This window comes from Trichosurus vulpecula, chromosome 2 (genome assembly GCF_011100635.1).
Source record: "Trichosurus vulpecula isolate mTriVul1 chromosome 2, mTriVul1.pri, whole genome shotgun sequence".
Taxonomy (NCBI): domain Eukaryota; kingdom Metazoa; phylum Chordata; class Mammalia; order Diprotodontia; family Phalangeridae; genus Trichosurus; species Trichosurus vulpecula.
The window spans coordinates 187,669,632-187,957,989 of NC_050574.1; the positions used below are offsets into that span (position 1 = coordinate 187,669,632).

At 38.8% G+C, this 288,358-nt stretch overlaps 2 protein-coding genes across 2 annotated transcripts; one reads left to right on the forward strand and one right to left on the reverse strand.

Annotated features, from left to right (window-relative positions):
* Nucleotides 1-30,166: 30,166 nt before the first annotated feature.
* On the reverse strand, nucleotides 30,167-134,144 carry LNX2 (ligand of numb-protein X 2). Its single transcript, XM_036745853.1, has 10 exons — nucleotides 133,915-134,144; nucleotides 80,734-81,216; nucleotides 76,511-76,752; nucleotides 74,915-75,114; nucleotides 67,445-67,813; nucleotides 64,357-64,497; nucleotides 48,505-48,682; nucleotides 39,668-39,899; nucleotides 34,631-34,789; nucleotides 30,167-32,499 (listed from the first exon to the last, which is right to left on the reverse strand). Exons 2-10 carry the CDS (start codon nucleotides 81,132-81,134, stop codon nucleotides 32,364-32,366), a joined length of 2,058 nt encoding a protein of 685 aa, XP_036601748.1. The 5' UTR covers nucleotides 81,135-81,216; nucleotides 133,915-134,144; the 3' UTR covers nucleotides 30,167-32,363.
* A 758-nt stretch (nucleotides 134,145-134,902) lies between these two features.
* POLR1D (RNA polymerase I and III subunit D) lies at nucleotides 134,903-186,570 on the forward strand. Its single transcript, XM_036747521.1, has 3 exons — nucleotides 134,903-135,678; nucleotides 176,562-176,636; nucleotides 184,564-186,570. Exons 1-3 carry the CDS (start codon nucleotides 135,653-135,655, stop codon nucleotides 184,829-184,831), a joined length of 369 nt encoding a protein of 122 aa, XP_036603416.1. The 5' UTR covers nucleotides 134,903-135,652; the 3' UTR covers nucleotides 184,832-186,570.
* Nucleotides 186,571-288,358: the final 101,788 nt, after the last annotated feature.

Consider the following 288,358-nt stretch of genomic DNA (forward strand, 5'->3'; position numbering starts at 1 on the left):
AGGCCAGGCCAAGGATCCTAATGACATGGGGTACAGGACAGATTTGAGATCCTACTTCTTGGACTCAGTAGCCTTCACCTTCACTATACTGTGGTTGGCTTTATTGTACATCTTTGTGTTCATTTTAGCTGGACTGAGGAAAGGGTGGCCCAACTCCCAGAGATCTTGACCTATGTCCCTGTAGTATAGCCAATGACCTTGATTCTGGACTCCTGACCCCTCATCCTTAGGAGGAGGTGGAAGTTCCCTAGACCCTGGGATGAAGTGAAAACATGGGGTAGTAGTTGCAATAGCAATCTAACTGGTCTTGGGAGTAGGTTACATTGAAGGGTGGTGGTAGCTTGGAGCCAAGGTCACAGGGCAACAGTGGTTTCAAGGAGGATGGCAGGCCATGATACAGGGACTGAGGACCAGAAGAAAACCAAAAGGCAAAGCATACTCTTATAAGTTTTGGCACCTCAGACCAGAACACCATTCATCCTACCTAGTTATAACTCTGTAGAGAAAAATAGTTAGAGAAAACCAGGGGTTAGAAGTGGGTAGATCAAGTGTTTCCACAATCCGTCTAGCAGCTTCTGTGGAAGTGTAAGATCCACCCAGAGCCAGCACCCAGAAAGCTGCCAACGGCACAGGTTCTTTTGATCTGCTTAACTAAGGAAAGCAAGGTTAAGGGGTTGGCAAGCTTACTTTAATTCAGCACACAAATATCATTCACTTAGTTCAGGGGAAAAAGCCAGAACCCTGAACTTCAGAGCAAATTACAAAGGAAGTACAAACATCAACAGACAGACCCAATACAGATTCATAGTTACCAACATCTAGGTTCAGCCCGGGAGCTCAGAACAAGGACTGGCCCAGAGTCACCCCCGCCACCACTGCTGCGGCAAAGAGCTCCAAAGAACAGACAGCCAACTCCTGGTTTTTATATCTTTTTCAGTGTCAGGGGTGAGTCACACATGCGACTCACCCACGTGACCTAGAATCTCACAAAGAGGCGACTTAAACCCACATGGTCTAAAAGCCTCTGCTCTCCCAGACATGTAAACTAGGCCCTCCCTGGAGTTAGCCCCACCTTGGGCCCCACCTTAGTTGCCAATCCACACCCACATAGGTTTTACACCTAATAGGGGTTTGGGCCTGGGGCTTAGCACCTAGTAAGGCTCAATGAAATACTCAAAGGGAACAAAAGCCAAACTATTCAAGGGCACTTGTTGAACTAAGTGCTAAGGAGCCCATTTTTGCTTACCAACACAGCAAGCATTTATTAAGTCCCTCCTATGTGCCAGGCAATGTGCTAAGCACTTTAAAATTACAATATTATCTCATTTCAACCTTACGACTATCTGGGAGGTTTAAATATCAAAATCCCAGCAGACCGTGGCAATGGTTAAGTTATTCTATTAAATGTGCACTGAGTTTTTATGTTTAGAATTTCTTTTATTGTTGTTGTTGTTACTGTATAGTAATAAATTATCTGTCATATACCTGATTCATATTGTACCATAATTATTTTTTCACTCTTTGATAATCACTAGATGTCAGCCATAATATGGACAAAAAGTAATTTATCATTGGGGCTCTAGGATGGATAGATTCAGTGATTCAAAAAGTGTGAGAATGGGAGTTTATTTCCTCTTTAGAGTCCAGGTTGAACATATACATGTTCAAGCATTGCCCTGTCCCCAATCCATTTTCGCCTCTACTGTAAAAGCTCTTCCTTGCATGCCTCTTTTATGAGATAATTTCCCCCATTCTTTCTCTCCTTTTCCATTTCTTCCAATGCATTCCTCTTACTCCCCCTTTCATTTTTTTTACATCACCCCAATATAATCAACTCACTCCTGCAACCTCTTTCTATGTAAAATCATTCTAGCTCCTAATAACAATAAACTTCTTAAAGATACAAGTATCATCTTCCCATACTGACAAGTACAATTTTATTTCTATGAGTCCCTTTATGATTTATTTTTCATGTTCACTTTTTTATGTTTCTCTTGAGTCTTGTATTTGAAAGTCAAATTTTCTATTCAGCTCTGGTCTTTTCATCAAGAATGTTAGAATTTCCTTTAATTAAATAGCTATTTTTTCCCTTGAAGGGTTATACTCAGCTTTACTGAGTAGGTTATTCTTGGTTGTAATCCCAGCTTTTTTGCCCTCCAGGATATCATATGCTAAGCCCTCTGATCCTTTAACACAGTATCTGCTAAATATTGTGTGATCCTGTTTGTGGATCCACAGTATTTAAATTGTTTCTTTCTGCTGCTGTTGATCTACAATGGTAGAGGGAATTTCTTCTCTAGAAGTTCTTGGCCATAACTCCTAGGGTGTTCTTAAAGTTTGGACACATAGGCAAAAATGCATATTTTCGAGAAATGAGATGAATGAAATTTTCGACAACATTTTATTTAATTGGAATATTACAAATGGCATCTTCAATATGATTTCCATCATTTGTGATGCAAAGGTTGATGCGCTTTGCAAGATTCATGTGAACTCGATGCAATAACTCCACATTGCTGCCAATTTTAACACGTTCACTTTTTTTATGTATTCAATCAAGTGTGTTGCATCTGTGGTTTCCATTGAGTACACCTTCTCCTTTAACATACCCCTGAAAAAGAAGTCAAGGGGGCTAAGGTCTGTTAATATTCCAATTAAATAAAATGTTGTTGAAAATTTCATTCATTTCATTTCTTGAAAATATGTATTTTTTCCCTATGTGTTCACACTTTAGGGACACCCTGTAGAAAATGTAACAGACTGAATCTGGATGGGAGAATCAAGAAAAAGTCACAGTGAGACCTCTGTCCAATCCAAGTCAGCATAGTCTGCTGACCTCTAGGGATTGGGTTGAAGGAGCTTTCCTGTCACTGGACTACCCCCAAACCTACATAGGGACAAAGAGATAGGAACAGGTGCGAACTTGAAGCTTTGTAGCCCACCACCCAGTTCTGAGTCACAGATCCAGAGCAGACTGAAAAGGGAACTTACACCCTCGGTTAGTGTTCTGAATAGGGAGGTCCTGGGCAGTGTGCCCAAAAAGGAGAAGGTTCAGAAACTAGCAGCAGCAGTGGTTTGGCTCAGGCCCAAGGTTCTCAGTCTAATAATGGAGGAGACAACATACAAACATGTACAAACAAGATAGACCCAGGATAAATTGGGGGTAATCTCAGAGACAAGGCACCAAGAATAAGAAGGACTATGGGCAGCTATGAACTCTTGCCACCTCTCATACAAATTTTTGCATTCCATTAGTGCTCTCAAATAGTAACACTTGGTCTCCTTTAGTGAGAGCTCCTGTGAATCCCTTTTAGGAAGAACTTTTGTTTGTATGACCAGAACTTTGTTCTTGAGAGCATCCCCTCTGTCTTGGGCTAACTTCCCCTATAGAACATTATCCCATGGGATCTTACTTTCCTCCTCATTTGAATCCTTTAAAATGTGCTTGCTCTGTACATTCCACCCAACCTGCTTTTTCTTCTTCATCATATACTCTAAAGTGGCGTAGTCTCTTCCTGTTAAGTTTGCCATTGTTTTTATTTTAGCAATAAGTTCTTCCTTATTGGTCAGAATCAGATCCAGAATTTTATTAACACAAATGAAGTGATCAGCTGCTTGGCTTTTGGATAAAGAGAGTTCCTCTAGTGATCACCATGGTGGTGGGAGTACCTCATCAGTTTCATAATATGCCATTGTACTTGGTTTATGTCCTCATCCATTTCTGTTTGGACTGTTACAGAAGCACTCGATACTTCTATAACAACTCCTGTGATCAGCACTAAGGTTGATGGATGTTTTGAACCATACTGCAACATAAAATCTCTAGTAAAAAAAAATTTTCCCCTTGATTTTGGCTATTGTATCATAGACAAGGAAAATAGAAAGATACCTGTAATAAGCATCATGGACGTTATTATTAATGATGGTAATGGTATCTACATATCCATCCCACAATTTTTATTATATAAATTAATTGAAAATAACAAATATTAAGCACCTACAGTATACAGAGTACTTTGCTAAGTACTGGATAATAAACAACAATACTTTGCCTTAATTACCTTTATATCAGAGATTTTCAAGACACAAGGGGCCTAGGTAGAGGTTCTCACTATGAGCCAAAGCTCATAGACCCTACTGAGGCAACCTGGAACAATATATGGTTCTGTTCCCCATAATACACTGAGACCAATGCTCTCTTTAAATGAGGCAATTCACAATATGATAGAAGATTTTGTTAACATAAAGAATAAAACAAAACATATGTCCTTGATTGAGCAGTGATTAGTCCTAAAGATGTGTGAAATTCATTGTCAGTTATAGTCCCTAGTAGAAATTCTCATATTGTGGGCAGCTAGTGGTGTAGTGAATAGAGTGACAGGCTTGGAGTCAGGAAGACTCATCATGAGATATTTAACAGTTGTGTGACCCTGGGCAAGTCACTTAACCCTGTTTGCCTCAGTTTCCCCAGCTATAAAATGAGTCAAAAAAGGAAATGGCAAATCACTCCAGGATCTTGGCCAAGAAAATCCAAAATGGAGTCATAAAGAGTCAGTCACAACTTGAAATGACTCAACAAATGAGTTCTTCTCTGATTGAGTCCCATCCCCTAGACTCTGCTGCTAAAAGCGGGAGAGAAGATGAACATCATTTCCCTTTGGCTGTCACGGGACAGCCACACCTTATGGCTCCCCAGCATAGCTACACCGGTTTCTCAGGGGAGCTGGAGAGAGTCTCAAAAGTCCTCCAATGTGTCAAATGCCATCTCCCTGCAGAACCATAGCTAGGTGACCTCCTTATTTCCAAATCCAGTCTTTTTTTTGGAGCGCTGTTCTCATCCTCCTTGATCTCCATGACATTCCATAGTAAGGGACCGCCCTCTCCCTTCTGATATAACCTCTCCTCCCTTGACTTCAATAACAATGCCCTCTTTATTATTGGTACTTCTACCTCTCTGGCTCCTCCTCTTTCTCTTTTGCTGGCTTGTCATTCTCTTGCCACTTTTTATTATGGGTATTTCCTAAGGCGCTGTCCTGATTTGGGGTTGAATCATTCCAATTGTATATGATAGCTTTTTTTCCCCTGTACTTCTTTCTTCTTATTATTCACTAATTCTGATCTTTGATCTGAGGAGTTCATGACCTGACTATATGTAAACAGCTAACTCAGAAATAACTCTCCCATCGATAACATATCTTTTCTTGTCTGTTAAAGGATAATCTATTTCATTCTTTATAGTGTTATTGATTATTCACATTTCCAGTGCTTACCAATTCCTTTTTTGAGGAAAGCATTTGTGGGTAGCTAGGTGGCACAGGTCTGGAGTCAGGAAGTTGTTGTTTAGCTGTTCTTCAGTTGTATCTCTCTCTTTGTGACCCTTTGGAGTTGTCTTGGCAAAGATACTAGAGTGGTTTACCATTTCCTTCTTCAACTAATTTTACAGATGAGGAAACTGAGGCAAACAGAGTAAAGTGATTTGTCCAGGGTCACATAACTAGTAAGTATCTGAAGCCACATTTGAACTCAGGTCCTCCTGACTTCAGGCCTAGTGCTTTATCCACTGTGCCACCTAGATGCCCCAGAGTCAGGAAGACCTGAGTTCAAATCTAGCCTTAAACACCAGCTGTCTGACCCTGAGCAAGGTATTTAACTTCATTTGCCTCAGTTTCCTCATCTATAAAATGAGCTAGAGAAGGAAATGGCAAACCACTCCAGTATCTTTGCCAAGAAAACCCCACTGGGGTCACAGAAAGTTGGACACAATTAAAGTGACTGAACAACAACCACTCACAGTAAAGAGTTATGATGCTTCTGTACAATCAACATGTCTTAGGCCTCTTGTTCATTCTTCCTCTTGTTCATCCTTCTCTTGTGGATAGAAAGATACCAAAGGCATGGGAAACAAGCAAACAAGCAAACCTCAAACCTTATTGTACTGAAAAATGGTGGCCAAGAGAACATTAACAACTACTGACATATGCCTACTTTCTCATCTATACAAAATCTTTATGAGACTCATCTATACATGAACCAGAGACATCTTTGACAGGGAGCAAGCAGGCTTTCATATGCAATATACAAAAATAGGGCACATCTTTACCATTTCAATACTACCTGAAAAATAGAGGGAATGTAAGATCCCAGTAGGCTCAGGGTTTTGTTAACCATGAAAAAGTATTCAATTCTGTAGAACTAAATGCTACCTTTACAACAAGGTGTCCTTCATTCATACATCAAGATCATTCAAAGTTCATTGGAAGATAAAACGAGAGAAGACGGTGGAGTAAACATAGGGACTCAATTGAGTTCTCCAAGTTCTCCCCCAAATAACATTAAAATAATGCTTCAAAACAAATTTGGAATGGCAGAATCAACAAAAGGACAGGGTAGAAATAAGGCAGGAAAGGTCCGTCTCACTATAAAGTGAGAGTGCAGCAAAGTCCAGCACAGACCATACCCTGGCAAGCCAATAGCAAGCTTTGAGGGTAACTAAATCTGAGGCAGCAACTTCTGGAGCTCTCAGCCCAGGGGATCAAAGGAGATTAAAGGGGACCCTTTGCAAACACTAGGGGCAGGACTGTGTTTCATTGCCCATACATATGGAGTTCCAGGACACAGTCCTAGGGCAAGGAGGAGTATTAAAAAAGTAGAGCATGCAGTTGCTGGGGAGTAGAACTATGGTAACAGGGTAGGAAAGAATGCTTGTGGTCACTTAAAGACCAGAGCACAGGCCAGGAGAACAGTGACCACGCCTTTCCTTAGATCATACCACCTTGGAGAAATTGAAAACTTATAGACCACCCAGAACTAACTCTGAAAACAGCAGCTCAAAAATGCAGAAGCTTGGGACATTGCCCCTTCCACCCTGGGAGCAGAGCCCAAGTTTAATATAAAGTTGAAAGTCAAGAAATAGGCTGGAAAATGAGCAAACAACAGAAAATGAATGTGACTATAGAAAGTTACTATGGTGATAGGGAAGATCAAAACACAAACTCAGAAGACAATATATGCAAACCCTCAAAGAAGAATGTGAATTGATCTCAGACCTGAAAAAGAATTCCTGGAAGAACTCAAGAAGGATTTAAAAAATCAACTAAGGGGGGGCAGAGCCAAGACGGCAGCTGAAAAGCAGGGACTAGCATGAGCTCCCCACTGAGTCCCTCCAAAAACCTATAAAAAATGGCTCTGAACCAATTCTAGAACTGCAGAACCCACAAAAGAGCAGAGGGAAGTAGGGCTCCAGTCCATGACAGCCTGAATGGTCTCTGGGTGAGGTCTAACCTGCACGGAGCTGGGAGCAGAGCAGAGAGGAGCAGAGCCCAGCGTGGGCGTCCCGGACCAACCAGACCAGGAGCTGGGCGCAGCGTGCCCTAGCACCCTGAATCAGTGAGCTGCAGCAGTTACCAGACTTCTTAACCCACAAACACCAAAGACAACAGAGAAGGTTAGTGGGAAAAGCTGCAGGAGTGGAAGGAGTTCCCTGTTCGGCTACCGCCCCTGGAGCAACGGAGGTGGGGCAGCTACAGAAGTACAGCTGCAGTTGCTTCCGGCCCCAGGCCCACCTGGTGGGAGGAATTAAGTGGCAGATCAGAGCAGGAGTGCACAGCCTGCTGAAGATCTAAGTCCAGTCCAGGTTGGGGGTTCTTGGGGAAGGAGGAGTGCTGGTGTGGCAGAGCTAGCACATCCGCCCAAGCTTGGAACATAGAACTTTTGAGTCTACAAGCAGTCATACTCCACTGAAAAACTCAAGGGTCAAGTTAGTTGGTTGGGAATATGGCCAGGCAGCGAAAACACACCCAGATTCAGTCTCAGACTTTGGAATCTTTGGTGACAAAGAAGACCAAAATATACAGCCTAAAGAAGTCAACAAAATCAAAGAGCCTACATCAAAAGCGTCCAAGAAAAACATGAACTAGTCTCAGGCCATGGAAGAGCTCAAAAAGGATTTGGAAAAGCAAGTTAGAGAAGTAGAGGAAAAATTGGGAAGAGAAATGATGCAAGAAAACCATGAAAAACAAGTCAATGACTTGCTAAAGGAGACCCAAAAAAATACTGAAAAATACACTGAAGAAAACAACACCTTAAAAAATAGACTAACTCAAATGGCAAAAGAACTCCAAAAAGCCAACGAAGGGAAGAATGCCTTGAAAGGTAGAATTAGCCAAATGGAAAAGGAGGTCCAAAAGACCACTGAAGAAAATACTACCTTAAAAATTAGACTGGAGCAAGTAGAAGCTAGTGACTTGATGAGAAATCAAGATATTATAAAACAGAACCAAAGGAATGAAAAAATGGAAGACAATGTGAAATATCTCATTGGAAAAACCACTGACCTGGAAAATAGATCCAGGAGAGATAATTTAAAAATTATTAGACTACCTGAAAGCCATGATCAAAAAAAGAGCCTAGATATCATCTTTCAAGAAATTATCAAGGAGAACTGCCCTGATATTCTAGAGCCACAGGCAAAATAGAAATTGAAAGAATCCACCGATCGCCTCCTCAAATAGATCCCAGAAAGAAATCTCCTAGGAATATTGTCCCCAAATTCCAGAGCTCCCAGATCAAAGAGAAAATACTACAAGCAGCCAGAAAGAAACAATTTGAGTATTGTGGAAACACAATCAGAATAATCCCAGATCTAGCAGCTTCTACATTAAGAGGTCGAAGGGCTTGGAATACGATATTCTGGAGGTCAATGGAACTAGGATTAAAACCAAGAATCACCTACCCAGCAAAACTGAGTATCATGCTCCAAGGCAAAATATGGATTTTCAATAAAATAGAGGACTTTCAAGCTTTCTCAGTGAAAAGACCAGAACTGAATAGAAAATTTGACTTTCAAACACAAGAATCAAGAGAAGCATGACAAGGTAATCAAGAAAAAGAACAAGAAAAACAAATCGCAAGGGATTTACTAAAGTTGAACTGTTTTGTTTACATTCCTACATGGAAAGATGATGTCTATGATTCATGAGACCTCAGTATTAGGATAGCTGAAGGGAATATTCATATATGTATATATATGTATATGTGAGTGTGTATGTATGTATATATGTATGTGTATACATATATATATATATATATATAGAGAGAGAGAGAGAGAGAGAGAGAGAGAGCGGGCGCAGGGTGAGTTGAAGATGAAGGGAAGATATCTAAAAGAAATAAAATCAAATTAAGGGATGAGAGAGGAATATATTCAGAGAGGGAGATAGGGAGAGATAGAATGGGGTAAATTATCTCACATAAAAGTGGCAAGAAAAAGCAGTTCTGTAGGAAAGGAAGATAAGTCAGGTGAGGGGGAATGAGTGAATCTTGCTCTTATCATTTGACCTGAGGAGGGAATACCATACATACTCAATTGGGTAACTTACCCCACAGGAAAAAAGGAGGAAGAAGAAGATAAAAAAAAGGGGGATGATAGAAGGGAGGGCAGATGGGGGTGGAGGTAATCAAAAACAAACACTTTTGAAAGGGGACAGGGTCAAGGGAGAAAATTCAATAAAGGGGAATAGGTTAGGAAGGAGCAAAATATAGTGAGTCTTTCACAACATAAGTATTGTGGAAGGGTTATACATAATGATATGCATGTGGCCTATGTTGAATTGCTTGACTTCTTAGGGAGGGTGGGTGGGAAGGGAAGAGGGGAGAGAATTTGGAACTCAAAGTTTTAAAAACAGATGTTCAGAAACAAAAAAAAAGTTTTTGCATGCAACTAGAAAATAAGATACGCAGGCAATGGGGTGTAGAAATTTATCTTGCCCTACAAGAAGGGAAGGGAAAAGGGGATGGGAGGGGAGTGGGGTGACAGAAGGGAGGGCTGACTGGGGAACAGGGCAACCAGAATATATGCCATCTTGGAGTGAGGGGGAGGGTAGAAATGGAGAGAAAATTTGTAATTCAAACTATTGTGAAAATCAATGCTGAAAACTAAATATATTAAATAAAAAATAAATTTAAAAAATCAACTAAGAAAGAACAAATGTTGGAAGGGAAAAATGACAGTGATGCAAGAAAATCATGAAAAAAATAGTCAACAGTTTGGCAAAGGAGGCACAAAAAATACTGAAGAAAATAACACCTTGAAAAATCATAGGCCAAGTCGTAGAAGAGAAGCACGTCCGTACACATGCACGCGTGCATGCACACACACATGCACACACACACACACACACACACACACAAAACTGAAATGAAGAACTTCTTAAAAAGCAGAACTGGTCAAATGGAAAAGGAGGTAAGCTCACCGAAGAAAAGAATTCCTTAAAAATTAAAAATGGGCAAGTGGGAAGCTACTGACCCCAGGAGACATCAAGAAACAATGAAACAAAATCAAAAGAATGAAAAATAGAAAATGTGAAATATCTCATTGGAAAAACAACTGACCTAGAAAATAGATTTAAGAGAGATAATTTAAGAATTATTGGATTATCTGATAGCCACAGTTAAATAAAAAAAGAGCCTAGACATCATCTTTCAATTATCAAAGAAAATTGCTCTGATATTCTAGGACCAGAGGGTAAAATAGAAATTGAAAGAATTCACTGATCATTTCCTGAAAGAGACCCCAAAATGGGCATTCCCAGGAATATTATAACCAAATTCCAGAGCTCCCAGGTCAAGGAGCAAATATTGCAAGCAACTAGAAAAGAAACACTTCAAATGTCATGGAGCCACAGTCAGAATAACACAAGTTTTAGCTGCTTCTATATTAAAGGATTGGAGGGCTTGGAATATGATATTCCAGAAGAATCACCTGCCCAACAAAACTGAGTATAATTCTTCACGGAAAAAATATTGACATTTAATGAAAGAGAAGATTTTCAGGCATTCCCAATGAAAAGACCAGAGCTGAATAGAAATTTTGACTTTCAAATACAAGACTCAAGAGAAGCATAAAAGAATAAACATGAAAGAATTCATAAGAGAATCAATAAGGTTAAAGTATTTACCTTCCTATATGGGAAGATAATATTTGTAACTCCTAAGAACTTTATCATTATTAGGGTAATTATAGGAGTATACATAGACAGAGAGCATAGGTGTGAGTTAACTATGATGGGATGATATCCTCCCCATAAAAAAAATTAAAGAGCAAGAAAGAGGGATGCACTGGAAAAAAGGGGGAGAGGTAGAATGGGATAAATTATCTCACATAAAAGAGATGCAAAAGAGCTTTTTCAGTGCAGGGGAAGATGGCAGGCTAGCAGGCTATGTTTGAACCTTACTCTCATTGGAATTGGCTTAAAGAGAGAATAACATACACACTCAGTTGGGTGTAGAAATCTATCTTACCCTACAGGGAAGTAAGAGAGGAGGGGGATTGGAGGGACTGACAGAAGGGAGAGCAGAAAAGTTTTTGCACAAACAAAACCAGTGCAGCCAAGATTAGAAGGAAAGCAGAAAACTAAGGGGGGGAAATTTACAAGTTCCTCTGAGAAGGGCTTAATTTCTCAAATATATAGAGAACTGAGTCAAATTTATAAGAATATAAATCATTTCCCAATCGAGAAACGGTCAAAGGGTATGAACAAGCAGTTTTCAGATGAAGAAATCAAAGCTACCTATAGTCATATGAAAAATGCTCTAAATAACTATTGATTAGAAAAAAATGAAGATTAAAATAACTCTGAGGTACCACCTCACACCTATCAGATTGGCAAATGTGATAGAAAAGGAAAATGACAGATGTTGGAGGGGATGTGGGAAAATTGGGATACTAATGCACTGTTGGTTGAGTTGTGAACTGATCCAATCATTCTGGCGAGCAATTTGGAACTATGCCCAAAGGGCTGTTAAACTGTGTGTACCCTTTGACCCAGCAATACCACTACTAGGTCTGTATCCCAAAGAGATTTTTTTAAAAAAGGAAAAGGGCCTACACAAATATTTATGGCAGCTCTTTTTGTTGTGGCAAAGAATTAGAAATTGAGGGCATGCCCATTAACAAGTTGTGATATATTATTGTGACGAATACTATTGTGCTATAGGAAATGACAAGCAGGATGCTTTCAGGAAAGCCTGGAAAGATTTATATGAACTGACACAAAGTGAAGTGAGCAGAACCAGGAGAACACTGTACACAGTAACAGCAGTATTATACGATGATCAGCTGTGAATGACTTAGCTATTGTCAGCAATACAATGATCTAAGACAATTATGAAGGATTTATGATAAAAAAAAAATTCTATCTACCTCCAGAGAAAGAACTGATGGAGTCTGAATGCAGGTTAAAGCATACTTTTAAAACTTTCTTTATTTTTCCTGTTTTGTTTTTCTCTGTATTTTCTTTCACACGGTGACTAATATGGAAATTTCTTTTGCATGACTACACATGTATAACCTATATCAAAGTGCTTGCCTTCACATTGAGGGAGGAGGGGATGGAGTGAGAGAGAGGATTTGGAACCTAAATTTTTAAAAAATTAAATGTTAAAATTGTTTTTACATGTAGTTGGAAAAATATAAAGGAGGACAAAGGAAGAGAAATAACTCTTTTTAATGACCCTCTGATAATAAACATTAGGTGATGCATAAATCAGGGAAATCTATGCTCTCCAACGGCATTCAGCACTGTGAGAAGAAATCCAGACCAAGTTGAAGAGGGATTCTCTATAGACAGTCAATTTCTCCAGATACTCCTTTTTGCATTTGCCATTGTGTTCCTTGCATTAAGCCTCAGAACATTTCAGAGCCTTCTAGAAGAGGAAAGGGGAAAAACAAGCATTAGTTAAGCACCTACTATATGCCAGGTACTCTTGCTAAGCACTTTACAAGAGAGCTGGTAAGTGTCCGAGCCTGGATTTGAACTCAGGTCTTCCTGACTCCAGGCCCAGCACTCTATCTATTTTACAACCCAGCTGCCACCTAGGCTAAATATTTTTTTCTGTTAAATTTTGTTTTATTGGTTTGAATCCACAGTTCCAACTTTCCAAGGCAATTTTGAATCTTGATTCTGTCATCAGACTGCTACCCATCCCTGCTGTGTCAGATACAAATGTAATAAGGATATTTTCTTTGTCTTTGACCAAGCAGTGTGTAACCAAAAGCTTTGTAGTCAGCTATACTGAGCATAGTGCCCTAAGACAAAACACTGGAGATTACGGGCTGGCATGAACCAACACTCTGTTTATGGTGGCTCAGTAATGAGATTTTACTTATGGTTATAGCAGGAAGAAACACTCTTGAGTGTTAGCACAACAGCAATGGAACACAGCTGAACTGTATGAATGAGAAGAGAACTGCTGTGGCCATTTTAGAAGAAGAATACACTGTGCTTTGGCATCTCTGTCCAGCTTGGGGCTGGTATTAATGAGCATACTTAAAAGGTGAGCAACAATGGAAATGCTTGCTGGTTTTCCCTCTTAAATAGACCATTGTTCTGGGAATTAAAAAAAAATGAGCTACAAAAAAAGAGAAAAGAGCCAGGTGGGATCTTCATCGGTTACTGTCCCTTCTATGTTCTCCCTGTTTCCTGCTACTTTGGCTTTCATTCCTGGAAGGTACCCAGGAAGGCCCAGCCCATATGTGTTTGCCTAGGAGTATCTCATGTGTCTGCTCTTGTACTGACAAGCTTCTTTGAGGTTTAGGTAGGGCTAACCCCATTAAAGAGTCAGTCTTTGATGATTTCATGCCTCAGGCTTAGGGAAGGCTAGTACCTGATTCCACCTTCTAAGACTCCTTTTTCTGTAGGCTTGTATCTTGCAGCTCTTAGGAATTCTCTCAGATATTATATACACACGTGCATAAATATGAAGACATCTATATTACACGTGCATGCATGCTCATATATGTGATCTCTCTTATTCCTTCTTTCTGACAGTGTAGGTGAGCTGGGTGAATTCCAAGAAGATCTAGGCTCACCCACCCCCACCCCCATAAACCTTATGTGTTTCATTTTTATCAAGCTTCTCAACTGAGAGGAAAATTAATTTTTTTCCTCATCTTTCTAGATTTCTAAATCCCTTTAATTCTTTCTGTTCGTTCCTTTCAGTTTCATACACTTAGCAGTATTGTTGACGCAGTCTAGAGAGGCTAGGAACTCTGGAATGCAAGAGTATAGGGCAAGTCTGCCTTGAAAGAATTTGAGATTCCTAATGAGTCTGCACTTAATGGGAGTGAAAATCATGCGTTTATGTAGAGAAAGGGGAAAAAGGTCGATGAAAAGATCTTGATGGGATTAAGGAGTGGCAAGTAGCCTGGGATGGTCCCAGGATAACTGGCTGGGCTGGGTCAGAGGGCCACAATGAAAGGACAGTTGAAAGGATTATATTGGGATGTGCCAGATGCCTCAGACAAATGCCAGGGACTGGGTTTCCAAAATTTGTGGGAAAGTTCACGGATTGAGGGTCTTTTCTTTTTAGGGATCCAGATCCTGTCAGCACCATCATTGGGAGAGTTGGAGAATTCATGAGAATAGGCCTATGGGGCCATTGCACTTGGAAATTCCAGGGTCTCTAGGGACAAGTGTGATTCAACACAAAGGACTTGCACTCTGAGATCATAAAGGAGTCCCCTTATTGACTTTTGAGCATGAAGAGCCAACAACTTGGTACATCTTTAAAATGGGGCAGGGAGCAGCTAGGTGGCACAGTGGATACAGTGCTGAGTTTGGGGTCAGGAAGACCTAAATTCAAATCTGTCCTCAGGTACTTTCTGGTAGTGTGACCCTGGGCAAGTCACTTAACTTTGTCTCAGTTTCCTCATCTGTAAAAGCTGGAGAAGGAAATAGCAAACCACTCTGGTATCGTTGCCAAGAAAATGGGGTCACAAAGAGTTGGACACAACGGAACAACAATGACAAATTTTTAAATGTAGTGACCCAATTTCAGTAGCTCTTCTTCTGTTCTGATTATGTATTATATTGGGATTATCCTAGTTTCTCCTCTAAGGGGTGGAGGAAAGGATAGCTTCCTTCCTCCCAGCATAGCAGCTACAGGCCACATAACAGTTTCAGCTGGGCATCAGCTGGGTGAACTTGAGCCTGGTCCTCCTCTGCCTGTTATGATTTGTGGTTCTTTGCTTGACTATAGGTGGCAAAACAGTGTTTCTTGGATGGATGTGTCTAGTCTTGGAATCCAAGAAGTTGGGCAATCCTCTGGTTTAGAATGTCCTTTGTGTGTAGGAAATGCTACCTGTCCTAAACCTGCTTTATGTTATAAATTAAATATCGTTTTTAATTTTATTTTTAATTTATGGAATAATACAAACATTTCCAAAACATAATAAAAAATTGTTTGATGTGTACATCATGTACATGATTGTACATGATTGTACATGAAACTGCCTATCTACTATGAACAATTTGCTATTCTTTTAAAATATGCAACAAAATTATCATATAAATTTCTTTTTTTTTCTTCCTTCTCCCCTCTTGCCCTAGAGATGGCTACTATTAGACACAAATATATAAATATATGTATATATAAAAATATATGTATATAACTATTCTATAGATATTTCTATTTATCAGTTCTTTCTCTGGATGCAGATAGCATCTTTCTTCATATGTCCTTTATAGTTAATTTGGGTATTTACAATATTCAAAATAACTTATTTGCTTAAAGTCATTCTTAAAACAATATTGCTGTTACTGTATACAATGTTCTGCCCATTTTTGCTCTTCATTATTTCATGCAATTCTTTCCATGTTTTTCTATAATCACTGAGCACAGTAGGATTCCAGCACCATCATATACCACAAGTTTAGCCATTCTCCAATTGATAGGCATTCCTGCAATTTCCAGTTCTTTGCCACCCAAAGAGAGCTGCTATAAACATTTTAGAGAACATAGGTTCTTATCCTTTTCCCCTACTCATCTTTGGAAATAGACCTAGTGGTGGTATTGCTGACTCAAAAGGAATAGGGAGTTTAATAAATCTTTGAGCATAATTACAGATTGCTTTCCAAAATCTTTGGATCAGATCACAATCCCACCAACAACGAATTAAGGTCCCCATTTTCCCACATCCCCTCCAACATTTGCCACTTTCCCCTACTATCATTTTAGCCAATCTGGTGGATGTAAAATGATATCTCAAGGTTGTTTTAATTTGCATTTCTCCAATCAATAACAATTGAGGCATTTTTTCACATGACTATAAATTGTTTCGATTTCTTCTTCAGAAAGAAGAATATCCTTTGACCATTTATCAACTGGGGAATGACTTATAGATAGACTTATAGATCTTATAGATTTGACAAAGTTCCTTATATATTTTAGATATGAGACCTTTATCTGATAAACTATCTATATATTAAGTATCTTCCTAACCACCCCTTCGCAGAGACACAAATCATGAACTGAAATGTCATTTTTTAAATAAATCTGCCCTGGATTGCTGAGATTAGGGGGCTAAAGAGCCCAAGAATGGGAGAAAATGGAACCTAACTTCTCTCAGTAAAGGCTCAGATTGTTTGGATCTATAGGAGAGGGACCCCATGATAAAGAAGGTACAGTACCTCAATCCCCTTGGACCCAGGAGTGGTTGTAATACTGCATTAGCATCTGAGTATTCTTTCTGGTGGCTGGGTTCCCTTGTCACTACGAAACCCTGGGAAATCAAAGCATTTGAATTTGGTAGTAAAGTGACCCAGAACTGAGTTCCATCAGTCAAAGCTATCCCAAGAGCATATTGACAAATCAAGGCAAGCACCCCAGGTCCTGAGTTTTTGTGAGGACTGGGTGTATAGCCAGAGAAGACCCAGGGAAGAAGCACATAGAAGAAAAAGAGGTTCTGCACCCCCCCGAAAAAAAACGCTGAGCTATTTATGTAAATAGAATCAATCTGCTGTGTCTACTCTCCCTTGTACCCTATGTCCACTAAAGGGTAAAGAAAATACCTTTCTTCTGAAAAGAGGCCTAGTGCCCTCTCCTCCTTGTCTCATAACAACACCTAGTTGTTAGGAGTACTGCAGGTAGCCAATGGCCTATCGGTGCTCACTGCCCACCTTTTCTGCCCAAGAAAAATCTGTACAGACCACCATGTGACTGAAGTCTAGTCAAATCCTTTGTTAAACCCTTAAATTTTCATACCAGGTAATTCTCTTGTTACAGAATGAATATGAGAAAAGGTTTGCATTGTGTGAAATTACTTTCCTATTTAAAACCCCGAATCTCTCTCAAATGGCTTTCAAACCCATATTGTAGTAGAGTATCCTGTTTGTTCCATTAACTACTTGCAGAGTCAACTGGGGGACTGTTATTAATTTCAACAGAAAGCTAAAATGCAGTTCATTTTCTATAATTGCAGGCCTGCTGTCTAAAGAGCCAGCAAAAGCTTTTAATCTGAGGCATTTTCAGAAGAGTATGATCAGAATTACATTTAACATCTTATGAAGTTGCATAATTATGAAAGCCTCAGTAATGTGGACATTCAAAGAGCCCCAGATTGTATGAACTGAACTTCAAGAGTGGGAATACAAGGCTGAGTTCTACAACCTTTAGATTACTTTTTGTGTGTGTGTTGTTTTTCTGGTTTGGGTGGTGGGACCTCTAACGCTCAAGTTATTTGGTATCTGAGTATGGAAAAGAGACCCATAATATAATCCCCAAATGTAAATTTCTATGTTCTGGGTAGAGGTTGTAAAGCTTCTGCCTCCTCCCTGTGTACCTTCCACATCCATTGGCTTTCCTCCCCTTGGATCTGGAGAAACAGAACAATCTTATGGCAAAGGCAGGATGACCGCTCCATCTGACCACAAGAGGGTACTATAACATGACACAAGTTGAGCATGTAATGTTGTTCAGACCAATGTGCTGCTTAAAAGATGGGTAGAGGCCCCAGTAGCTCCTGATTCCAGCTTGTCTCACAGATTTTCAGGTGGAGGGGACCTTGGAAGGAATCTGATCCAAAGTCCTCATGTGTAGATGAGGAACCTGGGGCCTAGAGAGACGAAATGACTTGTTCTAGGTCAGTTAATAAGTATAAGCTGAACTTTTAGTCCAAATTCTCTAACTCCAGATCCACTGGTCTTTTCACTCTCTCACTCTCTAGTGACTCCACTGGCCATCTTGTTCCTAGATGTGCTCCCAACTAGATGTTTCCTCTTCCTCAAATGGTTGCAATCGCTTGAACTCAATTGGGTTTCAATTTCCTCATCTGTAAAATAAGGGGTTTAGATGAGGTGATCTCTAAGGCTCCCTCCATCTAAATCCTGATTCCCGTAAATGGGATTTGATATTTAGACAATAATAATGATGCAAGGAACAAGAGATGGGGCAGAGATCAGTCATGGACTGATTCATGTGGAAAGTTGAAGGGAAGGTACAGAGACTTATTTATTACTATTAATTATTTATTAATGAATAATTAATAGTTATATTAATAATTGATATTTATTAAATATTCATGGTTATATTAATTAATAATGAATGTTTATTTATTATTAATTAATAGGGAGAAAGACAATAATATCACCCATTCAGCATGAGTTCACATAGTAGGAGCCAAAACAACTGTGCAAAGAGTTGGAGAAAATATGAATGCTTTTAAACCCATGTCATATGAATTTATGGTTTTTTTTTTCCAGGGATACGGTTGGGAACATGTCCTCATAGAATGAAACATAAAATATGTAAAAAGTAAATGCAAAGTATTGTAGGGGCACCAGAAAGGGTAGGGATCAGAATAAGCTACCTTAGGACGTGCATTTTAGTGGAACCTTAAAAAGTAGCTAGAGATTCCAAAAAATGGAGGCCAGGAAGTAGAGTGATCCAGGTAGGGGATAGGAATAGGAGACGGCATGTCAGGCAGCAGCAAGTGTTCTAATTTGGCTGGAACAGAATGTTCAAAAGGGATTAATGAGCTTGGAAAGGTAGAGTGGAGTCAAATTGGGAAGAGCATTTTAAAAATTAGATTTATGTTGTTTTTAAAAACTTAACAAGCATTTTTTTTCTCTCCCTTGAGGAAAAAAGAAAAAGGAAAAACAAAACTCTTGTCGCAAATAGGCATAGTCAAGCAAAACAAATTTCTATAATGGCCATGTCCCAAAAAATGCTAGTCTTATTCTCCATATTTAGTCCATCTCTTCTTTTCCAGCATTCTTCATCATTGGTCCTTTGGAATCCTGGTGTTAATCAGAGTTCTTAAGTCTTTCATAGTTGTTTATCTTTACAATATTGTTGTCATTGCATAAATTTTTCTTCTCTTTTTGCTCCCATCACTCTTCATCAACTCTTACAAGTATTTCCAAGTTTCTGAAATCATCTCTTGTGTCATTTTTCATGGCACAATACCACATTACATTCACATACCACAATCCGTTCCGCCATTCATCAATTGATGGGCACCCCTTAATTTCCAGTTCTTTGCCATCACAAAAAATAGCTGATATAAATATTTTTGTACATATAGAACCTTTTTTCTTGCTTGATCTCTTTGGGAGTGTAGGCCTACTAGTGGTATCTCTCAGTCAAGGAGTTGGCACAGTTTAGTAACCTTTGGGCATAGTTTCAAATTGCCTGTCGAAATGGTTAGACCAATGCACATTTCCAATAGTAGATTAATATCCCTGTTTTCCCTGCAGTCCCTCCAACAGTTATCATTTTCCTTAGTGATGTCATTTCCTCTTCAAGAATGAAAGACAACCCCCAATTGAGAAATGGTCAAAGGATATGAACAGGCAGTTTTCAGAGGAAGAAATTAAAGTTATCTATAGGCATATGAAAAAAATGCTCTGGATCACTACTGATTAGAGAAATGCAAATCAAAACAACTCTCAGATACCACATCTCTCCTGTCAGATTGGCTAAAATAACAAAACAGGAGGATGACAAATGCTGGAGAGGATGTGGGAAAATTGGAACATTGTTACATCGCTGGTGGAGTTGTGAGCTGATCCAGCCATTTTGGAGAGCAATATGGAACTATGCCCAAAGGGCTATAAAAATGTTCATACCCTTTGACCCAGCAATACCACTTCTAGGGTTGTATCCCAAAGAAATCACACAAGCGGGAAAAGGACCCATATGTACAAGGATATTTATAGTGGCTCTTTTTGTGGTAGCCAAGAAATGGAAACCAAAGGGATGCCCATCAATTGGGGAATGGCTGAACAAGCTGTGGTATATGAAGGTAATGGAATACTATTGTGCCATAAGAAATGGGGATGATACGGACTTCGTAACAACCTGGAAAAACCTACACGATATAATGCTGAGTGAGCGGAGCAGAGCCAGGAGAACATTGTACACAACCACAGATATATGGATTCTGTGAGGACCAACCCCGACATACTTCGCTCTTCTCAGCAACGTACGGTGCAAGGACAACTCCAGGGGACTCACAATGGAGAATGCTATCTTCATCCAGAGAAAGAACTGTGAAGTTTGAATACAGATTGAGGCGCACTTCATGCTCGCCTTTTTTCTTCTCTTTTGTTTTTGTTTTTGGTTTTCTTTTTTGGTTCTGTCTCTTCTTTCTCATGATTCACTCCATTGGTCATAATTCTTCTCCACAACTTGACTAGTGTATAAATTAATTCAATGCGAAGTTATACATGGTAGTTATATGAGATTCCATGCCGTCTTGGGGAGGGAGGGGGAGGGAGGGGAGAAAATCTGGATCTCAAAATTATGTAGAACCATGTGTTGCAAACTAAAAATAAAAAAAAAAGTAAAAAAGTAAAAAAACAAAACAAAACAAAACAAAACAAAAAACTTTACCAATTTGATGGATGTAAGGTGGAACCTCAGAATTTAATTTAATTATTGATGATCTCAAGTGTTTCTTCACATGGCTGAAGATAGCTCAGATTTTTTCCCCTTTCTATTCATATCCTTTTACTAATTGGTACTTGGGAAATGCAAGAAAGTCTTTAAGTATCAAACAGAGAGGCTTGTATTTTATACTCGAAGCAATAGGGAGCCACTAGAGTTTCTTTGAGCAGGGGACTGAAACACTTTGGAGTATCAGTTTTGGCATCTGTTTGGAAGATGGATTGAAGAGGGAAGAGAATGGAGGCAGGGAAACATTTTTGTTGTTCGGTCATTCTTTCAGTCCTGTCTGACTCTCTGTGACCCCATTTGGGGTTTTCTTGGCAGATCCTGGAGCGGTTTGCCATTTCCTTCTCCAGCTCATTTTACAGATGAGGAAACTGAGACAAACAGAATGAAATGACTTGTCCAGGGTCACACAACTAGGAAGTGTCTGAGGCCAGATTTGAACTCAGGAAGAGGAGTCTCTGACTCCAGGCCCAGCACTCTATGCACTATGGCACTACCTAGCTGCCCTGGGAAATATATTAGGAAGATATAATAATAGGTCCTGTGAGAAGTGATGAGGGCTTGAATTAGGGTGGTGATTGTTAGTGGAGAAAAGGCAAAAATGTAAGAGATGGTGTAAAAGCAGGGCTGTCCAACCTTAGGTTTTTACTGAAACAACAGACAACGTATTTTGATTTGCCATTTTAGTGAGAGCTCTGCGGTAGCTCAGCTTCCTTTACTAAAGCATTTATGTAAATTTCTATGCTCGTAGGCAGGCCGAATTCTGGACAGCCCTGATGTAAAGGAAAACTCAACAGGCCTTGGCAACTGATTGGATATGAGGGAGTTATCAAGAGTCAAGTCTAGGTTATAATCTTATTTGGCTAGAAGAATGTTGTTACCCAATTCTATTCTCACTTCCTTAAGGAAATTACCCAAACATGTGGTCTCATAGAACTGTCTCTTCTACTTTTAAGGCATATTTCTCTATATCCACATCTTGTCTCCCCTTAGTAAATTGTTTGCTCTTACAGGTGTAATGGCAAGCAAAGTGGGACTTTTTGCTGCTTTTTCATTTTGGAGTGCTTCTCAGCACTGAGGCAATCAAGTGCCTCTGATCGAGTCTTGCCTTTGTTTGAATCAAGAGTCTTTGATGACCTGCTTAAGTCACAAGAAAGCCTAAGTCACATGAGTTTAAGTCACATGGTTGTGATGCCCTCTGTGGTCTGACCCTGAAGAAGTGTTTATATACTCTGAGGTTAGTGTTTTGCTTTGGGGCCCACTCATTGGAAGAGTGATTTGGCCAGATGAGACTCTGGGTAGCCGTTAAGGAGGCCCTCCTCCCCTCCCAGCACCCTTTGAAAAACCCCGGATGTTGGTGCTTTTCTCTCTCTCTCTGTCTCTCTCTCTCTCTCTCTCTCTGGTAGCTATGTACGTATTGCTATGGACAGACAGTTAGAAGCCCTGTCTGCTGATTTTTGCTTTTGCTCTGTTTATATAATTTCTGCTTGTAATTTCTGTTTGTGTTTTCTCTGAAGTTCAGAGTGCTGACGTTTCCCCCTGAACTAAGTGAATGGTATATGTATGTTTAATTAAAGTAAGATTAACTCAAGGTTGCTTTCCTTAGAGAAGCAGATCAAAGAACTTGTGCTAGCGGCCCTCCTGTGTGCTGGTGTTATTGGTCTTACAACTCCATGGCAGCTGCAAGCAGCATTGTTGTTATACCTTTCCATCTGATTTTAAGCTGAAGCTTTCCACAAGGGTTGTCTCCCCCGCTAGAACTAATGTGCTTCATGAAAGCAGGTGTCTAACTTACCTATCTGTATCCTCAGTGCTCAGCACATAGTAAACACTTTTTAAAAAATGCTTCATTCATTCATTGGCCCACTCATTCCCTCTTGTCTGATCCTTCATGTGAGCATCCTAACCTATCCCCTTTCTCCTTAGGAAAGGGTCCTAGAAAGCATTGAGAATGCACACTAGAAGGAGGGGGTATGTCAGGAAAAATAGAAACCAAGGCAATCCATAAGAGGAAATAAACATTTCTGAAAGAGATAAAGAAACAGGAAAAGATTGGGAAGAGAGAACCACTCCATACTCTGGGTCAAAGAACGAAACATTTCACTTGGGAAAAGGGATGGAGGTAATGGTGTTTTGGTTCTTCTGACGTTTGGCCCCTGGTGAGGAGAGGGTTTCAGGTGCTACAGCTCTTTGGGAAGTACTTTTTACTAGAGAGCTAAGAGTGTAGAGAAAAAGGCAGGTAAGCATTGATAAGCCATGATCATACCTTTGCCCCAGGGCACTCATATGGAGTGAGGATGGACCACACTTCCTTTCCATAGTTGCACTGTATGGTGTGAAGCCCTTGGCTGCTACCCTCCTCACCATTGCCACAACCCTCAGGCAGAGCCTTCTGACTCACTAGAGTCATACGGGTATAATCATACCAGAACAGAGTGACCAGAATGGACTACCCATAGGAGGGGTGAAATCAGCAGCAGGATTGACAGCAGTGGCCAATGCTGCTGGCCACAGGGTGTCCAGAGGTCTTCATCTCCCATCCCTCCACTACTTACCTGAATTTGCCCCAGATGCTAAAACTCCAGTAAGCTATTTAGGTCTCTAGCCTAAAGAGAAAAAGATTTCTGTATCTTCCAGTCCAGTTCACCAGGATAGGAAAAGGAGACCAGATGCTCTGGCTGTGGAGATTTTGTATTTTGCTGTAACTTCTCTCATGCTTTCTCTCCCGAGGGCCTAAAATATGGGAAGCAAGTTCCTCACTCGCCCCAAACAGCTGTGCAATACCTTTCTTTCATCATGCCAAATTCACAAATGAGAAGACTGAAAAGAGGACAACAAGGAGGGTGGGGGCAGAGAGCCCTAGGAAGTAATTGTCAATGTGGGCACAAAATTACATGCATAAGGTGTGGCAGATTAACTAAAAGAGAAATTGAGAGGGCAAGGTTCATGGATTTTAATAAAGGATAAGCACCTACTATATACAAAGCATGTTACCAGAACCTGGGGGAGAAATAAATAAAAAGAAGATAGTTTCTGCCCTTCGGTGGTGTTAATTTGATTAAAGATCTTCCCCACCCATTAATCCCCTTAATAGGCCTCAGGTGGAGCTAATTAAGGACAGCTTGATTAGGGGAGGCTTGTTTGTGGGAAGACCCACACCTTTTTGCTAATTAGATCACATGAGGTGTGAAATCCTTGAGCCCTAAAAAGCAGTATATATACTCTGAGGGTAGCCATTAAGCTCAGAAGTGAAAGCTCTCAGGACTGCAGGAAGTGAGGAAACAGGCAAGCAGACAACTAGGATTTGTGAGTGTTTACAGGAAGGCACCAGCTGAGGAGAAGGTTGCAGGATGGCTTGGCTCCCTGCTGAGATACTGTGTTTTAATTTCCTTGCTGTTATAATGAAGTGGACTTACTGGTTTTGGGACATAATTGCTGCTATGTTGAATTAGAGTTATTGGTTTTGGGATTTGATCCTCTGGCGTCTGAATAAATGTTTTACTTCTGCCTTCTATATGGAGAGTCTCTTATATTCTGTGATACAGAACTATACAGGCATATTCATGGTTACTATTGATATTATGACACTTGCCTTACAAATACAAAAGGTCTTCTGGTCTGTCAGATAGAGGCAAAGCATATGGGAATGCCTCTTCTTTGATGCCTTTTCCACTGATAACATCCTATCAGTTTCTGCTGCTGAACCAATTGACAATGCCAAGAACTTTGGGGAAAAACACTATTTGCTGGGTCTTAGGGTAGTTGTGGCTGGAGCAACTGCAGAAGCAGTTGCTAGGCTGCATCTACACAGGGGTTGTTTACCAGGATAATGGCTGTGGACACTAGGCTGGAAGTATTGTTATTCTCAAGGCTTTTGGGTTCAAAGTCCTGGACTATCTTTGTTAGGGGAGAAGTAATGGTGGGAGGAGCAGAAAATTATCAGAGCGGTAAAAAGAAACTTCTGGGCTTAAAAAAAATCCAGCCAGTTGGAAAGCTTATACTGGTATTGCCCACATTCATCAATGCTTCTTAACCATCAGCATTCATCAAAAACTTACTGAACACCCTCAGCTGACTAGCTGAGTGATTATATACAAGTCACATCGTATCTTTAAGCCTCAACTTTTTCAGCTGTGAAATGGGAATAGTAGCATTTGTATTGTCTACCTCAAAGGCCTGTGCTTTTTAAACAGTGTTATAAGGTGCACTAGGTGCTATGGGAGATAGAAAGTATAATAGACATGTATTATACTGATAGAAAGTATAACACCTTTCCTTCAAGGATTACTTACAGTGTAGCTGGAGAAAGACAGGACATACATGAAAACACACACAAGACAAAAATTAAGAATAAAGGACGCTCATCCAGAGACGTAATGAATGTGTTCCCTATTAAAGTCTCATGGATATGGGACTTGAGCTAGGCTGTGGAGAACGGATAGGATTTGCACAAAAAGAATGGTTTTGCGGGCTTGGGGGTAAGGGGATAGGGAGGAGGTGGGAAATATGCTAGGGGTGGGTGGGTACAGGGAATAAACCAATCTCTTAAGATAGAGTGAGATAAAGTTGGAACCTATTCCTCCAGTCTCCCTACACATTTGGAGATAGAATGGGGTATCGTCCTGCAGCAAAATGCTTAAAATTCATCCCCATATACCATTTCCCACGAAAACACAGCCAAAATGGAAAAGAGTTGTGAGGGGGAAAAAAAAGAGATTTTATATATATCTCACACACACACACACACACCGCATTTTTAAAAGCTTTGTGGGGGGAAGAAAAGAAGGTAAGAAATAGCAAGGGAGAGAAAAGGAATTAAGCATAGAAGGTGGCAAGTAGGAAGAAGAGGGGAAAAGAGAAATAGAATTAGAGAAGAGAGTCAGAGGAAGAAAAGAACAGGCAGGCAGTGTGACGGAGTGAAGATTTCATTCAGGACCTCTAATTTCCTTTAGACTCTACATACTCAAGGATATGATTTGCTCAGTTGCTACCGTTGACATCATGTTAATGTGGCCTAATGCCTTTGAATCCTATAGAAGAATACAGACCTGTCTCAAGAAGTCAGAGCCATACTGTCATGGGGCTAGTATTACTGGGTTGGGATAAGAGCAGTCTTTGCAGGGATGGAATCAGGATGGACTTCTGGGGGACAGTGGATCGATATTTGGGTAATACACATTATTTGTCAAATGACAGCTGGGGCTTCTCATAGAAATCAGTCAATATTTATTTAGTGTCTACTTTGTGTCAGAACTGTGCCTACTACTAGGGATACCAAAAGAGGCAAAAGATAGCCCCTGCCCTCCAGGAGCTTATAACCTAATAACATGCAAATATACAACATGCAAGAACATGCTATATGCAGGACAAAAAAGAATTAACAGAGGGAAGGCCCTGGAATTAAGAGTGGCTGGGGAAGGCTTCCAGTAAAAGATGGGATTTTAGTTGGGACTTCAAGCTGGAGAGGTCAGTAGTCTTCTGAATAATTACATTTAGTGCTTAGCACAGTACCCGGCACATAGTAGACACTTAATCCATGCTAATTAGCTGAGTTAATTTTTTAAAACCATGAAATACGATATTCTAGTCACCCTCACTGCTAATGAATTAAATTTTGCAGTGCATTAATTCTACCAAAGAGTCTGGGAGAGATATGTTTTCCTTTTGCTAAGGAACAGTTGACTCAGCTGGTAGAATCTGGCCCACTGAGTGGATAATATTTCAATGTATCATGCTGGTAGGTAATATCAATACTAATACAGGTAGGGAAGCAGATATAGGAAGAAGTGGTATGTCCAATAAAGGCTCAGATGGTAAAAGAGGCAAAGAAGGGAGTTAAACAGACTTACAAACATTTATCAAGCACCTACTCTATGTGAGGATACAAAAATGAATGATAGGGTCCGCCCTCAAGAATCTTATAATCTAGTAGGGAAAGTGACATTATATTGGGCTAGGTTTGGAAAGTGATTACATACATTATTATAGGCCATTAGGTGGTGAAGGAAGACCTGAGTTCAAATCTAGCCTCAGTCCCTTACTAGTTGGGTGACCCTGGGCAGGCCACTTTCTAGCTGTGTGACCCTGGGCAAGTCACTTCACCCTGTTTGCTTCACTCTGTTTCCTCATCTGCAAAATGAACTGGAGAAGGAAATGGCAAATCACTCCAGTGTCTTTGTCAAGAAGACCCCAAAGTGGGGTCACGAAGAGTCAGACATGATTGCAACTGAACGACAATTAGCTCTTATTACTACTATAATCTTATTTGAGATATTATTTGAGGTCCTACAGGTATTAAAATCCCCATTTCATGGGTGAGAAAAGCGAGCTTTAGCGAGTCAGTGTGGCGAAGTGCAAAGAGCACTGGATTTGGTGCTAGTGGACCTAGGTTCAAATCCCGGCTCTGCTCTATACTTACCTGCGTGGCTATGGCCAAGTCACTTAACCTCTAGGCCTCTAGTTTCCTCATCTGTAATGAAGACATTGGACTAAAAGACTACCGTCATAGAAGAAACATCCCTCCCCCTCCCCCCACTCCCTTTAAAAGTTAGCGAAAGCATCTTTGAGGCTTCATTATTCCGGAGGACTAAGGTTCAAGCCACTGACTTAGCTTCCCGGTGATCTGGGTGCGAAGGAGTGTCACTGGCCTGACAAAGGCTGCTGAGTAGTACACAGCGATGGCGAATGCAAGAAGCATGGAAGCCACACACATCTGAAATGATGCTCAATATCCTTTTCCTTTTTTTTTTGGCAGATAAGATTTTATTTTCTCTCTCCCACATCCAGCGAAAAACAAGACCCTTGTAATAAATATGCATCATCAAGCAAACAAATTCCCACATGGGCCAGTCTTAAAAATTTGTGTCCCATCCTGCAAATCCATCCCCTGTCAGAAAGCAAGTGGCACGCTCCATGGTTGGTTGTCTGGAATTATGGTGGGTCACTGCATTTGTCCGAGTCTGTCAAAGGTGTTCATTTTCATAATTACGGTATAAATTTTGCTTCTCCATGTTATTAAGTAAACCTTTTGTTCATTGTCAGGAGGTCCATAAGGTCTTAATTCATGCCAATCCTGAACTTCAACCAATGGGCTGGCCTGGGGCACTTAATCAAAAGAAAGGACCAAAGGAAATTTATGATAAAAAAGGAATCAGATCCTAAGGTTAATCCTGTCTGCAATCCTGGCTAAGCCTATCTGTCTCCTGCCTCAGACAGTAGGGCTAGATGTCCTCTAAAATCCTTTCCAACTTGAAAATCCTGGGATTTTATAGATCAGATTTGTACTTACAGTGACAGGCCTTCTGGTCAACTTCACTGACGCTTGTCTACAGGATTCTGTAAAATGAAGGACACGTTCTGATCCAACCCACTCGTCTACTCTGGAAATGTAGCAGACACTCATGAAATTTCTTCAAGCTCCCAGGTAGAAACTTCAATTTTTCAGACTTTTAATAGGGTGCATGGTAACCCTGATCTCACCCTCACATTCCACTTTCTATATGCTTTTTGCGACTCTTGCAACTGCCATGCAATACCACACAGAACTTGTCATGGTGTTTCAGTGTCTTATAGCTCATATCATATTCCCAGGAGGCATGGAACACATCAGGTGAAAAGTGAAACAGCTTTATTTATTATATGGTTTTTTCCAGTGATGTGCCTCCGAGGTTACTTTGTATCAGCTAAAGTAGCAAAGTTGACATGCCAGTCAAAGGTAGATTTACTTGAAGGAAATGCCATCGACACAAAGGAAAAACAAAACAGAAAACTACTGTAAGCTGAACTGATTTTTGCTTCAAAGAAATACAGGAAAGAGGCTGAGATTACATTGTATTAAGAAAGCTCAATAATTTTTAGTACTTAATTTACTCCTTAGGTCAGTTGTACTTGCATCAAACTCAAGGTAAGCATTTGCAATCCACTTTCTCTAATAAAACATTGAATTTTATACATCATGTTAACCGTAGTTCTCGAAAACCCATGATTTCACCCATGTTGGTGTTTCCTTCATTTACAGTTTGTCACTGGGCCCAACACAGACTTTTTGGCTGAAGAAGACCTAGCTGGGGCTGGCTAGCTGCCATAGCCTTTGAAAAGCCATCATCTTCTCCATGCTTTGAACAGCAAACATTAGTAGGGCTTTGGTGAAGGTACAATCCCATTTGCATTTTTGAAAAGTAAAATAAAAACTCAAACAACGAGCAGATCCGGGATCAAAACTGACTGTATTCAAAGGAATTCAATGCTTATGACATTTTTTAGATGAAGTACAATATTTTGGACATTGTTTGAGTCTTTCCTGCTCCGGAACATAGTTTTTCATCTCTAGAAGCATAACTGGGCTACTGTAGCTTCTCTAAAGTCCTTTAAGGTGGCCTCAGGCATGATCAAGCACTAACATGGAGGGTTTGGGTATTTACATCACAGATCCGCCATTCTGTCAATGTGGAGTACTTTCTCCACTGATGCAGATGGCATTACTTCTATGACTGGGTAGTTAAGACCAGAAAGAGTTGCTGTGACCCCAAACCTCGTCCCCCGTACTGATTTGGTAATAAACCTCTGCACTTCATGAGGCCGGTGATGAAGTGTGGGCAATATCATCTAAGAATCAGCCTGTGTTTTCTTTCTGGTACCATGAGCAAGCAGAACCTATGTTCTGAGTTCAGGGTTGATCTTTTATTACAAGACATGAAACAAGTGAATGGATTAAAGATGATGGGTGCTCCTGACCAACAACCTAATATTAGTAGGGAATATACTCAGATCAGAGTTACACATGTGAGGTCGCTGGCCAGGGCATGGGTATAGTGTGTGGCCATGGAACAAAATAGTATCTCACATGGCAATTAACTTTATGACCTTAACCTTACTAACAACACACTCTAAGCAACTGAGCTCATCAGTCACATGTAATTTAACGTTGAGTGAATTTTTACGAGGTCAGTCAAGTCAGTAAACATTAAGTGCCTATGATGTGTTAGGCATTATACTAAGCACTAAGGATACAAACAAGGAAAAGAAACCTTGCTCTCAAGGAGCTCACAATCTAATGATGGAGACAATGCAAAGAACTATGTCCAACAAGTACAAGACTTAAAGGAAGCCAATAGGCAGAGATGAGGAGGGACAGCAACCCCAGGTATGGGAGACATCTGGAGAAAATGCCCTGAGCCAAGAGCTTTTCTACAGCTCTCTCTTCTAGGCTGAGTCATTGTCTGCCAAAGGAGAGTGAATTAAAAGAGGCAGAGGGATGAAATATTCACAAATATGAGTGCATTCAAAAACCAACTATGAAAATATATGAAATAAAATTTGCATTATCCATACCTCCTGTTCCCTTCCACTAATGAGCATAATTAGGAGTTGTTCCTATCTTAAACTAAAGATATGTTTTCCTGAATGTATCTCTTGTTAAAGAAGGGAGACAAATGCCATATTATGAGCAAGATGACTTTTATTTCCATCCTTAATGAAAATCACACCATTATTTAAGAACATTTGAAAAATCTTGAAATAATTTAAACTGAAGGCACAGAAGAACAAACAAAAATATTGAACTATAAGATCTTAAAGGGGAAAAGATATTTTCAATGATGAGAATAAATTATGAACAAGTTTCCACCACCAAACATCATTTGGACCAAAAGCTACAGCCTCTTGCAATACCACCCACTGTACAAGCCAGATTATACTTTTTGTGATAAAAAAAATGCTAAAAAAGATTCTTTTTTTTTTTTTTTAAAAAGGTACTAAAGACTACATCACCTAGTTCACCTGTAGCACTTTACATCTGGTGAAGCTTAAATCAAGATACTGGCTGGTAGCTACTCCCCCAAGAGATGACCTATTTTTATAAAATGTTTAAAAAAATGCAAAGTAGATTACAAAACTCTATTTTGGGGCACAGGAGGAAACTTGTTGCATGTTTAATAGAATATCAAAGTATTTCACTATCAGTTTGCTTCAAAAGCCAATAATCATGCAACAGTAATATACCGTATAGGGGGCCATTCTGCTGTTTTCTGGAAGTCTATTGACCAGGGCCACCATTGGGATGAATGAGATAATGGCAATTATTGCAGTCTTCTTTAATGGCTCCTAACAGATAAAAAAAATTTATTTCAAAAGTAACTAGGATAACCAGTGGCATGCTACAGATAGCTTATACCCCAGTAATGCAATTACTAAACTTGAAAATAAGGTTCATGCTTCACAATGTATTGTAGTAATTTTGAAATACATTCTCTGATAATTAATACCATTCATTACAATACAGAGGTCACTTGTAAATTAGCTCAGGTTCTGAACTAGGTTTCTAATTGAAACTCTTTTTCAAGTAGGTATAATATTAACAACGTACAGGGTTTTTTCCAAGCACACCATTTTATATATTTCTTCAAAGGATAACTATGCTGTATAAATGAAAAAAAAAAGTTAATTGTATTTTTAAAGTAAGTTAAAAAAAAAGGTTAATGAAATAAGACTCTGGTTCAATATTTGAAAGATTTTAACAACAAAAAAGTCATAACAATTCAGGTACAAGGCAGATCTCTCTGGTCCTTTACATTATTTGTCATTTTAAGGGATAAATAATGGGGTAAAAACTCACTCAGGATTCAATTAGATTAAAATGAAATGGTCTCTTTCACTTGACTGAGGCATATGCTTTTAAAATAATGTAGTTTTCTCTTTAAGAAAGTTCAATTGGTTTTAATTACTTAAGTCACAGAAATGTTTCTTCATAAGATTACCGATAACTAATATAAACTCTAGAAATGATTACAGTAAAAATGTTTTCATCAAAATTTTCCTATATAATCATTTTTTGGGGGGAAAGTAACCTATTAAATTTTTTTTTTCTTTCATTTTTTATTTTGCTTAAATGCAATGTCTACTAGCAACTAAATCTACACTTGTTAATTTCTTTTTCACTAGTGAGCATAATATTCCCTAATTATTTTCTACTATTCCAAATATTGCACATTATAAAAAGCTCTTTTGTATTATTAGGCCTGTACCGTCTTCATTCTGAACACCAACAGACTGAAGTAGAAATAAGTGGGACTAGAAATCCACTTAATGAACAAGACAGGTCTTTGAAATGTTGGCACCAATGAAATTAGGAATTGGTGTTGACAAAAATTAAAGTTATGTCCCTTCACAATACTGATTCTGACAAATGATGGAGCATCTCTATACTTTGTTAAGGATGACTGATATGAGTCTTCACCATAAAGAAGGATAAATAGCTTATATTTTACAGTTTAATTTTTAAAATAGCAAAGAGAAACCAAAAATCATATGACTCAACTGGCTCAGTCCAACTCTGGGAAGGTTCATTCACAATTATAGCCACCACCTAACACTTGAGAGTGTGAATTTTTAGAAAATAAACCTAAAGATCAGTGAAACTAGTGTTTTAAAGCTGAATGACAAACATGGGAAGGTGAAGTAAGTCCTTTAAATTAAAATAAAAAATAAATGGAAATCATCCAGATTAGCAGTTCTGGGCCTTGCTTATCACCAGCTGTGTCAGTGACTTAGGGAAAAAACAAATCACAAATACAAAGGAAAGGTTTTCTTTAGAAATTCTGAGAACGGAAGATTCCTGAAGTAGAACTAACATCACAAATCTATACCAGGCTTCCAGGCCAACAAACAACTGTCAGAGTAACCTTGTTCCTTTGCTCCTTCAGCATGGGAACGAGCGCTGAATGGCTCATGCCCAGAGTAGATAGCCCATTCACAGCAATAATCATGTCACCACACCTGGACAGACAAACAAAACACACCCAACATCAGCAACAGGACTTTAACACTGGACGTCGACTACGTAATCATCCAGTCTGTCCTTCTGTAAGGAAAAGCTATAAAGGCACGTCTCAGTGGGACTGTTCGGAAAAATACAATTCATTTGGCAAACATGAAGGACTTGCTTAGTATAGGTAAGGTATTGTGTTATATACTGTGGAAGATATAAAGAGAAATAAGATTATATTTTCTGCTTATTTTAAAATTAATCTCGAGGGATTTTCACAAGGACCTGCCAGTTCTATTGTATTTACTATGGTGTAACAGAATGAGCACTGCATTTAGTCTGAAGACCTGGGTTCAAATGCCAGCTGTGTCATTCAGTGTGTGTCCTTGGGCAAGTCTCAACCTCTCAGAGCTCAGTTTCTCATCAGCAAAATAAGGGAAGGGTTGGACTAGATGACTCCTCAGTTCCCTTCCAGCTCCGAATCTAGAATCCCACAATCTTATTCCAAACAGAATCTAGAGAACCTAACATCTGGTATGCCTAAGGGCTGACTGGTGGCCGTGATGAAGGTGGAGAGGGGCAAGACAGGTGTGTATTGAAGGACTATTAAGGAGAGAATAAAGAAAATCTCAAGTAAGACTGCATGATTTGGCTGCTAGTATTGTTAGCATTCCTACCTGAGATCACTGATTTATTTTTTTTAAAGATAGGCCAGCTGAGCAATTTCACATGGACCTAAAGACTTGGTCCTGAATGAATCAAAATTAGTTTATAAGCAAATACAAATGGTAACCCAGTTTGTATGTGTGTGTGTGTGTGTGTATATATAGATATACACACACACACACACAGATATATGTAGCTATATAGATATATATATATGGCAAAATTTTAGGCCTTGGGCTCTAAAATATTTCTGTGCCACTTCTTCCTACTGCTGACAATTGCATTCCCAAGGAAAGAAGAATAATTTTAATACAACTTAAAATCCAATTAGGGAAGTAAATCTGCTACTTCTAAATTTTCAGAGGAAAAGGTGACTCTTCTTAACAAGAAAAGTCTAATCCCTTTACTTGTGCCCTTGAACTCCTCTCCTTTCTCCAATGGGACTTTGTTCCAATCAATCATCAATCTTTCACATCTTCAATCTTTTCCTTCCCTATTGGATCCTTTCCCTCAGACTACAAATATACTAAGGTCTCCATTATCATAAGAGAGTTTGGTAGCTTGAATGGGGAGGCAACCAAACTCTCCTCTCTAGTTTATTTCTATTAAGCAGTCTATGCTACTACATTCACTTCCTTACCACCTACTTATTTCTTGACCATTACAATTTAGCTTCTGGTCCCAGCAACCTACTGAAATCACTTTCTTTAAGGGGCATCAGTAATGATCCTCATTGCCAAATCCAAGAGACTTTCATTCATTTCAGCCCTCATCTATTCATGAAAACTTTTACTGAGTGCCTATATTCTATGTAAGGTACAGTGTAATCAGAACTAGCAGTTTATGATCATGCTAACTGTGGAAATGCTAGTTTCATTTTCTTCCCTTAAACCTTCACTTATGTCAAAAGAAGACCACAATGTAAATTAACTATGATATTAATCTTGTTTATCATTTCCTAACAATATTTAGCTGTATCATTTTATAAAGAGCATAATCATTTATTATTTTAAAATTTATTTTTAAAAAAGTAGTTGATATCCTGGGCAAGTCACTTAACCCCAACTGTGTTGCAAAAAAAAAAAAAAAAAAAAAAAAAGTAGTTGTTACTACCAAAAATAAGGCTTTAGGAACTAACTTCCATTCATCACTATCTCCTGCATGATAAATAGTGAACTAAAGGACAATTTCCTGCTTCCCCTCAGCTGTTGATTCTGAGAACAATGAGGAAGCTCTTGACAGCTGGGCATGCCCAGACAGTCACAGCCCTCAAATCATCTGTTAGCACTCAGGTACTGTTTCTTTTCTCCAATTTGACTATCCCTAATCCAGTCTTGCTCACTGTACTAGAAAAAAAATGGCCACAAGTAACTGAATCCAGTCCCTTGGATCAATTTAAACATTAATCAAACACATTAATAATATACCCTTTATTATTAGAATATTTAAAGATCTGTAACCAGTTTCTGGACTCACTTTAATCTTCCATCATAGTAAGCTGGGGTTCCAAGGACGATTGTTTTAATGAAAAAAGGTTGATTTGTGTGGTTTTCTTCATACCCGCCAACAATACTAAAGCCCCAACTTCCCAAGTTGCTTCTTCGTAGAACAACATCATGGAAACTATGAAGAACACTGTTAAAGAATAATACAGGGAACAAAAATTAAATTTACAAGGATGTATTTTTCTGTTTTTAACAACTTTTTGATATCTCTTGTTTTTATAACCTACGTTTCCCAATATATCCCTCTCCTTTTCCCTATAAAAAGCCACAATGAAGTTCATTTTTAAATAAGTACATTGCATAATTCTTTTTAAAATATCATCATATACTATACTTGATATTTATGAAAGGAAAAAAGGGAACAGTCACCTTAGCTCATCCAGTAATTATCATCCTGAATGTAACATTATTTTAACAATTTCATTTTTAATATAGATGTAGCTACTGGATTAACAGTAATTCCTCTGCCTATTTTTCCCCTCAAAAAAGAACTTTTTCCTCTCGCTTAAACTGGTGTTCTCAACAAGCCACTTCTAATAATCTTTTATTTTTAGATGATTTAAAAACTACTGTGGAAGAACTCTAGCAGGCCCATCTCTAAATGAGTTACAGTTAAAATGAGATATTTATATTCTGAGAGCTGGTCCCTGTGTAAAAAAAAAAAAAAACAAATGAAGGAAGTATATAACATAGCTTTTAAACTTCAAATATAAAGATGTTGCTGTAGTTTAAAAATCAATTATAAAAAGTCCCACCATAGGGCTCCACTTGAATTTTTCAGCAGTGATTTTTCTACAGAAGTACTTTCAATCAACCTGGTAAAAAGAAACCTCTCAATTGCCCACATTTTTGGAGTGGGGAGAAGAATGAGGGAAAGGGAACTAAGTCCAGAAGGAAGAAATCAATAGAACTTTTTCAGACTTTATATCATTACATGTATGATTTTGGAATCCCATTGTAAATTTTGAATATGCTTAGTCAGGAAAAGGGGAAATACCACTCACTCTTCTATTAATGTATTATTAAAAACAATTATAAAACATTCAGTCTCCATCCTCAAAAAGAAATCTCCACTCTAATAGCCCACAATTGGTCATCCAGCCTTTCCTTGAAGACTTCCAATGAGGGGGAATACAGGCTCTTCCAGGGTAATGCATTCTACTTCTACAGAGCTCTAATTGTTAGAAAGTTTTTCCTGATGTCAATTCTTCATTGCCCTCTTTGCAACTTCCATCCATTGATCTTGGTTCTGTCCTGTTCAGCTACAGAGAACATGTCTACTTCTTCCACACGACAACCTTTCAAATACTTGAGAACAACTGTCCTATATCTTCCTGTCCTCTGAGTATTCTCTTTTCTAGGCTAAAATGACCCTTTCTTTCAACTGCTTCTTATAATGACCCTTTGACATCTTGGATGCTTCTTCGGCTCACTGATGTCTCTCCTAAACTGTGTCCAGAAATGAACATCATACTGTGGACTGACCAAGGCCAAGTCAGAGACACTCACATCTCCTTATTCCTGGGATCTACACCTCTCTTAATGAAACTCAAGTCCCCATTGGCTTTTCTGGCTGTTATCTAGCCACAGAGTGTACTTGTGAAGCTGACTGTATCTTGTTACAGTTAGCTCAGTGCTCTCGACTGTCTAGATCTTGTTGGATCCTGACTGTGTATTCCTCCGGGCCCAGTGTCATCTGCCAATGTGATGAGCAGGTTATCTCTCCCCTTATCAAGGTCCCTGATAAAAATATTAAACAGCACAGATTCCTGAGGCTCTCTGCTGGAAACCTCCAGCCAACCTGACAGAGAATCACTGATGACTGTTCTTTGATGTGGGCCATCCAGTCAATTCTAAATCCATCTAATTACATCATTATCTAATTCACGTCTCCCCATCTTCTCCACAGAATAGTATCAGATACTTTAAAAATAATTTGCTAAAGTTGATATAAACTTTATTTATAGTATGCCCTCAATCGACTAGTTTAGTAACTGTCCAAAAATAAATAATGTAGCCTAACCAGTTCTCAACATTGCTGCTCTGCCTCTTGGTAATTACTGCTTCCTTTTCTAGATGTTCCATAACCATCTCCTGGCCTTTTCCATTTGGTATCAACCCAGCAACACGTCCTATGTGGCAGGTACTGTGCTAGGAGCTAGAGAGGACATAAGAATGAAGCAATCCTACTTGCAAAGAGGGGGAGACACTACAAATATATATTATTATTTATATAGGTATATGTAGGTATGTATACACGCACGTAAAAAACTATGTAGAGATATATATACGTCTATGATTATCTCCTGTTAATAAATACAAATATAAACCAAGCAGTCAAATTCAAGATAGGTTGGGGGCAGGTGAAGCACTAGAATTTAGGAGGCGAATCAGGAAAGATACATTTTCATGCAGAAGATAGTGCCTGATCTGAGGCAGAGGAATGGAGGGAGTACATTCCAAGCAGGGGGGCCTGTCAGAGTAAACCATGACCTTTCAAATGGCCCTGACAGCAGCTCAGAAATCTCATCTAGTTTTTTCAGTTATTCTTTTAGTGCCAGAGAATGAAGCTATCTGAGCTGATCATCTGAATTAATAAAAGGCAACCAAGACTACCTTTGGGTAGCCCTGTGAGCTACGTTTTTTTTCTGTCATTTCCAGGGCAAAGGTAAAAAGAAACAGGAGAAGATGAGATGGGCTCTACTTCCATGTGATTAGTCATTCTCGTCCTGTCCATGCCCAGTTGCAGTCCTGTCTCTTCTTTGATCCTTGCTTCCTCTCAAATAGCTAAAAAACCAAACCAAATCCACCTCCCTTTTGTTATCTTCTGCTTCCCTGGAAAACCTGAGCTCATCAGCATTCTGGGCATCATTTCCCTGGGGCTGTACCCAAAGGGACAGTAAAGTAAGAAAGAGTAGCCAGTTCTGAAGGAAATAGAAACATTTGTTTTAAGATATCTTTAAAAGAAATGAAATTGACTATCATCCTAAGGTCTTTTAAACTTCTGTTTTTAATAATCAAAACCTAACCCTACAAGGAAATGTTTCCTTATGATACCCTCTCCTATGACCTCTAGTCTAACTAATCTCATTCTCTGGCACACAGGACTTTAGAAAGCAGCAGTGAGCTGGGCTAGGGTTTGGGTGAGAATGCCAGATCCTTTTCATTAGTCTGAATCTACTGCTAAAACAAAGGAGGACTCTGACCCCTCATTCACCTGCAGTGGAAGGACTTTCAGGAAGAGCAGAGGTATGTGAAACCTTATGGAGAACACCTGCATTTTCACAAAAAAATCACTTTTTTGACAGATGGTCTTTGACTTCAGGTTTTTTACAGAATGGAAAAATAGTTATGATTTAACACACAAAAAAAGTAGTCTCCCAATGTACATGATTTTCTAGATAGAGATAATATTTGTAAAGTACTTTACAAAACCTGAAGCCCTATATGAATGATAGTTATTCCCATTCTCATTATTATTAATATCTTCTAGATAGGAAAGAAATGCACTGTATAGTGAAGCCAAAAAGCCTTACATGCAAAATGCATGGTCTTGAGGGTATAGTAAGGTGCAAAATTGCTGACCAAATATGTTAGACTGTTAACAGATTAATATTTTACTAAGCATATTAAAGAGGCAGTAGGGGAGACTATGAAGAGCTGTCATGCTTCTGAGAGAATCCCTAGAGGGCATGGAAGGCTCCCATACAATCAGTAAATGGAGTGGAAGAGCACTGCAGAGGTGCACAGAGTTTAGGGAGGAGAAAAGTATCCCTCAACCACAAACCCTGGTTCTGTCAAAGGTGCCACTCTCCTTCCAGTCTCTCAAGGTGTTAATCTCAGCTATTCACCCTTCCTCACCTCACAGATCCAGTGACAGCTGCCTTTTCTATGTTCATATATTTCTCCTGTCTGACCCCTTTTCTCCTCTCACACACAGCTGCTGCCTGCCTCAAGCCCAACACCTCTCTCCCTGCTATTACTGCACCAGCCTCCTCATTGGGATCCCTTTCTCAAATCTCTCAAGCAGAATCAGGGTGATGATGGTTGCTGATCCCCAACATAAGGTTTCCAGCTTTTTCTGGAAAAAGGCACGGAAGGAATCTAGGCCAGGATTTCAGTGGACTCAGAAGTTGGAAGAGGCAGTGAAGCAGCATATAGTGGGGACAGAGATCAAGGTCAATGGCCTAACAGCATCAGAGGGGTGAATGGCCTCTCTACTGGTGAGCTGTAGCCCTAGTCTCTGAGGAGACTACACCTTGAACATGGCGGGGATCTTCATGGAGATCCCTCAGGGAACCCAACCTCAGAGTAGTCTGGAGGGTCAGAAAGGTCTCATATACACTAAACTATTCCTAACTGCCCTTTCTGTGCCAGTGAAGAACTAGAAGCAAAGTGGATGCTTATCAAATGGCTAAAGAAATGGTGGTACGTGAATGTAATGGAATATTACTGCACTGAAAGAAATGATGAGTAAGAAGAATTCAGAAGTGTAAGAAGAGTTATATGACCAGATGCAGATTGAAGTTAGCAGAACCAAGAAGGCAATATAAACAATGATTAAAACAAAAAAATGGAAACAACAACAAAAGAACCTTGAATGCTGTGTAATTATAATGCCAAAGACTAGAAATGAAAACGACTTTGCCAAGGCAGAAGATGATGGGTATGGACCACACCCTGTAATGTCAGATATAGCTGATGTGTAGGGGAGTTTTGCTTTAATATACTATTTATTTTCCTCTCTTTTCTTTTTTGTTATAAGACAAGGCTTGTTGGGTGGGAGCAAAGATATATTTTGAAATAAAGGTGATGTAAAAAAAAGATAATAAACATTTTAAAATAATCTGAACTTTTCAAGTCTAACAGTATTAGGATGAATCATGTTCTAAGTTTTAAATTTCTAATATGCTATTTAAGTACTTTGAAGAAGGGATGAATTATGTCTTTTCAATTAAAGAAAGAATACAAGTAAAATAATGAAACAAGCAAATAAAATGATTGGTACCTTGGAAGTCCAAGCCACATGATCCATGATGGTGACCAACTGGCATCATACTCATTTTCACTGATAGTACTTGGCTGCTCTTCATTAACCTGGGTCTGTTCTTCAACAATCTGGACTTCTAGTGCTTTGAGAGTGACAGCTGGGGAAGCAGCACTGGCTTTCAACACAGCAACTGCCTCGCTATGACTTAGATCAGTCAAGTCAATGCCATTGATGTTCAGCAACACATCACCTATTGAGAAGTACAGGCAAAAACATACTTAGGAAACTCAGCTTGGATTTACAAGGCAATCGGGAGTGACATGAAAATTGACCAGTACAGAAGCAACTTCCCATAATTGATTCTTGATACTTTTAAAGTATTCATGAGTAATTATGTTTATGCAACACTGATGGCAATAATTATCTTTATGCAAGAGAAATTTTACTTTAAGGGTAATGTAAAAGACAACACAGTCCTACCATTCCCAAAACCACTTTTGAAAATATGAATTAATAAGAATAATGAACTACACTAGCATGTTTTAGAACACTGAGAAGAAATAAGCTACAGAAAAGAACACTTAAGAAAAATTGAATCAGTGTAGTAAAGTCTAAAATGGAATAGACTGGGCATCAGAACTGGGTCTATTGATGACAGACTGTGTGAATTTGGACAAGGCCCTTAATTTCTTTAGGACTCATTTTTCTCCTCTGTAGGTTGAATTAATTGCATTGGATGATCTCTAAGATACCTTTCAGCTCTAAAATTCTTTTATTCTACAAAATGGATTTTTACATTTCAAGTTCATATTTTCTATCAACAGAGCCGTACACAGTACATACAGAAGTTGAAACAAGGCACAGACTAACTATCTGAGTATCTTCTCACCTATAAGAAGAGTTTCTTTTGTTTGTGTACTTGATTTGCTCACAAACATAAAAAAGGACAGTGAGGGTTGGATAAAAAAAACTAGGAAGGCAAAGAATCAGTCTCAAGGGAAACACTAATATCTATTTAACTGTTAATAAGCACTTATATTTTACAATAAAAATAGTTTAAGAAAAATTGATAATGTCCCTTTTTATCCCAGTGATATAGAAAATTATTTCAGCAAACTAGCATTCATTTATTTTTCATGATTGGGAATGATATCCTGGTTAAAAGAGTTCTCCATTTCTTTTCTGTTGTAGAATTTAAAGAGTGGTCCTCTCTCCTCGCCAAGGCCCACCCTCTAGACTTGTGCCCCTGATTTCATCCTCTCTTCTCTTCTCTGAGAGCGTGCCATCTTGATCTGTCATTTTCAGTATCTCCATAGCCACTGTCTTTCTCTGCCACCTACAAACATGTGCAGTTTCCTCTATACTTAAAAAGCATTTATTTTATTTCACCATCTTTCAAACTAATTATCTATCTCATGTAGTATAATTCAGTGGACTGAGCAATGAACCTGGAGTCATTCAAAATACCTGGGTTTGAGTCCCAGTTAAACCACTTAGTAGTTAGCAGCTTTGGGAGCTTTCAGCCAAGAGACAGTAAGGGGGTCGTACAATTGGTAAGAAAGAGATTATGGGGGACCCTGAGCCAGACCTAGGTTTGTTTGGTAACTTTATCATCCATATGAAGTTCTGGGTCACAGTTCCAGGGTGGAGAGGAGTGTTTATGAGCAGTCACTGGGGAGCAGGGGAATACTAGTACTTGTGGCTGAAGGAGAACAGGGTCCCTGGGCACAAATCCAAGGCATAGAGAAGCACTAGTGCTTGCAGCTGCAGGGGAGCAGGGGTTCTTCTTGGGTAAGGACCAGAGTACAGACCAGGAAAGCAGTGACCATACTTCTCCCCAGATCACACCACCTTGGAAGTACCAAAAATTTAGACACTCACAACTAGCTCTGCAAACAGTAGAGCAAAAAAGCCTGAAACTTGGGACAATGCCTCCCCATCCCCAAGTGAGCAGAGCTAAACCTTTATACAAAGTTCAAAGTCAAGAAATAGGCTGGAAAAATGAGAAAAGAATCTAACCATTAAAAGCTATTATGATGGCACAAACTCAGAAGACAACAATGTAAAATCAACTACAAGCAAAGCCTCAAAGGAAAAAATGCAAATTGGACACAAGTTCAAAGAGGATGCATGAAAGAGATAAAAAGATAAGAGTGGTAGAGGAAAAACTGGGAAAAGAAATGAGAGTGATGCAAGAAAATTACGAAAACAGAATTAACAGCTTGGTAAAAGATTAGGTACAAAAAAAAGTAGCTAAGAAATGCCTTAAAAAAACAGAATTGGCCAATAAAGAAGCACAAAACTGCACCAAAGAAAAGAACTTAAAATCCGAACTGGGCAAGTGGAAGTTAATGACTCCATGAGATACCAAGAACAAAGTCAAAAGAATAAAAAAACAGAAGAAAACCTCAAATATCTCACTGAAAAAAACAACTGACCTAGAAAAGAGATCAAGGAGAGTTAATTTAAAAATTTACTGCATCACCTGAAAATCATGATTAAAAAAAGATCCTAGACATCTTATTTCTAGAAATGACCAAGGGAAACTGCCTTGGTATCCTAGATCTAAAGGGCAAACTAGAAATTAAAAGAATTTACCATTCACCTCCTGAAGGAAACTCCCAAAAAATGATAACTCCCAAAGATTCTAGTCAAATTACAGAGCTCCCAGGTCAAGGAGAAAATACTGCAAGCAGCCAGAAAGAAATCATTCAAATATCATGGAGACATAGATCAGCCAAGATTTAGTGGGTTTCATGTTAATGGAGCAGAGGGGTTGGAATATGATATGCACGAAGGCAAAGGACCTAGGATTACAACCAAGAATAACTCATCCAGAAAAACTGAGTATAATCCTTAAGGAGAAAAAAATGGATATTTAATGAAAAAGAGGACTTTTAAGCATTCCTGATGAAACTCTGAATAGAAAATCTGACATTCAAACACAAGACTGAAGAGAAGTATGAAAAGGTAAACATAAAAGAGAAATCATAAAGGACTTAATAAGGTTAAACTGTTTACAATCCTATATGAGAAAATAATATATGTAACTCCTAATGACTTTAACATTATTAGGGAAGTTAGAAAGAGTATACATATACAGAGGGCACAAAGTGAGTCAATTATGTTGGGATGATCTTAAAAAAAGATGAAGGAGTGAGAAACAGGGAAGCACTGGGAGAAGAGAGAAGGGAGAGAAAGAATGGGGAAAATTATCTCACATAAAAGAGGCACAAAAAGAAGAGTTTTTACAGTAAAGGGGAAAATGGGGGCTAGGGGTGGGCTAGTGGGCAACACTTGAACCTCACTCTCATTGGAATTTGTTCAAAGAACACACACACACACACTTTCAGTTGGGTATAGAAATCTACTTTGCCAGAATATAAGGGAAAGGGAGGTGGAGTGATAAAAGGGAGGGCAGATTGAGGGAGGCAATGGTCAGAAGCAAAACGATTTTGAATAAAAAGAGAGTAAAAGAGTAAAAAAAATGTTAAAAAAAGAGTAAAAAGAGAGAGAAGGATAAACAGAAGAAAATAGGATGGAGGGAAATACATAGTAGTCATAACTGTGAATGTGAATGGCATGAACTCATCCATAAAAAAGGTAGTGGATAGCACAATGGATTAGAAACCAGAAATCCAACAATATGTTGTTTATAAGAAACTCACTTGAAAGAGAAAGACACACACAAACCTAAAATAAAGGGCTGGTGCAGAGTCTATTATGCTTCAGTTGAGATAAAAAAGACAGGGGTAGCAATCATGATTTCAGACAAAGCAAAAGCAAAAACAGACCTATTTAAAAGAGATAATCAGGGAAACCACATTTGCAAAAAGGTACCATAGACAGTGCAGTAATATCAAAATTTTCTCAAATACATATGAAGCTGAGTCAAAGTGATAAAAATAAGAGCCATTCCCCAATTGATGGTCAAAGGATATAAACAGGCAGTTTTCAGAAAAAAATAAAAGCTAGACTATAATGTCATAAGAAAAAATGCTCTAAATTGCTACTGATTAGAAAAATGAAAATTAAGACAACTTTGAGGTATCACTTCATATCTATCAGAGTGGCTAATATGACAGAAAAAGAAAAATGACAAATGTTGGAGGGGATGTGGAAAAATAGGTACCATACTAATGTACTGTTGGTAGAGCTGTAAATTGGTACAACCATTCAGGCAAACAATTTGGAACAATGTTCAAAGGGCTTTAAAACTGCATACTTTGACTAGCAGTACCACTACTAGGCCTGCATCACAAAGAGATTAAAGAAAAAGGACCTATATATACAGAAATATTCATAACAGCTCTTTTTGTGGTGCCAAAGAATTGTAAATTGAGGGGATGCTCATCAATTGGGGAATGACTAAAAAAAGTTGTGTTATATATGATTGTGATGGAATACTATTGTTCTATAAGAAATGATGAGCAGGATGGTTTCAGACCTGGAAAGACCTATATGAATTGACGCACTGTGAAGTGGGCAGAATCTGGAGAACACAGTAACAGCAATATTGTAATGATGATCAACTATGAAAAACTTGGCTACTCTGATCAAGACAATGATCCAAGAAAATTCCAAAGGATCCACGATGAAAAATATTATCTGCTTCCTGAGAGAGAACTGATCAACTGAGTACAAACTGAAGTATGATTTTTTTCATTTTATTTTTCATGCCTTTTTGTGACATGGATAACGTGGAAATGATTCACATTATTTCACATGTATAAATGATATAATATTGCTTGCCTTCTCAATGGGTGGGTGAGGGGCCATAGGGAGGGAGAGGATATGGAATGCAAAGTTTTAAAAAATAAAGGTCTTAAAGAAAGAAAAAGACTTAGTAGTGGTATGACCTTGAGCAAGTAACTTCTTCCCCACTGTCTTCAGTTACCTTATATGTAAAAACAGGGCAGAGGGGGTGGGAGAGTGGCATGGAACTAGATCTCTAAAGTCTTTCTAGATCAAACTGGAAAATTAATCCAATGACAGATTATCAATATATCTAGTTGGGGGGAGGAAGGATAGATGTGAGGTTTTGGGCCATGCTCAGCTCCCTAAATAGAATTATCCAAAGACTGTGATACTGGCTGATTTTCCAAGAACAATCAATCATTTGGGATCCCACTCGCATACTATTTAATATTATTATGCAGACAACAGTTAACATTTACATAGCACTTTAAGGTTTGTTGTTGTTGTTGAATCGTTTCAGTCATGTCTGCCTCTCTAGGACCCCATTTGGGGTTTTCTTGGCAGAGATATTGGAGTGGTTTGCCACTTCCTTCTCCAGCTCATTTTACAGATGAGGAATAGAGGCAAACACAGCTAATAAGCATCTGGGGCCACATCTGAACTCAAGTCCTCCTGAATCCAGAGCTACCCACTGTTCTACCTAGTTGCCCCTACTATAAGGTTCACAAAATACATTCAATATATTATCTCATTTGATCCTCACAATAATTCTGTAAGGTAGATGCTATTATGATCACCATTTTACAGATGAGGAAACTGAGGCAGACCAACTGCATCTCCAAAGACAACCCATGAGCCATCTTTCCATTTAAGTATACTTCCTTCTTCTGGTTTCATTTATATCAAGAATGTTAAGATTTATATGATTCATTTATTCCATTAGTAGACCTACTTTCTGATCACTGGATTAATAGCTCACATTTAGGATACAAACAGTTTAAATTAATGTTTAATGTTTAAAGAAACTCCACCTTTTATGCCACTGTGTAGCTCTGGAAGGAAAACAGTACTGAGGACCACTTTGTGCTGATTCAGGAAGTGGGATGAGGGGACTGAGGGGAGGGAATAAGCATTTAAACAGCACTTACTACTTGCCAGACACTGTGCTAGATGTTTTTACAAATGTTACTTCATTTGATTCTCAAAACAATCTTGGGAAGTAAATGCTACTATTATCCCCATTTTACAGTTTAGGAAACTGAGGCTGACAGAGGTTAGCTGACTTGCCTAGGGTTACATAGCTAGGAAGCATCTGAAGCCAGATGTGAACTTAGATCTTCCTGACTCCAGGCCCAGCCACAGTCTGAGAAAAAAACACATTGGGAAAACCAGATGACTTAGATGAAGTACATAGACATAAATGAAGTTTGAACTAGATATGACATAATTTTAAGGGCAATGAAGATTTATTCTCAAGATATTTGAAAAAGAGAACAGTATCAAAGATGTGGAAATAATCTTGGAGGAAAAAGGTAAAACTGAACAGAAATGCCTAAATGTGGGTTCAAGAATACACAAGCCAGAAGAAACACGGGTAGACAATAACTATTGTCAAAAAGAGATACAGGTTTTAGAGTAGATTAAGTCCAACATCACAGCCAATATCATGGGCTGATAAAGCTGCCTGCATGAAAAGAAGTCCAGGGTCCAGAACAATGGAGCTAAGAGCTCCACAATATTGTACAGGTTTCAGGCCACACATGGAACACTGTGTTCAGATCCTGGTGCCACATTTTAGGTAGGTCAATGGCAAACTAGAGCAAACAGAAGAGTGTGACCAAAACTGGAAACCAATTCACTCTAGAAAAAGTGAATGCACCCATTATAGATGAACTTTTCAAGGATTTAGCTACAAAAGGCAGGAAGAGATTTAGATAGGAAGGATCAAGTAAGGATTTTTCCATGACGGGAGAAGACATGAGCATGCTTGTAGGCTATACGGAATGTACTAGTAGAAAGACATATAATTCCTTTGTGTGAACTGGCAGGTAAACTCCCAAGTATTTTATACTATCTCTAGTTATCTAAATGGAATATCTTTTTCTATCTCTTCTTACTAGATTTTGTTGGTAACATATAGAGATTGTGGGTTTAATATCCTGCAACTGTGCTAGAGTTAATAGTTTCAATCAGTTTTTTAGTTGACTCTGTTTCTCTAAGTAAACCATCATATCACCTCAAAAACTGACAATTTAGTTTTCCCTTTGCCTATGCTTATTCCCTCAACTTCCTTTTCTGATTAGTTTCTATTTCTTAGCTAATATTTCTAATTCTATATTTAATCCTATATTTAATAATATTACCTTAATAATGTATATCTTTGCTTTACTTCTAATATCATTGGGAAAACCTCTAGCATATCACCATTACAAAAAATTCTGGGTCTTGGTTTTGACAGATAATACTTATCATTTTAAAGAAAGACCCATTTATTCCTATGCTTTCTAATGTTTTATTTAAGTAAGTTTTTATTTTTATTTTCTGGGAGGCAATTGGGGTTAAGTGACTTGCCCCTCCACTTCTTCAAAAGCCATCCAATATGTCAGCATTTTTTCAGAGGAAAAAAAAAGCACAGTTGATCAATACATTGCAAAAGTACAAAAACATATGCAATGTGTAACACCTGTGGACTTCCCACCTCCACAAAGAGGTAAGGTGGAGGTGTTTTCTCGTATCTCTTCATTCAAGTTCCATTTGATCTTTATATTTTTACATTTACTTTTGATTTTTGAGGGGTTTTTTCCATTTACATTGTTACAGTTATTGTGTATATTATTTAGTCCTAAGGACTGACCTGGCTGAATCCCAAAAGTTTTGTATGTTGTCTCATTGCTGTCATTACCTTTAATGAAATTATTTATGGTTTCTATGATTTTTTTCTTTTACCTATCCATTTTTTAGGATTAAGTTATTTGGTCTTCAATTAATTTTTAATCTTTTCTTGAACGATCCTTTGCTAAATATATTTTTATTGCATTATATTCTGCAAAAAATGTATCTAATAGTTCTGACTTTTTGCATTTGTTTATGATATTTTTATGCTCTAATAATATGGTAAATTTTTGTGAAGGCAGTATGCACAACTGAGAATAAGTGTAGTCCCATTTCTATTCAACATCTGCAAAAAGTCCATCAAATCTAAGTTGTAAACTTCTACTGTCTTTAATTTCTTTTTTGTTTAGATTTATCTACCTCTGAGAGGGGGTAAATTGAGCTTCCCTTGCTATTACAGTCTATTTCCCCTCATTTCCCACCAGCTACACATATTATTATCTCTTCATTATGTCTCCTACCCCAGGAAATTCATCACTAGGAAATCTCATTGTCCTGCAAAGTTGAATCTGTCTGGTACTCACATCTCATCAGTAACCTTTGCCCCTCTGACTGGAATCTTTGATCAGAAGGCAGGGCCAGGACCAGGGCCTCTATTTAAGAAAGGAGCTTTGCTTAATCTTCCATTTCCCACTAGCTACACTACTTCTGGAACTCCTTATCATGTCCCTGTGCTAGGCAGCTTCCCTCCATCTTCCTTCACTAAATTGTAAGCTCTTTAAGCACAGGGACTTTTTTGAAACTTGTATTTGTATCCTCAGCACATAGCATGGTGCCTGCATATAGTAGGCACTTAATAAATGTTTACTGATTAACTGACCAATTCTCCCTGCAACTCATTTAACTTTTCATCTAGAATTGAAATGCTATGCCATTTGGTCCATGAATGCTTAGAATTGATAATAGATTGTGTTCCAGCCCATTATTTTAACTTCATGTATTTTTCTGCTTCAAGTGTTTTTTTTTTTTGTAAACAATATATTGTTGGATTCTAGTTTCTAATCCATTCTGCTACCTTCTTAAGTTTTATAGGTGAGTTAATCCCATTCACTTTCACAGTTATGATTTTTAATTGTGCATTTCCCTCCATCCTGATCTTTTATGCTTTTCCTTCTTTGTTTCCTATCACCTATATATGGGTTCTTAAAATATTTTTACTAGCTTAATGAAGAAACATAAGACATTTTTTTTAAAGGAAAAAATCTGTTTCATTAAAACTTTACACACACACACACACACACACACACCCCAAAATCAAATTTTACCTCGCTTAATTCTGCCATCTCTTGCAAGGCAGCCATGAGGTGGTACGCTGGTCACAAAAATCGGCAATTCACCACTCTTACTTCCTCTGCCTCCAGCCACCGTCATTCCAAGGGATTCATGTGGTTCCTTCTTTACAGTAATGTGCTTTTCTTGGCATGTAACACATTGGGAAAGATCCTATAACAAGAAAAAAATCCACTAAATAGTAAAAAATTAAACGTGGGAAAATAGGCTTTTCTTGTATTAAATTGACAAAATATACTTAAATATTAACTTTAGCACAGCATTTACACAGTCACCTCACCTCTTTTTCCTCCCCTTGAGGGACAGAAGGTATTTAAGGACCAAATTTACTTACACAGTGCTTAAAAGATACAAGTTTTGAAAAATTACTTTGAATTCAAATACTAAATGAAATTGGCATTTCAATACAGAAAATAAGGCAGACAATGAGGATGGTATGTGAAAACAAGAACTTATTAGTTTGCTTTTCTTTAACATTATAATAAATTCAGTATGTTATTTTCCAAGCTGTTCTGCTCAAATGTATTTCTTTATGAGCTTCAGTCTGTTCTGTGTATTTAAAAAAAAATGCTGAAAAACCCTCTTTCCTTTTGATCCCTTCTTTTTCTGTTTTATAAGCAGTTAATTTAATATTAGAATTAGTTGGGTTTTTTTGGAAAGTTTTATAAAATTCACTTGTAAAACAACCTGGTCCTGACACTTATTTCTTTAGGAGTTCCTTTATGACTTGTTCAATTTCCTTTTCTAAAATTGGGTTATTTAAATTCTCTATTTCTTTTTCTGTTAATTTTGGGTATTCTGGTAAATATTTGTACATTTCATCTAAGTTATCAATTTTATTAGCAAACACCTGGGCAATATAATTTATAATTACCTTTATTTCGTCCTTTTTTTTTTTTTGGAGGCTGGAAGGAACATCAATTTGGATTGAGTGACTTGCCCAAGGTCATACAAGCTAGTAAGTGTGTCAAGTGTCTGAGGTCAGATTTGAATTCAGGTCCTCCTGGACTCCAGGGCTGGTGCTCTACTCACTGTGCCACCTAACTGCCCCTCATCTATACATCTTTATTTCTTGTAAATCGTTTTCAATGTCAATAATTAACAATGATTTTTCTACTCTAGTAAAAAAGAAATCAAATTAGCTAAACACTTATAAAATTTTATTAGCTTTTTTTTTAAAAATAAAAACATCATTTTTATTAATTCAATAGTTATTATCCTTTCAATTTGGTTATCACTTTTAATTTTCAAAATTTCTGTTTTGGTGTTTAATGTTCAGGGTTTATGGGCTGCTATTTTATTTTTAAAAAGTTACATGTCCAATTTATTGATCCACTCCTTCACCCTTGATTTACTAGTAGTATCTGCTACTTTGATTACAATTACATGACCTGGCATAAATTATCACACTAAGCCTTGGTTGAAATATGAGAGGCTCGGGGGCGGAGCCAAGATGGCAGCTGGTAAGCAGGAACTAGTGTGAGCTCCATACAGAGTCCCTCCAAAAACCTATAAAAAATGTCTCTGAACCAATTCTAGAACGGCAGAACCCACAAAACAGCAGAGGGAAGCAGGGCTCCAGCCCAGGGCAGCCTGGATGGTCTCTGAGGTCTATCCCACACGAAGCTGGGAGCTGGGAACGGAGTGGAGCAGAACCCAGCCTGAACGGCGTGGACCATCCAGACCGGAAGCCGGGCGGAGGGGGCCCTAGTGCCCTGAATCAGTGAGCTGCGGCAGTTACCAGACTCCTTAACCCACAAACACCAAAGACCTAGGAGAAGGTTGGTGGGAAAAGCTGTGAGGGTAGAAGGAGTTCGAGGTCTGGCTTCCAGCCCCGGGGGGCAGCGGAGGTGGGGCAGCTACAGCTGCTGTTACTTCTGGCTCCAGGCCCACCTGGTGGGAGGAATTAAGTGGCGGATCAGAGCAGGAGTGTTCAGCCTGCTGAAGATCTAAGCCCAGTCCGGGTTGGGGGTTGGGGAAGGAGCAGTGCTGGTGTGGCAGAGCTGGCACCTCCCCCCCAAACCTGGAACATAGAACTCTATAGTCTACAAGCAGTCATACCCCACTGAAAAACTCAAAGGTCAAGTTAGTTGGCTGGGAATATGGCCAGACAGCGAAAACACACCGAGATTCAGTCTCAGACTTTGAATTCTTTCTTTGCTGACAAAGAAGACCAAAACATACAGCCTAAAGAAGTCAATAAAGTGCAAGAGCCTACACCAACAGCCTCCAAGAAAAACATGAACTGGTCCCAGGCCATGGAAGAGCTCAAAAAGGATTTGGAAAAGCAAGTTAGAGAAGTAGAGGAAAAATTGGGAAGAGAAATGAGAAGGATGCAAGAAAACCATGAAAAACAAGTCAATGACTTGCTAAAAGAGACCCAAAAAAATGCCGAAAAATACACTGAAAAAAACAACACCTTAAAAAGCAGACTAAATCAAATGGCAAAAGAGCTCCAAAAAGCCAATGAGGAGAAGAATGCCTTGAAAGGCAGAATTACTCAAATGGAAAAGGAGGTCCAAAAGACCACTGAAGAAAATACTACTTTAAAAATTAGATTGGAGCAAGTGGAAGCTAGTGATTTTATGAGAAATCTAGATATTATAAAACAGAACCAAAGGAATGAAAAAATGGAAGATAACGTGAAATATCTCATTGGAAAAACCACTGACTTGGAAAATAGATCCAGGAGAGATAATTTAAAAATTACTGGGCTACCTGAAAGCCATGATCAAAAAAAGAGCCTAGATATCATCTTTCAAGAGATTATCAAGGAGAACTGCCCTGATATTCTAGAGCCACAGGGCAAAATAGAAATTGAAAGAATCCATCGATCGCCTCCTCAAATAGATCCCAAAAAGAAATCTCCCAGGAATATTGTCGCCAAATTCCAGAGCTCCCAGATCAAGGAGAAAATACTGCAAGCAGCCAGAAAGAAACAATTTGAGTATTGTGGAAACCCAATCAGAATAACCCAAGATCTGGCAGCCTCTACATTAAGAGATCGAAGGGCTTGGAATACGATATTCCGGAGGTCAATGGAGCTAGGATTAAAACCTAGAATCACCTACCCAACAAAACTGAGTATCATGCTCCAAGGCAAAATATGGACTTTCAATAAAATAGAGGACTTTCAAGCTTTCTCAGTGAAAAGACCAGAACTGAATAGAAAATTTGACTTTCAAACACAAGAATCAAGAGAAGCATGAAAAGGTAATCAAGAAAAAGAACAAGAAAAAGAAATTGCAAGGGATTTACTAAAGGTGAACTGTTTTGTTGACATTCCTACATGGAAAGATGATGTGTATGATTCATGAGACCTCAGTATTAGGGTAGCTGAAGGGAATATGCATACATATATGTTTATGAATATATATGGGTGAATGTGTATGTATGTATATATCTATGTATGTGTGTGTGTGTGTGTGTGTGTATATGTAGAGAGAGAGAGAGAGAGAGAGAGAGAGAGAGAGAGAGAGAGAGACAGAGGGAGAGAGCAGACACAGGGTGAGTTGAAGATGAAGGGAAGATATCTAAAAGAAATAAAATCAAATTAAGGGATGAGAGAAGAACATACTGAGAGAGGGAGATAAGGAGAGATAGAATGGGATGGATTATCTCCCATAAAGGTGGCAAGAGGAAGCAGTTCTGTGGGAGGAGGGGAGAGGGCGGATGAGGGGGGAATGAGTGAACATTACTCTCATCAGATTTGGCCTAAGGAGGGAATACCATACATACCCAATTGGGAATCTTACCCCACAGGAAAGAAGAGGGAAGAAGATAAAAAAAAATGGGGGGGATGATGGAGGGGAGGGCAGATGGGGGTGGAGGTAGTCAAAAACAAACACTTCCAAAAGGGGACAGGGTCAAGGGAGAAAATTCAATAAAGGGGGATGGGTTGGGAAGGAGCAAAATATAGTTAGTCTTTCACAACATGAGTATTGTCTTATCTGAAAACTGACTCCATAATGGTCAGTTATTGTTTCCATATTCCTTTGTTTGGGGGTAAGTGGGACACCTCTTTTTCTGATTTCAGAGAATTATGTCTGTTTACTCTCCCCCTTCCAAAGTCCCTAATCTTTCCTCCAATTAGAAATCAGATTACCTAATTTTGTACCCTGGTTAATTGTTTTCTTTTAATTAATCGGTCTAATTTGATTAATTATTTTTAATACAGAAAAATCTGTCTCCACTCCGTATTCTGGATCTTTGGACTGACTGGGGAACCCACTGACCTGTTTATTATGCCTGCTTTGCTAGTAAATCTTATAGCTTGGATTGTTTCCTCAGTTATTATCCATTGCACAATATAGACTCCTATTTTAGAGATTTAAAACTGCAAAGTTGACCAGCCATTTGATTGTACTTAGCTCACATTAAAAAACTGTAGTCTCACAGTTATTTTATTAGCCAATTGCTCATTTAAAAAGAAATAACAGGCAAGGATTATTTAAATAGATAAGGGATACCTTTTTATCTTTTCACACAAGAAAGATGTAGCTTTAACTTACTCTGAAACCCCACTGTAAGAGACGACCCTTTGTTTTATACAAATTCTTCTGTTTGGCCTTGAAAGCTCTTTGTGATTTGGAAATATTCCAACCTAACTTCTGAGCTATTTTCACAATACTCTCCCTCATGCACTCATTGTTCCAGGGAAACTGATTTGCTGTTCCCTGTATGGGATGTTCCATCTCCCACCTAACTAACTTTGCACATGCCTCATGCCTTCAATCTGCTTCCTACTCACCTCCCCACTACATCACAGAATTAGAGCCAGAAGTGATCGTGTAGGCCACCTAGAACAAATTCCTCATTTTACAAAAGAGAAACTGAGGCCAAAAAGATTAAACAACTTGCCCATGGTCACACAGGGAGTAAGTGACATGGCCAGGATTTAACCAAAGGACTTTTGCCTTCAAATCCAATGCTCTTCCCTCTGCATCATGTTGTACCTTCCACCTCTAAAAGGTTCTAGCTTCCTCCCAGCTCACTCACTTGCCCTCCTACACTAAACCTTTCCTTAGCCACCAGATAGAAGTGTTCTTACCCTGCCCTTAAAATGTCTATCACAGTTATTTATCCGTTGTATTCCCTTGATAGGATGCAAATCCCTAGATTATAAGGTCTTTTTTTGTCTTTGTATTCCCAATGCCCAATATGGAAATTTGTACCCATGATGGGTACTTAATAAATGATTGTTGAATGAACACCAAAGAAATGCTTCAAACAGCACAGTGTAGTGGACAGAGTGCTGAACATCAGACAGCACTGGACAAAATGAGGAAGCACTGGGCTGGACACCGTGACACCCCAGACACTTACCAGGTGAGTGACACTGGCTAAGTCATTTCAACTTCAGTTTGTTCACATGTAAACCCTCCCCACAAAAAAATAACAATAGCACCTCCCTTACCTGATAGTGGTGAGGATCAAATGAAGCAATACATAAAAGTGAGAGATCATCTAATATCCTTTCTAGCTCTAAATCTACAATCTTCTGACCACCATCAATGTCACCAGTCCCATCTATCATCTGAGAACCAGCCTTGCCGAGTTATGAGAGGCAAGGAAATTGTTTTGCCACGATAACTCTGGAGGATCTCTACTAAAGTGTAAGGAGGTATTGCAGAGGAATGAATTAAAGATCTCTGAAGTATAGGGAAGATTGTGGATGAAAGTGCTGCTTGTAATAACAGTATCTTATCCAAGGCAGTGGGGAGGAGTCCCATGAAGTAATGTCTAAAGCAGACAAAGTCTTTGGCAGAACTTGGGTTCTAGAGAAATCCTAGGCTGTATTAAGTTTGACAGTGGAAGCTGTCTTAAGGAGTCTGCTAAGATGGCTATAAATATTCCAAAGACATTTTAAAAAGAATAGCAAGGAAGATAAGGGGGAAATACACACATTGTTTTTGGTAAATATTCCTTAGTCAAGAGAATGTTCTCTCATATTCACAAGCCTCATAATGACATTGTGGATAGGATAAATATAATTATGATTTTAAAAATACCGACCAAAGCAATGAAATATAATGACTATTTGCTTCTAGACATTAATTACAACATTACCTTTAGTGATATCACAACATGATTTGTATTTAAGAGCACTAATAACACCTTCCTGAACTTAGCACCAGGGCAAGGTGGATCTGCTGCCTTATCTACACAGTCCTTGAGTACTATTTACTTTTCTACTTGAATACTTTTAAGGTGCTAAAAATACTTTTTCATTTATTTTCTCTCTTAAAAAGAATTTTAAAGATGTCTTTTGTTTTCATACCTGTCATTTCTGGGGACTCCCTGAGAATCCTCTCTTGTGGCAAAGAAAAATAAGTAAGCAAAACTATCCCACCCAGTGACTCGTCTAGTCATGTTCTGTCTTGGCAGCCCCCGCTTCTGGGCCATGAGGAAGGAGGCAGGTTTCTTCAGGTTACTTGGAGCCAAACTTTAGTGATCCTGTTATTTGCTTTGCTGTAGTCACTGTGGAATTTTTTTAAAAATCCTGCTTTTTTTTTGCACCAGTTCACACAAATCTTTCTAAGTTTGCCAAATTCTTCACATTCCTAATTTCTTATCATACAACACTATTCTACTACATTCATATACTATGTTTTTTTCAACCATTCTCCAATCTACAGGCATGTATTTTGTTTCCAGCTCTCTTCTACCATGGAGTGTACTGCTACAGGTATATGCTCAGATTAAAACCTTTTCTTGCATAATCCAAACTAATAGCTAGCATAGTAGAACAACTGCAGCTTCATCAATGTATTAATATTTAATATGCTTTCTTGGGGAATGGCTAAACAAACTGTGGTACATGAATGTTACAGAATATTACTGTTTTGTAATAAACAAAGAATTTAGTGAAGATGTACGGACTTAGGTGAAGTGGTGCAAAGTGAAAACAGCAGAGCCAAGAAATCCCTGGAGGTGAAATCCCAGACTATAATGAAAATGGAAACAATAACAATGAAAACTGAATTCTCTGAAATTATAATCACCAAGCTAAGTCTCAAAGAAGGGACATGAGAAAATACCTTCCCTGTTTCTTTGTATATGTGGAGAATCATGAGTGTGAAACATTGCACAGAAAAAAACTTTTTCAATGTAGGTTTAGTGGACTTTAAAATTGCTTTTACAAAACCCTTTATTGTAATAGTTCAACAGCTCTCTAGGGCAGAGTGGAGGGATGGATACAGTGGAATATGTAAGATGAAGTTTAAAAAAAAAGGTATCAAAATTTTATTTAAAAATTAACAATCCCCACCCCTCTCCCCAAGGGACAGTTTGCAAAAGTTCTCTCATTCTCTCAAAATTTATTTTTTTTGACCTTTAACTTGATCTTATATATTTATTTTGAACTATATGTGCTACAAAGTTTGGTCTAAACCTAATTTCGGCTAAATGTCCTTGACTTTTTCAAATAATTCTTGCTGAAAACGAGGGTCTTCCCAAAGTAATTTGCATATTTATCGGACACTAGGTTATTGTTTTTAATTGCTTCTGTTTCTTATCTAGTCTGTTTCATCAGTCTACTTTTCTGGTTTTTTTTTTTTAAAGAAGTACCAAATAGTTTTGATGGCTACCACTTTATAACATAGTTCAAAGCCTGAAAATGCTATGTCTCCATCATTTTTTCTTCCTATTGTTTCCCCTGATATTCTAGAGTTTTTGTTCTTCCGAATGAATTTTGTTGTTTTGACTATATCTATAAATTAAACTAGAATATTAAAAAATTATACTGACATGGCCCAATGATCAGTGAATAGCTGTTCAATTATTTAAATAGGCTTTTAATATTATATAGTATTAAGAATGCTTTTTAGTTGTATTGATATGATATATTATACGCATATTGTTTGGTGCTTCCCAAATATTTTGTTTTCTGTAGTTATTTTGAATGAAATTTCTCTTAATATCATTCCCCCTGGTTTCTGTTAGAACTATAGAGAAATACTGATGATTTTTGCAGTACAGCAATATTGATGATTTTGTATTTTGCTTTTTTACTAACGCTATCAATTACTTCAATTAGTTTCTTTGCTGATTCTTTGAGGTTTTCTAAGTATACCATCATTTCATCTGCAAATAGGGAACTACAAGACTACATTTTAAAGAAGTCACAATGGGTTAATTGAAAAGAAGGGATTTACAGGTTACAAAGAGCCAAAAACACTGAGTCAGGAAGATTCACAAATAAAATCTTTTTGGGAGGTTTTAAAGATCCTCTTGATTGGTTTCTTATTTCAGTAATTCCAAAAGTCTTCCTTTGTATCATTTTGTGAGTCAGGGTTTTTTTGGGGGGGAGGGTGTGTTTTTTTTTTTAAGTCACATGAAGTTAATATTAACAGAAAACAGGTTTCAGTTAACCAAAATGTTCTGGGAGGAATGGCATAATAAAATTGGATAAAAGGAAAATTAAAAATTATCATCACACTACTAATAAGGCAGCTAGGTGGTACAATAGATATTGATTTGGACTCAGGACTACATGAATTCAAATCTGGCCTCAGACATTTACTAGTTATGCAATCCAAGGTAAATCACTTAACCTCAGTTTCTTTATCTGTAAAATGGGGACAATAATAGTACCTACCTCCCAAGGTTGTTGTGAGGAAAAAACATATTTGTAAAGCACTTATACTCTCATTCTTCCCTCTTACCTCTCAAAATCTTTGTCTTTATTCAATTGTCATTTCTGAAATCTTACCTATCTCAACTGCTAGTATAATTTCTTTCTTTAAATTATGTTTACTTACCTGTATGCAAGCTGTATTTTCCTAAGGAAATAGGCAATTATTTTTGGTTTTGTTTTGAGCAGAACAGTGCCTAGCATATAGCAAACATTTAATAAATAAGGGCTAAACTGAATTCAGACAACAAAATGGCTCCTGCAATTCTGCTCTGTGGGACTTTGGTTGTTCAGTCATTTTTCAGTCGTGTCCAACTGTTTGTAACCCCATTTGGGGTTTTCCTGGCAGAGATGCTAGAGTGGTTTGTCATTTCCTTCTCCAGCTCATTTTGCAGATGAGGAAATTGAGGCAAACAGGGTTAAGTGACTTGCCCAGATTTGAACTTAGGTCTTCTTGATTCCAGGCCCAGTGCTCCTAGCTCCCTGTCCACCTAGCTGCCTTTCTGAGGGACTACTTGAGGGCAATATCACAAACAATCAAATAATCCTTACACTCCCATACAAACCAATTCACCAGAGTTTATGTATTACTTAGAAACAGGTGACCCGATTTAACTATTCAATTCAACTAAAAAATATTTATTATTATTATTAATGTCAGTTATGGCACTGGGGATACAAATGTGAAAACATGCCAGTTTCTGCCCTGGAGGAGCTTAGATACTAAGGGCATACAACACCTACTCAGTTAAGTAAATCTAAGGCAATTTGAGAGGAAAAAAGAAGCACTAACAACAGAGGCGATAAGGAAAAAAAAACTTTCCGTTGTAGGAGGTCCCTTAAATGAGCCATGAAGGAGTATAAGAAAACTCTACACTGAACATGTTCATTTATACAGGTTAGTTTTAGATATTCAACAAGAACTGTTCAGTAAGCTATCTGGATATCTCCCTCATACACATTTTTTTCTGAAGTCAAAAGGAAACCTTAAAAGAATATGTGAACAGCTTCAAAGAACTCTTTGGAGGTTCAATTAACACCAACAAATGTTTATTTAAGGTGTCATTTGAATGATTAGTTTATTAAAGTATACCTCAGTTCCAAAGAAGACTGATTAAAGTTTTCCAAATAAGGCTGTTTTTCTCCAAGGGACAGCAGCCTATTATTCTCAACATTCAACAACTGACAAATGAATGTATTGTATTAGTAGTAAATTGCTCAAGTTAGTTACAAAAGCAACTTCAATGTGCTTCTTTGAATGATCAAGCTCTGTGGAATATTTGGAGCCACAGCATATAAGGTATGTTTTTTTGAAATATTTCTAACGAGACCAGTGAGACTGTTAGAGCAAAATCAAGTTTCACTGTGAGATATGGATAATCTTAACATATGCATGATTTGCAATGTGTGGACTGAATAACTGGACTTCTTTTTTTTTTTCGCAAGGGTTAAGTGGGAGAATCAACTGTACAAAGAATATAGAACTGGCAGAATATACCATGATGTGAATGAGGGATTTTTTTGATGTGTTCTGACTTTGTCATAGGGTCAAACATTTTTCCATAGTGTTACAACTTTAGAATTATTGTAAAAATTAAAACAAGAAAAAATGATTGAATATTCTAACTTAATTTCTAATGGTTGGTTGGCTGTTGTCCATTCTCAAAGAGGACCAAAATGACATCACTATGCTAGAGTCAAGTTACTGTGGCTGATCAGATCAATACCAGCTCGGAATACTCTACCACAGGTAGGGCACGAATAGTCCATAGTCCATAGTGAATATTTGGGTGGATTCTCCAAATCTTCACATCTCACATTTCTTTTGAGCTACTTCAATTCTGCTTTGCTCATAGAACACAGCACCTTCCCTACTCCAGTATCTCCCATGTTACACAATCAATTCCAAAGTTGAGAAACCTCGCTTTTCTGACCATTGTGTGAGTGCTTACCTTGTGCAAATTCTCCATAAAACTGTCTGTGTCAAGTGTACATTTGGCATTTGAACTAAGTGGCCACCCCATTGGAGGTGCGCTCTCTGCAGCAGAGCTTGAATGTTTGGTGTCTGGTAGCACATCCTGCCAGGTGATCTACAGAATCTTCCCAAGACAATTCAGATGGAAGCGATTCCGTTTCCTGGCATGGCTCTGGTAGACTGTCCAGGTTTCATAGGCATACAACAATGAGGTCAGCACAAAGACTCTGCAGACCTTCAGTCTGGTAGTCAGCCAATACCTCTTCTCTGTCACACTTTCCTTCAGGGACTCCCAAACACTGTGCTAGCTCTGGCAATGCGTGCATCAACCTCATTATCAATGTGTACATCCCTGGAAAGTATACTACCAAGGTAAGTGAACTTATCCACAGCATTCAAAGCTTCTTGATTTGCTCTAACTGATGGTTCCACACATGGATGGTGCGGTGGTGGCTGATGGAACACCTGTGTTTCCTTGGTATTAATTGTTAGGCTAGAATTAGCACAAGCAGCAGTGAATTGATCCATACTTTGTTGCATCTCAGCTTCAGAGGCTGCGCTGAATGCATAATCATCTGCAAACGGAAAATCATGCACCATCACTCCCTCCACTTTGGTCTTGGCTTGATCAAGTTGAAGAATTTACCATTAGTGCGACAGCTGACCTTAATGCCAAGTTTGTCCTCACTGAAGGCACTTGACAACATGGCTGAAAACACCATGCTAAAAAGCATAGGAGCAAGCACACAGCCTTGTTTCACTCCAGTGGTGAGTGAGAAAGAGCAATAGCATCACCCATTTACCAGAACCCAGGCAAGCATGCCATCATGAAACTGACATACGATACTGATGAACTTCTCCGGGCAACCAAATTTTGACATAATTTTCCATGAGCCCTCATGAGTGACAGCATCAAAGGCCTTGGTCAGATCCACAAAAGTTGTATACAGACCTCTCTTCCACTCCTGGCATTTCTCTTGGAGTTTTCAGGCAGCAAACACCATATCAATCATTCCTTAGCCTTTTATGAAGCCACACTGGCTGTCAGGTAGAAGACCATCTTTCAGGTGAAGGATCAGCCTACTAAGGAGGACTTTGGCAAGAATCTTGACATCAATGCTTCAAGGACTAAGAGAGAGACCCCCCCCCCCCGCCCCCTCCAATTGATTGTCATGGGACAATCTAAAAAAACAACATATAAATAAAAGTTTGGAGGAAATGTTACAAATGACCCAAACCCCATTTTAAATAATTTCTCATTTCATACAACCATGGTTATTAAACTAGAAAAAATTTACAGACTTCCACTGTATAGGTGTCTTTTTTTGTCCAGTTTTGAAATAAGAAGCAGAGAACCTAAGTAGTGGATCAGATGACACAATACAAAGTTAGGTTAGGTTGCACATTAATGCAGAAGAAGGTGTAAAGGCATTGCCTGATAGTAGAAAAGCCAGGTGTTGCTGCTGAGCTAAATTTTTCTGGGGATACCAAGAATACATGCGTGAAACACATACACACAAACTACAACAGCACTTTGGAAGTCAGAGCTTTAAAGCAGACTAATAAATAATTTAAAAAGTAAAGTTTTATTTAAAAGATCCATAAGTGGCTAATATTTTACTTCTATTTTGATATAAGTGAATGAAGAGATCCTTCAATCTGGTAAACTACTTTGATGGTTGACTTGAGATTAAGTTTAATTAAAGAACCATTTGAGGGAAGAGGAGATAAAGTGTGTGATGAATCCTTCTGTGTTTTCTGAATTTTGGAATTAAAGCCTGGACCTATTTAGATTGTGCGCTCCCTGAGGGAAGGGACTACCCTGCCTTTTTGCCCCTTTTTGTAACCCCAACACCTAGCAGAGTACCTGGCACATAGTACTCACTTAATCAATGTTTACTGACTGTTTCTTCTGCCACACAAATTAATTGGACCTTTGAAAGTACTGAAAATAGTGCTGCCAAACAAACAAGAAGAAAAGAATAGAGATTATATACTTCAAAAAAGGAAACAAGTTGAATGTTGAGCTGATTCATAATTACATATGCAATCCTTTTCTGTTCTTTGCAAATGGATATGTTTGTTGTTGTCTGTTAAGTTCAGATGACCATATCAAAACATATGCAAATCAGCTAGCTAGGGTTTAGGATGGGCTGGGAGGCTAGGTACCCTTCTGTGTCACCATCCAAATTACCAGATAGTACTAAGCACATCTCAAACTTTCTCTTGCATTCTATAGAAAAGACTATTTTTCTGATAAGTTTTAATCATGAGATAATTTTTTTAAATTTAATTTATTTAATATATTTAGTTTTCAGCATTGATTTTCACAAGAGTTTGAATTACAAATTTTCTCTCCATTTCTACCCTTCCCCCCCACTCCAAGATGGTGTATATTCTGGTTGCCCTGTTCCCCAGTCAGCCCTCCCTTCTGTCACCCCACTCCCCTCCCATCCCCTTTTCCCTTCCTTTCTTGTAGGGCAAGATAAATTTCTACACCCCATTGCCTGTGTATCTTATTTTCTAGTTGCATGCAAAAACTTTTTTTTTTGTTTTTGAACATCTGTCTTTAAAACTTTGAGTTCCAAATTCTCTCCCCTCTTCCCTTCCCACCCACCTTCCCTAAGAAGTCAAGCAATTCAACATAGGCCACATGCGTATCATCATATATAACCCTTCCACAATACTCATGTTGTGAAAAACTATATTTTGCTCCTTCCTAACCTATCCCCCTTTATCCAATTTTCTCCCTTGGCCCTGTCCCCTTTTGAAAGTGTTTGTTTTTGATTACCTCCACCCCCATCTGCCCTCCCTTCTATCATCCGCCCCCTTTTCTTTTTATCTTCTTCCTCCTTTTTTCCTGTGGGGTAAGATTCCCAATTGGGTATGTATGGTATTCCCTCCTCAGGTCAAATTTGATGAGAGCAAGATTCACTCATTTCCCCTCACCTGCCTTCTCTTCTCTTACTACAGAACTGCTTTTTCTTGCCACTTTTATGGGAGATAATTTACCCCATTCTATCTCTCCCTTTCTCCCTCTCTCAATATATTCCCCTCTCATCCTTTAATTTGATTTTATTTCTTTTAGATATCATCCCTTCATCTTCAACTCACCCTGTGCCCTCGCTCTCTCTCTCTCTCTCTCTCTCTATATATATATATACACACATACATACATACATACACACATACATATATACATACATACACACATATATATGCATATTCCCTTCAGCTACCCTAACACTGAAGGCTCATGAATCAAACACATCATCTTTCCATGTAGGAATGTAAACAAAACAGTTCAACTTTAGTAAATCCCTTGCGATTTCTTTTTCTTGACTACCTTTCCATGCTTCTCTTGTTTCCTGTGTTTGAAAGTCAAATTTTCTATTCAGCTCTGGTCTTTTCACTGAGAAAGCTTGAAAGTTCACTATTTTGTTGAAAATCCATATTTTGCCTTGGAGCATTATACTCAGTTTTGCTGGGTAGGTGATTCTTGGTTTTAATCCTAGCTCCATTGACCTCCGGAATATCGCATTCCAAGCCCTTTGATCTCTTAATGTAAAAGCTGCTAGGTCTTGGGTTATTCTGATTGTGTTTCCACAATACTCAAATTGTTTCTTTCGGGCTGATTGCAATATTTTCTCCTTGATCTGGGAGCTCTGGAATTTGGGGACAATATTCCTAGGAGTTTTCCTTTTGGGATCTTTTTCAGGAGGCGACTGGTGAATTATTTCAATTTCTATTTTGCCAAATGGCTCTAGAATATCAGGGCAGTGTTCCTTGATAATCTCTTGAAAGATGATATCTAGGCTCTTTTTTTGATCATGGCTTTCAGGTAGTCCAATAATTTTTAAATTATCTCTCCTGGATCTATTTTCCAGGTCGGTGGTTTTTCCAATGAGATATTTCACATTATCTTCTACTTTTTCATTCCTTTGGTTCTGTTTTATAATATCTTGATTTCTTATAAAGTCACTAGCTTCCACTTGCTCCAATTTAATTTTTAAGGTATTATTTTCTTCAGTAGTCTTGTGGACCTCCTTTTCCATTTGGGTAATTCTGCCTTTCAAGGCATTCTTCTCCTCATTGGCTTTTTGGAGCTCTTTTGCCATTTGAGTTAGTCTATTTTTTAAGGTGTTGTTTTCTTCAGTATATTTTTCAGTATTTTTTTGGGCCTCCTTTAGCAAGTCATTGACTTGTTTTTCATGGTTTTCTTGCATCCTTCTCATTTCTCTTCCCAATTTTTCCTCTACTTCTCTAACTTGCTTTTCCAAATCCTTTTTGAGCGTTTCCATGGCCTGAGACCAGTTCATGTTTTTCTTGGAGGCTTTTGTTGTAGGCTCTTTGACTTTGTTGACTTCTTCTGGCTGTATGTTTTGGTCTTCTTTGTCACCAAAGAAAGATTCCAAAGTCTGAGACTGAATTTGGGTGCGTTTTCGCTGCCTGGCCATGTTCCCAGCCAACTTACTAGACCCTTGAGTTTTTCAGCAGGGTATGACTGCTTGTAAAGAGTACTATGTTCCAAGCTTGGGGGAATGCGCTGTTGATTTCAGAGCTATTACAGCCAGCTCTGCCATACCAGCACTCCTCCTTCCCCAAAAACCCCCAACCTGGACTGGACTGAGATCTTCAGTAGGGTCTGCACTCCTGCTCTGATCTGCCACTTAATTCCTCTCACCAGGTGGGCCTGGGGCCAGAAGCAACTGCAGCTGTAGCTCTGCAGCTGCCCAACCTCCACTGCCCCGGATGTGGTGGCTGAACCTCGAACTCTATCCCCCTGTCCCCAGCAGCTTTTCCCACTAACCTTCTCTGTTGTCTTTGGTGTTTATGGGTTGAGAAGTCTGGTAACTGCTGTAGCTCACTAATTCAGGGCGCTAGGGCATGCTCCGCCCTGTTCCTGGTCTGGTTGGTCCACGTGGCCCACGGCGGGCTCTGCTCTGCTCCGCTCCCAGCTCTGTGCAGGATAGACCTTCCCCAGAGACCATCCAGGCTGTCCTGGGGTAGAGCCCTGCTTCCCTCTGCTATTTTGTGGGTTCTGCAGTTCTAGAATTGGTTCAGAGCCATTTTTTAATAGGTTTTTGGAGTGACTTGGCGGGGAGCTCGTGCTTTCCAGCCACCATCTTGGCTCCGCCCTAATCATGAGATAATTTTAACCACCAATAATGACCATCCTGCTCTTATGACTTTTAAGAAACAAAGAAGAGTTCTCACCTTATGTGAGCTGGGTCGGCTGTGATACAGCTGCTGTGCCTGGTGCTGGCTGCTGTTGTGAGTTCCTGGTTCCCTGTTAGTATTATTGGTCTGTGGTTTCCCTGGTCTTGCGATTGTCAAATTCACTCTCTCTCCACTAGCCTGGAGAAAGCACACATTTCCAGTCAGTCGTTAGTGACATTTTCAAATTTAAGAATTACTTAACTAGAGGTAATCACTGTTTTCCTGTGCTTTGCATCTTCCTGCAATTCTCAATCTAACGGAACACTTTTCCGCAGCAGAGGCCCATTTGGGCAATAACTTAGGGAGAAAATGAGAAGGGAAAAAAGATGACTGCTGCCTGATATTTTTTAATTAGTTTATTTTAAATTTAAATAGTAAAACTTAAATACACAATAAGAAAAGGAAACATTATACCAGCTGATATTTTTAAAGCCTTCAGATTGACGTGTGTATGTGTGTGTTTTGATGAAATAGATATATCTCAGAAATTTTTATTTCACTTCTCACTAAAATTTTGTTTATGTAATAATAAACTTCACTGCCTGAAATGCATGGGTTAGCTTCAACTCTGACATTTTATAATTAGGAATAACACCTCACATTTATATAACACAATGCTATATAACATGTTTAACATTCACTCTCTAATTTGGTTCTTATAAGACTGTAAATACTGTATAATTCTCATTTTAAAGAAGAAACTTCAGAGGGGCTGAGTGATTTAAGTTTCTAACAAGTATTTCAAAATTGCAGAAGGAATAAAAAAATGAGGCTACACTTCCAAATTGGAGAGTGTGAGGGCAAGATGAAAAAGATAATGCCAACGCTTGATGTTAAAAATCTTAACATATACAGAACCTTTAGCTTTAGAATTATCAAGTGGCTAAACAATGAAGGGTCAGAACATACCTAAATGGAATAGGAGCAAATCATTAATCAGGGTTTTAAAAATGCAAGGACATTTGATTGTTGGCTACTTTGGCAATTCAGCATCTGTTATTTTTGGGTCTACAAAGTCACTGGATTTGATTACCATAAGGATTTCAAAATGCAGGGTTCTCTAGCAAAAAATAGCCTGCCAGTTGTTGCCTGGAACTAAGAACAATTTTTACATTGCCAACTCTTGCTCTAGATAGTTTCAGTTTTACATGATTTAGGATATTATCCTGTAAAATAACATAATGCTTTAAAAATACAAATATAATCATATTTTATTGCAAATAAAAAATCTCATACATTTGTCAGTATATTTCCCATATTTTGATTTATAGCTATAAATGGGTGCTGTGGAGGAGGCAACCTGTGAGTTTGAAGGAAATAGCTTAGAGATCAAAGAAGCAAAGCTACAGGATTGTGTAAATAGAGATAGACTCACAGTCTGTATTTTGCTCAACAATAGGATGAGCCTTTAATAATTCTACCTGGAAGGAGGCCTCTACTATCGTAGAGGTCTCCTGCTCCACCAAGATAGTCTGATGAGATTAAATATAGAGAAAACATCCACTGGAACAAACTTGATCTCTGCAATTCTGGAGTCCCCAAGGTGAATATGTTCTTCCTCCAATGACCTAACAATCTGTGCCCATAACTCAACTTCCCAAATGAGGTCAGTGGCTAAGCAGCCTTATTTGATGGATCCTTCTGCTGCTGGAAAGTCACCTTAAAGCTGTGTAAAACTCTACATATGTGTGTATCTCCCTTTGTTCCTTAATGCATACATCTACCTGGCAAAAGTCTGATGCTAATTAAACATTTTTTTCTTCTAGCCTAGCCTCCTGATTTATTGCCCTCCAGTCAAACAGACCAAAGTGGAAGGAATTCCTCTCCCAGAGGATCTTAGGACCTCTGGGTTAAGGAATTCCCCAACAGTAGCAGGATCTTCCCCAGAAGTTAGTCTTCAAACACTGCCTGTAATTGTTCTTTGAACATTCTTTTCTCCTACACAATGGTCTGTCTCCTTATACTGTATATCTTTTCCTTCGAGCATTTAATCATAAAATGTGTTTGTATTTCATCATACAAATCTTTCCATTTCAGCTACATCCCACACAGCCTAACATAGCTTCCATTTACAATACCGAGCCTACAAAAACTCTCCCCATTTAGTTGTTTCTGGTGGTTATTTTCACATGGAACCGATTGGCATTAGGTTGCCATACTCAATAAGTATGTGTTCCTTCTTTAATGAATCCAGAGATGCAAGGTAATCTAGCGCAAAATACTAGGTGTGTCACAAATGTTTATTGAATTGAACTGAATTAGAAACAGCATTGCACTAGTTTTTTGAGAAAACCAAGTCTTGTACTGACTTGGGAGATTATAAGTAATTAAATAAATAGATAAGAGACAGCATAGATTAGTGACTACAGCGTAGGTCTTACAGTTAGGCCCTCTTGGGATCAAGACCCTCACCCCAACCTTCACCATATATTGGCTCTGTGACCCTGGGCAAGTCATTTACCATTTAGGGCCCCTGGCAACTCTCTAGGACTGTAAGTTGCAGAAAAGCTCCATTATTAGTTTCTCATCAGGAGCATCCTACACTAATGAAGTTACAGGTTTGGTAAAAAAAAACAAACAAACAAAAAAAACCCAAACCAACTCAAAAAACCAAAACAAATAACTTAACCCTACGAAACAAATGGTAGAGTGAGAATGTTGTGTACTCTAGTGACTACAGTGAGTTTAGCCACCCACAACTCCTCAACTTGTGCTCATGCTGAGATTCAACATGGCAAATGTCTAATCGGGAATTGGCCACTATCAGCTTGTAGAGCTGAGACTGGAAGTTCAGCCCTCTATCCACTACATCACATCCTTTGTTTTTTATATTAACAAATTATATTTAGGTAGCGTATTTATGAATAGTGTTTCCTTTCAATTTATAATCAAACCAGGAGAAGCATCCCGTCTATAAGGCTTTAGGGACTAATTTTTAATAAAAAATACCATCAAGAATAAAGTCAGGTGATATAAAAGAAAACAGGCTAAAGAGTTTTGACTCTTCATTAATAAATACTGCCATTTTGGGGCAATAAAGTTCCTTTTGTATAACAAGTAAAAGTTAGTGTCAAATGGAATTTACCTGGATAATCTGAGCAGCAAGTTCAGGTGTGCCATGTTTCAGGTCATGTCCATTGATGGCAAGCACTCGGTCATTGCTACTGAGTCTGCCATCCTGGGCTGCTAGCCCTCCTTCTAACAGATCAAGAATAAAAACACCAGGCTCATCTGTCCGTCGTACTAATTTAATTCCAAGTTGTTCATTAGAATCCCGCTTGTGAAGAATCACATGGAAGCTCTCTTCTCGTAAAGAATTATTATCAGAATGGTTATAGGTTCGACTGCCAAAACGTCTCTCTCGAAGCACAGTAAGGTGTAGCACACTGCAAGGCTGGGAAAGAACAGCTCTGGCATAGTTATGAGACACGTTGCTGATGTCAAAGTTGTTGACCTAAAAAAGTATAAAGATTACAACCCAAACACTCATTAACATTTTAATCTAATAATCAGCATGAGTATTTCTACAGTATTTTCAAAAGAGTAAGTTAAAATATACTTTAAGAGTCAATTATTACAAAGATAATTTCTCAGGAGACCCTTAAGAGACTTCTTAAAAGTGGCTTACTCATAACATCAAGTTAAAAGTAAGTACTGAAGTACAAATGAGGATGGACAAGGTATACAGAGTATTGGCAGCTAGAACATCTTTAAATAGACTAAGTACTAAAAGACCTCTGTCAATATGTTCCCTAAATTGGATGAACCACTGAGGAGGTCATAGATTTTCTAAGTAGAGTATGTCATGTCACATGACCAAAAGCTTTCCTAAAGCCCATAATAAGATTATGCATAGAAAAAAGCAACCTTTAGCAAAAAACAAAAACACAACTACAACAAAACAAACCCAAATGGCCCCCCTCCCCTTTTCTCACATAGCTGTTCTATGCTTAAAAGTTAAAATGTCATTGTTTTATATTACATTTGTATGTTAAGGGATTAAACTAAAACCATGATTATATGAATTTCTTTGATCTCCAAACTAGTTATTTAAAATTAGATCATGACTACTTGTCTTTCTTTTCAGACACATCTTTCTCAACTCGGTAAACTTCCATTCCTCTGAATTGTCTAATTTAAATAATAAAAATTTTATTTCACTAGCTAGAGTATTTCACTAAATACCTTTCATTTTCACTCTATTCTTGTCAACAAGACGTGATAATAAAATAGAGATGGGTACATGGCAAGCTTTCACATTTGTTTATTCATTAAGGTATCACACTAATTCATATTTAAACATATAAATGTAAAAAAATGACATACGAAGAGAATGGCAGAGTACCCTTAAGCCAATGGATCACAGACCCATTTCCTAAATAGATATTTAAGAACTTTATTCTAGCTTTGCCACTAGTATGTTGAATGAATCTAATACATAAAGGACTCTTTCTGTACCTCAATTTTCTTATTAAAAAAAAAATGGAGTGCTTTGCCTTACAGGGATACCGTAGGGAAAAAAGTTAAATATCTAAGTGACCATGAAATACAACAATTAAAGAACAGAAAACATAACAAAGCATATTATCAGGATCATTTAAAAATTACATTTTTAAAGATAAATTCTCAATTACAGAACCATAGCTAGATTGTGTGTGTGTGCGTGCGTGTGTGTCTGTGTTTAAAAAACAATGGTAGGAATCAAATGAACTTTATTCTAGTCTGAGATCACCTTCTAATCATGTGCTTAACTGAATATGTAAGTTTAACATCTCTGAGGCCTTAGTTTTGTTGCTGTTCAATTGTTCAGTCGTGTCCAACTCTTCATGACCCAGTATGGGGTTTTCTTGGCAAGGATACTGGAGTGGCTTGCCATTTCCTTCTCCAGTGGATTGAAACAAACAGATTACATGACTTGCCCAGGGTCAGAGGTAGTGTCTGAGGCCAGATTTTTAACTTAGATCTTCCCGACTACAGGTCCAGAGCTCTATCCACTGAGCCACCTAACTTCCTCCAAGGCAAACAAAGATTAAGTCACTGGCCCACACACACACAGCTAGTGTGAGCCTAGATTTGAACTCAGGTCTTCTCAACTCCAGGCTGAGCACTCTAGCCACTCAGTTATTTAGAGCTGCCTCTAAAATTTTTTTCCTCTGTGGCAAAAAACCCCATTTAATATATTATGCGTGGATAGAGGACATATTGAATATTAAACGGATGAGAACAGATACCATACTTGATTTTAGCCAAATGGCCAATGAACAATAGGTTTACTTATCTCAGTTTACTCAATAATAAAATAAAAGAATAGACTAGATGATTTCTAAGGTCCATGCTACCTCAAAAATACTATGGTTCTATTATCTACCACTTCATGGGGATACAATCCTTGGAACCTAATTCAAGTCCTCACATTCTTTACTAAGTCACTTCTGATTCACTATCTCACACAATTACCAAAATACTAGAGTTGCTATTGTTCAGTTGTTTTCAGTTGTGCCTGTCTTTTATCCACTGCAACATCTAGCCATCTATTCATAGTTTCAATGAAATTCATTCATTTATTCAAACACTTACTAAGTTTAAGTCCCTACTGTCTGCAGACCACTATGCTAGTAGTTATGGTGAGGGTGGACGAACTTTGATAATATACAATCAATGTCTTCATTAAGTTTATAGAGCATTACTAGGATAAGAAAAAAACAGTTAAAAATATACATTACGTAATATGTAAGAAGAAATCAGCAAAACAAAATGTTATTTGAAATTCAAGGAGAAAGGTGACAGGAAAATCACAGAAGAAAAAAATTTCATCCCATCCCTCCTGACCAAAGGTCCTACCCTTTCTTTGATCCTTGTCTTTCTTTCAATACAGCTAAAAAATTAGCTTCCTTAGCTTTCCTTCACAGCCTCAGTTCCCTCTAAGATTTTGTACTCCTGAAACTATTCTTATGTCTGCTTCATAAACCTTTATAATCATTTATTACCTGCTCTAGTTTGCATTTTGAATAGTTATCTTTTAAAAATCTCCATTGTTTGATAAGTCTCTTTAGTATGTAAATCAGGCTGGTTTTCACAGTTTTCTTCTTTTCCACCTCATCTGAATTGTTTTCCTTAATGTCATCAGAATTTCACTAGAGAGAGCTTCCTATCCCTTCTGGCCTTATTTCTTCATCACAATTTTAGTTCATTTCCCTTTTCTAAATCCTTTGAAATTTGTTCCCTCAAAATCTAATATTCACATTAGACTACAAGGGCTCTGAGGGCCCTGATTTTCTCTCCTCTATCACAAATAGAATGGAGGGAGTGTTCACATTCTCCCAAAGTTCCCACCATATCCACTGCAGAAACCAATTCCTTCTTGGTGAGAATCAAATGTGAAATAGAATTTCACCATAGCTCTACCTCTATCTAGAGGGAGTTATCAGAAATTTCGAGTACTCATTACAATATGACATTCATATATATAAAATTCCATGGGAAGAGTATGCAATAAAATTGCCCAAGTAATTTATTTCCCTTAGCTTGTTCATTTATGTCACCTTTTTTGTTAAAAATGGCTAATCAAAGCAAATCACAATTTTCCAAGCAAGCTCCACTAGGTGGATTATTACATACACACACACATACATTCATACACACATACAAACACACACATATTAAAATTACACCTGGAAATCAACTTATTAGCAGCTCTGTGACCTGACTAAATTTAGGCAAAGACCTATTTAGAAACTGTTTGAAACTATAAAGACCCTCTGTTCTGATTTTACAGAAATAATCAAAAGACCCTCAGCCAAGCAAGAACTGATTCTGCTATTTTCCAAATTCATCAGAGCAAATTTCTTTTAGCCTTGACATTTCACAAGTACCTTCCAAAGGGCTCATTATTTTGTTAATTCTACTCACCCAAAGTCAAATATAACAGCTTCTTAATAGCAAAAAGTCCTTTTTAAACTTCAGTTAGATCTGAAAGGCAGGGAGCATGCCTTCACTTACCGGATAAAACATGCCAGTTAAAATTCAAGTTTAATTTTAATATCATTTAAAGGAAAAAAAAACTATCAGTAAATCCATTACTTAGGGAGTCCTGTTAGATATATCTCTTCTCAATATATATCATTTATCCATGTGATCTAAAGTCTTTAGTCCTTCCCTAGACAGTAAAATTTATTTATGAGGTATGACATGTTTGAGTTTTTACAAATACATTAAAGTTTATAAATTCTGTGGCAATTATAAAGGCTACATCAATTAATATTAAATTATGGTTTCTTTTTAAGGGCTTCACAAAGATAATTGTTACCTTTAGAATAGAGGTGAACACAATGTAGATTAATAAATTCATTAATCATTCTTCTTTGCTAAAGCCATTATTAATTTATGTTCAGTTATGACACATGCATGTACACACACATACACACCATACAACACATATTTCAAGGTATAAAATATTCAGAATGGAGAAAAATAATTTGGAAATCTTTATGTTTAAATTTTCTAGAAAAGCTAAACACTTCCTTGTTTAAGTAGCAGAACCAGGATTTGAACTCAAGTCACTGTTGCTTAACAGATTTCACCCTCTCATCTTTCCTTGCCCTTGAGTACTCTAACTTTTACATCTCTACTTCATTCCTAAAAAACTTTTTCCTGGTGAACTTTAGGAATATTAAAGTCAGTCTTATTATGGACACAGAAGCAGCAATAACCTCTCAGGATCAGTCTCCTACAAAAAGAAAAACAAAAACTGTTGCTTTTGCCCCAATTTTGCCCTCTTCCCTCAGTCAGACTTTTAAAATGCTTTACTTTTTCCCCCTAAAGATCCAAGAGAAACACATAAAGGAGGCTGTCAAACTTGGGAGAATAGAGTGCTACATCAAGAATTCTCGAAAGCACTGGACAAATTCACAGCAATTCTGAAGCTTCTGTAATGGAGAACAGAACCGCAAAATCCACAAAGTTGGAATTGACTTTGAATTTGGCGGCAGTGGCTAAGAGTGCTGGTCCTGGAATAAGGAAGACCTAGGTTCAAATCCAGCCTCTGACACTCACAAGCTATGTGACTGGGACAAGCCACTTAAACTGATTGCCTTAGTTTCCTCAACTGTAAAATGGGGATAATAATGATGTAATACAAGGAAAATTAGGAACCCTTGAGAAACCCCTAGCTACTGACAAGCACCCCCAGAAAGAATGGACTCAGATATCTTTGGCATTTAGCAAACCCCCTGGGACTCTGTGGCTCCTCCAAGGAATGTCAATAGATAGGACCATCCCACTGAGAGATAACTTGACAGACCCTTCCTGGGAGATATCCCTGGGACTCTGTGACTCCACCAAGGAATGTAAATGAGATTATCCCACTAGTACGATAACCTGACTGAATCTTTTGATCAGCCAGGACCTTTGTTCCTGTTTTTCCCCCCACTCTGTACCCCCATATCCTATATAAGCCAAGCCATCACCCCAACACATTTGCCATTGATTTGTGGTGCCGTACCCTGATGGCCGCCGGCTAATAAATTCTCCACTTAAAACTTATACTCTGTGATGTGTCTCGCTTCTGGTACAACAATAACACCTACCTTCCAGGGTTGTTGTGAGATCAAATGAGATAATATCTTTTAGATAGGCATTTAGTAAATGATTATTTCCTTTCTTCTTTCTTTTCTTGAAGGCTATATAGTCCTCCAATTATCTGAAGACAGCTACTTTGTCTCTCTTTCCCACCCCACAATCATAATTTTTGGGGAAAAAAAAGCATTTCCTTACACACAGAACATGTAAAAAGACTGCATATGAAGCCATGAACTCCATCTCATTAACTTCTCATTTCATCAATCTCTCATTTCACTTGCTTGTTAGGCCAATCTGTAAGTGAAAGATCTTTACCACCCATTGAATAGGCCTCAGGTGGGGCCAACAAAGAAAGGCCTGATTAGAGGCAGCCCCACACCTTGAGGCCCCAGGCCCCATACCTTTTTGCTAAGTAGGCTCTGAGCCCTCAGGGCCTTGAACATAAAAGCTCTGAGGTTGGTGGTTTTTTCTTTTCTTTTCTTTTTTTTTTTTTTTTTTGCCTTTGGGAGCACTCATTGAAGGAGTGTTGGTGAGGAGACTGGGTAAGCCCTTAAAGCAGCCAAGATTTACCAAATTCTCTTCTAGGCTACTTATTCTCCTTGCAATTTTTTTCCTTACAGAGATTTTGTAATATTTTTATTTCTTGCTTCATTTTTTTCTCTATATTCATATAGTCCTTGTAGAAAATTAATTTTTTCCTTTGAGCTTCTGCTTACAGTTGTTATGGAATTACTTACTCCTTCTTTTTAGGGACAAAGATTTGCCAAAATTTTCTTTGATGTACTCATTGCTCCAGCATTAGTTCCCAAGTTGGAGCTCTGTGCCAAGACCAGGCTCCATTCTTTGCTGCACATTTGCAGGAGATGGTCATGTGGCCACACCAATTGGGTCTCCTGAGCTCTGGAGCTGACCTAAAAGCCGCTCTGGTTCTTTCAGGCTCCTCTGTGGCATAAGACAGAATGTTAGGGATTTCAGAGGCCCTAGGTCTGGGCTGTCCTGTTCTGAGCACTAGGCACTGACTTTTATGCAGTTCTGGGGTGGAATAAGTCATTTATTGAAGTTTTTGATTGGATATCTTGATAATTATTTGATCTGGTGTAAACTTCAGGGTTTTGTTGGACTAGGGATATGAAGGCTGGGTGGTGTGCCTCCAACTCCGGCAGCCATCCAGGGAGGAAGTGCTCTTTCTAAATCTTTCTTATCTAAAGACTAAGTAATTCCACCTGGTAGAGCTGTTTTTTATCATGAAGGTAAAGTCCACAGGACCTATTTTATGGAACACATTTCATGCTACAGTTAGTCATGATAAATGTAAGAAAAAGGATCATGATGAATATAATTACAACTTATGTAACTATCTACTACAAAAAGATGAAATAGAAAAATCCAACCAAGAATTCGGGATAAGACCCTCTAGTTAAATTTGTACCTGAATAGTAATCACCTCTACAACATCCTTGGAGCCATTCCAATACTGGATGACACCTATCATTTTCCTTTTCCCCAACCTCCAAATGCCTCTTCTCCCTAATTCCCATTTCCTTCAAGACATCTTGGCATGGCCTAGTCTCTAGATACACTATAGTTTATCAATATCCTTTCTAAAATGCCACATCCAGAATTGTACCCTCACCAAGGTGTACTACTGTGGGACTACCATCTCCTTTGCTTTGGCACCACACTTCTTATAATTCAGTCCAAGATCACATCTGGTTTTTTGGCTGCCTTGTCACACTGTTATAATTCACTATACCCCAAAATCAATTTCATGAATCACCCGACTGGCCATCCTCCCCTATTCCATACTTGTGAAACTGATTCATTTGAAAACTCTACTCCAACAAATCTGCTTTCAATCTCAAAATTATAAAGGCAGTATTTATGTAACTCATGCTCCACTGCCAGGAAGGGAAAATGCTCCAGTCTTCAAAATCACTTGACATACTGCAAGGTAACAACATGTAATTAGATTCTATACCTGAAGTATCTGGTCTCCAGCAAGGAGTCGTCCATCTCTTGCAATTATGCCATCTCGATAAACTTCTTGGATAACAATGTTGATCAAAGGTGTTTCGTTGCCACCCACAATACTAACTCCTAACTCAATATAAGGATTAGACCGATGAATTTCAATTGTAGTAATCTCCCCTTCTGGTAAACTAGGTGGTGGTTGTGAAGCTGACAAATTTAAAAATAAAAAAAAGTGAAAATGTGTTTTATAGCTTAGCTATAGCTTAGTTTTATAGCTTAGCTATAGCTCAGTCAAGTTAGTTACTAGATAACAACAGAAAGATATTTCCAGAAACAAAGTATAACACAAAAACTTAATTAGACTTGGCTTACCATTTGCTAAAAAATCTATGAAAGGGAATCTTCACAATATGTCAAGATAAAGAAAATGTCAGTTTTTGCTTTAAAACAGAACATTACTGCTATGCAGAATGGCAAAATCAACTTATATTGATTTTTATCATGTTTTCCTTTTTCAGATCAACCAAATAGCAATTTCCAAAAATCACCTAATATGTGCAAAGCAATGTGCTAGGCGATGTAGGGGACATAATTTATTTATAGGATATGATCCCTATCCTTAAGAAGCTTTCAATCTATTAGGGGAGACCAGATTAGCTGACATGAAAATGACTAAGATAATACAAAATCAAGCACTAAACTATGTGTATATAAATGTTGTAGGAGATCAAGAAAGAGTGATAATCATAAGAGGTTTCATGGAAGAGGTAGGACATGAACTAGGCCTTGACAGGATTAGATGACATGTATAGACAGAGGAAAAAGGAATAAAATTTTTAAAAATAAATTATAATTTGTAAAAGATTGTTACAATAATATACAATAACCTAGGTCCTATTCCTAGAAATTAACACTGCTTGTCCTCCTAAACGATTCTACAAAGGCAGGCTTTATTGATATCTATCAAGAAACCAGTTGATCTTTGTATATGAAAACACCAAAACATAGATGAAAGTGCTAATGAGTACCCAGGCTGTATCCAGAAGAGAAAATGGAATAAGCTTCTTTTGAGGTGGGGGGTCAGTGTTACCTCTCTAAAATACCAGTTGCTAAAGTCAGTACTATTTAATGCAGATAGATGAGGGGTTAGCTCAACAGGGTAATATTCCATGTAGGAAGATCCTGATCCAAGGGGATATGTTTCATATTTGAAATTGGGATGAAATTTGTTGCTAAAATATACTGCTTTGCTAAAGCCACTAGGTTAAAAACCAAAAATAAAAAAGGGGAAAAGTTTAATAGCAACTACCTACAGTTTGTAGCCCAAAACTGGAAGGGGGTGGGGAATGTACCAGGATAAAATCTTATGTGAAGGCAAATTGTTTTTTCCTGTCACAAAAATAATTTTTCCTCTCATACAAATTTTGTATTAATAAATATCTGGTAAACTGGAAAAATCCAGTTTGCCACTAATAATTACTATAAAAAAAGTGTTTGTGTTTTGTTTTGAATGGAGAAAGAACTATAATACTGATAAGCCTAAAAATGTTCAACTTTGACACTGAGAAATAAAATATAGGATAGGAAGGTAAACTGCACATACTGTCTGCTACTGTGTTTTCCTCAAATGCAGGGTTGTCAAGACCAGGCTCATCGGTCCACATAGGAAGAGTTGTGGATGTCAAATTCCGCTCTCCTGGCACTGTTCCTGTCCCAGCATTGTCTGGTGATGAAGTACCAGGGTGGTCTATTATGTTGGATCCATTTTCATTCTCAATTTCAGCTTTTAATTTGCTAGTTTTCCTTCTCTCTAGAGCAACTCTCCGACGGGAAGCTCCAGGACATCTAGAGAGAGAACATTAGGTTGATTTCAGTTGAGTCGAGAAAGAAAAAAATCAACAATGTTACAGATCACAAATTTAATACCTTAATATCCGAATCAAATCAAAATACCCTCCCAAATAATAATATTTACATGCAAATAGTACCTCAAAGTATCTTCAAGATGTCTACAAGAGGATTTAATCTATCACTCAAGCAAAGTTCTTATTTAACCAAAATATAAATGCAGATCAATTTAGGACAGAAAACATCAGGAAACACATGCTTAAGCAACAATTAAAATAAAGCTTACTATCAAACACGTTAACCTCAAACAAATTCAATATACATTTAAGGAGAGGTGGCTTGATATAATAGATAAAGAGCCAGCTTTAGAGTTTGAAAAAGCTTGTTTAAATTCTTTCTCTGTCAAAACTGACCAAGTGATCCTGGGCAAGAAACCTGTCAGTTACCGCACATGACTCTTTTAAGACTCTAAGTCATAGGAGTAGTTGATCTATATTGGTGAGGGAAGACAAGTCTAATCCAAACTTATTAGTAACAGCTAACATTTAGATAGTGTTTTAAGGTTTTCTTAGTGCTTTACATATCAGCCATTTGACGTTCATAAAGTTTACTAAGTACTTTCCTCACAACTTTGTGAAGTATCTAAGTATTATCATTATTATCCCTTTGCAGATGAGGTAACTGAGGCACATGGTGTAATATCAATTAAGTTGGGACTTTTTTACTGTTTTAGAATGATAAATTAAGTGTCTTTAATTGAGCCTTACTAGATGCAAAGCCCCAGGCCCAAACCCCTATCTAGTAGGTGCTAAGCCTATGTGGGCATGAAGCCCTCAGGGTCCTAAGGGGAGTGGCTAAGACCAGAGCCTAAGTTCTGGTCGCTCAGATGATGTTTGATGATGGCTAAAGAGTGAATAAAAAGAGAGAGCAGAGCTATTTGCGCAGGGCTCTCACTCTTGGCAGTGTGCTGATGTGGAGACTCTGGGCAGCTCTAGTGAGGAGCCCTCCAGCTTGTAAACCCGGATGTTGGGAACCCCTTAATGTCACTTTCCTTAGTAAAGCAGATCAAAGAACTTGTGCTGGCAGCATTCTTGTTGTTGGGCTTCTGTTGGTTTTTCACCCCCACAACAGCTGCTAGCCAAGTTGTTGCTACAACAGATTAATTAACTTTCTTAGATCTTATAGTTTAGTAAGCATTAGAATCAGAAGGCTTTCTAATTCCAAGACCAGGGCTCTTGGCATTAGTAAAATGGCTGGAATACATGAAAACCAATGAAAAAGTTATCCAACACTTACACAAAATGCTATTGGAGGCATTATTCTGAAAATACAGCACTTCTTACATTTTACAATTTAAGAAGCTGATGCCTGCACAGCAATGACAGAAATCACTAATCTTGGGTCACAATGAAAACACTGACTGCCCCATGACTTGACATCCCAAAGCTGTCACTCTGATGTCCCCAGTGCCATATTTCCATGATATTCCCATGACTGACAGTGGAAAACAACATATCATGTGCCTTACAACTTACAGGTAAGCACAGTTACAGCCCACAAGAAATTTCCCTCATGCTGGACACATACATAGAGGTCAGAATATCTAACTCCATCAATAAACCCATACAAATGGATTTATAGGTCTGATTTATCCTAAGAAGTCCGAGCATAAGTGTTTTTTAAAGTAATAAACATTAAGCAATAAGTAATTTACTGTACTATTTCACTCTTAAAACTTTTAAGTCACCTTACATCACACGGATGGCAGATTAGTGTTAGACACAAGGGAGAGGCAACATTGTTGGCAGAAACAACACTGACTTTGGAATCGGAGGACCTGGGTTCACATCTTGGCAGAACAGTTTTGTACTTGTGGATCCTCTGAAAGGTCACAGGGACCCCCAAGGATCTATGGACCACACTTTAAGAACTACCTTAAGGTAAAGGTTTTGTTCAGGGTCTTTTTCTACCAGCCTCCTTAAGAAGGAAGGTGAATCAAAAAAATGTGTATAAGCAGATGCAGGTTTAATATTTATATACAAAACTAGTATAAGGTAAATGACAAGGCCTTTCTTAAGGTCAGATCAATCTGTTAGTTCTTTAGAGCAGGATTTATTGTTGTTGTTCAGTTGTGTCTGTCATGTTCACCTCTTCATGACTCCAGCTCATTTTTATAGATAAGGAAATTGAGGCAAACAAGGTTAAGGGACCTGCCCAGAGTCATACAGCTAGAAAGTATTAGAGGCCAGATTTGAACTCAAGAAGATGAGTCTTTCTGACTTCAGGTCTAGCACTCTATCCACTGGGCCACCTCACTGCCCCATGTATATTTATACAGTTTTATTAAGCATCTCTTAAGTCTGCTCTTCCCCCACTGCTCCCATTTGTCCCTACTGCAAAAACTGTGTGTAATTGTTCTTTCCTACTGAAAGAACGGACATAGGTAGAACTGTGCTTTGTTCAAATGAGTAAATACTAGATTCTTATCTAAATCTTTTAGAAGTACAATGTAAGATTTACATATTAATGTACTAATGCATTCTAAACAAGTCATAGAAGGCTATGGCAATTTTGTTCAAAGCTAGAATACTTTAAACACACTGTTAAACAAGTTGCTTTTACAGCTACTAAATTTCTATTGTTGTTGTTTTTTTAAGACCAGGCCTGTGATTTCATTCATATAGCATCTAGTGAGGAAATTCCACTCAGATCACTAGCATCTTTTCGGCAACTTAGAATCTCAGCTACGAGACGCCTAGGATAGGTCCAGAGTTTAAGTGACTTGCCTAGGGTTTCTGCCAGACTCAGCACTTGAAAGTAGGTCTTTCTGACTTTAGGACCATCTCTCTGTCCACTATGGCATTCTGCCTGCCAAATACTAAGTTACTTTGGAAAAAAATTACTAATTGCTTGGCAGGATTTTATAAGTGGCTACTAAAATATGTTTTGTGCAACACACAGCATTTCTCTTATTATTTCTATATCCATTAGTTTCAACTTTTTTCATATCTTTCACATATTACCTGTAGGCATATAACTGAACTTGAAATTCAATTTTACTTATTAAAAACTTCACACTGGACTGAGGTGGGGGGTTGTGCGTGTGTGTGGTGGGGAGCAAGGCAGGTCTCTTTCAGCTCTATTATTCCTTACTTGAATCTGGAACATAATAACCCATGCTTTAAGGGGGCTATATTATATTTCTAAAGTATGTATTGCTATGCTATAAAAATGTTTTCCACATCCGACATAATGCAGCATGATTTACTAAATAGATAGCTGGTCTTCGACTCAAGAATACCTGGGGGCAGGCCTTTCCTCTGATATACAACAGCTGTGTGAATGTGGCTAAGAGACCTCTCTGTACCCAAAATTACAGATGAATTGTTGGTATGCATCAGGGGAATGAGCTTCCATGCTGGGCATTTCAGATACTGAATAAACCAGTAGTCCAGAACCCCCCAAAGCAAACAAATAATACCTCACATTTTCTATAGCACTTTAAGATTTACAAAGTAGTTTTCTCACCACAATCGTATGAAATAAGCAGTATAACTATTATTTGCTCCATTTATAGAGATGAAACCAAGGCTCAAGTAGATTAAGAAATCACCCAAACACAGCTAGTAAGTATAAGAGGTTCTGTGAACCCAAGTCTTCTGATTACAAGGTAAGTGTTCATTCCACTACACCCCAAGGACACAGAAAGGGGACATTACAACATAAGACAGGATAACACAGTATTTTACTGAGTATAACATCAATTTCTCTCATTCTTCCATTAAAAAAAAACACAAAAAAATGAAAGCTAAAATGACTAAACAAATAATAAATGACTAACGTGAAATTTCCTAATGGGCTAAAACAAAATATACACTGAAAAAAAATAACATGAATTAAATTATAGGTCCCTATAAATATCTACTAAAATTATATCTAATAAGTAAAACCTACTAATTTCCTTAATATACTGCTTACCTGTTTTTAAGATGTGCTTCTAGGTCACAACGCTGCATGACATCTTGGCATACTGAAGAAAAGGGACACAGAACTAGCAGTTTGTCTAAGAGCTTATGAACCAGAATACTGGATTTCTTACATAGCTTAAAATGGAGTCTTTTCCGATCCAATGGACAGAAATCTTTCTCCTGTAAAAAGTTCCTTAGGCACTTGTAGCAGAATGTGTGTCCACAAGGGGTATCTAATGGCTGTAACAGGGGCTGAAGGCAAATATGGCAGACCAGGTCATCATCCACTTCATTCTGGTAATTGTACAAATGATTTTCTCTGGTCCAATGTTGTTGACCACATTCAAAACACAAAGGATTCAAGGAAGAGTTCTGTTCCATAGAAACAATTTCATCATTGGTAGTACCCATTCTAAACCAAATGGTGCAATCTTTGCTTTTTCATAAGTCAGGCTTATACTTAAGGTTTTATTTTCTTTCAGTGGCCGTTTTCCTATATAAAAACAAAAGCAAAAAAGCAGTATTAATCAAGATAGAAATGCTAAAAAATATGCTCATTTATTAATTATAATAAGCAATGCAACAAATTAACATCACTAAACTCTTGTTTAAGAAAGAAACCAAAACTGTAAATATAGTTTAATGTTCTTAAAGAAAAAAGGCTGACAGAGGGTAACATATATTTCACTTATTCTAAGCTATCAACCAAAATGGATGTTTCATTGCCTAGTTTTTCTTGACAAGAAGACCTGTGGTTAAAAGCAAGGATACTATACCATATTACTGTATTTCACCACAAATGTCATAGATTTTATGCCATTTTTTGTTTTGTAGAAAAGTGGGGTGTGACTATTGTGAAGCTTTTTTTTTTTATTTTGTGCCAGTATTACTTAAAAATCATTTATTCCTAAACTGCATCACTGGCAGATGCACTATACAGCTTGGCTAGTGTGGGAAGACTCAAGTCTTACTGTATCACATGACTTACTCATGGCAGCTTCATGCTCACATGCTCCTTTTGCACTTACAGCTCTTCAATGGGTTGAGTGTCAATACCTTTCGTACTGCATTGCTCTAAACAAAACATGCAAGTAGGCTTTTGGAAATGTGACAATGAGCATGTGCTGAGATTTTTAGGCTTGCAATGTGTGAGAGAAATGTATATCCATATGTCACTGGTGTATTAATACATTGTTGCTCTGTTTATCTTTTAAGTGGCATGAGGAACAGAATTATACCATGTGATGATCATGTGATAAAAGGTTATGAAGCAATTTTCGGACAGAAAAATAGGATACGACGATTATGTGGTGAAATACAGTAGATATAAAGCAATCAGTTTTACTGTCTGAAACCCCTCTCTCCCTCAAACACTCCACTACTTAACAGTAATTACAAAAACAACTAATTTACCTGATGTAACACTAGATTTACTCTACTTCATCTCTAACCTCAGCCCTTCTGATTGGAGAGTAGGACCATGAACTCCAACTCTCCATTTAAGGTGAGGGAGATCAGCTCAAACTTCTCCTCATTTGTTACCTTGCTGTACTCCTTTGGGACTTCTCTGCCTTCTCCACGTGCACCAGGAAGCTTTGGGACTCTACCTCATCATTATCCTCTGCCCTTCTGATTGGAGGGTAGGGCCATGAATATCCATTTAAGGAAAGAGCTCAGCTCACAGACACCTTCATTTCTCAACAGGCTTCACTACTATGGGACATCTCTGACTGCTTCTCTATTTCATCATTCCCCTACTTTCCTTTGGATACTCCTCTCCCCTTCTCACCCTGTGCTTTTCAGCTTCTTTTGCAGTTTTGTCTTCCCCTGTTAGACTGTAATCTCTTTGAGGGCAGGGTCTGTCTCTGTCTCTCTCTTGTATTTATATCCCCAGCACTAAGCATAGTTTCTAGTGCATAGCAGGTGTTTAATAAATGCTTATTGGCTATTGTAACATGACACATTTTCATTTGTCCTACCAGTCCTGATTCTTTGCTTCTAATTTTACGTACACACACTGTAACAGTTCAGAAACCTGTTCTCCAGGATAGCAGTCTGTCATGGTTCTATCTTCCCCAACTCAGTCTGGTGAAAGTAATCTCGACTCTAATTTGTAATAGCACTTTACCAGGACCTGTATCTTCTCTATCTTTTTATCCCCAGCTATTCTCTGCACATGGAATGCCTTTCCTCTCCCTCTATACTTGCTGAATTATGACTGCTCCTCTAAGCCCCAACTTCAAGGCCAGGTTTTTAGAGTCTAACCTAAAGAAGGCTTGGGAGTCAGGAAATACGGGTTTAAATTCTGTCTACTTGGTGTGTCATGATGGACAAGGTCTTTTTTAAACTCTCAATCTAAGTATCTATAAAATGGAGGTGACAACAATCACACTGTCTCACAGGCTGTTGCCAGGAGAGTCCTTTGCATGTTTTAAAGGACTATGCAAATGAGGTCTTTTGGGGAATCCTCTGTGGGCAATGACCTTCTTACTCAAACCTCAGAACACTTTATTTGCCCCCCTCTATTACACTTACCATGTAATATCGCATATCATAACTAACTGTGACTGAGTCTTATCCCTATAATAATCCCTTGTAAAAAAAAGTCTAGGCAAAGAAATTGTAGATTTGTGGAGAACCATGATTCCAGATAATCTTAATTCATTGAAATGCAAGTAAAAACAGCATATAGGTATTACAAGTGTTGACATAAGAGCAAAGCAAACAGTTATTCCTGTAGTTTATTACTCAATTTTTAGTCTCTTCTCAAGCACATATAACTTTTACAAATGTCAGCAGTAATTACAAGAGATTGGAAAAAGGAATGACTAGGGAAAGAATATCCTTTGTCTAAGTTATAAAGAATTTGTATTTGTCTGAATACAAAATTTATACAGCACCTTGTTTCCTACTCAACTAACAAAGAAAATTTACATATTCTTTATTAGTTTTGGAACATAGCAGCTTTTATTTGAAAAAAATTTCCCTCCAGAAAATATACAGCAACTCCTGCCTCCCACATAATTACTAAGAAAGCATTTATCTTAAGACTATTATATTTTAGCTATTTTCCAAATCTCTAAATAACTTTTGGTTCTGTAAGTATTTTCATTTTATTACAAAATCTTTTGAGAAGGAAAAATAATACGTTCCCACTTTGAAGTTTTTAAAAAGTACCAATTGAAAATACATCATTCCCACCCCCAAGCTACCTCTATTTCACCATGGGCCAATGTTAAAAGAAAAATTACATGAAGCAAATTACAACATATGCATCTAGGGATAATTACTGAGCAAGCACAAACTGTTAACCACCGAAAAGAATTTTGAAAAATTGCATTTCATCAGGCACATTGACATCTAGCTTAAACAACTGTGTGTTAGTTCTCTGAAGCATTTAGATTTCTCTCGCATTGTACTAAAGTGAACCTTATTTTGTGGCAGATTCCAATTTCCCATGGTCAAACAGATTTTTTGGGTATATTTAAAAAGGATTACACCATACTTGACCCAAAAGGGATTACACAGCAATTTCCAATCCATTATTCAATACAGATGTAAAAAATGATGTTTATCAGTTGGTGTCCTGGCTATCATTGATAATGTGCATCTTTTGGGAAGGCAAGTATAGGGCTAAGATTGCAATTCTTTTGTTAATAGTGATAGAGAATATAGAGTGAGACCTGAGAAGGGATTAAGTGAAAATCTGTCTTAAATCCATGTGAAAGGCAGAAAAAAGAAGTCTAGTGTCCTACTGTAATAGAATATAACAGTTTCACATTGAATAATGGCTGGAAAGATAATATAGATGATAAAGATTATAACCTGCATAAGCCAAACAGCATCATTTAGGCTTTTGGGGATATAGAAAAGAAACAGAATATTCAATCCGTATCTTTATAATTTAAGGACAGAAATAAGCCAGAGTAAGAAATTAAAAACGATAATAGTACCACCATATCAACAACTACCACCACTCACAAATAAGCTACAACTAATACAATGGAAAGGAAGACCTAACTTCTTAGGGAATGCAAAAGCGATCAGAGCAAAGTAGGGTTACCTTCAAGTTACTATGTTCTGAGTATGGGGACAGAAATGGCTTAGCTCAGAAAGGGTGTTTCCAGAAAGGAAAAATAGTATTTAGGAAGCTTTAAAGAAAGAAGTGGAAAATTTTGTATTGGAAATAATAAGCTTGCTGAGTAATACGGAACTATTTGCAAAAAACGAAGCCTTATCCTACAATCTGGCGATAACAAGTCTTTTTTTTATAATAAATTTATTTTTTATTTTTAGTTTACAACACTCAGTTCCACAAGTTTTGGTCTTTCAAATTTTCTCTCCCTCCCTCTCCTACCCCCTCCCCCGTAAGTCAGCATGTAATTCAATGTAGGTTCTACATATACCTTCACGTTGAACTTCTTTATGTAACAGACCAGTTGTAAAGAGGAATTGTAACCAATGGAATGAATCATGAGGAAGGAGAAACGAAACTAAAAAAGAAGTAAAAAATAAGAGAGCAAAAAGTTTGCCTTTATCTGCATTCAGACTCCATAATTCCTTCTCTGGATGTGCTTAGCTTTTTCCATCATGAGTCTTTTGGAGCTGTCTTTGAACCTTGCATTGATGACAGGAACCAAGTTTATCAAAGGATAACAAGTCTTAATAAGTATTCTCCTCAGGAAGACTGATGCCAGCTTTCTCTGCAATAGTCTGAAGGTAGTATTGTTGAACTGAAGGTGGGGACCCTCAAAGTTGGTTTAAATCTTTTATCAGAACTGATGAACAAAGCCCACTCTGGTACAGACACAAACATTCATGAGTTGGGGACTGAAGAAATTTCACGAGGGGCCCTCTACATGCTGGCTTTCACATTATCCCACGGAACTTCCTTTCTGAAGTACACTAAAAGTTGAATTCATCCATATGGATGTATTGTGTTTGATATACGTCAAAGCTAAAGATATGTTTTTTATAGCAGCCTTTATTCTTCCCCTTTCTATATATTTTTTACCTTCTCAATTTCACATTCTGCCTATATTTCTGCTGCTCTTTTCCTTCCCAGCCAAAAATCTGGGAGAGTATCAATCAGAGCTGTTCTTTTATATGGTTACATCAACTAGCTAAAATTTAAAATGACTGTTTATCAAACTCTGATGAAGTTTCTGTAAGGGGGCAGTGGCAGAGAATGATAGAAATGCAGGGTAGGCAATCTGGATGAGTGAGATGTGCACAAACCCAGTAATCCCTCATTTCAAGTACACGTGTACACACACACACACACACACACACACTACGCTACACTACACTAAAAGAAAAACAATCAAAAGAGCAAAAGTGGAAGGTGGAATGGAAGAAATCCACATGGGGTGGGGGGGAAATTAGTGAGACTGAGGAAATGGGCAAATACATAAAAGCTTCTAACACAGTGAATAAATATTATAGCTTTAGAATACCAGAAGAAATGTCCAAAAGAGAATAATTCTGCAAAACCTACAAATAGAATCCCGCAACAGAGAAGAGAATGGATCCATTGGAGTAGTTGAAAGGACTAATAAGAGAATGGAAGCAAGGAAGAACAAATGAAATAAAAATTCTTAAAGACTCAAATAGCAAACACTTCTAAAAAAGGCTAATTTTTTTTTAAAGACTGGGAAGTGGGGTCTAGGATGAAAACTGAGGAAGAAGGGAAAAGAATGAAATCAAATCAGTTAAAAAATATAAAGTGAGGATAACTATTTCTAATTGTCCCCCCCACTCTTTTCCTTCTCTCTCCCTCTCTCAATATAAAGATACACACACAAGTACATATTTGTTTATAAATAAATGAAGATTTGATGGAGGATTAAAACTTTAATAACTATAACTGTGAATGTGAATAGGATTATCCCACCCATTGTAACCAGAATGGCCTTTGTTTTCTTTGAATGACTCAGCTTACCTCATTGAGCCTCTGGATGCTGTGGCTTGCTCTTCCGGGGCAGGAAGCCCAGAGAGCATGTCAGGAAGCAGACAACTTCCTGTGTGATGAGTCATGGGGCTGGCTGACGGGAGGTGTTAATGTCTACACTAGGGGGAGGGGCCAAGTCAAGAACCAATCGGCCCTGGTCATTCAGGCAGTGTTTGATGATGTCAAACGCCCTATAAGAGGGGAGAGGACAGCTTGAAGAGCTCTCTTTCCTTTTCCGGTTGGTGTGGGAGCAGCAGCAAGCAAGCGTGACTCTGGGCCAGCCCTTGCTCTCGGACCGAGCCCAGATGTTGGTAACTATGAATTATATTGGGTCTGTCTGTTGATATTTGTAATTTGTTTGTATTTTGGTTTTGAGGTTCGGGGTGCTGGTTTGTTTTTCCCCCGAACTAAATGAATGTTTTGAACCTCAGGGTGCTGGTTTTTTCCCCTGAAGTAAGTCAATGAATCTGTATTTGGTCTGTCTCTTGATGCTTGTCTGTATGTTCCCCTGAACTAACTGAATGCTAACTGAATGCTGGCGTTTTCCCCTGAACTAAATGAACGTTGTCTGTATGCTAAGTGAATGCTGGATTAAAGTAAGCTGGTCAACTCCTTCACCGTGCTTTCCTTGTTTAAGCAGATAAAAAGAACCTGTGCTTTCCCGGCAGCTTCCTGGGTCCCAGCACTGGTGCAGGCTGTGGGGGGAGGGATCTTACTCCCCCAGAGAAGCTGCTAGCTGGGTTGTTAAAACACCCATACAATGAGGGAAGGTATTATAGAGTACATTAGAGAGCAAAACTCATAGACATGCTACATACAAAACACATGCAGATTTCATAAGGAGTTAAAATGAAGAGGTAAGAATAGAATATATCTAACTGAATTAAAAAAAAAAAACAAAAACCAAGGCCATAGAAGGTCAATAGACACAAAGAGAGAAACTACATTATATTTGAAGGCATTTGGTACAGTGCTAGAAATGCTAGCTGTAACAAGACAAAAAAATTTGAGGGAATAAGCAGCTGCAAAGGCAGTGACAAAATTATTTCTTTTTGCAGACAATATCATGGTTATACTATGGAGAACCTGAGAATAAACACAAAAATTGATTGAGACAATTAGTAACTTCAGTAAACTAGCAGAAAACCAAAAAATACACAAAAATTACCAGCTTTTCTGTTTATTAATAACAAAATACAGGTGAAAGAGGAGAGAATATTCCACATAAGATAACAAAATATATTAAATATATCATTAACCTACCACAAGATCACAGGAAATATAACCACAAAGCAATTTTTACAGAAATTTATGAAGACCTGAAAGATTGGCAAGACACTAAATGTTCATGGCTGGGCTGTGTCATTATTATAAAAATTACTCCACAAATTTAGTACTACTTCCATCAATTGCCAAAGGGAAAGAGAGAAAAACAAAATTCATTTGGAGGAAGAAAAGGTCAAGAACATCAAGGGACATAGTCTTTAAAGGTAAGAAGGAAGGAGACTTAGTGCCATTAGAGCTATTAAATTGCACTACAAAGCTGTATTTATCAAAACTCTCAATACCACTATTAAGTCTGTTTCCCAAAGTGATCAGAGAAAAAGGAAAAGAATCTATACATTCTAAAACATTTATAGAAGATCTTTTTGTGGTGGCAAAGAATTGGAAATTGAGGGGATGTTTGTCAATTGGGGAATGGCTAAACAGATTATGATATATGATTATGATGGAATACTACTGTGCTACAAGAAATGATGAGTGTGATTTTAGAAAAACATGGAAAAACTTGCATGAAATAATGAAGCATGAAATGAGCAGAACCAAGAGAATGGATACAGTAACAGCAACATTGGGTTCAAAAAATTAACTGTGAAAGACTAAGCCAGTCTGAATATTATAAATATTCAAATCAACTACAAAGGACCTATGAAGGAAGATGCTATCTACCTCCAGAGAAATAACTGATAAATAGAAGTATGCATAGTATGGTTTTATATATTTAGAGACATATATATAGATCTCTCTTCATCAAATGGTGGCCTTACTTAGTGTGGGGAGGGAGGGAAGGAGACAATGTGGAAGTTAAAATGTAACAAAAAAATTAAAGTTAAAAAAAGGCTCTCATAATGCATTCAGAGGTAGATCAGTTTCTCAGACTAGGTAAGCCCTAGAAACAATTGCTCATAGTAGTCTACTATTCACAAATCCAAAAAGAAAAACAACTAGAGAAGGATATTTTATTCAACAAAAACTGCTGGGAAAAAATAGAAACCATCCTGGTGAAAAATAAGTTTAGATCAGCACTTTGTATCAATCACTTTATCTATGATCCAAATGTCAAAAAGCACATAATTAAAAAATTACATGTAAACAGCTTACATTATTTACAATTGTGGATATCAGAAAATAATTGCTGGCTACAAGAGATAATAAAAGGCTCAATTAAATTAAAAAGGACTTGCACAAATAAAATCAATGTACAAAGAATCAGAAGAAAAGGTATAGACTGGGGGAAAAATCTCTGCATTAGATATTCTTGACAAAAGTCTGACATTCAAAACCCAAGTAAAGTGACATGCATATGTAATGTTAAGAGCCATTATCCATACTACAAGAAAGGATGAATATCATAAATACAGAAAAACACAGATTTACATGAACTGATGCAAAATTAAATAAGCAGAACCAATAAAACAAAATGTAACAAAATGTAAAACAATGATGTAAAATAGAAAACCACAAAACAATCAAAAATGAATTGCAAAATTATAAAAAAACAAACATTGCCCCAAAGGAGAGATATAAGAAGACACCTTCTCCCCATGGCTTTGCAGGGGTGGGGAGCCATGGGTGCGCGACACTGTATATACTTTCACATTTTTTCAATGTGTTAGGTAAAGCTGATTATTTTCTCTTTTTCCTTTCTTCAAAAAAAAATTCCTTGTTATATGGGATGACTCTCTGGGAGAGGAGGGGGTAATACTACGCAGAGGAAAATTTAGGAATAAAAACAAAAGATAGCAATAAAAATTTATTTTTAAAAAAGAAGCCATTTTCCAATAGACTAGTATAGTTTAGGGACATCAATAAAAGGTTTTCAAAAGAATCAAAATAAAATATCAATACCCACCTAAAAAAAGAGTACAAGATCATTAATAATCAGAATGTTGATAATTAAAACAACCTCAATGTGTTATTTCATACTCACCAAGCTATCAGAGAAATTAAGAGATGGGAAAACTCATTATTAGAAGGTTTCTGAGAAGATAGACATGACTATTCACTGCTTGTGAAACCATCAATCAAAAAGCACTAATTGGTTTAATATTTCCAGAAAACAAGTTGGAATTATTCATGCAAAATTGTTTTTAAAAATAGATAAATAGGGCAAAGAAATCAAAATTACAGGGGTATAGAATGAGGATCATCCTTCTAAACTTGTCTGCTACTCCAGTTATCCCAGAGATGCTTTCAGTGAGTTTACAGAAGATAAGCTGGTAGGCATCCCAATATTTTTATTCAATTACAAAAACATTATTTTAACCACTTGTTCATTAAGGACTATTTCTATCCGAACTCCATCAAAAATATGTGGCAATAAGAGATGGGATGCCTTCCACTTATATAAAGCAAGCTTTGAAATTAATTTACATACCATCTTTTTTAAATTTAGTATTCTATACTATGAAGTAAATGACAAATTCAGGCACTCAAGTTAAATTTTTCAAAAAGACAGGAGCAGCTAGGTGGCGCAGTGAGAAGAGCACCGGCCTTGGAGTCAGGAAGACCTGACTTCAAATCCGGCCTCAGACACTTGATACACTTACAAGCTGTGTGACCTTGGGCAAGTCACTTAACCCCAATTGCCCTGCCTTCCCCCTCAAAAAACAAAAAACAACAACAAAAAATTTTAAAAAGACATTCCCACAGAAATACGATGGCCAGGTATTGATTAAGAGACTGTGGAAAGGTTAGAATTCTTGACCACTGTTACTGAGACTGTAGACTATTTTGAAATTAAATTATTTTCCATTAATAAAAGTCTATTTTATCTCCCTTCAAACTCCCACCATAGGTGGACTATTGCAAAAACCTTCTAACTAGGCTCCCTGACTCAAGTCTCTCGTTCATATAACTACCAAAATGATTTTCTTATAATACAGGTCAGAATATATTATTCCCCTATTATCTCAGTTTGATTTTGAACTGTGATTAACACAGTTTGATTTGATAGAATATAAAGTAAATAAATAATATGTATCCTTACAAACACTATAGTACCTGTTCGACTTGGAATGCTTCAGTTACATTCAAACAGTTGGGAGCTACTGAATGGACCAATGTTGTGATACATATTTAGTCTTGGGCAAAATATTAGGTATGTTGAAAAACAGGTTATAAGAAGACATGGTTTGTAAGTCACAGTCATCCAAATCACAGTTATGAGTAATATGCTTGCCCTTCCTGGTGAATGAGACAAGAATATCCTATCACTTCTGGGAAAAGATTAGTTAGAAATAGCTGTTGCTCCTAGCCATGGTATAGTAGTCTGAGGAAAATGGAGGATCAGTAGCCCAGCAAAACCTCAATTAGCCCGAATGCTCAGGGCACAAGGTATTGCGATTAACTGAAATTTTTCATTTCCTGAAGATTAACCACAGGTCCATTTTTTAAATACTTGTCCAAAACCTTTCTAAAATATATTGGCATCAAGAGCCCCTCCCTAATTTGAAGGTGATAAACAAGAAGACTACATATACACCAAAATATTTATAGCAGCATTTTTTGTGGTAGCAAAGAACTGAAAACAACATAAAATCACCATTTGGGAGGAATATTTAAACTGTGGCATGTGAACAAATGGAATATTGCTGTGCTATAAGAAATGAATATGATGAATTCAGAAAAGTACACAAAGAGTTACATGAAATGATAGCTAGCACTTATATAGGACTAACCTTATTTTAATAATAAAAGCTAGCATTTATATAGTACCTACTATGTACCAGGCACTGTGCTAAGCTTTTAATAAATATAATCTCATTAAATCGTCAAAACAATCCTGAGAGGTAGGTGCTATCGTTATCCTCATTTTAAAGCTGAGGGAACTGGGGCAAACAGAAGTTAAGTAACTGGCCGAAGGTCTTTCTGACTCCAAGCCTAGGAGGTTAAGCAACCCATCCTCGGTCACACAGTTTGTAATGTCTTTGGTCAGATTTGTATTCAGGTCTTCCTGACAAGTCCAGCACTCTATCCACTGCAGAACCTGACTGCCTCAATTATCTCATCTGTAAAATGGAGAAATGATGCAAAGTGAAGTAAGTGGAGGCAGGAAAAAACTATTCACAATGACTATGGCAGTGTAAATGGAAAGGACAATAACTACAAAAGGAATGAAAATGAATATTGTGAAATTTTAAAGAACAAGCTGGCCCCCGAAGAAGAGACAGGAGAAGACATTGCCTTCTGCTCCTTTGTGAAGACTGGTGGGTGGGGGGATAAGAAGAGGGAGTTCATAGGTGTGGAACACTGAAATAATGTCAAATTCTGTCAACATTATCTGTTGATCTGTTGTGACTTTCTCTTTTTATTTTTTTTCTAAAAATTATCTGTTATAAGAGATGGCTTCCTGGGAATAATGAAGGGGAACGATACAGGGGGAAATCTAGGTGATTTATAAAAAAACAAAAAAATCAATAAAATCTATTAAAAAAAAGTTTTCCAAAAAAAATGCAAACGATCAACAACCATATGCGGCCAGGTGCAGCTTCTATTTTGGTTGTTAATGTAACTGTTTTCTTTTATAAGGGAGGATTCTAGGGAGATGGGTGCTGTGATAAAAAAGAACACATCAAACATTAAAAATGAAATCTATATATATATATATGTATGTATGCATTAAGGCATCAGTATTCTTACTGCCTTTGAACAAATATATTTTTATCTTTTCTTAGAATTTAAATTCTGACAGAATATCAAAGTATTTTTATCTTTAGAAAACAAATTCTTCCCAAGCTAACTGGAAGGTTACAATTCACTAAATCATACTCTTGGACTTAACAAAACAGCTATATTAATTAATTCCTAGATGGGCTAAAAACTCTTTTTTTATAGGTATTTCTGTAATGTTTATATGGCTATTTATGTATATGGTTTTTTTTTTAATTTAACTGGTTTGAATGATTCCAAGTTAAAAGATTGTGATAGAGGAGAATTAAGTCCAGATTGAGAAGAGATCCCTAATGGAGCGTGAGGTCCTTTAGATCAGAGGTTCTCAAAGTTTTTGGTCTTAGGACTCATACACACTCTTAAAAATTGAGGACTTCAACTTCTGGGTCACATGACCAAAAGGATAGAAGACTAGACATTTTCTCTTTATCTTCATGACCTCTAAAACTTCCCTAAAACAGAAACTATGTGCCAAAGATAAAAACAGTTGGTCTAGGACACCAATGGTCTAGGACACCAAGAACCCAAAAGAAAGTAAAAAAAACTCCATGAACTATCACTTAAGTTGCACTCACTCAGCAACCCCTCTGTCATCACCCACCCCACTACCAGTAGAACACCAGCAAACAAGTATTGCTGATAGCTTTGAGATAATGTGGATATGTTAATGAACTACCCTAAGGTGGCATAAATAAGAGTCCTTCTCCTACCACAAAAAATCATATGAAAACAAGACCCTAAATTCTTGCCCTCTCCTCCCAGCACTCCATTTATTATGGGTCCATGTTTCCTCAGTGCTCCTAACTCTGATCCATGATTATGTGACTTTCTGTGCCCTTCCTGATCCTCATTCTTTCTCCCAAGCTGCCTGCCTTCCTCTTGCAACCCTATCTCTTTCCTGCCGTTTCTCTCTTTACTTCTGTGCAATCTGCCTTGGCACTTATTAAAGTGTGGCTGAAGCATTATTCCTCACTTACTGCCATTATGATCTTTTCCAATGAATATCCAAAGAACAAGGCATGCCTGTCTAGACCCAGAAGGACCCCCTTTCAGTCCCATTCCCTTAGTTAAAATTGATCTTTCCATAAATTAACTGGCAATTCAGAACACCTTACCTAGGCTTTGACATATAGCTGAATGGTCAATCTACTGAATTGGTTCATCAGAATATATAAAATAGTCAACATTTATATTACATAGCACTTTAGAGGTTGCAAAACACTTTACATATATTATCTCAATTTACTGTTCTGAGAACCAAGGCTAAGAAAGGTTAAATGACTGGCCTTGGGACACACAGTAAGAATCTGGGGTAGTATTTGAACACAGGTCTTCCTGACTAACTCCAGCACTCTATCCACTAGGCCTTGCTGCCTCCATATATTTTAGAAAGATACTAAAAATAGACAATAAATTGCACCCAGAACTGAAAAGGAAGCAAATAATGACAATGAATCCCATTTGGGAAACTCTACAGTGCTTTAAATAATCCTAATCTGCCCAGGGCTGCAAAAGCCCAGATTTTCCACAACAAAGTTTTATTATTAATGCCATACAGTTGCAAATAAGAGAACCCCTGGGAACACATGACCAGAGAAAGAGATAGGCAGTATATATTGAGAACAAAGACAAACAACCAGAAACCAGAGAACAGAATTGGGATCCACAGAACAGTAACAGAAGAAATAGGTGGATCTACTATAGAGGATTTATGGAATGATATGGCACTTGAGAGCAGATGGACTGAGTTAGATCAGTAGAAGTAACACCCACATTAATGAGATTACAATTCTATTTAACTATTTAAATTCATTGAAGATAGGAATGTGTTTTCAACATACTTGCCACAACACCTATCTGTAGTCTTTGTATAACTGCATGTTAATTATGGTAATACGTTATTTCTATTACTAATACCCAGTTTTAAATTTAAGTTTTATATAAATCTGAACCTGATTTCTATAGATCACTCTCTTTTATGTCATAAACAACTGCTTTTACTTCAGTCATGCAAACTAGCATTAAACCATATGTAAGAAACAAAGAATGGAAAACCTGCCACCCAAAAAAATAAATGTAAAAATAAAATAGTTTTAGTCACATAACATGTACAGAGCACCATGAAAAATCACATTAACGAAAATTGAAAACATGACCAATCATACTATATCTCTTAAGCCTACTGAAGCCCATGTGCATTAGAGAAATCATCCCTTTTAATAAACAATGCCAAAGAACTGTCCATTGTTTTTTCTACTCCACCAGGCTGCCCCCTTTTTTTGATTGCTGCCAAAATTTCTGCAGTCCCTGAGACACAAGCAAAGTTTTCTCTCAGAAAACATCCTTTTTTTTAAATTTAGTTTTTAGCATTGATTTTCACAAGAGTTTGAATTACAAATTTTCTCCCCATTTCTACTCTGCTCCCCACTCCAAGATGGTATATATTCTGGTTGCCCTGTTCCCCAGTCAGTCTTCCCTTCTGTCACCACACTCCCCTCCCATCCCCTTTTCCCTTCCTTTCTTGTAGGGCAAGATAAATTTCTACACCCCATTGCCTGTGTATCTTATTTTCTAGTTGCATGCAAAAACTTTTTTTTTTGTTTTTGAACATCTGTTTTTAAAACTTTGAGTTCCAAATTCTCTCCCCTCTTCCCTTCCCACCCACCCTCCCTAAGAAGTCAAGCAATTCAACATAGGCCACATGCATATCATTATGTATAACCCTTCCACAATACTCATGTTGTGAGAGACTCACTATATTTTGCTCCTTCCTAACCTATCCCCCTTTATTGAATTTTCTCCCTTGGCCCTGTCCCCTTTTGAAAGTGTTTGTTTTTGATTACCTCCACCCCCATCTGCCCTCCCTTCTATCATCCGCCCCCTTTTCTTTTTATCTTCTTCCTCCTTTTTTCCTGTGGGGTAAGATTCCCAATTGGGTATGTATGGTATTCCCTCCTCAGGTCAAATTTGATGAGAGCAAGATTCACTCATTCCCCCTCACCTGCCTTCTCTTCTCTTCCTACAGAACTGCTTTTTCTTGCCACTTTTATGCGAGAAAATTTACCCCATTCTATCTCTCCCTATCTCTCTCTCTCAATATATTCCTCTCATCCCTTAATTTGATTTTATTTCTTTTAGATATCTTCCCTTCCTCTTCAACTCACCCTGTGCCCACTCTCTCTCTCTATATATATATACACACATACATATATACATACATACACACTCACATATACGTATATACATAAACATATATATATATATATATATACACACACACACACATATGCACATTCCCTTCAGCTACCCTAATACTGAGGTCTCATGAATCAAACACATCATCTTTCCATGTAGGAATGTAAACAAAACAGTTCAACTTTAGCAAGTCCTTTGCAATTTCTTTTTCTTGTTCTTTTTCTTGATTACCTTTTCATGCTTATCTTGATTCTTGTGTTTGAAAGTCAAATTTTCTATTCAGCTCTGGTCTTTTCACTGAGAAAGCTTGAAAGTCCTCTATTTTATTGAAAATCCATATTTTGCCTTGGAGCATGATACTCAGTTTTGCTGGGTAGGTGATTCTTGGTTTTAATCCTAGCTCCATTGACCTCTGGAATATCGTATTCTAAGCATTTTGATCTCTTAATGTAGAAGCTGCTAGATCTTGGGTTATTCTGATTATGTTTCCACAATACTCAAATTGTTTCTTTCTGGCTGCTTGCAGTATTTTCTCCTTGATTTGGGAGCTCTGAAATTTGGGGACAATATTCCTAGGAGATTTCTTTTTGGGATCTCTTTGAGGAGGCGATCTGTGGATTCTTTCAATTTCTATTTTGCCCTGTGGCTCTAGAATATCAGGGCAGTTCTCCTTGATAATTTCTTGAAAGATGATATCTAGGCTCTTTTTTTGATCATGGCTTTCAGGTAGTGTAATAATTTTTAAATTATCTCTCCTGGATCTATTTTCCAGGTCAGTGGTTTTTCCAAGGAGATATTTGACATTGTCTTCCATTTTTTCATTCCTTTGGTTCTGTTTGATAATATCTTGATTTCTCATAAAGTCACTAGCTTCCACTTGCTCCAATCTAATTTTTAAAGTAGTATTTTCTTCAGTGGTCTTTTGGACCTCCTTTTCCATTTGGCTAATTCTTCCTTTCAAGGCATTCTTCTCCTCATTGGCTTTTTGGAGCTCTTTTGCCATTTGAGTTAGTCTATTTTTTAAGGTGTTGTTTTCTTCAGTATATTTTTCAGCATTTTTTGGGGTCTCCTTTAGCAAGTCATTGACTTGTTTTTCATGGTTTTCTCGCATCCTTCTCGTTTCTCTTCCCAGTTTTTCCTCTACTTCTCTAACTTGCTTTTCCAAATTCTTTTTGAGCTCTTCCATGGCCTGAGACCAGTTCATGTTTTTCTTGGAGGCTTTTGATGTAGGCTCTTTGACTTTGTTGACTTCTTTAGGCTGTATGTTTTGGTTTTCTTTGTCACCAAAGTAAGATTCCAAAGTCTGAGACTGAATCTGGGTGCGTTTTCGCTGCCTGGCCATATTCCCAACCAACTAACTTGACCCTTGAGTTTTTCAGCGGGGTATGACTGCTTGTAGACTAAAAAGTTCTATGTTCCAAGCTTGGGCAGATGCGCCAGCTCTGCCACACCAGCACTCCTCCTTCCCCAAGAACCCCCAACCTGGACTGGACTTAGATCTTCAGCAGGCTCTTCACTCCTGCTCTGATCCACCACTTAATTCCTCCCACTAGGTGGGCCTGGGGCCGGAAGCAACTGCAGCTGTACTTCTGTAGCTGCCCCACCTCCTCTGCCCCTGGCGCAGTGGCCAAACCAGGAACTCCTTTGTAAACTCTGTCCCCAGCAGCTTTTCCCACTAACCTTCTCTGTTGTCTTTGGTGTTTGTGGGTTGAGAAGTCTGGTAACTGCTGCAGCTCACTGATTCTGGGCGCTAGGGCCCACTCCCAATGGCTCCTGGTCTGGTTGGTCCGCACCACCCACGCTGGGCTCTGCTCCGCTCCACTCCCAGCTCTATGTGGGACAGACCTTACCTAGAGACCCTCCAGGGTGTCCTGGGGTAGAGCCCTGCTTCCCTCCACTATTTTGTGGGTTCTGCAGTCCTTCTCTGTTGTCTTTGGTGTTTGTGGGTTGAGAAGTCTGGTAACTGGGGCAGCTCACTGATTCAGGGCGCTAGGGCACGCTCCACCCAGCTCCTGGTCTGGTTGGTCTGCTCTGCCCATGCTGGGCTCTGCTCCGCTCAGCTCTACTCCCAGCTCCGTGCGGGACAGACCTCACCCAGAGACCATCCAGGCTGTCCTGGGCTGGAGCCCTGCTTCCCTCTGCTGTTTTGTGGGTTCTGCAGTTCTAGAATTGGTTCAGAGCCATTTCTTATAGGTTTTTTGGAGGGGCTCAGTGGGGAGCTCACACTAGTTCCTGCTTTCCAGCCGCCATCTTCCTCAGAAAACATCCCAAAGTAAACAGGCAAAGAAGAATGAGGTTTGAGATGTGTTTCTACTATGAGTATCATTACACATACAAGGCTATGTCTTCTGTGGTATGGTTCTGTCTCTTCAGTAGCATTAACGATACAAGTAACTTTCCTAGGATGGCCCTTTTGATGGAAAGATGCATTACCAACTTTATTACCTTATTTGCAGTCATTTATTTTGACAAGTGATCATTTCCCTTATAACCTCTGGTACAGAACTTGGGAGTTAAAGTGTTCACAGCCAAGGCACCTAGTTGTCACGAGCAACTGTTCCTGGAAATGTGACAGAAGGGGCCCTTATTAAATGCCTACTATGTTTCAGCATTTATCTCCACATACTCAGATCCAGTGATAAATGACAACCTTACTGTTCCTTGCACAAATACTCCATCTTCTGACTTCATAAATTTTCACTGGCTGGAATTCTCTCCCCTTCCTTGGATTCCCTGGCTTCCTTTAAGGTCCAGTTAAAATCTCACCTTCTACAAGCAGCATTTCTCAATCCCTCTTAGTGCTAGTGCCTTCCCTCTCCTGATTATCTCTACTTTATCTGGTACTTATCTTGTTTGCACATAGCAGTTTGTGTGTTGTCTGCCCCATTACACTGTGAGCTCCCTTCAGAGCAAGGACTTTCTTTTGCCTTTATTTGTATCCCTAGTGCTTAGAATGGTGCCTGTCACATAGCAGAGACTTAACAAATGTGTACTGACTATTATGGCAGAGTAATATTTGTTTAAATTCATATAGAACATTCTATTTAGTGATTCCCCAAATCATATGCATCTTGTTTCCAGTTTTCTGCTAAAACAAAAAATGGCTGCTACGAATGTTTTAGTGTCTATATGTATATGGGACCTTTCTTTCTGACTTAGGGAATATGCCTTGTAGTAGAACACTGGTCAAAGAAGAGTCAGCTTTCAAAAAAAAAAAGTTCTCCCAGCACTATAGTATAATTGTGAATCTTGAAATACCACAATCTAATAGGAATCAAAGTTGTAGGTGATATAGAAGGCAAGGCAAAGATATGTGATGGATGCAAAAACACTGTAGTGTATTATCAATGATTATCTATGCTCAAGAAATGGCACTGGAGACATCAGTGAGAAAACTGATGATAATGCACCATAGTAGGTGTATAGCTTATGAGTTCTACTGTTGACTCAAAAAATGAAAAATGACCTGGTGGGAAGTCTACAGCATGTTGGATAGATCCCCTTACTGTGAACTATCTATGGAAGCACATGGACAAAAATCATATAGGGTGAGAAGCTATGAATAGGTTCACTTGGATGGAGGGAACATCTATAGCAATGAGATGTTAGAGACCAATGAAGTATTAAAAAAAAATGTCAATTTATTCATGAAGGAATTTAGAGTTCACAAACATGGAATTGTAGCAGTTGTAAACCTGAGCAACTAAGTGGGCAGCTAGGCAGCACAGTGGATAGAGCGCAGAACCTGAGTCAGGAAGACAACTCCTTCTGAATTAAATCTGGCCTATTAGTTGTGTGGTCCTGGGCCTGTCTGCCTCAATTTCCTCATCTGTAAAATGAACTGGAGAAGGGAATGGGAAACCACTCCAGTATATTTGCCAAGAAAACTCCAAATGGGATCATGGAGAGTCAGATATGACTGAAAAAAACTGAACAACAACAAAAGAATATGAGAAAGTTCAAGTATGATCATCTCTGTATTCTGAAGAGGAGTGGAGATGTAGGTCATGGGAGGTGAGTAGCTTGAGGAACCAGGAAGTTAGGGTGGTTGAGAAAGAATCAATATTTATGCATGTATTTATGTATATATGCGAGAAGCTAAAATGGAGATAAAGTCTGAGCAAGATACTCAACTTGATGAAAAAGGTAGGAGAATGGAGGTGTGCTAATAAGAGCTATGACGATCTGGACTGACTGATAAATTTGGATTGAAAGAATCTTAAAGGAGAAGAAACTGCTGAGTAGTGGTGGTAGACAGAGAATTTGGAGTAGAAATGGTGGGCAAGGAGTGTCCAATTCCATTACAACCAGGGACTCTGAGGGCATGAAGAACAAAAGTGAAACTAATATTAGATAAGAGTGCTTAGGAAAAAAAATGTAGTCAAGGAACAAGGTTTCCATGATTACCAGAAGAAGGAAGGAGGGAGAAAGGAAAAAGTTTAAGAAGAAAATGAGTTTGTTAATTACAGAACAGGTGTTACAGAAGGCATAGCAGAAGGGGTAGACAGATCTGGAACGGGACACTGTAGGGGTGGGAAGCACTGAGGAAGGAAAAGGAAGGAGGAAAGGAAGGAAAGAAGGAAGGAGGTAGCTGGGGAAGGGGAATGGGATTTGTCCATCAACAGCCAACTATTCAGGACCACTGTGATGAAGAAAGTATAAGGGGCTGGGAGAATGGCAAATGACGAGGAAGGAGTCCAGGCAGAATAGCTAGACCATCTTGTGCGTGGAAGGGAATAACGTACAATAAAGCTGAAATGGTAGGTTGGGATCAAGATGTGAAGGGCTTGGGTTTTAAGTGCCAAAGGAGTTTATATTTGATCCTAGAAGTGAGGAGCCCCTGGAGTTTAGGAAAGTGACATGATCAGATTGGCACTTAAGGAAAATTCTTACAGCTGTATGTAGGATGAATCAGAGAGGTAAAAGAACTGAGGAAGAGAGAGATGAATTAGGAGTAGTCCTAGTCCAGGATGGAGGTGAAGTGATGAGGGCATGAACTATGGTGTTGACTATGAGAGTAAAGAGAAGGGAAAGTATACAGAAAATGCTGTAGAGATAGTAAAAAGCAAGATCTGGTGGCTGATAGGATAGACAGAGGAGAAAGGATATCATTGAGGTTGAGAACCTAGTGTTAGTCACACAGATAGAAAGGGCATGGAACTGAACCCAGGTCTTCTGCCTCCAATCCCAAACCAGCCCTCTTTCCACTACTCCATAGCCAGTCATATCTATCTGGCAGATTTCCACACCAAACTGTTCCTTACTCAAGTGCCTCTAGCTGATGTGCTTTAATGTGTCCCTTAGTGTTCTTTAAAAAAAGATGAATTCCTGGAAATGTGGTTAAGAAGGGAAGGGGCTGTGGGACTAGGTATAAAAGCAAAGGAAGTTAGCTTGTAAACACATAGATATGGAGAGGGGAAGGTGTGGTGCTTCGCCATTTTCCTTTCTACTTGGTTTCAACACTATAGGGTACCCCCTGTTCTGCACTCTCCCAAGCTTCCCTTCGTGTGTAGTATTAGATTATAAGCTCCAGGAGGGTAGGGACTGCCTTTTGCCTCTCTTTGTATCCACAGCACTGTATTGTTAAAGAACTGAATGTACTGTTAATACAATTTGAAGATCTTTCCCATCCATTAATAAACCCACGTGACCTGCTTGAGTCACATGAGCCTGTGGTGGGAGGAGCTTGCCAAACAGGTGGAGCAGGAAGGGTGGAGCAGAAGTGAGACAGAGCAGTCAGAGCTGGGAGAGAGAGAGACACAGAGCAGCAGTTAGCATGAGTCAGAGAGGGAATGCTTTTACTTGAGGGTGTTTATTGGGGAGAAGACTCTAACAGAGGGAAGGCTTGGGGATGGTGATGCCCCCTGTATTGATAATGTGTATGGATGTCTTTGTTGCTATGATGGATTTGGCTTTCTGGTGTTTGAATAAATGTTTTGGTTTTGCCTTCAATGAAGAGAATCTATTATATTTTGAGATTCAGAACTAAGCCAGCATATTTAAAGCCCCAGTTAAGTATTGCATTAGCGCTAAGGCACTTAGCACAGAGCCTGGTATATAGCAGGTGCTTAATAAATGTTTATTAAATTGAATTGGCCTAATTTTTGTGTAAATACTGGGGCACTTGTCTTAGGTTATATGGGTAATCTATTACAAGAATAATCTGAATTTGGCCATTTGAAGCAGTTCTGAAGATTTTCTCATTTCCCAAGTAGGGTACTTTGTGTAGTCAAAATAATCTCTCCCAACACTGCAAACATATTAGCTCTTCTCTCCAAATTACCCACTTGGCATTCCTGTGTATATCAGATCAAATATAAAGATTTTCTTCTAGCCGTAAAGGTTTCTGGCCCATAGTGTCTATTTTTAATTGTTCAACTTGCTACAAGTTTTTTATAGTCAAAGTCACAGGTGTGTTTATGCAACAGGTCAATTCAAAGGTAAAACAAAGCTCCAGTGTATTTGCATGATTTCCTTGTAGATGGTAATGAGATTGGTCTGGGCAGTCAGGGCTGTTTGTAAATGTCCTCTCACTTTTCTACATTGTTATACAAATCACTTTCACATGTTAACACTTGGGACTCTACAAACTTTTTCCATTCTTTAGAGAACAGTTAAAATGACTTATTTTATTCTCCAATCTGATACTGAGAAAGCCACACCCACAATCTCTTAGTTTTATCTAAATCGTATAAAAATATCTGAAAATGGAGAGAGACCCTTTTCTTTAATCGATATTTGAATTAGTAACCTGCTTCTTCTAAAGCAGAAAAATGTTCTTGGAGCTTTCTCAGGCAGCTGTCTGACTGGCTGCCCTCTCCTGTACCACACCTGCTCACACCACTATTAAAAAGGGAGGGAAAATCAAATGTGTTTACCAAAGCTTGAACGTCATTGAAATGCCCTCACTCCCTAACAAGGCAGGAGTGAGGGTAAAGTTTTAGAAAAATGGAATGGGGACGTTTAGAAGAAAGGCTCAGCAGATAATGAATTATTTCTGTTTTAATACTCCTAATATTACACAAACCACAATTTTATTTTTCTCACATTCTCCTCTTTGTGCTGCCTTTTGTTACTTATCTTTTCTGCCTTCTGAACTACTTTCTCCAACTCCTGTTGCCTTCTGTACTGCCTCCAAGACAAGTTACCATATGTAAGTTATACCTACTATTCAAGTCAAAAAAAATTCAACCCTTTTCCCTAAAAAAAAAAAAATCGAAAATCAGCACAAAAGTACAATCATTATTTGAGTAAATACAATATGCTTATTTTGTTCACAAAATTTTTTTTTAAAAATACCTTTCTTACCCATAAATGGCAACAACACATAATTTCTGTTAAGGAAATGCCTACCCTTCAAGCTAAGACTATTTTACAGACATTTTAGTCACACTTATCACAAGTCTAGTATGGAGCAAAATCTCTTTCTGTTTAAAAAAATTTTGGTATCTATTATACCTTTGTGTTTATCATGCAATAACATTTTAATTCAAAGCCTTTCAATAAGTTAAGGGGATTTAGGCCACCCTATTAGACACCTATATAACTTCTTAAAAGATTATTTTTGTGAGACCTGTTCCCAGTATTATTTAATGCAGGACTGCCCAAAATGCAACCCACTGGCCTCATGCAGCCTGCAGTGCAATTTATGTATGCCGCCTGCTACAAGCATAGAAATTTACATAAATGCTTTAGTAAATGAAGCTGAGCTACCACAGAGCTCTCACTAAAATGGCAAATCAAAATATAGTCTATTGTTTCAATAAAAACCTAAGGCTGGACAGCCCTGATTTAACAAAAAGCTCCATGTTGGTATAACATGCCATAAGACAAAAATAATGCAACATATCAGACACAAAGCAGAATTTTTATCCATAGGTTTCTGGATAAGACACTAGTCAGTACAAATGACTTGGATCTGTTTGGGGGCATATTTAGCAGAAAGGAAATATTGCTATAAATGGATATTTATAAAGTTTGTAGATTCAGCTTCATATTTAACTGTCAAAATTTTCCGGACACATCTGGAACTGCACAACAAAAACAAAACTGACACAATCTCTAATGTCAAACCTAGCTCTGCCTCAGTAGGGAGCTGTTATTTTGTGATCAAACCTGTACAATAAAGTAAATGAAACAGAACAATCCAGTAGTTAGTATAGGTTTTATGGCTATGCTTTCAAAGTTAGCCAGCTAAATCAATAATTATGATGATTTCATTTAAAATGCTCAATTTGTTTCAGTTTCAACTTAAAGTGCATAGTGTGTAAAAACAGTTTCAGAACATGAAGAGAGCAGGGTTCCTATTACTTTCATTCTGGCTTTATTCCAGCTTAAACCCACAACAGCCTCCAAGAGTAAAGGAGAGAGCTTATTATTAGCCTTAACGTTACCACCGACCTTTAGCCAGAATCATTTCTCAAGTGCAAAGCCACAGGCCAACTGTCTTTTGTTATCCACAAACAAGTCTTATTTGACTTTCAGCTCTAAGTAAAATCAAAATACAATAAAACATGGTTCATTATTTTGCAGAATTAAACATGCCACATATAAAATGCCACAAAATCCTAAACACATACAGCATAATGGGGATGCAGTAGAAAGAAAAGTGACTTCAGAATTCTTTCATTCAATTTTGAAAATTTCTTAATTACCTAATAGGTGTCAGGCACTGTCCTTGGATTCAAATACTAACTCTTCAACTTACTAGTTATGTGAACTTGGACAACTCTTCTTTGAGCCTCACTTTCCTCATCAGTAAAATAGGCATAATGATGATATCGACAAGATTTATACTACCTACTTGACGAGATTACTTTGAAGAAAGTACCTCAAAATGTCATATAAAATGTGAGCTATTATTAAAATGTAAATGACATACTATGGGTAACCTATAAAGTAACTGTATCCTAAAATATAAAAATGATGAGGATAATCAGTAATAAATTCAACTTTAAAAATTATTAAAAGTACCTACTATGTGCAAGGCAGTTAAAGATTCTATTTTCAACCATGAGTTTTACTGGAGTCAAACTGTTTCAAAACAGAATACTAGCTTTGAATAAAGTTTTGTATTACCTTGTAGCTTTTCCTGAATTCAATGTTATATATAACTAACTAACACAAAAACACACTAACCCATGCCTACCCAGTGAATATAGACGGTATTTCATCCTCCACACCTCCAGAAGCTAAGAGTGAGCATCAGCCTCAAAACATTTAAGCAAGTAACAGACAACACTTTTCTGGAATTTAAAAATTGAATCTGAAGGCTGCTGAACAGCCAACTATTGATAAAATATTTTCAGGTGCCTCTGTTCAAAAAGACAATTTTATTACATAAGAGATCTAGTAACAAATAAACTATCAATCCATGAGAGTACAGAAATGTTTAACAATGCAATAGCAACTACCTGTAAAAAAGTGGTGCAGTATTTTTATAGGACAACAAAGTACTAGAGTAACAGAAGTTACTGGAACTCTACCCCACCTTGCGTGAGCAAAGATCACAAAAATATTGTAGACATTGCTCCTTCAGATTTGGAGCTGGAAGGGATCTTGGCAGATATATATATATATATATTTCCCCAACCCCTTCTTTTTACAAATGAAGAAACTGGAAGCCTGGGAAATGAGATGACTTCCTCAAGGCCACAGGCTTAGAGTCCAGGCCCTGACTCCAACACAGGGTAACTTGAGGAAGTCACCTTACTTCCCTGGCGTCTTCCCTAGTGGCTCCTGGTGAAGTAGAAAGAGCCCTAACTCTGGAGTCAAATTCTGAATTCAATTCCCAGCTTTGCTATTTAATGAGCAAGTCCTTTAACTTCTCTGAGCCCTCCCTAGTTTCTCCATTTGGAAAATAAAAGGATTATACAAGATGGCCTCTAAGGTTCTTTTCATATCTTAATCTATGCCTCCTGGAACCTCTCTCACTTTGGCCCAGGCCATTCCCAACCCAGAATGCACTCCCCTCCATCTCTCTCACCTGTTAAAATCTATCTTCCTTCAAGGCTCGAGTCAATCAGCCAAGTATCTCCTCCCACTATTTTGTTTATCTGGCATAACAACATCAAACAAATGATGCAGGGTACTGGGGCCTGTGCCCAAAACTGTTGCCGACCCCCTGTGCTATTGGCTTGAACAGTTCATTTAACAGATTCTGGCTATTTTTACCTCACCAAAAACAAAACCCCTAATGTTTGAAGCAAAAATAATTAACCCAGTGTAATTCCATGCCACAGCATGAAAACTCCAATATATTTTTTTTTCTGGACATTTGGCAGGAATCTCATTCAATAACATTCAAATAAAAACTAGACAAAATGAGTACAAATCAAATTTGTTCTTCCTAATCCACATTCTCTTTTAAAATTAAATTAATGTGTGCAAAATATAAGTGCTTAGTGGAGAATGAAATCACATTCCCAACATATGAAAGGGTAAAAGTTTTAACACTGTTTCAAATCAATTCAATTTAAAATTCTACTTTGGACTTAAAAGCAAAAGAAGAAAAAGGGGCTAACTGGTGTTAAACCATACAGAACTGAATAAAAATAAAGTTATACAAATATACGGCTACGCTGTAGATATGGCTATGCAGGAGTAGCAAATGGAAATGAAGCATTTTGCAAGTACAAACTCTAGACAGGAAGAATAGGTATTTGAAAGAGGGGAAGGAAAGCCATAATGTAAAACTTCCAAGTCCTAAAAATTATCCAACAAGATGAGCTACCAACAAATTCTCTATTACAGAATTAACACGCATTATTCTTTCCAATAAGGTTAATGAGTAGAAATAAAGTTTCAGTGTTGTATGTTAACATATAGCAAAAGAAGTAATAAAATAACCAAATGATTATTCTAAGCAACCCTCAATGACTAGAAATATATAATTTTAGTGTGGTAAAGAAGCTTTGAAATATTAGTAATGAAAAGAAAACATGCCCAGTTAGCACTACTACTATATAACTCCATAAAGAGAGCACACATTATGGTACCTTGGAATGGTAGCTATCTGTCTGATACTTATATAGCCCCAAAACCTGAGCTTGAAGGATTTTATGAAAATTCAGGAAAGTAATCATTACTATCTCACCTCCTAAAGCTCCCAAGTGTTTCATACTGAACGTGAGAACTCAGCAACCGTGACGTAAATCATGAATCATTCCTTCCTTCACCCCAAACTTCCCAAATGCGCTAGAAGGTAGAGTAGTCCCACAATTTAGGAATAATAAAGAATGAAAGACCCTCAATTCCACCAGCTCCGCCAATCCTCAATTTGCCTTCTTTCTATTAACAGAAATCTGGCAGAGAGGATAGAGGCATGTCCCTGAAATCAGGAAGATGTTGTTCCAAGTTTTGCTTCTGACATATACTGGCTATGTCACCATGGGAAAGTCATTTAACTTCTCAGTGCTCTAGTCCACTTTCAAAGACTGTAAATCGCAAAGAAGGTATAGCACTGCACTGGTGGTTTGTTTCCTATACCAATGAAATCACAGGCCCATTCCCCATCTCTACCCTTACAGTCATGAGACAGGCTAAAAATGCCCTTGGATTCATGTGGTAATAAGTTCAAATGATCAAGGATTTAAGGCAAGAAAAGACCTTAGTGATGTAGTTTACTAAACATCTCGTTTTGTAGGTGAGGAAACTAAGGCCTTAAGAAGGTAACTTGCATATTCTAGGTCACATAGTAAGCACAAGAGCTAGAATTTGAATGTATGCCCTCTAACTCTAAATCCAGCAATATTTCCAGCGCACATATGATCCCCTTCTGACCCCCTGCCCCCAACACACACACCCTATGCTTTATTTACACTTTGTATATTTCTTTTGGGGCTCCAAATGCTTGTGCATTTTTTGTGTGAAATAAAAGTTATCTCATACCATGTTGACCGTTTGCTTTGTATAGGAGCTGGAGACCCATTTTAATCTGCATTTAGGGAAACCCAAGTTATACCCTTAATAAAGTAGGCAATTTTCCTGGTGTAATCATAGATGGAGACAACTAGCCAAAGAAAGATAATAACCCTTCCAGAGGAAGGCCCCCAGGATTGAATGCTTCCTGTTGGCCCACAGTCTTTGGGTGGCCCTGGGCAATGAGTTTCTTATGGAAAGGTATCATCTCATAGTGCTTCTTTGGGGACATCATTGTTCTCTATAATTTTGCAAATCCCCTTTTGATTTTTGTGGGGTGAATTTTGTTTTTTCCTTGTTATAGTCACTGTGTATATTATTTTCTTGGCTCTGTTTACTTTATTCTGTTGACTCAGTTCACAAAGGCACTCTTCTCAGTATTCACCAAATTCATAGTTTCTTAGCTCTTAGTAGTATTCTGTTACTTATACTACCACTATTTAGCTATTCCCCAATCAACCGGAGTCTACTTTGTTTTGTTAAGGGCCATTAAGGGATCCCCTGAACTTGTCTTTTTGAGTTGCCACAAAACAGAAACACTGGACCTAGAGCATGCAGGAGGCCCTGAATTTGTCAAGGACAAAGTCCACCACCCCCATCCCCCATTATTTGTTGCTTGCACCCCAAGCTGGATTCCGTGTGTCCTTGGGAAGCAAGAAGGTGACAGCCAGTCTGTGCCAGGATGGGGAAAATGCTTGTTCATCTGGGGTCCTTTGCAGTCAAGTGGACCCTCCAATCTTCATAGTCCAGCAGTTCCCAAGGAAAAAGGATATAGCTTTCGCCATCGCCTTGCTCCTCCCCTTCTGGAGGGGTTACTGCACCTCTCCCCTCCCAAGCCATGCTCCTTCCTGTTTTCTCCTCCTCCTTTTGTTGTACTATCATAAATATGCAAACTTCTGTAAGGACAATGAACTCTTTGGGTTTCACATGCATATTAACTTCTCTTACAATAAACCTGGTTTTCACCTAAGTCTCCTGAAGTTGTGATTGCCTATTGACAGTTTCCAGCTATTTGCCACCACAAATAGTGCTGGCATAAATGTTATTATGTAAATAGGGATCTTTTTTTTTTTTATCAATGCCCTCTTTGGATTGTGTGTCTAGTAATGAAATCTCTGGGTCAACAGATTTGGACCTTGTTTCTTGCATAGTTCCAAACTGCTTTCCAAAAGGTTGTACTAATTCACCACTCCACCAAAAATGTACTACTGTCTTTTTCCCCACAACTCCTTGAACACCCACTATCCTCATCTTTTGCCATTCCCCACCCTCCCCATTTGGTAGGTGTGAGATGAAACATTTTAAAATTGTGGCACCAACAACTGAATACAACATATACTATATATATGTGTGTGTTCTGACCAGGAGAGAATACAGAAACTTGCTTCAACTTCTGATGACTTCACAAATTTCAAGTTTGACTTTTACAGTTTTTACTTTTCTACTGAAATAACTCACACAAGTCAAACACATGTCACTTTTGTCTGTTCAGTGAAATTAATGGTAAAACTGAATGCTAACAAAGGCCAACAAATCAATCTCGGAAAAAACAATGGCTTTGTGGTAAACTTTCATTTTGATATGTGCTTTAGAATCTATTTTTTATAATTTTTCTCATAATTTTATAATGGATAGGGAGATCTGCTCTTAGAATTTTTTTATCTTTAGGTAAATAATTTTTATATTAGAAATACCTCTCATGAAAATAAAGTTAGCTTTAATGAACTTAGCATCCAGTTATAATTTACCAGGATTAATTTCAAAAAATAATATAAAGATGCATAAAATATTTTATAAATGCTTTCAGAAGAAGAATTTGCTAAAGCAAAACACAGATATTTAACATGGTTAACACAAATCTATCAAGTTTAAGATTTACATTTTTTATTCCAAATATTCTATTTAATTTAGATATGAAAGTCCTCTAAGTATTTCCATTTAGGTTAATTTGTGATGCAAATGAATATTTGCTGAATATGCTATTTTGAATCTGAATATGCTATTTTGAATATCATTTTCTTGAAAATTCCAATATGACTGTAAGCTTTTAAAAAGACATTCAGGAATAATTTCCCCAGATTACTCTTCAAAACACCAAGTCAAATTGCATAGGCCCTAAATCCAGAAACTGAAACCTGAGATAGAACAACAACTACAATGACTGATTTCCTATCCAAAAAATATATTGCATAATCATTAATAATTTAGGTTAAAGTCTATTGTACCTGTCGAATATGAGAGGGTAGGATATATTTCAATTCTCAGGGTAAAATGATATTATCTTGTGAAAACAAAGAACTCCAAGGGAAAAAAGCTGTTAGTAATTCAGAATGAAGTAAGCAATTAAAATAGAATCATTCTTCTCTACAAATACTAGAGAATTATATACTATCCTTTGATTCACTGAATGTATATTTGGAGCTCATAATCCCATCAGAATGTTATTATAGTCTCATTAATACCAAGGCACAAGGCCATTTACTAACAGGGAACCTAATCCAGCGTAAGAAAAATGTTTATATTTCTCATCTTTCCTGAGCATTTTTGGAAGGGAGGGAAAATTAGTTTTGAAATGAAATAAAAATTTAATTTATAAGTTTGAGGGAACATTTAATTTATAGCTACCAATTATAAAAAAAAAAAGGTCCACGAACGGGTATTATTTCTAATGTACCAAAACATATGTCAATGTATGGCATAAAAAGCTCAATACTGTATGTTTAATACTATTCAGGATAATGACCGTATGGTACTTCTAAACCACTGTAAAATATTCTGCTTATGTATAATAGTGCACAGAGTATGGAATAATTTAATATATTATTGTGATACATATAATCTGATTTGACAATAAATGGGAAGCTTAACAAAATAATATCACAGATATATTTTAATTTTAAACATTAAATATTATAAATATAGTGACTCATATATGCAAAAAGAAAATTATGGTTTAAGCTCAATAAAGAAAAGTTTGATAAGTGAGAATACAACTTCAGAAGAAAAATGGAAAATGTGATACTGGTATTTATATTCAACTGATAGAAAAAAATTCTATGTTACACTTAGAAGACTAATGGAAAAAGGTGTGAATATGATATTAATAGGTTTATATTCATTTGACAGAAAAGATAAATGTAACATTTAATAGAGAAAAAAAAATTCAGCCTCAATTTTCCCCAGCATTTTATCTTAATGTGCCATCATACAGCACCGCTAGCATTAGGAACCTGGTACACTGTTTTCCTTTTTGGACTGAGTTTAATTCTCATTTGGAACACCTGTCTACAGTGTTTTAAAATAAGAATATTATATTCATATAAAGCTATCAACTATAAGCCTTTACCACTAATTGGCTCTAAATAAAAAAAGCTTCCTATTTTATTGTAGACTTAAACATTTTATTACTTAGAGGTCAATTATAACATTAAAATGTTCTGTGCCTTAGAAGGGGTTTTCAGCTTATAAACAAGATCAATATCAAGAAGTTATTAACTTTAGTAGAAAAGTGTAAATTGAGAGGTAAAGTCAACAGTTAGTTACATGAATTGTGTTGAAGAGAATTTATTTTCTGGAACATGGTTCCCTGTCTCCACTCTTGCCCTACTTTAATCCATCTTTTATAATGTTACCAAACTAATCGTGTTTATACACAAGCTGTTGTTACTTCTCAGTTCAAAAGTCTTCAATGATTTCCTACCAGGTAGAGTTAAAACACCTTTGTCTGGCATTCAAGGCCCTCTAGAGTAGGGTAACAGCCTACCTATTTTATATTATTCCTGTTTCATGGATGCCATACTCAAGAAAAAGCAGGTCTTTACCACTCTACAATTTCCCACCATGATGCCCAGTCTCATATTGTTTCTAATTTTTATAATGTCCTTCCTACCCTGTCAGTTGACAAATTCCGCTTTTTCATCTTTTAAAGTCCAACTAAAATGCCACTTGCTCTATAAGGTCATCCCCTGAGCCTTCCCAGTTAGTTAGCAACCTTTCCCCCTTTCCAGAACTTACAAAGCAATTTGTTGGGGCTGTACTTACTGTGTAATGTGTTATTAATAAGCCCTTTCCATGATCTCTTAATTCTAGTGCCTTCCCTCATTAATTATTTCCTATTTATCCTGTATATATCTAGGTCTGTATATATTTGTTTGCATGTTGTCTCCCCCATTAGACTGTAAGGTGCTTAAGGTCAGGGACTGTCTTTAGCCACTTTTTGTATCTGCAGCACTTAGTGCAGTACCTGCCTCTTGATAAATGTCTACTGATTATTATGTTCTATGGTTATCCGTGTATGTCACACCTAAGAAGTTTCATTATATAAAGCTTAGGAAGTATTAATTTAAACCTTAAGAATGTGTCAAACACGGACTAGAAGCAATATTAAAAGAAAGTCAATAAATAAGAGCTTATCGAGCACTCATTGTGTGCCAGGTACCATGCTAAGAGACGAAGTTACAAAAGACAAAAAATGAAAGTCACAGCCCTGAAGGAGCATACGTTCTATGGAAGGAAGAAGGGAGAGTTCAGCATTTACAAACAAGTAGAGATAAAATATATACCAAGTGAATATTAGGTAATAATGGAGGGAAGAGGGGAATCAGAGAAGCACTAAAAACTAGTGAGAGCAGAAAAAGCTTCATGCAGAAAGTGACACTTGAGCCTTTATGTAGGTTGGGGTTTCTAAGAAGAAGAAAGACAGAATGAACGCATTACAAGAATGAGGACAACCTGTGCCAAAGCATGGATGGGGCTGAACACTATGTGTGAGGAGTAAAAAGCAGAGGGTAGAATGTATAATAAGCCTTGAAAGGTAGGCTTGCAGCCAGACTCTGAAGGGCTTTAAATGTCAGAGGAGTTTGTATTTGATCCTAGGGACAATAGGAAGTCACTAGAACTTAATGAGCTAAGGAGAGACAATCGTTCTTGTTTATACTTAAGGACTATCATTCTGGCAGCTGCACGGAGGTGAGGTTGGAAGCAATTAGGCAACAAGAGGTGACATAGGTCTGAACTAAGGTGGTTGACCATGTGAGCACAAAAAGGACAGATTTAAGAGATGTTGGGGTGGTAGGATTCATAAGTTGGCAAGTTACTAGTTATGGAGAGGTGCAAAAGAAGATATAGTTGAGGATGATTTTGAGGTCATAGGATCAAAGATTTAGAGCTAGAAGAGCCCTGAAAGGCCTGGCCCAATCCCTCATTTCATGGATAAGGAAACAAAGAGGGTGGCAGAGACTTGCCCAAGGTTACAGGCAGAAAAATGACAGAACAAGGATCTCAGTCTCCAAATCCATTACTCCTTCCACTGCTCCATAAACCTTGCTGCCTAACAGAATTAGGTAAGTTTGGAAGAGGGGCAGATTTAGGAGGAAAGATAATGTATTCTGTTTTAAACAAGCTGAGTTTGAGATGCCTCTGGGAATCCAGTTTGAAATATCCAATAAGAAGTTGGTGACGCTGGAGTAGAGCTGAGCAGAGAAAACAGGACAAGTAAAAAATGGGAGAAATCTGGTTCAGGTCACAAAGACAAGAGTATTTTTAAACTGGCCACATGATCAAAAATCAATGTGACAACTGTCCCAAAATACAAACTAAATTAACGGAGGTAGGCTATCCAGAACAAAAGAAAGATGTATGACAATCATTTTACACTGGTCAGACTACCTCTGAAATAGAGTACCGTTTTCAATTCTTGATATGTCTTTTAGGCCAAACACTGACAAAATGGAGTGTTTCTTTAAGAGAGTGAGCTAGAACATACAAGGAATGACTGAAGGGATTGAGGATGTCTAGCTTGAAGCAGGGAAGACTAAGGGAAGAGTGGGGGAAGACAGGATAGTTGTCTTCAAATATCTTAAGAGCCGATATAGAAAAAAAAAAAAGGGTTAGAGTCATTTTGCTGCATTGGGGCCAACTTACAGAAATCACAGGAAGGCAGATTTCAGCTCCATGTCAGAAAGAACTTCTCAATAATTGGAGCTGTCTGAACATGAAATGATGGAAACTACCTCAGGACTTTCTGACAATGTTCAAATTGATGCTATGTGGCTACTTCCTAAGGATGCTGTAAAAAGAATTCATCCCTTTCCAGCTCTAGGAATCTTATTCTGTCTTCCTGCAGCACCCGAATTTTTTAAAAAAGGGCAGACAGAGGCAATTCTCCAAGCGAGATAGCCTTTATTAACGGGAGCACGCAACCTGGTAACAGAGGGGGCTTGTTGGCTTGCCTCCATTGTGTGCCAAAAGACCCAGAGCAAGGGCCAAGCACACCTTTTACACCTAGGTGTGTCTTCCCCTTTACTGGCCTGTATCATCTGGACCTTCCCTGGATTTTCCTGTGGTAACAGTCCTCAAAACTGACATACATTTCCTTTTTTGCTTTCACATAACGCAAATTTAAAGATTGTATTTCTTTGTTCAGTTATCAAAATCAATTTGGGTGAGCGTGAAACAGAATAACATCTCAATTTATAACGTATCCATCACCCTCTCTTTAACAGTCCCATGCAAAACATACATTTGTGCCTGATTTCAGGCACACATAATTTACAAAGCAACTGGATGCAACCTTCAGGCACTGAAGGCTCTATGAAGAGCTGCTGACTACTCTAAAACCATTTCCTTCTAGGCCTTTAAGCTAGACATCAAGATGCACCTTCTAGCTTTTCATTGCAATAATACTGCTCTACAAGGACATATGCTACTACCTTGTAAATCAGTGCCTAGGGAGTTCTGGACCCACCTGTCCTTCCTTGTCAGTAGCTCTGGGTGATATAAACAGCTTTGGATATAATTGGCTCTATCCCTACTATAGAAGAAGACTTATTCAATGCAATCTGAAGTTAAGAGCAGCTACTAGTAAAGTGGAATTGTAAAAGAGGTTAATTTATTATGTGATATACAATAAAATTTTATTCTAATAATGCATTAGTCTAATTGTGCTTTATATTTATAAAGCAGGCATTAGAAAAGGTAAATAAGTAGCTGGTAAAAAGTCAACATAGATACCTAGTAGAAATACAACATATATCTGTCCCTTGGCAACTCTTTTGTCCTCCAGTAAACTGTTTTACTCAAAAAAGGAGAACAGTTTCAACACTTAATAACTGCTCCCTCCCCATTTAAATTACTACATACTCCCTTGCTTTAGGCTCCACATGTATATAGCTGGTTATTTAAATTTGTGGATCTGAGACCTATAAGAGATGTTTCTCAGATACTGGTTGACTTTTGTATCCTGTTTCCATGGAAACTGAGGTGGGGAGTTAGAGAGGTAAAAAAAGTTTTTAAGGGTGTTTATTTTTATTAAGGCTTTACCTCATTTCCCCTAACAAACTCTGTCCACAGAAACAGGAATTAGTTACCAATAAACAGAACTAGTGTCCACTAGTTTCCAACATGGGCCCCTTTCTTCTGTAACAATGGACTCACAGAATACATATTTTAAAATAGATACTTAGGGATACAATTTTTTCTTACCTTAGACCGTCAAACTGTTTCCATAGAAACTGATTAAAAAGCACTAGGGGAAACTTCATGACCTCTAAAAGTCAATTAATTTACCTCAGAAAAGGGCAGGGGAGGGGAGAAGGTCATCTTCATAATCAATTCAAACTTTTATTGAATGTCTACTATATGAAAGGTATAGAGATAGATGCCAGATTTAATTGCAATACACTATTAATTCCCCTAAATAGTTCATCTGTTAGTGAATTGACTACATGTACTAGGACACAGAGAGAAAAGCAGACAGACTCTTCTCAAGGAACTTAAATTCTAAAAAACAAATTCTAATAGGTAGAGACAAAACACAGAGGAGGTTTCAGCAAGTCAGATCTACTACTGATTAGATTAATATCATTATTTAAATCACAAAAAAGTAAGAAATACTAACTTATATGTAAAAGTCAAAGAAAGGTCTCGAACTAGTCATAAAAAAGTTGACAAAAATTATTAGATTTAAAATTTCTCCTCCCATTGCCTACCTCAGCAGGCTAAGAGCCAATGAATTTACAAACCTGACTATCCGCCTCAGTACTCATATCACTGCAGTACCCTCTTATCCCTATGACCCCTATGAATGGAGGGAGAGAGAAAAGGAGGGAGATCTACTTCTAAAATTTCCATTTAAGAAGGCTCCCCAAGTTGGCCATCTCTTTATTTCGCACACAGGTAACCCACAACCTCCACCCCCCATTTTTCAGTTTTCTTTTGTGTGTAGTCTTTCCTCATAAACAGTAAGTTCCTGGATGGCAAAGATTTATTTTTGTCCAGTTTTATACCCCTAAGGCTTAGCACAGTGTCTGGCACAATCATTGCTAGCCACAAAGCACACACTTTCTGGTATCAATGTACCTGAAAAACAAACAAACAAACAAAAAGTAAACTGAAGGTTTTTGTAACTTGGGCAAAGGTAACGGGACAGTTTTTCATGATACTACATATGGGCCATGCTGGTTTGGAACAGTATCCCTGTCTGCCGTCAATGGAGCACTCTCTCTAGATACAGTCTCTCTCCAAGTACGCCAACAACGGTATCTTGTCACATTACTTTCAATGACAATGAATACTCAATTGGCTCTATTCCCCCTAGATTCCAAGCCAATTCCAATCCTTCTGTTGGTATTTATCATTACAATTTAAACCAAATAGGCTAGAACTTCAAAAATAACTATGATTCCTCAACATCGTCTATCTGTTGTTCAACCTGACAAGAAGAATATTAAAAGTTAATGTTTATATACAGTCTAATTGCACTATTAACACCTTCTAAAACCTTTTCAAGCTCATTGTGAAATGAAATGCTGTGGAGGTGACCCCGGATTCTCGATAGCCTATGCCAACAGAGTGTAAGTGCTATCAAGTTCCTACAATGCTGGTAAGGCTTCAAGAACAGCCCTGGCAATAACAATTCCTGTCTGAGATCCAGCCTGACTAAGCAGTCTCCACTTTGTGATCGATTTTTGTAAAGACAAATCATTCTGAAAGACTTAAGAACACAGATCAATGTAATGACCACCCATGTCTCCAGGACCTATAAGGAGGCCAGTTAGCCCTCCTCCAGACAGACAGATGACAGACATACAGTATAGTGACATAAATTGTGGGCCATGAACTTTGTGTGGATTCGTTTTGCTTGACTATGTTAATTTTTACAAGGGTTTCCCTCCCGTTTTCTCTCAGTTAATGGGGAGAAGGGGAGAAGAGAAGGGTGTATGGGACGAAATTTTCAAATAATAGGAGAGACATCTTTAGGAGAAGCAAAGTAAATTTATTTTACAAACCTTGCAAGATTTGGGCACACCTCCATAATGGAGGAAGCTAGGTAAAAGGGAACCTGCCGTAATTTATACTCTTAATGAAAAGATTCCCACCTACTTCTATCCTTTCTCACCGCTGGCTGGAAGGCGGGCTTACAGTCTAGACGCAAAAACTAGATAGAGGACCAAGGTTGATCAGGTCTGTTCAGATCAGGTCTGTTCAGGTTTTCCCTATCGGAACTCAACTGCCGGGGGTGGCATCTGAAAATCTAGGAGAAGAAATGCGGGGGGGGCACCTTCCTGGAGCAGAGAACAAATAGCTCACAGGTAGTCCATTATCTTCCTATTTGGCACTAACATCTGAGAGAGCGGGAAGGGCAAGCCCACAGCTCCAGGCCCTGACCTTCCAGAGTCACCACAAGGCCAAATCCCCAAACCTCTCCTACTCCCTTAGACATTCCCTATTTCAGAAATATGAGAAGAGTATAACCCCTGTATTTTACCCTGTGAGGTCTTCACAATTATCTGTTCCATTCAAGGGGAAAGTTTTATAGTTGAGTGGTTTGAAAGAAATCAAATATCAAAGGGCTGGAGGAAGAAAAGACTATGTATTGTTGACAAAATCTAGCAGGAAGAGACACAAATTCCATTTAAAATAACTACAGAAAGTAGATCACGGAGTAGAAGCAAGTACAGAGAACTCCTTCCAAAGCCTGTTTAAAAAGGGCTCCCAGGTCAGCCAACTTGTCTTTTCTCACCAGCTATATTCTCTTGGACTGGACTCACCAAGATCATGCCCCCAGGAAATTTCGGTGAGAATGCATCAGCTTTGGTACTCACTCCTCATCAACACCCTCCACTTGTCAGATTGGAGGGCTACAGAGTGGAGCAGAGAACTCCTCCAAAAGTCTCCATTTAAAGTGGCTAGGCCTCTTCTTTCCCACTAGCTAGTATTTCCTTAGACAGGACTCCATGATGCCCCCAAGCCAGGTGGCTTCTTTTCTGCCCCCATCTCATTTTCAGCTAGCTTTGGTGTATTATCTTTCCTCATTACACAATTAGTTCCTAAAGGCAGGGACAGTTGGTTTTTTGTCGTCTTTGTTTTAATTTGCATCCTCAGCACTTAGCACAGTCTCTGGAACACAGTAAGGGCTAAATAAATGTTTACCAACTGACTGAAACCATGTAATAACTTGGTAGTCTACTTGCCAAAACAACACACACACTGGAACTACATGAAAACAACTATAAATATTCTTTACAAAAACATAGATCTAAAAAAGTGGAGGGGGCAGCTAGGTGGTACAGTAAATGAGTGCTGGGCCTAGAGTCAAGAAGACTCTTCTTTCGCAGTTCATATCTGGCCTCAAGATGCTTCCTAGGTGTGTGACCCTGGACAAGTCACTTAATCCTGTTTGCCTGTTTTCCTCATCTATAAAATGAGCTGGAGAAGGAAATGGCAAACTACTCCAATATCTTTGCCAAGAAAAAGGGTAGCAAAGAGTTGGCAATGACTGAAAAACTGCTGAACAACAAAATTAGTGGAGAAATATTCATTGCTCATGAGTAGGCAAAACCCATAATAAAAAATGACAGCATAGCACTACCTAAATGGTTTTGCTTATTCAGTTCCATTCCAAACAATCCAACAAAGGATTACCTTATAGGCCCAGGAAAAAAAATTTTTTTAATTCATCTAGAGAAACAAAAGGTCAAAAATCTCAAGTAAATAATAGGAAAAAAGTGGGGAGTTCTAGCAGTATCAGATCCCAAACTATACTACATAGCAGTAGTCATCAAAACAATGAGGTACTGAGTAAGATATACAGAGATCAATCAGTGGAACAGATTAGGTACACAATATACAGAAACAAACAAGCACAGTAGTATAAAGTTTGATAAACCCAGCTGTAGGAGTAGGAAATCAATATTTAACAAAAATTGCTGAGAAAGCTGGAAAGCTGTCTGTTAGAAACTACGTACAAATCAACATTACACAATGTATACTGAGACAATTTCTACATGGGTGCATGACCTAGACAAAAAGGTAACATCATAAACAAATTAGAGGAACAAAGAAAAAATTATCTGTTAGATCTATGGATAGAGGAAGAGTTCATTACCAAACATGAGACAGAACCACAAGACATAAAACAGACAATTTTGATTACATAAAACTAAAAAGTTTTTGCACAAGCAAAACAAGTGCAGCTAAAATTAAAAGAGAAGCAGCTAGATATGAAAAGAATCTTTCTAGTAAGTTTTTCCAGATAAAGATATAATTTCTAAGACATGTTGAAAATTGATTCAATTTGCTAAGAATAAGAGCTATGCCCCAATTAATAAATGGTCAAAGGATATGAAGAGGTAGATTTCAAGAGCAGAAATCCAAGCTAACAGTAGTCAGAAAAAATGCTTCAAATGATTAATATTTAGAGAAACGCACATTAAAGCAACTCTGAGGTTTCACCTCATCCTAGTGACAGGTCAGGGATGGAAATCAGAGGCCTCTTTTTATTTTTTTTTTAATTTAATTTATTTATTTAACATATTTAGTTTTCAGCATTGGTTTTCACAAGAGTTTGAATTACAAATTTTCTCCCCATTTCTACCCTTCCCTCCTTCCCCCCTCCAAGATGGCGTATATTCTGGTTGCCCTGTTCCCCAGTCAGCCCTCCCTTCTGTCACTCCACTCCCCTCCCATCCCCTTTTCCCTTCCCCTCTTGTAGGGCAAGCTAAATTTCTACTCCCCATTGCCTGTGTATCTTATTTTCTAGTTGCATGCAAAAAACTTTTTTTTTTGTTTTTGAACGTCTGTTTTTAAAACTTTGAGTTCCAAATTCTCCCCTCTCCTCCCTTCCCACCCACCCTCCCCAAGAAGTCAAGCAATTCAACATAGGCCACATGTGTATCATTATGTATAACCCTTACACAATACTCATGTTGTGAAAGACTAACTATATTTTGCTCCTTCCAAACCCATCCCCCTTTACTGAATTTTCTCCCTTGACCCTGTCCCCTTTCAAAATTGTTTTTGATTACTTCCACCCCCATCTGCCCTCCCCTCCATCATCCCCCCCTTTTTTTTATCTTCTTCCCTCTTCTTTCCTGTGGGGTAAGATTCCCAATTGGGTATATATGGTATTCTCTCCTCAGGCCCCATCTGATGAGAGCCAGATTCACTCATTCCCCCCTCATCTGCCCTCTCCCCTCCTCCCACAGAACTGCTTCCTCTTGCCACCTTCGGGCGAGATAATCCACCCCATTCTGTCTCTCCCTATCTCCCTCTCTCAATATGTTACTCTCTCATCCCTTAATTGGATTTTATTTCTTTTAGATATCTTTCCTTCATCTTCAACTCACCCTGTGCCCTCTCTCTCTCTCTTTCTTTCTCTCTCTATATATATACACACATAGATATATATACATACACATTCACATATATATATATAAACATATACACATATATGCATATTCCCTTCAGCTACCCTAATACTGAGGTCTCATGAATCATACACATCATCTTTCCATGTAGGAATGTAAACAAAACAGTTCAACTTTAGTAAGTCCCTTGCAATTTCTTTTTCTTGTTCTTTTTCTTGATTACCTTTTCATGCTTCTCTTGATTCTTGTGTTTGAAAGTCAAATTTTCTATTCAGTTCTGGTCTTTTTACTGAGAAAGCTTAAAAGTCCTCTATTTTATTAAAAATCCATATTTTGCCTTGGAGCATGATACTCAGTTTTGCTGGGTAGGTGATTCTTGGTTTTAATCCTAGCTCCATTGACCTCCGGAATATTGTATTCCAAGCCCTTCAATCTCTTAATGTAGAGGCTGCCAGATCTTGGGTTATTCTGATTGGGTTTCCACAATACTCAAATTGTTTCTTTCTGGCTGCTTGCAATATTTTCTCCTTGATCTGGGAGCTCTGGAATTTGGCGACAATATTCCTAGGAGATTTCTTTTTGGGATCTATTTGAAGAGGCGATCGATGGATTCTTTCAATTTCTATTTTGCCCTGTGGTTCTAGACTATCAGGGCAGTTCTCCTTGATAATTTCTTGAAAGATGATATCTAGGCTCTTTTTCTGATAATGGCTTTCAGGTAGTCCAATAATTTTTAAATTATCTCTCCTGGATCTATTTTCCAGGTCAGTGGTTTTTCCAAGGAGATATTTCACATTGTCTTCCATTTTTTCATTCCTTTGGTTCTGTTTGATAATATCTTGATTTCTCATAAAGTCACTAGCTTCCACTTGCTCCAATCTAATTTTTAAAGTACTATTTTCTTCAGTGGTCTTTTGGACCTCCTTTTCCATTTGGGTAATTCTGCCTTTCAAGGCATTCTTCTCCTCATTGGCTTTTTGGAGCTCTTTTGCCATTTGAGTTAGTCTATTTTTTAAGGTGGTTTTCTTCAGTGTATTTTTCAGTATTTTTTTGGGTCTCCTTTAGCAAGTCATTGACTTGCTTTTCATGGTTTTCTCGCATCCTTCTCATTTCTCTTCCCAGTTTTTCCTCTACTTCTCTAACTTGCTTTTCCAAATCCTTTTTGAGCTCTTCCATGGCATGGGACCAGTTCATGTTTTTCTTGGAGGCTGTTGGTGTAGGCTCTTGCACTTTACTGACTTCTTTAGGCTGTATGTTTTGGTTTTCTTTGTCACCAAAGAAAGATTCCAATGTCTGAGACTGAATATGAGTGTGTTTTCACTGCCTGGCCATGTTCCCAGCCAACTTACTTGACCCTTTAGTTTTTCAGCAGGGTATGACTGCTTGTAGACTAAAGAGTTCTATGTTCCACGTTTGGGGGGGATGTGCCAGCTCTGCCACACCAGCACTGCTCCTTCCCCAAGAACCCCCAACCCGAAGTGGGCTTAGATCTTCAGCAGGCTGTGCACTCCTGCTCTGATCTGCCACTTAATTCCTCCCACCAGGTGGGCCTGGGGCTGGAAGCGACAACAGCTGTAGCTGCCCCACCTCCATTGCCCCCCGGGTTGGTAGCTGAACCTCAAACTCCTTCCACTCCTGCAGCTTTTCCCACTAACCTTCTCAGCTGTCTTTGATGTTTGTGGGTTGAGAAGTCTGGTAACTGCCGTAGCTCACTGATTCAGGGCGCTAGGACACTTTCCGCCCAGCTTCTGGTCTGGTTGGTCCATGCAGCTCACACTGGGCTCGGCTCCCCACAGCTCCCCTCTGCTCCCAGCTCCGTGTGGGCTAGACCTCACCCAGAGACCATCCAGGCTGTCCTGAGCTGGAGCCCTGCTTCCCTCTGCTGTTTTGTGGGTTCTGCCGTTCTAGAATTGGTTCAGAGCCATTTTTTATAGGTTTTTGGAGGGACTCGGCAGGGAGGTCACGCTAGTCCCTGCTTTCCAGCTGCCATCTTGGCTCCGCCCCCCAGAGGCCTCTTTTTAAAACAATGTAGAGATAAAATGTATTCAGAGCCAGTCAGAGAATGAAGAATAACTAAGTTCAAGCCTTGCCTCCAACACAGCTTCTTAATGCCCTAGACGGCTCTCTGGCAGAGAGCTACCAATGAATAGGAAGATTTTTCAACATCAGGAGTTCCTTATACCAATGAAATCCCAGGCACAGTTTTTTTTTTAAGTCATTAGAGGAATATTGACATTAAAAAGATGGACCTTTTTTTCGAAGCAAACCTTGGGGTAATCAAAATCAGACCAATAGGTTTGGAGCAGTCTGTGAGAAACTAGATGGGGATTTCTTCATCTATAGGATTTCCCTTTAATCATCAAAAACTTCAATGTGTATCACAGTTGGACTCCTTCTCACATTTATTATCTTCACAAAGCCTAGCCATTCAAAAAGTTTCACTCAAGTATGAATTATTTGATGTTGAGTGAAACATGTACTACAGAGGAAAGCATTCCATATTCATTACATTCATACAGTTTCTTTTCAACACAAATTCTCTCATGTTGATTAAGCTGTTTCTTCTCAGCTTGTCTTCCCACATCAGTTATATTCATAAGGTTTCTCTCCACAATGAATTCTGATACAAGTTGTTTCCTTAATATATTAAGAGGAGATTATGTTTGCCAACCAAATATATAAGATCATATTTAGTTCTGGAAGCTACATTTTAGGAAGAATTTTGATATTTAGGGCATGTCCAGAGGAGCTGGAAAGCAAAGATATTGTGGGGACTTGAGAAGCATGTGTCATATGTGGATAAAAGGAAGGAAATGGGTACCTAGAGAAGACTTAGGGAATGCATGATTATCCTCTAAAAAATGGGGTGAAGGTGGGGGACTGTATGTAGAGAATAACACTAATCCAGGGGAGAAAGGCCAATTGATGGTTTTTCTTCTTTGATGACCTCATTTGGGGTTTTCTTGGCAAAGATATTAGAGTGGTTTGCCATTTCTTTCTCCAGCTCATTTCACAAATGAGGAAAGGGAAACAAACAGGGTTAAGTGACTTGCTCAGGGTCACACAGATAGTAAGTGTCTGAGGCCATTCTTATTTGAACAAAGGTCTTCTACAGGCCTGGCAATCGATTCACTGTGACACCTAGCTATAAAGTTATAAAAAAGTAAATTGTGGCTCAAAAGTTGGAAGAACTTCCTAATAATTAGAACTGTTTGAAAATGGACTAATAATATGCTCGTTATAGGCATTTAAAGAGATGTTGAATGCCTTGTTGAAGATGTTTTAGAGAGGAGTTATGCTGATCTTAGTTAGGGTTGTCCACAAAAAGAAAGGAAGAGGGCTTTGGACAGTGCCTGGCACATAGCAAGGGCTTAATAAATGTTTACTGCTTGACTGACTGAATATGTAGATAGGAATAGCTGAGGTGACTAGGGTTTTCATAAGGTGTAGCCACAAGGTGCTAAGTTAAATATCAATTCCAATATGCATGTGAGTATGGCTTGCTTATAATTGGTGTAATTATAAACAAAACACCTAGGCACCCATTAACTCTGACTATAAAATGATATAAGCTCCTGTGTCCATAAACCACATGCAGCTTTCTATCTACAATGTCAAACAGAGCTGATCATTTTGTGCATTGACAGTGAAAGTAGAGAAAAGTCAACACTGTGAAAAATATGTTGTAAAATAAAGATCAGATTAAGAAATGAAAAGTGACAAACAACTTCTAAAGACTTAAAAACTCTGATCACTGCCATGACCAACCACAAGTCCATAGAACCCATGATGTAATATGCCACCCACCTCCTGTCAGAGAGGCAATGTGACTCAGAGTACAGACTGAAATTTATTTTGGACAGATCAATGTTGGAATTAGTTTTGTTCGACTATGTATATTTGTTATAAAAGTTTGGGGAGGGGGTGTTTCTCCTCAATTGTGTGTGTGTGGGTAGATGAGTGGGAGACAAAATAGATTTCTACTACTTCTTAAAATATATAATTTAAAAAGACATATGAGGCCAATGTCTTGAACTCCTAAGCTTTGCCACTTACTACCAGTATGATGTCAGAAAGTCATATAACCTCTATACAGTAATCTCCTTATCTGTAAAAAGAGGGGGCTGAACTATATAACCTCTGAGATTGAATTTTCCAGTTCTAAAATCATGATAGGTGACATGTATCCCAGGATTAGCACATGTTGAAAAATAAGGTGATTACACTGGGGATGCATTTATCCCTTCTGTAGCAGTCAATACTGTTTTGCTGTGACATAAGTAAAATGTACTATATATTTGTGTCTTTCCATCTTTTCCCTCATCTAACCATATCACATGGTTTAGGTAAGAAAACTACATAACAAATATTAAACATCTTTTGCATACACAGCATTGTGACATATTAAAGAAAATACAAAATTTATATCAGAAATAGTCCACGGCTTCAAGAAGCTTGTCACGTATCAGGGAGAAATATACAGAACTGAGATCATTATAATTCCTAATAGAATATGATAAATGTATGGGAACATTACAATAAAAGTGCCACCTGGGGTCCAGAGCGGGGGTCATTCACAGATAAGGAGTGGGGCAAACAGGGGAAGACTTTCTGGAACTACCCAATAAGTTGGGTTGTAAAGAAAGAGCAGGAATTCAACAGGTGAAAATAGGGAGGGAGAACATTTTAGGGAAAGGGAACAAAACTCAGTTTTTGCCCGGGGAAAAAAAGAGGAAGAGCCAAGAGTTCAAAGGTTACTTCTAACTCTAAGATTCTACAACATTTCAAGAGCTTTCAATTCCTCAGAAAACTAAATATATTTTTTGTTGATATTATTATAGTAATCTAATCCAGGTTAAGGTATATCCTATAACATTATACAGTTACAGTAAAATGTTTCAGTTATCAATGCTATTCCCATTGGATTCAAACTTTAGTTAATTCACATGCCTTAATGTCACCAGAAAGCTGTACCTTGTTTTCATTAATTCTCTTGCTAGTCTGAGAAAAACATTTTAGCTCCTACCTTTGATTTCAAAGGGCAGTTCAATTTCAGACTTTTCAATTTCTACTTTCTAATGAATTTCTATAACTCAACAAAAATCCCTCAACTTCTGAAGTATTCATAATAGATGAGAATTTTATACTAAGCCAAGCATTACTTTTCAAAATTTTCCTTCATGTATGATTTGCTCATAAAAACGTGAGCTGACATTTCTACAATGTACTTTCAGGTTTACAAAACACTTTATATACATCAGCTCATTTGACTCCCTTATGAAATAGGTACTACAGTTATTATGTGCATTTTGCCACTAGGCAAACCGAGGCATGAAAGGCTAAATGACTTCCTTATGGTCACTCATCTAGTAGATATTAGAGATCTAATACATTATGCTAATGGATATATAGAGTAAGACAGATATTGAGGGTAAGGGTGAAATATAGGAAACGGTAGAATTTAAGATTCTTTAGTATTTTGGTCTAGGTGTCACAAAAATTTGACTATGCTGTATGCACTTCATTTAAAAAAGTAATCAGGAAATAAATTCATTTTAGAGCTCAAATATGTAATATCTGCCATAAAATTAGTCTGTCAACCTATAACTTTTAATTAGATGTAGTGGTACTAACTCAAACTTCAAACTACTTTGTTTTCATTACTATTCCTCCTAATATGAGAAATCACAGACATATAAAATATGTTCACATGAGACTATGTGCTCCTGTATCACATTTTTTATGCATACCAATCAAATCATTGCCACCCAACAGTATAGTCTAAATTAAAATTGAGTTTATCAAACTACTCCTCCTATCCTGACTAATTTATTGCATCTTCTGGTATATTTTATTTTGGTTACAAGCTTGCTTGTGCTAATAGAGAACATAAAATGATTCGGATGGATAGAAACAAATAAAATACATTAGCAACCTAGAAAAATTAAGAGCGAATATTGTCCAGGATATGATGAAAATATCTTAAGAGTGTTAGGGCTTAGGTTTACAAAAGTATTTCTGCTGCTTAAAGAATATCCGGTACTTAATTTTTTCTATGTATTCAACAAATGTTAAAATAGTGTTAGCTGCATCACTTCATTAGCAGAAATCAGTAATTCTTAAAAGCTGGTCCATGTAACACTGATGTCCCTGTGAGACCACTTCATCGGATGATCAGAAATAGCACAAAATTTCTAGTCACACAAAAGCATTAGCTAAAACATTGTTAACAAAAGGGATTATCACCATGATAAAAGCAACTCATTTATATAGCTCTTTAAGGTTTATAAATGCTTCCTAACGCCATAAGATAGTTCAAGTATTATCACCCTCAACTTAAAAATGGGGGTGAAAATACTTCAGATTTCATGAAGGGATGGATATCTAAAAAATATAATAAAATTAAGGGGTGGGAGAGGAATATATTGAGAGAGGGAGAAAGGGAGAGATAGAATGGGGTAAATTATCTCACATAAAAGTGGTAAGAAAAAGCAGTTCTGTTGGAAGGGAAGAGGGGGCAGGTGAGTGGGAATGAGTGAATCTTGCTCTCATCAGATTTGACTTGAGGAGAGAATAACATACACACTCAATTGGGTATCTTACCCCACAGGAAAGAAGGGGGAAGGGGATAAAAAAGGGGCGATGATAGAAGGGAGGGCAGATGGGGGAGGAGGTAATCAAAAGCAAACACTTTTGAAAAGGAACAGGGTCAAGGGAGAAAGTTGAACAAAGGGGGACAGGATAGGATGGAGGGAAATATAGTTAGTCTTTCACACCATGACTGCTATGCAAGTGTTTTGCATAATGATACATGTGTGGCCTATGTTGAATTGCTTGCTTTCTTAGGGAAGGTGAGTGGGGAGGGAAGAGAGGAGAGAATTTGGAACTCAAAGTTTTAAAAGCAGATGCTCAAAAAAAAAAAGTTGTTTTTGCATGCAACTGGGAAACAAGGTATACAGGTAATGGGGCATAGAAATCTATCCTGCCCTACAAGAAAGAGGAAAGGGGATGGAGAGAAAGGGGGGGGTGACAGAAGGGAGGGCTGACTTGGGAACGGGGCATCAGAATATATGCCATCTTGGAGTGGGGGGAGGGTAGAAATGGGGAGAAAACTTGTAACTCAAAATCTTGCAGAAATCAATGCTGAAAACTAAAAAATATTAAACAATAAAATATGGAATTCAAAAAATAAATAAATTAGCCTTATCACAATAAAAAAAATAACACTTCAGGTTTCAACAAGGTTTGCTCACTGACTGACTCAACACACCCATGATCCAACTCTGAATCTCCTTATTTCATATCCCCAAGTTATTTCCATTAAAACACAACGACCACACACTGACCTCAAAAAAGTTTAAGGACTTATTCCAAAGATCCCTTAAACTATCATGTCTTTGCTTGTGAAGTTCCTAGAAAGAATCTTTCAACAGGTGTGAAAATTTAAATGACTTGTGCTTAAAAAAAAATCACAAATTATTCCATCACAATTTCTCAAATTATAATTTTATGCGATATTGATGCCTCCCAGTAAAATTAATAACTCACAGAGTGCCAGCAAATTGTCACAAGGGTTTTTTTGGCTTGTTTTTTTTTTAAATACCAGCAAGATGGTGCAGTGAATCAAGAACAAAATTTGGGAGTCAAGATCAGAGTTCAAATCCAGCCTCAGACACTTGCCAGCAGTGTGACCTTGAAAAGTCAAACTTTCTGTGCCTCCCAGCACCTATCTTCCCTGGGTTTTTGGGAGGATCAAATTAGATGTAACACATATGTAGTAAAGTACCATGTAAATGCTAGCAATCATAAATAGTAAAAGGACAATATTCTGGTGAAAAAGGAACTCTAAATCACTTTATGTTCTCCATGAGCACAAGCAAGATCATACTAACTAAAATAAAATGTATCAGAAAACGTAATAATGATTGAGTGGTTCTGGAAAATTACATTTTATTCAACATAACCACAGTCAGCTAGGTGTCAAAGTGGATAAAGGGCCAGGGTCTGGAGTTAGGAACACTTATCTTTCTGAGTTCAAATCCAGGCTTAGACAATTACTAGCTGAAGGACCCCTGGGCAAGTCACTTTAACCCTGTTTGTGTCAGTTTCCTTATCTGTAAAATGAGCTGGAGAAGGAAACAGCAAAGCACTCTAGCATCTTTGCCAAATGGGGTCATGAAGAGTCAGACATGAATGAAAAACAACTGAACAATATAACCACATAAATATCAAAACATTTCAAAAATACACTTAAAATTAATTTATATTTTAAAACAATAAAAGATAGGCTTTAATTTTAAAATTAACATTGTTCAATAAATTTATGTTTATTCAGAATAAACCTAAATATTTGTTTTATCTGGTAGTTTTTTCTTCCTAAAGTTTTACTGTCATAATCACTAGACAAAAAACAAAACTGTCCTGAAATCTATATAAAATGACATTTAGCTGTAATTCTGTTCCAAGAGGGCAAACTCAACAAATCAAAATTAAGGTATATCTGGATACTTTAATTTGTGTATACCTTTTTAAAAAAAATCAACACCTTCTAAAGTCATTGTGAAATAAATGCCAAGCAAACAAGTTTGAATTATATGAGGTCTCTACATTACATTTCCTATAGATCACTGTAAATCACTGGATTAGGAGAGAATTCCTCCAATCTATATTCCACACCTAGATACATCATGCTTCATCTAAAGGCAGACTGATATTTTCCAGGTCCCTGCTTGCCAATATTTTTCCAAATGTAGAAAGACTATCCAGGTGGGCTTCCCCACAGCAGAACATTAGATCCATGTCTTCAAGGAATAGTCTGGAATAGTTCCTAGTTCATTTTCCTGAGTCATAACAGACAGCTAAAAAGCCTGTTATTCTAAATATAATTTAGATTAGATTTTTCCCTTCCCTTAAGTGCATTACCTTATACCCGTCTAATCACTTGCCACTTTTTCTGCCCACTCAGATAGCTTTGAAAGATATCTTTGCAATTAATTTCTACTGGCTTAGTATTTCACTGACTAGAGTAACTTAAACTGTGCACTCCCTCTTCCAAATCACTTAAAAAATATTATATGGGAATGGTTGGGTGGAGAGTTTAAGTTTATCCTTCTCCATTCAGAGATGTGGCCATTAGGATTAACCTTCCAAAAATAGGAAAAGAAGGAAATCGTGCCAGTAGTGTGGGGACAGTATTGTGCTCATGAGGTTGACAACCACCATTACAAAACAATTAGGAGCTAGGTAGTTCTGGTCTTCAGGACCTCTTCAAAACACCTTCTGTCTCTCCCCAACCTTGGGAAGGAATGAATGAATAAATGAAAAGTATTTAATGAGCACTGACTATATGTAAAGTATTATCCATGAAGGAAAACTCAAGTGAACCTATTGTTCACACCAAGAGGTGAAGAAAAAAACTCTAGAAGTGCTCCATCAATATCTACCTCTTGGGACAGACACTGCAAATGGACCATGAGCCAGGCCCAGAACTGAACAAGCAGAGTAGATCTGGTGAGAATGCACGGGGAAAATTGTGCAGCATATTTAATGACTCTAAGCTGCTCCCTAAAACAAGGCTCTTCTTTTTCACACCGATATTCTCCTGCTATGCTGCACTACAGCTACAAGTCACAGAAGATCAGTCCCTAAAGAAATAAATTTGCAGGTTACTTAAAGGGAAATGGAGACTCTGGACTGGCAAAAGCTGTCTACATTGCCAAAGAACTGCACAGAGCTGTAGAGTCAGTAGAGAATGAATGACTAGTAAAGAAAGTGGATCTGGTCATGTGGCCAAAGACAGGCATAACTAAGGCCTCCTTGGGATCTAAGCACCAGCAAGAGATTTGGAGAAAGGTCCCAGCACCCAAGCACACTGGGTGAACAACCACTGAAGGATTTACAGAAGGATGTGGATAAGGGTTGCACATGTCGGGAGGGTATGATGAATAGGTAGGTTTTTGATTACTGGAAGTAGTAACTATAACAAAGGAGATCATGGATCTGCTGAAATACTACGATATGCCTGTATTATATGCACTACTTATTTGCATATTTTTTCCTCCCATACTATATTCTTCCTTCCTACTTCTCCCTTTTTGAGTGAAAAGTACAAGATTTTCTTTTTCCTCCACAAAATTCCCCCACAGTCATTATCAGCACCAAAAGTCCAATTTCTGTGAAATTTGGCAAAAGCAATTAAAGATGTGTAAATTGTATTTAATTAAACCCTGTCTGTAATAATAGATGGTACTTAACCACTCACTATGCCTCTTCCAACAATTCTTATCAAGACTTCAAAGACTATATTATTAAGGGAATTCTGGAAACAAACAAAATCTATATAAGACCACATCACTAGGCTACTTCAGAACACTCCCAATAAAATTCAAACCATCAGAAAGCTTAAATTTTTTTTTCTTCCAATAGTTTGCACTGTTATAAGAAAACGAGGCAAATAAGAGAAAAAATGACACCAGAGATTCATTTTTCAAAGTATAGATCAATTATCAGGAAAATATAAATGTAGCCCAATCCTGGATTTACAGAGTCATAGTATCTTACATTAAGTGTTTTTTAAATCATTTAACAGAAGTTTGCTTTTATTACTGTACTTTATTGTATTTTAAATTTTGGAAAGATATGTGGACCTGGCGTTAGGAGAGACTCAATCTGGTTCTGACACCTACTAGCTATATGACCATAGGCAAGCTAACTTCTTGGAGTCTCAGTATCCCCATCTGCAAAACAGAGACAGTCCTAGAGTCACGGAGTAGTTGGGAGGATAGTAAGGTCACGTGAAGAACATACAAAGTAAATGCCTTATATATTTCCATTATAAAATTATTTGAAAACTGGTTAGAGGCAGCATGGGCAGAGAGCTGTCCAGGAAGCCAAGAAGAGCTAGGTTCAAGTCCTACCTCTGACCCATGTGTGTGACCTGAGAGTTAACCTCTCAATGCTCTAGGAACTCTTTAAGTCTAGAAGCTGCTGAGAGAATGCCCACTTGTAGTGAATGCATTTATATAATATTTTGTTAAAAAGAAACTTTATTCACCAAAAAAAAAAAACCAGTATATTGGTACCATTCTATTTTACAAATGAATAGACTGACATTTGGAGAGGTTAATCAACTTGCCACTGGTCATACACCCAAGAAGAGAAGTGCTCTTACCACTCACAACACTGAATCCTGACCCCATTCCCCCAATTACTCTAGATAAATTGGATTTTTACTGTAACTCTCTTCTAATCTATTTCACCTTGCTGCCTATATGGTTAAAGTTTTTCAGAATAGGCATAAAAACACAAAAACTAAAAACTCAAGCACTCAACCTGAAATTCACTAAAGAAGAAAGGGATCAATGGGGTCTATAAACTCAATTCTAAGGGGTTTAGAGTGAAACTGGCATTATTTTACATTGGTTCAGACTTGACCTACTTTTCACTCATAAAAAAAGGCTATTGTATCTTAGGTGAACTAAAAGGTAAAACTTTGTTATTCAAGGCTTACCTAGCCTTTGACAGACAAAAAAAAAGTAATAATAGAACCTCCTTTTCTCCCTCCATTAGTAGTGTCGCCAGCACACAGTAGACACTTTGAAGCGTCCAAAGAAATTATGTCTTCCAAAGAATATTTTCTAGCATTTTCCATATGCTCATCACTTGCCACTGATTATACTAATAAAATCTAGCTTTGTATTTAACCTATGAGAATACAGCCACAATTCAGGCAGTTCCTCAAAAAAGGGGGAGGGGGAATATATGAGAGAGTTATGTGTGTAGAGAGAAAAGCACTGATTTCATAGTAATAATGTCATGCTAGAACAGGCATAAGATAAGATCATCCCCTTTCCTTTTTCCCCACAGCTTATGGTTTTTCCGACCAATACCCGCCGCTAGGAGTATATGAAGATTGTTCGGGGAAAATGTGCTAGACTTAGAGTAAGAGCACCGAGATTCAAAAAGCCCAGGCCATGTATAACAGTGACCCTCTTACCTATTTAGGCTTCACTTTACTCAACAGTAAAATGAAAGGGCTGCTTTACATGATTTCTTAAGTCCCTTCCAGCTATAACTTTTTGATCCTTTGAAGAGCTAGGAAGACGAAACTCACTGTAAGCTTTTGCTCCTATGGAGAGTGAGGATGAAACTCACAATTTTAACCCAGCATCCACTAACAGGAGCTACAATAGTTTCTTCCGAACTAAGACTGTTTCACTCTACTCCCTTTCAAGGTTCTGTGTTTTGTGTTTTTTAAAAATACACTTCAAGTAGCTTTGGTGTACTTTTTAAAAATGCAAAGATACTGAAAAATAGCCCCTGAGAGAACAGGATACCTGTGTTCATAACAGTATATAAAATGGAATACTAAAATTCAATTCAACAAACTTTTACTAAACGCCTACTACACAATAAGCGCTGGAACAATCTTCCCGGTAAAGATAGGGACTGGATCGGGGAATTCATTTGAATAGATTAACAGAGAACTCTGTTAATGCAAACCAGCACCTTCTCTGCAATTTATAGTCAGTTACCTGTCCTAGAGTACTCTCAGAGGAGAGAACCTACCAAAGCAAACCTGAAAACCCTTTCTGCCTCTTATAGTCATGAGCCACCTAGAGTAAAAAGGTGAAGTGACTTGCCCAGGATCACAGAGGCAATCATGCATTGTAGGGCTTGAACTCAGATCTTCTGTCCCAAAGACCAGCTCTTTGCTCGCTGCCTTTCAGTCTTCACTCTAAACAGGATAACTGTATATACAGTCTTCTACCTATGACATTTAAGGGTTGAAAAGAGGTGTTATTTCTTGAAAAGAAGGCTCTGTGACCACCTTCTACCCCTATTCTGAGCGATTTCGGAGCCGATGAGATCTGACCAGGAAGGTTTCGGGCCACTCTCCTTCATCTCCACTGCCAGCCAAGGAAGGAGGTGAAAAAAAGGCAACAGGTGAGGGCAGAGGGAGGGACCACCTCCCCGCGGTGTCCCGGGTGAAACCAGCAAGGCTCCTCCGACGGCCCAAAGAGAAGCAAGGGCTCTTTCCCCGGCCAGTACGGGTAGCACGACCCGGGCTCAGCGCGGTCCTCGGTCCCGGCCCAGGCTGGTGCGAAGAAGCGAACGGTCTATCGGTCTGCCTGTCGGTCGGTCCGTCCGTCCGTCCGTCGCTCCTCCCCAAGACTTCTCCCGGAGCACCCGCCGGGCACCGCAGGCAGCGAATGCGTCCCTCCCGGGGCCAGATGTGCCAGCCCCACACCCACCCCGCGCCCTGGTCCGGAGGAGTCAGAGATCGTCCTCCAGATCTTCCACCTCCTCCTCCACCCTCGGACCGGGCGCCACCAAGGAGGGCGAGGGCGCGGTGCCCGGCTAAAGGGGCGCAGCGGGGGCGGCGCGGCCGCTCCTCCTCCTCCCCCCCCCCCGGGGCGCTGGCACCTGAGCCCCGCACGCAGGCAGACAGACGGCCGCTGCCGCCGCTGAGGCGACAACGAGAACGCGAGCGGGAGCGAAACGTGAGGCGCAGCCCGAAGTTACTTACCCGGGAATCGAGGGCTACCCCACCGCTGCACGGCACTACGGGAGCTTCGGTCCGCTCGCCCGCCCCCGCCGACTGAGAAGGGAAGAGACGTGATTTGACTCCGCTTCACCAAGAGGAGCCGCCGCCGCCGCCGCCGCCGCAGCCGCGGGATTCCTGGCAAGAGGCAAACTCCGGCCAAGACTTCACTTACGCCTCAACCGCCCCTGCTTGCTCGCATCCCGGGGGCGAGCGCCCGCGACCGAATAGCCCAACCCGACACTCATTCTAGCCAATCCGACGCGGCCTAGGTCGGGGAGGGGGCGGAACGGGGAGAGGCTCGTCCTATGGAAGAGCTGAGGGGGCGGGGCGGGAACCCAGCAGAGCCTCCCAGGTTAGAGTGAGTCAGCCCCGCCCCGTTGTTCCCTCCACTCGCCCCTCCCCACCCTCCGGCTCCTTGGCCCGGGCTGTCTCCGTCACTCGCCTGATTTCTCTGCAGAAGACTGGTTAGGAGGGTTCCCCAGGGCTAGAGCCCTGGGGAGTGGAACAGCTGGGGGAGAGGAAGAGTCACATGTGTGAGGGGGAGGAGAACAAGTGGGGAAAGGCGTGGGGAAATGTGGAAATGGGAGAAGACAGCTGGAGCAGGGAAGGGAGCAAAGGGGGCGGAGGTGGAAACAAGGGAATGGGAGAAAGGGAAGAAGCACGTGGGAAAGAACACCTGAGGGAGAGAAAGGGGATGGTGGAGCCTTGGCCGGAGAAAAAGAAACAATACGGAAAGGGAAGGAAATAAGGGGGTGTGGGGCTCCTGGGATCCGGAAGAGAAGGGACTCCCAACAGAAGATTTTAATGGAAAAGGGAAGGGATGTGGATCTTGATAAGAGCCAAAGAGCCGGCTGCAGAGGGAGAGAAAGACGAGGGTTTCTGGGGCAGGACAGGGCCCAAGGAGAAAAGATACCAGACCTCAAGTCTCCTCTCCCAAGTTTAAGCCCGATTCGTCCCTTTGCCCAAGCCGAGCCTCCAGGCAGGGACTAGATCCCCCAAGGAGGCCCACGTTGAACCTCCCTTTATCCCCGAAGCAATTGATAGAACGAGCAGGGATTCCCACCCCGACATGCCCGCGTGGATTTCGGAGAGGAGCCTCGGCAGGGCTCCCCACGAGGAAGGCGGCGGGCGCGGGCAAGGCAGTTGGGGTAGGACTGGTGGAGGCCGGGGGGGAGGGGCCCTCGCCTATTCCGGCAAAGGTGCTTTGTGGGAGCCGGGGTCACCTGGAGCGGGGGCTCAGTGTTACCCCCAAGGTGCCTGGCTGAGAAGGTCCGGCCTGCTGGGAATGGGGGTGGTAACGAACCTTGCCGTTTGAGGAGGGGGAAAGATCCCGCCAGGTGAGGGGAGAAGACCACTCCCAAGTGAGGGGGGAAGGCCAGGCCAGGTGAGGGGACTACTCCAAGTAAAAGGCGGAAACCCCGCCAGGTGAGAGAGTAGGGGCTACCAGAAGATAGAAAACACTGCAGGTGAGGGGGGAAGTTCCCACCAGGTGGAAAGGGGGAGGCCCCGCCAGGTGAGGGGCGGCCGCTCGCTGGGGCGGGGGGCAGTGGCAGAGTCGCCGGGAGGCACCGCCCCTCGGCCGGGTCCTCGCCGCGCCGCCGCGGCTCCTCCTCCGGCTCCTCCCTCCTTCCTGCTCAGCCTGCCGGGACCGAGATATGGGGCACATCCCCGGGGCCGCCCCCGCCACCTGAGGAGCCCGGAAGCTGCCCTCGGTCGCGCCATGGAAGAGGACGAGGAACTGGAGAGGTAACGGTCCGGACGGCGGCGGAGCAGGGGGGGGGGGGGGTGGGGAGGGAAGGGCGCCCAGGGGCCTGTGGCCCCGGCGTCCGCCTGTGCCGAGCCGGGCCCCTGGGCTGGGGACCGGGGAGGGCCAAGCTACCTGTGCTAGGGAAGAGGAAGAGGGGAGGAGAGGAAGGGAGGGGAGCGGCCGCGTGGGCTGGGGAGGGGAAAGGACCGGACAGCTGGGCTGGGGCGGGGGGGTGGGGAAGAGAGGAAACGAGAATCGGTGACACCCCCCCCCCTCGCAAAAGGGATGCGAAACAGTGCTGCCTTGGAGGGGGGGGCGAGGAAGGAAAAGATGGGAAAAGTGGTAGGGCTCACTCTTCGGTTATTATTATTAGGAAACATGGGCAGACTCTGAGATTACGGAGTCGAGAATAAATGTGGAAAAAACAGCAGAAAGGACCCATAGACCCTAGTCCGTATTTATTGCATTGATAAGTTGGGTTTTCAGTTAAATGCCTGCAATGTATATGTTACTGCGCTAGGTTCCGGGGATAGAAATATTTCGAAAGAAGCGTCCCCCCCAGGCTCAGTTTTTAATACTATAGAAAACGGCCTCTGAACTTTTGTCATGCCTTAGGAAAATAATTTTGATAGCTTCGATAAGGATGAATTGGGGGGGGCGGAAATGGGAGGGGAACTAATTCAGGAGTTCTTAACTTGCCACACTGAGAACTTGTGTGGTTTTTTTGGCTCACTTTTTGGTAACTATATTTCAGTATAATTGTTTTCTTTTATAGTCCCGTGTATATTTAAGCATTTAACAACGTGAGAAAAGACCCATAAGCTTCAGGAAACTGCCAAAGGGGATGCATGACAAAAAATGGTTTGGATTAGGAATAGATGGTTGAATTTGGTTACCCCATGATAGTGTTGCACGAAGGATTGTGGAGGCAGGAACTAGGACTGTGGCCCTTTGGATGGAGAGAATGTGAACAGTTGGTACAAGTTTTTCAGATCACTCCCTCACTGTAGTTCTTTAAATGCACTCCCAGTCACCAACCATTTATTTACCTACTATGGGCCAAGCACTTGGGGATACAAAGAAAGGCTGAGAGACAGTTCTTGTTCTCAAGACGCACACAACACGTTGGGGTAAATAAAATGCAAGCGTCCATGTACAAATAAGATACATACAGAATAAAATGGGGATAACCATACTGGGGTTAAGGAGGACAGGGAAAGGCTTCTTGCAGAAGGTGAGACTTGAGGGAAACCAGGAGTCAGAGATAAAGATCCAGCCATGACAGGCAGCGGGTAAAAATGCCTGGTTGAGTGGAGGATGCAATGAAGTGGGCAGAGACTTGAGTTAGGAAGACCAACCAACAGTCATCTAGGGGTGAGGTGATAAAAGCCTTCCTTGGATGGTGGCAGTGTCAGAGGAGTGAAGGGTACGTATACAAGAAATATTACAAAGGTAGAAATGATAGGATTTGACAACAACTTATTGGATATGAAGGAAAAAGGAGTCAAGAATGACGCTTTGGTTGTGAGCCTGAATGACTAAAGGAAGGTGATGTGCTGAATGATAATAGGGAATTTTGGAAGGGGGAGGGTTTGGGGTAAAGATAATGATTTCATTTTGGGGCATATTAAGTTTAAGTTGTTTACAGAATATCCAGTTTGAGATGTCTAATAGAGAGTTGGAAAGATGAGAGCGATTAGGGCTGGACAAATAAAAGAGGGAGGAAATAAGTATCTAGCACCTACCATGTGTCAGGCACTGTATGAAGTGCTTTTTACACAAATTTTGTTTAATCTCAGATGACTGTCATGTATTAAATCTCATAATTTAATCCCATAAATATCTCATAGTTCATAAATAGATCTGAGAGTCATTGGGATAGAGATGACAATTGACTCAGCCCACGAGAGGGATGGGAAAAGGCTACAGGCTACTGGATCAAAAGAATTTGGCAATTTTTGCATGTAGATTATGAGCATCAGAGGCAAGATTTGAACCTAGGTCTTCCTGACTTCAAGGCCAGCACTTCCCTCCATTTTATCACACTGCCTCTGACACACGAACACAACAGTCTTAAGTCTTGAGGAAACACTTCAGTACCCTGCCTAGGTTCTGGCGATAGAAATATTTCAAAAGAACGGTCCCTCCTAGACTGAGTTTTTTATACTATAGAAAACAGCCTCTGAAGTTTTGTCATGCCTTGGGGAAGATAATTTTGATAGCTTCAATCAGGATGAATTAGTAAAAGAGAGTCTTCAGCAGCAGCGATGTCAAACTCAGATGGAAACTGTGCCACTAAACCATACATGAGAATCTCTGCAGGTGCAGATTGGCTCAGAAAACATTAACACTATCTGTTTCATTGTATTTTTATTTATTTTGTTAAACATTTTCCAATTACATTATGATCTGGTTCAGCAGACTACCTGTTAGTCAACTCTGTTCTATTCAGGCCATTTTAGAGTGCAATAAAATGATTGAGTTAGACATCTTAGGGTAAAAACTGCATACATAGGGAAATTACAGTTACACAGCTTGGTAAAAGTTCATGTTAAGATGTACTGATCTTGTCAAGCCAAAAAAAAAAACCAAACCTGTTCTTTAGTGGTTTCCTGTGTTCTAGATTCTTACTAAAGCTTGGCCCCTTACAATTGGTTTTCTCTTAGTTATGTCCTGTTTCCATACCTAGTCCAAGTCAAAGTACCCCATCTTTACTCTATCTTGGAATATTGAGGAAATCAGTTCTGTGATCTTTGGACTTTGAAGGTTTTTATTCCCTAAATATGGTAACTTATTAGCCTTCTCCTTCCTTGGTTAATGCTTAGTTGTCTCTCATTCCTCACCTATTCTTAGTTCTTTTCTTATGTGTCTCTGCCTCTGGTTACCCTTAACTGGTATTTCTATACCTTTATTGTTCTATTTCTGTAACAAATCTAGGCTGTACCCTCCATCCTGTAATTTGCTTGCCTATGTATAGTTTGCCAAAGCAAAAATGGGTCAGTCTAATTCCATACTACTGAGAACAAGTCTATTAATACAATCCTGATGAGTGATAAAACTGTGGCATATTAGATGAGTGTCAAGCATTTATCATTGTTCTGCCTTCATGATAAAGGTAAGGAAGACCATTAGGTTTTGCTAGAAAGCAAGCATTGAAATGAGAGTTTTCTCTCAGAATTCCCAGCAACCTAATATCTCACTAATTCACATATTAAGTCAGGCAGGCTGTGGTGAAGTAGATAAAATGCTAGGCCTGGGGTCAGGAAGACTTGAGTTCAAATCCATCAGCCCAGCTGCTTGGGCAAATTACCTAACCTCTGTTTGCCTCAGTTTCCTCAAATATAAAATGAGGATATTAGTAGCACCTACCTCACAGGGTTATTGTGAAGATCAAAAGAGATATTTGTAAAAAGCCCTTGACAGTGCCCGGCAAATAATCACCTAATCATAATTAATATTACGCTTATCTCCCCACTCCAACTTCATATCTAGCATTATGTTATTAGAGTGCCACATAACAGGATCAGTAGCTTTGACTTTCTTAAAAGGCAGTTATCTTAGGTAGGCTTTGTGGATCTGAATATCAGTCAACGAACATAAGGTGCCTCCTGTTTGCTGGGAAAATGAGACAGTCCATCCCCTCAAGGAGCTTACAGGCCCCTGCAAGGAATGTCTGCTTATTCCTGTACAACAAAAGTTAGTTGTCCCAGGGGTTATGTAAACAGAAAAAAAGAAAAATACCCTGACACCTTGATTTTGTGTGAGAGAATGTGAGAGGAAAAAATACAAACAATTGCTATTTGGAAATAAAAGCAGTGACTATAAGTGGGAGCATGAAGAATGGACCCTGGACTTGGAGTTAAAAGGTCTGAGTTTGAATGTCTGTTGCTACCTCTTTGACCTTAGGCAAGTCATCTAACCTCCCTGGGCCTTAGTTTCCTCTTCTGTTACATGAGGAGGTTGAACTAAATAACTTCTGAGGTCTCTTCCAAATTTAGATCTATGACTTAAGAAAAAACTATATTTGAATCATGAAAAATAGCAAATAATCCAACTACGGGAAAAGAGTAATCAATAAGTTTAGTAAATGCTTTTGGAGAAAAGTTTAGAGTCATGCTTTGTAATATGTACCATAAGATAGATCAGTGAATTAAATTTAAAATTATATTCGTTTCCATTCAGACTGTATTCATCAAGCACATACTGTTTGTCACTGACTGTGTATACAAAGACAGAAAGAAGCCCCTTCCCTCAAGCAACTGATAATCTACTGGGAGGAAATCACATGTGCAAGATATCCTGCTAAATGTACAAAGATGGAGAAATAACAAAATGTCTATCCTCGAGGAGCCTGTAATATACTAATAGGGATAAGGCAAATACAACCAGCCAAATACAAAGCAGAATATGATACAGCAAAAGAGAGGTGTAAGAATTAGGAGGAAGAGGCCAGACCCTTGGGAGATGCCCATATTTACTGGTTTCGAAGAAGATGAACCAAACAAGAAAACAGAAAGCAGTCAGACAAGGAAGAAGAACCAGGAGACAGGGACAACATCTCTTTCAAAAAGGGAGTATTATCAGGTGAAAGAGAATGTAAACTGAAAAAATGCACCAGTAATTGACATTCCCATAGTGATTTGAAAAGTGCTTTATTTACATTATCTCTATGTATATTTGTAGGAATACTATTTTCTTTTTACAGATGGGAAAATAGAAGAAGCTCAAAAATTTTAAATGATTTATCAATGGACACATAGTAAGTGTCAGAGGTGGAATTTGAATCTCAGTCTTCATGATTCCAAGTCCAGCACACTAGCCATTATGCCAAATAAATTCCTTACTATGAAAGGCATGGAAGACATAATTTTGGAAAAGACCGATATATTAGATGTAGTGCAAAACTTTTGCTGAAACAAAATTGGTAAAACTAAGATGAAAAGAAATATGGGGAGGGGGAGGAATGGGAATTGATGAATATATGGTGCTACAGAATCTACATGGAATAGATTAAAAAGTTTTAAGGGTAATATTCATTTCCAGTAAACAAATGGTTCATAGATAATACACAGAAAAGAAATGCAAATAGTAAACAAGAGTTTGAAGACAGTGTTCAGTTCTACTCATAATTTTAAATGTAAATTAAAACAACTATGAACTCTCAAATCATTCTCGACCATTTTCCCAAAATAAAATTATTAAAGTTCATGTGAGTCAAGGAAAAGGCCATCTTGGGAAGCTGGTTCAGGTACACGTTGCTGCTGACAGTGCAAATTGGATCATTATTTTTGGAAGCAGTCTGGCTATAGGGAAACAAGCCAGAACATGTTGGTCATGCTCTTCAACTCAGTGATTCCACTCTTAGCAATATCTCACCAAAAAAATAAAAAGCTATACGAAGTTATGTATAGTTGGGAGATTTTATACATGTGTGTATGTATAGTGTGTGTGTGTGTGTGTGTGATATATATGTGTATATACATCATATATACACACACACGCACACACACACACACACACACATACATATATATATATATGTATATATACTATACACATACACATACACACACACTATGCATGGTGGCTAGGGAATGGATAACCAGATGGACATATCAATAGAATAGATACTACTAGCCAGTTCAGCGTAAAGTGACAAATAGGAAAAATGTTCAGAGAAATGGAAAGAATGATCCATTAACAAAATGAGAAAAAGCAACCATAAACTAGGTATAATTTGTGAATGTATATCTTAAACAATGGAGGGCATTAAGGTATGTGTTACTGTTGATGCCTCTATATTAGCTTCACAATAGAAAGATAATTAAACACAAAATAACATTACAAAAGAAAATGTTTAGGCTCCCTAATTTGTAGCAGTTGGGAGGTAGTTGATTTTGGGTTTTTTGCTAAGTTAGCAGGTTTCAGAGGTTTTAGAGAAATTCAGAGTAAGATCCTGTGAACTAAAATTCTACAGAAGTCAGCCAGGAAGGATGGAAAACTAAAGAATAAAATTTTGGAAAAACAAAAAGAAACATTTCTTGTGAGAAGGAAAAAGAACCTAAAGAAACCAGTGTGGACATATACCAACTCATCAACCAATGGTGTGCAAAATGGAAGCAAGGGGAAGCAGTGGAGGATGACCGTAAAAGCATAGTTATGTCCTGTACAAATCATGTGTGGAGTCCTCGATCACAGAAGGGCTAAGGTTAGGAAAGAAAGCCAAGGGTAACAGAAGCATTTTTGGCTGCATTGAGGAAAAGAGCAACCTCAAGGAAGGGCCAGAACCCTTAAGTGGGTGGAATGATGGTGTTATTGTTCAGTAGTTTCCAATTTTTTATGACCCTGTTTAGGGTTTTCCTGGCAGAGATACTGGCGTGGTTTGCCGTCTCCTTTTCCAGCTCATTTTACAAATGAGGAAACTGAGGCACACAGGGTGAAGTGACTTGCCCAGGGGTCTGAAGGTGAATTTGAATTCAGGTCTCCCTGACTTCAGGCCTGGAGTTTTATTCACTGCACCACCTAGCTGTTGGATGGAATGATGATTACACTTTCTAGTAGAGTTCAATTTTTGCTTCTGTTTCCTTTGCCAAGGAGAGTGGTCTTTGGACTGGGAAGAACAGAGTAAAAGTGACCAATAAGGTGCTGATCCCAAGATATGTAGGGAGGTAAAGTGAGTCAAGGTCAAGTCAGTAGGCCCAGATGAACTACATCTTCAGGTACTAAAGAAATAGTAGATGTAGCTGCTGGGCCGCTGTCAGCAGTATCAGAAAAATCATGGAGAAATAGAAAAGTACTCCACCTTATGGGAGGAGGGCAAACAGCCAGTATGCATCTTTGCTGACTGACTAGTTAGGTTGGCCAAGAGCAGTTGGTCCAAAGCTTAGTTGATTCATTCACCTAAGACATGGTCCCAGTGTAGATGGTTGAAGAATTTAGAACTAGTAGAACTACTGGACCCAAAGAGTAGTTATTCACCACTCATTTTCAGTCAGATAGGAAGACTCCATTGCAGGGGCGCTTGGATTCTGTACTTGACCCTGTGCTATTTATCATCGTACAGATGGCATACTCACCTGATTTGTAGGTGACAGAGCTGGAAGGAACAGCTGATTTACCGAATGACAAAAAGACCCGGATCATCCGGAACGCTGGACGAAATCTATCAAGATAAAATGTGACAGGGATAAAGTAAAGTCTTTCACTCAGATTCACACAGTCACTTCACCGGTAGTAAGACTCGGGAACATACAGTAATTTTCTGAAAAAATGGGGATCTTTGTAGACTGTAGTCTACTAAACTCGTGACTCAACAGAGCAATCTGTGCCTGCACAGATTGGCATGATGTCTGGGACTAGGGAATTCATAGTCCTGTCATACTCTGACTTCATCATAGGATCATAAATTTAGATTTGGAGGAACCCTCAGAGTTTAACTAATCTAACCTATTCATTTTACATATGGGAAAACAGGTTAAGTAACTTGCTAAAAGTCACACAGGAGGTGTGTGGCAGAGGTGAGATTTTTATTCCAGGACCTTGAGCTCCAAATTTTCCTTTGTGCTATCTTCTCTTCCTAATAGACCACTGTGGCCAAAGTAACCTTTCTAATGCCCAGGTCTCATCATATTCCCCATCCCAAAACTTTCATTGGCCCCTCAGTTTTCTAACCATTTTAAGTAAAATGGAGATAAATAGCACCAACCTCATAGGGTTGATGTGAAGATCAAATGAGATAATATTTATAAAGCACTTAGCACAGGACCTGCGCATAGCGGGCACCGTAGAAATGCTTACTCCCTTCCCTTTCTCCTTATCTATTACCAGCAGGATAATATGCACACTGCATGGTATAGTATTCAGAGCTCTCTGGACTCTGGCTTCAATATAACTTTCCAAGCTTATCTCAGCCCTCTCCAGAAAGCTCCTATTAAGATGAAAGTGGTATCTAGAAAGGCTAATGTCCTGGTGAATATCCTTCATCATCATAGCATCCTTCAAGCAAAGCATTATTTTCTTTCTCATGCTCCATTCTGACATGAAGTTAGTCCTTGGCTTTCAAAACCTATTCCAGCACAAAACAAACTCTATTAGGTTCTGCCAAGTTGGAAAGTCTTTTGAGTATGACCCTAATAATGCTGCCATTTCAGGACCAGTTTACTAACATTTATAGAGGTTCATTGCTAGGCTGGCTGAAGGCTTAGAATTATTTTGGCAACAGCAGCTCTTGAAGATTTTCCATCTACAGAGGTATGACAGGGAGGGGGGACAGATTTCTAATCTGCATTATTGAAGGGAACACTCGTGCCAGTGAAGTCAAATCATTATGCTTTTATTAAGCACCCACTGTGTTCTAGATAAAATTTTTTTCCACATCTGAGTTCACCCCCACAACCTATTTGCTGACCCATGTTAAAAACCCCTTTCCTGAAAATGCTCTAAATCACTATTAGTTAGAGAAATGCAAATTGAAACAACTTTGAGGTACCACACCTATCAGATTGGCTAATATGACAAAACAGGAAAATAAGTGTTGGAGAAGATATGGGAAAGTTGGAACACTAATGCGCTGTTGGTGTAGTTGTGAACTGATCAGCCATTCTGGAGAGCAATTTGGAACTGTGCCCATAGGGCTATAAAACTGTGTATACCCTTTGACCCAGCAATACTACTTATAGGGCTGTATCCCAAAGATCATAAAAATGGGGAAAGGCCCCAGATGTACAAAAAATATTTATAGCAGCCCTTTTTGTGGTGGCCAAGAATTGGTAATTGAGGGGATACCTGTCAATTGGGGAATGGCTGAACAAGTTGTGCTGTATGAATGTAATGGAATACTGTTGTTCCAAAAGAAATGATGAGCAGATAGACTTCAGAAAAACATGGACAGACTTACACGAACTGATGCTGAGTGAAGTGAGCAGAATCAGGAGAACACTGTGCAATGACGACAGGGTCTAAGACAATTCCAAAAGACTCATGGTGGAAAGTACTATCCACATCCAGAGAAAGAACTATGGAGTCTGAGTGCAGATAGAAGCATACTATTTGCTCTCTTTTTCTCTCGTGGTTTTTCGCTTTGGTTCTAATTCTTCTTTACAACCTGACTAATGTAGAAATATGTTTAATATGATTGTACATGTGTAGCCTATATCAGATTGCACACTGTCTTGGGGAGGAGAAAAGGGAAGGGGAAGAAAATTTAGAATTCAAAATCTTATAGAAGTGAATGTTGAAAACTAAAAATAAGTAAAAATTTTAAAAAACATTTCCTAGACCATGGAGGCATAAAAGACAGAAATGAAACCTTCCATGTCCCAAGGATCTTATATTCTCTCCATGGAAATCTTTGATGTTTGAAATAACATAACCTAGTTTAGATTACTTAGAAAATAATGGGGCCCTGTAGGATATTAAACATGGTCATGTTTATAGGGAAGAACAGGTTACGAGCATGAGTGTTACTGGAGGGGTCAGAATCTCTTTTAGTGCTGAAGTGGCCAAAGCCCTGGGAAGCTTAGAGTTATCACAAAGGCATTGGTCACTGGGGGGCTGGGAATTAGCAGGTAGAAAAGCCCTAGAGGGGAAGATGAAAGGCCATTTGTTTTGCTTTCTTTTGTTTTTTACTGCTTCACAATTTTGTATTGGTTCTGTGGACATAATAAGCAGGCTTAGTTTGGTTTGAAAGTCATGCAAGGAGATGAGTCAGTTTTACAAGGAATATCAGTATGACAGGCATAGACAGGCAGTGTAAGTGAACTATCCTAATAACTGGGAGGAGAAGTGAAGTAATGACAGCTGAGGTGGTGGCTCCTAGGAACAAGGATTAATTATTGAAAATTATACGACTTCTGTAGGAAGAGCTGAAAAAGAGTGTCCACTAAGAGAGAACGAGAATTTTTCAATAGACAAAAATGAATGGGATCTACGGTTTAAATAGAAATTTGAAAACGGAAATGAAGGGCAAGTTCTGACTTGGAAGTACTACCATTGCCTAGTGCTCCAGGGATGTGTGTGTATGTGTATGTTGGGAGGGGGTGGTAGAATCCCAGTCTGGAGCTGTGGAGGTGTTGATTTGGGGGCCCCTGATGCCCTGCTCATGGTACAAGGGGGCTGATAGCTTTGAGCTACCTACCTGCTCTTCTATTAAAATGAAGCTGCTCATCTAGCTCTCCCACAAGATGATGTCTCAAGTGACCTCTTACCATCAACATCAGAAGTGTCAATCATGTAGTCCACAACACTCCCAGATGTGGCCAGAATCAGATTAAAATGTAGTTCCTATTAGATTTTAGTGTGTTAATGTATTAATAAAAAAAGAAAAACATAAATGCGTAGTTTTTAAAGTCATTATGTGGCCTTTAAGGATCCTTATGTACAGTTTAGTGGCTCTCATTTCTATTTAAGTTTTATACCATGGATCATTCTATATGTTATCTCAATTCACTTCGTGGTCCAGTTCATGGGGCAGGAATCAGTGATGTTCTGATCTTCATGAGAAGACTTTCAAAAAGAAAAGTCTGCTGGGGTTCTTTTTGGATTTGATACCTCACTTCCTGAGAGATATGGTCTTCTGGTGATGCTGTAACCTCCTGGCTCACTTAATTAGTGGTAAGTGATAGTTTCAGCCAAGCATTGGCAATCTGGAGCCACACCATGTTTGTGATGGGGAGTGCAGTGAACATACTTAGTAGCTATCCTTTCTCTTTGGTTGTTGGCTTCATGCCTGTGAATACCTAAGGGCTCCTGGCAGTCTTTCTTCTTTGTTCCCCTGTATGCAAGTCCCGGATTAATTTTTGGAGATAGCTGAACATAGAGCCAGCTTTTTTTTTTTTGCTTTTCTATTCTTCTTTTTAATTTTAGTTTACAGCATTCAGCTCCACATAATCCCGAGTTCCAGATCCTCTTCCCCTCTTACCCCCCCTCCCTCCCCAAGATGGCATGGAATCTGATATATCTTCTACGTAAGCAAACAGTGTGCCTCAATCTGCACCCAGATTCCACAGTTCCCTCTCTGCATGTAGATAGCTCTCTCCATCATGAGTCCCTTGGAGTTGTCCCCAAACCCTGTAACACGGAGAAGAGCGAAATCCACCAGGGTCAGTCATTATAGAATCCATATGTCTGTGGCTGTATATAATGTTCTGGTTCTGCTCCACTCACTCAGCATTCTATCATGTAGGTGTTTCCAGGTTATTATGAAGTCCGTATCTTCCCCATTTCTTACAGCACAATAGTATTCCGTTACATTCATATACTACAATTTGTTCAGCCATTCCCCAATTGATGGGCATCCCCTTAATTTCCAATTCTTTGCTACTACAAAAAGAGCTTTTATAAATATTTTTGTACATATGGGTCCTTTTCCCACTTGTGTGATCTCTTTGGGATACAACCCTAGAAGTGGTATTGCTGGGTCAAAGGGTATGAACATTTTTATAGCCCTTTGGGCATAGTTCCAAATTACTCTCCAGAATGGCAGGATCAGTTCACAACTCTACCAGCAATGTAATAGTGTTCCAATTTTCCCACATCCTCTCCAGGATTTATCATTTTCATTTTTGTAATTTTAGCCAATCTGACAGGAGAGATATGGTACCTAAGAGTTGTTTTGATTTGCATTTCTCTAATCAGTAGTGATTTCAAGCATTTTTTCATATGCCTATAAATATCTTTAATTTCTTCCTCTGAAAACTGCCTGTTCATATCCTTTGACCATTTCTCAATTGGGGAATGACTTGTATTCCTATAAATTTGGCTCAGTTCCCTGTATATTTTAGAGATGAGGCCTGTATCAGAGACATTAGCTGTAAAGATTTTCTCCCAATTTTCTGCTTCTCTCCTAATCTTTCTTGTATTGGCTTTTTTTTATACAAAAACATTTCAATTTAACATAATCAAAATTATCCATTTTGCATTTTGTAATGCTCTTTATCTCTTGTTGTGTCATGAATTCTTTGCTTTCCCATAAATCTGATAGGTAAACTATTCCTTGCTCAGCTACCAAATTCTTTTTATGACACAAATATGGTACTAATACCCAAACCAGGAAGAGTCAAAACAGAGAAAGAAAATTAGAGACCAATTTCACTAATGAATGTCAATGCAAAAATTTTAGTTAAAATATTAGCAAAAAGATTGCAGCAACTTATTATGAGAATAATACACTACGACCAGGTAGGATTTATTCCAGGAATGCAAGGCTGGTTCAGTATTAGGGAAACTATCAGCAAAATTGATCATATCAACAACAAAACTAGCAGAAACCATATGATCATCTCAATAGATGCAGAAAAAGCCTTTGATAAAATACAATACCCATTCCTATTAAAAACACTAGAAAGCATAGGAATAAATGGAGCCTTCCTTAAAATTATAAATAGCATCTACCTAAAACCATCAACAAGCATTATTTGTAATGGGGATAAGCTTGATGCATTCCCAGTAAGATCAGGGGTGAAACAAGGATGTCCATTATCACCCCTGTTGTTCAATTTTGTACTAGAAATCTTTAGCTGTAGCAATAAGAGAAGAAAAAGAAATTGAAGGAATTAGAATAGGCAAAGAAGAAACTAAATTATCACTTTTTGCAGATGATATGATGATTTACTTAGAGAATCCTAGAGAATCAAGTAAAAAACTACTTGAAATAATAAAGAACTTTAGCAAAGTTGCAGGATATGAAATAAACCCATATAAATCCTTGGCATTCCTGTGCATTGCTAACAAAGCCCAACAGCAAGAGATAGAAAGAGAAATTCCATTTAAAGTTACTGTAGGTATTATAAAATATTTGGGAGTCTATCTGCCAAGACAAACCAAGGGCTTATATGAACATAATTATGGAACATTTCATGCAAATAAAGTCAGATCTAAATAAATGGAAAAATATCAGTTGTTCATGGTTAGGCCAAGCTAATATAATAAAAATGACAATTTTACCTAAATTAATTTATTTATTCAGCACCATACCAATCGAACTGCCAAAAAATTATTTTACAGAGCTGGATAAAATAATAACAAAATTCATCTGGAAGAAGAAGAGGTCTAGAATATCTAGGGCATTAATGAAAAGAAATGCCAGGGAAGGTGGCCTAACCATACCAGATATTATACTGTACTATAAAGCAGCAGTCATGAAAACTACCTAGTACAGGCTAAGAAACAGTCATGGATCAGTGGAATAGGTTAGGTACACAAGACGCAGCAGTCAGCGACTATAGCAATCTACTCTTTGATAAACCCGAAGAATCCAGCTTCTGAGCTAAGAATTCACTGTTTCACAAAAACTGCTGGGAAAACTAGAAAATGGTAGGGCAGAAACTGGGCATAGACCTATATCCTACACCATATACCAAAATAAAGTCAAAATGGGTTCATGATTTAGGAGTCAGCTTTTCTAACGAGTAAGTCTGCTCTTCCACAGATTAAATAAGAATAACTTGAATATAATAATAAACATACCATCTGGGCCCTACCAGATCCTCAATGTGTGAGGCCCTGATAATGGGTGCACCTTGCAAGATGATTAACTATATAGTCCAGTGGCATTGAATGTTTGCTACCCTGACAGTCAATAATTGCCCCACAATTGTCCAGACAAAAAAGTGGTGGCAGGGAAGGGGAATGGGGTTTTGAGATCATCTGCAAAGGTTCTTTTATACTGATTTTAAACTAAGAAGTGCCAAGGCTACTTTGTGCAGTGGGAGAAAAATAGAGAGCTTTTATTGGGAGATAGCACAGAGGCTTTGCAAATGAGCTCGAAGTGTTCTAAGTGAGGGCACAGAGCCTAATTCCATCACACCATACCCAGGGTGGCAGCATATTCATCCTTTTGTCTAAAATCCAGGCAGGGAACAGATAAGCAAACGTCATCTTTACTTGGGTTTTATAAACATGAAGTACCAGAGTTTGTTTGGAGGGCTTAGGGTAGGGAGCATGGATAAAAATTTGTTCTTTTGGGTAAATCTTACAAAGAAGCATTGATTGAGAAATTACTTTTTGAGCAATACGTGACATGTACTTATTCCTTCCCAATTAGAGCTCTAAAGACAGTCATTTTGTAGTTCTCAGCAACTTCATCAAGATGTCCTAATACCCAAACATCCTTAGCAAACTTTGAAAAATGGCAAATATTGCATTCACAAATAGTTAGTAGAAGGGATAGAGTATTTATACACGTTTGCCTTCTCACAAACATGTATTTCAGATCTTTGACTCCTCATTTATTTACCAGTGGTTAGCCATATGTTAACAGAAAACAAAAGCCAATCAAGACTCTGTTTTTATTGTTAAAAAAAAATATGAAGATGCCAAAGAATAATTTATGGAGAACAACCTTGAGAGAGAGCTGAATAAAAAGGATAAGATGTGGATGATAAAGTCATTAAGAGAAGAATAATCAGTTAGGGACAACTGGCTTAAAGAAGGACAAAGAATAGAAAATGGGATAAGAATAGGAATTTATGTATTAGAGAAGGCTTTTGAAAAAGAATTTTATCATTAGCTTAACACCTTCCCAATGAATGGCATTTTTTTCTCTAAATCAGCCAATACTGATGAAAATAAATGAAATTCTTTTTGGCTCTTAAGTACTATGCCTATTAAAAGGCAGTTATTGAATTATGCATGATTAACTACCAAGGGATTTTCTATTTTTTCATTCTTTTGATTTTGTTTTATTGTTTCTTGATGTCTCATGAAGTCATTAGCTTCCACTTGCCCAATTCTAATTTTTAAGGAATTATTTTCTTCAGTGAATTTTTGTACATCTTTTTCCATATTTTTCGTGCTTCCTTTACCAAGCTATTGACACTTTTTCATGATTCTCTTGGATCACTCCTTTTTTTCCCCAATTTTTCTTCGCTCTTACTTGATTTTTAAAATCCTTTTTTAGCTCTTCCAGGAATTTTATTTATTTATTTATTTTCCATTTTTAACATTCATTTCCATAAGTTTTAAATTTTCTCCCCCTCCCTCCCCTAGATGGCATGCAATCTGATATGGGCTCTACATGGGCTCTACACATACATTACTATTAAACATATTTTCACATTAGTCATGTTGCATAGAAAAATTATAATGAGTGGGAGAAACCATGAGAAACAAAACAAAAGAGAAAATAGTCTGCTTAGCTCTGCATTCTGATAGTTCTTTCTTTGGATGTAGATGCCATTTTCCATCTCTTCTAGGATTTTTTTTGGGGGGGGGGGCAGTCAGACAGTAATTCACATTTTTTTCTTTGAGGCTTTGTATGTAGCCATTTTGATATTGTTGTCCTTGTCTGAGTTTGTGTTTTGATCTTACCTGTCACCATAGTAATTTTCTATGGTCAGGTTTGGTTTTTTTTGTTTGTTTGTTTGTTTGTTTGTCGTTTGCTCATTTTTTTTCAGCTCATTTCTTGACTTTTAATTTGGGCTCTGCTCCCGGGGTGAAGGGGCACTGGCTCACGTTTCGGGTTTTTCTGTGCAGCTGTTTTCAGAGCTAATTCTAGAGACCTATAAGTTTTCAGTTCTTCTAAGGTGGTATGGTCTAAGGAGAGGTGTGGTCACTGCTCTTCTGGCCTGTGCTCTGGTCTGTGAGCAACCACAACCTTTCTTTTCATCCCTGGAACCAGAGTCCCTACTCCTCTGAGGCCACACACTCTAGTGTGCTAATGTTCTTTTTGCCCTGAGACTGCACCCTGGGCCTATGACCAGTATCCCCATCCAGGCAATGCAGCAGAGTCCTGTACCCAGAGCCAGCAAGGTGTCCCAGTCATCTCCTTCTAACCAGTTGTTTGGGCCCCCTGCTGTCTGTGGGCTGAGAGTTCCAGAAGTTGCTGCTACAGATTCAGTTGCCCCCAAGATCTGCCCTGGCTTGCTAGGGCATTAACTGGGCTGGACTGTGCTCCACTTTCACTCCAGTGAGACAGACCTTTCCTGATAGCCTTCCAAGTTGTCTTGAGCTAGAAAATTATTCTACCCCGTCCTTTCATTGGTTCTGCTGCTACAAAATTTGTTTTAAGGCATTGTTTTAAAGTTAAGAGGGGAATGTGGAAGAACTCGGACAAGTCCCTGCCTTTGCTCCACCATCTTCCAAGAGTTTTTAATGTATAATAATTCTTTGTACTTGCATAGTACTTTTCATTTTCCAAGTACTTTTCCAAACTATTGATTTCTGAATCATGTACTGCTATATCATTTAAATACTTTTATAGGCTGTTAATTGGTATATTTCACAAGTTTATACTGTTCTTTGTAGAAGTTCGGAAAAAAGCTATATATATATATATATATACACAAGGTGGCCCGTTTTACTTTATTTTGTCCCAGAATGATTCTTAAATTTTAAAACAGTACCAACCATTGCAGGAATACAAAAGCATATTTAATCACCATGGTTTCCTATTTCCTCATCTTACATTCTCTTTTCTCCTCTCTTACATTCTCTAAAAAAAAAAAAAGATTTAAAAAAACATGCAAATTTGGTGTATCAGTAGGGAAAAAGTCACTTATTTTTAGTGATATTTCTTATGTGAATTTTTGGGTCAGCATGATTTAGAATCACTGATAGCTTTGCAATATCCTTTAAAGTCAGATAAAAATTATATTTTATCAACAAGGAAACTATAAGTTCATTAGCTTTTTTTTGATAATGACTAGGGCGTGGCTGTTGTTATTATTTCAGTATTTTAAGCTTAGAGACCACCCTGATATGGTCCATATAATTTCATAATGGAATCTTAATTAAATGTTTTTGTTAGACCTAGGTCACTCATTCTTAGATTTAATTCATTAAATTCATTTATTGCACATATTAATTCATTAAATTGTACACATTAATTCATTAAATTCATTTATTGTACACATATACATGACAATGGCCTAGAAGCCAAGGGAAATACAGCTTTAGTGTAATGCAAAGCATTGGATACTGACTAACCATAGTTTCAGAGGACTGGTCAAAAAGTATGCTTCCTGCTTCTTGGAATAGAGATGGTAGATTATAGGTGTGGAATGAGGCATATAGATTTTCAGATTATCACTATGCTAATTTATTTTTCCCAACTATGTACTTATTTCTTACAAAGATTGGTTCTTTTGGGTTTGTGGGGAAAGAAGGGGCAAGCATCATTGAGGAATGACAGGATGTTTAAGAATGAATATTAATAAAATATTTTTCTAATGTATCTACCACTCCAGTGTTGGCCCTCCTCACTCCATATCTGGACTATTGTAATAGCCTACTTACTGATGATCTACCTAGAACATATTTTTCCCCACTCCAATACCTCCTCAACTGTCAAAGTGATCTTCCTGAAGTGCAGGTCTGACCTTGTCATACATGCTCCACCACCCTCACTTGACAAATTCCAGTGGCTCCCCACTTTTCCCATTTTTTATACCTTATACCCCATCCTCTTACACCCCCCCCCCCCCCCCCCCCGCAGATCCTCAAATAAACACCACCCCCTCCTGGCTCCAAGTGTTTGCACTAGCTCCTCCCCATGAAATGCTTTCCCTCCTTGTCCCTATTTCCTGTATTCCTTCCAGGCCCAGCTAAAATCCCACCTTCTACAAGAAGCCTTTTCCAATGACCCATAATTCTAGAGCCGTCACTTCTGTTGATTATTTCCGATGTAGCCTATATATGCCTTGTTTGTACATAACTGTTTGCATATTGTCTCCTCATTAGATTCTGAGCTTCTTGAGAGCAGGAACTGCCTTTTACCTTTTTTTTTTTTTTAAATCCCTGTCACTTAGCACAGTTCTGGAGCACATAGTAGGCACTTAATAAATGTTTATTAACTGGCTATTGAGGGCCAGGGGAGTTATTCTCACTATTAAAGATTGCCACCTTTGAGCAGGAGTTCTTAGCCTTTTTGGTGTCATGTACCCCTTCTCAGAACAATATTTTTAAATGCATAAAAATAAAATAGCTAAGATTATAGAGGAGCCAATCATATTGAAACATAGTTATCAAAGTGTTAAAAAAAAAAAAGACCCCAGGTTAAGGACATCTGTCTTGGAGTCATCTTTGATTTTCCTTCTAACTCATCCCTCACATTCATCCCCTCCTTTCTACTCCCATAGCTACACCCTTAGTTCAGGCCTCTGTTACCTTTCACCTGGATTTTTATGACATTTCCACTTCAGTCCCTTCTCTTTTCAGCCCATCATTAACACTACTTCTGGAGTAATCCTCCCAGTAGCAGGTTAAACTGTGTTGACCTCCAGTATTCTCTCTCATTTTTTTAGGATGCAACTCTCATTTCTTACCTAGTCAACTGTTCTTTTCCAGTCTCATTTGCTGATTCTTCATTCTCATCATGTCCACAAACTGGCTGGGCTGTCATCTCTAACTATACTGTCTCATTGACCTCATAAGCTCTCGTGGGTTCAATTATCCAGATTACTCCTAGAACTATATATTATATCCTACTCTCCTGAGCTTCAGTCTGTTAGACATTTCAAACCAGATGGATGTACTATAGACCTCTCAAACCCACTGTGTCCAAAAAAGAACTCATTACCTACCCAGCCTTCTTCCATATTATTCTATTACTGTCCAAAATACCACCATCCTTCAAAACACCAAGGTTTGAATCCTTAGTGTCATCCTCCACTCTTTCTTACCTCACGTATCTAGTCAGTTGCCAAATCTTGTCATTTTTTCTACACCATAACATCTTTCACATCCATAGGCCCCCTCCTTTCCACCCACAGCTGCTGCTCTAGTTCAGGTACTCATCACCTTTCTCCTAGATCTGAGTGCTTCCACCAGATTAAAATGCAATTGGGAAATGTTTAACAGAATAAGTGAAAATACAGCCTAGATAATGTTAATTTGAGGTTTTCTAACTCAACATGTGACCCACAGGCATCCCTTTTTATTTGAGTTTGACACCACTCTCCTGGACTGCTGCCATGGCCTCCCACATCATGTCCTTTCCTGAAGCCCCTCCTCTCTCCAGTCTGCCCTCCACAGAGCTGCTGAAGTCATTTTCCTAAAGCACAGATTTGACACGTCACCTTCCTTCTCAAGCTCCAGTGACTGACTCCCTATTGCCTCAAGTATCAACTATACATTTTCTGCTTGACATTCAAGGCTCTTGTGAACCTTGGCCCCTTCTGTCTTTCCAGTCTTACACTTTATACTCTCTTCATCACCCTCTGTGATCCATACACCCTGACCTGCTTGTTCTTCCTTCCATATTCTGCCTCTGTGCCTTTGCCTGAGTTTCTCCATCCCTGGAAATGTATTCCTCTCACTTCTGCCTTTTGGAAACTCAACCACCACCCTCTTCATGGTGTCTTTCTTGTTCCCACCAGCTGTGAATGTTCCTCTTTCTTCAAGCTACTTTGTCTTTATTTTGTAAATGTGCTGTATAGACCTGTCTGTATGCAAGTTATCTCATTAGAATGTAAGCTCCTCAAAGTCAGAGAGTGTTTTCCTTTCAGTTTGGTATCCCTAGCATTTAGCACTGTGCCTAACATATTCAGTATTTAATCAGTAATTTGATGATTGATTGATTGCCCTCAGAAGCCTTCCATCATTTTCTATTTTTCTGTCTTTTTTATACATTTCAGGTTTTGTGTGTGTGTGTGTGTGTGTGTGTGTGTGTGTGTGTGTGTTTTACAACAAGTTGGCTTCATCAAATGATGAAGAAGCAGGAACGGTACTGTAGACCGTGTCAGGACATGATATATCAGTTGTAGCCACAGAGCATTCATCTCAACTTGTCAGTAATGGAGTTAACAATTTATTAACAAAGCAGTTGTTTAAGGTGTAACTATAAAACAATGAGACGGATCTCCAACAAGTAAGATGTGGAAATCATCCATTACTTTATAGTGACATCTAGTCTATAGGCTCTGAAGGTTAAGTGTCAGATAGAATTTAAGAAACAGTATATACATATATATACATATATATATATATATGTATATACTGTATCTTAAATTGGTGGTGTATATATACACCACACTTTTTATGCTGCTCCACTTGAATTCAGCATTCTTTATGGATTCCTTTCTAGGTCCATTACCTGACCAAGAAGGGGAAGATTACATGTAATGTGAAATTAAATGTACTTCAAGGCATCACTCACTTTCTGAAATTCAGTTTCCTCATCTACAAAATGGGCATAGTATTGCCCACCTGACCAAAAAAAAAAAACCTTCATGTTTCCATCTCCTACTTGTTTTTGTGCTTAAAGTATATATGATTTTTTTAAAAAGTGTGTATGATTTCATGGTATAGATATTCATTTTCCTACTCATGTAGAATACAGTCCCTCCACAACTTAATAGATGGGCTTTGTAAATTGTACTTCAAAAAAAATCATCACATCATAGAATTTAGAGCAGAGAGGGACCTTTCCGACCTTTCCATTTCATTTTGCAAATGAGGACCAGAGCGGGGTATGTTACATAGGCAGGTAATAATAGCAGGGGTGGTATTTGTAGTGATATCTTTTTGACTACAGATCTAGAATTTATTTCACCGTATTGCATTGATGTTGGTCAACCTCATAAGGGGAACAGAAGGGAACAAGCATTTACGAAGAACTGGGGAACAGAAGGAGTGGAATAGGTCACCAGGGCAAGCCGCTGTACATGATGGGGGTGGGAGTTTGCAGCTCCCCACCAAGCCTGAGGGAAGAGCGCAGCATCCAGCTGTGGCCAGTTCTGACCACCCAAAAATCAACTGAGGCAGAGACCTAGGCTAGTTCTTTTAAATAATTGTATTGCCCAGTGTGGGAGGAGGCTGAGAGCTTGAGATCCAGCCCCCAAGGAAACCACAATCAGAGGTGTGGAGGGAGTCAGGAAGTGAGAAGGAAAATAAGGGGGGAAAAAGACAAAGTTCAAAAAGAAGAAAACTCAAAATTCCGTATATATAAACAGATAAATCCATGGGGAAAAGTAACCATAGGAGGAAATACAGCCTCTAGATGTAGTAAACAAGTTCAGGCATCTATGAATAAATGCTACAAAATAAAGGAAAATGATCCAACCCTTGATGAAGCAGAGGACCCTTTGGAATTTGAGGAGAACATGGAGCTGCAACACACTATTCCTGGGTGGTTTAAAAGAAAAATGAAAATTATGAGAGCAGAACTTATGCCCCAAACAGTAAAAATAATGAAGAGAATAGAAAAACTTGAATCCGCCATGGCAAGCCTCAGCAAAGAAACAGAAGATAAAACAATAGGCTGGGAATCCAAAAATATAGGCAAGCAAGACAGCCTAGAAGGAAAGAAGCAAAGAAACAACATTAAAAGAAAATATACTCGGGGCAGCTAGGTGGCACAGTGAGTAGAGCACGGGACCTGGAGTCAAGATCTCCTGAGTTCAAATGCAGCTTCAGACACTTGACACACTTACTAGCTGTGTGACCTTGGGCAAGTCAACCCCAATATCCTTGCCTTCCCCCTCCAAAATATGTATGTGTGTGTGTGTGTGTGTGTGTGTATACATATGTGTATATATGTATATATATATACACATATACACACACACACACACACGCACTATGTAAGCAAAACATACTGAACTCAAGAGAGGATGAGCAGAGACGACCTAAGATCATATGTCTCCCAGAACAAAATAGGACAAAAAACCTTTATGAAGGAAGAACCACCTAGACTTTCTAAACATAAAAAATGAAAGAATTCATAGATCCTCCAACAAAGAAAAAACAAAAGCCATGGCTCCAAACTCCAAGACACATTGTAGTTAAATTTAGCAATTCAGTACAGAAACAACAAGCTCTGCCAGCCATCAGGGAAGAAACCTTCAAATATAAAATAAAAGGCATTTGAATAACCCAAGACTATTCCTTACCCACTAGGGAGGAGAGGATGGAATAATATGTTCCAAAGAGCAGTGGAGTTAAGGGTGACCTTTCTCGCAAATCTGAGCTTAACTGTAGAGGACAAAAAATAGATGTTCAATAATAAAAGATGAGTTTGAAACATTATTTAGAAAGAAAACCAGAACTGAAGAGATTATTTGTCTATCAGACAACAGAAATGCAGTAGTGAATGAATGCAACAGGCAAGGATAACAACAGAGGGATCAATAAGAGCCTTTTTTCTAAGTGTGCACAAAGAGATGGGGGAAGGCAGAAATCCAGTAGAAGTTATGGTGATTTGGTGAGGAAGGGGGTGTTATGGATAAAACCTGGCAACACTGCCTACAGGTGACTGCTTCTTTTGTAAAACTGTATTATAACATGGAAGGGTATATGGGGGGGGAAGGGGAGCAGGGGATAGAATGGAGTGAGTGACGCACTGGAGTCAAATCAAGGGCCAGCAATGAGGAGAAGGTTACCTCTGTGGTCTCAGAAAGAGAAGATCCTACAGGAAAGTGGGCAGGCAGTCGAGGGGGGAAGATTGAAAAGGAGGCAGAGAAAGAGATAGGAGAAGGTTCCACTGATGAATGAGCCTATGGATAAGGAGAGAGAGTGAAAAAAAGATAAGAGGATCTGGGGGAAATGGTACTTGAAAGTCTATTTGTCCTGGGGGGCAGAAGGGAGTAGCAACCTCTGGAGGCTTCTGGACCCTGATGGAGTAGGAGACCATGGATACAAGAAGATTTCCAGGCAAATGTAGAGGGGAAAAAGTCAACAAGAGGGTATGGATCAGTGGTAGACTACATAATCAGGGACTTGGTTGGGGAGGGGCCCTACTATGGGGCAGTGTCCTTGACATCTGTAATAATAGGCATTGTTCTACACTTAAGGCACAGTGGAAAAGGGAGATCCATGTAGTGGCAGAAAGCACCTAGAAGAAAGAAACTGGAATGGAAACCTTGGAAGCTTTAAGTACGTGAGTAACACAGAAAAAAAGAGAAAAACCAGATGTAGGGGTCATGACTCATAGAGCGAGAGCCCAGAATAAACAGAAAGAAGGGGGATAATGAAGAGAATGAGAAATCCTTTCGAAAGGGGCATAAAAAATGAAATGAAAAACTAAGGAATAGGACTATTTGAAGCAGAGGCGAAAAAGAGAATATCAGATGAGAAAAGGGGACCATGAGTGAAGGGAAGAGAGTCAGTGGGAACAGGAATTCCTTAGGAAAAAAAAAAGATTAATTGAAGGATCATAATACTGTGTCTGTGGCAGAAGAAAAAACTTAAAACTGAAAAGCTTTTCCATAGACAAGATTAATGCATCTAGGATGAAAAAAGGAAGCAATCAACTGGAAAAAAATCTTTGAATCATATTTCTCTGACGAGTATTTGATATCCAAGATATCCAAGCAATAAATATAAATAAGACTAATAGTCATGCCCTAATAGATAAATAGTCAAAGGATATGAATAAACAGTTTTCAAAAGAAGAAATGCAAGGAATTCATAACCCTGACATTTCACACCATACCCTGCAAATTGGCAAAAAGGGCAACAGTGTTGGAAGGGCTGTAGGAAGATAGGCACACTAATACATTGTTGGTGGAGCTATGAAATGGTACAGCCATTTTGGAAAATAACTTGAAATTAAGCAAATAAAGTGATTCACATGTCTGTATGCTTTGATTCAGAGATTCCATCACTGGACTTGGGCCCCAAGGAAGCCATTTATAAGAAAAAGCCCCCACATACTCCAAAATATTTATAGCAGCATTTATAATAGATAAGAATTGGAAACAAAATAGATACCCATCAGTTGGGGAATGCCTAAAGAAAGTGTGGTACATGAATGTAAAGGAATACTACTGTGCTGTGAGAAATGATGTATGTGATGAATAGATACAAGCATGGAAAGATCTATATGAACTAATTCAGATTGAAGTAAACAGAGCCAAGAAAACAGTATACACAGTTAACTACAGCAGTGTAAATGGAAAGAAAAATGACACGCCAATCAAAAGTAACAAAATTATAAAGATCAAGTAGGACTCAAGGGACTTGAGAAAACACCCCCAAGTTATCCCGCTGTAGAGGTGGAAGGTCCACAGGTCTTACATGCCACACAGGTTTTTGGATTTTTTTCAATGTATCGATCAGATGTACTGTCTTTTTTTTTTTTCCAAAAAATACTATATGGTATATGAAATGGCTCTTTGATGGGGGGCAGAGTGGGAGAATACATGGAATCCAATATTTCTGGGATTTTGCAAACTTTGGCACATACAAAAAAAAACCCATGCATCAAGATATTTAATGATTGTTGAAGTAAAATAATGCAATATGAAGTTATTAAAGTTATCTAAAGTCATTCTAAGTGGAAGGTGGTATGACTAAAGAACAAAACTGGGGACTCAGGAACCCTTGGTTCTGGCGCTGCCACTACTTTGCTATGTGATCTCACACAACTCACTTCACCTTTCAAGGCCTTAAATCAAACCTGGGCAAAAACGAAGCAGATAAAATACCTTTAAGATTTCTTTCTGCTTTCATAGTCTGAGACTTTCTCATAGGCTGTAAGAGGGAACTTTGTTAATGTAAAGAGGACTGGCATTGGAATCACATTTCCTCTTGAGTTCTAGTAGTGTGACCATGAGCAACTCACTTGATCAGTGACTCACTTTCCTCGTCTGTAACATGGAGATAGCCCTTCTCGCAGTGTTTACACCACAGGTCTTGTACAAGGAAATATGTGTTAATTACTACCTTGTGGGACTAGTTAGGGAATTAAAAGTATGCAAACTATAAGGTGCTATACAGGTGATGAAGTGTTATAAAAATACACTTATTCAGTTCAACGGTATTTATTGAATATTAGCTATGTGCTGGAAAGGCAGTATAGTGGTAGAGAGCCAGCTTTGGAGTCAGGAAGCCCAGAATTTGCCACTAACACAGACTAGCTGTGTGACCATGAGCAAGTCATCAGTAAAATCTTTCTGTGTCTTAGTTTTCTAAAACTCAGTTGCAAAAGAGTTGTCTATACCTATTGGCAGGAAGAACTACTGCATTTAGAGTGCTGAATACCGATGAAATCATAGGTCTGGATTAGAAAAACCCACCTATGCGCTAAAACCATATTTCCTCTTTTAGTTTCCTCCTTTTTTGATCTCTTTGAAGTCTAGGCCTAGTAGTGGTATTGCTGGATAAAGAGGAATGAATGCACAGTTTACTAACTTGTGGGGCATAGTTCTAAATTACCTTGCAGAATGGCTAGACCAATCCACGGTTCCCTCTGGTAGGCCATTAATGTGCCTGTTTTCCCACAGCTGTCCCAGCATTTGCTATTTTCCTTTTTATTTTGCTGATTTGATGAATGTTAAACTTAAGGGCTGCTTTAATTTGCATTTTTCCAGTCATTAGTGATTTGGAGCATTTTTTTCCCATGGCTAATTTTAAGGTTGAATTTCCTGAGAAAACTGACTTCATATTCTTTAACCATTTATCAGTTGGGGGAGATGGCTCTTATTTTGTAAATTTCATCAGTTCCTTACTTATCTTACATATGAGACCCTTAAAGAGAAACTTGCTGCAAAAGTATTTTCCACCAGTCATATTTCCCTTCTGATCTTTACTGCAGTGAGTTTGTGCGAATAATAATGATAGTAATAATTTTGCATAATGAAATTTGACTATTTTATCTTCTCTGACCTTCTCTCCCCACTTGTCATAAGCTCTTCCCCTATCCATGGACTGGAAAGGTCATTTCTTCCTTGTTTTTTAATTTATGATATGATTTTATATCTAAGTCCATTTGGAATTTATTATGGTATATGCATGAGTTACTGGTCCTAAATCTAATTTCTACCAGACTGCTTTCTAGTTTTCTGAGGAATTTTTTTTTAATAGCGAGTCTTTACCCCTCCTTATTCTTTTTCAGTCACTAATTGATATTAAAATTTTAGCTTTATCACAGCTATAGCAGAAAACTTTTTCACATAGTATTAAAATTGGTATTTTATTGAAGACCTTCAGTGAGGAATTCACTACTTCCTACAACAGCCTATTCCATTTTTGGAAAACTAATAGTAAGTTTTCCCCAATGAGCCTGAATTTGCTTCTTTATGATTTCCATCTGTTGCACCTTCTGTCTGTTGAGTTCTGTCTGCTGAGGCCAAACAGAACAAGTCTAATTCCTCTTTCACATGAAAAGCCTTTTGACAGCTCAATACCACTATCGTGTTCCCCTTGAGTATTTTCTTCTTCTGGCCACACGTCCCCAATTCCTTCATCCTATCCTTATATGATGTGAGCTCTAGGCCATTAATCATACTGGTTGCTTTACTCTGGAATCTCTCTGGGTTATCCGTATCCTTAAACTGTGGTGCCCAGAACTGAAGAAGTATTCCAGATGTTGCACATTAGAATATGGAGGCACTGTCATCTTGTATCTAGAAACTATGCTTCACTCAATGCAGTTCCAGGTCTAGTTGATTTTGGATCACATCCCAGTGCTGACTCATTGACCTTGCAGTCCACTAACATACCCAGATCTTTTTCAGATAAATTTTCTATCTAACCATGCTTCCCTCATTCTAATGTGTGTGAAGCTGATTTTTTTTTGTACCCCAGGATAAGACTCTACATGTATCCCTTTTGAATTTCATCTTACTAGATTTACCCTAGTACTTTAGCCTGTCAAGATCTTTATGCATCCTGGCTGTCATCCAAGGTATTTGCTGTCTCTCTTAGCTTTATGTCATCTGCATTTTTAGTTTATTTGCACATCCAGGGAATTTTTTCTCTCTCCTAGCTTTATATCATCTGAATTTGGGTTTGTTTTGCACATACCATATTTAAAAGTCTTTATATTGCATTAGCTATCACTTGAAACATATTGGCTTTAATTTGAACTTCTTTTATACAAGAGTCTTAATTTTTTAAAAAATCTAATAATTTTGGCTATCGTTTCAGTCCCTTACCACCACCACCACCACCAAGGAAGGGTTCTGTTGCACAGTTTTGAGAACTATAGTATGGTAAATTAAATGTTAGTGTTTGTTTCCTTATTCTATTTTGTTTTGGCTTATTTCTTTTGCTAATTATAATGTGTTGAATGAATCCTTAAATGCAAAACTTTTCCTAAGCGTATTGCAGGAAGTAACTTGGCTATATGAAAAAATGGTTGAGTTGCTCCCAATTTAGTACTAAGCAAATGGCTAACGAAATATAAAAGTATGGCCCTCATAGCAGAAAGAGTGCTGTATCTGGCATCAGAGGGCCATGGTTCAAATCCCAGCCCTGCCACTTCCTGCCTATATGAACTTGGCCGAGACTTTTTGTCTCAGTTTCATTATCTGTAAATTGAGAGGGTTGGACTAGATGTCTTCAAAAGGTCCCTTACAGCTCTAAATCCATTCTCCTTACCTAAGGTCCCCTTTTTCTGGCAGAGGGAGGGGAAAGGAGGAGGGACAAATGTAAGAATGCATGTTCGACTTGGGAGCTGGCCACATCACAGTCTGGCTCAGCTGCATAGTCGCTTGCCTAGGCAAAATCTCCCCTGCAGCCTCAACTGCATACATGTATTGTTTGTCTCCTGCTTATTTCTAAGCTACTTCAGAATTGCTCCATCTGCCTGAACTGCAGCCACTTCCATCCCAAAGGTGCTTTGTATTTTAGCAGCAAATAAACTAATTCTAGTGCTGCATTTCTGCATATACAGTACAGTTAATAGAGTACTGTGGCAATCTTTTGATAAAATGTAAGGTTTTGTTTGTTTTTAAAGTGTGTGGGGGGAGGGACAGAGTAAATGCAAAGAATAAAGAGAATTTATTTTAAAATTATTTTTTAGAGAAAAATTTTATCATGCTATTTTGTGACTTACTATTTTCCTTCTTTTGTAATGCCTTCATTTATGTCATGAGCGAGTTCTATAATTTAGTGCTACTTTAGGGTTCTCTAATTCTTACTCATTTGCCCTGCCAGTTGTGCTATTCTCAGTAGTTGTCTTTTTTTTTTAATTTTGTATATAATTTACATTTTCAGGTTCTATTTTCTAGTAATGGAATTTTCCATGCTTTGGACTCATCCTCTATGACAATCAGGACTCCCATGTGCTATCTCATGCCCTTCAGTTAACTGCTGCTTTTCTAGTGGTTCCTCCTGGTCATTGAATTCAGGATTTATAAGAATGTGTTTGTAATAATCCAGAATTATGTGACTACTGCCATTGAAGAAGGGAAAATCCCAGGAGTCCTTTTAAGAACAACTTTAATACCTTATTTGTACAGTGGTGATGCTTTGGCTGACTTCCTTAGCCATCTAACCTAAGTTCAGTGCATTGACTCATCGAAATGCTTTTCTTCCAAGGCACTGCACCCAAATTTGTAGGGCTTTTTGTTGTTGATGATGATGTTTTGTCCTTGTAGCACTCTCCTCTGATTTCTAGGGTCTCTTTAAGTCATAAGAGTTTTCAAGATACCAGAATATCAAAACACTTTCTACCTCTGTCCCAGAAGCCTTTTCATCTCTGCAGCCTCTTTCTCCAGTTATTTAGTTCCTTTCTGGAAGGAGGAGGAGAAAATGCTTGTGCCAACCATGCTTGCTTCTAATCACGTTTAACTTGTGACTCTCCAGACTGCTTTTCTACCTTCTAGCAGCCCCCTCCCAGCTACTACCCTCATAAGAACATAAGCATGTCAAGGGCAGAGACTTTCTTTTTTGCCTATAGTTGCATTCCCAACACCCAGCACAGTACCTGATTCTTGATAAGTCACAATAAATGCTTTATCTTCTCTTTCCCTTTTCTTAAAACTAATAGAGTAGGAAATAGCCTCACCTTGGAAGTGCAAAAAAACCCAAACCCTGTTTGTTTGCCTTGTGAAGTCCACATCACAGAATCTGTATGGAGAGCCCCAGTCTGACACCTCCAGAAGGTCTTTGAAGGCTCCAGCAGAAAGTGCTCTTGGAGATAATGATGGGAAGGCTTTCAGAGCAGGCCTTCCTTGTCTGCTAAGGGTCAGCCTGGCTCACTTCACACAAGTTCATTTGCAAGAGTTTGCCTATGATGGGGTTAATTTCTTTCATCATACCAACCTAGGAGGAATATTGAAGAAGGTTTGGTGTTTTGGTTTTTTTCAGAGAAAGAACTTGAAATTTCATATATTTGGAAGGATTGAGGGAAAGGGGAAGGGAACCAACACTTATTAAGTGCCTACTATGTTCCAGGCACTGTGTTAAGTACTTTTCAAGTATTAACTTTGAGATAATTAGCTTTTAAGGGCACATTTTTAATAAGATGACTTTCCTTTGAGTCTCCACTTAAGAATTTTTAAGATACTCTGCTATTTTAGGAGACCTCTCTTCCACCTATTGCCACACTCAGGAAAGAACATTACTATATCCCTGTTTGGATTCTTAGACTATAGAAGAAAGGACTGGCTTGTAAACCAGGATGTAACAGTAGCAGGTGGTCTGATAATGTGCAGAACAGATGTAAAACAAAAAGTTCTGAAAATCATCTCCGAGTTCTGATCCAGTGGTTCCATGTGTGATGAGAAAAACTTTGGCGCAGGTTCCATCGTGAACTTCCTGCTTCCATTTGCTTGAAATGAGCACCACAAGGTACCCTGCCAGTTGGTAAAATCAAGCACGAGGTATAAACCACAGCCCCAATTTTAACCTGCTAGCTTTCTGTTTTTCCCAGTAGGGCAATCTTTATCTTCTCCTTATGCTATCACTAAAAGTCCATAGAACCCACTCCCTGAATTGCGTACGTAACTGAATACTATAGAAGAGGCCAGGATTTCTTTGTGAGGCATGCATTGGTGTAGAGATGACTAACCAGTGTTGCTTTCCCTCTAAGTGAATAAACAGCAATAAAATCTATCTCTGGCCCATGCTAGTTTATTGGCAGTTGCTAGTCAACAAATTCACCCTTACATCTCCTGAGGCCCATCTGTTGTATAGCAGGCAGTGGTGATCTGACACCTCCGATGTCTGCTGTAGAACGTAGTGCTTCTCTTCTTCGTTTCAACCTGTGTTGTTGAATTTGTAAATCTAGATGAAGGAAGCAGCCAGTTGTAAAAACAAATGGGATCAGAAAACCCGAATTCTGGTTCCACTGTCAAAACTATTGACAGCTTCTCACCTGTAACAATAAGGGGATTGGGACTAGTCGATACTTGGATTTCTTCTAGTTCTAAAAATCTATGAGCTGTGCTTCCTCTACCCCCCAGAAGAAAAGAAGAAATTGCTTAGTTCTGTGACAGGAATTAGCAGCTTCTAGATTCTCTTTTGATGCTAAAACGGTTTTAAATAGCATAAACTGATAAGACATTTGGAAAAACACTTGGGCTTTCCATTATCTTCATTTATCCTTTTCCCTGACTGTGGCCATGGGTCTGATTTATAATCATCTGGTGGATCTGGCCCTAAGATCTATGAGGGGAGGACAGCTTGTTTTCCAACAGATTACTGCAGCCTTGACATAACTGAAGGAAATAGCTTCAGTAAGCTGACCAGACTTTGTGCTGAATAGGCCATCCTCAGGGCTGGGATCCAAGAACTCTGAAGCATTGTGTAGGACAATCTGTAGAGGACCACAGATCATTTGTATGAAATAAAGCTCTTTAGGATTAAGAGAGTGATTTACAAACCAAGCTTTTGGGGAGGTAGTTTTCCGGTATGTTGTGTGCTTATCAAAGGACAGTATACCAAATTCTTCTAGCCAATGGAAAGATAAAAAGCTACAGACAACATTTTTTTTAAAGACACTAATATTTCGTCTCCCTTAATTTCTTCTGACATTCTTTCTAACATAATTAGAGGGCATTTGGTAAGCATTATGTTCTATCATGTGTTTCTGCATTTTTACCTTCTGCCATATTTGTGTGCTATTCATTAACTTACAGCAGCTGCCATATTAGCTTTTCTTTACTCTTTATTATTGGCTCCTTTTCCATTCACATCTTTCTGGACTTTAAGTCCTTTATTCTTTTGCAGTTTTCCTTTCATTAGTTTTTTCTTCTTCAAAGCATTTATATTCTTAAAGAGATAGTACTGCATTTATTGAGCCAAAAGAGACCTGTCAGTTATAATTTAAAGGGTTTTCTCTTGGAATTTATTTTTCAACCAATGTTTCAGCAGTGTACTATCTTTTTAAAGTTAGACATTATTAATTGACTAGTAAAACTCTCCAACAGAAATGCCTGCTAACATTCCTAGGTATTTTCTATTTCCTATGTACCTTTTGATTCATAGTTAAATTATTTCACAGGTTAATTCTTAAGTGCTTTTGATGAGACTTGTTAGTCTTAACAGCTATTGAACACATTCAGTCTTCTGTGTAACTAAAAAATGAGTCTCTGGTATTTCATAATGTATGGCCTGTCTGTTAGCTGAAATTATAAGTAGATTTTGACTATTAATAATAGTGGATGCTTTTGTAGTAAAATATTTTCATTATAAATATCAAAGCATGAAGTTAGCATTATTATTGATACTCCAGGAGCCCAAAAGATAGGGATTTGGAAAATGCTATTGTATAAGTAAAGTAATTTGATTTTTACCGTTAGGAGCTCCACCAAGAATGATGAAGTAAGCATGCAAGATGATGGTCAAAATAGCCATCCAGATGTGCAAATTTCATCTGAAATGTCAGCTAACCCTAGAAGATAACATTTTAATCCTGATGGCAAGCACATTTCATTTCTCCTTGAGTTTAACATCTGCTCTAGTACCACCATTGATATCTGTGATGTCACAATATTTACACATTTTACAGAGATACGCAGAAGAATCTGCTACTTTTTTATTATGTGTAGCTTTCCATGAAAAATTAACAAAGTTTACAGTGCTCAGTGCCTCTAGCCACAAGTGTACCCTCTTATTTTAATTATAGTTTGTTTCCTCAAAACATCTTACTCTCTACTTTACAGCTTCTCTATTCTGTGTCTGTGTGGGACAACAGACCACTGGCTCAAATAAAAAAAACAGAGGTGTCTCAGTTTTCCCAAGGTAGAAACAAACAGAAGCTTTATTTGATCAAGTCTCATGAGAATTGGCCATCTCCCACTACCAGGGCGGAGATGGTAGTGAAGAGAGGCAAGGGGGAGAAGGCAAGCAAGGGGATATATATCCTTGTACAAACAATTCTAAGAAATCTCACCCCAGAGGCTGGACCTCTGTCCCCATTTGCAGGGACAGGTGGCCTCACAATCTAACCAAGAATAAGTTTTACCCAATACCAGCACAGAAACTACAGAATTACCTTATAAGGAAACTTCAATGTTAAGATGGCGGTTTGTGAGTAGGCTAGGGGAGGGGGAGAGGGGAATACCACCTGATTTCCCTGAAATCATATGATATACAGGAAAACGAAACTTAGGCCTAGTAAGGTCCACATCCTAACTAAATTTGTACTATTTGAGTATCACCTTGCCTGAGTTATTCATAGGGAAGCTTTCAAAATCTTGTATTCTATTCACAGCTGGGGTGACATCTGCAAATCTAAAGAAGAAGGGGGAGAAAGACATTCCTAAAGGCTAAATAATCAGATTCCCACAGACTCAAATTTATCCCATTTCCCTTTTCTCTAAATATTGATTCTCAAACACTAATAATACATATATATCTATATATCTATATATATATATCTATATCTGTATCTATATATATACACATATACCCTGTGAAGTCTTTACGCTTTATTCTCTCACTACCTCACACAGTGTCCAACTGCTTCTTCCATCTCATCCTGTCCTCTTTTATACTGAAAACACAACTCTAGCCACAAATGTGGATTTTGTTTTTAATCTCTATATGTCACCATGATTATCTTACTACTTCCATTCTCTTCATGAAGAAGACCCTAGACTTCATATTCCTGTCTCACTCAAATAACACCATCTTTGTTTTGATAGGAGTTCCTTGATCTCCCAGATTGCCCAGAAGACCGTGATGCTCCTTCCTCTCTACCCACCTTGACACCACGGTTGCCCAATTCTGTAGCATATATTTATCCATTATCTTTCTCCTGTTGCTATGCCCCACCCCCAGTATTATTTTGATTGTCATTTTACACTCTACAGCATTTTCGTATGATTCCTTTGGGCTTCTCTCACTTTATGTCCTGGCTCTCCAACTGTATCTTCTTTTGGACAATATTTTTCTGATTCAATTGAAAAGAAACAATTTATAAAAGAAAAAAAATGAATTTTTTTCTTCTGTGAAGTTGAGCACTCTAGCCAACTTCATGTTGTTAGAAATTGATGTTATGCTCAGTTCCAGCATCCACCCCTCTGCTCAAAATGTTAAACAGTACTAGACCCAGAGCTTTTCTTTGGATTATTCAGAGCCACCAAGGTAGCAGAGTAGAAAGAGCACTAGACTGGGGGTCAGAGAAGGTGTATTCAAATCCCAGCCATGCCAAAAGTGTGACCTTTGCAAGCTACTTTGGCTCCCTGACCCTCAATTTCCTCATCTCTAAAATGAGGGAGGTGGGCTAAATGAACTCTTAAGGTCGCTTCCAGCTCTGAATCTATGATAGTATGATCCCACTATTAGAGGGGCTTGCTCCCTAGGCCAGTAGTGTTGTTAAGACCCTATCTCCGTAGCTTGTTGAGTCTGATTTGCAGAATAGTTGTTGATCTACGTTGGTAGAAGTCATTCCCTTGCAGGGAGTTTCCTACACCAAGAAAGCACCCTCTTCCCCATAATAGCTGACATTAATATAGTGCTTACCACATGCCAGACACTGTGCTAAGCATTTTACAGTGATCACCTCATTTGATCCTTACAACAACTCTGGGAGGCAGGTGCTACTATCATCCCCATTTTACAGATGACGAAGCTGAGAGGCAAACAGAGGTTAAATGACTTGTCCAGGGTTACAGTTAGTAAGTGTCTGAGGGCAGATTTGAACTCAGGTCTTCCTGACTCCAGGTCCAGCGTTCTATCCATTGTGACACATGGTTGCCTCTGTCCCATACCCCACCCCAATCCACCCACACATACATCCCCCAAACATGTTTTTCTGAGTATCAGTGGGATAGTAGAATACATGACTTGGGGAAGCTAAGCTGGAAGGAACAGTCACGATTTAAGGATAATACACAGATTCGATTCAGTCCTGCAAGCATTAAGCACCCTCTATGTGCCAAGTCACTGCCCTAGGGCTACAGAGGAAAAAAAAATGAAACAACCCCTTGTCTTTAAAGAGTTTACAACCTGCTGGGAATATAACATGAACACCTCCTCCTCCCCCCACTCCCCACCTCCAATTTTTTTTTACATTTAAGTATGAAGAGATTGTGGAATGGAAAAGAACAGTACCTGGCAGACCAGATAAAGGACTGGTCTTAGAGCCAAGAAGTCCTGGGCAAGTTAAGCTGTCCTCCCTCTGAACAACTCTAAAACTTCTAAGTTTGCAGAGAAGGGGCCAGCTCGCATTGGGAGAGTGAATTCCCCCCTCTAGAGTTCTTTGAAATGACAAATCCAATCCCTACCTCTATCTACTTATTAATATTGTATTCATGGTGAAGTTATTTAATTCCTCTGAACATAAGTTTATTAATCTCTAAAATAGAGATTATGGTACTTGCCTCATGAGATTTTTCTTAAGATCAAACAATTACGGGATGTCAAGAAGCTCTGAAAAGTACAAAAACATTTATAAGTGTAAGACGATATTATTATTATTATTAAGAATATTATCCATTTAGATGTTTTAGACTTTTTAATCCATTAGGAAAACATTTTCATGTATGTTAAGGGATCAATTTTATTAATTGGCAAATTCATCCTAAATTTCTAGATAAATTTTTTGCCCCAACTGCCCAAGTACTGTATTTACTTAAATTCTTATGTAGTCTGCTACTACTTGTTCAGTCATTTTCGGTCATGTCCAACTTTTCTTGACCCCATTTGTGGTTTTCTTGGCAAAGTTATGGGAGGGGTTTGCCATTTCATTCTCCAGCTCATTTTATAGATGAGAAAACTGATGCAAAAAGGGTGAAGTGACTTGTCCAGGGTCATATAGCTCTAAGTGCCTGGACCAGAGTCGACCTCCAGGCCCCTGCTCTGTCCTAGGTGCTACCTCCCTACTACTAGCAATACTTTACCTGATTTATTTTAATGTTCTTGTAGATGTTTATTGTAGCTTTTACTTTATTGATTGTGTCATTTAAAATTATCCTGTTTGAGACCTGCTTCTTTTCAATAGATTTGAAGTGCTTAGGGTTTGTGATAATAAAAAATAGAAACATTTTATACTGCTTTTCTCAGGAGTCCATTAATGGGCAGACTCTCAGAATCAGTGGCAAATTAGATCACTACATGATCTTCCCGCTTTTCATTTATATTCCCTTTATTTTGAAAATACCTCCAGAGCATTTTGAAGGTACCATATACATATATTGTTGTTAGTATACATATAAGTTGTTTTCGGACTTGGCATTGTACCCTAAAGATAGGTATAGAGATGAAGAGAGGGGCTGAGAGACTGTACAAGATATTTCTGAGTGGGTGATAGAAATAATGCCCCACGTTCTAGAGATAGTACCTTAAAAATAAGAAAAGAACTGTGGTAAGACAGAGGCACTAAAATACTTTGTGAACCTTTGAATTATTCCAGCCATTCTAGATATTTGTTTGGAGTTATGCACAAAAAGTGACTTTGACCCAGCAATCCCACTCCTGGGCATATACCCAAGAAAGTCAGAACAGAAACAGAAAAAAAGACCCCATATACTCAAATGTCCACAGCATTCTTTGTGCTATCAAAGAGTTGATGGGGGAGAGAGGAGGAACAGGAGGAGGGAGCTCATTGATTGGAGCATGGCTGGACAAAACTATGTCATAAAAGATATTGTGCAATGACAAATGATGATTACTAGCAATTCAGAGGAATATGGGAAGATTTATATAAGCTGTTGTAGAGCTAAATAATCATAAACAAAAAAAATTATAGTAAACATTGACTGTGGAAATCTAAATACGAAAGTCATTAAAAGAAAACTGAACTCTAAGTAACTAAAAAACCAATAAAGATCCAGGAGAACAGAGAGAAGAGCATACCTTTCCCCTCATGACAGATAGGCAGGGGTTCGTATACTATGACAGAATATTGTAACCATGGTCAGAAATGGTCACCATAGCAGATATTTTGAAATTGTTTTTCTTTGTCACAAAGGGAAGGTTTGATCTAGAGCAGGGAGAGGGTTATATGAAGACAAAAGACATCAATAAATATTTTTTGTTTTGAGTTTGTTTTTTAGAGAAATTAGGTTAGTCTGTCCTGACCGATTGGTACTATCTTACTCGCTTTTGATGATACCTGTAACCACTTTATTTTCTTCCCACTCAGAAGCAATCTCCTTAATAATGCATTCCAGAATTTTGCCAAGAATTAGAATCAGTCTTGCCAGCCTGCAGACTTTGCTCTTTTCTTTTGTTTGAAAATTGGTACATTTGCCCTTTTCCAATCCAGTAAAACTCTTCATAACCTTTTAGAAACCCTCTAGCTAGCTCAACAATCATATTAGCCAGTTCTTTCAATACCCTCATATTTATTTCGTCTGAGCTTCATGATTTAGCTCAGGCTTGCACAACCTGTGGCCTGCCAAAGGATTTTGGGTGGCCAGTGAAAAATTTAGAGAAAAACATCCTTTGTATGTAGAGGAAATCCTTTGGTATACTTCAGGCAGCCAGTGAGCTGTAAGCAGCCCATGGGCCACAGGTTGTGCAGGGCTGATTTAGTTTAATGAGGGTAGGCAAGGACTTTCTTAGCATGTCTTCACTTACGTTACCTTTCATCTTCCTGGTAATTGTCTAATCTGTTATTCCCAGTCCAAAAATCATTCTGCTTGGAACAGAAAATCAAAGCAAAAGATAAGTAATTTAGCCTTTTCAGTGTGCTCCATTTTTATCATCCCATCTATTCCAAGCATCAATTCTATCAGTATTCATCATTTCCTTTACTTTTTAAAAAATGTAATTAACATTGGTAGAAGTTAGTAATTTCTCAGTTGCTCTGGTTTTGGTAAAGAAAGAGCTATAGCAGATATCTATAGGGTTGAAGTCATGCCTTCATGCCAGGTTTGTAATAAATTTTCCAAAATCCTCATCTTTTTCCTCTTCTATAAGTAGTCTGTGCTATATTCCCCTATCAATATTGTGTCTGTTTCTCCCTCCATAGATCCCACTGAAAAGCTTTAAGAAAAGTATATCAGTAGGAGATTTTGAGATGGTGCATTTTATATTTTTGAAACAGCCTGCACAAATAATACACAGTAGTATCAGAGAATAGCTGACAGTCATTTTGGCTTAAATGTAGATTATAGTGCAAAGAAGAAAAGTGAAGTAAGACTGGAAAGGTAAGTCAGAGGCAGATGGTAGATCTCTTTAGATATTAGGCTAAGAAAAATTTCCTCTATAGCCACCTCCAGCTCCACAGATTATCAGGAGTGCATTAATGGGCATTAATGTGGATTCAACCAGTACATTTCAGAGGGTAGGCCCTGTACCCCATGGCACTGACCAATTCATAAGAGTGTTACCTCCTCCTGTGTTTTGAGTGGGTCAGGCAGAGTCAGCAATCATGGATCCTTTGTGATCTGCATCTATAGAAATATTTATATTAAACTTTCCTAGCAAATCTACCCATCTTCCCTGTTACTGGCCGAGGCCCAGTCACCCAGTTTCACAACATCATTAGCCGTTTTTAGCCCATTCCCCCTCATCTCACATATTTGGTCAGTTGCCAGATTTTGTAATTTCTACCTCTACAATATCTTTTATCTATTCTCTTTTCTCTACTCACGTGGCCACAGCCCTACTTAAGGTCTTTATTACCCTTTGTTCAGACTATTGCAATAGCTTTCTAAATTGTTTCCCAGTCTGACCCATATGTAAAAAAGTATTTACAGCGGCTCTTTTTGTGGTAGCCAAGAATTGGAAATCAAAGGGATGCCCATCAATTGGGGAATGGCTGAACAAGCTGTGGTCTATGAAGGTAATGGAATACTATTGTGCCATAAGAAATGGGGATGATACGGATTTCATAACAACCTGGAAAAACCTACATGATATAATGCTGAGTGAGCGGAGCAGAGCCAGGAGAGCATTGTGCACAACCACAGATATATGAATTCTGTGAGGACCAACCCTGACAGACTTCGCTCTTCTCAGCAACGTAAGGTGCAAGGACAACTCCAAGGGACTCACGATGGAGAATGCTATCTACATCCAGAGAAAGAACTGTGAAGTTTGAATGCAGATTGAGGCACACTACATGCTCGCCGTTTTTCTTCTCTTTTGTTTTTTGGGTTTTTGGGGTTTTTTTTGGTTCTGTTTCTTCTTTCTCATGATTCATTCCATTGGTCATAATTCTTCTCCACAACTTGACTAGTGTATAAATTAATTCAATGCAAAGTTATACATGGTAGTTATATGAGATTCCATGCCGTCTTGGGAAGGAAGGGGGGAGGGAAGGGAGAAAATCTGGAACTCAAAATTATGTAGAACTGTGTGTTGTAAACTAAAGATAAAAAAAATAAAAAAATAAACAAAGGACAAACAACAACAACAAAAAAAAATTGTTTCCCAGTCATAAGTCTCTTCTCCCTCTGATCCATCCTCCATATCACTGCCAAAGTGATTTTCTCAAAGCACAAGTCTGGCCTTGTTATTCTCCTTCTCAGTAAATTCCAGTGGTTCCCTATTGACTGTAGGATCAAATATTATTTTCAGATTTATCTCATACTTTTTCAATTAAATAAGGAAACACATTAAGAATGCATATTGTTTTCTTTTTCTACTTTGGGGGTTCATGATCAGAAAAGCTTGGAGACTTTTGCTTTTAACAGCCAACTTTAAATTGAACTTTTGGAATACACCCCTTTTATGAGTTGAGAACTTTACATGTCCTATAAAATACAGCATTCTGCATACAGTAAGCACTTCTTGTTGTTTAATCATGTCTGACTCTTCCTGACCACATTTGGGATTTTCTTGGCAAAGATACTGGAGCAGTTTGCCATTTCATTCTCCAGCTCATTTTACAAATGAGAAAATTGATGCAAGCAGGGTTAAATGATTTGCCAGGGTCACACAGCTAGAAAGGCCAAAGATGAACTCTGCTATTCCTGGCTCTAGACCCAGCACTCTATCTACTGCAGCACCTCACTACTCAGACAGAGCAATTATTTTGTGCTCTATTATGTGTTAGGCTCTTTGCTAAGTTCTAGGGTACAAATAGGATAACAAGATAGTTTTTACTTTCAAGGACCTTACATTATAATAGGGGAAGACTAAACATAAAGGGGAGCTTTAAAGAGAAGAGCAGACCTCAAGATGACACATCTTGAGGTGGCCAATGCAACTGGTGGGTTGGTGAAACAGATAATGAATGAATGCCTTACTAAGTCATAGAAATAATAATAATAGCAATTATATAGCACTTTTAGATTTGCAAAGCCCCTCATGGAAGTAGTTTCACCACCCTAGATGCTCAAAGCCTGTGCGGATAAAGGCCCTGGGAGCTAGAAAGTTTGCCAGTACAACTTCAGCAGTGACTTTGTATGACTCTTATTTGGAGCCAGCCAGATTAGAAGGTCCCATCACCAGATCTTGGGTGCAAATAAAGATTCTACAAAGGTATAAGAGAAGTGAGCTGTATCAGTTGAGGAGTGGGGACACATGATGAAATCATAGATCCTTGAAATCTGGAGAGAGAGAGAGTTCTAAACTTAGAGTCAGAAGGGTGGGGGTTCAAATCCTGATACTGACATTTGCTAGTTGTATGACCATGGGTGACTCATGTAAACTCTGAATTTCACTTTGCTTTATCTTTAAAATAGAGGTGGTACTTACAGTGTAGGATTGTCATGAGGCTTAAAGAAGATGTCTGTTAAGATAGTTTCCATTGAAAGTATTTATGTAAATCTCATTTTTATTATAGTAGTTTATATAGAAAAGAAAAAAAGTCTAAGTAATTTAATCATCCTATATTGGTTAAGATATTAAAGTATATGAGAACTGGTTAGTTATTATTGAGATTTTGCTATCTCTTGGCATATTTTTAGAGATTTACAAGAAAAGAACTTATATGTAAGATGTCCAAGGCCCAGCCTCCATACATGGATGTAAATTTGAAAAGTGATGGCTAGACCCCATAGACATTTTAAAGAGAAATTATTTGCCCTAGAGAAAAGGGTAACTTAAAAGGACAAGTATCAGCCATGGTCTTGCTTACATTCTTCTTAGGACTTCTTAGTATTTGGAAAATTTGAAAGTCTACTTGGGGAGGAATTAGATTATAATAATAATGAAAGACATAAATTTGGACTTAATCTCCAAAGGGTTAGATTGTAAATTCCTAAAAATCATTGACTTGTCATCTTTATTTTTCTTGGAATCTAACATTGTCTCTCATGTGAATATTGTGAGAAATAAGTAATATCCATTCACCCCTTGAATATGTCTCAACATTAGAAAACTGTATAAAATGAGAAGCTCTATGGCAGGATCAGGTAGATAATATGGGTTCTGTATACCACCTCTGACTCCTTGAGCCTCAGTTTCCTCATTTATAAAATGGGGTTAATAACCCCTGTAGCACCTGAGTCATTGGGTTGTTAGGCTGAAATGAGATAATTTGTGGAAAGTACTTTGCAAATATTAAAGAGCTATCCAAATGTCAGCTGTTATTTGATAGTACTCAAGTAGTATAAACAGTATAGAGGAGAATGCTTAGCCTGAGGTCTGCAAACCCTGAAGGAATCAGCCTATACAGATTTCAGGGGATCAGTGAACTGGCATGGGAAAAAAAATTACATTTTTGGTTTTGTTATCTTTTGTGTGTTATACATTTATTCATAAACATTTTTCTGAGTAGGCATCTGTCTGTAGCCATCACCAGAGAGCCAGAGGGATTCATGGCCTCCCCAAAAGTGCAAAAGCCTCTGGTAAAGAGGTGGCATTTTTCATCTATGATTATATGATAGTTGCTAATCTATCTGTTTTTTGAAACTTCTTCACTTTTCCCCTCCAGGAAGGCCATAGAAGAACTTCTCAAGGAAGCTAAGCGGGGAAAAACCCGAGCAGAGACAATGGGACCTATGGGGTGGTAAGTTCTCATATAATAATCTTTAGTATTATAACAGTAGGAGAGGATGTAATATTTTAGAATTTAATGGTTCTCTCTAATGGAACATTTCCAAGAGGCAGGATGCTAAAAGCTACTTTCATGAGAGGTATATTAAATTTCACAATCAAGGTTTCTGTTTTGATACTAGTCTTAAGTACATGGAATTGTCTTTGCATCTGAGCACAATAATTAATTCTAACCTCACTGATTCTGAATTTGGAATAACTCAGACATTCTAGAGATTAAGGTTTACTTTTATACTGTCTGTAAGGAGAAAAGGAAATGAAGACCCTCAGCTTGGTCTCCATTTCTCTCCAACAATCATGCATCTCTATCCTTAGCTCATTTGCTTTAGTTACTCTTCTGTATCTCTTCTTAAACCCTGTCCCTCATATTTTATAACAACTTACCATTCTACTTTACTGTGAGTAAGACCATCCAGCATAAATTCCCCACAGCTACCTTTACTTCTCAAAACTTCTCTGACTTTATCCATTCCTTCCATGACCACACATGAAAAGGTATCCTTGCTTCTCACTAACACTGATTCCTCCACTGATACTTTTAATCCCATGCTCTCTTACCTCTAGGTCCTACAGTCATATCCTCGCTTGGATTTTCAGCTTCTTACTTTCCAGTGACTGCTTTCTATTTGAAACAGTCTCCCAAATCCTAAGAAAAGCTTCCTGTGACCCCTCTGCCTCGTATGACAGCTGTCCTGTTTTTTCCTCTTCACTGCTAAATGTCTTTTAAACATTCTCTATACCCAATGTCCCTCCGCTCCCTGAGACAGTAATATAATGGAAAGAGTTTTACATAGTGATTAACCAAGTGTTTTTCCTTGACGGGAACATTAAACACACAATCAGTCTTATGATCATATATCTAATCAATTTTGTAATAGAGGGCACGTAGGTGTGTAACTGGGTGTTTCATATATAATAAATTAGTTGAAGAATTGGTCAATTTATCACTGATTCTCAGCTTTTAAAGAGTAGGTAAGAAAAGAACTAAAAATTAAGAGTATTCCAAATGTTACCTCCACCAGGAAACTTTCCCTGATTGACCCTTGTGTTATAGTTGGTAACAGCCTTACTTCTTAGCCCTCACATAATACTTTTTTCTTTTGCAACTCTCAATGTACCATCATTTGATAATGATATATATTATCATTATAGCCCCATAAGGACAGAAATTCTTTACTAAATTTCTTTCCTAAACTTTTTCTCTTCCTCAGCTCCTAATACTGTGCTCTGTACATGATAGGCATATAACCAGTGTTTGATGAATGATGTCTACACCTGAGGAACTGATGTACCTTGAGTGAGAGTGTTAGTTTGGGGGAAGCAAGACTGGGAAACGAATGGGACTTAACCTGAGATTGTTCTATTCTCTAGCAGGCAGTGCGTGACTGTCTCTGGTCAGAATGTCAAGGGTCATCCCAGGGTAAGCTGACATCATATCTGACAGGAGTAGATAGCACTGGGTCAGGAATCAGAGATCAGTCAGTGGACAGCTGGCCAGGAAATCATCTCTGAAGGAGGCCGATGCATAGGAAGAAAGCCTGCTTATCCAAAGACCAGCTAACTGATGCCACATATTGTCACCACCTCTGAGCTGTTCGTTTGGCTCTTTCCCAAGAGAGAAACTTTTGATCTCAAAGGGTTAATTACAGAAGTTACAATTTCCCCGTGAGAGCCACATCTTTAGCCAGATTTAGGACATGACTATTCTGGCATCAGCTGCTGAGGTAAAAAGTCCTAAATTCAGTGAGATTAATCCTTCTCTCCTAAGTCCTCATCCTCTGAAAGGAAGATTGTCCTGACACTGTTGAGTTCTTGTTTTGTTTGGGTGGGGAGGAAGAAGCTTTGCTTATAGATTATTTGCTTGGTTTAAACTTTCACATAGGAAGTAGTTTACAAATGACCAGGCCATAAATGCCTGTTTAGTTCATGATGTGCCTGAAATATAATAATAGTATTTCATCCGGGCCTAGTCATCTTTTATAACAGTGTTTCTTTTTTTTAAATGCTTTCCAAATTCCAACTTGGAACCAAAGAAGACTGTTCTCCTGAAAGCATAGGTCATTTCTGAATACCAATAAGGACTTGAGGCTAAGTATATCTGCAGAAAGGCCAAAGTTAGGAAGTGAAAGCCTAGAGAGAACACGTCTCTAATGCCTAGGGATTCTGAGTTTGAGAACAAAAGGGTCCCATGATACGGAAGCTCTAGACTCATACTTCCGCTTCGAAGTATAGGTGGATTTTTTTTTGGAGGGGGCTAGAATGGTGAAGGGTTGAGACACATACAACGGTGGGGAAAGAGGGAAAGGGATTAGGATGGAACCATGTGTGTAAAACGGAAGTTGTCTGGTTATTTCCCCTTCCCCCTCAGTAGTGCCACCATGGCCCCTTCACCTGAGGAAGGTGGGGGATGATCTTGAGGAGCACAATGATAGGTATCCATTTTCATGATTTCTGGAAATATCTGAGGTATTAGGGGGAGGGAGGTGAAGGTGTCAGCTAGGGCTTTGAACAAATTTCTAGTATGTATGTATGTAAATCCTTCATAATTCTGTCTCATGCACCACAAATAGGGCATGCTTTTTTGGAGAAGAAGAACAGGACCACTTGTGCCTGAAAGGTCCTAGACTGAACCCAGACCCAGAACCAGCCACTCTGTTGCCTGAGGTACCATCCCTGCCCAACACTCACCACTCTTCATTAGCCTCCCAAGTGAAAGAAAGGACCCAGACTCAGCCCAGTTCTCTCTGTATCATCCTTTGGAAACTGAACTTCTCTCCCCATCAGCCACCCAACTGTTAACCTCTGTGACTTCTCCTGTTTCACTCCCTAGACCTGTAGTAATTAATCAGCAACGATTTAGGAGAAAACCGTTTCTTGCCCCTTCCTCATATTCTCTTATCTCCATACACCGAACCCAACCTATGTCCCAATCCAACCCTATCCACCTTCCACTGTGTCCTCTGGAATTTCTGTTCCATAGTAAACAAACTGCCCTTTGTCCTGGACCTGTTTTTCTCCAGTCTTCATTTATTAATTCTTCATAGAGATCCAGCATCCCTTCTGATGACAAGGCCTTCTGGCTATCCTCTCCAACCCTAGCTGTACCTTCTCTTACACTGTTCCGGGAAGGGGGGTGGAGAGTCCAAATAATCCTCTCCCTAACTTTGCTTTTCTTCCCAAACTCTTTTAACTATTTTGCGTCCATGCATACATGTTCATACACACATATACATACATATTCATACTGTGTATATTTTTATATGTACTTGTCTCCTCATTAGAACATAGCTCATTCATTGAGAATTGGGATTGGTCTTTTTTTTTTGTATTTGTATCACCTTAACACAATGCCTGACCTATAGTGGGTGATTAATAAATATTTCTTGATTTGATTTGGATAATGGTGGTTGATTTGATATTTCATCCACCTGCTTTCTCTTCTTTTTAGAATATGTAAGCACATTCTAAACATTAAATCACTATATGACTGTCAGAGGCTCTTATTAGCTATTGAGAAGAATAGCTAGATGTCACAGTGGACAGAGCACTGGGAATCAGGAAGACCTGAGTTCCAACTTGGCCTCACTAGCAGTGTGACCCTGGGCAAGTCATTTCACCTCTTTGCCTTCAACTGTAAAATGGAGATAATAATAGTAGCTACAACAACGAGGTTGTTGTGAGGATCAAGTGAGATAATATTTGTAAAGTGCTTGGTACAGTGCTTCTTCCCTCCTCTTCTTCACCTGGGTGACAGAGTCATGGTTCAGCGAGATCTTGATGGTCTGGAACATTGAGCCCAGTCAGACGAAATTTAATGCGGATGAAGGTGTAAAGTCTACATCTAGGGGTCTTAGTGTACCACAAGTTCCACTGCATATAATGTGGCACCCAAGAGAGCCAAAGTGATCCCTCCCTGAGTAGAGAGCCATCGTGTCCAGGAGGGAGAGGAAGGATAGTTCTCTGCCCTGGTCAGTCACCTCTGGAGTACTTACTACCACATTTTAGGAAAGACATAGACAAGCTAGAGTCCAGAAGAGTGTAGCTGAGGATAATAGGAGCTCTGGAAAGCAGGACGCATAAGGATTAGATAAGGGACTTGCCCATAGCCACAAAGCAAGTATCACGTGGGATTTGAGCCTAGAGTTTCCCAACTCCAAGTTCAGCACTGTATCATGTTGCCTCTCTGCAAAGGTGATAAAAAGTGAAAAAAAATTTGTTGTTGGGAGGACTCTGAGAAAACAGGTCTCCTAATTCTGCTTGTCTCCAGAGGTCCACCCTAGAAACAATAGTATTAATTCCAGGGACACAGATTGACGTATGCAAGGTAGGGTAATTACAAAAATATTCATAGCAGCATTATTTATAATAGCAAAAGGCTGGTAACAGGTTCAGTGCCCCACAAAATTGGGGAATAACTGAATATATTATATACGAATGCAATGGTATATTATTATGCTATCAGGAATCATGAATATAAGGGATTTTTTATTAATGGGGTGGCATAAAAAGTGATACATGATAAAGAAAGCAGACATAGTAAAACATGTAACCTAACTGTAGTTTTGTAAATGAAAACCATATTAAATGGCAACCAACCTTAAGCCAAAAAGAGTGGGCAACATTGGCACTGCTCCAAACAAGCACGTAGCTTGCCCTTCCTTTAATGAATAATAGAAGTATACAGTTGCATATACAGTCATTCATAAGCATTTTTTTGCATTGTTTTACATAACTGTTTTGAGGTTTAGAGTTTAGGAATTTCTGCCTCTTTTGCTAAAACAAAATATATTAATTAAAAGGCCAAAGCCCATATCTTTTAGTCCTGACTTTAGTGCTTTTTCTACTACATGTTGAACAATAAATAGCTTTTATATATAGTATGAGACATTGGGCCAAATAGTTACTGACCTCAAAAGATACCCTGCAACTTATTTTCTTGGAAAATGTCCTTGGTATTAAATTACTTTAAGGCATTTTACGTCTTTCTCAGAAGGATGGTGTGAAGGATAGACATTACTCCCATAACGATCAGTAAATCAGAAATCAAAGCAAACTTCTCCCAAATGATGTTCTTTTCATCTAGAAATTTTTCTTTACTAATGTGATTGGTGCTCTTATACTAGCCAGCACCATGTAAAGTATTATATTTGACTTCTAACTCACCAACACAACACACACGGGTATCTGTTTGCCAAATTGCACCTTGTCATCTTTTTCATTTGCACAATTTGCTAATGAAGTAGGAAGAAGGTATATTTTTACAAAACTTCACTAATTATTGCTTGTGTGTTTGGGGAGGACTTTACCACCAGTCCTACAAGTTCATTATTATGAGATGACACTTTTGGAAATGCATTCTTGCCACCTTAGGTCACTGTGTTCTCTAAGCTCTTATTAATGCTTATCTTTTAACAGAATTCCAGGCACAGACATTAATAGTTTTATCTTTAATGTTATGAAGTCCTATAGCATGATGTTGCATGATGAATCCACTTTCTCATGAAACCTCTTCTGTGACATTTCATATTCATAATAACACTGTAGACCAGCTCTTCTTAAACTGTGGGTCAGTAAGAGATCTCTGAATGTACAACCACCAAAAATTAATTCAAAATCAAACTCATAATGAATCAGAGGTGTTTCTGGCAGTGCTTGCCTGTGTTACATCACATAACTTCACTGCGGCCTTGGTTCATGCACACTTTGCACTGTGCATGCCATCACGACATGCAACACCAACAATGCTGCTGAAACGCGAAAAGGGGTTATGTGTGGAAAAAGTTTAAGAAGCCCTGATTTAGACTAGGGCTTCTTAAACTTTTTCTACTCTCAACCCCTTCAATACTTCTTAAACTGTGGATCAAGTCCCTATATGCCTAGATTCTAAAGTCAGTCAAGGAAGTACTTGGATCAGGAAGCTGTTAAAAATGTCACCAGACTCTAACCCTGCTTCTTGGTCCTGTAATTGGTTAACAATTTTCTTCCCTTGGCAGTCCATCACTTCTCTGATGTCATGGTCCTCTTAAGATTGTGTTTTTATGGGAACTTATAACATTAAAAAATTGGGAGGACTGACAACCTTTTCTTATTCTGTTTAAGCCATGAGATGTTTGATTCACCAGCACCAGCCAAGGTAGAATATGTCAAACTTTACAAAAGTGGACCAGTTTCATCCACACTATGAAATTGTCCAGCGCCTAAAATAGGCCATGAATTAATTTTCTGGAAAAGCCACAATTTTTCTGAAGCTTCATAGTTTGTTCTCAGAGGGAGATGGAATTTCTTGTTGGAACGCTAGCAAGGAAGCTGATGTCATTGGATTACTGAGGCCACTGAGGGTAGGAGGAGTAAGATGTAAAAAGACTGGAAAGGTGGGTGTGGGGGCAGAGATTACAAAGGTCTTTGAACAACAAAGTATTATATATTTGCTCCTGGAGAAGATAGAGAATCACTGGTGTTTATTGAGTAGGGGAGTGACATGGTCAGACCTGTGCTTAAGGCTGATTAAGGATGGAACGTAGTGGAGAGAGACTTGAGGCATACAAACGAGCAAAATTGTCCCTGCCCCCCAGGAAGCTTTCATCACCTTTAGCTCCAAGTTTCCTAGAATTCTCCTCTTTGCCCTTTCCCACTCAATTCATTTTCTTATCAGTTGGCTTACCACTTTCAGTACAAGAGGAACAATCTTTGGCTCTTCTCAGCTTTTTTCACCATTGCTGGCTGTGGATTTTTTTTCTTCATCTGAATCTTGAAGTGTTTTGCATACATGAGTTTGTTGGAGGTATGACCTTCAGATAGCAAAGGTGTTACCATACTAGAATATTAGTTATATCTAATTTGAAACACTGTATAGCGTTCTGATTGCACTTAAATTCATTTTAAGATTGGAATTGGAAGTTCCTGATTTGTTGTTGAAGAGCAGGCACCTGTGATAAACAGTTTTTACATTTGAACAGTAAAAGGATAAAAAAATAAAAAATCCTATTCCAGGACTAGACTAGTAAGATTGATGGCTCATTGTAAAGCAAAGTGCTCTGGTACCAGGAAAATTACCTGGGGTTGGGTTTGACTTAAGGATATTTTTTTATTTATTTAAGGTAATATTTGCTACAAATGAAAATTAAGTTAGAGTTAATAAATAGATAAATCTAAAACTTTGGAAGTGCAATATAATTAGTGAAATTCTTTCATAAAGACACTGGAAAACACAAAAGGTTGGAAGTATGCTGTTACCAGAGAGAACAAACAAACTTCTCAAGAAAGTGGCTTTAAAGTGTAAATGAAAGCTTTAAAATGTGTGGTTTTTTTTTTAAATAACAGAAAAGAAAATTATGGTAGCTTTATACTCTTTTTTTTTAGAGGACAATATACATATACATCATTTATACTTTGTGTTTTTCCCTGCTGTGAATCCCTTATGTAGGTTTGAATGAATCTTCCCAGAATAAATTTACATTGAGTTCATAGACCAAATTATAGTTAATGTAATTAAGAAAACTTCCAGTTTCTGCCAGATTAGGAATATGTCACTTAAGGACTAGAGATTTAATGATAATATTAATTTACAGTTTGATTAATGCCTGTCCACCCAGGCTTCCACTTCATTCTGTCCCTGTGAGAATAGGCACTGATTGTCCTAATGTGTTTGTGTGAAGTAATGCAGCTGTTCTGCTGTCAGTCTCAGAAATAGAAGCTGTCTTGATTTTTTTTTCCTTTTCCTCTTGTACTCCAAGTTTACACTAGGTGGCATACAAGGAAAGCCGAAAACACGTAGAAAGTTGATGCTGTCGACTTGGGATACTTTAACAATAACTATGTTAAAATTTAGTTTTTATCTTAAGTTGCTATTTTATCCTTTTATTGTTTTGATGTTTTTGTAGGATGAAGTGTCCTCTTGCTGGCACAAATAAAAGATTTCTGCTTAATACAATTAAGAACACATTACCCTCTCAGAAGGAGCAAGACCAGGAGCAGAAGGAAGACAATAAGGAACCTGAGCCAAGTCAGAACCGGAAAGAAGAAAACCCAAAGAAACACAGAACTCATCCGTACAAACACAACTTCCAGTCTCGGAGAAGAGTTAGTTATTCTCCTCCAAGGAAGCGGAACACCCAGGAAAAGTATGAAAAGCAATCTAACAAACGATGAGGCAGGCACTGAAGAATAGGCAAGACTGTTACAAGCAATGAATGTCATTAAATTTTGGACTGGGAAAGTGTTTAGCTTTCTTTAAACGGAGAAGGTTGTTTAGTGCAGGTCTTTAGCTAGCAGGGAAGACAGCTAAGAAAAACATTATAGTAGATAGATATTTTGTTGTGGTTTTAATTAAAGAGTCTGTTGGTCATAAACAAAAACGACTTAGTAATTCTTCCTTCTGAAAATTAATCCTAAGGGTAGAAGTCTTGACACGTTTATCATATTTTAATAGTGTGTATACATTTGTTACTGTACCTTCTTTCAAAAGTTAGTTCGGAAATAAACAAATCTAGAGTTAGATTTTAAGTTTTTCAGAGATTGTCCAAACTAGTTAAAAATATCTGTGTATATCAATTGTGGTCATTTTTCAGAGTTGAGAGCAAAATTGAAACCTCTTTAGCTCTGTATTTTAGATTGGGGGTATCAGATTTAGTGTGTTTAAGAAGCTAAACAGCAAAAGTCTTCTGGCTGTGGAATACGCTATTTATAAACCCCCTCTAGCCTTCAGTGCTAGAGTTTATCAAGAGATTTGTTAACGTCTCTAGCACTTATTTTGTTCAGATAAACAATATGGAGCATTTTTAAAATGACTTTGAATTTATTACTGAAGATAAATTCATGGAGATGAAGAATCGATCTCCTTGTTCCTCTTGCAACAAAGCTTTGATCTGTGTAAAATGTATTTTTTTCCCCTGAATTTGAACTTTAATCCAGAGGACATAAATTGGAAGGAATATAGTTTGGTGCTTTAGAAATAACCCTCATCGCCAAAACTTACTGTGTTTTGATTGTGGTTGAGGATTTTATTCAGTGCTCTTTGGTTTTAACTTAAATCCCCTGGTATAGATATCACAGTGCAAAGTTATACCAGAAATTTTCTTTTTAACAGAAAGTGTGTTGGATTTTTTTCCAGTGTTGGCATAGGCATTTCTTAATGATATGATTCTAAATCTCAGAGAGACTCCCACTCTCACCCCCCATCCCCCAAACTCAGAACTACATAACAATGTATTCCTAAACCACAGAGAGGAGAAGAGTCTCTCTACTCCCTTCCCAAAATTTCCAAGGCGGCTGGGCTTATGCCTGGCTGCCTCCAGATAATCACTCAGCCACAGCCATACTCCCAGCAGCCAAGAAAAGCTCTTTCTATGCACTGAAAATCAGCACATTAGAAAGGCCAGCTCCCGAGTGTTGTAGAGGAGCCAGAGAATGCCATGACAAAATTGCTCTGTCTTCCCCAGTGCTACCCCACCACACCCTCTTTGTGTGCCCTGGGCCATGCACCCAAACTTTTCTATGAAGCCCAAGCTTCTGTGTGGCCAGAAGCCTATGCATAGAACTGCTCCAACTAGGAGGATGGAAAAAAAATTCCTCATTCTTTCCTTCTCCCTCCTCACCAGGGGCCCCCCCCCAGTCAAAAAAGTGCAGAGGGAGACCCTCCATAACTTTCAAACAGCAATTCCCACCCCCATCATACACAGAAGGAAGAACTGAGTTAAACTTGACTTTATACAAAAGTTGTTAGGACTAAATGATCCTAATCTTTACATCTGTATTATTTGTGGTTAATTTATTTACTTTGAAATATTTTGTATTTAAGTACCTATAGAAACAGAAAAGTTAAGAAGTTGAGCTTTTTTTGTAAATTCTTGTTTTAAAATGAGTAAAAATAAGTTAAACTGTGTCATTTTTGTGCCATGTGTTTATTACATAAACTTGGGCAGATTAAATATCTTTTTATACGAGGTACCTATATTGAAGTCTGCATTCGCAAGTGAAATTACACCGAAGCTGTTTTTGCCTGTTGATAATTAATAGTCATTTAAAATCATATTATAACTTTGAAAAACCTGTAATATAATCATTGCCTCCTAGAAAAAGCACCACAGTTTTGAAAATAAAAAAATAAAAGTTTTAAAGTTGCATACAGCCAGAGAGATAGCATAAGGATTCATATCTAATAAAAGGTTGACAGTTGAAATTGGAGTGACACGTGATAACGTCTCGTGTGGTTTTTATGAAGACTACTTTGCAATTCTGCAGTGACTTTCATCTAAGAAGTTCTATTTATTCTCAAATTCTTTATGCAGTCTGTCAGACAATAGAGATAGACTAGGTGGATTAAACCAATCAAAGAGTGGGTAGCTGGTCCCAGAGAGGTTTACCTAAAAACAGAGAACTGGTATCTGCAATGGACTGAATAAATGCAGGGCGACAAACAGTTGCTATAACTAGAAGGATAATTGGAGCAGATGAAATTTTTCACGCCCTCCAAACACTTGAATTTTAATGTGAATATTTTATTCCTTCGGCACACGGTCCATTTAAGAACTAACTTAACACATTGTCTCTGTGGCATGTTACAATTTCCCTTCATTGTATCCAGTTCTGTTCTTTTCGGGAAATGCATTCATTTGTGATCTTTTACACTAGCTGATAAAATGACAGGGAAAAAAACCGTAAGGAAAATTACAGTGATGGTGGGTTCTTGTGGCAATCCAAACAAGAGAATTGAAACTCTTTCCAAGGCTCATCAGCTGGGGATAAGTTCAGGTTAAAAGGGAAGAAGCTCCTTTTTCTGCTACATCCTGTTCCTGGGTGATCCGGGTCCCTCTCTTCCCCTTTCCTCCTGGGGAGTTACTTCTCCTTATTTAGCATTTGTACAAAGCTTATGGTACAGCTGCTGCTTCAAAGAGATTAAAGATAGCTGCTTCTGGAGCCAACAAACGCCCCCCCATAGTATTTATTAATTTAGGTTGGACTTTTTCTGGTTCTGGTCCCTCGTTGCAATTTCTCTTCCCTGTCATCTTGTGACTGCTACAGGCTCTCCTCCGTCTGTGAAGCTCAGACCTCAGCTTCCCTTACCCCTGCATGTGCATCAAGGCAGATAGATGATAGCCTGAGATAGAAGCTGAAATTTATATGACAAATCAAACAATGTGAATTCCCAACAGTAAAATTCCGCACATTCAAAAATTGCCCTATTTTCAACACCTGCCGTGTCAATACCAAACCTCTCCGGTACCTTAAACCAACATTTGTTTCTGACTACTTCAGGAAGTGGACTGCCTTCCAACAGTGACAGTAGTAGGCTCCCTCCTAATAAAGCAGTCTCTCTGTTCCCAGTTAATGCCATCCTGATTACTCCTTTAGAGACCAGCTTCCTTTCAGCCAAATGTGTCCCCAAGGTTTTGTCCTCTACCCTTTCTCCCCAACAACACCTGTCTTAGTGATCTCTCCTATAGCCATACCCGATGACTCTCAGATTTACCAGCTAACTCCTGAACTTTTCCTCTTTTTTTTCAGCCTATCAGGTATTGCAACCAAAAGGATGAACCTGACCTTATATAGTAAATGTATTTCCTGAAAATTATGTCAAGCCAGTTTTCCTGGACTACTATTAGAAATTCAGAAATGTTTACTTTCATTTCAGACCGATAGGAAATGACTTTCCTATTTACCCTCTGTCAAGTATTTGAAGAAACTTGGTAAATCCTTTCAATTTTCGTGTATTGGGTTAACCTGACGGAAGTAGTGACAGTTTTAATGGCTTGCTAAGCAAGACTTATGGAAGCAGCTAAATTGTCAGGCAGTCTAAAATCTTGGTAAATGCCACTGGTATTTGAGAATCGTAGTGACCCTACCCTGTTAGTTCTCCTAAATGCTGGCCAGCTGAGCCTTTACATATAGTATATAATTTCATAACATTCAAATAAACAGTAAAGTCAACATTAAAAGACTTCAGAACACCGATCAATGAAGTCAGTCAACAAGCATTTATTAAACACTCAACTACATTCCAGGCATTGTTTTAAGTGCCAGGGATACAAAGGATGACAAAAACTAGGTTCTCACCTTCAAGAAACCCATTTTAACTAGGGAAACAACATGATGAGCATTATATACGTATAAGATATACAGGAATAAATGGAGTGGACACCACTTGTTTCCTCCAGGCTAGAAGAGATCTACCAACTCCTTTGTTTCTATTATAATTGTGTGTGTTTGTGTCTTGCCTGCCTGCTCAACTTCAACTAGACTTCCTTGAAACTCTTTCCTCCCTTTGCTGTTGTAATCTCAGAGGTTGGGAGCAGAAAAGGCCTCTTGCAGAAGATAGGCATCTAAACTGAGTCTTGAAGGAAACCAGAAAGCAGGAGTGAGGAGGGAGAACATTTATCATCATGAGGGACCACCACTGCAAAGGTGTGAAGATGAGAGGTGGAATATGATATGCAATGACAGCTTTTTAAAAGCCAATATAACTTTCATAGCATGTGTGAAGGAGAGTAAAAAGACTGGGAAGGTAGGAAGGAACCAGGTATATCAATGGCTTTAAAGCCAAACAGAGTTTTATATTTGATCCTAGAGTTAACAAGGGACACCACTGGAGATTATTAAGAAGGTACGGGGAAGGAGGGTAAGGTGACATAGATCTCCACTTTAGCAAGTTACACTTGACTCGGACTTGGAGGAGCCGCAGTAGCAACTAGGTGGTATGGTGGTTAGACATGGTAGATCAGGAAGACCTGACATTCAAATCCAGCTTTAAACACTAGCGGTGTGACATTGGGCAGTCAATTAACCTCAGTTTCCTCAACTGAAAGATATCACAATAGCACACTACCTCCCCAGGATATTTGTGAAGCCTGCACATAGTAGGTTACTGTATAAATGCTAGCTGTTACAATTTTATTGTGACTCCTGGAGAGGGAAGAGACTCGAGGCAGTGAGACCAATCCAACACTGACTATCATGATGTAAAGACTCATGACCAAAAATCTTCGTGTCAGACAAGGGGAGTAGAACGAGACATACGTTTTAAAACAGCCCAATGTATTGATTTGTTTTGCTTGGCTATACACGTGTTCCTGGGTTTCTGTAGGTGAGGACAAAGTGGTCTTAGTGGGGTAGTGATAGTGATGTAAAAGAGAAAATAGGCATCAATGGAATATTCAAAAATATATAAAAGAGGACCGAAGGAACACGAACAACCAGAGCATTTTAATTCTAACTAAATATACTAAATTTACTATCAAATGCTAAACGTAACATGCACTTAAATGCAACGTAAGTTCACAATTTCAACCCCATTTTGGTCTTTGTATATTGAAATGCCCATGTTTGTTAAACTTTAAGTTCATAATAAAAAGACAAAGTTTTTAAAAGTTTATCTCAGCTCTGCCTTACTCATTTCACTCAGTCATAAAATGATTTCCCCTTCCTACAGAGAAGATTAAGGTCTTGCCGCTTAAGTGCTTTCATCTTCCCCTTCCCTCCACCAAACAATTTCTTTGTAACTTAGACCTTCTTTGCTACTTTGGAAACAGCTAACTTCTAATCTGCTCTCTTGGCTCTCCTTTCATTAGAAAACATTCAGTGCCCCCCATTTCCTCACTGGCTTGAAAGGTAGGCTGGTCAGACTAATGTCAGATTAAGATTTATTAAGAATGATAGCTTTCTCTTTTGTTTCTATCTCTCTGTCTCTGTCTCTCCATCTCTCTGTCTCTGTCTCTCCCTCTCTGTCTCCTCTCTCCCTCTCTGTCTCTCTCTCTCTCTCTCTGTCTCTCTCTCTCTCTCTCTCTGTCTCTCTCTCTCACACACACACACACACACACACACACACACAACTGATAGCTCACATTTATACATCACTTCAAAGTTTGCAAAACAATTTATCTTATTTGATCCTCCCCATCAATCCAATGAGATAGGTACTATTATTATCCCCATTTACAGATGAAGAAACTGGCTCAAAAGTTATGATTCACTCAAGCTCACATTGCTAGTGGGTGTCTGAGGCAGGATTCAAAACCAGGTCCTTCCTGAATCTTAAGTCCACTATAATGCTTCTCAGTAGACACCACTTGTTTCCTCCAGGCTAGAAGAGACCTACCAACTCCTTTGTTTCTATTATAATTGTGTGTGTTTGTGTCTTGCCTGCCTGCTCAACTTCAACTAGACTTTCCTTGAAACTCTTTCCTCCCTTTGCTTTTGTAATGCTACCCTAGCCAGGTTCCAATCAAGTCGGGTTCAGTTGACAAGCATTTATTAAGTGCGTGCTGTGTGCCAAGAACTGTGCTAAGTATTGGGGATATAAATTACTTATTAAGCACCTACTATGTGTCTGGCACTATGCTAAGCATAATATCATTATGTTGTGGAGAATGTGTATTAGAAGCAGGGATGATTGGAAAGGTTTTCTTTTATTAATCCTTCTTTGGTTTCTAGAATTACAGATTTAGACCGCAGTGGGCCCGTGCAGTCAAACTCCTTCACTTTGCTGATGAAGAAAGAGAGACTCAGAGTGGTTGCTCCCTCAAGGAGATCACTGGAGACAACATGCAAACCACTATGTACAAACAAGATATATCCTGGATAAATTGGAGATAATAAATACATGGAAAACACTAGCATTTAGGGGAATTGGGAAAGGCTTCTTGAGATTTCAGCTGGGATTTGAAGGCCAGGAGGTAGAAGGAAAAAAAAGGGAATAAATTCCAGGGCATAGGGGCTTAGCCAGGTGACAATTTCTACGTTCTGAGTAATCCTTCTCAATCTACATTGCTGTCTCCCTTGTGGGCTGCCCTGGGAGATAGTGAGTTTCCTGTCATTGAAAAAGCCTTCAGGCTGAGGTTTGATGTCCCCTTATCTCAGAGGTTGTAGAGGGAATTCATGGTTTAGGTAGAATTTGGGAGTAAACCTCTGATGGGCCTTCTAACTTGGATCATTCGATGCCTCTTCTCACATCCCCTAAACGGGCACATTCTCCAAGGTTCACTTCTCTCCCCTCTGCTTTTTTCCCTCTGTTGTCCTTCAAAGATATAACCCTTTGTCATGGTTTCAAAAGGGATGCTTCCCAGATCTTTATGTCCAGCCCTAGCCTTTCTCTTGAACTTTCTGTTCCAACTCTCTGCTAGAAAGATCTGTCCCTAGATGTCTTACTGCTGTCTCAATTATAAAAGCCCACATTCACATAATGCTTCACCATTTATCTGCTTCTCTTACAACCCTCTGATGTGTGTAGATCTGAAATGGATTCAATGGGCAGAGGCAACATGGGTAAATTGGTATCCTGCTAGGTTTGAAGTCAGGAACTCTCCCTCTGGCATTTTCTGTGTAAATGTAGTGAGCCTCACTTCCTTCATCTGCAAAGTGATGGAGTTGGACTGTTAGGGTCTAAATCTGTAATTCTAGAAACCAAAGAAAGATTAATAAAGAAAAACTTTCCAATCATCTCTGCTTCCAATACATATTCTCCACAATATAATGATATCCAGTGCTTAGCATAGTGCCGGGCACATAGTAGGCACTTAATAAGTAATTATCGACTTGAATGATGGACTTATATTAGATTGTAAGTTTCCTGAGGGCAAGGACTGTCTTTAGCCTCTTTTTGTATCCCCACCACTTAGGGCAGTATTTGGCATGTAGTAGGCTCTTAATAAATGTTTATTGATTGATTATATTTTTATAGTATAATTCTTTCACATTACTTACTGACTTGATTAAGAAGACTATAATTCTATAAGAGTAGGAGTATAGAAATAAGGTTTAATGAGAAGAATCAATAATTGTGTTACGGTGAGAGTTAAGAGAGCTTAACACCTTTGGGTGTTTAGCCTCATCTTTATCAGTCCCTTTAAAATTGTGCCAGTGTCTTTTGTAAGGTGACTTGACCTTATCTCTAACTCTTAGGGTATGATAGTTTTAAATAGGCCGCAGTAGGAATGAACCTAGAACCAAGTCCAGGACTTTAATTCAGAGAATCAAGTTCTCTTATAATTAAAAATTAGTCTGTGAGCTCCCCCATTAGAACGTGAGCTTCTTGAGGGCAGGTATTGTCTTTGACTTTTTGTATCCCCAGCACATAGGGCAGTGCCTGGCACATAGTAGGTGCTTAATAAGTGTTGATTGACTGACTGATTGAAAAGAAACCTTAGAAGTCATCTGTTATAAAGTTAAGAGAAATCAAAGAATCCCACTAGGTAATATCTCTAAAAGACAATCATCCAGCCTCCATTTGAGAAATTCCAGTAAAGAGAGTTCACTACCGCACAATATAAACCTCCCATCGTTGAACAGTTTAATTGCTAGAAAACTCTCTTCTTTTAACAAAGATTCATGGAGAATGGGGGAAGTCCTGAAGGACTGGGAACCAAACGTTCAGGATTTTCAAAGAGAAGATATCTTTTTTCTTTTTCTTTTTTTTACATTTTAGATTAATACTAAACTTAAATATATAAGAAAAAGAAACATTACAAAATTAAATATAAAAGAAAAAAAGAAAAAAAATGTCATGTGTACAGCAGAACATAGAGGATTCAGAATATATAGCAATAGCTTATCATTTCAAGAAAGCCTACTATATTAAATACTGTACGTTATGTTGAAAGCTGTCATCTTTTCTTTGCTCCCTGTAGGTTTTCTTTTGTTCTCTGCTGTACACTTTTTACGGTGTTCTTTTTTCCCCCTTCTCACCACTACCACCACCCCCAAGGCTACAGTTGAGCATGGATATAGTTATATGTAGGTATTGATATATACATACATACATACATATATATATATATATATACTTCCTAAGAGATTCTACTCCTAATCTTGTTTTTATGTTGTGCACATCTCTTTTTTTCCTATCTCTCCTAACTCCTCCATTTTGTTTCTACCTGCTACCTTGCCCTCCTAGTACTTAACCTACTTCCACTCCAACAATCCCTCCTTATCCTCCCATTCCCCCTAAAACTAAACACCCTTTTATACACCCTTCTGATCTATTCTGTCCCCCTCCCCTCTAAAACTCCCTCCATTATCCTCCCATTCCCCTAAATATTTATACCCTTCTACATTCCCCTTTAACCTATTCCCTCACCCTCCCCTCTAAAGATCCCTCCTTTATCCTCTCCCCCCTCCCTATCCCCTTAGAGTTTTATTTCTTTCTAAATTTAGAAGACTTTTATACTCTTCTAAAAGTATATGTATTTTTCCCTCTTAAACCCATTCTCAATGAAAGTAGGTTTCCAGAACTAACAGCTTCTCTCCCCCATGTAATTCTTCCGTATTGATTCTTCCTCTTGCACCTCATTTGTATAAGATAATTACTCTTTTAGCTGTTCTTGAATGGTTTTACTTTTTGAAGTCATATCATACTCAGATCTACCCCAATCTTTCTTATAAGCTACCTAATTACTAGTAAAAATCTTAGACATAGGTTTTACATTTTCCATATATAAAAGGTAACATTCTATCGTTATTGAGTCCCTTGTAATTGGTCACTGGAATGTATCATATTCTCTTGGCTCTTGTATGTCAAATCTTCTATTGAGTTCAGGGTCTTTATAACAGAGTCCTGAAAGTCTGATCAAATGTCCATTTTTTTTCATTCAGAATTACCTTAGCTTTGCGGGCTATGATATTTTTGGCCAGAAGCCTAGTTCTTTACTCTTTTGGTATATAGTATTCAAGACCTTCGATCTTTAGTGTCGTCAATGCTAGGTCTTGGTGATTCTAACTGTGGTATCGTCACATGTAAATTGTTTCTCCTTGTTGAGATATATTCTTGATCTGGGGGTTTTCAGAATCTAACTATAATATTTCTGTGAGTTTTCCTCATCGGATCTCTTTCAGGTGGTGACTCAGTGGACTTGTTTTTCTATTCTACTCTCTTCTTTTGTTCTAATGCTTCAGGACAGTTTTCTTTAATGATTTTCTTGTATTATTTATCAAGATTCTTTTTTTTTTTGATCAGAACTTTCAGGTAGTCCAATTATTGTTATGTTTTCTCTTCTTGATCTGTTCTTAGATCCATGTTTTTCTTTTGAGATGTTTTCACATTCTTTTCTATTTTTCATTCCTTATATATTTTTTTATTTCTTCATCTCTTATGACTTTGCTGGCTTCCCCTTGCCCAATTCTGATTTTCAATGAGTCATTTTCTTCCTTAAGATTCTGGATCTCCTTTTCTAATGGTTGACTTCCTGTCATAATCTTTTTGTTTTTCTTGTATTATTCTTATTTTCTTTTTAATTTTTCCTACATCTCTCACATTTGATTTTTTAAAGTCTTTTTTAAGTTCTTCAATGAATTCTTTTTGAGCAGGTAACCATAAGATTTCTTTTTAAAGTGATATCTTGAAGAATTTGACTTGAGTACCTGGCAAAAGTCCTCAATCTAGTCATGTCAGACTAAGCTCCTTCTCTTTCTGAAAGTGTTCCCAGTCCAATTGATCAGGGGAATGCTGTAGATACAAGGCTGGATTTCAGCCAAACCCTTGACAAAATCTCTCACAGTATCTTTGATGACAATATTGAGAAATGTGCTGGATGATAGTATGGTTCAGTAGACTTAGAGCTGGTTGAATGACCAAGGTACACAGGTGTCAGAATTAGTTCCTCGGTGGTGAGATTTTAGCGCAAATCTGTTTTGAAATCATCTGTTTTGCTTTAACCAAAGAGTTTTTTTTAAATCACTGATATAGCCAGTCCTGTGCAGGTGTTCACTGGCAAAGGTCACTTTATGGTCACAGAACTTGGTGTGTTAGATACAGGCCAGGGCCTGAGTAGGCTTTTGACCTATGCTTCCTCCCTACTGTGAGTGAAAAATCAGATATCAGACCCATAATGGGTCTTGGGAGCAGAAGGAGCTGTTGTCACTATACCAGTAACTAATAGATACCATTTTCAATCCCTAAATAACTCTCCTTCACTCCCCAGATGCTGGAGTATGTTGTTATCCTTTGTTCTCAAACAGGGACCACGACATCATGAAGCTAATGCCATAACACACAAGTGAATTGGATTTAAGTGAGGGAGGGCTGTGCAAAGGCACCCCCTTCATTTTCTCCTCCAGAACCATCTGGGTCCAGTGACAAGATAGAGATCAGTAGTATTCTAAGCTGAAGGCACTGGCTGCCTCTTTTCATTCCAAAGCTTTCATTCCTCCCTTCCCATCCTCATCCATAACTTTCTTTACATTTCTGCTCAAATCTCACCTCTTCAGTGTCAACAAACCTGATTAACCTCAACTTATTATTATCATGGTATTGAGGAAAGATGATTGATCTTAGAGTCAGAACACCAGCATTCAAGTCTCAGGCTCACTAGGCTCTTTCCTCACCCCTGGAACATTATGTAATGTGTCCAAGCTAAGCATCCTATTCTGTAAAGTCGGTATGATAATACATGCCATCATTACCTCCAGGGCTATTGTTTGCAAAGTTGGTTCAGTTCAGTTTTTCATTAGTACTTCTAGTATATACTGTTTTTATGTTCCCTTGTTAGTATTTGCTTTTTTTCCACTCCAATTGCTTTCCACCTCCGTAATAGCTAGAGTGAAAGATTGTCAACAAAGGCCATTACCCTACTCTCTGATATAATAACAATACAAAATAACTAACATTTACATAGTGTTTACTATGGGACAGTCACTGGTGCTAAGTGCTTTACAATTATTACCTCACTTAATCCTCACAACAATCCTGGGAGTTAGGTGCTCTTTACCCTATTCTACAGATCAGGAACTTAAGGCAAACAAAGGTTAAGTGACTTACCCAGGGTAATAAAGCCGGTAAGTTTCTGAAAGCCAGATTTGAACTCATATCTTCCCCAACTCCAGGCCCCACACTCTTTCCTCTTCGTCACCCAGCTTCCCCATTTGTGTACATAAGTATTCAATAGATGCTTGAACAGAGCTATGCACTCACCAGGATAGTTTGATAGCTTAGGACCCAAATAATGTTAATGAGAATTCTACTAAAATTCTTTTCACATAAAATAAAGTTTAAAAAAATTCTTTCCTCCCAACAACCCTAGAAGAATTATCTCTCTTTTATAGATTAGGAAAACAGACTCAGGAGAGAGTAAAGTAACTTACCTAAGTCACACAACTAGCTAAGTGATGTAACTAAGATATCAAAGATGCAGTGGTTGAGCACTGAACTGAGTCAGAAAATCTGAGTTTGAAAACATAGTTTACCCCACTTAAGTGTGACCTTAGACATGTCCCTTAACCTCTCTGGGTCTGAATTATTCTGTACAAGTTGAGAGAGTTGAACTAGATTGCCTCTAAGGCTTCTTTCAGCTCTAATTTCTAGGAACTCAGTCTCCCAGTCTATAGCTGTGTCTATTGCACCATACTATATATTGTACATCAGTGGTATAAAAACTCAAATGAAAACAGAGGCCATAAAACCATATGTAAGGATCCCTGGGGGCCATATATTGACTTAGAAAACCACATATTAACACTATCTATAGTCTATTGTATTTTTATGTATTTTACTAAATGTTTCCTAATTTTATTTTAATCTAGTTTTGGGCTACATTCAGTCTATGTAATATCTCTGCTGTACATTATAGGTGGCATTGCAATAGAGACACTTTTTAAAGCTGGATTATTTATTCAGCCACATGGCATAATGAATAAGAGCACCTATCACAGTAATTGTTAATAATGCTTCTAAACAGATGATATGGTCTGACTCTGGAGTCATTATGACCTGAGTTCAGATCCCATCTGTGATACATGCTGGCTGTGTTAACCTGGGCAAGTCATTTAATTTCTCAGTGCTTCTAGCCAACTCTCTAAGCCTCTAAGTTTAAAAACAGTTGCTCTTCTGCTTTGGAATAGAGAATTTCCATAGAGGAAACTTGCTAGACTGATAAAATCACAGGTCCAGTCCAAATATATGTTATTTGTGTCTTATTCTCTGTTGAACACTGTCTCCTGGCCTATTCCCTGGCTTCGTAGGGAAAAAGAGTAGTGAAATAGGGCTTCCCATGAGACCATTTGACTATTTGCCTTCCATCTCATTCAACATTTGTCTCTTGCCCAATTTCCAGACTCCTCTGAGAAGAGGGGTGATGCCTTTCACTCAACAATGAATATTCTCACACTGGCTTATACCCTACACATCCCAGTGATTCTGAACCCTTGTAAGTCATCATCTAAACTCCATTCCCCATCCCCCACAACTTGATTCTTTATTTCTATTCCCCTCACCACTCCCATCCCAAAGTCCCAATCAAATGCCCCTCACCCCTTCCACTGTGCCCTCTGGAATGCCTGTTTCATAGGCAACAAACTTCCCTTCATCCTAAATCTTTTCCTCTTCAACTCCTTCCTTCATCTAGTAATCACTAAACCTGGCTCTCCCCTGAAGATACAGCCTTCCTGGCTACGATTTCCAGTACTGACTGTACCTTTACTCATTTCCCTTAGTACACTGATTGAGGTGAGGGAATTGGAATCCACCTTTTTCCCCACTGCCACTTCCAGGTTCTCTTCTTAAGTCCACCACTCAGCAAACTCTACTCATTTGAGGTCCATTCTATTCAAGTATATCACCAAATCAATATCCTGGTAGCTGTTATCTATAGACTTCTGTAGTAGCAATTATATTTGAAGATCTTTCCTACCCATTAGTAGGCCATGTGACCTGCTTACATCACAGGAAGCCTAAGTCACATGTGGTGGGAGGAGCTTCCTGATAGGAAAAGGAAGTTATGACACAGAAAAACAGGGAGAGAGGAAGAGAGAGGAGAGAGAGGAGAGAGAGAAAGAGAGAGAGAGAGAGAGAGAAGTTATGGCTGCTAATGGTTGCCCTCATGATGCTCATGATGGTTTAGAACTGAACAGGCTGACTTAGCTGTACTGTTGTGGGGAAGACCCCAGCGGGGAGTGGGAGAGGTTTAGGGATGAGGAGGCTCCATGTTGCAATATTGTGTTTTAAGTTCCTTGCTGTTATGATAAAGTAGGCTGACTGGTTATGGCATATGGTTCTGTGGTGTCTGAATAAATGTTTTACTTCTTCTACCTTTCTATAATGAGAGTCTCTCATACTTTGCGAAACAGAACCACATGGGCATATTCACAATATCATTGATGTTGTGTTTATTGCCTTACTGATACAACCTCTAACTCACTCCCCTCTCTTCATCAGTGAGTCAGATATGGCTTACATCTTTTCTCTCCTCCCCAACTGCTACTTTCATACTAGGGGATTTCAGCATACATAATGACTTACCTTCAAACACTCTAACCCGCTCAATTCCTCAACTTATTCCTATGAGCTACTCCTCCACCCCACCTCAGCCACACAAAACGATGGTCATACCCTTGATTTTGGCATCACCCAAAAAATACACCATCTCCATGACTTCTAAAATTCCCTTTTCTGAACATTAATATTGGTTTTCCACTTTCCCTCTGTCTTCCCTTACCAAATCTTATTCTTCATCCATACTTCAACTTTTAATCCCTCAATGCCTCAATTCTCTCCCAGACCATTTCCCCTTTACTAGCCACTGTCTCCTTTTTTCCCGTTTTGACCCCTTAGTGAACCAGTTCAACTCTACACTGGCCTCTTCTCTTGAGTTATTGCCCCTCCCCTTATCATACCTCTGATTGAGCCCTACCCAGCTTCATCCTTAGATGACTCCCACCATCCACTGCCTTTTGCACCTACATGCTACTGAAAGCAGTTGGAGAAAATAACCCAACTGTTCTGACTGGGTCCACTGCAAACTTATAATATATAACCCAAACTGGGCCCTCATTCCTACTAGGCAATCTTTCTACTCCTTCCTTATCAACTTACTGTCTTTCTCTTTACAGTGGCTTTTCCAAATTTTTTCATCCCTCCACAATTCTCCCATGGCATCTCCCTCCCCTAATCCTCTCAACTGTGAACTTTGTTTCATATTTTACAGAAAAACTGAATCCATTCATCATGAGTTTCCTCTCCCCTCTTCCTCATCTCATACCACTTAATGCCTTCTGCCATAATCTCCTCCTTCATCTCTGTCTCACACAAAGAGGTGACCTTGTTCCTTACCAAGGCACACTCCTTAACCTCTACAAATTATCCCATTCCACTCCATCTCCTCCAACAGATTGCCCCTGCTGATACCTTCTCCATAACTTGTTTTCAGTCTCCTCCTCTCCACTATCTCTTTCCCTACTGCCTAAAACATGCCTATGTCTCCTCCATTCTGAAAAGACTACACTTGATCATTCTACCCTTAATAATTATCTTCCTATATCTCTTGCCTTTTTTGGCCAAACTCTTCAGAAAGGCCATCTACAACAGGTTCCTCCTCTTAATTTTCTCTCCTCTTATGCACTTCACACCTTACAATCTGGCTTCTGGTCTCATCATTCCACTGAAACTATTCTCTCCAAAGTTACCAATGATCTCTTAATTGCCAAATCCTATGGCCTTGTCTAAATACTTATTCTTCTCAACTTCTCTGTAGTCTTTGACACTGTTGATCACCCTATGTTCCTTGATACTCTCTTCTCCCAAGGTTTTCAGAACACCATACTCCCCTGGTTCTCCTACCTATCAGACTGCTCTTTCTCAGTCTCCTTCGCTGGATCCTCATCTATGTCATGTCTTCTAACCTTGTGTACCACAGGGTTCTATCCTGGGTCCTCTTCTTCTCTCCCTCTATGCTACTCTACTTAGTTATTTCATTAGCTCCCTTGGATTTAATTATCATCTCTATGGTGACGATTCTTAAATCTATCTTGCCTTCTCTAACCTCTCGGCTGACCTCCAGTCTCACGTATCCAACTGCGTACTCGACATCTCAAACTAGATATCCTGCGGACATCTAAAATTCAGCATGTTAAAAATTGAACTCATTTTTCTCCCTAAACTCTCCCCTGCCCCAACTTTCTATTACTCTCAAAGGCAACACCATCCTTCCATTTCCTCAGTTAATCTAGACATCATCTTTGACTCCTCACTATTTCTCACCCTCCATATCTAATCTATTGCCAAGTCCTCTTGATATCACCTTTATAACATTTCTCAAATATTCTCCCTTTTCTTCTCTGACACTGCCACTATGCTGGTACAGGCCCTCATCAACTCATGCTTGGACTGTGCGATAGCCTGACAGTGGGTCTGCCTACCACAAGTCTCTCCCCACTACAATCTATCCTCCATTTAGCCACCAAAGTGATTTTCCTAAAGCACATGTTCAACCATGTCACCTCCCCACCCAACACACACACTCAGTAAACTCCACTGGCTCCCTATTGCCTTCAGGATCAAATATATATTCTCTTTTGGGGGGTTCAAAGCCCTTTATAACCTAGCCTTTCCCAACTCCCAACTTTCCAGTGTCCTCATACCTTACTCCTTAGTATGTACTTTTCAATCTAGTAACACTGACCTTGCTGTTCTGCAAACAAGATACTCATTCTCACATCTAGGCATTTTCTCTGATTGTTCCCCATGCCTGGAATGCTCTCACTCCTCATCTCTGCCTACTGGCTTCCCTGACTTCCCTCAAGTCCAATTAAATTCCCATATTCTACAAAAAGCAATTCCCAACCCCTCTTAAGTTCCTTCCCCCCTTTTAATTATTCCCTGCTTATCCTGTATATGGGCTGCTAGGTGTTGAAGTGGAAAGAGCCCAGGCCTGGACTCAGGGAGACCTGAATTCAAATCCAGCCTCAGACTTATCAGCTGTGTGACCCTGAGCAAGTCACTTCACCGTTTGCCTCTGTTTCCTCATCTGTAAAATGAGCTGGAGAAGGAAATGACAGACCACTCCGGTATCTTTGCCAAGAGAACTACAAATTGGAGTCATGAAGAGTCATACACTGAAAACAACTTATCCTGTATATAGCTTGCTTTGTATATATTGTATATATTTGTTTGCATCTTCCCCATAGATTGTAAGCTCCTTGAGGACAGGAATGGTCTTTCACCTCTTTTTGCATCCCCAGCACTTAGCACAGTACCTAGCATATAGTAAGCGCTTAAAAAAGGTTGATTGACTAACTGACCTAGAAGGTAAGCCAACTTTATAGGACCCATACATGCCAGAGGCTCTTTACCTGACATGTTTTTCATTCCTAACATATATTCTTGGGATGTTGGTGATACTGCTGCTGCTGATAATGAGAGTGATGCTATGACATGCTTTCCAAGGAAAGTTAAAAGGTAGCTAGATAAAGAAGTCTGTACGAAGAGCTCTAGGCTTCCTGCAGTTCCATCATAGGGTATAGATCCAGAACTAGAACTCAGAAGGGCATCTAGTTCAACCTCCTCATTTTATAACTCAGGAAACTGAGGTCCAGAGTCATACAGATTGTTAAGAGGCAGAGCTAAGACTCAAACTCAAGGCCATGATGGGAGTTTAGTGAACTTTTCACTGCATCACATTTTCTTCCAATAGTTCTTGATGGATAGAATAGCTGGTGGGAATTCTAGAGTTGGTTCATGAGAAACAAATAGTATGCAATTGATATATTAAATCCATTTTTTTAAAAAGCCAGATTTACCAAGGCAAACTGAACTGTTCTTTGCTTGATCAAGCACAGTCCAACATCCAAAATGTGTAAAGAGATGAAAACTAATGTCCCAGACATTTTCATCATTCCATAAATATTTATTGATTACTAGGAAGGAGGAACCATACTAGACATTAGGGGATACAAGCTGAATAAGACAGTTTGCCTACAGGGAGCTTACAATCTAGTAGAAAGGATAAAACCAGTATACAAAATAACTTTGATCTACTGCAGAACATGATAAAGTGCTGTTAGAGAAATGCCAAACAAATGTAACAGACATCAGAGCAGGGAGAGGATACATCCAATTGGAAAGTTCATGAAATTGTAATGAAGGAGTTGCCATTTGGGTTGGGTCTTTGAATTTAGATTTCTTTCTAAGTGTGGTTGAAATAGCAATATATGGATTTAAGCTCATCAGTGTCTCCTTCAAACCTGAGAAGCCCATTATAACTTACTGTATTCTCAGGAAAGCAAGGGAATGAAAGTAGTCCAAAGATAGGCTGACAGTCCTGACAGTGTTAATTAATGAATCACAGGAGGGATTTCAAGATGGCTGGCCTCAGCCTCCTAACCATGATCTGCTGCCTGACAGGCTAAGATAGCACCAGTATCCAGAACTTCAAGGGGAAAAGACAAGCAGAATGCTAATAATAAAACAAAATGAATGGATAAGATTAGAGGAAAATAACAGACGAGGTCTCTGCTGGATGTTACCCTAGCTCATGACCATGTCTGATTAAAAGAGAAGGTCCTTTGTTATTCTTCTTAAAAAGAAAAATCCCAGTGATTGCTCAGTTTGAAAATATCTGTATGGTGATAAGTGCTCCAAATGTATCCCTCTTATTGTGAGCAAGCAGCTGGACATAACTTCCTGTATTTAGTAGCCACGTAATAGTTGAGTCTGTAATTTTCTTGATAAATATAGCTGGTATATTAATTTGTTTAAGAAAATTCTTTAAAAGTTCAAAATTCCAAGGTTTTGAAAAAGCCAGCCACAATGAGATACAGAACCAACACTGGTTCCAAAATGTTTTTGTCTACTTGTTTATCTATTTAGACAAATACTTTTGTCCCCTTCAGGAAAACAACTTGAGAAATCTCAACAAAGAATATATTACAGTGGACAACTCTCAACATCAGAGTATGGCTTTCCCCCCCTTTTGTAAAAATCAATTTGAGTTATTTACAATGAACCTTAAAAGCCATGAACTTTAATGAAAAAGCCTGACAGATTTGATGTATGATAGACTAAGGTTTAAAAAAAAACAGAAAAAGTTTTTTTTTCTCTTTCTTTGGGCTGTGAAATAAAACTGATGCTTCCAGCAACACAGAGTGACTTGTTAGGATTCAGTTGTAATAGACCTGCACCCTGTTTATAAAATTTCTACTGGAAGCTACTCAACAAAGAAGATGTAAATGTTTTTAGATCGGTGGAATAATGGAGCAGGAGGGGGTTTCTTTGGCGCTCCCACCCCCATCATTGCCCACCCCCCCCAAACAGAACTGGTTTTTTTTTGGTTTTTGCCTGCGTGTTAGTTACTGGTGGGCACATTGCTTATTTCTACCTGATTAGGTCCCTTCTAATGATTATAGATTTGTTTTAAGCTCATGAAATCAGAAACAGCATAAACCAGATTGACTTGGGGACACACATTTTAGCAAAAGGGTGATGAATTCCAGAGCCAGTCTAGGAACAAAGAGAAAGTTTTTCAGCAGCAAGAATTTCCTACTTTCTAACACATTTGCCTCAAATTCCCACTTCATTAGCTAGGCATGCAATTTCCAGATATATCTGAACATTCATCTTTAGCAGGGTCTTATTATCTTGGACCACTGAAGTAAGAGCTAAGAAAAATTGAGTCTTCTATTCTAACTATAGGAAAGCAAAGAGAAAGATATGTTGTGGCTGTCATCTCCACCTTTGGGTATTGGAAAGATTGCAGAATCACTATTTTCCCCCCTCCAGTCATTTTGCTCCTAAATTGCTGTTCCTTTTTGTAGTCATCATTCAAACAAAAGGCCTTGCCTTCCAACTAAGAGAGCTGTTCTTTAAAATGTATTTCCACAGGGTCTATGAGTACTAGCCAATACTGACTTCAGAAAAAAATGAATTATTTGAACATTGTACTGATGAAAAGGTCTACCATTCACCACAAACACTGAAAGATTCTGGATTCTTCTTTGTTTTATACGGGAGTTATAGCTGGAATACAGCTGGACGAACTTCCCCCAAATTTAATTTCATCCCTTCTAAAATGTCTCTGTGTACATCATGAATCACGTAAGTGTAAATCCTTTTCTTTGTAACTTTATTCAAAGCTGCTCTTGTAATTATGTTTTGTTTTTGTATGTATGGGAATCAAAGAGGAAAAATGGCATCATAGGAGGAAAGGCAGAGAGGGAAATATATGGGAATAGGGAGTAAGATTAAAACTGGGCTAACGAAAGAAAAAAAATTAGATGGTACATTCTAAACTATATTACAGTCCATCTCTTCTTGCATACTTCAACTATTCATGGCCTCATTGGCACAAGTATTCCCTCGACTTGTGTAGGCTGCAGCTTCTTCAAACCTTCCCATCCCGTGGGATTCTTCTTTGTATCTTTCTGTAAAATCTTCGTAGAAGATCCATCCAATGGTTTGGGCATTCCTCTGGCTCTTTTCACATTTAGGGGTGGGAGAGAGTAGGGACAACACCAGTGCAGCACATAGGCTGTCCATTTGTAACTACTTATTCTCATGATACAGCCAGCCTACTTCCTTTCCTGGTCATATGTGTCTGCTGGTGTCTAATATACCACTTCTTGCACAGAACTCATTCCTAATGGTATACTGAATTTTATTCAGACCTACCAAGCATCTTTTATTTATTACCCTTTGAATCACCTGAAATTTTGGTCTTTCTGAAAATGTATTGTTCCATGATTCACTGCCATATGTTGAAAATGTGTTAGTAGCAACCATTTTGGGATTGTTGAAAGGGCTACATAATTTCCCACATATGAATTAGTTCAGTCCTTTCATCTTTTTCAATTATGGGCCCAGTTTATCATCCGTCTTCAGTGCTTTTCCAAGATGTATGTATGTGTGTGTGGCAGGGGGGGAGGTGGTGGTGTGGTGGTTTGTGTATATGTCTGCATCTAAATAGACAGAGATAGACAATAGATAGATAGATACATACATACATAGAATGGTTAAAAAAAATCCAGTGAATTTCCTGTCAGCTAAATGTCATAATCTGGCCAATATGCACTTTCTTTCTGTTTATTTTTTCTAGTGTGATGGTTACTTTGGGTTTTATTCAGGAGGGAAGAGACTTAAAGCATTCTGGAACTCAGTGAATTTGACACAGTGTCTTCTTTGGAAAAGATCCCTTGGGAAACTATGATATCAATCAAAAAAACCTCTATTTGAACTTTGTGTAGAACATCTCCGTGGTACTACCAGGCACACTAGGTTCACAGGATGTAAGAATGTAAGTTCCTTGAGATAAAAAATTATTTCATTTTTTTGGTCTCTGTATGCCCAGCATTGTGCATGGCACAAAGTAAGTGCTTAGTAAATAATAAGTATTGATTAATTGATTGCTAGGATCATCCAAAAGTAAACGGTTGAGCTAGAATTCAAACCCAGATCTTCTGGCTCCAGATCCGCTTTTCTCCCCACTGTACCACATCTCCATTTCATCCCTTGTTCAATGTTAACTATGAGTCAATCCATGAATAAAATTATTTCTTCAGCTGCATCTGTCATAGAATCTCATATAATATTAACATGTGAATCTGAAACACTTTGTAGAGAGGGGCATTTAAAGGCTATGTTTTATTATATTGAGTCTGAGATGTTTTTTAACGCACATTAAATACCATGGGATGTGCCTTTGCACTAGCTGTCCACCATGCCTGTAATGCCCTGCCCCCTTACCTCTGACTCTTGTTGTTCATGGCTTCCTTTAAGACTCTGCTCAAACTCTACCTTCAACAAGGAGATTTTCCTGGTCCTCTCAGCTGCTAATGCCTTTTCAAATTATCTTCATATACTTTGTACGTATCTTATACATACCTACATATTTATGTTGCCTCTGCTGTTAGAATGTATATCCCTTGAGAGCAAGGACTCTGTGTGTTTGTGGTTGTTTGTTTCATTGTTGTTGTTTTTGCCTTTCCTTTTGAAAAAGCACTTAATAAATGCTTGTTGACTGACTTATTCCATGGACCTCTCAATTACTTGCATAACTGTAGATATATATCTTTTCTAGAAAACGGTATACAAAAACTTACTTATGTGGTTCTTTTTCATATTTTCATCAAAGATACCCTCAAAGTATTCGTAGGCAATACTGATAAAGATTTTATAGAATTGTTATAGGTCCATAGTTGCTGATGGCTTACTGGTACCCTTTTGGGGTAAATAACATCTGCAATATTTTTTAGTCTTTGAGATACCTTTGGGATTCTGGAGTGACTTTAACACTGTGTCATCTCCAACATCTTCTGTATATTTTGTGAGGTCTAGCTGCTCATCCCAATGTCATCTTCTTAAATGTCATTATATTTCTTGTATAACATATAAGGTACTGAAATGGTAATACTAAATATTGGTAACACAAAATGTGGTGGCTACATCATCATTGCTGATGACAACCGATCACAGTAGAAATTGTTCAATCAAAAAATATTTGTTAAGCACCTTCTATGTGCCAGGTACTGTGCTAAGTTTTGGAGATACAAAAAGAGTCAAAATATAGTCCCTGTCTTCAAGGAGCTTTAATCTGATGGAGGAGACAACAAGCAGAACACTTTCACTTCACATCTATTTGTTGTCCTCCATCTAATTTTATTTACTTATCTCAGGATAATTGAGGTTGGTTAGATCCCAAGCAAAGCTAGCTGAAGGCAGCCAGGTAGCACCGTGGTTAGAGCAGTAGGAGGCAGGAAGATGTGAGTTAAAATCAGTCTCAGATACTTGCTGGCAAAGTCACTTAAACTGTTTGCCTCAGTTTCTTCGCCTGTAAAATGGGAGTAACAGTAGCACCTACCTCACAGGATTGTTATGAGATTTAAATAAGATAACTTCTGTAAAAACACTTAGCACAGTCCCTGGCATGTAGTAGGTATTACATAAATGCTTATTTCCTTCTTTCCTCTTCCCTCCTTAAGGCTGTACCACAAGAGTCCTATGCTAAGTCCTCATTGTAACACCAAGGTGACCCTAGATTCTTTTGTTGTGGTTGTTATCTTGGTATCATCTTTGACTTTTCCCTATCATTCACTGTCTCTCCTCTCCCTCTCCATATCCAGTTCGTTGCTAGGTCTTGGTGGTGCAGTGGATAGAGAGCTGGGCCTGGAGTCAGGAAGACAGTTCAAATCCAGCCTCAGATACTTACTAGATGTTGTAACCTGGGAAAGTCACTTATCTCTGTTTGCCTCAGTTTCTTCATCTGGAGCAGGAAATGGCAAACCACTCTACTATCTTTGCCAAGAAAACCCCAAAGGGGGTCACAAAGAGTCAGAAAGAACTGAATAAACACCATCTCTTCTATCTGTCCCCTTCTTTCCACTCACATGAATCACCCTAGCTCTGGCCCTCATCACCTCTAATCTGTTGTGAATCTCCTAATTGCTCTTTCCATCTCCGCTCTCTTCTGTCTTCAATCCGTTCCCTTCCCCCACCCCCACCCCCAGCTGCCAATCTGATGTTCTTAAAACTCAGTTCTGATCTGTGGCATTTCCCTCCTCAAGTAGCTCCAATTGCCACCAATTGCCCCTAGGACAAAAATAAACTCTATTTGATTTAAAGCCTTTTAGAACCTGGCTCCAGTTGACCATCCCAGGTTTTTAACATACTGCTCCCCTTTCTGCATTCTTCAGTTCAGGCAAAGTGGCCTACTTTCTCTTCCTCTATGTGACATTCCACAGATTATCTCTATGCTTTTACGCAGGCTAGTCTCCATACTTGCAATCTACTTCCTCCTTACCTCATCCTCTTAGAATTCTCAGCTTCCTTCAAGGTTTAGCTCCTATGTCGCCCACTACATATAGCCTATACTGATCTCCCTAGTTGTTAATGCTTCCATCCCAACCAACCCAAATCACCTTGTATTTATTTTGTATATATATTGCTTATCTGTGTATATGTCTACCACCACCCCCATAGAATAGAAATTCCTTGGGAGTAGGAACTATTTGGCTTTTGTTTTCGTACCCCCGGTGCCTGACCTGGCACCTAGCGATTACTTACCATGACTGTGACCCTGGATTCTTAAGGAAAATGTTAATGAAATACAAACTGGCAGATTCTATCCATCAGAAAAGGCCCAGTGACGGACTCTTATTTGTTCTCTAGGGATCAGCCTAGATCTCCAGAAGGTCACCAGGTGATATATTTTTGCATTATGCTTATTCCTGGAACAGATTACAATACGAAAATATAAAATGTTTCTCCCTCTTGTACAGCCTTCTTCTGCTTCCTCAGTGATGATGGTGGAGTGCTAGAAAAAGAGATACAGAAAGATATCAGCAAAGATGACACAAGGTGAAAATGACAATTGTTGGAGATGTTGTGGGAAGATAGGCACAGTAATGCACTATTGGTGGAGCTATAAATTAGTCTAGCCCTTCTGGAAAAAAACATTCAGAACTTACCCTCAAAGTCACTAAATTTTGTGTATCTTTGACCAGAGTTACCACCAGTAGGAATATACACCTCAAAAGGTCAAAGACAGAGAAAAGGACCCCTGTGTACAAACATATTCATAGCAGCACTTTTAGTTGTAGCAAAAATCCAGAAATTGGGAAGTGAATGAACCAGTTGAGGAATATAAATATTAATAGTGAATATAATTGCATCATAAGGAATAGTAAAGTGCCCAGAGAAACATGGGAAGACTTATTATGAATTCAGAGTGAAATGAGCAGAATCAGAAAGAATATTTACATGATGAACCACATTATTGAAAGACTTCAAAACTGTGATCAACAGAGTGACCAATCAAGACTTCAAAGACTAGGGATAAAGTATGCCTCCCACATCTTGGACGTGAGTGCAGAATGAGATTCATTTTCAGACATGACCAATGTATTGATTTCTTTTGCTTGATTATATTTATTTGTTATAAGGGAGGACTTTCAATCATGGGAGATGAGGGTTGAATTAGTGATTAGTGATGCAAGATACAAAAAAGAAAGAAAAGACTATCAATGAAACATTTAATGAATATGTAGAAGAAAACAAAAAGAATTTAAGAAAGGGACATTAACAAATTGGCAATTTTTTACTACTTTGTTAAATTTAACACTCTTTTCAAGGAAACTATGTAACCAAAGTTCATTTTCATGTGAAATACTCCTTTTTAGTCTTTGCATGTTGAAATGTTTGCATTTTTTTGATCTCATTAGGTCAAATAGAAAAGAAAATTTTTAAATGGGGCATAGAGTGCAAAGAACATAGTTCTTAGAAGATTTGCAGGAGGTAACTAAGTTGACCATGTTCACACAGCTACTAGGTGCCTCAGGCCATATTTGAACTCAAATCTTTCTGACCCCAGGTCCACAGCAGCTCTTTATTTTAGCTAAGAACTGAAAACTAAGGGAGTGCCCATCAATTTAAGTATGGCTAAGCAAATTATATAGTATGACAATAAAATAAAATGTCACTGAGCCATAAGAAATGATTAAAGAGATGGTTTCAGAGAACCCTGGGTAGACTTATACAAATTTCTGCAGAGTGAAGAAAACAGAACCAGGAGAACAATTTATATGATAATAACAAGCATTGTAAAGAAAACTAAATTTAGAAGAACTCTGATCAATGCAATGACTAATCATGATTCCAGAAAACTGGGTAAGAAATATCACAGATGTTACCTTTACCAAAAAGGGGACCAGTAAGCTATCAGCAACCATGGACTAATAAAAATTTATCAGTATTGCCTATGGATATATTGAAGGCATCTTTGATAGAAATATGGAAAGGGACCAATAAATAGCGTTTTTTGCAAAACAGAGCACATATTTACAGTAAGAACTGACTGAGAAATGCATGAAATATGTTCATCAACAAGCTTTTGTTAAGCACTTACTCTGTGGGAGTCACTGTGTGTTTAGTATTGTATATACAAAGAGACACATTAAATAAACAACAAAACACACACAGTCCCTGTCAGTGCTGGAAATCCAAAGCCAAAAACAAAGCAATCCCTGACCTCAAGGAACTTACATTTTATTTTCCGTAGTGCAGTATATTATTTTCCAGTGTTTTCTTTGACATTTTTATGTTGAAATTAATTAAAGATATTGCTCTATTGTCCTCTTTCTCTTTTCTATGGAGTGAAAAAAGTCTGTCTTGAACCCAATTCCATTTATTACCTTGAATTCTGGTATAGGATCTAGGAATCATGTTATTCACATCTGTAAAATCTTAGACACAAACTATGCACAAACTCTATTAGAGATTCTTCAGAGTAAGTTCTGAGTGGGGACAATCACAAGCTAAAAGGCATAATCTTTTGTGAGTAGCACCCAACACTGAATCTCCTCCATGCAAGCCCAGAGCCAGAGCACAAGCAAAAAAAAAAAATTGAGAACCATCCCCCCTCCCAGACACACATAGAAGTCTTTTTGTGCAGTCTCATTTCAGTGTGTGGGTGCCCCTGGTTCTTAAAGGCTTTGTTGAGGGATCACAAACTGGAAAGGTTTCAGGTGTGGATATCTGTCACCCAGGAGGCTGCCTAGTTAAATTTGGAGACTCTTACAAAAGATTAGACACCAAGTGATGGATTGCTTTGGCTTTAGCAACCATGAAGACGGTCCATTTGCAAAGGCATAGAGGGCTTGCTGTGTGCCTCAGGAGAGACACATCCAAACTGATGATATCACATATGCTTGAAGGATTCAAGTGTATCATAGGATCTCAGCTGGACCAGATAATCAGGCTGCAACAAGCATTTATTAATCACCACTGTGTGCCAGGCACTGTTTGAGGTGCTGAAGCTACAAAGATAGAAAATGAAATTGTTCCTGCCCTTAAGAAACTTACGAATTATCAAATTTATCATGATAAAAATTCATTTTATTTAGTGTTTTCCTGTTCACAAAGTGATTTCCTCTGAACAACTCTGAGAAACAGGCAGGTAGGATATGAAGTTGGATGGAACTTCAGAGATCACTTAGCCCAGTACCTTCCTTTTACAGACACTAATCCATCAATAAGCATTCGTTACTGGGTCAGGTTGTGTGCTAAGTACAGAGGGGTCAAACTCAAAGTCTGCTAGCTGCAAAGGGCTTCATATCTGTGAGGTCTGAACCAAATTAAAATGTCATTGGGAAATTTAACAAAAGAAATAAAAATGCAACACAACACAAATAATGCTAATTTGTGGTTTTCTAAGTCAATGAGCACCCAGCAAGGATCCCTTTCCATTTGAATTTGACACTGCTGTGCTAGAGGATAAAAAGAGAAGTGAAGGTCCAGTCCTCTAGGAGCTTCCGTTCAGTGAAAGGGAGAGGGCATAACATGTATGTGTGTGCATACATATATAACACAAAATCAATACAAGATAATTTTAAGGGGCAAAGTTAAGAGCATTGGAAGAATGGGGAATCAGGAAAGGCTCCATGTAGAAGATAGTACTTGAGTTGAACTTCAAAGGAAACTAAAGGATCCTAAGAAACAGAGATAAAGATGGTGTTCATTCCAAAAATGGGGGATAGAAAATACAAAGCCATGAGGGTCATGGAAGAGCAATTGTAAGAACACCAAATTCAGGAGTCTATGCATAAAATGTGCGAAAGGGAATAATGTGTAAGGAGGCTGGGGAGATAAGTTAGGGATAGTGTGTGAAAGCCCTTAACTACCAAGCAGCATTTATAGTTGATCCTAAAGAGGGTAGGGAACTACTATAATTTATTGACTAGGGAAGTGACATGGTCAAACCTGTACTTTAGGAAAAAATCATTTTGCTGATTGTGGAGAGGAAAGATTGTAATAGGGAGAGACTTAATTAGAGTGACTAATTAGGAAATTACTGTACTGCTATAGTTCAGGTAAGAGGTGATGGAGGTCTGAGTCAGGTGAGTGACTACATGAGTGGAAAGACAGGAATGGGTTTGATGACAATATTTAGAGATTCATTGGACATGTGGAGTGAGTGTGGATGTCACAGAGGGTGACTAGAAGGATGATCATCAAAATCATCAAAAATTGGAAGGTCTAGAAGAGATTCAAATGCCTAGCATCACGTAGCTAGCATTTGGAAACATGTCTTCTGACTCCTAATTCAGTAATCTTTCTAATACACCATGTAGTCTTCCCATCATAATCACAATAATTTCTTTAAAAGGGAGTGCCAATTTAATCTCCTTGGGCTTACAAAGTAAGGAAGAGATAGAGGTCTTGTCCTATCAGGTGGGAAAAGGATAGATGACATATACTGAGATCCCAGGTCTGGGCAAAAGAATGCCTATTATGAACCATTGGAGGGCCCCGGTGAAAGGTTAGAGGCACTTTGAGAGAAGGTTATGGCAGGAAATCAGGGGTGGGAAGAGAAGGTCAAGAGGAACTGTCCAAAGAACTGAGGCAGTGGGGCTTGTATGCAAACTAGAGGCATAGCTACACCTTTGCTGAAGGACTGAGAAAGAGCAGTGATGGATCTGAAGCACAGGATATGGATTGGTGGACTTGAGTTCAAATCCCAGTTAACCTGCTTAACCAGCCATATGGTCATGGACAAGTCTTCTAACCTCTCTTGGTCTCAATTTCTTCATCTGAAAAATAAAAGAATTATAACAGATCTCAACCATACTACAAAGTTGGTTGACTGTTGTCCTTCGTTCTCAAAGAGGCCCAAAATGATCATCATCACTATGTTAGAGTGTGTCCAGTTCTGGCTGATCAGACCAATATGAGCTCAGAATGCTCTACCACAGGTCAGGCATAAATAGTCCATGTGAACATTTGGGATGGATTCTCTAAATCTACATGTCTAGAGCTTCTTTTGAGCTACTTTAATTCTGCTTTGCTCATAGAGCACAGCGTCTTCTCTGATGAGGGCATGCCATGATGAGCAGTCCTGTGCCAGTGTCTCCCATGTCACACAAGCAATTCCTAAGTTCATGAGAGAGAACTTGAAGGCATCCTTGTATCACTTTTTCTGACCAATACATGAGTGCTTGCCCTGTGTGAGTTCTCCATAAATAGTCATTTTGACAAGTGTACATTTGGCATTCAAACAATATGGCCAGCGCTTTAGAGTCGTGCTCTCTGCGCTGAGTTTGAAGGCCCAGCAGTTTAGTTCGAGAAAGGACCTCAATATCTGGTACCTTATCCTGCCAGGTGATCTCAGAACCTTCCTAAGACAAATCAAATTATTGCCAAAACTACTTGTTCAGTTGTTTTGATTCTGTCCAACTCTTTGTGACCCCATTGGGATTTTCTTTGCAAAGATACTGGAGGGTTTTGCCATTTCTTTCTCCAGCTCATTACAGATGAAGAAACTGAGGTAAACAAGGTTAAGTGACTTGCCCAGGGTCACACATCTAGTAACTATCTGATGCTCTATTTGAACTCAGGACTTTCTGAATCCTGGCCTGGTGGTCTATCTGTTGCACCACCTGGCTGCCAGACCAAAAAGAAAACAAAACAAAAAACTACTTGATACTGGTTAAAAATCTTCTCTTTAAGTTTTCAAAACACTGTTCTGTCCAGCCTCTCCTTGCACCTCTCTGACCATACCTTCTTCTTTGCTGGATCTTCATCTAGTTCATGCCTACTAACCCACAGGTCTCCAAAGGGGTTCTTAGTTCTTTGTTTTCTTAGTTCTCTTTTCCTCAATTCTGTTTTGCTGAGTGATGTTACGAGCTTCCATGGATTCAAATATTCTTTCTTTGTTGATGATTCTCAAATCTACTTAATCAGCCCTAACTTCTCTCCTGACTTGCCAGTTCCATGTCCCACAGACATCTTAAACTCAACAAGTCCAAAACTGAATTCATTTTCTTTCCTCCCAAATCTTCCCCTCTCCCTACTTCCCTATTGCTGTCAAGAATACCACCATCCCCTAGTCACCCAGGCTTACAACTTAGGTGTCATCCTCAATGCCTTACTTTTCACCCTCCCCCATATCTAAATTTTGTTTTCTAGCTTCATAACATTTCTTATATATGTTCCTTTATCACCTTCAATGCTGCCATGATTCTGGGATAGGCACTTAGCCCTTCATATCTGGACTGGTACATAGCCATCTAGTTGGTATCTCACCCTTAGGACTCTCCTCACTAGTCCATCTTCTATTCTCTGTCAAAATGATCTTCCTAAAGTGTAGGGTCTGGTCATTTCACCCCACCCCCCATTCAATAAACTCCATTGGATCCATATGCTTCTAGGAACAACTTTAAAGTCCTATCTGACTTCTAAAATCCTTCATGACCTAGCCCCCTTCCTACTTTCCAGTCCTCTTGCAACTTACCCTCTCCACCCCAACCCATCTCCCCTCCCACAGTGACATTGGCTTCCTTGATGTTCCTTAAACAAGACACTCCATCTCTACATTTCATGACTTCTCACTAGTTGTCCTCCGTGCCTGGAATTCTCTCCCTCCATCTCTCCTCCTTCACATATCCACCTCCTGCCTCCTATTGCTTCCTTCAAGTCCCAGCTTAAATTCATTTAGAGACTGAAGCCTTTCCTGATTCCCCTTAATACAAGTGCCTCCCACCCCTGTTGTTATCTCCAATTTATCCTTGTTTGTACGTAGCCATTTTCATGTTGTCTCCTCATTAGAATGTGAACTCATTGAGAGCATGAACTGTTTTTGCCTTTCTTTGTATCTTTAGGGCTTAGCACAGGGCCTAGCACATAGTAACTGGTGTGTTAGTAAATGCTTGTTGTTGACCTGATGCACATGTTGTTATTTCTCTTTGTCTTTGACCTACTTGAAGTATACGCCTAACAGTGGGGGTCTGTGGAACAGAAAGTATGGACATTTTGTCACTTTTTCCACATCATTCCAAATTGTTTTCCTCAATGATTAGACCAATTTGCAGTTCTACCAACAGTCTATCAGTATGTCTTATCTTTCTATAGCTCCTCCAACACTGATTACTGCTATCTTTTGTCATCTTTGTCAGTTTTCTGGGAGTAAATTGTTTTAATTTATATTACTCAGCAATTTGGAGTGATTTTTCACATGTTTGTCAATAGTTTGCAATCTTCCTAGAACTAATTGTTCACAAGCTTAGATCAGCCCTTCTATTGGGGAAGGGGCTCTTGGTTTATATCTTTATGCCACTTATCATCACTGAAAATGTTCTACAACCTACCTACTTGCACCTGCCATCTATCTCTTCATTGCCCTTTGGGTTACCCATAATTTTGATTCTTTGGAGATTATGATGTTTCAAGGTTACAACCATAGAGCATTGCTGGGAGAGGATCTGATGAAATTTAATCGGAATAAATATAAAGTCTTATGCTTAGGTTTAAAAAATCAATTTCGCAAATACAGGGTGGAAGAAACAGAACTAGCTAGCACTTTGTCTGAAAAGATCTGAAGCTTTTAATGATGTACATGCTTAAAATGAGTCAACACTAATACAGCAACAACAACAACAAAAACCTACTGCAATACTGGCTGCATTAAGAGAGTGGTTTGTTAAGGACTAGGGAGGAAAGAGCCCCATTGTCCTGATCAGACCTCTTCTGAAGTGTATTGAATTTCAGGCACCACATTTTAGCAATAATAACACATTTATGTAGAATGTAAGGTTTGAAAAGTCCTTTCCATCCAAGATCTCATTTGCTTCTCACAATAATTCTCTAATGTAGGTACCAGAGGTATTATGATCACCTTTTAAAGATGAAGAAACCAAGGTTCAAGTTACATCTTCATGGGCATGCAGTTTGTAAGTGTACAAAGGGAGATTTGAACATATGTCTTCCCAGTTTCAAGTGCACCATTCTGCTACTACCCCATCCTGCCTCCACAGAAGGATGTTGGTAAGATAGAAAGTGTCCAGAATGGGAAATGTTTCACACTTGTGCTACATCGTTCGGTTGAAGAAAATGAGAATGTTTAGCCTGAAGAAGAGATGGCTGAGACAGTGCAGATATAATATCTTCCTAGAAGTATTTGGAGGGCTATATTGTGGAAGTCATTAGACTTGTCTTATTAGTCCCAGAGGGCAGAAAGAGGATTGCCATTGGATCTGGTAGTGATCTTAGGGTCCTTCTCTTCTAGTCCAATGTCCTTATTTTCCAAATAAGAAAAAGTGAATCCCAGAGAAGTTAAGTGACTTGCCCAGGACCTCATGGGTAGTGACAGAACTGGGATCTGAACTAAGGTTCTCTTCCACCAGGCTACACTCCCTCCTAATGTGTAAAATTTACAAAAAGGCAGATTTTAGTAAATCTTATAACAATTATAACTATCTAAAAATGGAATAATCTACTTTAAGCAAGTAATGGGTTCATCCTACTGCAGTTCTTTAGGCAAAGAGTGGATGAACACTTAACAGAGATCACAGGAATACTGAATTTTAAGAATGGAAGGCAACCATCTAATATAACCACAAGGAGGAAAACTCCACCTCCTTTCAAAACAGACCTTTCCACTTTGGGAGAATTGTTATGGAATTGTTTTTTGGAGTTTCTGTCCAGGTAGGGTGAGAGCAGATGACCCTTCTAAATATTAAATTCTATAATTTGTTCTCTAGGCAAGTCTTGCATTTGGTGACTGTGTTGGCAAAGCTGCCTCAAGGCCCAGGCACATACAACAATATCAAGGTCAGCAAAAGCTACATCTCTAATAGCACATCTGAGACCAGGGGTGGGGAACCTGTGGCCTTCTAGATCCTTGGGTGCGGCCCTTTGACTGAATCCAAGTTTTATAGAACAAATCCTTTAATTAAGAGGATTTGTTCTGTCAAGTTTGGATTCAGTCAAAGGGCCATACTTGAGGACCTAAAAGGCTATATGTGGCCTCCAATCCACAGGTTCCCCATCCCTGTCTTAGACCATTTCTCTCCTCTTATGGTATGTCTGTCAAAGACCATTTTGATAAAGAGAAGGAAAAGCTCAGGCCAGGATAATTCTCAAACTAGATCCTGGGTTCAAGTGCTGGCTTATCATTTCTAAGCTGTGTGGTAAACCTCTCTGAGCCTGATCCTCATTTATAAAATGGGGGTGGGGGGCAATAACAAATGCATTATCAACTGCTTAAGTATTTTTTTAAGGATCAAATGAAATAATGTACACAAATGCTTTCCAAACTGGGTCCCACACCCCACAAACCTTGCAAAACTAGAAGGGGGAATTGTCTTATATTTGTTTTTTGGGGGGCAAACTTGTTTTTTATAATTTTGTACAACATTCAGTTTTTCCTTATGTTCTAGTAGTTCTTTCTGCTCACATTGTTTTAGTCATTGTGCATCTTTTCTTCCTGGCTCTGCTTACTTCACTTTATATTAATACGTGTAAGTCTTTCTATGCTTCTCTGTATTCGTGTTTTTCATGTCTTATAGCACAGTCATATTCCATTGCATTCGTGTGCCATGATTTGTTTAGCCTTTCCACAATTAATGAACCTTTATATTGTTTCTGGTTCTTGGCTGCCACACTCACAAAAAAATGCTGCAATAAATATTTTGGTGTATATGGTGACTTTCTTCTCAATGACCTTCCTGGGGTGTAAGCCTCTTAGTGGAATTTCTGGGTCAAAGGGTGTGTATATATTAGCCACTTTATTTGCATAATTCAAATTGCTTTACAGAATGGTTCTATTAATTCACAGCTCTGCCAATAATGTATTACTGTTTTGGTCTTGAGCCTGTCTTAGTGTCTTTCTAAAACTGATAATTCTTATCTTTTGTCCTCTTTGCTAATTTGCTGGATATGAAGTGAAACTTCAGGGCTATTTTGGCTGACACTTTTCTTACGATTAAGCTTCTTTCTTCTTTCATATGGTTGTTATTAGTTTGCAATTCATTTCTTTTGAAAACTCTTTGTAAATTGGGGGATGGCTTTTGGATTTATGTATTTCTGTTAGTTTTCTATATATCTTCCATACCAAACCCTTATTAGAGATATTTGATACGAAGACTGTTTACGCCAGTGACTGCTTCCCTTCTTATCCTAGATGTATTAATTCTGTTTGTGCAAAAGCTTTTCATACGATCAAAATAATCTATCTTATCTCTTGTAATTGCCTCTATCCTTTTGTTGCTGTTGTTAAAATGAACAATTTAATGAGATACAGGATATTTCGAGTTCATGGCTGGGACATGTCAATATGATAAAAATGACAATACTATTACAATTAGTTTATATGATGCCCAGCCATACCCATACTCCACCTGGACTCTGTATCTGCTTCCTCTCCCACCTTGCTTCCCTTTGCCAATACATACAAGCCAGTCTAACTGATAATATACCAATCCAACCTGGCTTCTTTTTACCTTTCCAGTCTCCTTTCCTTTTATCTCCCCTCCATGTACTCTATAATACAGCTACACTTACTGCTCCTCATGCTTCATTTTCCACTTCATGTATTTGTACAAGTTGTCCCTATACCTAGAATACTCCCCCTCCTCACCTCTACCTCTTGGATTTCCTGGTTTCCTCAAACTAATCCCTCCTTCAGCAGGAGGCCTTTCCTGACTCATTCCCTCCTCCCTCATACCTTTCTTCTGTGATTACGTTCCACTTACCCTGTATGTGTCTTGTATGTATACAGTTACTTGGATATAGTCTTCTTGATTAGAATGAGAAATCCTTCGGGGACTTCCCCCTCCCCCTTTCTTTGTATCTGCAATACTTAACCCAGTATCTGGAAAGTAGTGAACACTTAATAAATGCTTGCTGACTGACTGAGTTCCCTGGAGAAGTGCTGACATAATCAGTCAGCTCAATCCAGCTGTTCCCCACTAACCCTAACCCTGATTTTGACTCAGACGCTAACCTAACCTAATTTCACCCACACTCTCTTCTGTCTCAAGTCCTGTTGTACTTTCTGGTATTGTTTTTAGCATATGACATTTATTTATTCATATATTTAGCTTGCAAATAAATATATTTATAATGAATATGCATTATAAAAATGAAAGTATATTTAAAAGAAGAAAGTTTCTGATATATTTTTGCAGTCACATCCAATCTCTGTTTCAGTATCTCCACTGCATTCCAAAGCAACCTATTCCAATTGGTGTAATTCCAATTCTTAGGAAATGCTTTCTTATACGAAGCAAAAAACCATCCCTCTGTGAGTTTCACTCATTGGTTTTCCTTCTGCTCTCCAGAACCAAGGATAACAAATTCAGTACCTCATCCCTATGTCCAGCCTCTGAAATATTTGATGACAGCTGTTATGTTCCCTCTCAGTCCTGTTTTCACTGAGGCCAAACACCTTCATTTCTTTCAACTGATATTCTCATGGCATGATTCTGAGTCTGTTCATGATTCTTTTCACTTGCTTCTATAGAAACTTGTGAATGTTCTTTCCAAAATGTGGTATCTAGAATTGAAAACAGCAGTCAATCAATATTAATTAAGAACATTTGTTGAGTACAAAGAATTTTGCTAAAGGCTGGGGGAGGTAATAAAGTTTAGTTGAGTCAGAGTCCCTGGCTGCTCTGAAGTTTACAATCGGTAAACACCCACAAAGAGAGCTGTCACATATTCTGTTGCAAAGTAAGTATATCAGAGTTATAAAACAAAAGACAGATTTTTTTAACAGAGTAGATACTATGAGGGAACTGCAGATCCACTTCCACTCTTCTGTTTGAGAAGCTTACAATCATATGGTTCTATTGATGAAACCTAAGAGGTAGTATGGTTTCATAGGCAAAGTGTTGAACCTGAATTCAAGAAAGACCTTGTTTTGAACTTACCTTTCATGTTTATGAGCTGCATGATGATGAAAAAAAATCGCTTAATTTCTCAGAGCCTTCCGTTTACAAAACTGTAAAATGAGCATATAAACGATATTTGTCATGCCCATACCCAATCACCTCAATCCTCAAACAGTTTCAAGTGGCCAACTAGTCTAAGGTTACTGTATCTTGACTAGACCTATATATTTTGAGAATGCAGATTGTTTTCCCTCTTTTCTTTGTATCCCCAGCACTTAGCAAAGTGGTCTGACATATAGTAAGTGGCTAGTAGCTGCTTGATTGATTAATCACAAACACCTACTATGTGCTGGCACTGTGGTAGGGAATTGGGACTATAAAGGACAAAAATGAAACCGCTTCTGGCCTCAAGGATCTTACATTCTATCTTAAAGAACTTTTGTGAAGATCAAACCTGATAAGGTATGTAAGTTGCTTTGTAAGACTTAAACGGATAATTAGATGTCATCTATTTTCTTTTTCTGGTTGCTCCATCACACTCTTTGTTCAGATGGAGTTTATAGTTCACTAAATCTCCAAGGTATTTTTGACAAGAGTTTCTCTATAGCTATACTCCTCCCCCTCCCCATCTTGTGCTTGTGCAGGTTTATTTTAGAAACAAGTGTAGAACTTCACATTTACCAGTTTTAAACTTCATCCAGTAAGATTTGGCTCATTGATCTAACCTGTCTAGATTTTTTTTGGAATTCATTTCTATCATCCATCATATTGACTACTGTTCAAACTTTACATCACTCCTAAGTTTATGAGCATTCCACCTATGTAATGCTGAATTGCTTAAAATAGGGGGAAAATAATTGCATTAATACATCATGGATTAAGAGTAACAGGAAAGCATCATAGACATAGAATATATGTCAGCAAGGTATTTCACAAAATCTCTTACAGTATACTCATAGGGAAGATGGCAGGATGGAGGCTAGGTGATAGTAAAATAGATCCAGAGTTGATTAAATGTCCAGATCCCAAAAATAAATGGAGTGATTAGGGCGCTTTCCGTGGAGTGCCACATTGTCTGATCAATATTTTTATCAATCGCTTTTTTCAACACTCAAAAATTTATTCCTGAGAGCCTTCTATCACTTTTGAGAGAACTTCTCTTGTAGATTCTCAGTCCATATGATCCTATCTATCTTCTGTGCTATGTGATCCAATTCTCCTGAAGTCTAGGACAGCAGTTCTCAAAATGTGTTCTGGGACCCCTGAGGGCTTTTGAGACCTGGCAAGGGGTCTATGAGATAAAAACTATCTTTATCATAATATTAAGATGGCTTAAATTTCTAATAGGAAAATATCAATAGATGAAACGCACATGAAGAAAAGTTTTTTGGGGGTCCTCAATACTTTATCAGAGGTCATGAGGTTAAAGAGGTCACGAGACCAAAAATTCTGTGAACCACTGGTCTGGTGTCTGTCAAAGTCCGACACACCAGCATTGTCTTAGCTTTTCTACTTTAAACTTAAAGATAGTATGATTACTTCCTTTTATAGTTACCATTTCCAATTCACCACACTAGTTCCAGACAAAATCAGTTTAACCAAACAGTTCTTCTAGTCTTTTCTTCTTCCTTCTGAGATCTGAGGTTATCAGCTTATCAAATCAAGAATTTCCCAGCTCCTCTGCTTTTAGTAGAGAGCCTTCTAGCAGATTAAAAGCTAAAGAAGCCCCACTCCCATCAGAACCCCAGCCTCATTCTTTGCCAATTTTATGACTGATGTCAGGGATATTGCCAATAATTTTCTCCATTGTTTGGTAGGGCTGTCTTTATAACATTGCCCACAAGACATTGTTTCTCTTTCTCCTTCCTTTGATTCTTTTTCTTAAAATGTCTAGCAGATCCCATCCCCTTCATATTAAAATGACTTTCCAATAGCTGTATATCTTCTTGACACTCAATGTCACTCCAGCTTTCCTTTTTGAACAAAATGTACGCTTCCATTGCCACAAATCCTAATCCCTCTTGCATTTACCATCCTTGAATTAAAATCTCAAGTTTTTATTACAGATCTTTTTGCATCAGTATATAGAAACATAAAGCCATGGGAAGCATTCTTTCTCCTCTTTCCAGTTATTTTCTTCTGAGGATGGCTGTGGCCATTCTGCTGATCTTTCTCTTTCTAGGTTGCCTCTTTGCCTTGAGGCACCTGGTTTGGGAAGTATATCTTACCAGTGCTCTCCTTTCTTCCCCTCAAGCCACCACCCTCCTTTTTAAAAACCCTCTTAGTCAAATTCCTGAGTCTCCAAGAGATAGATTACTCTCCTTATCTTTCAAAGATGACAAGCAACAAGGCAAAAGTAAAAAGGAGGCTTGGCTCATCTATGGCTTGGGTAAATTTTGCAGGCAATGATATAGGATAGGCATTTGGTATACTTTAGAACCTTGGTGGTGCTGTGTCCATAATAACATTTTTATATAATACTACTTCCTTCTTAACATATGCACAGTCTAGAGACAGGATGGATGGTGCTGGTGCCACAACATTAGAGGAGACACAGAGAACCCCAAAGCAGATAACTAGCCAGGGAAACACCACAGCACCCAAATGTTGAAAGTGGTTCATTTTCACTCCTCGGATATATTCCAAAGCCAAATAATAATAGCATTTTTAAAAATAGTTAAAAGAAACAACCCAGAGAAAAAATGATCTATCCCTGTTAGAGTTCTAGAGGCTCATTATTTCATATCAAAACTGGTGCTGTTCTTCAGAGAAAAGAGCGATAGAAACAGGCTGAGGGTAGTATAAATTTAGCTGATTTTGTTTCTGTTTTTGTTTTTCAATTAATTCAGACTTCCTCAAGGAACCTAAGGTTTACTAAGGCTTTTTTGCCCCTTGCGGGGGAAGACAGGAAGGGATCAAAAGATGGAAGGAGACATAAAAGTGGCTTGTTAAAATATATTCCCATCTCACTGTTCAGTGTGTCAAATAAATTCTTGGGGCAGGTGCTTGAATTCACAGACTCTTTAGAGGGAATTTCGCAGCCCCAGGAATATATTGGTTAAGAAGAAGGAAGGAGGGGGTGGAGAAAAACAACCACCAACATCAGCTGCTAGTAGGGAAAAGCTAATCATGGAAACTTTGCTGCGGGAGAGGTGCAGCTGTCAAAGCAATAAGGTAAATGAGTGGTCGACTAAAACGGTGTTTGCAGGAGAACTCTGCTCTGTGCTAAATAGGGAGATTGAACTCTAGCACCATCCCACTATTCCTTGGTAATGCACCATTTTGGAGCTGACTGGGTGGTCCTAAGCCCATTGCCACAGCGGCTACACCGTCGATACCAATCAAGGCCCCGCAGCTGAGACCCTGAGTGACCTGCTTCGGGAGCTTTATTTCAGACCCGATTCACTCATTTGTGTGAGATGCTTTTTCTGCCACTTTATTTATGGGATTACATAAATGAGCCATTAAAAATGTAAATCTTCAGAACAGTGGAATAATACAGATTTAAACAATCAGCCCGGGGCGGTACAGTACAGAAACTGGCCCGCACGGCACCGGCCGTATTGCGCCCCGGTGACTATGGCAACGAGAGAGAGCTGGGGGAGAGAGCCAGAGAGGGACCGAGGGCAAATAAAACATCGCAGCATTGTGGCAGTCACTGGCACCAGAGGAAGATTAGGGTCTCGCTTGCTTTCTCTCTCTCTCTTTTTTAAGGGAGTATTAGAACAATAATGAAGATGTGCCATTATAATCAACAAAAGAGGCCAAGGCATCCCTCACACAGTGCAGGTGTCAGGACAATCGAGCTCACCACAGAATCGAAAAGTTTATCCCACCTCATGGCGAAGTATTTAACCCTTTCGTGTCTTTTGCAACACATGCACAGAGCACACACACACACACACACACACACACCACACACACAATCAGCCCATGTGAGGAGGGTTGGGGGGAAAGGGATTTTTCCGTTTCCTTTTCTAGCTTAGATTGGCTGTACTGTAACTAGCCCAGGGTGAATAGATTTATCCCCAGGGCACTGACATCTGAGGAGAGACACCTCCCCCTTGGGAGTAGAGACTTCCTCACTGGGGTAACCACTTCTCCATCACCTCACCTTGGGCACTTCTGCCCCTTCACCATGGTGTCCTGCCTTTTCTCCCTAACTTCTGTAGGGGGTGAGGACTATGGCTCTCACTTTCTCAGCACAATTGCACCTGGAATTAGGCTATGTCCTCTACTTGCCACCACCCTCACCACCACCACCCCCCCAGTTAAAACAATTCTTAGTTATGGTTATAAGAATTTCAAAGCCAGACACAAAAACAAGTGGCCTTTTCTGCTTGTAAACTCTGTTCTAATCTGTGTTAGCTGGAGAGATAACCTGTTAAACATCCCACAGGGATTTCACCCCATGCAGATCATAATGATGAAAGAAAGTTAAGATCTTACTATTAGGTCATCTGACTACCTTGAGGGAGTCAGGAATTAGCTGCTGTGCCTGGCTTAAGACAGAACAATATACTCATAGTTACCTAACTACAAGTCATCATTTTATGCAAGACCGGACAGTGATTGGGGTCAGGAGAACAAAGCTTAAGAAGATTCATAGGCTGGCAGAAAAACAGAAAGATGTAGCATTTTGCTGGGAGGGGTCTAGGGCTAGCCTTGGATCTAGGAGGACCTGGCTCAAGGTCCACCTATGATACCTTTTTACTATGTGACCTTGGGCAAATCATTTAATCTTGCAGTAACCCGAGCAACTTTCTGAGACAATAAGGTGCTGAGAAGGTGCTAAACTGAATTATTAGAGGACGTTACTTACCAGGAGGTCTTTATACTGTCCAGTGAGAAAACAACACAAAAACCCCATAGCACTCCACATCTAAAAGATACCTTAAAGATCATCTAATCTAAGGATTCCTAAGCCTTTTGTATCATGAACTTCTTTGGCACTCTGGTAAGTCTGTGGACTTCTTCTCAGAATAATGTTTTTAAATGCAGAAAGTAAAACGTACAGGATAACCAAAGAAATCATGATATTTAAATACAATTATCAAGATATTAAAAACCAAATTCACAGACGAAAGTTAAGAGTCCCTGATCTAACCCAACCCACTATAACCACAGGATCACAGGATTGCAAAGCTGTAAGAGGGGTGTGGGGTGTAGATGGGGGACTCAGATATTATCTAATTCAACTGCAGAGTCAGCTATCTACAGAGTTGTAAAGGACAGAGATCTTATAATCCAACTTCTAACCAAAGAAAAACTCCTGCCTGACACAGTCAAACCAGTCACCAGTTAAAGAACTCTAGCACCAGGGGAAGTTACTATCGTTCAAGACAACCCATGATATTTTCATCAGATCATAAATTTAGATCCTGCCCATTTTACAAATGAGGAACTGAGGCTCAAGGCCACATCAAGTGGCAGAATGAGGATTTGAACCTAGCTTCTCTGATTCTAAAGGTGACACTCTGTTCCACCATGAAGCCCCTCCAAAGCAACTTCGATGACTTCTTTCATACATTTCTGTTAGGATATTCTTTATATTAGATCAAAATCTTGACTACCTAGTTGGACAGTTGATAGAGCTCTGGGATGGGCATCAGGAAGACTTGAGTTCAAATCCTGCCCCAGGCTCTTCCTAGTTGTATGGATCTGGGCAAGTCATTTAACCTCTACCTCAGTTTCCTCAGCTGTAAAAGGGGATGAATAGGACTTTATCAGGGTTATTGTGATGATTAAATGAGACAATTTTTGTAAAGCACTTAGCACAGCGCCTAACACATGTGCTTATTTCTTTTCTTCTGCCCATTCCCTAGAACCTAGAACAAACCTAGTCTACTGTCAGTTTTACAAATGAGGAAAGAATTTACTGTTTTCACTAGAAACAAAATGTTAGCATTCTAGTGCTAGGTCCCAATTAGTACAAATAAAGAATACCATAAAGTGGTAGCATATATTAAAACTGTAATGTTCAAGGGGTATAGGGAAAAGAGAAAGAGAATAAATCATTTACATAGGACCTACTATGTGCCAGGCAATGTGCTAAGCTATTATCATCCCCATTTTATGTTGAAGAAACTGAGACAAATAGAAATTAAGTGACTTACCCAAGGTCACACAGCTAGTAGATGTCTGAGGATGGATTTGAACTTTGGTCTTCCAGACTCCAGGCCCGGAGCTCAATCTAACCAAACCAGTAAAATAGGTTTATTGGTTCCAGCTCAATGGAAATATGTAATTCAAACAATGGACCGCTTACCCAGGCATTCATTATTTACACTAACCAAACTAAATATATCTGCACCTGAAGTTTAGAAGTATTATCTTCTAATAGGACTGTGTTTTCTGACCTGGCTACATCATATCTGGGGAATTGTTCTCAGCTCGAGGAGCCACATTTTAGAAAGGATATTGACAAAATGAAGTGCATCTCAAGGATAGTGGTCAGTATGATAGGCCTGAAGGAGCATGCTGGATGAAGATCAGGTGGAAGAACTAGGAGTTTTTAGCCTGATGAAGATTGGGGACAAGGGTCGTGGTGGGTGGGTGGGATACGATGGCTGTCTTCAAGTGTATGATAGGCTATCATCTACAAGAGGGAGTTAAGCTTGATGTAGCTTACTATTCCCTACCATTAGAGCTGCTTTGGAAGGTTTAGGTGCCCCCCCCATTACTTGAGGTCTTCAAACAGGCTGGAATGATTACTTGTAGGTTCGTAGAGGGAATTCCTGTCCAAGAATGATCAGTTTAATGACTTCTAAGGTCTATTGCTTACTCTGAGGTCTGTGATTCTGATTCTATGGCTGATAGCTGGGAGCTAAGTGACACAGTGGATGGAAATTTAGACGTGGAGCAGGAAGACTTGAGTTCAAATTCTGTCTTAGACATTTGCTGGGCTGTGTGACCCTGGTCAAGTCACTTAACTTCTATCAGCCTCAGTTTCTCATTAGTCAAATGAGGATAATAATGGCACTCACCTTATAGTGCTGTGTGAAGATCAAACGGGATGACATATGTAAACCCTTTGCAAAGCATTGAGTGCTATATAACTGCTAGCTACTATTATGCCGGGGACAAACAAACAGCAATGAGATACACAGGCATAGCTCAAGTGTCCGAGTAGTCCAACCTTCCAGCAAGAGAAATTAAAGAAATTAAAGGCTCAAAGGTGAGTGCTTGTTTTCAAGGGCCCACTGGGGTCCCTGGTGGATCCTTTCAGGTGTTTTGACCACAACCCTACTAACTTAAAGTGTGGGGAGCTCACTCCTTTCTCCTTACCTTGTGGAAGGATAAGAAATCACAGAGGAAGCCAGGTGGCAGAATGGATAAAATGCTGACCTGGAGTACAAGACTTGTTCAGATCTGGTCTCAGACACTTACGAGTTTCATGATCCTAGGCAAGTCGCTTAACTGCTCTCCAGTTCAGTGTTCCTTTTTGTAAAACTGGACAGTAATAACACCTGTCTAAGATCCTACTTGTAAAGTGCCTGGCACAAAACCGCTTAAATCCTTCCCCCCTCCCTCCCGCCCCTCTCCTTCTTTCCTTCTTCCCTTCCTTCCTTCCTTCCTTCTTTTTTTCCTTCCCCCTTTGTTCCTGTCCTCCCTTCCCCCCCTTCCATTCCTTCCTTCTTTCCCTCCCTCCTTGTTTCAACATCTGGGGGTGAAAGACCAACACAAGCCAACAACAAGCATGCTGGCCAAAGCCCAGATTCTTTTTTGATCTGCTTTACTAAGGAAAGCAACGTTAAGGGGTTAACAAGCTTACTTTATTCAGCATACAAATACCATTCACTAGTTCAGGGCAAAAGCCAGCACCTGAACTTCAGAGCAAAATACAAAGTACAAACATCGACAGACAGACCTTGTCTGATTCAAATCCCAATACATAGTTACCCAGAGTTTAACAGAAGTCCCAACATCCAGGTTACGAGCTGGGACGGCTCTTAGCTACAGCTGCCCAGCTGCCCAGTCTCATCAGTCTCATCTCATCAGCATGCCACCACAAGTTAAGAGCCCCAAGCAAATGGCTTTCTCCCTCTTCTTATAGCATTTCAGACATCATCAAACGTCATCTGAATGACCAGGAACTTGGGCTCCTATGGCTCCTATGGAGCTTAGCACTTAGCAAGACTCAATGAAATACACTGAATTAATCAAAGGAAACAAAAGCCAAACTCTTCAAGGGCATTTGGTTGAACTGAGTGCTAAGAGCCCATTTTGCTTACCAACAGACTCCTTCCCTCCTTCTTTCCTTTCTTCCCTTCTTCCCTCTCTCTCCCTTTCCTTCCTTCCTTCCTTTCTTTCTTCCCTTTTTCTTTCCTTTCTTCCTTCATTCTCTCTCTCCTCCCTCTCTTCCTTTTCTTCTTTCCTTCTCTCCTTCCTTTCTTCCTCCTTCCCTTCTTTCATTCCTTCCTTCTTTCCTTTCCCCCTTCTCTCTCTCCTCTTCCCTTCCTTTTCTTCTTCTCCTTTCTTTCTTCCTCCCCCTTCTTTCCTTCCTTCCTTCCTTCCTTCTTTCCTTCCTTCCTTCCATCCTCCCTTCCTTCCTTCCATCCTTCCTTCCTTCCATCCTTCCCTTCCTTCCCCCTTCCTCCTTCCCTATTCCCTTCCTTCCCTTCCCCCCCTTCCTCCTCTCCTTTCTTCCTTCTTTCCTCTTTTCTTTCCTTCTTTCTTTTCTTCCTTCCTTCCTTTCCCCCTTCTCTCCCTCCCTCTTCTCTTCCTTCCCTCCTCCCCTTCCTCCCCCTTCCTTCCTTCCTTCTTTCCTTCCTTCCTTCCTGCCTTCCTCCCTCCCTCCCTTACTTCCTTCCTTGCCTTCTCAATACAGAGATGAAACAGAGAGCAAATTTATCCCACTTTCTTAGGATAGAAGATGCAATTTGCCAAGGATCTAAAAGAAATGGGAAAATGTTTTGATTTTAAAAATATGGTCAGGAAAATGTTTCCTCTTAGATTAAATGGAAAAGGAAAACTGCTTTAAAATCAGACAACCTGGGTTCAAATATTACCTCTGTTACTATAACCCTGGGGAAGTAATTTCATTTTTTCTGGGCCTCAGTTTTCTGATTCACATAATGGGGGAATTTGACTAGGTGATGTCTAAGGTCTCTTTTTGCCCTTTAAAACTAATAATAGAGGGATACCTAAAAGGAAAAAAACATTGCAAATATTTTTTGCTCATATATTTAAAAAAAAACTGATCACAGATGCTGGAAATACTCAGAGGTAATATGAGTAATGGAATAACACTGGATTTGAAATTAGATGAAAATCCTAGGGTTTGATGCTTCCAGGTGTTAGGACAAGGTATGTGTGACCTTAGACTAGTCTCTAACTTCTATTCCATAAACTGAGTAATTTGACAATCTCTAAATTCCCTTTTGGGCAGCTAGGTGGCACTGTGGATAGTGCAACTGGGCCTGGAGTGAGGGAAGACATGTTCCTGAATTAAAATCCAGCCTCAGACACTGGGCAAGTCACTTAACACTGTCTGTTTCCTCATCTGTAAAATGAGCTAGAGAAGAAACTGGCAAGCCAAGCCAGTATGTATGCCAAGAAACCGCAAATGAGGTACGAAGAGTCAGACACAACTGAAAAACAACTGAACAGCAATAAAATTCCCTTCAGTTATAAATCCTAAGATAAGGGTGAAAGGCAAGAAATGTGCAAATTTGTGCCTTATATGAATCAAGGCACTAAAAAATTAGTCAAAGTAATTTCGGGGCTATAGTTCAATCAACAAGTTTTTATTAAGGTCCTACTATGAGCTAGGCGGCACTGTGCTTGGCCCTGGAGATAAATAGGCAATCAGTCAGTCAACAAGGGTTTATTAAGGACCTATTATGTGCCAGGCATTGTGTTAACCACCAGACAGAAAAGGGCAAAAACAGTCCTCATGCTCTAGGAATCCACATTCTAACAGAGGAAACAACAAGCCAATTACCATGTGCAAAGAATACACACACACACACACACACACACACACACACACACACACAGAGTCTCAGACAGAAGGTGATAAAAGGTAAAAATGAAGAGGCTGCCTGCCCTCGAATAGCTTGCTTTCTGTTTAAAGGATATAATAGGCCAATGAAGTTGGAGAGGGTGGTACTGACAACTAGCTAATCATACATCCTTCCAAGAACTCTTTGAAGCATTAGGGAGATACCTAAGGATGGGAACAGGGCCATCATGGTGCTTGTTTTAAAAGGGCAGAGAGGGGATCCTTGCAAATTATGATCACTCCACAGGGCTGTTGTGAAGATCACATGGGATGACACATTTATGTAGAGTTTTTAAGATTTGAAAAGCACTTTTCACACATCTCACTTGGTCCTCACAACAACCCTATGAGGTGGATGCTATCATCTTCATTGCCTCAGAGATTAAGAGACTTGCCCAGAAGCTCATAGTCACCAAATGTCTGAGGTGGGATTTGAACATAGGTCTTTCAAGCCTAGAGCTCTACCCATGACCCCATGCCTAATGCATCCCAGGGCCTGTGGGGAATGTGAAAGGAGAGGTTGTCCTTGAGAGGCTTTGAATCTATATGAAAAGACAAGAATGACAAATGGAAAAAGGGAGAACTGTGCATGGCAGCATGTATTCAAGGGCTAGGCTGTGTTACATGGATTACAAGTGCTATTAAAAATCTCTAAATAAAAGACTGGGGTCAGCTAGCATAAGCAAGCTAGACTCCATGAAGAAGGTAGGACTGGGGGTAGATTTTTAAGGTTGAAGAGAAATTTGGATAAACTGACACATGGACGGGGAGATGAACCTGGCATGTGTGGGCAAGAACACCTTAACTGGAAGCGATTTCCTGTTGTAAGCTTAAATTTCATGCAGAGAAAAATAAAGGGGAATAAATATATCCATTTGCAAATATCTTAGAGAGAAGAGGGAAGTGGGCAATAAGTGACTTTATAAACATCAGCTCCAGTCAGATAAATCTTATCTCCATGTACAGAATGATTCGGCTGAAGAAGAAAAGAATAAAAAAGATAGGGTCTGCTTTGACTTCAGGAACGGTCTTGTTTATTCCTCTTATGTATCTGAACACTCATATTGGCAAGATGGGGAAAAGCTCCCAAAAATATCTAATGGGTGAATGATAACCGTCAGGTTGTACCCAGACTAATTAGTAATAAATCTGTATCAATCAGGAGGCATATAAGAAATGGAATTCACAAGGGTTTATCTTGGGTCCAGTGTCCACTACCATCTTCATTAATGTTAACAAACCCAGAGAATACAGCAGAGGTTACAGTGTGTTCACAGAGTCTGTAGATATCACAATACTAAATTTGGAGGAGGACAATATCTAGGTCTTTGGAAGATAAATTCTGCATATGAAATGGAATGGAAGGACTTGGCAGGGTAGTTACCCTGAGGGAAGAAAACCAACTGGACTGAATTCCATGTTCTACCACATCCCTAATGAGGAAAAAAGATATGAGAGAACCTCCAACAAGCACAGTAGCCAACTTCCCATGGAAATCCTGAAACATATGCTCATAGTTTCTAGAATTACAATTTACAATCAATCCATCTCCCACCCAGGTGGCCTAGTGGTTAGAGTGCTAGACCTGGAGTCAAGAAGACCTAAGTTTAGTAGCTTATATAACTTGGTAGCTATGTAACCAAGCTTATGTAACTTAGTAGCTATGTAACCTTGGGCAGATCATTTAACCTCTCTCAGACTCAGTTTCCTTATCTGTAAATGAAGATAATAATAGTAACTCCCTCACAGAGTTGTTGTGAGAATAAAATGAGGTAATATTTGTAAAGCACTTTGCAAACCTTAAAGTGCTACATCAATGCAATCTAACATTATTATTATTTCCATTAGGTTGTGAGCTCCTTGAGGGCAGGGACTGTCTTTTGCCTTTCTCCATATCCCTAGTTGTTTGCCTTTCTCTATATCCCTGTTGTTCAGTTGTTTCAGTCATGTCCAACTCTTCATGACCCCATTTTGGGGTTTTCTTGGCAGAGATAGTGGTTTGCCATTTTCCTCTCCACCTCATTTTACAGAGGAGGAGTGCTTAATAAATAGTTATTAATTAATTGACTGACAGGGGAAAGACATTCCAGAAAGTGAAACAATTAGCAAAGCCATATTATAAAGTCTGAATGTCAGTGGTATTAGCTGTGATGAAGGAGCAGAGACATCTCCTAATGTGAAGCAAGACAAGTTTGTTCAGTACCTCTAGAGTCCCGGTTCTGTTCGCTTCATTTCCTATCCATCCATCTCAAGTGACCCTTTTAGACCTGGACCCTGTGTTCCCTTGCTCCTGCTGCCAAGACCTTTATTCACAGGAAGATTGACCCTTCAAGTGCTTCGTAAAAGCGGCACATTGGGGTTACAGCTATTGGACTAGCATTTGAGAAAATGAGTTGTAGTCTTTGCTCTGCCATTAATTAATGGGGGACCTTGGACAGGTACCTTAACTTCTCTGTCTAATTTTCGTTATCTACAAAAGAAAGGGGGTGGACTAGATCAGAGGGGTCAAACTATTGGTATAGCCTGATCAAGATGAAAATGTAATTAGGAAATGTTTAACAAAGTAAAAAAATGATAAAATATAGATAATGTTAATTTCTCATTTTCTAAGTGAATATAGTGGGCAAGTAGGTGACTCAGTGGATAGAGCACAGGGGACCTGGAGTCAAGAAGACCTGAGTTCAAATCCAGCTTCAGATACTTACTAGCTGTGTGATTCTAGGCAAGTCACTGCACCCCGTTTGCCTCAGTTTCTTTATCTGTAAGATGAGCTGGAAAAGGAAATGGCAAACCACTCTAGTATCTTGGACAAGAAAACTCCAGATGGAGTCATGAAGAGCCAGACACGACTGAACAACAACAATGTTAATATAGGGCCCCGAGGGATCCATTTCCATTTGAGTTTGTCACCACTGGACTAGATGACCTCCAAAACATTTCCAACTCTAAGGTTCCTCAGGTCTTCCAGGACTCGCATTTTAATGGTGATCAAAGTCTTAACCTAAAATAATAATACTGTACAAGTGAATTTCAGTCAACCACTAGTGGATGGGAGAGGATTTTTTTTAATGCAGGGAGGAGAAACAATTTAGACCTTTCTCATGTGCTTCTCCATTGACTCTAGTATTCTCTGTTTTAAAATGTTACTGGAGGGATTCTCATATTTAAAAAGTGGAGCCTTTGTTTTTGAGAGAAGGTTGGGGTCATTAAAAAATCTGTGAAGGAATCCTAGAAGCAATCTGACCTGCTCTCCTCCTCTTCTTGCCTTATTCCGAGTCCAGATCATTGTCCCATTTGCAATATCCAAGATGTATGTATGAATGAGTGAACTTTATAGGTTGTCCATCCAACTGTATAGAATCTAAATGATAGACGTTCTTTGTAAACTTGGCTTCACCTGTGTGGCTAGGAAGTCCAAAATCCTGTAGTTGGAGCCTGTAAATTCATATAAGGTGATAGACTGGAAGGCTAAGATGATGTGAATAGTCAGGTAGAGTAGCCCTTCATATTCACATAAGGAACAGAATTTCAAGTCATGCTTCTGTCCCAAGGAGGGCTCTACATTTTCATTCAGTCAATAAACTTCTGAAAGTGTTTTCTATGTATAGTACGGTGCTACATGAGACAACGAGGTAGCATAGTGAATAGAGTCCTGGGCCCAGAGTTCCAATCCAGCCTCAATCACCTACTAGCTGTGGAGCTCTGGAGAAGTCACTTAACCTCTTTCTGCCTCAGTTTCCCCAAGTGCAAAATGGGAATAGCAAGAGTATATACCTTCTAGAGTTATTGTGAGGATTAAATGTTATCTCTAAAGCATTTAGTATACAGTGCCTTAGTAGGCACCGAGGGAGGTATAGATAAAGAGTGGAAGAGACTTTGAAGATGATATAATATGACCCTCTCATTTTGGTGATTAGGAAACCTGAGGTCCAGAGGGGTCCAAGCCAAGGGCCAAGGGTCAAGCAATTAGCCAGTGGCAGAGACAGAGACAGTCTCCTGATACCCATCTCTTGACTCTTTATATCATAACACGGTGTTCCTTAATATTGAAGTCTATTTGTAGAATGTTTAGCTGTGGATTTGTTTACTACTCAAAAAAAAAGACATAATTGTCAGAAACTATTGAATGAAGGTGAATCTATGTGTAATGGGATTTGTGTGTCTTTTTGAGGTGCGGATTCAAGAGGGGGAGGAGAGAAAAAGAGAGCTCACATCTATGATTTCATTGGGTGTAGGGAACTTCCAATATAGATTGCTAACTCCTTAGTATTTGCACATCCACTATGTGTCAGAGCTAGGCCTCGAACCCAGGCTTCCTGATTGAAGAGCCAGCCCTGCATCCACAGTGCCATGCCACTCTTCCATGAAATGTGAGTGGAAGAGCAATGATGTGACATTGGCAGAATTCCTACCGGTCTTGACCTGCAATCCTGAGCTTTGGGCACTGACTCAAGGACTGCTAGAAAGAGCCCTAGTACATGAGGCCTACAACTGGGCCTCACTGCTGGATTCTATAGTTTCTCCTTTAGATCTCCATTGGATCTACCAGGTTTGGGCTTTATTAAAGGCTTGTGATTCCTAAAGGCTCAGAGATGCCCCCAAAGCTGGAAGTTGAAGTTGAAGTCTCGATTATGGGTATGACCTGGTTTGCTATTCTAATAAATAAAGAGCAATCAACAAGGAAAAATTATTTCCAGAGAGTGGAACTAGGACACCTAAGATACTCAGCCTAGGAGGATGAAGGAAGGAAGAGCCAATTAAGCACAGACCTTGAGACTGAAAATAGAGCATACCTAGAGAATAGATAGGACTTTCCCATAAATGCCTGAAGATGAAAAGCTAGTATTTATAAAGTCTTTAATGGAGCAGCAGTGATGGGGCATAATGGACGATGTGCTGGGCCTGTAGTCAGAAAGACTTGAGTTCAAATCTAGCCCCAGACACTTACGAGCTGTGTGACCCTGGGCAAATCACTTAATCCTGATTGCCTCAGTTTCCTTGTCTGTAAAATGGGGATAATATCACCTACTTCACAGGGTTATTGTGAGGATCAAATGAGATAATGACGGTAAAGCACTTAGCATAGTGCCTGGCACATAGTAAGCACTATATAAAATGTTAGCTATTATTATTATTTGCAAAGCACTTTACATGTGTCATGTGATTTGATCATCACAGTGACCCTGTTAGGTGTGTTATTATCCCCATTTTATGGGTGAGGAAACTGAGGCTGAGAGAGGTTAAGTGACTTGCCCAGGGTTTTACAATTGCGTCAGTATTTGAGTCAGGATCTGAACTCAGGTTTTCTTGACTCTGAGTCTAGCAGATGGTCCACTGCATCATCCATCTGTAAACACAGAAGAAGCATTAGGAGGAGAAGCACATACTTAGAGCTGAGCAGCAGGGAGCATTTCTAAAACCGCATATGGACACAGCTTGTTATATACACACGTTAACTACAGGGGCCATTTCTGTACCGTTTCATAATCAGGATACAGCTATCCCTCCATCATCCAGGACCTTTGCTCCATGATATTGCTTATTTGGGGCTCTTTACCAATTATCAGCACTATTTGACAGGAGTCAGAATGGTATAGTCCTCCCAGGGAAAAGAAATTTAAATTTTTAGATAAAATAAGGAATTTGAAGTCTCTTTAGACTGTTCACCGAAGGTACTCCTCTACCTTTTTATCCAAATGCTTTAGTTTGATGGTTTGTTTGATCATAACTGATCATCCCAAAGCCCTCTGTCCTGGTCTTGTAGACTTCCTTTTTCTTATATTGGCCCTTACTCTCACCTTCCTGCCTCTACACGATTCCTATGTAGATGCGTCTACATCACTAGGAATTCCACCTATGGTAACCTCCTACCCCTGTCCTGAGCCTGCAAGCATTTAATAACTCCTTCTACAGAAGATGATAAGGTCCCCTCCAAAGCCAGGAAGGAGAGAGAAAAACCCAATTTGTTGTTCTGTTAGGGAGTATGGGATAGGGGAGGATTAGAATCAATTCTCTCATGCTGACCAGAAGCCATATAAAAGTTTCTCAGTCTCCAAATTAGAAAATTTGTCTTGATGGATAAGTACAATGGGACAGCTGGGTGGTGCAGTGGATAGAGTCTGGAGTCAGGAAGACCTGAGTTCAAATCTGGCCTCAGACACTTCCTAGCTGTGTGAGCCTGGCAAATCACTTAATCCTGTTTGCCTCAGTTTCCTCATCTGTAGAATGAGCTGGAGAAAGAAATGTTTAAAGCAGTCCAGTGTCTTTGCCAAGAAAATCCCAAATGGAGTCAGGAAGAGTGAAAGCTACTGAAGAACAAGAAGATAAGGCTGATAATAAGATCAAAAGTCTTTCAAAGGCAGGCAGTGTTTATGTCCCTATCTTCAAGATAGCAGGGGAATGCCTGCCCGCCCTCCGTTATTTTAAGTCGCTAGGCTTGAACAAATTACTTCCCAGATACTAAAAGAACTTGCTAAGGGGGCTGTTGTCACAGATCTTTGAGTAATGGAAAACGGGAGAAGTGTCTAAAGATTAGAAATGTCCCATTTGAAAGGGAAAAGGAAAAAAATAGATTCTTCAACCTACAGGTGGGGGAGCTTGGCTTTGCTTCCTGGGAGAATGCTAGAATATATTATTTATGAGATTGTTTGTGAGCACTTAGAGATGTGGTGGTGGTCACTAAGACTGACAAGTGTAAGAAAGTAGAAAGAATTCTGGATTTGGAGTCAGAAGAGCTGGATTCAAATTTTGCTTCTCTTACTACCTGTGAAACCTTAGGCAAATCACTTAACCTCCCTAGCCCTTACTTTGCCATTTGCAAAATGAGAAAATTGAACTAAAAGACCTCCTGCCTCAGTCATTCAGCCTCCCTGGCCTCAGTTTCTTCATTTGTAAAATTAGAGGGTTAGACTAAAATTCAAGAGCCAGCAAACTACATACAACCTATGGGCCAAATGCCCCTTGTAACCTATTTTTGTATAACCTCAAGCTAAAAATGTTTTTTTTTTACATTTTAAATACCTTTTTACATTTTAGAAACATTTGATCTTGAGTCATAGCTTGATGATTCCTAGACTAGAAGATCTCTAACATTCTTCCAAATCTACATACCACAACTTCTTTAGCCATTCCCCAATTGATGGGCATCCCTGCAATTCCCAGTTCTTTGCCACTACAAAGAGAGCTTCTATAAATGTTTTAGAATGTATAGTTTCTTTCCTTTTCCTCCGAATCATCTTTGGAAATAGACCTCGTAGTGGTATTACTGTGTCAAAGGGTATATAGGCAGTTCAATAACAATTTGGGCATGATTCCAGATTGCTCTCCAAAATGGTTGGATCAATTCACAATTCCACCAACAATGAATTAGTGTCCCAATTTTTCACATCCCTTCCAACATTTATTGCCTTCTCCTTCAATCATTTTAGCCAGTCTAGTAGGTGTAAAATTATATCTCAATGTTGTTTTAATTTGCATTTCTCTAATCAATAATGATTTAGAGCATTTTCATATGATTATAAATTCTTTTGATTTCTTCATTAGAAAAATGTCTGTTCATATCCTTTGATAAGTGACTCGTATTCTTACAGATTTGACAAAGTTCTTTATATATTTGAGATATGAGACCTTTATCTGAAAAACTGTCTATAAATATTTTCCTCCAACTTTGTGCTTTCCTTCTGATCTTGGCTACATTTGTTTTATTTATACAAACCCTTTTTAATTTAATGTAATTGAAATCCATTTTGCACCTAACTTTGCTGGCTATTTCTTGTTTATTCATAAAGCGTTTTCCTATCCATAAGTCTGATAAGAATATGTTCCATGTCCTTCTAATTTTCGTGTGATATCTCTTTATATGTAGGTTCTATATCCATTTTGACCTTATCTTGGTAAATGGTGTAAGATACTGGTCTATGCCCAGTTTTTGCCATACTGCTTTCTACTTTTCCCAACAATTTTTTTAACCAAATAATGCATTCTTATCCCAAAATCTTAAATCTTTACACTTGTCAAAACCCATTATTATATATGTATGTGTGTGTTTGTGTGTATACACATACAAACACACACACACACACACACACACACACAGAACAGAACAGAACAGAAAAGCCATGGTGACTAATTTCAGTTCCTTCATTGACAGTGTTGCTTGACTGATAGTTCTTGGAAATGCTATAGACAGGAGAGGCCAAAACATTATTCCAGCAGGTCCTTGAATCCATATACTCACCACATTTTGTCATCTTATATTTTCTCAAATAATGGATTCAAATAGTACAACTACTGTTAGATGTGAGCCTGCAAATTTTTTTTGGTATTTAAAAAAAGGTCCTTACCACCAGGTATTATGGCACACACACTTGTAATCCCAACTGTCAGGGAGGGTAAGGCTGGTGGAGGTCTTGAGTTCAAGTGTTCTGAGTTTTGTAAGCAAGGCTAATTAGGTATCTGCACCCAACACAGCATTAATATGGTGAGCCAGTGGGAGCAGGAGAAGGGTAGGGTGGGCACCAGGTTGCCAAAGGAGGTGCAGATTATTAGTGGGAACAGGCCTATGAGTGGATTTTATACTTCAAGCCTGTATAAAATGAGGAGATCAGGTCTTCAAAAAAAGATCCTTATACTAAAAAAGACTTAGAATCACTGCTATAAATAGAATATACTTGGATTTCAGAAGGGAATTTGACAAAGGATAGTACGGTGTTGACTGAGAACAATGGACCAAAGAATGTGGGTTTGTAAATGGATTGATGTCAACCTGGAAAGAGAACTCTTAGGAAGTCCTGGAGCTCTATCTTTGGTCTATTCTGTACAAAATTTCTACCAGTGACTTGAATGAAGATTTTTATAACATGCTTATCACATTTGTACATGGTCTAAAGCTGGAAGGAGTAACTAATATACCAGATGACAGGCTTGGGATTCAAAAAACTATTGGCAAGCTAGTATGGTGGACAAAATCTATTCCACTACACCATTATAGGATGGGGATTTAGTTAGACACCAGTTTGTGTGAAAAAGCCTTGTGGTTTTAGTAGGCTACAAACTAACTGTAAAAAAATGGGGTGATCAAAAAACGCAAATCTGATCTTGGAATACATTAAAGGAAGTGTAATGATGGGCACAAGAATTGACTGATATGACCTTGAGAGTCCAGGGCTATTAGCACACTAGTGTTGAAGTATCTGAATTGGGCTTTAGTAGGAAGCCCAATTTTATAGAAGAAAAATATTTCTTCTTCATGATGAGGAGAGGATGGAATATTTAAGCAGATATAAGATACAGCAGGTAGCTACGGGGTGCAGTAGATAGAGGGCTGGGCCTGGAGTCAAGAAGACTCATCTTCCTGAGTTCAAATCCAGCCTCAGACACTTACTAGCTGTGTGACCCTGGGCAAGTCACTTGACCTTGTTTGCCTCAGTTTCCTCATCTGTAAAATGAGCTGGAGAAGGAAATCGCAAACCACTCCAGTGTCTTTGCCAAGAAAACCCCTAATGGGAACATGGAGAGTCTTATATGACAGAAGAATGACTAACTAACAACAAAGGATAGAGCGCCTAGTCAGTCAATAAATGTTTATTAAACACTTGCTATGTGCCAGGCACTGCACTCATTGCTAGGGAGACAAAGCCAAAAAACAGTCCTTACCCTCAAGGGCTTTATAGAAAATTCTTGGGAAAAGAGTGGGTTAAACATTGGGACTTCAGACCCATTGACTTGCCCATTTCTTAGGGATTGGTTTACTCTCTAAGGACTAGGCATAGAGACAGGACCTTTGAATTCATTGGTATAGGGAACTCCCAGGTGAGGAAACTCCCTTTACCAGTCCAGGCAATCATCTTCTCTTCAACTTTTAGGCATAAAGAATTGCCTAGAGCAATAAGAAGTTAAATGAGTTGCCTAGGATCACAAAGTCAGCATATGTAAGAGGAGGGACCAGCACCCAGGTCTTCCAAACTTTGTGGCTGGCTTACTTCAAGCCATGTTGTCACTAACCTGTTCATTAAATTAAATTAAACCTCCCCCAATTGTAATATAAATTAGTTATTTGGGAGTTTACTCTTTGGGTACTTATTCCTCATATTTCAGTTGTAAGGTGGGATTGGAAACCCCAATGGGATCAAATCCCCGGAATATTTAAGTCTCTAAATGTAATGTCTATTTAGTGACCTAGCTGGCTGCCACCTGCATAAAAGATGCAAAGATCAAGGTGATTGGGAAAGTTTCTGAGCAGGCCTTCATGCCTGGGTCTTTGGATTGGATTATTCTGCAGTGATGTCACAGCTAGCAACCTGCTGCAAATTTAACCATGAAAAGATTAGCAAATAAATGCTCCAGAGACCAAAGAAGAAAAATGATTTGCACAGAAGTCATTTTTGCTTTCGCTATTTTTCAATCTTCCTATGTGTGAATGAATGAAAAAATAAAGCCATTATGAAGCTTTATTACTATGTGCAAAACATTGTGCTAAGCACTGGAAATACAAAGAGAAAGGTAAGGTAGACCCTCCTCTCAAGGAGCTCACAATCTAATGGAGCTTTAGTTCATTAAAGTCATATGAGGAGAAAAAAGCTGTTGTAGAGAAACATTACCTGAAATCAAGAAGCTTAATATATTTTGGAGACATGGAACTTATTAGGCAGGGAAATGGTCTTTTCCAAAAACATTTTAGTTTTCCAGCTAAAAGAAGCCTGTGTATGAAGCAATGCATTCACAGTTCCAAAATCCCCATTAAATCCTAGTGATGAAGTAAAAATCTTAAAACTTAATAATGATTAAGAACTGAAATTTATACAAGACGCCCTACATTTAAGCTTCACCACAACGCTATTGGTAGGACTTACACATATCATCATCCCTACTTTATAGACAAGGAAATTGAGACTCTGAGAGGGTAAGTGACTAACTTGTCCACACAACTAATAAGTATTGCAGGTAGGATTAAAACCCAGCTTTGGCCTTGGTCATGTCTTTTTCCTCCACCCTCTTCCACACTTTGGCCAGAGGAGGACCTTATGAGCTTTGAAAGGTTCAGAGGATGCTGGATCTCCCATCTTCCCATCAGTGTCCTAACCCCATCCTCAGATCAGCTGACAGCAGCATCTGCATTTGGAGACAAGGCAGATTAATTCAAATTCTCCATGTTTAAGAGGAACTTCCTGAGTACTACATGAATGGGAGAAAAGGACTTCTATCAACTGAGTTGCCCCTTTGCCACATGTCAGTCAATTGACAAGGATTTATTAAGTGCCTACTACGTGCCAAGCCCTGTGTTACATGTGTCTCTATGCTTGAGCCTCAGCTACATGGGGCGTTCCAGGAGGACTAGCACCTCTGCTGTGAGGGCTTGCTGAGCCCTTTTCAAAGCTGCTCATCCACCTTTGGTATCCACCTGTCACCTATGGCTCTAAGAAGCTGTAGCATGCACAGCAGCCACACCTCCATAAGGTATCTCAACAGACAGGCTAAACCAGGATGAGGGTAACTGGCAGGCCTGAAACCCATCAATGAGTGTCTACCCCAAGCACGTGACGACATCCCCCTGCAGAAGAAAGGATGAGAACAATTTGTTCCAGCAGCCACAAAGGCGGCTCAAGCAGGTGCTAGAGCACTTAGAACTTGGTTAGACACCGAAGATGCCAAGGTCGTCCACTGCCTCCCATGACATCCCAGTCACGTTGATTTTTGTCTTGCCACTGGAGAGTGAGGCGGATGACTTTGTGCAACTCTGCCCCGCTTAAATCCAATTCTCACATGAATGAAGACATCACCCTGTGATATTACTGATCCTCTTCTAAAATGAACAACAAACAGCAACTTTGAGCCCGCTTTCCCCTGGATTCTATGTCTACTTTGGAGAGCGTATGTCACAGATTTTGGGCCAGTTTGTAACAACTGTTCTTACTGTATCTCCCCAGTAAATAACCTTCTCTAAAGCAACTTAGGTTGACTAAACTATCTCTTAAGTTGTCTAAACTGTCTCTCAACTGAAGATTTTGGATGGCAGCACACCATTGGTGTCTCTAGTCTATGGCAGTAGAGAATCCTCCCTGAAGAGTCAGGAGTTTACCCTGAAAGAGAAATGTTGCCAAGCTCTGGGGACCCTATTTGTCGTTGAGAGTTGGGATAAAGATCCTTAGAGCTTGTGAGGGCTGCAGCAGCTTCAAGGAAGGTTTTTTGTCTTCTCCAGAGTTATGTTCTAGAAGTGACATTCTTCCTGAAGTGGCCGCTGTTGTGGATATCTATATGGGTCTTCGGACTGGGCCGTTTTTAAATGCCTTCAGAGACTGCTCTGTGCATAGGAGCCTTCTGCACTCTGTCAATGGGAATTTTAACCTGTTTGTCCAATAAGGAATAAACAAAACCTAAGCAACATGAATGACTTTGCTGCCCCCATCCACCCTCACCCCTGGCAACTTTAAGGTGATCTGCACTCTTGAAGTAATAATCAATTCCCCTCAGATACTTCGCCCCCTTTAAAAAAGGGAAAAGAAAAGCTCTCTACCAGGTTAGAAAGGGATAGTATAAACAAAGCAGCCTTTTTTCCTCCCCATGAACTGTGTATATAATTACATGAATAATGTTGAATATAACCCATATGCTGGGGAGGGGGGGTGCGAAAAACAAACGGCAAAAATAAGTACTGTGAATTCAAACTGCAAATGAATGAAGTCAGCCTCATTCATAAATGTCATATGAAGGTTTGGTTAAAAAGGCGAGTCTGTCATTCCAGGGACAGCAGCTGTTGTTGTGTTGAACAAAATGGATACAAATGGGTATTATTTTAAAGTGAAATGCTTAATTTCAGGCCTAACAAGCACACTGTCCTCTCTGTAACCCTATGTCATACAAGCCATGATCTCCAGTAGAGGGCTTGATTGCACAGGAAATCAAATTCACTAGCAGTGCCTACCCAACCCACAAACACATTGGCAATGTTTGAGTTACTATGGCAATCACAAAATAGGAAGGCCTTTTCTTCTTTCCCCCATCTCTGCATGCAGCCGCAGGCTGCTCCTGAATAGACCACATCTGCAAAAAGTTTTAACACGGTACTCAGATAAAGAAAAGGATCCCCAAAATGGGCACTGACCCGTCTCAAAAAATGTTGCAAATTTTACATACAAGAATTGGGGAGCTGGGCTACTTTGCACAGGTTATGTCATAATGCAAACAAAAAGGGATAAAAGCAGATGAAGGCTTTTTGCTGTCAAATATCAAGAGGAGGGGGAAAGCAGGAGTAAATGACAGCTTTAATGCAGATGTAAGGAGAAAAGTCAAAGATGGGTGACAGAAAGTTACTGGTCAATGAATAAGGGAGAAATTTCAAACACAAAAAAAGCAGACAAAAGGGTAAAATACAATAAAATCTAGCCAGAGAGATTTACTGAGAAAACCCCCCGAAAGCATATTTAGCAAATCTCAGAACTCTGAAACCCTGTGAAACCAACACATGCTTCTTTTAGAAAGGCCTGTTTTAGACTTTTAACAGCCCCACCACTGACTATCACAATGTGAACCTGCTGGCTGCCTGAGGAGGCTTTCCCAGCAAAGGGGTGCACCCCTGGGAACCATATGTTGCGCTGTTAGATTTTAGACACAGAAAATGTCCAGTTGATCTTTTAACTGATTTTTAAAAAAAGATAAAAGGCAGGTATAGAGTCTCAGGAAGTAACCTTTTTTTGCTGGACATGGACAGTCTTATGCTGACCGTCAGGGTGTTATGCAGTGTTCAACATACTGTTGTGTTTTCTTTGGGGGGGCACTTACTATTTAATGATCCTTTACAGTATTGTCACTTAAATAGGAGATGGAGTTGATTTTAGACATTTGGTCTAAATACTCTACTTCGGGTTGCTGTTGTGGGCCTGGCTGACACCCATGGCTGAAAAAGGGACCTCATCCTGGCCTCACTCCCCCCACTTCATCCCCTTCAACCCTTCCTCACTTTTCTGTACTAAATTTAGGAGTAGTAATTCTTCATTCCTTCTTGCAAAACTGAAATGTCAAGACTTGAAAAAAAAAAACCAAACAAATCCTGAAATTCATCTTTACTTCTTTTGAGAGCTATTTATTCTGTGAAGATGAGTTTAAAAAAAAAAAAGACCTGGGAATATAGAGGACTAAAAAGCTGCCATTTAAAAGGTGAAATTTAGAGGGAAGAATTCTTTAATAAATACCATGAATCAGTCACAAAGTCCTTAGGGCTAAAAAGGAGTCCGGGGTCCAGTAAAACTGACACTACATTTCACATTCATTGGCTGTTGTTCTTTTGGGGGCGGTTTAGTATGAAGAGAAAGAGACAATGGAAGACAATAGTTCTACCTTATCAAAGTTCATTCATGCAGCCATTTCAAATACTTTTAACTGCTTGTCAATAGGTCTTGCAAGTCTCTGAGATTCTAAACATTCTGTCACATTTGTGTACTAACCACTTAAAGTTCGGCTAAAGCTTTGTGACCTGGACTGACTCTCCTTTATGTGGGTCAAAATGCAAGGCAAAGCCATTGTGTGGGACGGCCTTCATTAAATTCATTGATTTGACCTGTATTTTAAAGACCAAAAGTCAAATGGAATGGGAAGTTAAAGTTCCCATACAAAATCTTCCCTTGAGTACTTTTCGGCCTCCTTGAACTATCTGGCATTTAAGTAAAGGGCATCGCAAGACTGTTTGAAGTTGATCTAGGAGTTGGAGAAGCAGTTTCATTCACATTTCTTTTGGAGAGTGATGTATTAAGAAAAAAATGTACATATAAAGCTATGCATATATTCATACATTTATGCACATATCTTTTTATTTAAGGCACAGGAGTAGCTGCAAAGTTTGACCTTGATTTTCTTCCAGAAGACGCTATTTCACGTAGCAATGAAGCAGGCTTTCCAAGCTATACATTGGATCTGTCCTATTCACTTTACATTGGGGAATCTAGTTGTGGCTCTTTTTAGAAATCCATGTTAGTATATTGTTATTTATCAAAGTGTGTATTTGAATGTGGAGTGAGCTTAAGGGCAAGGTGCCCTTTTTACCAGATAACCCAAGGAATAATACCCTTGAAAAGACCCATCTTTTCTTGTGATTATTTTTACATGTGGAGAACCAGCACAGACCACGTGCGCTGAGTAAAAGGAGCATCATGGAAACAGTGAGCCTCGAGAAGCCAGGCTTCATCTAAAAGCTTCACCCCAGCTGTTTCATATTTCTAGGTAACCTTTCCCATGTTTTGAAGGCCAGTTCAACACTGATACAAAAACATTCTATGTATTTCATCCTAGAGAGACAGCACAAACGAAATTGTTGATATGGCCTCCTAGAAATCATATTCTGGGTGAATCCTCTTTTCATCAGGCCTATGGACCTAAGTGAACACTGTGAGTATACGTGTTGGTGGGGAAGAGAGGCCTAAGGAAGGGAGCCCTTGAGGAGGATAAGGAAGTGAACATCAGGCTGACAAGGGAGGTGAGTATAGAGGGAAACAGGGCTGAATACAGCAGAGCAAGAAGCCCAGATCTTACTAGAGGTCATAGCCACAAAAGGCTAGGTGGTCCATATCTGTGAAGTAATCCTTTTTGCACTAAATGACTTTGCACTAAATTTCCTCCCTGCCTTAGAGCAGCAATCTAGTGGAAATTATGCATGAAGAAAGCCAAAATGAAGCAAATCCTTTCTGAGCTCTAGATCAAGCTGAGAAAGGTTGGGGAGACCTGAAGGGTGAGTGTGTAAATGATATAAAAATCCTGAAGTGCTTGGGAGTGATTATTTAGTCAATGGAGCAAAGTCTTTAAGCAGGAAAAGGACATTTAATGCCCCTTTTCAGCCTTGAACTTTCTTTCTTCTCTGTTTCTCTAATTCTTAAGTACAAGAAAAGTCACCTAGGTTCTTTTTGAAGTTTAGGCTGTTCTCTTTTTTTTTTTCCAGGTGGATCAATAAAAGCTCAAGTTTCTTTCCTTTTCCCTACAAAGTTTCTTCCTGCTATATCTCATGCATTTCCCATATGTCCTTTTCCCACCAAAAGGCCCAAACCCTTGTATCTCCATTCAGGGGAGATTGTAGATGTCCTGTTCTTTACCTGATTCTCTGTAGGTGTTCAGTGTGGAAGCAAGAAATGTGATCAGAGATGAAAACCAAAGAGAAAATAGGCTTTTAATCAAACATGGATTTAGGCTTTGGGAGGTGAAATAATACCCCAGAGTATATGTTGGTGGAGTCCAGTGCAGTGTGAATGAGGGGGGTGGGCCCACAGGTATAGAGGGGTCCACCTATGGCAAGGCTGCTATTGTGTGTGTCTCAAAAAAATACAGACTAGACGTCTCTACCCTCTTCTCCCACTCTTTTCCAAGGGAGACTTTCATTCCTGTTGGGAGGGCAAGCAGGAAGTTGAGACCAGAGACCATCACTCTGCTGTCCTCAGAGAGAGGGGTACTGGTTAGAAGTGTATCCATCTGGTCCTTTATATATTATTAATCTAGGGCAGGGGTGAGAAACCTGCACCCTCAAGGCCACATGTGGCCTTCTAGGTCCTTGGGTACAGCCTTTTGACTGAGTCCAAGTTTTATAGGACAAATCCTTTTATTAAGGGGATTTGTTCTGTGAAGTTTGGATTCAGTCAAAGGGCTGCGCCCAAGGACCTAGAGGGCTACATGTGGCCTCGAGGCCGCAGGTTCCCCACCTCTGAAGGGCATATGATCAAGTTTGAGCTAACTTTTGATTGTTTTGTCATTCCTGGCAGCAAGGGCATCCCAAGTTATATATCCAAAACTTGAACCCTTTTCCATCAAATACCAGTTTCACAATGAACATACATAAATAATAGTAAAAAACCCCACCAAAAACAAAAAAAACCCCATTTGTCTAAATCATAGCAAAACAAATATCAGAGAAGATATATATAGGAGAATATATATCATTGAGATCCAGCTCAATCAAATGAGAGAGTCCTGAGTCATACCCAGTGGTAGGCTTCTCAAAAGTCTCAAGAATAGCAAGCTGGAACAGGGACATTATGAAAGCTGCCCAGTCCTCTCACATCTTAGAGTCTTTTCCTTCAGCAACCTGAGGTAGGGTTGGCCTCTTCCATTTCTCTAAAAGGCGGGAGTGTTTCAGACTCTCACTTCAAGAGTCCCCAAAGGGGAACTTGGCTGAGAACTGAAACTCTTGCCTCTCACCAACTCCACTCCATCTCTCACACAGGGCAGGACCTTCATCTCCACCAGTAAGGAGAGTCCTATACCAATGGGCCTTGGGTTAGGGGTTACACCTAGTTCCTCTGAATGACTATAAGAACAAAATGGAGACAAATTAGGTCAGAGGTGGAGAACTCTCAGCACTAATATAGAAGAAAAGAAGCACCAGAAAATTTAAGTGTGCTATTACCTAGTCTCTTCTCCAAGAGACTCAGGGTCCAGGGCTTCCTGCTTCAGTGACTGCCACCACTCCCAAAACATTTTGTAACTCTTTTTAAGCAAGGAAATGACTAGTCAGGAGTCCAAGGTTTGTTTCTCAAGATTGGGACCTGCCAAGGAAAGAGGCTGGGATGCCATCCATCACCTTTGCTGGTCCTCTCTACTTCTACCTCCCATTCTTTTTTTCTGACAAAGAATTCTAGAGAGATCTAAAGTTCTCGTTCTGCTATGATCAAATACTCCACATCTGGAATATTTTTGATTGTTCTGGGGACCGTATTTTGAAAGGATGATGATAAACCAGATTATGTCCTGAGGAGGGTGAACAGAATGGTGTCATGCTATACAAATATCAGTTAATGAAGCTAAGCAGATTTAGCCTAGATCAATGGAGAATTAGAATGCTGCCTCCAAGCATTTGAAGGGATGTCATTTAGAAGAAGGATTTGACTTGTTCTGCTTTGCCTGACAGTATAGACCTGGGAGCCATGGATAATAGTTGCAGAGAGGCAGATTTTTGGTTCAAGGTCAGGAAAATTTTCATAACAGTTAGCACTATGCACAAGACAAATGGGCTTCCTGTGGAGGTGATGGATTCCCTCTCCCTGGAGGTTTCGAAGTAGAACTAAGATGCTCAACTCCTGGGGAGATAAGAGAGGGATATTTTTCAGGTATGTGTCGGACTCAGTGACCCCTTAGATTCCCCACAGGTTTCTGGGAGTATTCAGATTCCTCCAATGAGGAATGAAAACCCTTCTTCCAGAGCCAGACACCTGGATTCAAGCCTAGATGTGTGACCTTTGGCAAATCAGTGCCCTCCCCAGAGTCTCAGTTTCCTCATTTATAAAATGGGGCATAATGAAGCTGCCATGCCCACCTCATATCATTGTTACGAAGATCAAAGGAGAGAGTGAATGCAAGTGTGTTATTGCCATCAATGCTGTTGACAAATTTGTGAGTCCACCGTTATGGCAACTCCCTTAGCAGTATGGATTATAAACACCAAGCCTTCTCATCTTGGGTGGTCCTTGTCCCTGGTTTCTCAGAAGTCCTCTGCACAGGGCTCTGCACAAAGCATGGTAGCCTTCCTATTGTTCTTCTGGAGGCAGCCATAATGACATAATAGTGACATAATGGACAGAGCACCGAGCCTGGAGTCAGGAAGACCTGAGTTCAAATCTGGCCTCAGGCACTTACTTGCTGTATGACCCTGGGCAAGTCACTTAATCCTATTTGTCTCAGTTTCCTCCAGTGTAAAATGGGGATAGTAACTACCTCATGGGGTTGTTGTGGGGATCAGATGAGATATTTCTAAAGCATCTGGCACAATGCTTGGCACATAGTAGACATTATATAAATACTTATTCCCTTTCCTTCTTTTAGGATCAAATGGTTACATATTTATGAATTTGACTAGCCCCCCTGCTTTTCTGGTCACATATATCTTCAGTAATATATTCTGTATTACTTCTTATACATTTCCCTAGATTTAACACAATCCATTCTTGTTTTAATTCTGCTTCTTACTAGCTCTATGAGCTTAGACAAGCCACTTAACCACTCTGCACCTCAGTTTCCTCATTGGTAAAAGGAGGGAGTTAGGCGATATGGCTTCTAAAGGCCCCTCCACCTCTGAAATCTATGATCCTCCTCTAACTTAGTGCCGGACCCATCCCTTTGTTCCTTACCGGTACATATCCAGCACACACATATTGAAGGACTAGCTTCATGGGACAGCCTGTTTTGTAGTCTGGGAAATTTGTATTTCCACTCACTTTGTTAGTCCACTCTGCAAGGTTAGACTAACGTCTTTCTTACTCCTGTGGATCTTATTTAGGGAGTCTTTTAGTGTTCAAAGTCTTAATATAATTAATACAATTACATCAGAGAATAGCACCATTTAGAAAACTTCATCAGTGATTAGGAATCATTCTTCTCTTGAACCTTTCACAATATTGGTGGGCCCCTTAAGTGAACATGTCTTTCTTTTTGTCGTCAGTAACCATCAGATTTTTGAACAAACACCCTCATTGGTACATCCTGCATGGAGTCATTTATAAGACTTAACATATGTATAGGAGATATCCTGTTTGAGGAAAATCTTCAAGGCTGAATTTTGTTCTACTGAGTCAAATGCTTTTTGCAACCCAATAAACAATAAATACATGGGAATTGTATATTTTTTGACATCTCCATAAGTTATGTGACTATAAAAATGTGATCTGCTATAGAAAATAATCTGTTAAAGCTCACTTTTGTTCCTTTCTTATGTTTTCATCGAGAATATCCTCAATGAGTACCTACACAATTCATTTTTATAAAGACTGAAAGAGACATTAGAAAGCATGTAGCTGAATAGTTGCTAATATTCATTTGCTGTATTTTTTTTGATAGAGTCACCATCAGTGACCCTTTCCATTATTTTCAGCTTCTTATAACCACGCTGTGAGGCAGATAAGGAAGGCTGTCGGGAGTTTAGGATGCTGTGGGCCTGGGTGGGGAAGGAGAAACTGATGCTGTTGTTTGTATAAAATTGCTTACACAGTTCTCACCAGTCAAGTAGCATCTGAGGAGGGGAGGAATTGATTGAAATTCTGAGTCTGGGACAATAGTAGATAGGCAGCCAGGTAGTACAGTAGATAGATAGCTGGACATGGAGTGAGGAAGACTGAGTTCAAATCCATCTTCAGACACTAGTTTTTTGTTTTGTTTTTTACCTTGGCTGGGCAAGTTAGATAAAGGTTAACTCTATCAGCTTTATTTTCCTCATCTGTAACATGATGATGATAATAGCATCTACCTCTCAGGATTGTTGTGATGATAAAATAAGATATCTGGAAAGTGCTTCGCAAACCTAGAGCACTATATAAATGCCTTAAAGTTGAGATTCTGAAAGGAAAGTCTGCAGCTGTAATGATCTATGCTTTACTTGTTAGGAGAGTTCCAGGAGACAGCAAGAGAGACGGGACATCACAGAGTGACAGTAACACCAGAAACGTTGCCTGAAATTTCCATCCCTTATGTCACCATCATCATGTGTGTATAGAAGATTGTTCTTAGGCGCTTGTGATTCTTTCCACAGATCATATGTGCTCCTCATAGAACATATACCAAGTTGGAACAACACCGATAAGAATCACAGCATCACATTGTGAATAGGATGGCTTTTCTTAAGGGCACTATGGGGGAGCTCACCTCGGGCTCCCTTTCTTGAGCAAAGGTGCCCAGGAGTAAGGGAAACAGGACTAGAAGTGGGGGTGTGGCACAACTTAACCTAATGTATTGATTCATGTCACCAGTTTACAAATGAGAAAACTGTAGTTCAGAAAGCTTCATTGGCTTGGCCAGTAAGAACTGGAGCTGAGCTGATCACACATTACCCTCTTTCATATAGATGACATTCTAGGCAAACTGGTCTGCTTGTCCAACTCCTATCTTCTTGCCTATGAACAGGTTGTCTGCCATGCCTGGAATGCACTCCCTCCGCATCTCTACAACATGCAATCACAGCATTTTAGAGTAAGTAAGGATCTTGGCAGCCACGCAGTCCAACCCATGCCTAAAAGCAATCACCACTATAACATACCCAACAACTGGTCATCTAGCCTCTGCTTAAACACCTCTCCTAAGGGGGGACCCACTGATCCTTGAGGCAGCCTGTTGCATTTTTAGACAGCTCTAATTATTAGCAAGTTTTTCCTGAAATTGAGCTTAAATTTGTCTCTTTACATCTTCTACCCATTGCTCTTAGTTCTTTCTGGAGACAAACACAAGTCCAATCCCTATTCCGTATAACAGCCTTTGGAATACTTTAATGGAGCAATTAAATCCACTCAGAGTCTTTTCTTTTCCAGGCTAGACATCCCCAAGTTCTTCAGCTGATCCTTGTTTTATAGAGACTCATTACCCTTTATCACTCTCCTCTGGAAACTCTCTGGCTTATCAATATTCTTTCTAAATTGTGATACCCCAAACTGAACAGTACAGATATAGTCTGTTCAGGTCAGAGTACAGAAGTACTGCAATCTTCTCATTTCTGAAAGCTACACCTTTCATAATGCAGCCCTAATGGTGGGAGATATTTTGTCTGCCACACCTCTCTACTGACTCAGAGTGAGCTGAGACCTCCAGATTTTTTTTTTATAAACTTCAGCCTAACCATACCTCCTCTTGCATTTATGAAGTTGATTCCTAAAAGCCAAGTATAAGCGTTACATTTATCTCCATTAAATTTCATCTTAAAAATTTTAGCCCAGCATTTTACCCTATCAAGATCTTTTTGAATCATAAACTCTGTAATCCAGTTAATTAGCCATCCCACCCAGTTTTGTGTCAACTGCAATTTTGATAAGCTTTATCAAAGTTATGATTAAGATGTTAACAATAAAGGACCAAGCACAGAAAACTGTGGCAAAACTGCTGGAAAGCTCCCAAACTAGCAATGAAGCATTGATTGCTACTCAAGTCTTTCCATTTGACCAATTTCAAATTCATCTAAATGTATTGTCATCCAGATATCTCTACATCTCCCTATATTCTCCATTAAATAATACTAGATTTTCAAATGCTTTGCTAAAATTTAGGTTTTTACTTAATCTATTTTTCCAGTAACTGTATAAAAAAGGGGGAGGGGAAGGTCAGTATGGTCTGACCTGGATTTAATGAGACCATGGCGATTCCTTGTAATCTCTGCTTCCTTTCTGTGATGTTCACTATCTCTTTAATGATGTTATTAAAATTTGCCAGGCTCAAAGTCAAGCTCACTGGCCTATCTCACAAATCAGGATAACCTTTGCCTGTCTCTAGTCCTGTGGTTCCTAATCAGATCTTCGGTCTTTGAAATGCAATTTGAAATGGTGCAGCAATCCCTGCCCCACAACACACACACACAGAGTACCTGAAGATGTAACTCAGCTGGGCCAGGTGAGTTGTTTCCATGCTTATCTTACAACTACATGCCCAGTCAGTGATTGGCAGTGGGTAGCAGAAAAAAATATTTTATTTATTTCATTCAATATTTCCCGATTACATTTACAAAAATTTTAATGTTCATTTTTTAAAATGTCAAGTTCCCAAATTCTCTCCCTCCCTTCTGCCCTTCCCCCACCCCTTGAGAAGGCAAGCAATATATAAATTATACATGTGAAATCATGCAAAATATTTCCATATTAGCCATGTTGCAAAAGAAAATACACACGTATACAACAACAAGAAAAATGTCCTGAAAAAAAGTATGCTTCAATCTGTACTCAGAGTTTATCAGTTCTCTCTCTAGAAGTGGATAGCATTTTTTATCATAAGTCCTTTGGAATTGTCTCAGATGAACGTATTAATCAAAATAAGTCATTCACAGTTTATCACCATACAATATTGCTGTTACTGTGCACAATGTTCTCCTGGTTCTGCTCACTTCACTTTGCATCAGTTCATATAAGACTTCCCAGGTTTTTCTGAAACCATCCTGCTTGTCATTTCTTATAAGCAATAGTATTTTATCACAATCATATACTACACCTTATTTACTGTATTTCTCCATGTATAAGATGCGCCTTAATTTGGGGGCCTGAAATTTGAAAAAAAAAAGTATTACATAAAGTTATTGAACTCAAGTTTTATTCATCATAAAATTCATACAACTCCTCATCACTGTCAAAACTCCCATCCGTTAGCTTGTCCTCATCTGTGTTTGATGATGAATCTCTGTCTTCATATATTGCCTCGTCCTCAGTTCCATCTATGGCATTTGAAATACCACACTTCTTAAATGACTTGACAATGATCTCAATCTTGATATTATCCCAGGATGTTTTCACCCAGGTACAAACTTCTCCTATAGTTGGTTTTTTCACTCTTGCCTCCCATGGCCTTCTTCTGCCATGGCATTTTCAGTAGGGTTTCTTCTTCCCATAGCCAGATTGTTTTCTCAGTTGGAGGAGGACCAAACTTACATTGAGCAGCATGATTTCCATTCACTTTTGCAAACTGAATCACTTCTAACTTGAATTCAGCACTGTACGAAAATCTTTTCTGAGCCATTTCTGGGCAGAACGTGGCAAAACGTAACCTAATAGACCGGTAACAAATGTGAAACAATGAGCGCAAAGACAGCAAGCGTGAAAAAGCGGGAATTGCAAGTAAAAAAAATCTACAACAATGAGTGCAAAAACAAGTGTGAAAAAGTGGGAAATGCAAGTAAAAAATCTACAACCACTGTATGAGACACACCCAGTTTTTAGACCCCAAATTTTTCGGAAAAGGGTGTATCTTATACATGGGGAAATACGGTAATCATTCGCCAATTGATGGGCATCCCCTCAGTTTCCAATTCTTTGACGCCACAAAAAAAGTTGCTATAAATACTTTTGTACAAATAGGTCCTTTTCCCTTTTCTTGGATCTCTTTGGGATATAGACCTAATAGTGGCATTGCTAGGTCAAAGGGTACACCATTTTATAGTCCTTTGGGCATAGTTTCAAATTGTTCTCCAGAATGATTGGACCAGTTCACAACTCTAACAACAGTGCATTAGCGTCCCAGGTTTTTTTTTTTTGTCATTTTCCTTTTCTGTCATGTTAGCCAATCTAATAGGTATGAGGTAGTATCTCAGATTTGTTCTAATTTTTATTCTCTAACCAACAGTTATTTAGAACATTTTTTCATGTGACTTGATAGCTTTGATTTCTTCTCCTGAAAACTGCCTGTTCATATCCTTTGACCATTTGCCAATTGGGGAATGACTCACGTTTTTATAAAGTTGGCTCAATTCTCTCTATATTTGAGAATTTAGGCCTTTATCTTTTTAAAAATTCTATTTATTTTTGTTATTTTAGGTTCCAAACTGTCTCCCTCTTTCCCTCCCCATCCCACACTAGATGCTATCATTTCTCTCTCTCTCTCTCTCTCTCTCTCTCTCTCTCTCTCTCTCTCTCCTCTTACAGACACACACACACACACACACACACACACACACACACATCCATACTATGCATACTTCTATTTATCAGTTCTTTCTCTGGAAGCAGATAGTATCATCATATCATCTTTCATAGGTCCTTTGTAGTTGAATTGAGTTTTTATAATACTCAGAATAACTTAGTTGTTTGCTGTTGTTCTTTGAACAATATTGCTGTTACTGTATACAACGTTCTTTCAGTTCTGCTCATCTCACTCTTCATTATTTAATGCAATGTTTTTCTAAAACCAACCAGCTCATCACCTCTTACAGCACAACTTGTTTAACTATTCCCCAGTTGATAGGCATCCCATCAGTTTCCAGTTCTTTGCCATCACAAAGACAGATGTTATAAATATTTTAGGACATATAGAATTTTTTCCTTCTTCCTTGATCACCTTGAAAAACAGACCCACTAGTGGTATTGCTGGGTCAAAGGGTATATATACAGCTTTATAATTCTTTGGGCATAATTCCAGATTGCTCTCCAAAGTGGTTGGCTCAGCTCACGTTCTACCAACAATGTATTAGTGTCCCAATTTTTCTTATCCCACCAAAATTTTTCATTTTCACTTCTATTATTTTTGTCAATTTGATAGGTGTGAGATAATATCTCAATATTGTTTTAATTTGCATTTCTCTAACCAATAATGATTCTGAACATTTTTTTATATGATTATATATTGCTTTGATTTCTTCATATGAAAACTGCCTGTTAATTTGCTTTGATAATTTATCAATTGGGGAATGATTCATATTTTTATAAATTTGGCAAAGTTTTCTATATATTTGAGATATGAGACCTTTATTTGAGAACTGTCTATAAAGATTTTCCCCAATTTTCTGCTTTCCTTCTAATCTTGACTACATTGATTTTATTTGTACAAAACCTTTTTAGTTTAATATAATCAAAGTTACCCATTTTACCCTTCTCAATGCTCTCTATTTCTTGTATATTCATAAATTCTTCTTCTATCTGTAAGTCTTATAGGCAATATGTTCCATGTTCTTCTAACTTTCTTATGTGTCTCCCTTTATATGTAGGTCATGTATCCATTTTGACCTTATCTTGGTAAATGGTGTAAGATGTTGGTCTATACCCAACTTCTGTCAAACTGCTTTCCAGTTTTCCCAACAATTTTTTTAACCAAATAGTGAATTCTTGTCTCAAAAGCTTAAATACTTATATTTGTCAAACACAAGGTTACTATACTCATTTACTACTGTGCATCATATATCTACTCTGTTCCATTTATCCACTTTTCTATTTCTTAGCCAGTACCAGATAGTTTTTTATAATTACTATCTCATAATGTAGTTTAAGATCTGGTAATGCTAAATGTCCTTCCTTTCCATTTTTTCATTAATTCCTTTGATATTCTTGACCTTTTATTCTTTCAAATTAATTTTGTTGTTTTTTTTCTAGATCAATAAAATAATTTTTTGGTAATTTAATTGGGATGGTATTGAATAACTTGACTAGTTTAGGTAGAATTATCATTTTATTTCATTGGCTCTGCCCCTCCATGAACAATTAATATTTCTCCAATTATTTAAATCTGATTTTATTTGTATAAAAAATGTTTTGTAATTATGTTCATGTAGTTCCTTGGTTTGTCTTGGCAAGTATACTCCCAGGTATTTAAACTATCTAAAATTATTTTAAATAGAGGTGTTTCTTACTATTTCTTCTTGCAGGGTTAAATGAGGCCTTTCTCAGAGAAACTAACTGTAAAATTTTTTCCTGTTTCCTAGCAAAAACAATTTAACCAGTAGAGAAACATTCAGAAGAAATTATGTATCTGGCAGAGCAGTGTCCAGTAGAGACCAATGGGGAGTATGCCTGGTGATATCAGTGCACTGATACCTCCAGAAGCCTAATTAGGAACCCTTCAGAACTAGATTGATATTCATGAATTTTCCCTCTCTGCAGCTACCTTGGCCACTTCTGTTCCAGATGTGTTAGCCCTTCCATGCATGTTCCCTACTGATATTCACACTTTCCACTGATGATGCATATATTTGTGGGAAAGTATTCCCCAAGTTTATGAGAGAAATATTTTCATTAGTCACTTTTTCTTTGAACTAATATTATCCTCTGACTGACTATTAAAGGTGAACACATTGGTTAGGGGCTCATGAACTATAATTTTGAGAGCATGTCACCACAGAATACTTTGGACCTGGGATAACTTTGTCTGGAGCTCCCTCTCTGTAAGAATGGGTACCCAAAGTGCTACAGGAACATACATATTATTTTTCAGTTATTCCTTGTTCTCACTACATTAAAGCTCCATCGCTTTGTCTAGTTATACATTTTTATATCATCTTTTATACCATTTCTGCATAATTCATTATTTGAGATGTGCTATAGACTGTTCATATCCACTCTATGCTTCCTTGTTGACTTTTTGGTTATCTTCAATGTCAATGTCAAATCTTTGAAGACTTAATATTCTGTGACTGTTTCAACAATTAGGCTAGCAGCTACTGTGGCTGTGTAAAACCAACAATAACCAGCACACAGAATGCTGCAAGCCTAGGTTCTTTTGATCTGCTTTACTAAGGAAAACAACTAAGGGGTTAACAATCTTACTTTAATCCAACATACAAATATCATTCACTCAGCTCAGGGGAAAAAGCCAGCACCCTGAGCATCAGAGCAAATACAAACAAATTACAAACATCAATAGACAGACCTTGTCTGATTCAAATCTCAACGCATAGTTACCAGAGTTTAACCAAGTCCGAACATCTGGGTTTACAAGCTGGAGGGCTCTTAACTACAGCTGCCCAGAGTCTCCACATCAGCACACTGCCAAGAGTGAGAGCCATAAGCAAATAGCTCTGTTCTTTCTTTTTATACACTCTTTAGCTGTCATCAAACACCATCTGAGCAACCAGAACTTAGGCTCTTACTATTGGCTCTGGTCTTAGCAACTCCCCTTAAGACTCTGGGGGCTTCATGCCCACATGGGCTTAGCACCTAGTAGCTAAGGGTTTCAGGCCTACTTGGCAGCAAAGATATAATCAGACCTCCCTTCATTGGCCCCACCTGGAGCCCCACCTTAGTTACCAACGCAAAGAGCCCTCCAGCTTGTAAACCAGGATGTTCAGACTTTGTTAAACTCTGTTAACTGTGCATTGAGATTTGAATCAGACAAGGTCTGTTTGTTGATGTTTGTAATTTGTTTGTATTTGCTCTGAAGTTCAGGGTGCTGGCTTTTCCCCTGAACTCAGTGAATGATATTTGTATGCTGGATTAAAATAAGATTGTTAACCCCTTAACGTTGCTTTCCTTAGTAAAGCAGATCAAAAGAACCTGGGCTTGCAGTATTCTGTGTGCTAGTTATCGTTGGTTTTACACAGCCACAGTAGCTGCTAGCTGAATTGTTGCAACAGTGACTCACAGCCGCACACCACCCGCAGAATAATGCATCTGTTAAAAATATGGACCTTTGTTTTCAAGGAGAAACTTGGCATCATTAAAGGAACTATGCAAACAAACTTTCTTCTCTTCAGCACTGGGCCAAGATTTTTTTCCATTTGCTTCATGTCTTAAATGCATACACACAGAGATACATAGTACATGCACACACACACACATATGTATATATGTATGTGTATATATGTATATATGTATTCGTATGTGTCTATATGTATTTGTAAGCTCCTTAAGGGTAGGAACTATCTTTTTCTTCTTTGTATCCTCAGTACTTAGTACAGTGCCTGGCACATAGTAGGCCCTTAATAAATGTTTACTGATTGATTGATATGTGTATATATTTATATTACACTATATATATTTATATATTTAAATGTATATGAATATAATACATTTTCCAGCCAATTCTGGATCATTTTGCATAAGATTCTTCTACTTGATGGAGAGAATGCTGACATCATACTACATGCCTGCATTAGGCATAAAATTAGTATGAAAACTTTGGAGAGGAGAGACATTCTTCATTCTTTTGACAGAGAGACACTCAGGGCTCTTGACTCCCTTTTGGGCCCAAATTCATGGAGGATAGAGACTCTCTTACAGATGTGTGGAGAAGCCAGATCCTCAACATGTTCCCGACTTCCAGATTGTTTCCCTGGAGTGAGTCTCAAAAAGAGTCTAGAGTCATAAGCATTGCTCTTGGAGAAGGAATGAAGAATGTCTCTCTTCTCCAAAGCACTTGTGCCAGCTTCACCCCACACACTCTGCTCCATTCCACACAGGCACATAGCATATGTCAGCATTCTCTCTACCAGTTAGGAGAGACTCATGCAAAATGCTCAAGGCTTGACTGGAAATCCAACTTACCTATATACATTCACATGCATATATGTACATATACACATATGTGTGTATGTGTACTCTCTCTCACACACACAGATGGATGAACTCCATAGATTGTCCATCCAACTGCATATCATATCCTGCACAACAGACTGTCTTTATCCACTTGATTTTTCCCATGGGGCTTAGATTAAGCTATTTTACATGATAATACATCTATTTTCAGAAGACCATGTAATTTTCTTGGGTTTTGTATATTTAGCAAGCACATCATCTGCCATCAGAAATAGCTGGACAACCTCACCATCTGTAGGGCATTCTGCTTCAAAGACCCTGTTCTATATCTTCACTATGTCAGTAATGAACACCTTTGGTGAACACACATCCCTCTGTTTCAGAACCAATTAAGTATTAATAATTAGATGGGTTTTGAAAAAATTATTTGTTAAATATTTTGAAGAATTTTGTATAATTTAGATATGCTCATGGGATATGCCTTGTTGGAGGAAAGTCTGTAAAGCAATATTTTGTTCCATCAAATCAAATACTTAAAAAACAAGTTGATTAAAAAAGCTTAATGGGATCTTGTATTCTCTACACCTTTCAGTCTACTGGGTGATCATTAATATGTAGTCTAATGTATATTCTAATTGTAAATATGTAATCTAATATCAAAGGTGTCAAACTTGCAACAGATTAAAATGAAATTGGGAGATGTTTGACAAAATAAATAAAAATACAATACATAGTTAATATTGATTTGTGGTCTTCTAAGACCCAAAGGGACCTGTTTCTATTTGAGTCGGACACCACTGGCCTAATATCATCACTTGTAGGGGCCTGACTCTTCTCTTCTAATAATGTCAAACAAGGATACTTGTGGGAATTATTATTTTTTTAAAATGTGTATAGATGGGGGAGTGGGCTCATTGGTTGGTATTTTTTTATTATTCTTTTGTTTGTTTGTTTTTTATTTTTTGGCAGGGCAATCGGGGTTAAGTGATTTGCCCAAGGTCACACAGCTAGTACATGTGTCAAGTGTCTGAGGTCGGATTTGAACTCAGGTCCTCCTGACTCCAGGGCTGTCCTCTACTCACTGTGCCACCTAGCTGCCCCGTTTTTTTTTATTATTCTTTCAGTAACTTTTTTAGAAAATAAAATCTGAGACTTTTCTCATACACCTCTAAAGTTACCTATGATCTCTTAATTGCCAAATCCAATGGCTTTTTCTTTTTCTTTTTTTTTTTTCCAATGACTCCATCCTTTTTCACTTCTCTACACTCCAACCTTTGACACTGTGGATGACTCTCTTATGCTTGATATCCTCTTCTTTCTAGGTTTTTGGGACACTCCTACCTGTATGATCACTCCTTCTTAATTGCCTTTGATGGATCTTAATCCAGGTTATGCCTGCTAACTGTGAATGCCCTTCAGAGTTTTTCTCCTTTCTTCTCTATCCCTATACTATTTCACTTTGGTGCTCTCAACAGCTCCCCTGGATTCAATGATCATCTCTATTCATATGATTCTCAGATCTACTTATCCAGCCCTACGTTCTCTGCTGACCTATAGTCTTGCATCTCCAACCACCTATTAGACATCTTGAACATCCAGTAGACACCTTAAACTCAATTTGTCCAAAATTGAATTCATTATCTTTCCCCTTAAACTCTTCTTCCTCTGAAACATCGCTATTGTTATAAAGGGAACCACCATTAGTCAGCCGGGCTCTCAATCAACTTCTCATTCTCTTATCCCCATATCCAATCTGTTGCCAAGACCTGTTGATGTTTATGTTTGCAACATCTCTCAAATCCATCTCCTTCTCTCCTCTGATACTATCATTGCCCTGGTATAAGCCCTTATCACTTCCTACTTGAACTATTGCAATAATCTGCTAGTGGGGCTGCTTGCGACAAGTCTCTCCCCACTCCAAACCAATCTCCAAATAGCCATCAAAGTGATTTTTCCTAAAGTTTAGGTCTGACCATGTCACCTCTCTACTCAATAAACTTCAGTGGCTCCTTATCATCTCCATGATCAAATATAACTCCTTTGCTAGGCATTAAAAGTTCTTCAAAACCCATCCCCCTACATTTTTCCAGTTTTCTTGGTCCTTATACTTCATCCCCCCCAACACACCTCTACCCCAAAGTACTCTTCATTCCAGTGACACTGGCTTCCTGACTGTTCCTTGAACAAGATATTCTATCCCTTGAATCAGCATTTTCACTGTCCATATCCCATGCCTGAATGATCTCCCACTTCATCTCTGCCTCCTGTATTTGTTCCAGTTCCAGTTAAAATCTCACCTTCCACAGGAAACCTTTCCCAACCTCTCTTAATTCCAGTGCTTTTCCTCTGTTGATATGTCCAATTTATCCTGTATATAGTTTGCATGCTGTCTCCTCAATTAGAATGTAAGTTCCTTTTGTCTTCCTGTGTATCGCCAGCACTTAGCATAGTGCTTGGCACAAAAGAGACCCTTAATAGAAGTTTACTGACTGACTGACCTTTGGTATCCTCCTCTCTTTCCTATACTTGAAAATCTATCCCTGAACATTCTCAAAATTGTGTTTCTGACCATAAAGACCTCTCCTGTGCATACTTGGCCTAATTCAGTAGCTTTTCCCTGTCTTTGTTTTTCTTCAGTGCCATTTCCACTTCCTTTGGCAGCATATCTGGAGTATAACATCAGCATCCAAATATGGTAGATTGATGGTTAAAAAGAAGTTGTTATAAAAATCTTAGATATCCTCTCTATCCTTTGTCTTTTTGCTATCCTCCTTCCTGTTATCTCTTGACATGACTCTGCTTGGTTGGGTCTTTTCCCAAGCTTTCTTTAAACTTCTTTTTCTCTCCACAGTTTCTCACTGTCTTATAAAGAAATACTACTACTAATCTTTCCCCATCCTCCTCTATTAGCTTGTCTAAATTAGTCTGAACTCTAAGCCAGTGTTACTTTGGCTGCCATCTCTTGCCCCCTGCGAAGAAGTTTAAAAGTTTGTTCATTGTGCTACTTTCTATGTCTCTTTGTAGCAATTTATTTATGTAAGCTAAACTTGCAAAATTGTGAGCTTCCCATAACAGTAAATGACCATTGTTTTAACACAAGCACCTTAACGGCAGTGTCGCTTTATGGAATCGAGACCTGCTTTACCACTGCCTTTGAAGAACTAAGGAGCAACACCCTGAGGAAATGAAATGGCACATAGTGAGTTTGAGCTAGCTGTGATATATAACCAACAAAGAACTCCAGAGAAGAATAGGAATAAAGTATGTCATCAAAGAAATTGTATGACCGAAAGATAAGATGGGCTAGTTGTGTGGCAAGAGTAGTGGATGGCCAGAGTGATTGATATTGAGAAAAAATGAGAAAACCTACCAGCATGTTGGATGGACCCTCTATAGCAGACTTTTGGGAAGATACGGATAAAAGTCACACAGGATGTGCAGACATGGGTGTGTTGTATTCTGAATCATTGGAGGGAACTCCCAAATGGATAAAAAACGCACCTATTTAAACATTTGAAAGTTAAACCTGCAAGAAATTACTGCAATTGGTGGTGGTACCCTTTTCTCCATCTGTTTCTCAGTTTTCAATATCAATAACTTGTTTAAGTTATATTATGTTGGAGTTGTTTTAAATGTATGCTTTGTATTTTTCTCATTTTATTCTTTCTTCTAGTTTTGTATTAATTTTTATTTTTGTACTAAAAAGTTAGTGTTTTCACTCTACACAGACAGATGATTCAGAAATGATCCCTACATGTCACGAGAAGTTGAGGGAGGCCTCTAGCATGTTGGGTAGACCCTTTAGGAACTGTGGAAGCATAGAGCACTAAGACTTTGGATGTGGTATAAAACAAGAAGGAAAAATATTAGGAAGGTGTCATACTCTGAAGTCTTTGGAATCACTTGAATCAACTATCTAAATGGCCTTTTTCTCAATAAAAAGGATTAATCAATTTCAGGAAAAGATCTCGGGTCCTTGAAAGAAAAGATTTAGTCTTGTTTATGGACACCAAACTGGAGTGGGGTTTTCTTGTTTAATCCAATTAAGAAGATGATGTCTTGATTTCTTTGTGAATTGTATTTAAGCGAGACAAAGCTGAACAAAGTCATTCTCTCTTCCAGTCATCAAAATCCAGTGGCAACACAGAAGTCAAGATGACTGGCAATGGCTCAGAATGCAGTGGATGACCTTGGTATTTTTTTTCTAGGCACTCCACAATGCCTGCTTGAGCCACCTTCATAACCTTGGAACAAATTTTTCTCATTCTCCCATTCTGCAAGGGGAAGTCTTCACATGTTTGGGGTAGACATTCCCCTAACTCATCCATGGGTCTGAGGCCCATTGTTTACCCTCCATCTGGATTAGCCCATTTGCTGAGATGGTTGATGGGGTGTGGCTACTGTATATGCTACAGTTTCTTAGAGCCACAGGTGAGAGTTGGGTGCTAAATGGACACCAAAGGTAGATAAGCAGCCCTGAAAAGGGCTTGGCAAACCCTCACACCAGAGGTACCAGTCCTCTTGAACACCCCATACACCTATACACTTAACTACATAGAGAAGGGAATCCTTAGAGTAAGTAATTAGTAACTGGCTTCAAGAAAATATTTTACCAAGGATGGATAGACATTGCCATTACTATTTTTAGGCAAATCCTAGACTCTAAACCTAAACTATGTTCTCTTGTTTTATCGTGATATGAAGTTGTGTCTATTGTTTCATGATTATTATTATGAAATGGAAGTGGACATTGGCTCAGGGCAAAGAGAATTCCTATTGGCAGGGGGAAGCTGCCAATTGGGACCTCTATTCAAGCAGAAATGCTTGTGCATTAATAAATGGTCTACGACAGTCTTTGGCTAAAGAAGAAAAGAAAAAATGATCTCTATATAAGTAATGAGCCATTTCCTGTCTGCTAAAATATAATCAATTTTATTTTTATGATGTTGTTTGGTGACTTATGTCCAGTTCTTCCCTATTGCTTTCTTGAAGAAATTGTTCATTATGTGCAGACAAAAGGCTATTCTATAATTGGTAAGTCTTTGGCCCCTCTCATCTCTTACACCTGAACCATATTTTTCAACATCTTTTTTCCCCAGTATCCTCAACTCTATCCACATTTGCATCGACATTACTGAGTATCAAACTATATGTTGCTTAATTTGGAGAGTTTATTCAAATTATTCATAGAAATTTTTATTTCTTCATCTTCTGCACAAAATATTGGTACCTAAGTTGCAATTATTTTAATGGTTCTCCTTTTACAAATATGTATAAACACTGCAATTCCTAGTGACTAAGTGTTCCATGAAATAATGGTTCTTGTTGCCTTTGGATACGTGATAAAAACAACTTTGTCCTCTGTTTTCCTCTCCAAGGAGAACTTGTGAACCATCTTTCCATTTAGCTGCAATTTTCTTTTGTCTTATTTCCATTTAGAACAAAAATATGAGAATTGGTATGATTCATTTCCTCTAGTTGTACATCCACCTGGTTACTAAAGGAGAATTTTACATTTAGAGTATCAATAATTATATTAATGTTCATAGAAAGTCTAAAAACTATGTAGAGTGGCAGAATGTTGTAGAAGATAGAGGGTCAGTCATGCAAACCAGAACACCTGGGTCCAAGTCCTGCTCTTTACTCATGTAAAGTAGGTTTGCCCTGGACCCATTTTCTCAGGGCCAAGACTATTACATTTTTCTCTTTTCCTCTTCAGGGTTCTTAAGCACCAGAGTTTTGGGGAGCTACATCTTCTCCGCCATCAGCTCAAGCCTCCATTGGCTGTATTTCTTGTGTTGTTTGGGGCTCAATGACTAGTGGCCAAGCTCCACTGAACCATTAGATTAGAGCTTACAAAGGTACATTTGTTTCAAAGATATACCAAGAGCAAATATACAAATGTTTCCCGGACACCTTGGGGGTGAAATCCCCTCCTCTAACTCAAGGTCAGTCTCTGCAGAGAGGGGAGTGGAACTTAGGCTTACAGCTCAGTTTAGTTTCTAAATAGTGTTAGTTCTAGCATGTTCAAATCCAAAGCCAGAAATATCAGTTTCTTCTGGCTAGAGTCCCAAACCCATGCTCCTGAGGGCACTAGTGCTGGGCTGGCTGCACATCCAGCCTGGATTCCTGGTGGAATCTCTAGTCCCTCCCCATGGCTTTCTCTCCTGGGCTGGATCACAAATTTCACTCCATCTAGCTAGAATATAAATGAATGAATGAAAAGGCAAATATTTCAGTGCTATTTCTTGGGGCCACATTACTCTGGAGGAGGAGGAGGATTTGAAACTTTCTTCAACTACCACATGGTACGAATGAACAAATCCTTCACTCTCAGAAGTGAATGCAGCTAGAACCCTGACTGTGCCCTCTTCTCCAGATTTTGAGGAGCACTGAGTCATTCTTTCACTCTGACCCATTTCCCTATGACCCACCTCCACGTTGGCAAGTTGGGGTCTCTCCAGAGGGAGGGTGGCTGCTACACTCAATATTCTGATGGTTCTCATGGTAACTTTATGGGTGACTATTCCTACTAGCAATGTAGATTGTTAATCCCTCCAAAGCATGTTTCCTATTAATAAATCAGACATTCATAGTTAATATTATATAAAACATTTACTGCGCATGAACGCAAATACATACAATTTACATACATTTCACTTATAAACCTGTATCACGCCCTTCCACCAATGCAGACAATGTCTGTTAAGAGAATGGGCACACACATTAAGTTTAAGATAGTAAAACATGTGCAAAAGGAATACAGTAACTAATGTTATAACAGTAGAATTCTTTCTGTCTCAGGAACTGTCCAAAAAGCTACTTGATGAGCATAGTTTCTTTGTGAAAAATGCTCCTACTGTAGGTTGAGCTTCTCCACTTTGTGTTGGAATAATACCCTACCAGGCATGGTATCCCAGGTGCTTGAGTCCATCTATTGGCCCACTTCTCTGATGATCCAATGTTATGTTGTTGTTCCATTGTCTATATGTCCTTACACCTACCTGTATGGCAGTTGTAGTAGCCATCACTTCCAACTTCAGGCTTAGTTGATGCCTTCAGCTGAAGTAGTGCTATGTTCTTTTAGGAAAAGACAATGATATTCATCCTAATATAACTACACTAATATTAACAAAAGCCTATCCACCTCTTCTTCTTTTTGTGTATCGAAAAAGCAGCATTCTTCTTTTTTACCACCTCTTAGCAACAAGTAGAAGTTGAGGAAAAATTATTTCTCTTTTCTTCTTAATTTTTCTTTTTTTCTTGTTCCTTATCCTCAGCAATAGGTGACATAAGAAAAAGCAAAGCATGTCCTTTCAAGCTTGTCGTATACAAATCAGCAAGTGCTACCTCAGAACACTCAATAACTTTTCTTTAGAAAATTGAGGCAGGGAAGATGTTAAAGTAAAGGCAAGGACTCATCTGAGCTCTCCCAATTTCCCTCCAAATAACTTTAAAATAACGTCTAAAACAAATTCTGGAGCAGCAGAACCAACAAAAGGATGGGATGAAACAATTGTATAGCCCAAGACAACTCAGAAGGTCAGTGGGAAAGGTCTGTCTTGCTAGGGTGAAAGTGGAACACAGTCTAATACAAGCCCCAGCAAGCCAGTAGCAGGCCTTGGGAGTGACCGAATCAGCAGCTGTGATTTCCAGAGCTCTTAGCCTACAGTTGGTAAGAGAGTTCGAAAATTGGTCAGAAGGAGATTACAGGGGACCCTTGTCTGCTACTCAGTATGGAACTCTTGCATTGCCCACATGGGGTTCTGCATTTCAGTCCCAGGGTGAGGAGGAACAGTAGCACCTTAGAGTGTGCCACCACAGGAAAACAAAGACCCCAGTCACAGTTCCAGGGTGGAAAAGACTGTTTGTGGTCACTCACAGACCAGAACATAGGCCAGGAGACCAGGAACCACACCTCTCCTTAGATCATACCACCTTGGAAGACCTGAAAATTTACAGACATGGACCCCCCCACAACGATCTCTGAAAACAGCTGCACAAAAACCCTGAAGCTTGGGACGACACCCTCTCAACCTTGGGAGCATTGCTCAACTTTAATATAATGTTAAAAGTCAAGAAAGGGGCTGAAAAAGTGAGCAAACAACTACAAAATGAACCTGACTATAGCAAGTTACTATGCTGACAGGGATCATCAAAACACAAACTCAAAAGAAGACAATAATGTCCAAATGGCTACTTGCAAAGCCTTAAAGAAAAATGTGAATTGGGCTCAGCCTCCTCCCCCCCCTAAAAAAAGAATTCCTAGAAGAGCTCAAAAAGGATTTTAAATATCAAATAAGAAATAGAAGAAAATTGGGAAAAGAAATGACAGTGATGCAAAAGAATAATGAAGAAATGAGAGTCAACAGGTCAGTAAAAGAGGCACAAAAATACTGACGAAAAGAACACCCTAAAAACAGAATTGGCCAAATGGCAAAAGAGGCACAAAAATCCACTGAAGAAAAGAACTCCTTAAAAAGTAGAATTGGCCAAATGAAAAGGAGATACAGAAACTCACTGAAGAAAAAATAATTCCTTAAAAATTGGAATTGGGCAAGTAGAAGCTAGTGATCCTATGAGACATCAAAAAACAATAAAACACGGTCAAAAGAATGAAAATTTCGAAGAAATGTGAAATATCTTATCAACTGACCTGGAAAATAGATCAAGGAGAGGTAATTTAAGAACTATTGGATTACCTGAAAGCCAGAATAAAAAAAGAGCCTAGACATCATATTTCAAGAAATTATTAAGGAAAACTGCCCTGATATTCTAGAACCAGAGGGTAAAATAGAAATTGAAAGGATTCACCAATCATCTCTAGAAAGAGATCGGAAAATGAAAACTCCCAGAAATATTGTAGCCAAATTCCTGAGCTCTCAGGTGAAGGAGAAATTATTGTAAGCAGCCAGAAAGAAACAATTCAAATATCGTGGAGCCACAGTCAGGATAACACAAGTTTTAGCTGCTTCTACATTAAAGGATCAGAGGATTTGGCATATGATGCTCTAGAGGGCAAAGGATCTAAAATTACAACCAAAATCACCTATCCAGCAAAACTGAATATACTCCTTCAGGGGTATAAGAGCAAGCAGAATGAGACTTTTTACTGTTTTTTCTTTGTGAATGCTTCTCAGCACTAAGGTAATCAAGTACCTTTGATTCAGTCTTTCCTTTGTTTGTAGGAAGGCCCCCACCTTTTTGCTAATTAAATCACTAGAGGTGTGAAGCCCTCCAGAAGTGTGAAGCCTTGGGCCCTGAAAAAGGGTATATATACTCTGAGGGTAGCCTTTAAGCTAGAACTCTCAGAACTGAGGGAGGAGTTTGCTTTGGGGGCTCACTCATTGGAAGAGTGTTTGTGTGATTTGGCCAGATGAGACTCTGGGTAGCCATTAAAGAGCCTCCCAGCTTTGAAAACCCAGATGTTGGTGCTTCTCTCTCTGGTAACTACTTATGTAATGTCTTGAACAGACAGCTAGAAGCCCTGTCTGCCAATTTGTGTTATTTTGCTTTGTTTATATAACTTCTGCTTGTAATTTCTTTTTATGTTTTCTCTGAAGTTCAGAGTGCTGATTTTTCCCCCTGAACTAATTAATGATGTATGTATGTTTAATTAAAGTGAAATTGTAAACCCCTTCCTTAGAAAAGCAGATCAAAGAATCTGTGCTAGTAGCCCTCCTGTGTACTGGTGTTATTGCTCTTACACCCACAGCAGCTGTTAGCAACATTGTTGTTATGAGGGGGAAAATGGGCATTCAATGAAATAGAGGACTTTCAAGCATTCCTGATGAAAAGACCAGAGCCAAATAGAAAATCTGAGTTTCAAATACAAGACTCAAGAGAAGCGTAAAAATATAAGCAGGAAAGAGAAATCAAAAAGGGATTCAATAAGGTTAAACTGTTTTACATTCTTATATGAGAAGATGATGCTTGTAATTCCCAAGAACTTTGTCATTATTAAGGCAATTAGAAAGAATATACACAGACAGGTGAGATGACTATAATGGGATGATATAAAAAAATTAAGGGAGAAGAGGGAAGGGAGAAGTAGAATGGGGTAAATTATCTCACATAAAAGAGGTGTAAAAGGGCTTTTACAGTGTAGGGAAATATGTGGAGGGAGTGAAGAACATTTGAACCTTACTCTCATTGGAATTAGCTCAAAGAGAAAGAACATACACAGTTGTAGAAATCTATCTTACCCTACAGGGAAGTAGGAGGGGAAAGGCATAAGAAGAGGGGACTGATAGAAGAGAGAGTGGATTGGGGGAGGCAACGTCAGAAGCAAAACACTTTTGAAGAGGGGACAGGGTGAAAGGGGAGAGAGTGGGGGAGAGAGAGACAGAGAGAGACAGAGAGAGACAGAGAGAGAGAGAGAGGCAGAGAGAGAGAGAGAGAGAGAGAGAGAGAGAGAGACAGACAGACAGACAGATAGAGAGAGAGAGAGAGGAGAAAAATAGTAAGCATAACTATGAAAAAAAAATTTTTACAGCAGCTTTCTCTGATAAAGACCTCCTTTCTCAAATTACAGAGAACTGAGTGAAATACAAGTCATTCCCCAGTTGATGAATGGTCAAAGGATTTGAACAGGCAGTTTTCAGATAAAGAAATCAAAGCTATCCATAGCCATATTAAAAAATGCTCAAAATCACTATTGATTAAAGAAATGCAAATTAAAACAACTCTATGAGACTGGCTAATAAGACAGAAAAGGAAAATGACAAATGTTAGAAGGGTATGGGAAAAATTGGGACACTAAAAGCACTTTGGAATTGTGAATTGCTCCAACCATTCTGGAGTATAATTTGAAATTATGCCCTAAGAGCATAACCTTTGACCCAGAAATTCGGCTACTAGGTCTGTTTCCCAAAGAGATTTTAGGTTGGTTTTTTTTTGAAGAGGGAAGTGAGGCAATTGGGGTTAAGTGACTTGCCCAAGGTCACATAGCTAGTAAGTGTCAAGCATCTGAGGCCACACTTGAACTCAGGTCCTTCTGACTTCAGGGCCTGTGCTCTATTCACTTTGCTACCTAGCTGCCCCACCCAAAGAGATTTTAAAAAAAGAAAAAGACACACACACACACAAAAATATTTATAGCAGCTCTTTTAGTGGTGGTAAAAAATTGGAAATTAAGGGGATATCCATAATTTAGGGAATGCCTATACAAGTTGTGGTATATGATTATGATGGAATACTATTGTGCTATATTGATCTCCCTCTCCCTCTACCTCTTTCTCCTTCTTCTTCTACCTCTCCTCTCCCTCCTCTGCCCAAAGTAAGGTACACTTTGATGGCTGAAGGCTGCCTCCTTAACTTCAGGTTTACTGGCTAGATTTCTTTCTCAAAAAACAAGCCTTAAACCCAATTCACCCTAGAGCTCATAGATTGGACAATAGGTCCATGCCCTCCTAGCACAGAATGAATGTAAATACTAAATGATAACTGTTTCTCTTGTGGCCAGGAACCCTGAAGGTCTTCCCCTCCCAGTTTGATTTTTTTTTTTTTGAGTTTTGATTCAAGGGATCATCCCTTGATTAGCTTCTTAAAAAGTCCTATTCACTGAATGGCCATTAACTCACTCAAAGTGAGAACCTGAAAAGAGAGCCTAAAAGGGCCAGGGTCTCCCAATGCATCCTGAGCCATCCCCAGTGCTCCTGGTGAATATCAGGCCACTGGACTCAGATGGCTCTGGAGGAGAAAGTGAGACTGGTGACCTTGCACAGCCCTCCCTCATTCAAATCAAAGTCAACTGCAAGTCATGTCATCATTTCTCTGATGTCATGGTCCTCTTTGAAATGAAGGACAAACACAATTGTGCTATAAGAAATGATGAGCAGGATGCTCTCAGAAAAACCTGGAAAGATTTCTATGAACCAATACAAAATGAAACGAGCAGAACCAGGAAATCATTGTACATATTTAATAGCAATATTATATGATGATCAACTGTGAATGACTTAGCTATTCTCAGCAATACAATGATCCAAAACAATTTCAAAGGACTTATGATGAAAAAATGCTATCCACCTCCTGAGAAAAAACTGGTAAAAGTCTGAATACAGATTGAAGCATACTTTTTTAAACTTTCTTTTTCTTTTCTTTCTTTTTTTTTGGTCTGTGTTTTCTTTCACAACATGACCAATATGGAAATATGTTTTGCATTACTGCCCATGTATAACCTATATTAAATTTCATGTCTTCTCAATGAGAGGGGAGGGGAAGGAGGGAATTAGAGAATTTGGAACTCAAAACTTAAAAAAATGAATGTTAAACATTGTTTTTACATGTAATTAGAAAAAATAAAATATTTACAAGATGGGGATAGTATTTTTAGAAAAGAAAGAAAGAAAATGGAGGCAGAGAATTTAGCAACTGCTTTTCTCACAACACTGGAAAAGACTTTTGCCCAAGCCATCCTCATTATACAATGAAGAAATACTAAGGGTTAAGAAAAGCCTAGAAGGTAAACTTATACAGGAGTAACTCAACAATAGGTACAAATAGAGCTTTAAAAAAAGAGAATGGCTTGTGTACAAAGACTCCCAAGAATAGGTGGGATAATTGAAGAAAAAATAAAAACAAAATTAGAGTTCTTGAAAAAAAAAATTAGGGTCAGGGTTATCCCCAGGACTGATGCTCTAGCAGGGCAGCACAACCCAGCCCATTTGCCATATGCTTGCAACAGAACTCAATTTCCCAGTACTATGGAAGCAGAGGCACAGGAACATGAGAAGCTTGCTCTACCTACAGCAATAGTATACAACAGTGCTCAGCCAAAGAACTAAGGAATAAAGGAAATGGGGGCAGAATCCCAGTGTATGTGTGAGGACAAGGGGAGGGGCTCTACCAGGCTGGAAGGAAAGCGAACTAGCATCTAGCTAAGGCCAGTTCTGTTCCCCCACCCCCATCCATGAGAAGTTACTTGGGGCAGAGAATAAAGTAGGTTAAAAGTGAATTCCCCAAAGTTGGAGGAAGTTGAGAGAGCTTTGAAGTCAGGGAAACTGTCATTAAAAGGAAAGAAATCATAAGCAAAAGGCAAAAATAAATTACCAAATTTAAATACCAAATTATTAAAATTACCAAAGATCTTAGGAAGAAGAAAATTCAGTTAAAATTCTTGAGCAGAAGCAGATAAACCAATAGGGAAGATATTAATTACAGAAGGGAATATAGCCTCCAAATCATCTAAACAATTCCAAATATCTCTGCATAAATATTGCAAGATGAAGGCAAGTAAATCAATACCTGATGAGATTTAGGACTCTCTGGATTCCCAAGAGAGCAAGAAACCCCAGGAAGATTTTCCTGAATGGTTAAAAAAGAGATAAGAATTGTGAAAGCTGAACTTGTGGTCTGCATAGCAGATACAATTAATAAAATAGAGAAAAAAACACATCCCACCTTAAATCCATGTTTTAAATCTCACCAAAGAAACAAAAGAGAGAACAATTGAGTGAGAACACAGACACAGAACTGAAAGGCTATCTGGAAGAAGACAAACAAAAAGTAATAGTGAAATTTTTTTTGCCATAATCTCTTTATTAAAAAAAAAAAAAAACCTTTTTATCTCAAAGACAGGATACATAGAGACAATTTAAGATAGGCAACCCAGAAGAACATGACAAATCAAAAAAACTGAACACTATAAAGCAAGTGCTTTATAGAACACTATAAAACAAGAAAATTTGCCAAGATTTCTGAATATACAAAAGAAAATGCCAATCTAAAGAATCCACAATTCACCCCCAGAAAGAAAAAACAGACAAAAAAGTAGGCTTCAACTTCCAAGACACATAGTGATTAAATTGAATAATTCCAATGACAAACAAAAAGTTTTGTGAGTGATCAGGAGAATAACCTTCAAATATAAGAGAAAGAAAGATAAGGTAACATGAGACTGTTCTGCACTCACCTGAAACAGCAGAGGAAAATGAAATAATGTGTTCCAAGGGGCAAAGGAACAAAAGATGAGACACCTCCTAAACCTGAGCCTAGTTTAAGCATTCCCACAAAGAAAAACTGATGATTTGCTTTGCCAATAACCTCAGGCCATAAAAATACAAGAAAAAAAAACAGGAACCAAGGAAAGTACAAATAACAAAATATTACCCCCTCCCAAAAGGAGAAAAAACTAGAAAGAAGACTCCTATGGAGTTTAATGGCAGCAGCAGCAAGAACAACAACAAAATAATCACAGAGGGATTGTTGAGATTTTTCTGGAGGTATTCAAGGAGATAAGGGGAAAAGTAGAAATTGAAATATAAGAAGTGATGGTAGAGTAACAGTCCTGAAACATCATGTACTAAAACTCACAGTGATCTACCTACTGACGAATCTTTGGAGTTTTTTTTTTTGGACTAAATTACAGAATATGAGGGCGTAAAGAGGGGAAAGGAGAGAAAGAAGACAGAAAGGAATGTGTCATGTACCTCATGTCTAAGAAAAACAATGAAGGAAAAATAATTCCTGTAGTACCTCAGGCAGAAGAGAGCCCACGGGAGAATGGGTGATATGGCAAAGGAAGGGAATAAAATGGGTAAAGGGGGAAATCTCAATGAAGTAATCAATGAGGGCCCCATTAAACACTTCCATGGGGTAAGAGAGATATTCTATGATGGGAGAAGGGAACATTACAATGAGTAGAATTATCAGGGATTGAGTACTTCTGAGAGAGTGTGGTGTCTCATGGATAGTATTTTCTCTCAGGGGAAAAGGAATCAAGGCTTTTGAGGCAATTAACAACCACAAGAATGGAAGGGCATGGACCTAGAGATGAAATGTCATGGCAAAGATTTTTTTAAAAATCCCATGGAGAAGGTGAGGGATAATAATGAACTGCATAATCAGTCACAGGAAAATTTCTAAAATGGGGTAAACTTCCATTCTCTCTGTCTTCTATAGGAATAACTCTAAAAGTGAAATACAGTGGAAAAAGGGAGCAAAAGGCAAGATCTACAAGGCAATAACATGGAAACTGTTTAGAAGAGGCAAATCAAAATAGGTACATTTAAATACATGTTGAATACAGAGTAAAGAAGGAATAACATAATTAAATAAGAATCATGAACCAAATAATAAAGGAGAGAATAAATAATAGGGAGAGAACAAATAATACGGAGAAAGGGAAGAGAAATAATGAAGAGAATGAAGGAAAGAAATTCTTTTTTAGAAAAAGGTGCAGAAAATTTAAAAAAAAAGTAACAAACAAATTGAAGGGGAGGAGAGGAAGGGAGGTTGTACTTGAGAGAAAGAAAAGGGGAAGAATTCAATAACTGGATAAAAATAAAAAGGAATTAATAAATCAAGTAAAACTCCAAAATTAGGGAAGAGGATGATAAATGGGGAAAGAGATGAAGAAGCTTAAGAATTTTAAGGATCTTAAAGAAGAGAGTAAGTGGGAATAGCTTTGCCTTAAAGTAGATAAAGCAAAAATAACTAAAAGTGACAAAGTACTATCTTTACAGAGTAAAAGAAACAAAAAAAAATCCTAATTCATAAAAAAACTTAATATTAGAGACAAATAGAGGAAAACATAAACCAAGCTTTCTCATTTTTAAATGTAATTGGATTAAACAATCCAATAAAGTGAAAAAGAGTAACAGATTGGATATGAAAAGAAAACCTCACAATCTGCTGCATACAAGAAATACGTCTAAAAAAAGATATACACAAAATAAAAATGACAGACTAAAAAAAAAATTTGCTATGCATCGGGTGAATCCAAAACAAAACAAAAACAAAAGCTGAAATCATGCTATCACACAAAAGAAACAACAACAATTCACAACATAAACTATATAGTGCTGAAAGGATCCACAGACAACAATTAAACTTGTATGCTCAGATACCTCAGCATTTAAATTCATAAAGCAAAAACTAAAATAACTATCAGAAGATATAGACAGAAATACAAAAATAGCAGGAGACATTATGGTTGCTGTTTTGAACAAATCTAACAGAAAGACAAACAAAATGGGAAATGTAGAATTGGAACAAATTACTGGAGTAACTAGAGCTAAAAGATTTATAGTGTTTTCTAAACGAGACTGCTAAAGGATATATGTATTTCTCAGTGCTTTGTGGAACTTTTAGAAAAATTTATCATGTATAAGGGTACAAAATATTATGAATTAATATAAAAGGGAAGAAATAGCAAACACATCCTTTACAAACCATAAGGCAATAAAAATAGTAATCATTTCAGGGAGTACAAACAAAAGAAACAGACCCAAATGGAAATTTTATAAATCCTAAATGGGTGAAGCAAAAAGCAAACCATAGAAATAATTAATAATTATGTTGAAAGAAAATGATAGTGATGAGACAATATATCAAAATTTCTGGAATGCAGCTAAAGCAGTCCTCAGGGGGAAAATTACATCCCCAACTATACATATCAACAAAATAAAAGAGGAGACAATTAATAAACTGAATAAACATTTTAAAAGATAGAAAGCCAACAAATAAACAAGCCTAAAATAAGCACAAAAAAGAAGACATTGAAAATTAGAGGAAAAATAGATGAATTGGAAATGTAAAAGTCTATAGAAATGGTAACTAGAACTAAAAGCTAGTTCTTTGAAAAAGATTAATAAAATTGATAAATCTTTAGCCAACTTGATAAAAAGGCAGAAAATCATATCAACCAAACAGCAATTAAACAAGGTAAAAAATCACAACAAAATCAGAACTTTTTAAAAATTATCCGAACTTATTATGCAGTTATATGCTAACAAAACTAAGAACACAAAAGAAACAGAGGAATACCCTTAAAAATATAAAATATCCAAACTAACAGAAAACCCAACAGAGATCTTAAATAATCCAGTCTCTGAGAAAGAATTTAGTTGTAAATCTACCAAAGTGGTCAGTGGGGTATGGAACAACTCCTAGTCTTAATGGATCTATGGGAGAAGTCTATCAACTTTAGCTGTATGAAGTAACTGATGGTACAGTGTATAAAGGGCTGGGCCTGGAGCACAGCAAATTTAAATCCAGTCTCAGATACTTACTAGCTGTGTGACTCTGGACAAGTTATTTAACCCTGTTTCCTTTGGTTTCCTCAACCATAAAATGGTGTCAGAATTGGATTTGGATTTTTTTTAGACTATGGCTTATAATATGAGAATGACAGGTGCCTAGCAAGGAATAGAATATACCTCGAAAGAGTTGGCAAAAATGTTTTTGCCTGATATGTTGTTGTTCAGTTACTTCAGTCATGACTAACTCTTCATGACCCTATTTGGAGTTTTCTTGGCAAAGATACTGGAGGGGTTTGCCATTTTCTTCTTTTTTCCCCCACTTAATAGTATTTTACTTTTTCCAATTACATGTAAAGATAGTTTTCAACATTCTCTTTTATAAGATTTTTAAGTTTCAAATTTTTTTCTTCTTCCCGCCCTCCTTTCCCCCCTCGCCCAGATGGCAAGCAATCTGATGTATATGTACAATCATATTAAACATATTTCCACATTAGTCATGTTGTGAAAGAAGAATCAGAACAAAAGGGGAAACCACGAGAAAGAAAAAACAAAAAAGAGAAAATAGTATGTTTCAATATGCATTCAGACTCCACAGTTCTTTCTCTTGATGTGGATAGAATTTTCCATCACGAGTCTTTTGGAATTGTCTTGGATCATTGTATTGCTGACGAGAGCTAAATCTATCTTAGTTGATCATCCCACAATGTTGCTGTTACTGTTGCTAAGCAGGTGTGAGGCGGTACCTCAGAGTTGTTTTACTCTGAATTTCTCTAATCAATAGTGATTTAGAGTAGCTTTAATTTCTTCATCTGAAAACTGCCTATTCATATCCTTTGATCATTTATCAATTGGGGAGTGACTTGTATTCTTATAAATTTGACTCCATTCTCTATATATTTTAGAAATGAGGCCTTTAACAGAGACATTTGCTATTTCCTTCTCTAGCTCATTTTACAGATGAGGACATTGGGGCAAACAGGTAATTGAAAATTGCCCAGAATCACACAGCTAGTGTCTGAGGCTGGATTTGAACTCAGGCCTTCCTGATTCCAGACTCAGCACTCTATTTACTGCACCACCTAAGGTGGTACCTGATATCTTGCAAATCTAATCAAAGGAGCTTTAAACTGAAAAGGAAGGAGGAGGGAGAAAACTCTACATTTACCCAACAAGCCAAACACCAAATAGAGTCCCTACATTGTCAGAAGAAGAGCTGTTGGGAAGCTCATAAGACACAAAATTCAAGAAAGGACAAGCAGTAAAACCATCAGTTCAAATGTCTGTCTGCAAATGTACAAAATCTAGGCAATAAACAAGATGAACCAGAGCTCCTAATGTAAGGAGGCAAACAACCCACTAGGCAGGAACGAGACCCTGACTAATGTTTGGTGGAATGAGTCCCTAGACTGGAATATGGTGCTGGATGGATTTACTCAATTTAAAAGAAACAGGGTACTGTCTTTACCATGTTTCTGTGTGTTGAAGGGCATAGCATCTTAACATTGTATAACAAGAAGGTATCAAGGTGTCAATAAGTAAGGAAATCTCGGTAGCAGAAGGAACTGTATTGGGAAATGATTGGGTGAACGTGAGCATAAGTAGATGTGATTTTTTTTTTTTTGTCAATATTAAGCTAAGTGACCTCTGTTCTCTCTCCTGAAGAGTTTGGTCCTTGGAGCAAAGACTCTCCTACCAGAGATGAAGCAAAATTCTGAAATGAACAAGATAGGCCATTCCCCTTAAGGTAAGAGTTCTTCCCTGCTAAGGAGAAAATGGCTCTGGAGGAGAAAGTGAGGCTGATGATTTTGCACAGCCCTCCTTCACTTAAATCTAATTCACTTGTATGTTATGGCATCACCTCCCTTGGGGCTTTGAATGGAAAGGATCCAGCACAGACCTCTTCTCAGTAGGAAGAGATAGCACTATAATTGAGGACTTCAGCTGAAGTCACAAGCTGGAACCAGAGAGGCTTCATAATTACGTGGCCACTGAGACCTTCGCCTGGCAGCGTACGGCAGGGACATATGCAGGGGAGCAGTGTCTAATAAAGAAGACACATCTGTTGGAGGCCAGTGGAGGGAGCAAGCCTAGCCAGACCCGTATGTCATCACCAAAAGATATCAGCATCCCTTCAACCTCTGAGGTGTGATTTGCCCCTCTGTGCATATGCTTTATGTGTATGCATGTGTGTTCCTTCATGCATGTGCCTAGGCAACACATTCCTTACATATATGTGTGTCTCTTCTCACATTTTCTCTCTGTGTGCTCACTTTCCCCTCAATAGTGTATATATTTGTGGAAGACCATGTCCGGGTTTATGAGAGAAGTGTTCTGATACAACTTTTCTTATTATATTGTTCCATTAAATGTCTTTGTCTTAAACTAATTATGTTCTCTGGCTTACTCTTAATTTTAAATGTGTCCATGGGAGCTCTTGAGCTATGAGTTTTGAGTAGATATGGACCCACAGAATGCCTTGAACCTGGGGTGCTTTTCATATGGGAAACAAACCTTGTGAGGCAAGTGGAGAATGATCCCAGATGTTATTCTTCCATTTCTATTTTAAGTAAATTATCTTTTTTTTTTCCTATGTACTATCAGAATGTGTATGTAACTCTGGGTGGTGAGATTTGCAGGAAAATTGAGGGTGGAGAAGGGATGAACAACAAAATTGTGGACCCAAAATATATAGGAAACTACATATATTTACATGTATTACATAATCATAGCTAACAAGACATGCTAGTGACATGTCTATATTAAGGAAAACCCTATATTTAACTATGAAATTGCCTTTAAGAAAGATCTAATACCCTCAACCTCTAAAGTTCTTAAAAGTCCCCTTTAGAATCCTTACTAAGGCCTCCAATTATTTGCTCATCCTCCATTTAAATCTGTTTTTCTTAAGCACTAGCATCAAAGAAAACTGCTTGCAATATTTCTTATTCAATGTAATCTTCTTTTTAATTATTATTTTAGCAACAGGATTGTTTTCTACTGTTTCTTGGTGCAAATGTCAATTATTATAATTACATTATGTTCTGGTTTGAGAATCTAGATTCCACCATGCATTGCAATGTTTCCATGGGAAAATGCCTTCAAGGGCCTAATAACTGACTTACAAATGAAGTCTTGGGATATAACCCCTTGGCAAGTTGGAAAATGTCAATACTAGAACTCATGTTGCCAGTCTATAGAGTTTGAAGATAAAGCAGATCTGATGGGAAGTCTTTCTTTTAGCAAGAAAATGCTTCAAACCTGGCAATATATGGTACAGTCCTTTTCCTAGACATGATCAATTTAGTTGCCGAATGGGCCACAAAATGAACTTTTGGATAAGGAAAACTAGAAAAAAAACCACAACTTGAGAAGCACAGACTCTTAGATAAAATGTATGAAAGACTGACTGTTCTTAGGACTAAACAGAAAGCAGGCTCTCAGATTTGAAGGTAGAGCGACAATCGAGGTAACTGGCTGCAGGACACAGAAGCCCACCATTTGCATGGGACTGTCTCTAGATTTTTAAATGTTATAATTGACAAAAGTATAAATCAAATAACTGTTCAGGGACTATAAGATTATATGAGGATTGTTGGTATCATATATGCCAGAAAAGTGGGTTTCTTGAGCTTTACTTCATAAGGTCAAGATGAGTCACTGATCTTAAAGAGGCTCTAATCTGAAGGACTAGAAAATATAAGAAGTGAGAAAAGAATATAGAGGAGGAGGAAGCTGAGCACAGGACAGTCATGGGAAGCCTGAGACAGAAGGCATAGGAGGCAAAGGGAAATACTGCTGGTTTTGTCATCTAGTGTTCTGCTGGGAACATGTTTTGGGAAGAATGGCATTGCTTTGCTGTTTGGATGGAGATAGGCCAGGTCATCTGAAAGAACATTTCAGCTGCTGTGCTGAATGGGGAAGAGCTAAGTCCTACTCCTCCTGTCTATGCTCTACACTGTCTCCCCATCAGCTGCCATGCCCCACTCAGGATGACTCCACCCTGAAGTCTAAGCTCCCTGGCTGGGAATACCATTTCTTGAGGGGGTCCCTGCCCCCTGTTCACTTCATTTCCAGCTGAACTCACTCTCGGTACTGCTTTACCTCAGACCCTCCTTCCCCACGACTCAACATCTCCATAGCCTTCTAGTTCTTCTTTATGTTTCGTCTTCTCCTATTAGAATATAAACTCCTTCAGTGTCTTAAGGTTTTAGTTTGTTTTTATTGTTGTTTTATGTTTGTATCCTCAGAGCGTGGCATGGTAACTGGCACATAGTAAGCACTTAACAAGTGTATTATCTACCTAGCTAGATATCACAACATTTTGTAAAATTGAAGGCAAAGGTAAATGTTATGATTACTGTTGCTTTCGCCTTATTGTTTAGTAAATATTTTATGTTTAATAGTTAGTGGTGTCTGATTTTGTATGTAACGTGAGTCCCAAAACCCACTGGTATGGTACTTTCTCCTCATTGGTGGAGATTAATGTCCTGCCCCTTCATGAGGGCCAGGGTGGAGTTGATAAGAACAGGAGAGAGGAGAGCACCAGGCTCTTCAAATCTCTTCAGTATCTGAGAGTCTCTTCAATCATTTTGAGTTCTGCAGTCACTGAGGATGCTTCTGGTTTCCAGCTTGGAGAGAGAAGATGGAAGATGCCAACCCCACTTCAGATTGCTGAAAGGAAAATAAGACTCTGGGAAGAAGCTGACAGGAGAGGAGCTGGCAGTCTCCATCATGTCCCTATCACCAACTGTCCACCTTTTATTAATTTATTTTAAACATAAATACAATAGCTTAAATACACAATGAGAAAAGAAAAAGAAACTATTATAAACTTAAATATTAAAACTTAAATACAAAATAAGAAAAGAAAAATAGTATTGCCATGTGCACAGCAGCACGTAAGAGAGGATTCAAAATATGCAGCAATAAATTTCCATTTCAAGAAAGCCAATATAATACCATGCATTGTGTTCTGAGCTCTCCATCTTTTCTTTGCTTCCTTGTAAGTTTTCTTTGGTTCTCTGCTGTGTACTTTTTTATTCTTTTTTTTCTTCTTCCTCCCCCAAGATTGTACAATTAAGCACAGATATATTTGTACATATATTTATATATACACATACATACATTTATACACACAATACATGCACATATATACACAGATATATTCATGCTTACACACATACATACGTATACTTTCATACATAGACATAATTAGATATCTATAATCATGCTCATATACAGACATATACATTCATATGTGTCTATGTAAGACTGTACCATACCTATGAAGTATTTGACTCTGTAAACACACTGTCACGATGGGGACTCAGGAGCTATAGTAGTCTATAGTAGAGTATATCTCCTTATATCAGGGTTATTCCTAGGATCTTAAGAGAGATTATGAGTAGCGTAGCATCTTGGTTGAAAGGCTATGGCTCCATGCTCCCCTGCCTCCTGATCTGGACAAGAAGCTCAAATGTGTGGATACGAGGGCAGGTCGGAATAAATGAGGCAGTCCAGAGAGAGAGAGAGAAAAAAAAAAGTTAGCGTGGACATCACATCAGACACCACCTAGATTACTCCAGATGCTCCCTGAAGGAGGTTACCAAAGTGCTTGGGTGCCCAATGTCAGGCAGGTCCAAAACCAGAAATGCAGTATGGGCTTACCATGTTGGGGAGGGGGGCTAATCCTGGGGATACATAGGTGAAATAAAATAGATTCCTTGGCTTTAAGGAGCTTATACTCTAGTAACATATACACAAATAATTATATTATAGGTTAGAATATCTTTAAGGCAAGAGCTAACTGAATGTCCTGAGATTTGAGGAAAGAAGGATAGCTCAGAGAGGCTAACTGGCTTACCCCAAATCACGCAGCTAGCTAGGAGCAAAGGTGGGAGTAGAAAAAAGGTCTCCTGGTTCCACGTCCAGTGCTCTTATGACCTTAGTGTTGCTTTAAATTGCTTTGTCTCACTACAAAGTATTTGTTGTAAAAGGGTCTCACCTGTAATCATTAAAAAGAGATTTGGGTGTGTACACACACACACACACACACACACACACGCACACACACACACACGAACACACACACATTTGTGTATGGTTTTTCTATGAGTAGTAATCTAAGGATGAATGAGATATGACTAAAAAGAAAACCCTAATGAATATGAAATATCTTTCTAAATTGTTGTTCATGTTTTTCAGTTGTGTCTGATTTCTTGTGACCCTATTTGGGGTTTTCTCGGCAAAGATACTGGAGTGGTTTGCCAGTTCCTTCTCCAGCTGAGCAAATTGAAGCAAATAGGGTTAAGTGACTTACCCAGGGTCACACATCTAATAAGTGTCCCAGGCCAGATTTGAACTCAGGTCTTCCTGACTCCAGGCTCTATTCACTGTGTCCCATGTTTGAACTAAGCATGGCTAAAGACAGTGATAGTACCAAGCATATTCCATTTCTTCTTTCTTGATAGTTTTAGTGAGAATTGTTAAAAAAAAATTATCTTCTTCTCTCTGTACATGACTACAGTAGAGAGTGTTTGGTAGCCTCAGCCTGTCATATACAGGCTTCCCTCATATAGGGAAGTAGGCCCAAGTACTTTGAATAGTCCTGCCCAATTGACCCCAAAGGGACTGTCAGGGCTCTAGGCAGACCTAGATTCATAGCTTGGAAGGATAGAATGGCTCCAGTTGGTTAATGACTGAAAAAACCCTATGTTTATTATTAACACTAGCTAGCATCTCAATTTGCAGTTTCTACAGTTCCTTCTTTAGGGAAACAAAAACACCTATCTTTGGACTTTTGTCTCCTTTCCTACTTCCGCCATAGCTGAATCTCAGGGAGCAGGCGTGCCTGTCACCTCCTGGAGATGAAGAGGACCCCTGGAGCATTTTTTTTTTAGCCAATCCACTGCAGATTGAGCCACTTGAAAGTCTTTTTCTGAGGGAGACAGACAGACAGACAGACAGACAGAAACAGAGACAGAGAGACACAGAAGAGGATGCTTGTTTCAGTCCAAAGATAGAGTTTGGAGATGTGACCCTTACCTGGATGAACTCTCTACGAAGGGGATCTCTAGTTGAAAGGGTTAAGAGAATGACACAAGTCCCCAAGCCTTTCCAGCTGCTCCAGCCTCCTTGATTTGGGCAAATGCTTATGGGAATGCCAAGCTGGGGGCACCTCCATGGTCAATCATTTTTGCTTTCTTTCGGGAAGATTAACTGCTCCAGCAATCCATCATTGGTCCTGCCTGGGCCTCCGGCGCCTCCACCATCCATGTTTATGCTTGTCTCCATTAACATCATTTAGTTTTTAGACTTTTCCTAATTAAGAAAGGTTCCCACCAGCAACAGCAAAAATCCCCACCACCTCTTTCATTATCTCAGCTTTTCTTCCCCTTAATTACTATTGAGCTGCGCACTGATTAAATTAGTTTTTCGAGGTCTTTTCTGAAATCTTGGGGAAATTATCTAAAAATCATGAAATCAATTCCCTTACGCTGTTTTAATCTTTTATGTGCCGGGCTCAAAGAGGGTTGGGCAGACAAGTGCAGGCCCTCTGAAAAGTGTGCAGCCCTACAGTGCTCGCCAGCCTTCCCCTGCCTTTGTGGGCCATCTGGGTCAATTTCCTTCCAAGTAAATGAAATGCAAATAAAAATTCCAGCAGTTTTTCAGCTGCAGGCTACCCAGCTGATTAGCATGACAGAGGGCGGGAGATGAGGCCTGACCCGGTGCACTTCCCCTCATCTCATTAAGTTGTAACTACCGTGGCTGCATTCATGGTGTTTATTGACGCTGAAAGGCGTCTTTATCCAAAACTAGCTAAATTCACATTCAGAGTTTTTACTTGGAAGTCTTGCCTGCTACGGCGTCCACATGAAAGTGAACCTATTGTAGCTGGCGAATGTGTCCTGCTGATTTTGAAACAATCTGGAGATTTCCCAAAAATGTTTATTTCACAAGTTTGCATTCCCCCCCCCCCCCCCGAAATTTGCTCAGGCACCCAGCACATTAAGTATTGGGGATGAAGAGATCCTTGCAGAGAAGCGATGGTTTGGCTTTGGTGGGAGGACTTTTTATCTAGATGCTGTGAAAATTCTTAGGTACATCTAGTGGAAGCTGCTCACACTCTCACCAGCCGCCAAGTGCTTTCCTCTCTGGAGATCCGTTCCTCAGAGACCTAGCACATCACAAGCCTATGGAAGTCAGCTGGTGCCTCTGTTAACTCCAGCTCACCTGCTCCCTCTTTCTTTTAGAAACTGTTACAAGGGTGGTTCTCCATCTGTACCTAGCAAAAACACAGCAGAATGAGTGGAATCTGATTAACTGTGGAATTTTCACTGTTTTTCTGTGCTATCATTTACATACTGTGAAATCATTAGTTCAGATTAGGAAATCCCAGGACTTGGAGACCCTCTTTTTTCCCATTTCCAGCCAAGAAAATATGTGTAAAAGATATATAGTACCTCCTAAGAGACAAGGGTTTATTGCCTTGGTATGTTGGGTTTTGAAACTTAATGAGAAGAAATGCCAGGAAACACAAAAGAGAAAACTGTTTTCAATTAAGGTTCTCCAGTTCCTTCAAAAGTAATAGGGGTGATGAAAATTCTCTCTTTTTTGTTTATTGGTATTACAAATGGTAACACAGTTTTTAAGTAAAAGTTCTTGAACTGTTATATGAATAACTTTTTTAAATGGGTGTATAGACCACCCCATGAGAATTATAAACAGCACTAAGCCAAATGGATGTGCAGTGTATTTGTGTATATTTACAGCAATATGGCATGTAAGAACTTATGCTCTGCAATGCATGTACCTTGAGCAGATTTGCAAACAAATTTAAAATAATACCTAGTAGATTTGCAAGCACACTCGAAATTATATTCCAAACTAGCCGATTTTCCATAAAGCTGGTTTCCGGAATTTTTGTAATAACCTGCAAAATTATCCTTTGCCCTGCTCACACCCTACTAGGTGCTAAAGGTTGCCTTAATTATTTTATTAAAATTCTAGGCCTAATGTCTTCAGGGTCACATAAGCAGATAGAACTATTACCATTTATGAAAACACTGTACAAATAAAAGTGGAGCCTTAGGGATAACTCACCCCAATGAACATTTTTGAGGGGGAGATGATGAGCAGGTGTCACTGGAGAACCATAGAAAATCCCTTTGTGGCATCATGAGAATTTCCCCAGCTTTGAATTAGCAAAGTTGTCCATCCAAGCACATTCTAAAAGTCAAATGGATAAGTAGAATTTTTAAACAAGGTGATAATCAAACTTTCAGTTGAACAGGAGGGTAGGATTTACAATAGCTTAGTTACTGGACCTTAGGTTCCAACATCAGCTTCCCAGATTTAATATTAAACATGCTAGACAAATGTCTCAGTAAGACTTGGGGAATTAGAACAGAGGGTATGGGTGTGTGTGTGTGTGTGTGTGTGTGTGTGTGTGTGTGTGTGTGATGAACTGACTTATCTGATGCTGATTTTCTCAAAGCCAACCAGTATATGGGAGCAGCCTGGGAAGATGGTAATAAAATGAATGGAACACCACACTTGGAGTGAGAACATTTGGGTCTCTGCCACTTACCATTCATCCTAGTCCTAGATTCCCTTTCTTCAAAATAGGGCTAAGAACACTTACACAGCCTACTTCAAAGGACTCTTGTGAAGAAGGTGCTTTATAAACTTCGAACCATGCAGTCAACAGCTTTTGTTAAGTACCAGGAATATGAAGAAAGGCAAAAAGATGGTCCTTACCCTCAAGCAGCTCATATTTCAATAGTGGAGAGACAACGTGCAAGCAATTATGTGTATATGATATATTACTCATCACAGTGCCTAGCACATAGCAGGTACTTAAAAAATGCTTATTGGCTGACTGTAAAATGTGCCCTATGTTCCTACTTTCTAAATCCTAATTCAAACACCGGCTAATTGTGCTCCCTAGTGGGCCAAAAGCTATGGAATATCGGTCAATCCATATTTCCATATATAGTATATGGGACTGTTGAGCAGCCAGTGTGATCCCTCCCACCCCCAGACCAGTGACTGGTGACGGGATATAAAACCTAGGCACTGAGGGAAGGGTAAGGTTAATAGCAAGAAAGGAAAAGAAAAAGCCTTCTTTCTCCATTCTAGTGGCTGCTGCTGTATTCTCCTACAGCAGTGGCATAGGGCCAAGTCCCAGGGCTCCATGGTTGCCAAATGTTTCCTGTTCCAGGGCTCTCCTATTACTCCACAGTGGGGCCAAATTCTCAGCTTAGCCAGTCACACTACATGACCTTGGGACCTCTCCCCACTGCACCCCTACTCACTCCTGCACCTAAGCCAGACCCTGAGCTCAAAACCTGGTGAGAGAGATAGTCACCTAGGGGCTAAAGCTGACTCTGAAATGACCACAGAATGACCCTAGCTATCCTCCCAGTCTGTCAGCAGGGACGGTTATTAATGATATTCTTCAAGGAGAGAAAGAATCGAGTATCCCCATTTTATTCAAATGAAACAATAGTGAAGCAGCCTTGAAAATAAGTACCAAGGTTTTCCCAGTCTGCCCCATCTATTGGGCACCTCGGCCAGTAGTCAAATGAATGACACCGACAGCCTTTTCTGCTTGCATATTATGCAAATATAAGACCAAGTCATTGTTGTGATCCTGCCTACACTGTCCCTTGGCTGAGGGAAAGAGATGAATGACTCCTTCTAAGGCTGAAGTCAAGGAAAGAGTATTATTTTCTCAGCATTTAGAACCCAAAGGAAACTATTAGCATCGGATTTTTGAATTGAATTTGAACCATCTGGGATTTGTGTTTTCTCTATTCTTTAAAAAAAATGTTTCTTTAAAAGGCTCTCAGGCCTTCTTATAGATTGAGCAGCTTTGACCCTGACTTTTGCTGAACGAAACATGATAAGTTGGGTCAAAAGCTTAGGCACTCATTTCTCTTTACCCAGAAAAGGAAAAAGTGTCAAAATAAAAATCTTCCTAATTCAGCTATATTTTCCTGTCCTCGGCACTCTGGGTCACTGAAGAGTCTCCACCTGAAATTGCATGGAATTGTTCTCTGGAGTTGTTCTTTATGGCTTCCCATCACAGCTGGCTTCCCATTTGGGGAAAAAAAGGATTAGAACAATCACTGAATCACACAATCTTGGGATAGGAAGGAACCAACTTAGAGAACATTTCATCCAATCTGCTCCTGGACAAGAATCCCCTCTGTATCATACCTGACAAATGACCATCCAGCTTTTGCCTGAAGACCCAAAGTGAAGGAGAATGCAGTACCTTCTGAGACAGCCCCATTCTACTTCTAAGTAACTCTAATTGTTAGGAAAATGTTCCTTATGCTGAACCTAATTTTTTTTGTTGTTGTAACTTCATCCCATTTGCTCCTCATTCTGCCCCCAGGAGCCAAGCAGAACAAGACTAATTTCCCCAAAATGGTCCTTTGAAGGGTGTGCTGAAAATAGCTCCACAGGTCCATGAAAGCCAGGGTTGTCGATTTTTCAGTGTGAGCTTTTACCCCTCGCAAATAGGCAAACTACAAATCAGGCTTTGATTTATTGTTTGTTGATTGTCTAGACTTTAGAAAGTGATGCAGAAAACATTGATAATGCAGATCAAACACGTTGCTTGTAGATTTTTTTTCTTCTGGATAGCCAGTTATTAAACATTTACTAGTAGTCCACTGAACTATCTCCCCCTTTCTTTTTCTATTTCCTACAACCAGTCCTGTGTAATCCCAAGGATTTTCACCATCCTGGTTGCCTTTCTCTGACGACTCTCAAGTTTATCAACACCCTTCCTAAAAATGTCCCTCTAAAATAATGAGCAGAATGGAATAAAATAGTAGGCCCATCACCTTCCTTATTCTTGACATTATGCCTCTCAATGTAACCTAAGATCATGTTGGCTCTTGTGACTGCCCCACCCCCATTCCATTGTTGATTTATACTGAGTTTGCAAGTGCACCCAAATGCCTGGATCTCATTCAGATGAACTGCTGTCTAACCATGTTTCCAACCTGTGAAGCCTGTTTTTGGAATCCATTGTACATTTATCCCTAATAAATCTCACCTTATTAGATTTGGCCAAGGAATTGTAGACATACGGGTTGGGTAGTTATGTGCCCAGAGACAAGAGAGAGAGAGACTGCAGAAGGAAATGACATAGCCAGGGGAGAGACGATACAGACAAAAAAGAAGAAAGCCAAGGACAGCAAAAGTGCTCCTTCGGGAGCATCAACACTAAAGAATAGGGAAGACAACCGCCATGAAAGAAGATAGGGAGAAGAGATAGAAATGGAAGTAAGAAAGTCTCGTGTCTTTGAAGCCAAGAGTAGGAACACGTCCAGAAGGATAGTGTTTGGCAAAGTCAGAAACTACAGAGATAACAATGACAAGAAGACTGAGGAAAGGTCTTGAGATCAGGCAGCAGGAAGTTGTTGTGTTTGAGAAAAGAGTTTCAGCTGAGGGGTAAAGAAGAATGCCAGGATGTAAGGGCTTGAGGAAGTAAAGGCATCAAGATTGAAACTTTGGCAAGTTGAGAGAGATGAGACCAGGTGTGGTAGGGTACACGGGACCATAGTTGAATCTAATACAGTAATATCCCTTTTAAAAATCTTTATCTATATCTATATGTCATGAACGAGGCAGCTAGGTGGCACGGCGTATAGAGTGCTGG

Bases quoted from the DNA above. Each gene is read 5' to 3' on its own strand.
- LNX2 (XM_036745853.1), bottom strand. From the start codon at position 81,134: ATGGGTACTACCAATGATGAAATTGTTTCTATGGAACAGAACTCTTCC. The intron at 64,498-67,444 runs GTAAATTCCATT...TGCTTTCTCCAG, and splicing joins TTGCTGCTCAGATTATCCAG to GCTAGTGGAGAGAGAGTGAA. The intron at 34,790-39,667 runs GTACCAATCATT...ATTCTTTAACAG, and splicing joins ATGTGGCTTGGACTTCCAAG to TGTTCTTCATAGTTTCCATG.
- POLR1D (XM_036747521.1), top strand. From the start codon at position 135,653: ATGGAAGAGGACGAGGAACTGGAGAG. The intron at 135,679-176,561 runs GTAACGGTCCGG...TTTCCCCTCCAG, and splicing joins GAGGACGAGGAACTGGAGAG to GAAGGCCATAGAAGAACTTC. The intron at 176,637-184,563 runs GTAAGTTCTCAT...ATGTTTTTGTAG, and splicing joins ACAATGGGACCTATGGGGTG to GATGAAGTGTCCTCTTGCTG.